This window comes from Buteo buteo, chromosome 15, assembly GCF_964188355.1.
Source record: "Buteo buteo chromosome 15, bButBut1.hap1.1, whole genome shotgun sequence".
NCBI classification, from domain to species: domain Eukaryota; kingdom Metazoa; phylum Chordata; class Aves; order Accipitriformes; family Accipitridae; genus Buteo; species Buteo buteo.
The window spans coordinates 15,330,393-15,546,612 of NC_134185.1; the positions used below are offsets into that span (position 1 = coordinate 15,330,393).

The 216,220-nt window shown below is 39.4% G+C and overlaps 3 protein-coding genes, 1 long non-coding RNA gene and 1 pseudogene across 9 annotated transcripts; 2 read left to right on the plus strand and 3 right to left on the minus strand.

The window, feature by feature from the left end:
- Window positions 1-1,842: 1,842 nt before the first annotated feature.
- Window positions 1,843-33,074, minus strand: GPR63 (G protein-coupled receptor 63). Of its 2 annotated transcripts, none has more exons than XM_075046644.1 (4): window positions 32,750-33,074; window positions 15,328-15,413; window positions 10,459-10,536; window positions 1,843-7,390 (listed from the first exon to the last, which is right to left on the minus strand). In XM_075046644.1, exon 4 carries the CDS (start codon window positions 7,244-7,246, stop codon window positions 5,987-5,989), a length of 1,260 nt encoding a protein of 419 aa, XP_074902745.1. In that variant the 5' UTR covers window positions 7,247-7,390; window positions 10,459-10,536; window positions 15,328-15,413; window positions 32,750-33,074; the 3' UTR covers window positions 1,843-5,986. The 2 variants fall into 2 exon arrangements, with proteins under 2 accessions (XP_074902745.1, XP_074902746.1); XM_075046645.1 differs by lacking the exon at window positions 32,750-33,074 and adding an exon at window positions 15,517-15,994.
- A 107-nt stretch (window positions 33,075-33,181) lies between these two features.
- On the plus strand, window positions 33,182-37,092 carry LOC142039757 (uncharacterized). Its single transcript, XR_012653052.1, has 3 exons — window positions 33,182-33,604; window positions 33,903-34,210; window positions 35,791-37,092. It is a non-coding gene; the product is annotated as an uncharacterized LOC142039757 (long non-coding RNA).
- Window positions 37,093-55,044: 17,952 nt separating this feature from the next.
- NDUFAF4 (NADH:ubiquinone oxidoreductase complex assembly factor 4) lies at window positions 55,045-63,336 on the minus strand. The gene is made up of 3 exons (XM_075046646.1): window positions 63,163-63,336; window positions 62,518-62,615; window positions 55,045-60,297 (listed from the first exon to the last, which is right to left on the minus strand). Exons 1-3 carry the CDS (start codon window positions 63,287-63,289, stop codon window positions 60,001-60,003), a joined length of 522 nt encoding a protein of 173 aa, XP_074902747.1. The 5' UTR covers window positions 63,290-63,336; the 3' UTR covers window positions 55,045-60,000.
- Window positions 63,337-81,678: 18,342 nt separating this feature from the next.
- Window positions 81,679-84,740, minus strand: LOC142039630 (kinesin-like protein KIF11; annotated as a pseudogene).
- Window positions 84,741-86,490: 1,750 nt separating this feature from the next.
- KLHL32 (kelch like family member 32) lies at window positions 86,491-209,087 on the plus strand. Of its 5 annotated transcripts, XM_075046369.1 has the most exons (11): window positions 86,491-86,585; window positions 112,465-112,553; window positions 115,564-115,744; window positions 137,038-137,145; window positions 147,962-148,060; window positions 170,456-170,671; window positions 191,657-192,383; window positions 201,282-201,340; window positions 203,770-203,962; window positions 206,024-206,118; window positions 207,935-209,087. In XM_075046369.1, the coding sequence occupies exons 2-11, from the start codon at window positions 112,531-112,533 to the stop codon at window positions 208,094-208,096; spliced, it is 1,863 nt and encodes a 620-aa protein (XP_074902470.1). In that variant the 5' UTR covers window positions 86,491-86,585; window positions 112,465-112,530; the 3' UTR covers window positions 208,097-209,087. The 5 variants fall into 5 exon arrangements, 4 of the variants coding, with proteins under 4 accessions (XP_074902470.1, XP_074902471.1, XP_074902472.1 ...); XM_075046370.1 differs by lacking the exons at window positions 112,465-112,553; window positions 115,564-115,744 and having other exon boundaries at window positions 86,494-86,585; XR_012652988.1 differs by lacking the exons at window positions 191,657-192,383; window positions 206,024-206,118; window positions 207,935-209,087 and having other exon boundaries at window positions 203,770-203,955.
- Window positions 209,088-216,220: the final 7,133 nt, after the last annotated feature.

Consider the following 216,220-nt stretch of genomic DNA (forward strand, 5'->3'; position numbering starts at 1 on the left):
CAACACCCTCAGTCACCAAAATCTCCCCTCTGCCTTTGACACAGAGCCTAGGCCTGGTAAACCAAAAGGAGACACTGTTAAATTTATCACAGCTCTGATTGCATCCCCTTTGGAGATCAGATTAACTGACTCCTGGAGAAACAGACCTTCTCTTTCAACAGACAGGGCAGTTCTACTGTAATTCCTAGTCATGTTGGTGAACAGGCTTAATTTTATTTCAGGTCAACCACAGCAGTTTGAATTGCAGTAATCTATTTAAGGCAGAGCACCAATTAAACAAGGAGTATGTCTCATTATTGCTGTGTACTGCACCCACACATCAGCAAAGCTGGTTATCTAGACTGCATAATAAAACAGGAACAAGTTCTACTTTGGTATTTATGAATATTATCATTTATCTGCAGTACTGTTAGTGATTTGATATCGAGCTGCATTCACTGTCACACAATAAAGTAGAACAACACAACACAGTATTCTGTGCATAAAGTATCCATAACTCTGTTTTAAAAACAAACATCAGCTCTGTAAGGGGCACTTAAGAAGTATCACCCACTACAACTCACAGTTTCCTCCACCACACAGTGCAGTCACCAGCTTATGGCTCTCTTCCCCCTCATATCCAAGCAGAGTTGTGATTGACTTCATGGATGCCGTTTTTGTTTTGAGAGCAAGCTGTAGGAACTTCTGGTGGATGCTCACCAGTAGGTCCTGTTCCCAGGGCACTCACAGAGACAGAAGTCAGCTAAGGGATTCTTGTTCAGCCACGAATCGGCTACAGGCTGTTGTAGCTCAGCTGCCGAAAGACGAGGGTGCAATAAAACCTGTAACACTACTGGGGATAAAACCAGAATCCTGCACTAGCACTAGAGGCAAATACACGTGCTCTTGTAACAGCTCTTCCCTGACAGCCCAAATCTTATAACTAAAGATGGTAAAACTCACCCTCAGCCTGTCACAGATGATCCAAACTGTACTCAAGACGGGAGGGAGCAGCACTAGGTGAAAGAGGCTTGCTGGCTCCACAGCTTCTCCAGGCACCTCCACCTCCTCCTGCCATCAGCACCAGTGTCTCCTGCCACCACCGTACCTGCTGCAACACAGCAGCACAGAAGGCGCTACCTCAGGGAGGTGTAAGGGATGAGGAGAGAAGGGAGGAAAAAGGGATTGTTGCAGTGGTACAGCGAAGGAGTCTTAAAATTAGGCATGTAGGCAGCCGAGCAAGGCCATTCCCAAACAACTGGAAATACCCATCCCCTCTCAGGCATTCTTTAGGGACGTGCCTTGACTCTCTACCATTTAGAGAAATTACTCCAGCAGAGTAGCTGCTACATCATTAGTAAGCTTAAAAATTTCCCCAAAACAGCCAAGATGCTGAACATTTTTCATTCTACTAATATGGAGAATAATCCATCACATACAAACATGGAGCACCTGAATCATAAAGGTCACTGTCTTGTGTTGAAATGAATGATGCCATGCAGCACCACTGCCTGTTTTATTTATTGCATAATAAGATGATCTTAATCACTCAGTCCTAGCTTAAAGGTAGTACATCCAGCTCAGGTAGTATTTTTAGGAAAGTTATTTTCTTTTTAGGCTTTCTCTCTCTTCTGCTGGATATTATTTTGTTTTAGATATATTGACACATCTCTACCCCAATGCCTCAGAAAAGAGCATTCTGTAAATTCTTTAGACAAGAAACATTTTGGCTTAAACAAAACCATCTAAATCAGGCAAACAATCTTTGTTATTTAATATACAGATAAAATAAAGTGTTTGAAACTATGAAGTTGGGCATTAAAGAAACCTGTAAATGCAGAAAGATAGAGCAATTCTATAGACTTTTGCTATATATTTGTAGAATCTTCATGTTTATTTTTTCTTTCTTTTTTTTTTTTGTTTCTCAGGTATTTTCACAGGTATAATATGTACAGAAAAGACAATGCCATTCTACTTAACAGCTTGTTTTAAAACAGTAATTCAAGGTTTCTCCACATCAGAAAATGACTACTCCTCAAAAAACGATCAAACCAGTTCATAATGGCAAAGTAGTGGCTCCTGGAAAACTGGACTTAAGAAATTTCTCATCATTCCAACCGCAATAAACTTGTGCTCTGAATTTTTATTTTTCACACAAAAATAAATCAAAATCTCTTTCAAAGAGGGCATTGTTGAATGATTTGAGAATTAAAAGTCTCAAACGGTTGCAGAAAGACCACTGAAATCTTGCAGCTGTTTATGCATATGCTCAAATAAAAGAAAATATGAAAGCATTAAGCATACAAGGGAAAAAATAGTAACAGAAAGCAATAAAAGGCAAAACAATTTTCTTCTCTATATACATAAATATTTTTACATGAGTAACAAGAAATGTCAAAAATACACAACTTTGAGTACAAAAGAATCATTTTAGCAATAGATTTGTACAAATGAGACTTGTGTAAGCAGCATGCTTTGACAGAGTGAATTAAACTGCAACATAATTCAAAATACATTCATTTCACTCCTCCATACCAAAGGTTTCTGAAAACGTAACATGAGGGAATACAGTTTAGTAACGAGTATAATTTCTGGAGAGGAAGAAAATTATAATTCCCCAGTAGAGTCAAGAAGGATCAATTTCAGTTTTTAAAATCCTTGGTCTTGGTCAAGGTCAAGCCCACTAAAATGCCTCAGTAGCACCAATCCTGCCAACATATATGCATTTTAATATTACAAATGTTAGCAAGGTTATGCTGATCTTGGCAGGATCACAGACAGCAAGACTGAGTATGTTAGCGGTCTTCAACTTGGTCCTTCGACTTCAGCTGTAATTATCAAGGCACTGCTCTAAAGACAGTATATTAGACATAATAGCCCAAATGGTCTGTAAACACATAATTACTTCTATGCGACCTTGTTTCTTTTTTTGAACACCCTTTTGTTCACTGTATGCTCTGATCACTGCTAAAACCTGGTAAGTGTGAATACTGTACCACCATGTAAGACAACTGTGAATTTGGGCCACACAGTTTGGGTTTCTTTTCTCCAAGTATCAGCTCTGAGTGGAAACTTTGTTACAGTCAATGTAAACAAATGCTAAATTATCAAGGCAAATTAACTTTCTTTGATGTTCGTAATTTCTACTTCACAGCCAGTACTTATCAGAGGTTATGAAACCTCCACAAAATGTTTTCCCCTCCCCCCCTTCAAGAAAGTAATTTCACTAACTTTCCTGTATTACTCATCATCTTTCCTTTTTGAATTACCATGTTTTACGACATTCATTCAAACCTCTTACAATATAGCTCTGGAAGACAGCAAAAATACCTGTTCCTGCCATCTTAGACAGTGTATGCTCTCACTCTATTACATTAGCTTTAAGCACAATTTTGCAGCTTTCAGAGATAAGCAGGCATGACAGCTCTGAAACAGAAAATCCATACTAACCAGGTCATAAACTTCCACTATCAATGTAAATGTAATTGAGAAATAAAAGCTATACTGCAAAGATACTCTAAAACACTCTGTTTTACAGCTGAATTCCTTTACTGCCTGTCATTCTGATTCAAAAAATCTGTACCATCATCAGTGAAGTTGACAAGAAATGGAAAGCATGGACATCAATAACATCACCACTGCCTAGGTGCCTTTACATGTAACCCACAACCTCAGCTAGCAGCTTTTTTTTAAAAAAAATGAAATTACTAAATTCAAAATTGTTCCTTTTATACTCCTAAAATTTAAATATTCCCAACACTTTTACCGATAGTTGTCAATGAGAAGAACAGAGATAACTCTTAAACTAGTTCTTCACTGAAGACCTAAATAAAATCTGGCATGTAAATGTTTAGCTGGCCTCAGGAAGCAAGCAGTCCCTGGACATCCACACAGAACATGGCATTTCCTTCCTACACATATTCATGTGTAGGAAGGAAAAGTCCTATACAGTGTGGATAGATAGAAATAGATAAAATTGCTATTATTTTCTCCTTGGGTACAAGAACAATGAAGAGGTCCCCATGCTTTGGGGTACTGAAAGAGAGATGGAAGCAAGAGAAGCCCAAACCCTAGCCCTGGTTGATAAGTTTGTTGTATGTTAATCCTCCTGTGCTCAGCCACTCCAAGGACATGCAAATTCTGCAGGCATTCTTCCCCAGCCTCAGAGCAACTGTGGATCTCACTTCAAAGCCCAAACCTAAGTCTTAATTTTACTTACTTCACATTAAATATTTATTTAGCTGTTTAAAATAAAATATCTGAGTCTGGATTGCTATCATCAAGGAAAACCTTTGCCTTTCTGCTTTCCAGGCAGGTACTGAGACAGCCTGATGTTAATCAGAAAGGTGATTTGGCATTTCAGGGAGAAAAGCTGATGCTTCACAGATGAGAACAGCAGAGCAAACTCTTGAGGCAGTAGGCACTATAGAGGAAAAGAGGCAACGAAAAATCAATGTAAAGTAGCATCAGAGGGAAAAGGGGAATTTAACTTACATCCCCAGCAAACTCTGCTGGCCAACTATTATAAAGGGTAATGGCTTTAAACTGAAAGAGGGTAGATTTAGATTAGACAGAAGGAAGAAGTTCTTCCTTGTGAGGGTGATGAGGCACTGGAACAGGTTGCTCAGAGAGGTTGTGGATGCCCCATCCCTGGCAGTGTCCAAGGCCAGGTTGGATGGGGCTTTGGGCAACCTGGTCCAGTGGAAGGTGTCCCTGCCCATGGCGGGGGGGTTGGAACTAGGTGATCTTTAAGGTCCCTTCCAACCCAAACCATTCTGTGATTCTATGATTATCAGTTTATGGTTTTGGTCTAAAACTGGAAAACAAGCAAGTTGAGGGCTTTTTTCCCTGTAATTACTATGTAAACTAAGTCCTAGCCTCAACTATGATTCATGTGCTATTTGTTTGCTGGTTCACCCTGCTATTTCTAATTCTATCCCAACAAATGCCTGACAGCATGATTTCAGCAGTGTAGAGCACAGCTAGCCTTATACAAGCTCCAAGCAGAAAGAGCACTATATCATACCGACACAGTATAAATTGTAGGCCCAAAGTCACAATTTCAGATAGGTTTTCAGGTATACCATCAGGTTTGGATAGCTTGTAACAGCCTAGAGTAACAACTACAGCCATCCTTTCTCCCGTGACCATTTTCACATGTACTCTGTTTTTCTAAATATTGTGTTAGCCTAAACCTCAGGACATGGTATTTTCATTGCTTTCTTTCCCTTTCATTCCTCCATTTTCTCCTTGCAACTCCCCTTATAACTGAGCAGTTAATGTTACTTTTGATCAATTGTTAGAAAAACAGCAAATCTATGACTGTACATGTAGCTATACCAACATAAATTGCCCTCCTAGAGCTTACATGAGTCTTTCACTGAAATTCACCAATATAACAAATAATAATAATAATAATAATACTCCCTCAATACAGAACAAAATATTCCAATGAACAAATTCTATAGTAAATTTTGTAAAGTGCACAAAATATTAATGGAAATATTAACAAAAAGAAAAAAGTTTTCTAGTGTTACCACGAAAACTTCTGAAATATTGTTAAATATATCTAATGAGACTTTTTGGCTCTAATATATTGGCAGACAGCAGCAACATTTTTCAGAAGAGTTACACCAACTAAATATACTGTATCTTAGCAGCATAAAAAGTCCCTACAATTAGATGCAATTGCAGGCCTAGTAAGCATAAACCTGACAAAATGTTACAAATGTAGTTTTCATTTAAAAGAATGGATTTCCATGGAATCCTAGAGGTAACATTTGTTATTTTGTTTACATTGTATTCTGGTAGTAAACCCAACTATAACCAATCACTTTCCCTCCCTCTATCTTTCCTCCCCAAATTGCACAGAGTACTGGAAAATTTAATCAAGTTATAAGGTGTGGCCACACTGAAAAAGCCATATTAAACAAAACAAAAAATTCAACCTAAAGCCTAAAAACAAATAATCCCAGAAAATAACAATCGTTGTCAAACAACCGCAAGTTCACACTACCGACCGATGCTCCCCACACACATAGATGGCACTGGGTCGAATGCGCCGCCTTGTATGGCCGGGTAGCTGTGGCAAAAACTTGAAGTATTTGGGCATCAAGTCCAAGCATGCATCATGAAACTTCTTAATCCTCCAGTAGTAAATCAGTGGGTTCAGTGCAGACTTGAGGTAGCAGAGCCAAAGGAGCCAAGTGCTTATCTCAAAAAAGTTGTGCTTGTAGTAGAAGTGGCTGTTGAATGTGGCTATAAGGCTGTAAGTGGTGAAGGGTGCCCAACAGACTATGAAGACAAGGAACAAAATCAAGATGGTTGTGAAGGCACGAGTTTTAAAGCTCATATCAATATTCATCTGAAAAGGTCTCTGTAAGCTCATGAGACCAAGTTTGCTGGCCTGGCTGAGGCATATGCTATCAGGGTGGCTATGAATACGAACCGCATTGTGGCGGACGGTGTTGAGTATGCCCATAAAAGAATACAGCATTACCAGGAATGGAATAAAAAAAGAAATTAGCAAGACAACTATCACATAGGCTCGGTAACCTGGGCTTGTAGAGTAGCCAAAAACACACTGAGGTGCTCTTGAGGGTATCTGCAGATTAGGATTCCCTACTGATAATGGAAAAGCAACAACAAAGGATGCCGCCCAGGAAATCACAATGAGAATCTTTGCACGGTAAGGGTTCAGTTTATCTTGCCTCTGAACTATGATAAGAAATCGGTCAATACTAATAATAAGAAGAATGGCTACCCCCTCTATGACAAAAACCCAGAAGAACATGGCAGAGACTCTGCAGAATATATCCCCAAAAATCCACTGAGTGGTAATGATTGTTATCAGAGCAAAAGGCATGTTCAGCACTGCCAGCAGCATGTCTGCAAAAGCCAGGCTTGCTAAGAGGATGTTAATTGCAGATCGCATAGCTGCCTTCTGGTAGACCATAAGGCAGACAACAAAGTTTCCAAGGAAAGAAACCAACAGGATAAATATCATAGCAGCAGAAAGAATGATCTGGAGTGGCAAACTCAGGCTCCTGAAAACTTCTTGCGATGGCAGGATAGCTGTAGCGTTTACCAGAAAAGTACTTCTCTCAGTGGTGAGCACGGCACCTGAACTATATCTCAATGGCTGGGTTGTGCCACTATGAAGCAAGAACTGGGGAGTGGTAAAATTCGTATAGGCATTTTCATAAACAATAAAAGTAGCATTTGAGGTCCCAGAGTGGGCCAGCGTCAACATTGCTGAGAAAACCATTGCTTCAGGAGAAATTAAAGCACAACCGAAGGTCTTCAAGGCATTTCATCTTGTTCAGGCAGTATTTTATTCCCGGTTATTTAACAAATCAAAATTCAACATCTGAAAGCATCAAAGTTCTTAAATTCATATCAGTATTTCGATCTGAAAAAGAAGAAAGAAATTTGAAGAAACAAAGTAAGACTCTCCAAAACCAACGGGAACCAAACAATTGCTCCGCTTTCCTTAATGACAAAAGGATCCTCCTTACATATTTATACTTTAGGTCGACACTATTTACTTAAGCACCAGTCACAGCAGTCTCTAATATTTGGTCTTTTTCTTATAGATCCTGCTCCTGTAGTCTTGTCGATACTGTACAATACTCTCACTCACCAAGCTTTTTTTCTACTATAACAAGGATTAGAAAACTTTGGTTTTCAAACACAAACTTTACTGATTTAGAGTGAATAAACCAAATCAGTATCTTCATTTAAATCTCGTAATTTTTAAATAAACTTTGTGATTTTATTTTGAAATTGCCTACAGCTGGAAATCTTAATAACATTTCCAAATAGCTTAAAAAGTATCAGTATCGCCTATCCGCCTGTTTGGTAAGCACTGAGAAGTCTACCCATCTGAGCTGTCCTACATAATAAAGAATCCCTGGTTCCGTGTCAGTCAGCAGCAGCAGATGCCTCAGGAAAAACATGTAAAACATCTTAACCTGTTATTAATTATTAAATAACTTGTCTATAGGATTAAAGTATTTCTCAATTTGGTTCATTTAGTGACCGGCTCATATCAAGGTGCGGGAAACTAACCCTTCTTCAGTTGCTACAGCCCTTCCTCCTGCAGCAAGCTTTCCCGCTTTCACTGGTCTAGACATTTCTTTGTTAACTTATCTTGGTATCCCGTATAATTTAACCATGTGTGCCCTCTTTTTCCTTGTAAATCTAATCCTTAAACATTCTGCTGAACTCCCTCCTTCATCGTTATGCTGATACAATGCAACACTTCCTTTTATAGTTTAGGTGTACTGTATTGTACTATTATTACATATATTGTACTATTACATGTACTGTTCTTACAGACAAATAAAACACAAAGGAGTTGAGAGTCGTCTCCCCTTTTCAGTGCCAGCTCTTCATAGAACTCCTCCCCTCTATCTGGCACTATTAAATTAAATGTTCCCAGAGCACTCCGGCATCTGATCAAGCTGGAAACCAGAAGGATTCTATGCCCTTTTAAAAAAGAGATCACCATAGCCAGAAACAGGAAGTGGGATTCACCTCATTCATTCTGGATGACTGTAGTAGTCACTTCAGGCTGTTTTCACATTTTTAGTCAGAAGAGGGATATAGGCATCTTCAGAGGGCAATCCATCTCCTCCATCTCTGCACATGGTGACAAGCTTGTGCTACTAACTCAAGAAGCTTATGTTTGGTAACACAAATGCTGCCAGCAGTGTTTATGCAGGTTCTGTTTGGTATCAACATTCGGCAAATGTGAAGGGAGGAAGGAACGTTTTTACAAATTTACACAAGGACCACATGCTTTGTGGAGGATCAAAAGTTTACTCTTCCCTGGATAATACTTCACCAACAAAGAAATGAACTGTAAGGCAACAAAGTCTAACCTATGTCTCCAGTTTGCACTTCTAGTGATCCAAAAGCAAGCCTGTTCAGGCTACTGCCAAGGATTCATCAAGAAACATCAATCAGCACTATGACCCACTCCTCTCATTCCATAGCAAAGCTATTCCCTTCCTATCTGCAAGCTCAATATTGCTAGATGATTTCCAGGGCTGCATCACCTTCAGCATTTTTTCTAAGACAAATTATTAACCTCTCTGTCTCCTTTAATTTTCAATGGTATCATGAAGGGATATTATTATAAACATTTTAATTTCACTGAGTCTGTGGTGGGTTGACTCTGGCTGGATGCCAGGTGCCCACCAAAGCCACTCTATCACTCCCCTCCTCAGCTGGACAGGGGAGAGAAAATAGAACAAAAGGCTCGTGGGTTGAGATAAGGACAGGGAGAGATCACTCATCAGTTACCATCACAGGCAAAACTAGACATGACTTGGGGAAATTAGCTTAATTTATTACCAATCAAATCAGAGTAGAACAATGAGAAATAAAACCAAACTTTAAAACACCTTCCTCCACCCCTCCCTCCTTCCCGGGCTCAACTTTACTCCAAAATTCTCCACCTCCTCCACCTGAGCAGCGCAGGGGGACAAGGAGTGAGGGTTGCGGTCAGTTCATCACACATTGTCTCTGCTACTCCTTCCTCCTCAGGGGCAGGATTCCTCACACTCTTCCCCTGCGTGGGGTTCCTCCCACAGAAGACAGTCCTCCCTCCGCAAACTTCTCTGACATGAGTCCTTCCCACAGGCTGCAGTTCTTCAGGAACTGCTCCAGCGCGGGTCCCTTCCACGGGCTGCAGTCCTTCAGGCACAGACTGCTCCAGCATGGGCTCCTCTCTCCACGGGTCCGCAGGTCCTGCCAGGAGCCTGCTCCAGCACAGGTGTCTGCAGGGCTGTTTCTCTCCCATATTCTCACTCCTCTCTCTAGCTGCCATTGCTGTTGTGCAGTAACTTTTTACCATCTTAAATACTTTATCCCAAAGGCGCTACCACCACTGCTGATGGGCTCGGCCTTAGCCAGCGGCAGATCCATCTTGGAGCCAGCTGGCATTGGTTCCATCGGACATAGGGGAAGCTTCTAGTGGCTTCTCACAGAAGCCACCCCTGTAGCCCCCCCAATACCAAAACCTTGCCATGCAAACCCAATACAGAGTCATACAAATTCCACTTTCTAGAGGTCTTCCTGTTTGAATGGGAGGGAATGTCATAATCTTCTATATTATCCTATTATATTTTGAAGATTCTTAAACTCAGCAAGAGTATATTAAGTATGTATGTTGAAATTTTGCAAAAATGCCAAATTCTGTTAACTTTATTCTACATTTTCCTTTTCTCTCCATTCTCTCCCTTTCATTTTTATTTTACAATTACTCTTCTAAAGAAAGCCTCAATGTTAATTACAAGTGAGAGCATATACAACAGCCAAAACTTTTCTTTCTTTGGTCTTTATAAACCTTTCCTTTACTAGTTGTCTTTAATACATTTGTTAGAATAAAATCTGTAACCAACAGCAGAAAGGTTAACACAGCTTTCCAGGATAAATAAGCAAGAATTTTAGCAATGAACATGAAAATCTCACCCAAAGTTCCACTGAGGTTTATGACTCCACAAACCAAGAACACCGAAGAGCGAAGGAATCTGTAGCATTCTGCAGGGACTGCAAAAGAGCATAAATTCAACAAATAATTCTGGATTTAAAATCATGGAGTACAGAAAATTAGATCCCCAGGGCAGTATCTTTTAGAGCTCTATAAACAATAAGCTAGCAAAGGTAACTTTTGCATTTCTGATTGGTCTTGACAAGGTCTCTCCACCAAGGCTCTAAAAGAAATTAATCTGCCATTAGATAAATGTAAAGCCCTCTCACAGACAATAATCAGTTTAGAATAGGAAACAAAAGAAGCAGCAGTTAGTTTTGCAGTTGAAAAAGGTCACCAGAATGATCCTACAAAGAAAATCTATACTGGGGTTCAAGCTCTTCAATCTATAGGGGAGAAGAAAGAAATGTGAAACCATAACATTTGCTATGATGAACACAAACTGTTTTCAGAGCAATTTAATAAAAACAAAGGTCAACTATAAAGAGGTACAGAGGGATCTCATGACAGCTAGTGACTAACAGACTGACAGATAGAATTCAGTGTTGCTAGAGGTAAAGCTATGCACGTATAGAAAAAAGGTTATCTGCACAGTAACAGATGCTAAATCAACGATTACCACCCAGAAGAAAAACAGATCTTCAAGTTTTGATAGTCTGCTTTAGGAAAACATCAGCCAAGTGTTTAAAATTGTTAGCAAAGAAACCAAGAAGAAAAGCAGGACTTATCTACATACACTGTATATTTATATACACTACCTGCTACAATACGCATCCACGGCACCTCTTATTTTCAGTACTATGTTCAGTTCTGCTCCATCTGATCTCCATTCAAAAGTGACCAAAAAAAGTTATCATGGAGGTCTACAGAATTGTTAGTGGCACAGGGAATGTGAATGCTGTCTCTCATAATATAAAAATTGGAAAAGCCAAAGGAATCACAAAATCCCAGAATGGCTGAGGTTGGAAGGGACCTCTAGAGGTCACCTTGTCCAACCCCTCTGCTCAAGCAGGGACACCTAGAGTCAGTTGCCCAGGACCATGCCTAGATGGCTTGTGAGTACCTCCATGGATGGAGACTCCACAACCTCGCTGGGCAACCTGTGCCAGTGCTCAGTCACCCACACAGTAAAAATTATTTCCTGATGTTCAGGGGGAACCTCTGGTGTTACAGATTGTGCCCACTGCCTCTGGTCCTACCACTGGGCACTGCTGAAAAGAGCCTGTCCTCTTTGCACTCTCTCTACAGGTATTTATATACATTGATAAGATCCCCCTGAGCCTTCTCTGCTTCAGGCTGAACAGTCCCAGCTCTCTCAGGCTTTCCTCATAGAAGAGACACTCCAGTCTTGTCATCATCTTTGTAGCCCTTCACTGGACTCTATCCAGTACATGCATGTCTCTCTTGAACTGAGGAGCCCAGAACTGGAAATTATTTCACAATTAATTGTGAAAATACGTGCCACAGGATGCTGTGGGTGCCATAGAGCTTTGGTGGATTTAGAAGGCAATTTAGGACATATTTCACATGATCTTTATACAGATGTCCATGTCAGGAAGAGGTGAATCACCCTCATGAAGTGCCTATCTCCCTGTGCTGACTGCAAAGGGTACACAGCCATCTGATTTGAATACAGACACTTTGAGCACATACATGCAGTTACTTGACTAACTTTAAATATATACAACAGAATTTGCTCATTTAGGTTAATTTTACAGCTCTTTAAACATATTTATGCCACACAACTTTACACTCTGCAGTATGAAGTTCAGCAGAGCCTCAGATGATAACATGTATCATAAAAGCTCTAAAGAGGAAAAAAACAAAACAAACTGCAAATGTTCCAAGGTAAAGAATCAAAGTTTTAGAATATACTGCTTCATGACAAATTGTCCTTCTAAACAGAAGGAACCAGACAAGGAGAGCAGAAGCAAAAGTGTTCTCCACCCTTAATTTAGTCAAAAAGATTGTACCACCCTGCATTTCTCAAGCCAGCAGCATCCAGTATACAGCAAAGGACAAAGGACTCCCAGGTGTCTATAGACTATTCCTAACAAATCCAGAAAAAGTGACTAAGAAAAATAATCTCATGTATGCTCTGTCACCATGCCAGCTCTCTAAGCAAATAGGTACTTCCTGTTTTGTGCCTCCTCCCCTCAGTGTGAAGCCTGTATGCTTTTCTGTACAGTGTTAAGGGAAGAGGAGGAGAATGACCTCATGCAAGCTGCTGCCTGGACCTAGCCAAGTGCTTAAAGTGGGAAGCGAGTGTTAGCCATTTGGCTGTTGCATAAATCAGCCATATCTTCTTTCCAAGAAGGACAAAAGAGCGAGTGGTGATCAGCTGTTGCAAACAAGACGCCTAACCTAATAAGAGGACTGCAGGCTTTGGATCCCAGGTAGAAAGAAACTCTTGAGTGTTGCTCCTGTGCTCATTGCTTCCTGATGGTTTCCAGGCAGCATCCTTCTCTGTACTGTTTATCACTCTGAGGTATGAAAATCTCTCTGTGCACCGCATACTGAATCTGCATGCTCACATGTGCTTTGGAGTTACACTTATTTAACCTGCAGGCAACTTAGTTATGCTCTTTCTTGGTTATCATCCTCCATAAAAGTGATTGACAATTCAGCCAATAAATTCAAGAGGATCCCTTCTGTAGCAGTGATACATAATTTTTTCCTTTTTTTTTTCCTCCCTACTTAAAGGGCTTCTGCCATAAACATTCACATTATTATTAAACATGCGCCTCGCCTCCATCCTTCTTCCTACCCTTCCAGCTTCCCAAAAATTATGTAAGGCATCCTTCTTTCTACCCTTCCAACTTCCCCCAAATTATGTACGGATAGAAATACAAGCTGAAAGGGACCAATAAGATAACTTCACAGCAATTTCATTTCAGTCCTCACTTGCTCTTTGAGAAAGACAGATCCTGTAATTTCAAAGCCAGAGTCATCGCTGAATGGTAATCACATAGCTTGTAAAAGACAACCATGCTTTGACAGTTTAAATAGGTAAGCTTATTGATGGTCAAAGTACTCAAGCAAGAGGCAGATACCTTTTTGTCACGGCATTCTCACTTTTGGAACATGTACTCTTACTGATTCTTTTCAGATGCAAAAAAGCTTCACACAATCACTTTTTTTCCATTTCAGTGCTGAAAATTACTGGGTATGCACATTTTCTCTCAAGCAAGGTTCTCACTCATATGCAACTTTCTTTTTATGGAACATAACAGACAATTATTTCAATGAAGTACACACTTAAAGCTAAATAACACACAAATTTCATTCATCAAATATAATTATTTCTAGAACTATGGCGTCTGTTTTTAACAGCTTTTGAAGCTAAAAGGTTTCTGTTCAAAATTTGGATAGCATGCTCAACCAGAAATAAAAGATTATATCTTTTATTATAGCCAACATCAGTCAAACCCAGTAACTCCAACACAGACAAAAGAGGGAACATAACAGTGCCATAATAACAGTCATGTTTAATGCAGATCAGAACACACTATGAACAGCTGCCAAAATGTTCAATGATTTATTAAATTTATCTGCTAAAAGTAAGTATATTTTATGTAGCACCCAGCACCAAGATTTGGTCCAGCACATAGAAATCATTCTTATTCAGAACCCTGAAGCTAGCAATGCCTGTTACAGTGATCCTGTTTCTTGGGGATATTTTGACTGGTCACAAATGGGAAGCTTCTGCATGCTTTATAGCTACTATCGATGGTTTTATTTGGAAGGTAAACTCGGCAAAAACAATTTTTGCAACATAAAAAACATTTTAAAAGCAAAATATTTTTAGGGGAAAAGGATAAAAGTCAACAACAAATGTGAAAGCCATGGACTTATTTTGTGTTTAAGAAAATTCATGTGTTGATAGAAAATACTCAAGTATGTGCTTTCTGACAACCCATTATTGTACAAAGCTGCCCAGGACATACTGCCTTCTCAGTACGAACCAAGCATTGTCTCCTATGCCATTAAGCAGAGGCAGGAACATATTGCAATGGAATCCTTTCTGCTAAAGCCAGTGCAAAGCATGAGTCAGAGCACAAATCAGCAGGGACAATGTTCTTACTCACCTAACTGTTCCTCCTAAAAGGAACTAGCAGTTTTCAGTTTTAATACTCATTTACATATCCTAAATTGAAACTAATCAACTACACTGCATGAGTAGATGACCCATAAAACTATTCACAAGAGGCATTAGTTTAATTTAGGAAATTTTCCTTTTTTCCACTCTACAAACACTACTGTGGCAATTTTCATAGGAAAATATTGTGGCAAACAGCCACCTCTGCTTTGGGTCATTAAGTACAACTAATTGCCCTCTTGAGGATATTTCTTGCTGTCCTTAATTCAGAGAGCCATTAACTGTCAAGAAAAGTCAGCCATGGGAATCATTATTACTATTCTAAACCACAAATACGCAAAATGTAAAGAATAACTCTATTTTCTTAGCTCTTGGGAAAAATCATGTTCTCAATTTGTAGATCATGTGAAAGGACTTCTGCAGTTCTAGATTCATTTCTAGTACTCTCACAATATTCCCCCTGACTTCTAACTTTCCCACTAGTACAATGGTCATATTAACCATATTCGTGTTGAAGAGCTAACTGATAGTGTAGTACCAAGAACAGTAAACATTGAAAATATTATTGAAAACATACTATTAATTCATAGTCTCCACCTAGTTATTAACATACAACTAACAAGTCAGAAGCTTTCTAAATGCTTGGCTTCCCAAATTTTAAGTGGACCTTTGGATTATACATGCAATCACTACATGTCAGTTTAACAAAAAAAACCCCAAACAGAATTTAAAAAAAAATAAAAAAGCATACCAATCCAGACAGGCTCCCATGAAGAGCAGGAATCATAAGTCATCTTGTGCTGTTCTGTTCAGCAAAGTATTCCCTTTCCAAATAACCTGTCCAAAAAAAAAAAAAAAAAAAAAAAAGTTGGTGACATATTTACACTTCAGGCAGAACAAGATCAGAATCGCAAAAGTTTTTCCTGTAAGAGAACTTTACTTTTATTGGGAGAGGTAGAACACGCTGTGTCTCCGGACAAAAGGCAGATCACGTGCCCCTTTCTTGCAGAAGGTATAGACCTTAGACAGGACTAAGGCACCTAAGTTTCATCAAGCCAAAGAGATCCTCAGCTATCTCACCTGTAGAGCATAAGAATCTCACCATTTAATAGTAACATTTGACAGGACTGGAGTAACATGTTGTTTTATTTCTCATTCAGATGCATTTATTTAATTTGTAGACAAGCACATAGCAGTTAGCTGCCATAAGTCTTACTGGATCTATTAAAATACATGCTTAGCCTTAACCATCAGGATCCTGATCTTGAGACTCCCAAAGCCTCTCAGAAAAAAAATTTCATTTAAAACCACAGGGTGCTACTGAACATCATAAAGAATCTGAATAAATTTTCCCCAAATGGCAAAGATATCAGCATAACAGTATCAGAAAAACAAGGGCAAGAAAACAGGTCTAGAGAGGAATACTAAACCATGAAAATTTCAATACAGGATCTCAGCACTTCCTCTACATGCTCTCATACCAATCAATTATCAGCACAATGCTATTATGCCTCAAGTAGTTAAAATTATTTCTGTAAGCTGGGCCTAAGATAGCTAAAAACTGCATATTCTGTCATGACATACTTCTTGTTAACTGCGAACATCAATTTTCAATGTAGCTTTTCCATATACTCTCAGAAGGAAGTCAGAAAATTTTAGTGAGCCTTGAAAGCTGAGTTTATGTCACACTAAAAGATCCCAGTGACCCAATTTATTTATAAATGTTTATATATAAAAATCAAAAGAACAAAGACATGGGGGACAGACACTTTCACATGCTAGTTTTCAAAAGGCTACACAATTTTAATTTCTGCCAGAAGAAGCTTTTGGAACATCTGTAAATCACCTCCACACTGGAGCAAAAGATGCCAGGATCCTTCAGGAACAAGTTTTTAAATAAATGCTGTACACGAAGGTGAAGAACAAACCAGCCATTGAGTTTACAAAGACCTTCTACAAGGGAAGCAATAAAAACAAAATGTACTTTAAGACCACTCATAATCTCCTGGTTCCTCCAACCATTTAAGTGCTGAGTTTCTTTATCTGCAACCAACTTAACTTCAAACACCCAAAATGTAATGCCTGATTTGCCAGACTGGTGCCTGCTGAGAAAACTGCCTTCTGCAGAACAAACCCATTATCTAGCCTCAATGGAACTCAGTGTCTGAAAGATTTTTCTGATAATCTATTAATACAAATTGTTTCCCATTAGCACAAAAATTTGATCTTTACATTTATTCCAGAGAACAAGGTGGGAAGGAAAAACACAAGTCCCAGATTTAGTTATGTATAAAAGAGATAAAATATAGCCATTAGATTATTATAGACTTTAACCACTTGGTTTGTTCCCTCTTTAGCGAGATAAGTACTATAAACTGTTAATCTTCCCTCTTAAGCTTTCTGAAGTGTCAAAGAAGGGACTAGTTTTGCAAGCAGGCAGAAGACTGCCAGGAACTGAACTTGGACAGATTAAATACAGCAACAACCTGTCAGATCTTCCCACAAGACAAGTACATTCTCTAACATAAGAACCTTTTCTTCTCTCTACTTATGTGTTTACAGAAAGTATTTCCAACTTCTAATGAAACTATCTTTAAAATCAATTTAGAAAAGCATCCAAAACACCACCAGAAACTAGAAAGTTCTTCCACTTCAAGCCTCCAAGAAGGAAAAAAAATAAAAGCACTTTTCCAAAGTAAATCTGGATAATTTTACTAAATTTGAGTACCTTGCAGAGCTTGCTCTTAATTGGGTAAAATTGCTTTGGGTAGTTTTCTGTTGGCAATCAGGGGTTAACACTGTTTCCAAACTACATTTCTACCCCCCCCCATCATAAATGATTAGTCACATTTTTTGTAAGAACAGAGGAGGAAAGCTCTGTAACCCTTCCTGATCCTGCAATGAAATTTGAATGCAAGGATTCCTGTACCTGCAAAGAGCTCTACTTGTGGAACTACAGCCTTGATGATACCAACATTTAGAGCTGACAGAGCTACTGAAAGGGTAGTCCTGATCTCTTCCTCATTCACTCACTCACTCCTGAACCCAGCTCCCCAGTCCTGAAGCAGAAGGATTGATCTGGACTAAAACAGACCCTGGCAAGCAAATCTAAAAGCTTTACATTTTTGGCCTGAAGCTGTGAGATGTTGGGGTACACAGATCAAGGCATAAGATCTACATTTGGCTTCTATATACTAAGAGGTATTTATATTCAAGACTGCTTTGCCATAAACGAGAACATTGCAAAACTTGTAATTACTGATGATCTTGGAGGAATTTGCATCTTATTAGGTCTATTTCGATTCCCCAAACCAGCAACTGTCATTTCCAAAGAACTGAAATAGCAGAACTAAAAATCACAGAGATCTTAAACACCATTAAACTTAAAAACATTTCCCACAAGCGTTCAGATTATGTTAAAGACTTAGCAACAGGCTAGAGAAGGTCTTAAAAATATTATGAAATGTTTTCAGTATACCATCGCTTTTCAAATTAGTCATAACTTTTGTTATGTACTTTACTGACAGCTCTCTACAACTAGTTGCACCTAGTCCACAGCCATTTTTAACCAAGTTTTCTTAACATTTTCTTGGGATATTAAGTCAAACCATGGGAAAAAATGAACTGAAATACTGAAAGCTTCCTTTCTCCACCAAAAAGTCAGTCTATCAGAGATAACAGGCAAGTAGAAAAGCCTGCTTTAAGTCAGAAAGCTTTAATAGAGTTGTCCTAAGGCTATTTTGGCTTTTCAACTAGAGCAACTTCTCCAGTATATTCTCTGAATGGAAGATTGAGTTCTGTAAAGATGTTTCACCTTCATATACCATAAGGTAAAGATCTAAAGGCTCCCTGTATTACATCACTCTTACCTCCTTTGTAGCACCCCAGTAAACCTGACATACACTACTGCACTACTTTCTGCTAAAAACAGGGGAAGATGGATTTTCTTATTCATCAGTAGTTTTGACAACAGCTGTTAGCACACTATCTTCTACCAAAATGCAAGGGCTTAAAAAATTCATCCTATGAAAATGGTAACCCCATCATCATCAGCATACTATATTGATGGAATTTATTAAGCTGCCTCTCCCACAAAAAACATACCTGTTTTTTGAAACAAAATTGATTTTAACAAAAATTCATCTTTTTATAAATGATGCAGGGATGCTAATGGAAAAGTGATTAAAATGACCAAATTCCTACTCTTTTCACACAGTGTGCTGCCCACAATAGGTTCCTGCGATGTGGTTTAGTTTCCAGAGCAAAGTGATCAGCCCTGATTCCGCCTTTCACACAGGTATTCAGCTACAGCCAAATTCTGCTGCTGCCCAAGAGCTTTGCTGCTGTAGTACAGATGTTATGGATCTTACTTCTTGGCACTTGGTTCACAGAGAAGAGGTGCTGGTAGCAAGTTAAATGAGGTGACTGTATTTCAGCAACAGAAATGGTGCTGTTTGCAGCATCCTGCTCTGAGACTACTTAAAAGCTGCAAGGGTAGGATTTAGCTGAGAACTAAACATAGATTTAGTTTATATACATATTTATGTATTTATACTATACGCTTTTCTTCTTATACACATACACACATGTGCATGTGTATGAATGTGTGTATATTTTCAATACTTATTACCATCTCTATTGAGCCAACACCAAACATAAAATGCTTAGTGCAACAAAATACTCTAACAGTTGTTTGTGTTCCTTTGATTTTTCTCCAGATTTACCCTATATTTTGTTGTTAATCTAAATAAGTCTATTAATAATCAGCTACATGTAACAACAGTAACTTACTTCTCGTAACATAGAAACAGATACTAAATAAACTAACTACTCCTTAATAGTTTTCCATGTCTTCTAATTGTTTTAATAGCTTCAGAATTATTTTTGCCTCATGCCAGACAATGGGAATAACACTTTCAAGATAGCAATTGTTTCTGAGAAACAATCCTAGTTAGAAATCTATTCATACTAGAGATTAAAAAAGACCGTTAAACTGAGAGTTCCCATTTGGACAACTCTCAGGGTGAGATAACATATTACAGACATTCAGACCCTATGCAAAACAGGCACTAAATTTCTGTACAGAAATGACAGGCAGGGCTTGGAACATGCATCACGAACAGATTAAAAAATTGATTCAATTTACAAGCCAAAAATCTTTAAATGAGTCAATCTGGTGATTTTTAAAGCACTCTTTTGTTTTAATGTAATACAAGTGATCACTATTTCAATTTTTTCTGATTTCTTTTTTTTATAACAATGCAAAGCAAATAAATATGTGCATCAACTGAAGGATACAAATCCTTTGCAGGAACAATCTTTTTAAGCACCTTATAACTCCTTGTTACAAATAACTTGACAGTTAATTGAAGAGATTTTGCACTACTCAGGGGTTTTCAGCTACTTGGGAACTGTTAAACAAGTGGTAGCCAAATCAAATGTCTCGCATGCATAGAGTTACAGCAGTTTCCAGTTCACAAACCTTGTATTTAAGAAAGGCTTGTTTTCATGGAAAAGCTCCTTCAGTAATAAAAGTGAGGGATTTTCACACTATTTTTTTACTTATTTAATTAATATTTTACTTATTTAATTAATATTAAAAAAACAAACAAAAACACCTACCAAAAAATGCCGTCCCACTGTCCCACACCCCCTCCCCCCCAAAAACCCAAAACCAACCTACCTAAAAATCCCCAAACCTACAAACAGAAGTATTACCTTACCAGGAAGAAGTCACTCATTAACTCAAGTTGTCTTCCACTTCGGTAGCTCAAGTTCGTATTTCCCTACTTAACCAAAAGCTGTTTAAGTATGGTCAATTCGCTCGTTTTGCAAATAATATCAAAATGTTTCTTCAGTTACAGAGAAGTTTATTTGGTCTCAATTTCAATATGAAACTGATCCTAAGAAAACACTGTATGGAATTTATCAACTTGCATGCAGGATAACTCTAAACAGAACAATAAAAATAATACGCAATTTCTAATTTGATTGCAACTACTCAGCAACCACTGAAAAATTCAGACCAAGAGACTTGTATCAATTTTTTAAAACTCTGAAACACACAAAAGTCAGTAACAACTCAAAGTTATGGGCAAGATTTATAGGAAAACAACTGTAATGACATCCACCATGAGAGATCAGAAAACGAAACCTTTGTCTCTGTGCTTTCTGTAAATCTCTTTATAAATCCTAAAATATTGTTAATGTTAAAATTAACATTATTCAGTACAAGACATCAAAAAGAACACATACAAAATCAGAAGTGATGCTTCTCCTGGCTGAAAAGACCAGAAACAGTTCTCTCCAATGTACATTAAATAACAGTTTAAACACTGCATGTTGAAGAGTTTTAACACTGCTGGAACAATGACTCATTTTCCAGAATGTGTTTTACTGAAAACAGTTTCATTTCAATTCAGAAAACATAGAATGGCAATTCTACCGACCACCTGTATATACTTTAAATCCTTTCTCAGCCTTCCATTTCATATTTAGCTCACAAACTATCTTTGCTTGCCAAGCTCTTACCATTTTCAGCCTTACAAAGACCTTTCCAGATCTCCTTTTTGTTACACAAGTAGCTAAGTTTCTGAAGCTCTACAGACTCAACCATTGCCTGTTCTCCTCCCAGCCCACTTTTATTCTTTTTCTTCTTAAGAAAACATAGTCTGTGAAACTCACGCATATTCCGTCCATGTCAGTTGTCAGTCTCATTTTGAGTAGATATGCCCGTAAATAATATGTCTGAATAAAGTTACAACCACTTGCCTGTATGCTTGAATTTACACCCTTGTATGCATGGGATACAACTTCAAAACAGCAAAGCAGACTCTTGCATTAGGTTTTTATGTTGCCCTTCACTATACATCCATCTGCTATCACCAGGTTCTTTTGGAAGTGGCTGCAATACTAAATATATCTTATCTAGATAGTCTAGTCATTCCTTTTATCTTAAATCACAACTCGCACAAGGCTGAGAACATGGATACCATTACCTTCTCTAGTATTTCAGTTTCCAAGCCCATCAAGCTGCAAAGAAGGGACTTTAACTGCAGGAACACAAGGTACTTAAAAGTAAAGCAAGCAATGAGAAATAAGCGTGTTACTTTACCTCTTAAGTTGGAGACCTTGGGAAGTGGGAGGGGGAGGATCCACATCCTGTCTATATGCTTTTAAAAGTCTGAGGTCTGCAGGTATTTCAGGCTATTCAGAACTCTTCCTGCCTTACCCTTGTCCAGTCGGTCCATCTTACCAACAGCAGTGATTGCTGTCTGTGCTCTGCGCTCAGCTTACTTAGTCAAGTCTTTATCCCTACAGCCACATGCTTAGCTAGAATGGCTCAGCTATGCTTGCCCTTCTCTGTGGGAGGAAAAAAAAAAATTCTGCTGAATCAGTCAATAACCTTGGTTAGGAAACCTGATACATGTTCAGCAAAAGCATTAGCAAAAAGAGCCAAGGTCTCTTCTTGGGCAGAGCAACTATCAAAAACACAGTTCAACTCACTTGCTCTAAGCAACTTCATGTATGTTAATCAAACAGGTATAATATAGATATTAAACAGCTTATACATTAAGTTCAAAATCTGTAACTTCTCCAAGTCCGTAATAGCTCTATTCTTTCCACGTACTTTGAAGAATCTCAGCTTACTTCCTAGTCCCTGTTTTTCAGTAGGACCATACTGCTGCCAGGTCTTTGTTACACAGTTACCCATCCACTGAGCAGTAGTTTTAATGATTATTTTAGAATCTGTTTTACTGTACAGCTTTTGTCCATTTTCTAATTTTAACAGCAAATTTTTGTTCAGTGACCCACACACCAGGTGGTCTGAGTGGGAAGTTAAGGTATCTTTTGTAAATACTAACAAAGCAATGAAAATCAACTGTAGGGTTCGGCGTTCGGAAGATCTCGCGATGTCACGGAAAGTTAGAGGGTTAGTCGCAGCCTTGTGATGTACCTGTAACCCCACCTCCCCTTGTTAGTATAAAAGCAATTAAGTGCGCAATAAAAGGGGGAAATTGGCACTCACGCTGTTTGTGTTATCTGTCTCTTTCCCTGGTCCGGGCCGACCAGTGATCTAAGCGTGGCACCTTGATATGTAGCGAACGCTACAATCAACAAACCATAAAATACAGGAAATTAACTTCTCATCGCATCATCAATTTATCTACCCACCTAAATGAGTTTAAAATACCAGCTTCAAGCAGTCTGATGTTCTAGGGACACTCAGCTGCCACTTCATTTATAGTCTGTTTCCTTAGCAACGCTATAATCCATCTGGTTGCAGAAAACTAAATTCCCAAACCATATCCTCCTGTACACCGGAAATAGGCTCAAAAACATTTATATTTTAAACAGCATACAGTCATCATGATTAGTGAGCATATAAATGAATCTGGAAAGGCAATAATGTTCTTAACACACACGCACGCGCAAACTCTCCCTGCTCTAGCTTGAATAAGTGATTCACATACTGAGAACGGCACACAGCCTTTTAACTTCTAGGTGTTAAAACAGCATCTCTTTCCTGACATTGCAGTCCTAAGCAAAGCTGAAGACCTAAGTCCTGGCTCTGAGGAGATCTTGCGTATCATCTTCCACCAAGAGTTTCAGAAACGAAAACATTTTCATCTTTGTTCCACCACAGCCAGCTGAAGGAGCCTTCAGAACTGTACAAGGTCAACTTGTTCTCTTAAGACTTCTCTAAGAGAAGTAATTTGAAAGACCTGGGATGTAAATGCTATGGCAGTCAAAAAACCCCAATAAAAGTTAATCACATTACAAAGTAGAGCCACTTGTCTTAAAAATACTTACTCTTCAGGTTTTGCATCTAAAACTATAAATATCATCTGTATAAACTAATATAAAAAACCAGTCCCCAACAGCAACATTTAAACACCATTAAGAGCATAAAAATCACAAATTCAAAATATTCGGGAAAGCCAGTTCAGAGACTGGAGGGTAACAAGCAATTGCCCAACGCTGTAGCCAAGCTAAGATGAAACTGGGTAACATCAGGCCATCTACCACCAGGATGAACAGATATGACTTAAAATAACAGAATGCATCTTAACCGTACACCATTTTACATGAATTTGGCAACTGCAACCTGGCAAAAGGAAATTTAGTTCTTATCTAACAGGCAAACTAACCAGTTATGTGGAGCAGAACCACCTCCTTATTGCCTACACCTCAAAGACCCATCAACAACAAGCCAGTCTTAAATCCATAGAATCATTTTGCCATGCAGTGAACCATTTCAGTGATAAACCTGCATAGCTTTGCCTGACTCTACTGTACAGTGGTAGCATACAAGTCCATATTGCCTGATCTGCTGACAGCAACTTAAGAGAGATTTGAGCTTTCATAAATCAGGGGTCTCTTCAGGCGAGGTACCGAGCAGTGTTTCTCACTGCTGTTCATTGGCTAGCATCCCTCTAGGAAGTACTTAGTAAAGTAGCACTTACTCTGGAGACCTCAAACAAGTCCCACGTGACTGTTGACTACAACCAACGTTTCTCAGATGCTTTGATGGTGGCTGGTTCCAAGAAAGAAGCAGGCTGACTATGTCAGACAGAAGCAATGACAGTTCTTCATGTCTTCTCTCCCAGGTGAGGGAAGAAATGGGTCAAAGTCACAAATATTAGTCTAAAATCACTTATATATTCAACTATATGTATGTTACATGAGTGACCACAGCAAGCTGTCAGGAAACAGGCTTTTAATTAACTGATACATACAGTCGATTACATATATTTTGGAAAACATTTTCAAAGAATAAGTTTAATCTTTTTCATGATGTAGATGACAGCTCTTTGAAATACTTAGAACACAGTGATGTCACAGTCTCCAGACTGGATGTGTAGTGAACTGGGTAGGCCTTTTGGAAATGTCTGGCAACTTTAATAAGTGCTCGTCAATACGAAGCCCCAGCTTAAGACCTTAAGGAAGTCTGCTTCCTTATTAGCATCTGTTTTTTCCCCCCACACAAACATTTTATTCCTACTAGGGCTGAGACTGATCTCACTTAGTTTCAACACAGCTTTGAGGTAATCCCATAAGTTTAGTCAGCAGTCAGACAGAACATGCATTTCTGGAAAGCAAATTCATCTAAACCATTTCAGATACCTATTCTAATTACCTTGTTTCTTAACAGTACTGTATGTGAACTCTACACCTCTTACACATCTACATTGTTCTGCATACATCTGTACTGCCTGAACAACTGACTAGGATGTATGCTTCTATCAAGAGCTGCATAATGCTCAAGAGGTGCATTCCACAATTCTGTTTTCAGAAAACTATAGAAATTGCCCTGTCAATGACTGACACCAGCCTACCCCAGGAGTGATTCACCAGGCAACCCCTTCCTGGAGTTAGGACGCTGGGATCCTCAGCGTGCTCTGGAGTTTGCCAGGAGCCCATGAAACACCATAATGGAATCGAGATCATCCATCTTCCTCACCACTTTAGAAGTGCAAAATCTTGGAAGACCACCGAAGTGACTGGTCAGTCCCTGAGCCAATGCCTAATTCATATTAATTTATATTGGCATCAAGAAATGAAGAATCTGATTAATTATTCAAATAGCTGCATATGCAGGAACAGAGATAGACTTTGAAAACAGTGGGGAAACCAAAGAGAATATACAGGGGCTATTACATTTTCAGTCTTGCTGATAATAGCTCGAAGTGTATCACCATATTGCCAGTGTACCGTGGAGACGCTTTTTCAAGTCTATCATTTGCGGTGGCCTTGAAAACACACATTTAATCCAGTTCATTTGGTTCTAGCAGTTTAACAGCAGAAGTGCTATTACCTGAGATTTCACGCTTTGATTTGATATTTCCAGAAAAGATAAATGCAGTCAGAACTTGCCTTCTTATCAAAATGAAGGGAACAGGGAGGAAAAAGACTCTTAACTTCAGTCAACAAATGCACTCAGCCTTGTCGCTATCCTCATAATAAATGCAATGGAAATTTCTTATGGCAGATGCAGATGTCCCAATATACCAGTAAGGCATAGTACAACCTCTCCCTGTTATAAATACTCTGAACATGCCTTTATGAGTCAGTATTAAATATTGCCAAATTTCTTTCAAATGTCACCTCCTTATCATAAATGACACACTTGGAGCCTGAGCAGACATGCTGAATGAATTCAGTAGTGTGAAGGACAGAATTAACTTCTCAGGTCTACCAACTCACGAACTCTTCAAATCAGAAATAAGGCAAGAGGTGGGAGGCCCCACTGCTACTCAGTTGATTTTCCTCCAAAAATAAACAGGCAGTTCCTCTCCAGACAACACACAAATTTTTCCAGAGTACTCAATACAAGCATACAAAGGTCTGGGGTACCAGTATGCATGTATGCATTTTTGAGAGAATGGAAGCGCAAACATAACACACATATTCCTTCAACGTTTCACAGCACGTCTTTGGCTAGATGTGGGAAGTTTGGGTTTTGGTTTGGAGATTTTTTACTTTGTTTCTTAAAATCATTTCAGTAGTAAGATAAAGCACAGGAAATTGGGATACAAATACAATTTGAAATCACTATCTGCACTTTGGAGTGTATACGTGCAACAGTGTATACACATACAGTTAGTGATACAGGAGTCAAAATATCATGAATACATTATGTGCGTGTATTTCTAAACGCATCCACAAATATCATGTAAGACTCCAGAAAAATGTCTAAAGAAAATTCAGAAGTGACAACTGACAGAAGAGCCTAAATCAAAATGATCAAGTAATAAAAGGCTTGTTGGAGTATTATCTACTGAAGATAAGAACTTAATCAACATACAAAATCATGTGTTTTCAAATTACTTTTCAAGTCTTTGACAAAAAAAAGTCATCTCTATTTTTCACAAGATATCATACTCTCTTTCCTATCATTACACACAATGAACCCTGTACAATCCTTTGAAAGGGATAATTTCATGAATTACACTACTGATGCAGAAAACTTGTAGCAACAGCCACTTCTAAGTAGTATCAGGTTTTGAAGTTTTAAGACAGCTTTAGAACAGCAGGATTATTATTTCACAATTTGCATTAAAAATACACTTTTTTTTTCTCCCACTTCGTTGCAAAGTTTTCACCTTGTGCCCAAAGCAACCCAAACTGAACACCTCTTGTTTGTGAACTTTTTTCTACCATTTTTTTTCCCCTTCTCCTGTTTTCAAAATGAGAAGATAGCTTACACAAGATAGTGAGGTAATGAAGATAATTTAATGTTCCTGAAGAACAGAGATATTATAGGGACAAACGCCACCACAGAAGAAACACATGTTAAAGTTAATTAAGCATTCAGAATGGGTTGTAAATAAGGCACGTGACCATATATTGAATAATGACAAGAAAATAAAAGGGCTGCAAAGATGCTCACTGAGGATTAATCTTGCTTAAATGTAGCTGCCCTAAAAGCTGGATAGCAAGGCTAAAAGAGCCATTGAAACAGTAAGACACTGAGCAAGTAATTCAGCCATAGGTGGGATAAACCACTCTCTGGACAAGCTTGTTTTTCTCCACTGACTGTGCCTGGAAGGCTAGTTGAGACTTCCTCAGTGTCACCATAGTGCTCTGCAGATTATTTCTAACAGATCCCTGAAAGGTAGCCTATTGTCAGTGGGTTTAAATTTGCTATGCAGGGGTCCATACACCTAATGAGGTTGAAAGAAATCAAGGGACAAGATAGCTAGCTTTCAGAAGCTCAAATTGAAGACACAGATTTACGTCCTAAACCACCAGCATCCATTCACTGCACATAATGAGGCAGGCACCTGCTGGAAAATACAACGCATGATCATGTTTGAAATGTCTCCTTTCTTTCTCCCAAATCTCATCTGTTTCAAAAAGCAAGGCTAGCAAAAAATTTTCATTTTGCCCACATAAGAAAAAAAAGTAATTCAACTGATTTGATCAGCATGCTATTGAACAAGGTCTGCAAGACTGACTGGAAAAGGACTGGTTTTTATGTGTTTGGCAAAAGTAATATATATTCCTGACAGAGAGCATGTTACTAAGCACCTGAAAAAAATCTGTTGTTTTTAATGAGCACAAGAACCAGATTCTTCTTGGAGGTTCACAGCAAAGGATGAGGGACTATACACACATGCTACACTATGGGTAACTTCAATTAGGCCTTAGGAAAAAAAGATTTATAGTGAGAGTGGTCAAACAATGGAACAGGTTACTCACAGAGATTGCAGAATCTCCATCCTTAGCAACATTCAAAACTCAAGCGAACATGATCCTGAGCAATCTCATCTAACTTTCAATCTGGCTCAGCGCTGAGCAGAGTGGCGGCCCACATGACCTCCTGAGGTCTCTTCCAATCTCAATTATTCTATAGTTCTATGCTCCACCCTCAGCCCACTTAGGCTGTAACAGGGATTATTCCTTCACCACAGCCTGTTAAATCTGAGCACTGGATCTGAAAGCCTCTTTCCTGTTTGCTTTCTTGACCTGATCTTCTTGGCCAGGTGACCTGACCCATGCAACTAGAGGGCTGCAAACTAGATTAGGATAAAATATTCTAACTGGCCAACTAAAGTGACTAGCAACTAGAAATTATATACTAAATCAACCAAGAGAAGGATCTGGCAGAATAACACAGGCAACAGCTGGGCAACACAATGGCCCAGAAGAAACAGGTCAGTAAGAGTAAAATACTGCAGCAAAAACAACATTAAAGTCACCAGACAGCATTGTCCTGTGGACAACAGAATGGAAAGTAAGCCTCAAAGTTTCACCATTGTCCTTAAGTCAGCTATATTATATAAAAATTATGACATAATGTGGGTCATTTCATAATCCATGTATAAACCATTCTATTTCCCTTCATTGTCAATCCACATATGGATCATGACCTACTGCTACAGCTCGGACAGTTACAGCCTGAACTGGCATTTAGAGGTTCTAACTCTGCTAAGGACGTAAGAAGTGATCAAAGATACCACAGAAAAAGAAATAGTCCTTTTGCTCCCATTTGCTTCAGGGATAAAAAAAAAAAGTACTGGTAGAATTACACAGCCAAAAACTATTGTTAAAAAATGAATGCTATTAGGGTTTGAAAGTCAAGCTCTGAAGACTTGAGAAGTAGCAGTTATAGAACTGTAATTTAATTCTATGACAGGCTTTAACTACATGACTAAATACTACTTATCCACACAGAATCCAGTTTCCTTTAGAAGGCCCTGTGCTCACCAAGATGAACAACTGTTCAAAACCTTGCTTTCTCCACAATTATTGTGTGTTACCATGTCATATTTAATCAACACAATTCAAACCTTGCCTTAGTAACTCCAAGGAGAAAATCAAGGAAGAGATGCAAAAATCATAACCATCCACTAATTTTGGTTGCCCAATTTGAGGAGCTAAGTGCTCTGAAAAAAAACACCAGATCCTAGATAGTATAAAGCACAGCTCCCAAAGGCTCCATCATCACCACTTCAAAGCTTTAAATTTCTAAACACTTCTGTGCTTATGTGGTCTTAACAATATTTTTTTTTAAACACAGCTTGTGTATAATATACATCTAGATTGAGGTAAATTAGGTTACAGTTATGCAAGAGATTTCTCTAAGTACCATTCGAACCAGTGGGAGTCCTCAGACACTTCAACATGTGCCTAAGCATAAATACTGAATCAGTGCTTTTACACAGAGGCAGAAGAAAAGGATAGCCCACCTTTCTCCCAAAGTACACGTTGAAATGTCTCAATGTTAAGATTTGTATTTTATGAAATTTCATTCAAATGAAATTGACTGGAATTTCACTGAGACAAGCTGCTTGTTTGGGAAAGTACTTTAAAGCATTTACCAAGTCCTGTCACATATGTAAGGTTAGGTAAGTATCTAAGCGTTAGCCTCAACTGGAAATGAGGTGACTAAACAATTTTCCTATTTAAGTTCAAACTGCGCTACTAGCTAAGTTAGCAAAATAACAGCTACCAGCAAATATAGAGAAAAAATACACCATTCTATTAAAGTATTTTATATGTCTATGAGAGGGAGTATGACCTGACAGATCAGTTTTCAGTCTGAGATTCTACTTCTGGATCCTACAACTAGGATTCCTTAGATATTCCTTTGACACTTCCTCTTGCCTCACTTTCCTCATTTGTAACAATTAAGCCTGACATCCGTTAGAATTGCTTTGAAATTTATTTATGAGACTATTATGTGAGATTAACTACACGTATCGATACTCAAAAAGCAAGCACAGCATAAAATATAATGCACACTCACCATTACATTATTGAACCAAACAGTGACATACTGCAAAAACATGAACCAAAACATACACTTACAGAAATGTTATGAAGCATACAGACTTTGTTCACAATTTCAGCGGCAAAAAAGACAGCAAGCATGATGATAGTCCACAATGATTTATTTTAAACATCTATTCTAATAATTTGAACAGGCTAGTAATCTCTCCAGGCATCTAGAAGTAAATAATCTTCAGAGTGTTAAAAGAAAACCAAAAACAACAACAACAAAAAAACTTGCTCTGCCCAACTTGTTACTTGTAGCAAAATAATTAGGAAAGTAGCAAAACAGCATGACAATGCAGGCCATGGACTGTTCACATCAAGCCCTCAGGACTGCTTACAGACATGCATTGCTCTGGGAGTACATTCCCGGACAAGCAGATCAAGTCATGTAAGCCTTTCCCTGATCCTATTTACCCCTCCCTTATGGGCAAGTGGGAGAGCCACCAAGCCTTCACCTACTCCCTCTTCACCCACCTGTACAAGTGGAGAAGAAAGCAGCTCTGGCAGTTCTAAGCAGCTGACTATGAAAAGTAGCATTTTATAGTGCCAGAGTTCCTCAATGCAGGGAAATTAGATCACTGTGATTGAGCACAGAGTTAAGAGAGGATACTTACAGCGTTACTGACAGACTGTCCACAATAGTAAATCAAGCAATGCCAGGAACCATTCCCGGGCAATGGAACTTACTCAGTCACGCAGACCGCTGAACTGCTACAGACCTGCACAGCATCCTTCTAACCCAGGCCAGCTACAGCTCTCCCAAGCAATTCTAGGGCATGATTTCAGATTTAACACAAGCCAGCATCCAGTCCCAACCAGTAACTTGCATTCAGCTATCCCATTCTGAAAGGCAGGAGAGTTTAGCAGCATTGACAAGGGCTAATCTGTGCCAGTTGGCTTCAGGACCAGAAAACAGTCTTGGGTACATTTAATTAACCGGTAAACAAGTAGTCATAGTCTCTCCAGGCTTTGTCTGCTGTTATTCTTAGAGGAAGATTTTAAAAGGGGCACATGCAGAGAAGCATACAAGCATAGCCTGATCAGCACCATCTGACAAAAGTCATCTACACGTCGTAGTATACAAGAAGAAAATCAGAAATTAGTACAGCCCATCTTGGCTTCTTCCCGTTTCCTCTGAGAAGGCAGACCTTGCATATGTTCTACTAATATCCACAGTCTCATTTATCTTCTCAGCTAAAAAAAAAAAAAAAAAAAAGTTCTACACATTTAAAATACACTCTTATAGTAAGGCTACTCTCTAATAAATGAGTCATGCAGAACAGCATAAGAAGCTGGGTTTCTGAGGGCTGATCATTTGGCAGTAAATATTTCAAATGAAAGTTATTTAGAAATTGTTATTCTTCTAATTACTAGTCATTACCAAATCTGCTTCTGTAGACTAAAATATAATTACTAGTGAATCTATTATGCTATCCTGGAAACATAGCTACAGCAATGTTGGCAAATATGTTCTCACAATAGAAAACTGCAAAAACAACAGTTAAAATACATTTGACAACTGACAAGACATGGCTATTCTGTGTTACCGGCACTCTTTGAAATCTCTTTACAATTTCAGATACCTAGAAATGGTCTATTTAAAACTACTCCTTTCAGAATCCTATGCCTCTGCTGCCTTTGCTCTAATGTTAGAATGTGTAAGACGTCCCCCAGAAAATGCATTGTGCAAAACTCATTTGCCACTGCTTAAGCATTCATGTTTTCAGTAAGAATAAACAATTTTAACAACCCTCTTGGGCGTGGATCTAACTTGCCAGCTATACCTAGCTCGGACCATTCAAAATACGTACGTTACCTGGGTCTTTATGCAAATCCACCGTTTTCCTGGAAGTGTTTTTGCTGATTTACAAGGAAAACTTTATGATACGCTTTCTTACATACATATTAGGCTGCACTGTACCGTCTGACTTTTGAAAATCAAGTATGAATAAAACCTTGTGGAAGACCCAAATAAAAATTACATGCTCGTTTAAGCAGATGAAAAACAACTGGTATTTTTAGAGTGAGACACCTCTTTTTTTCCCCAGGAGCGACTCCCCACACATCAGGAGCAACGCGCCCACGGTACCTGACACCGGCAGGTTCTCCCCGATCAGGAGTTTCGCGCCGTCAAGAGTCTGAAGAGCAGGTGACAGAAAGGAGCCAGCCCCACCCTGTCCCTCACCAAGCGTCCCGCCTCGGGGGGGAAGGGGGCCTCCGTCCACCCCTCCCTCACCGGCCCTCAGCTGCAGAGCTTCCAAGAGCCAGGCCAGCTCACGGGGACGAAGCCCCAGCCGGAAGCGCGGCCCCCACACGCCGCCTCCGCACCCGGCCCCCGCCGCCGGAGAAGGAGGAGAAGGAAACCCCCCGCAGGCTCCCTCCCCGACGGGCGGCCGTGCCTGCCCGCACGGCCCCGGGACGCGGCCGAGGGCGCCCGCCCGGGACTGGCGGCACTCCCGCCCCCGGGCCCCGCCGCCGCCGCCTCCCCTCAGCCGCCGCCGAGCCCGCGCGCCGCTGACCGTTGCCCGCCAACGGCTCCCGCCGCGCCGCCGGGAGAGGGGGCGCCCGGCCGCCCTGGGCCCGCGCAGCCTCCTCGGGGCGCCGACCCCCGAACCGGCCTAGCCCACGGGCACGGCCGCGGGACGCGGCGGGACCCCTGCGGGTCGTCGTGTCCCCCCCCCCGGGGCTGGAACGCCTCACCCCCGCCCCCGGGACCCCGGCTGGGGGAACCGGCATAAGCGTGCGGGGCTCCCGGCGGTGGCCGCTGCAACTCTACCCCCTGCTGCCGCCCAGACCGCCGCCCCCCCCTCGGAGCAGGGGCAGCTGCAGCCCAGCCCCGCGGAACCACCGCCGGCCGCGGCGCAACGCCTCGCCTCGGCTCGCCTCACCTCACGGCGTGGCCGGTGCCCTGCGGAGCCCAGCGCGGCACAAGCCCGGCCCGAGCGCATCCCTCCGGGAAGTTTCCTGGCATCGCAGCGGACGGGGAAAACAAAAGCTTCAAAGCCGGGAGCGGGAGAAGGAGGAGGAGGAGGAAGGGCAGCGCAAGCAGGAAAGTGAGGGGCATTACTCGCCCGCCACGCCGCTGCCCCCGGCCGCCCCCCTCCCCCGGAGGGCAGCCCGCTCAGCGCCGCCTCCCCATTTGCTCCGGCGGCGGCTCTGCTGCACAGGCAGCACCGCCGGACGGAGAAGCAGGCAGGCGAGCCAGCGCCTCCCTTCCTCCCGCCCTCCTCCTCCTCCTCCCCGCCGCCGCCCGTCCCGCTCGCCGCAGCGCCCCCGAGCCCCGCCCGCGCCGCGGCTCCGCCTCCCGGGGCCGCGCACGCTCCGGCCGGCGGCGGCGGGAGCTCCCGGGCGGCGCGGCCGGCCCCGACCCGCCGCCCCCGCTCCGAGCGCGGCCCGCCGCACCTGCGGGCGGAGGGGCGGCTCGGGCCGGGCTCAGCTGCTCCGCGGGGCCTCCGTGCGTGCGGTTCTGGCCGCTCAAGCGTGGAGCAGGCTGTCGGGGTGAAGTCGGAGGCGGCTCTTGTAAAAAATCCAGGTGACGGAGGTGCCGAAGGCAGGATTAACGAACGCGGAGGGGCTGCGAGCCCCCTGCCAGGCAGGGGCACGAACGCCACACGCGCTTGGTGGTGTTGCAGTCCTCGCGTACCCGGAGAGTTGGTGTCTCGGTGTACACAGAGTTGTGCCGGCTGCTTTTTAAGGACTAAGACGAGCCCTTATGTCTCCTCGTTGCCCACGTAGCCAACTCGGTAAGAAGGAAGGTTTGCCAAACGGGTTGTAGTTGCCACGCTGAGGTCACACGGCGCGTGGTGTTGGCGGCCGTATCACCTCCAAACTGAGGTATCGTGGACACCGCTGAGAAGCGCAAGGCGATAGCTAGTAACTTCAGGCCAAAGTCTACATGGGTCAGGGTAGCTCAATGTGGCCTTAGCTAGTAGTTTTATTTTCGTAATTATAATATGTTATTACGTGGTAAGACTCACCCTATCATATTAATCAGGTTTACAAGGATGTAAATTGATATAAAAACTCTATATTATATTACAGAACTTGATGTCTGAACCAGGAAGAGTCTTTCACAATCCCTTTTTCTATTCAAACTGCATTTACCTGATTGCCGGCTAACAGGTCTCTACGTCAGATCACAACTGCTCGCAGTGAACTCAGAACATGAGAGAAGAGAAAAAGGAAGCTTCTCATTCTCCCAAATGGATTTCTTAAGCATGAAGCTAATGCGATGGCAGCAGAACGTCATCGGCTACATCCGCTGGTACTCTATTTGACTTTTGAGAAGTACAACTCTCAATTGAGTTCAGCTGTCCGGCACCCACAAGGCTATGGTTGAGAACCACTAGGTAAATCCAGAGAGGAAGCAATTCGTTCTGGCTGCTTTAAAAATTCTTGACCAAGTAAAAATTATTTCTTTTTTCTTATATCTTCTTTAACAAGTGGCTGTGAGCACTTTTTTTGTTGTAATTTCCCGTTAGAGGAAAATCGCTGTTAAGTTCTACTGCTCATTTTGAGTGTAGAAAGAAAAAAACCTGTGGGCTCTGTTTGTTTCCTGGGATGCACTCTGAACTCCTCCCGTCTGAAATAAGCATACCTAACCAGTGAGAAACTGCCTCACGGGGGTTTCTGATTTGTTTTGCTGTGGTTGGCTAAAGTCTTTAAAGGCTTTTTCTAGCACAGGGGAGACATGATATATTGATTCAATTTGAAAATCCTCAGATGTTGTCACTGCACTCCATCTTGTGGAAGAGGCAACAACACATTTTAAAATGATCCTATAGTGGTCTTTTTGAGTAATTTAACCTAACAATGTCTGGTTCTTACTGCCAAAGCAAGGAACTACAAGTAGCAGTGGATACAAGAAGTTGTTTAATTCTCGATCTACCTAATTGTACCCAATGGATTTGTGTAAATGTCCCTCTCTTTTTGGTATGAGCTTCACATCTCCTTCTTTGTTTTGGAAAGGAGCTTTAGTAAAGCATTCGAGGAGTGTAATTTGAAAAGAGAAACTAAAGCAGAAAGGAACCTGCTATCTTGGTGAGCTTGCCAAAGAACACCCCAGATTTGGGAGAGTCTTTATAAGGCTCCAGGTGGAGCAGGGATGGTGATCTGTGGGGATATGTCATTGGGGTAAAGACTCTGGTACACAGGATTGCTCTGTAGGGAACTGACTGGTTTGGGATTTGGGTTGGGTTTTTTTGTTACTCCTGTAATAACTACAATAATCTAGCTGTATCTGGGACACTGTATTGAGGATCACTATCTGTCTTACCAAAAAAACCTGAACAATGAGGTTCTCTCTGCCCTTCTGAAACTGCCTTTTGTGGCTTGTAACCTTTTTCCCCTTGATGTTCAGTGCTGCTTTGGGAAATCAGAATAGGTACTGAGGTAACAACTATGAACCATAGCAAAGGCATATCCATACATATTTGTGTCTGGCTGGGTGCAGAGAAAATTGAGAAACTTATCTGGATTCACAGCTATAGAAAGGTTAACCTTATAATAGTTGCCCTAGGACAAGCTTGAAGAGAAAGCCATTTAACTTTAATGAATAACTTAAAATACAAAGGGCTAGTTATTCCAGCTGTTCGTTGGACAGAAGAAAAAAGGTTTTCTTGAGAAAAGACTGCAGAAAAGCTTAGTCATTCAGACCCAAAAAAAGCAGGGAAAAACAGGTCTTGCGCAGGAAGAAGTTAGGAGAAAATACTATTGTACAAATGAGGATCCTCTGAATTACCTCACTCCAAAAGCGGGTTCCACAAGGAGGCTAAATTTAATGAGCAGATGTGAACTGTGCCTTTCCCCCCCCCCCCCCCCCGAACTCCCCCATTTCTTGCAGTAGCAGTAATGTATGTGCCTCTCCCCATGATGCAGCGTGGAACAGCAATGCTGAATGAAACACTGCCATTTTTGTTTCGTTTACCAGGGAGGGACTTGGACAACACAGTGGTCAACTTGCTGATTGCCGGTACGCTTTACTGCTCCAAACTGTGCTAAGTCCGGTAAGGTAGAACTGATCTGTTTTAAGTAATGCCTCAGTGCAAACAAGGCCTTGAAGGTGAGTGTCTCTTTATGTCTACTGTTTTAACAGTGGAGACGGGTCTCATTAATTCCGATATAATACCAACGGCAGGGAATCTTCATTGACTATAGTATTTGTTAGCCTTTTCCAGACTCCTTGGTCATTTTGCTAGAGCAATGACTCATCACTTCATCACTGTGCTGATTACATTAAATTGTTATTACTATTATTTCAATATAAGTAACATAATGCTTATGCTAATTTGCTTTGTGTGCAACTGTCAGAATTCTTGAAACAGGCGTCAATTGAAAGTATCCTACATGAGCATTTCAGCATTATTTAGACTTTTCCTGATTATTCTATTCATATTTATGATATTTAACTCTGTTCAGTGATGATTTTCAATATAGTATGTGAAAACTCAGAGCAAATGGTCAGACATTTTTGTGAAACCATTGGTATTGTTTGAAGGGAAATCAGGATATAATGTGACTGCTCTTCAGTTTTTACTAAAATTTAGCCTTTTTTCTTCAGATCTAATCTAAAATTCAGATATTTTTTTCTTACAGAACAGGCCAAAGAGTAATGTTGGGGTGGGAGTATCAGGAAAGACTTCCCCAAAAGGAAAAGTCTGCTTTTTTGAAACATTGAACACGGATGATAAAATGATGCTGTTAGATTTTTTTATTTCTTTTTTTAACAGTAGCAGAACAAAAATAAAATGTTGAGAGATCTTATGTTTGCACTTATTTTATTAAGCAGTTAGTTGTATACAACTCCAAAAGAGTCTTCAGCTTCAAGGCTGCCTCTGAACTTTGTGCCCTGAAGAAAAGGAAGGCTTCAAAATGTGGTTTCTGGTATATCCAACATTAAAAAAAACCCAACCTTATCATCCTTCTTGCCTGCTTTTTCTTTGTAATAGAATGAATTTGAAAACATGAAAAAACACAGCATAGCATAATAATGAAGGGACAGTACCAAGGTCTGACCTTGGTGGGGTTATTCCTGTGCTTGAAGTTACACAAGTACTTTGTTCTGCCCATATGTGGAATGCAAGCAAGCTCACCACAGTAACTGGCGTGAGTGAAGAAAGACTGGGTGAGTAAGGATTATACTGAAAAAACAGACTGCTATTTTGAAATGGAAATTTATGACATTTATCTGAGAATTGATGCAGAAGGCTTGTGAACTGGAGCTGAGTTTGAAATGTAGGATGAAAATTATTTCACACCTTTCTTTAGGAAAAATGAGGTCCTCTAGAGCTGCTTTGGCAGTGGGGCAAGTATCAACTAGGCATTTCCTCACAGCTTCAGTACTGTGTTTTCTATCCTGTTTTTATTCTGACAGGAAAAGAGAGAGAGAGAGAAAGAAAGCATTTGAGCAAAATTTCTGTCATTGCCAAACAAATATTAGATCATTTATTATGCAATTTCAGGTATCACCATGCATTCAGTGTCTCTTGTCTTCTCTTTTGTCCATCTGACTGCTATTGAAGTCATTCCTCTTTTATTTCTCATTACAAAAATGAAAAGATGGTCAACAAACTTCATAAATTCACCTTCCTCTCAAAGACTATTTGCTGCTTCAGTTGCTACTGTTTGCCTTTGAAGCAAGATAAACCAAAGCTCTATTGCATCTGTGTGCCAGCCACATCGCCATGGAAAAATGTTTCAAGAAAATTCAGCACTCAACTTCCAATCTATAATACCCTGAAATGTCTGGGCTGTAACTGAAATCCTTCAGCAATTACAATCATTTCAGAAGCTTGTGGAAATGGAGGACACGGCACGGAATAGTCTCCAAAGTGATATTTTGCCCCTGAAACTCAGCTCTGAGAACTATGTGTCTTCATCCCATGTCCCAGTTTTAAGAAAGGACTGACACAACACTTCTCTTCATTTAGACTCTCCCATAAGAGAACCTCCCCTTGTAGTCAGTATGCTGGACACTTTCTGGTGTCTTGGCAGGGAGGCTATGTCCAGTATTACTGAAGTTGATATACTCTTTTTAACGTGACCTTTGTTTCATTCTGTTCTTTAAACTGGGAACCAGGGCCAAAAAATCTTGATTCATGGACTTCCTAGAGAGAAACTATAAACTTCTTTCCCTACTCTCTGCCCTTCCCTCCCCCCAGTTTAGTGTTTCCTGTGCTTCCATGCAGAGGGTGTAATAAAAGAAGTGTAGTCTTTCCCCCGTCCAGATGCCAGCTGTCTCTGGTGTTATAAATTTGCTATTCTGTCACATTCAGACTAGATTTATATTTACTCCAGTTACTAGATCCAATTTTCAGTAGAACCTTTCTGGTATGTATTGATATCTTTGGTTTTAAAACAATTATTTTTACTGATAACATAGGAATTTAAATAACAGGCTTTATTTTCAGCAAACAGTTTGGGGTCCTTACATTATAGTCTAGTGAATCTAGCTGGGATGACTTTCCAATGTCTTAATGCAGGAAACTATCTACACTGCAGTGTTTGAACATGTCCAATGTTTTGTGCAACCACACTCTCTAGAAAAAGCATAACAGAACAGGACTTCTGCCACAAGGCACCCTTCTTTTCTGCTGTTACAAATTCAGTATTGCAAAATCTAATTCTGTGCATCATGTTCAAACTGTTGCCATTCATTCACCAGAAAATTTTAGTTTTAATAGATGCTATAAATCAAGATGGACAACATTGATATTATTTATTAAAAAAAAATCTGATTTCTTTTTATTCAGAACCAAAGGCAATGCCCCATGAACCTAATGTTATGAAGTGACCTCTGTAACAAAACCAATGACAAATGCTTCATAGATCCTCCAGTTAACTAAAAATAATGGTGAAAAACTCACTTATTGAAAGAGAGCATTAGAGTAACTAAGGCAAACAATTTACCACTGTGAAATATCTGGTTTGGAATTCCCTTCTCTGAATTAGTAAGTAACTTCAGCAAAGAATGAACATGAAATAGTGAGTTTAAAACAAAATTTCGTATTCAATGGATTTAATAAGAATATACAAATTTTACTGTGGTGTTGGACATAATTTTCAGTTCTCTCTTTAAAAAAAGATAATACCTTATTTTAATTACACCTGGGATTATCTAATTTTCCAAATTCTTTTTAAGTTCCCTTTGTCCTAAATATGCCTTACCATTTTTAGAACAGCAGTAGTAATTTAACAGTGACTTTCACCTGTGGAGGCTTTTACAACTCATACTGCTCAGAGAGAAAGATGTCGAAGAACACACATGAACACAGGAAATGCCCTATGGGGTCAGACTGGGGATCCTTTTTTTCTCTTGTAGCGGCAAGAGACCCTGGTGCACATCAGGTACTTTGAGTGTACATCAGATGAGGCAGGCTGCAGCCTCTCCTCCAGAAATTCTCATTGAAGCCCTAGCTGAACTTTTTCCTCTCAACTTTTTATTTATACACTCCCTAACCAAGGCCCTTCCAAGTTGCAGGACCTCCTCATCAACCTCTTCCAGGCCCTGTCCCTGTCGGTTATTCATGTCACCAGAAGAAGGAAGCTTGGTGGGGGGATCCTGGTGACTGTGGGACTGGTGTCCATTCACTCCATCATCCTCCCACGTCTCCAGGCAGAGCATCGCTGGGCAGCATCCACCTGCTCCTCGGTTAACCTTCAAGAAGTGGCGGGTTGATGTCAGGGTTTCTCTGCTTACATGCCCTCCTCCAGTTCCCTCTCTCTGTATTTTCAATCCTGTAACTCTTCCCTTTCTTTCATTTGTTGTTCACTGTACTTCATTTTTTCTCCTTGTTTTTGTTACCTTCAGCCTCCTCCCTCCCTGGGGAGGCTTCAAGGTTTTGCTAATACATACCTAAACAAAAAAGCAAATAGAAACAGCAGCAGTAGGAGAAACTATTTATAGAGTGTACGCAAGCTTTGCCACCTTCTTCAGGACTTTTTCCTTGTACTCCCCTGACTTCCATGGCTGTTAGGAAGGTAGATCCTTGCCTAGTCCTTTTACTATCCATTTTTGGACCTGTTGTACATGAACTTGTCCAGTTCCTCTTTGAACCTGCTGTTGGGATCTGCTTCCACAACCCCTTTTGGCAGCAAGTGCAGAAATTCACTAGCCACTCTGTAAAGTAATGTGTTCTTTTAATCTGTTTTTAAACTAATTTTGCCAAATGAGCCAAACTCTGCAATTTGATGAAAAATGGTTCCATATTTATCTTTTCAGCCACCTTCATGATTTCATAAACCTTGAACAAATCTCACCACAGCACTCTCCCAGTTGAAAAGTCTCAAATCTCATAAGGCAGCCACTCCCCTTAATCCCTTTAATAATTTCAGTTGTCTTCTCTGTATCTTCCCTAACTCTACCATGTCCTTTTCCAGATACCAAGACCAGAACTGTATAAAGCATTCAAAATGTGGATACAATAGTTACACTAGAGTTGAGACAAAATGATGCACTCTCACTACCATTTCAGATGATGCCAAACACCTTTTTTGCCTTTTGTTTGAATGCTACTACAAATTCACCCAGTGATTTCAGAGAACTTCAGTCTGAAAAACTCTTAACATTTCTTTTGTGAGCTGTATCTGGTCATTGGATCTAGCAATGCTATGTGACAATCTGCGTGCTTCAGAGAAAGCCAATTCATTTAGCCAATTAAATAGTGGTGTTAATTTTTAGAAGTGATGTTAACCTATACGGGTTCAGAATTTCATTCTGAATCCCGTGAATGATTACTTTACAATCTCTTGTATAATGTATGAATATGTCTATCGGTCACAGTGTTCTAGGCCTTCCAAAGGAGCAGCTCTACTTTGAGCAAAGTGGAATTCTTATTTAAATAAAAGTTCAAACATATCTTTGGTATGTGGCAGACAAGGTGAAAATGCTGTAGATGTAGATTCTAGATAGGAAGACAGCAGAAAGAACAAAATAGAGTTATCTTTGGAGCAGTACCTGAGTCCTGCGATAGACAAGTCGGCTGCTTGCTTTGTGGCTGGTGATCTCCATGCTGAGTAGATAAGGAGGAGGGGAATGGGTACTCCTTAAACATTCCTGCAATCTTCATAGGTTTTTATTTATTTTCTTAACTTCATCTCTAATTTTTAGATGCACAAATGCCAAGAGTGAGCAGTTAGGGGGTTGTTATCAGAGACTTCATGCCACTGAGTTTTTTGTGTGTGTATGTGTGCATATACCCTGTACATGATGCACCCTCTGACTTGAAGGACTTGCAGTAGAGTTCAAACAAACAGATACAGGCTGAAGAAATAAATTTTTGCTTACCCATTTTACTTAGACAAAGAGAGAAGTAATGACTTTCTAGCGATCAGATGGTTTGCATATTACATTTTGCTTGGCACATTAGTTCTTGTCTATTCAGTATCCACATGAAGCAATAATGTAGGGCACCTGTAAAGGCAATTGCACAAACAGGCAGCATGTTTTATAATGCTTTTTGCTGTTTTAGTTTTGCATTTTAAAAATCCAGACATTTTAAGTCAGTTTTCTAGCAAATAAAAGAAGATGCTACCTGTTGGTTTTTTAGGAGGGAGGGTTGTAAAATATCCAAAGAATAAGTAAAATACCCATTTAAAAATGAATAATTTGACACTATTCTATTCTTATGAATGATGATTACTGGGGAGAAAAAGATTGTTAATGTGAAAGCTCTATGTCCTTTTAAAGCAACTCTGTTATTAAAAGTAAACATGTTTGAAGAATCAACCTTTCACTAATGATCAGCATACTCCTTTCCCTTTTTGTCTTCAAATAGACCAGCTGATGCCAGCTCTGATTTTTTTTTTCCAATTTTTTTTTTAAATGGAGGGAGGAGGTGATTACAGCAAAGATGTCTTTTAACCCACAAACTTGGAAAAATAAAACCATCCTTTTTTCAATTTCAGATCATGTTTACTGAAGCATATTTCTTCTGATTGCTCTATATAAAGTCCTTTCTAATATTATGATTGATGCCTATAAATACACAGGCAGTGAGATGGCAATCACCAAGGAGGGAGAAGAGCTATGAATAAATTTAGGCTTGAAATTTAGAACATTTCTAATCATCAGAAGAATCAGATTCTGGAACAGATTTTCAGCAGAAGTCATGATGGGATGAACTCTTTTCGGTACAAAGATGACATCTGTGATTTTCAGCTCTGCCAATTTAATCAGAAGGCTGTAAGACAGCCTGGAGTCTTTCTTTCTTGTGCAGAACAACCAAAAAAAACCCTGAGTTCTGCAGTATGAGAATCCTGCTGTCTATGTGGGGACATAGCTACAGCTCTATCTTAGGGATTAAAAGGAGAAAATACACATTCTGCTCTGCTAGACCTTGCCTGTGCAGGGAGTGAGCTCTTAGTGAGCTGTGGAGTTGTGTTAAATAACTTTTGTGAAAGCATCTGTGGAAGTTTTAGACATGACTGCTTTTCTGCTGGAGGGCACTATCATTAGAGCTGAGCCAGCAGAAAGGTTCGTACAAGTGTTTCTTATTTGCTGCAGCAAAAGGTCAGCCAAGATTAGCTCAAAATACATTAAGCAATAGGTTAAACTATGCCAGCTGACTTTGTGCAGAAGTAGTTTAGGAGCACCCACGGAGGCCATTCCACAAGCTGAACTCCAGAGGCAAGTGAACTCTGAAAGAAAGGACAGCAACAGCTTCTGCCATTTCTGTGGTGACTATCTGACACAGCCCAGTGGCTCTGTCTATGCAACCAGTTATTTCTGCTGCAGTCTGAATGATAGTCTCGGTACAGTGAGGGCCTTTGATTGCAACGTTTCTGGACAGGGTGAACACGCTTTGCTTCCAGATTTATGCATTCTCGGGTGTTTTCCTGTGGCACACTGAGAAATGCCTGTAGATGTTAGGAAAAACGAGTCGACGATACGGACTTGTGGGTATAACTCAAAAACTGTTACGCTTCCTTTCGTGCTGCCCTAAGGCCCATTTCTTCTTGGCCTGTTTGGGTGCCCCTGTACCACACTGCTGGTCCATGCGAGTGCTGAAATGTTGGCGAAGGGGTGTTTGACACCTTGACCAATTCACCTCTCAAGGCTGGCGAGTCAACCACAAGGCTACCACGCAGCTTTAGCATGGCACTCATGCCGGCATGTTTTAGCCCAGTGTATTCTTCTTAAGGGCGATCAGTAGATGCTTACAGGAGCAGCGTAAGAGACAGGCTGTGTACCAAATGACTGCGTCTGGTTTCCAGCAGTCAGTGACTTAAGGACTTCCTAAATCACTTGTTCTTCCTAGAAGATGTTGCATCCCGACTGCTGTGTTTAACAGCTACACAGGGACTTTCACTTCAGCGTTCTGGGTTTTTTTAAACTTCTTTTTTAATCTGCTTATACTTTTGACCACTGTAACATCTCACGGCAATGAGTTCCACAATCTAATTATACATTAAAAGAAGGACTGGCTTGCAGGACTGACAATGCACAGTAGCTACACGTTCCTCAAAGCCTGTTTGCCATTTTAGTGCCCTCATTGCAAAGTACCAGCCTACAGGGACACATACAGAAGCTAGAAATGGAAAAGACCCATTGTATCATAGTGTTAGCTCCAGCCTTAATAGAAAATGTTTCAGTCACAGCTTGACATGATAACATCAGTGTACTTAAGAGATAACAGCAGGTCTCAGAACAGTCTGCAGGGTGCGAAAACAAAATGACTTCTACAGCCTCCGGGGTGTTTTTGCTCAACAGAATGAACAGGGCAGGTTTCATGTTAGAGCTACTGTGAGCATCTCTTTTGGAATAGTTGATATTTTGAGTAGGCCTGTGATTTTCCTGACAATTGTAGTTCTAGAGGTATTTCCTATCCTTCTTCAACAGTTGCTAGACTAATACTACGTGCATTTCTTTGTATATGCATTAGAGGTGACGTCATTATATTACTAAATCACAGTTTGTAAGTATCTTCATGGGGAATACAGTTGGTTTTCAGTACCATAAACATTGGTTAAAGAAGAGGCAATAAATGGTTGAAAGCTTACCACAGTCAGTCAGCCTAGAAGTAGAGCTCAGTCTTGAACCATGAAGATAGCAAATCACTCTGGTAATTTTCTAAGGATTGTGCAGGATTGCCTCTCACTTGAAATTGTTTGGTCAATAGTGGGTTTGGTTTTTTCCCTAAAGCTTCTTTTCTATTTCAAAGAAATAGGAAATTAAGGAAACATTACATCACTTTATTTTAGATCACATTAGATCATCACAGTGGTCATGTCTAAGATTATATGAAGTATGAAAATAAAGATAAAGGAAGAACTCAGAATAACCATAAACCATTGAAAGACATAATTTGCTCTGGAATAATTCAGAAGAAATAAAGATCAGTTAGTTTAAACAAAAACTCCTTTTGTAATCTACTAAGGGCTTTTCCTAACAAACAACAGCACTGTAGATTTATACAATACTTTTATTTAGTGGTAATCCAAAGTGGTATACAGATGATATATGGGATTATTTCATGCATCTCTAAAAAGCAATCTCTTCTTGAGTAGAAAAATTGTAATTATTCTCTGTCAACAATAATCCACTGTATGCTGGATCAGCAGTGTGGTTTCTGGATATCTGGGATATAATTCCATCTATAGCAGAATATATGAGCTACTGTCTGTTTTCCTCTTTTGTGAAAATGACAAGAAACAATGTTGAAGAAAATGCCTAACTATGTGCCGGAAAACCTTCCTCCAAACCAATCCTCAATATCTGATTAAGCTATCATGGATTTTACATTAACTCACCTGTTTTTTTTCTCAGAGAGAAAGAATATATTACCTTTTTTTCTGGCAAGAAGTTTTAAATCCTTCAGTCCTTCTAGTGGAGTAAAAGCTTTATTGCCATCTTTTTTAATGAAAATTTCTAAGCCTTATGTTTGTAAAGAAAAGATTAAAAGTCTGCAGCAGACTCAATAATTGTAAATCAAATAAGCCCCATGAACCCCATATTTCTTTTAAAATTCCCCGATGCTTGAGGGCAGTAATACGATCCTTGACAACTGGGACACAAGACTTTTCTATGCTTGGGACTGATAATACTGTAATTCCTACCTCTTCATAGCTGTTTGTTGTAGATGAGAAATAACTTAGATTGTGTTACAGCCTCCCTCTGTGTTCCAAGAAAACTCCCACAAACTCATACAGATTAGGTGACTCCAAAGTGAAGATGCTATTTTTTTCAAATGTATGTCCTTTGTTCCAAAGTGCCCTCGATTAATGGGAACATTCAGTGGCATGCCGAACAAGGAAACCAAGCTTTTATAACGGGTAAAATTTTGTAAAACTCAGTAATTCATCACATCACCTGCCTGAGTTTATTTTACCTACATAGACTTGAAATGTCATACACATTTTAATTAGCACGCTATGTACTATTGCTAAGTTTTAAACCAGGTACAGGTTTATAATATCTGAGAATGTACATAGCAAGAAGAACAAATTGCCAATTTGTACTTAGCTGAACGCAAAATTGGCAAAATTTGTTGCCAGGCAGTTACATAAAAGAGCTCAGTTCTATCGATCCAGATCTCAAAGCTCACCTCAGGTTTTTTGATATGACTTCTAATCATTATAAGTGGCTCTGATTTATATACATTTTTAACTGAAGCAGGCCTTCCAAACTGCACATGCATGTAATCCACCTACCAGGCAGGACTGTGGAACAAACAGACTCAAGCAGCTCCACAATTGTTCATTGGCTTTGGGGAACAAATGGATGCCTAGTGGATCAGCATCACATCAACATGGTTTGGAAGTCTGTTCAAAGCTGCCCTTCTCCAACCCCACTGAGAATGTAAATTCTCGTAGCTCAAAATGGTATAACTGTTTTATTCAATATTCCCATTTTATACTTTTTGGATACTCAACATTGATTTTCAGTGTAATTCTGTTCCAGGTGTTTGTGCACTAGAAAAGGTTTTTGTTTCTAAGTGCATGCTCTGCTATAGTAATTATCCCTCCTGCACTGTAATTCAAGCCTAAAAGTTGATTTATTCTCCATGTGTTCTTTGCAGAATTAAATGTGTCACTGTTGTAACTGACTTACTTCTGACAAAGCTGATCTAAACAGTTGCAGAAATGTCTCATTGCCTTCGCAGTTATGAGCCCAATTAACTTGTCAACATTTTCCAACAGTTATTTACTACAGATTTACCACAGCTCTAATCAGCTACAGAGGTGGGAGAAAGAAGGACAGTTAGGGTAGGGAGTGTCTTTTCTTGTGGTTTCCTAATGACAAGTGTAACTGGAGCCTCATTTCACAAGTATTTTAGGATATGTAGGAAGTCAGAAATGGTGATGGGTCAGAAAATCACAAAGAGGTTTGTTCAGTGATGGTGATCTGACTGTGAAGCCTACTGAAATTTGCTTTTTTACTACTAATTATTTCATTCTTGGTTCTTTCAACAGACATTTAAAAATGAGATTATTCCATCTGTCTTAGCATATTTGGTATGTCATTTCACATTTGCTACCTAAAGACCAGCTTCTGCTATCTTTGTTCATCATATGCTGAGAACACCACGGCTGCATGGAAAAGGTGAAAATTCAGAAAAAATTGAGAACATTGGCTATTGTTCTGATAGCATTAATCCCTTTCATATTTTGCTTCTTTGCATGTATTCTCTATCACCCGAACTAAATTACTGTAGATTCTCCTAGGAAGGTATCACACTGAATGTTTTGTGATTTAAATATAGCTAGAGACTGCAAGGGGCCTTGCTAGAGAGTGGGTCACTGTGCATTGCGCTTTCTGGAGCTGTTGAAAGGTGCAGAGACCAGAAGCTGTTGATCTAGCCTGACACCTTCAGAATAAACATTGTGTTCAAAACGCCTTCATCCGTCTCTTACGAGAATAGAAGCACCTACTCCTTTTGCGAGAGGACTGCCCTCACACTTCGGATCTTTTTTCTTCACCTCGACCATCCCAGCGGCGAAGCGTGCCCTCCTGGCAGCGGGGCAGGATGCCAGCGGCGGCTGCTGGAGATTCCCGGCAGCCTCTTCTCTTCCAGGCCCTCGGTCCATCACGGCCCACTGGTGGCGTGACGGTACCATCTGGCGCCGAGTTGGAATTGCACAATCCATTCGCTGTCAGGGTGCATCGATAACCTGCAACGTTCAAAAGGTTCAGCCCTCTTTGACAACAGGCGTGTCTGCGAGGGTGTTTATTTTCAAACCTCTCTGGGGTGAGAAGAGATGCTTTTAGGTCTGGGAAACTATGTGTCGCGTTCAAGAACCAGATCATGATGATCTGTCCATAGATAATTCACGTTGCAATTCTGGTTTTAAGATACCTAAGGAATATATGTAATGAATATAAAACTAAAGTTGTTTCTTTTCTGAGAGGGCACTGTGGCTGAATGGAAACCATGGTAACTAGGATGGCATATGCTGGTACCTTGTTCCTGAGTGATAAAAATGCACATAGAGTAGGCTTTGTGCTTAGCAACAAAACCTAATCAACCAAGTTTTCGAATAGCCCTCCCTCCAGCCCTCTATTGCAGCTGCCACCCTTGTCCCATGCAGTATGTATGCCCAGTCTTCGTACTTTCATGTTCACTAATCCATCCTCTAGGCAAGCAATAAGCAACACAAAATACATTTGACACAAAAGAAAACAATTTATTCTTGTTGGCCATTGCTTTAGAAGAATACACAACTCAGATCTCCTTCCCTGTAGAGCTGTTATGAAGTATGACTCATCCTTGGCCAACATGTTGCACGTTCACTTTAACTAGAATATGTGCATCTAAAGATTGTTGTAAACACTTACTGTTAATAGCACATTACTCCCTGGTATACAATGGGAAGTAGAAGCAATTTTAACACATTTAATACATTAAGCTGTACATTTTAAGTCATGTTGGGGCACCACACTGACAAAAATTAATTAGGGAGATTCTCTAATTAGCATACATTGGCTGCCATACAAATCATGTTGGCATGAAAAATGGGAATAATGCAAATTTTACTCTACAGTGATGATTAAATATTTTCTAAACACTAAACAATGTTATACAAATCTTTGATACCTACCCTGTGTGGCAATCTGGATAAGGATCCAATTTATTTATAATGAGTGAAAAGAGATGAAAGTATTGCTGCTTTCTAGTTGTTGATGGTACACATTAAATAGGCTGACTTTCATAGAATCATAGAATGGTTTGGGTTGGAAAGGACCTTAAAGACCACCTAGTTCCAACCCCCTGCCATGGGCAGGGACACCTTCCACCAGACCAGGTTGCTCCAAGCCCCATCCAACCTGGCCTTGGACACTGCCAGGGATGGGGCATCCACAACCTCTCTGGGCAACCTGTTCCAGTGCCTCACCACCCTCACAGGGAAGAACTTCTTCCTTACAGCTAATCTAAATCAACCCTCTTTCAGGTTAAAGCCATTACCCCTTGTCCTATCACTACGTGCCCTGGTAAAAAGTCCCTCCCCATCTTTCCTGCAGGCCCCCTTTAGGTACTGGAAGGCTGCAGTAAGGTCTCCCCGGAGCCTTCTCTTCTCCAGGCTGAACAACCCCAACTCTCTCGGCCTTTCTGCATAGGAGAGGTGTTCCACCCCTCTGATCATCTTTGTGGCCCTCCTCTGGACTCGCTCCAACAGGTCCAACAGGTCCCTGTCTTTCTTACATTGGTGGCCCCAGAGCTGAACACAGTACTCCAGGTGGGGTCTCGCAAGAGCGGAGTAGAGGGAGAGAATCACCTCCCTCGACCTGCTGGTCACACTTTTCCATCTCACATGCAGATGGTTTCCTTAGTAGACAGGTAAAATGCCTTCATACTTACCTGGAGTCTAACTGACACACACAACAGAGCCAGTATCTGACACAGCACAAGCTGATGATCCAGAGATTTTACAGTCTCTCTCAGGAGATTGTAAAAAAGAACAATTTCCACATGTAGCTTAGCACACTTGAGGAAGCTTAGACGGCTCCCAAAATCTTGGCTATTACACTAATACTCAAATGATAATATCATGTGTGTGTGTGTGTACATGTCTTTCTCCATTGTGCAGAAATAAATCATGTTTTTCTGTAAGCAATGTATCTTTTTTTCTCTTTTTTAAATTTCACTGTCATTTACTGACTCCAGGTGTACAGTGTCAGAGATTTCATAATGTAGCATAATGCTATATCACTGTGTGTTAAAAGGAAGTCTCTAGAGTGTTAGACTAACTGACTTTATTAAGATCATCAATACTTCAAGAGTGTTCTCACATGGTCAGATCAATAGCACGTGATTAGAGCACTATCACGCCTTTTACTACTCAGAAATCTTCACAGGATGCCACTTCACACTTTCACAGAAGAGTGTATTTCAATAGTTTTCATTCCTCAGACAAAAAAAAACTGAACAACAGAATCTTAACTGAACTAGCCTTATTTCTGAGAAATGTACAGAAGCCTCAGAGCTAATCTTAAGACCTAATTGTGCATATTTTTGATCACATGCATCATTTCTGTTGGTGGGAACCTGACCATTTATGTAAATAAATATTCACATATCTAAGCTGCAGGATCAGGACTTGAGGGTCTATCTCGTTCCATTCCCTCGAGGAGGGTAACAGTGCTCCCCTGCACTGGCATAGGCTCGAGTTCACCAGTTCTTCCACAGTCCTCTTGTGACTTGTCAGAATTTTTCAGCTTTCTTGTATCACTGACTTGAACTTAAGATGAACACCTACCAGAAAGACAAACATGTATATGCCACAGAACCATCAGAGAGTCTTCCGGAGTGTTCTAAGTGATACAATGACAACAGTTTGGTGTATGCTGCTAAGGCAATGATCAAAAACATAGTGGTGTCAGTCACTGCACCCAGATTTCTTTATACGTCTGATGTAGACCTGTGGCATTAAGAAACTGTGCAATGTGTTGTGTGGTATCTTTGTGAAAATGGGGGAGACTTGAATGCAAAATGTCAACTCACTTGTGCCTATGTATCAATACCACCAAAACAAAGAATCAAAGCATCATAAGTTATAAAGCTGATCTATAACAGACTTGTTTCCAACTATTTCACTAAGTTTGGGGCCTTAGAAAATGAGTAACAACTACGGATCTTTTTAAGCGCGCAATAAATGGAAACTTCCTTTCATAAAGTGCTCTGATTGTAATGTGGATCCTGTAACCTCATTACCGGAAAACGTTACTACAGAGGAATTGCTAAGGGAAGAGGAGCAGTTGTGAACTTACATATAATTTTTCTACATTACTGTTTATTAAATAAAATAAGGCACTATTCTTTCCATTAGTAAACCACAGAGAAAAAACAGGGATAAGTTTTGTTTGGATTTTCACTCCCACCCGCAGCCCTGGCTGCTGCTTTCCAGAGACAAATGCATTGCCTGGTACCAAGTATATACAGAGAAAACATGCAGGCTGGCAGGAAGAATGATGGTGTTACTATTGCAGGAATAATCCTTAAATTGTATGTTTGTATTCTGTTGAACAATTCCTTTGTCTTTTAAGCTATATTTTAGTACCTTTTCTCTCCACTCATGTCATCCACCACGGATGAGGTGGCAGAGTTAGCTCCCAGTAGGAACAGGAATTGGAAGGACAACATTCCAAGCAAAGGAGTAAAGCATAGATGGATGGAATCAAGTTTCTTTCCCCATAATTTTTAATGTTCTGGTGATGCTGAGAGACATTTGGCCAGGCATAGGCAATATGGAGGCACTCTTGCCACAGGTGTGTAGCAGAACAGCAATGATAACAGTCACAAGTTGCAATGGGAAATTTTGCCTCCCCATAAAGAAATTACATTTCCCATGAAGATAGTTAAGCACTGGAACGGGTTGCCCAAGTTGTGGAATCTCCAGCCTTGGAAGTATTCAAAGCTGAACTGCACAAGATAGATAAATTATTCCCTTACAATCTAAATTATTCTGCAATTCTACAAATTCAAAACTGTTTACAACATGATGCCAAATGTTTTCATGTAGCAAGCAGTTTGCCTCTTTCCCAAAGGAAATGCTCAGTTCTTCTCCTTCCCCTAAGATCATTCCTCACCCCTATAACCATTAGATCCCAAATGCCTAGATGGCTAACTGCACTTGACTTGGAGGTTGCCCAGCTCCTGTTACAACTGTCATCCATCTCCTGCAGGTCAGTAAGACTCCAGTACTCATTATTCCAGTGCAACTGCCTTTGTATAACCTTGATGGACTAAGGACAAGCTCTGAAAGTATTACAGAAATTATAGATGCTGCTAATGATCTGCAATTTTGTAAGTAAAATTAAAAAATGAAATAGACATATTATTGTAGCACGGTAAGAGACACATATGTAAAAAAGCATGCCTAGGAAAAGTCAAGATTAATTTCTCATATTATAAATTTTTTATTCCTACTCTGCTGCTAGCAGACCTCAGAAAAAAATAAGACAATATTATTCCTAATGGTAAACCAGAGAAAAACATAGCAGTAAATTAAATAATACTTTGTGTGATGACTTCTCTAAAAGCTATGGGGTGAAGTGTCCTTGCAGAACACAGCCAAAACAAATACTATTCTTGGTTTCATAGTTTACATATAGGTGCATCCTGGTAAGTCACCTTCCCAAACAATGTAATCAGGTCCCCTGAGCTCCCCCTGCATAAATCTCATGATATTTCTATAAATCTCTGGGGGCACTCAAAAGCTTTGCTAGCTAGCAACATAAAACAAAAGAAGAGGCCACCTGCAGCGTATATGGCCTTGGCAGGGCTTTCGGAAAAAGTTTTGTTTGGGGAGAGGGGTTATTTGCAAGCATTCAGCAACAAAACCATCTGCCTGTATCTCCTCTGCAGCCTGGAATTCCATTTTTGTCTAGTATACCTAAGTGAAGGGATGCAACAGATAAGCTGTTTCTCATCTTTAAGCCACGTTTTTTCAGCTGAATCTTTAGATACTGCTTTGCAACCATAGAAACACTTTGACCAATTGGAGTGCACACTGGATTTTTATCCAAGTAATCATTTTTCCTTATCATGGAAATAACTTGAAACCAGCAGCATGTGAAGTTAGTTCAGAGTCAAGTTGTCTTCCACTTGAAAAAAACCTTTGATCAAGACTGCACAAATGCAACATAGCTGTGTCTAGTGCCTGGTGTAGAAAGGATGTAGCATTGGAAAATCCTTCACAACACATTCTTCAACCTGACATTTGAATCTATTTGTCTACCGTTTTCCTCCCTCATTTGGGAAGCAGAGGTGATCTGTGCAGGGGAAGGAGAAAGAGGTGCTATCATTTCATCAAGGACAAAAGATTATTTTAGCAAAAGCCTTTCATATTGTTAAAAACTAAAAAAAAAAATAAATAAAAAAGTAATTGTCAGAGTCTGGGCTAAATTCAAGGCAGAAAGGAGTAAGAGCACATCAAAAGCCCTATGTAATTTATATTAATGTCATGTTCTGCATTTTGACTTTTTTTTTACATTTAGATTTTAAATTTCCTTTTCAGAAGTATCTAGCAGCTAAGAGGGAGCAGTTCATATTTCTCAAAGTATTGTTTTAGGTTGCAGCAAACTCAAGGGGATTTGAGTAACATGGTTCACACTCAGTTCAAGCATTTTTTCTTGGCTGAGAATTAATTACACTTTTTTGGCAAAATTAAATGTTATATGCTAGCACACGATGTTGTAGCAAGAAGTGAATTCTGTAACAAGTTCCATAGCAGCAGAATTACAGAACACACAAAATCCTGAGGATAAAAAGTCCAACAAGGGTTTCCTGTAGTGCTCTGTCAGTAAAACTATGGGGTTTTCCTTAGGATGTCTCCAAAACATTGCAGTTTCACCACTTTCTGGAGGCTAAAGAATGATGTATGTCATGGAGCTTATACATCACAAACAAGTATTTATGTTATTTGTTGAACAGACTGGCTTTTTGTAGCATCTTCTCAGCTTTTAATCACAGCTATGCATCCATGGTAAAATTAAAATAATTTCTACTCAAAATGTACAAAATAGTACATTTCTTTCAAACGGGTTAAGAAACCATGATTAATTGTCAAGGGACATATTAAGAGAGTCACAAGAAAAATGGCTCAATTTCTCAAAGTGCTACATTAATGAGAATTTTGCAATATAAAAAAAGAGTTTAATATTGAAGTATTGCATGTGCAGAAGTGAGCTGATAGAATTTATCTTTGTTAAGTGACGACAACTGTGAATTCATTCCCACACAGGAAATCTTTAACTGGTGACAGCTAATTGAGAAAGGCAGAACACAGTATGAAATTTATTCCCACTTTCTTCCTCTGTGGAGGAGCAAAGCCAATAGAGTAGCATTATTTCTTCCTAAAGACATCTTCAGTAGCCTGCTTTGCTTTGATTCATTGCTATTCAATGCACTTACTTTCAATTTATTCCAGCTTCACTGTAGCTTTAGGTAGACAGTAAATCAGCCTCACTCATTGTACACAGTTAATTGCCTATCTATGAAACAGGACTAGAAATGTGACAGATGATACTCATCAACAAAGTAGCGGGGGGAGAGGGAGGACTGGATTTAGTAAAGGGTGGGAATAGTAGTAACTAGGATGGGACAAACTTTTGTTTAACAAAAGTCTTAGCATTTAGCATTTCTTTTTGAGATGGACCAAAGGAAAAAAAAATCCTCATTATTTGGCAAAGCAAGGGATATCTTTGGTGCCTGAACAAAATGTTTTGCATTCATTTTGAACTATTCTTAGAAATAAATGTCTTCTCATACCATCATGCCAAAATATTTTATTACACTATAAAAAAGAGGGTTTAGAATATGTTTCCCATCCCAAATCAAATAACTTGGGGATAATATATTTCAAAAATTCACAGAAGAATTTTGGTACCTCTGCATGTTCAGGTTTTTCCCCCCTATATTGTGCACAAAAAACATACCCAGTTTTAATAACTTGTTTCCTCCGGTGGACATGGCTGATAATAGAAGTAAGCTGAATAGATGCTGGCTCCAACCAAAGGACAGCCACTGATGCTGACAACAGTAAAGACGGTTTCTTCTTCTCAGTTTTAAATATAGCTGTTTTGATTTTTTTGCTACGTTAGTGAATTAAAGTGGCTCATAACATGGTCTGCCAATTGCCTGAGCTAGCAAAAAGAGAGGAGGTGGGCTGTAGTGGGCCATAGCGCTGGGAGCAGGGATCGGAGTGGTAAGGAACGAGCAAGGCTTCCCTCCCTGAGCAGCAGTGAGCCCCTCCTGCACCCACCGTGCTGCAGCCCCCACCACTTCCCCACCTCAGCCCCACCAAGAGGGACTTGAGCTCTGCTACACTTGGTGCTCATGAAGGAAATTCATGATGCGGAGGAATTATGCAACTAAAATGAGATCCATAGTTTCCAGCTTTTGGGGGGCATGGAGACAGCTAAGCTAGACTCATTCAATTTCCACTTCACCTTAAGGGGGATGCAAATCCACATCCCCACTTTAAGAGGGGACACCTAACCATCAAGCCTGTGGCATCCTTTAGGCTACAGTGCTGTGCTGCAAACACCAGAGACCAAGACAGAAGACAATCAGGTGTGACATGCACACAACATACAACTCCCAACGGACCTGTCCATAGAGCAGCTCAACACGGTTCTGGCCACCCAGGCTTACAGCCCTCTGCCCCTACTTCATACCCAACGTCTGGCCTGGGTAGAGTCAAAACTGCCCGAGTCACAAACTGCGCTGTGTTGGTTTTCCTGGGAACAAAGCCCGGTGCAATTAATAACAGGGAGTACTTCAGAGAAAATCGGGAGACTCCACCTTTATCTCTTTTTCCATCTGCCAACACAGGCAATTATAACCAGCTCTGCACTCCCAGCTGCACCCAAGTCGCCAGCGCCCTTGTCCTTTCTGCAGAGCCCCGATCTCTCACGTATGCAGAGCTCCCAGCTGCGACTTTACATTCAGGCTTCCACTTACAGCAGCCCCTGGCAGGACCCAATCTAGCTTTCACCAGCACTATTTGCAGCTCATCAGCAGTGGGATCCCTTATTCCCTGGGTGAACCCAGCTCACAGGTGCGGCTGCCGCTGGGTGACCATTTCAAAGGTAGGATTTCTCCAGCCACACCATCACCTCCCTCAGCTTTCTAAAAAGTAGTGGCCCAAGAGCCTTAGTCCTGCAAAACGCCTTGAGTTTTCCATTCCCATGCAAGGAAACCTTATAGGAGATGATTACAGGGTCTATCCTGTCCCCAGTCACTTCTCTCCTGGGTAATACAGCAGCACTACTCCCGTCAGGAGGCCAAAACACCTCACCTAAGGACAGAACTTCAGCAACTGACGCAACCCACGCCCAAAGGGGATTTTGCACTATAGTCATAGAAGAACCACCTTGGCAGATTCGTTTTTTAAGTTCTCCTTCTGGCAGCAGACACATCAAACCCCACTCCACCCCACAGAGCCGCAGGAGCTCCCGCAGTGCACTCCCTCCAGCACGCTGCAGGAGATGTGCTGCTGTCGCCTCATGTAAATCTAAGCCTCTGTTTCAGACCAAGAAAACTAATGTTGAGTTTCATAGAGAAATTAATCCATGTTTTCTGGGGTTTTTTTTCAGCAGAAAACACTTAGCTCTGGTAACAACACAGCAGTACCTAAACCGTGAAAGGTTACAGAATTCATTAGACTTGTTGATTGCTCGAAACAGATTTAATAAGAACAGGTACTGACACAGTGTTTTGATTGCTAATAGCACATCAGGCATACAACTGCCACAGTCTCAAGTGCCATAATCCATTTGCACCTGAAGCTCACCTGCCCTGGTCAGGCCTCCCTTGCTGTCAGTTCAACACTGGCGCCACCTGATTAAGAACCAGAAAACTTGTGTTTAGAAAGAGGCTCCAGAACAGAGCTGTGAAACATGATGCTTCATGCAATCTCAGACGTGAAAGCATGATGCTCATATGAAACAAGGTGAGACAGCCGCCTTTTTAAACTTTTTCATTTTGATCCTGTTTTATGATGACTTGAGGCTTAACTCCATTTTTCAATACAGAAACAAGATATTCCATTTTGTAAGCTTAGTACACACGTCTCGCATATAAACATCATTTTCTTTTCTCCTTGAGTAAAAAGTAGCTTAAAAGACAAGTTCCCTGTGCTGGAAGGCTACTGAAAGATCCTTTTTTGTACTGAAGTTCCCTCTAACCTGCACAGAAAGCAGAATTAAAACTCTTTCCTGCCTCACAGCTCCAATCTTGCTGTCTTGACATCAGACTGCAAGAACCTAGCCACGATTAATACATGGTGAGACAGCAGGAGATTACTTAGTTTCATATACCCCAAAAGAGCAGCTTTTGAAGATGTATGAAAAGCTACATCCCTTTTGAAAATCTGTCCTATTCATAAGCTCTGCAGAGGAAAACATGTGCTCCGTCCTCTCATCTTCACCTCAGCAGATGTGCTACTCCTAGAAGGCAAGAGAGCTCTGCAGAAAGAAAACAGGTTGTTGATACTAAAAGGGCAGAATACAACCAACATTTGCATGTGAGCTAGTAAAGAGCAAGAGTGCAGCTGCATAAAGTTTTCATAGCAGGGAAGACTAGCTGGAGAAGGCTGAGAATAGACTTAATGATAGAACAAGGCTAGAGAAATGGGACTATGTCCCAGAAAACGTGGGTGAGCGAGCTACTAAGACTCCCCCTAAAGAGACATTTTTTTGAAAAATTCAAGCCAGGAATTCCAGTATACCTGCTGGAACTCCCCTGAAGAAATTCAATTTTATGTCTCATCAGGAATGTAACCCTCATTTCCAAATGAGGCTCAGCCTGCCCTGTGTATTCACTCTGTCTCAGTGCCCAAGGTGGCCCTGGCTTTAGTCAGTGACATTTGGAAAACTGGTGTAATAATGCCACATATAAAGAAGTTCATTAACCATGTGTCATTTACACTAGAAATGAAACAACTCCCTTACAGGCTCAGAAAGCTGATACTTGCTACACATTTTACATTAATTTGGCAAGAACAAAGCAGTTTGAGTGAAGCAGGTTATTCCCTACCAAATGTAATGATTCTATATGGTGGCCAAAAGCATCTGAGCTAAATTTGGTACACTACACGCATGGCAATGAAACATGAAAAATTCTCCACATGAGTACCAGAAAACTGAATTGCAGGTTCCCACAAATTCCCTATAATTACCTCTTCAGAACAGCTGCTTCAAGAGTACCTTTTCCTTAAGCTGACAGCCAAACAGCTATGGGAAAGGGATCGACAGAAAGGGACGCAGTCAAAACCAAGTTAAAAGTGTGAAGAAAATACCATCATTCTTCTGATCAGAAATTGCATCAAAACCAGAAACTGGTAAGCAGACCAGATAACTGATGAGTAAAGAGACCCTTGAAACTGGAAGAAAGGAAATAAGCAGTTCTAAAAAAGTACAACAGTGAGAATAGTCTTGTCGCAGACATCAACCCTAAAGATGTTATCTTCAAACACATACTCACCTGAACACAGCTTAAGCACACACCTGGCAAGGACCTTGCAGCTGGCTGTGGCCAGTAGCCTACACAGGAGAAGATGGTAGCGTTGAGAGTGCTTGATCAGGACAGGCTTTCCCACCAGAGCAAAGAGAAAAGATCCATGCTCCTGGATCTTCTTGTGAGCTTTGGGCAAGTAAAACACTCCATATCTGAAGAGACAGAGGAGGCTAAACATTCAGACTATGCATAATTTGGATAGATAAAGGTACAGATTTTACATGATCCCATACCATCAATGTCTTCATAATGCTGGTTTGACATTGCCCAGCAGGTGGGGCAGGTGACCAGCAGAAGAATCTGCATGCCAACAGCAAACTGCATTTCGTCTAATTTTCTGAAGCAAACATGCTGTGCTGGAGAAGTTCCCTACTCCAGAGGAACCTTCTTGGCCACTGGCAGTTCACCTGCTTCCAGGGAGATGGATCCCTGGACCACTTCTGGCCTATGGGACCTGCCTGCTTCCCCACCACAGACAACATATGCTGAGGACGAGATCCTGGCTCCAGAGAAACTGGGGATAGCTTTGCAATCATGGGATTTCCCATGGAATGGGAATTCATGGACAGGATTTTGTCCCAAAGATATGGCTGGAGCATTGAACATGATGAGCACCAAACATCACGTGCTTGTTGAAGAGTGTAAGCAAAGCAGTAATACACCATAATGCCTCTAGGGGCTTTCTACGTGAAAAAGGGTACTGTAGTGTAGCCACATCACAAGACAGTTCACAAAGGCAGATGAAAGAAGCCAAAATACATACCAAGTTAGTCAAGGGGCACAGTTAAGCTGTTGTCTGGTGCCGACTGTAGTGACTTTTTCATCAACTTCAATACCTAATTAAAGATTCATTTTTAAAGGAAATCACAGCGTCTCCAATAATAACAGCATCTGTACCAAATGCATTCCACAGCTGTTTTCTGAGTATTATCTTAAGTACCACACTAGGATGAACAGTACTCTAACAATAAAGTATTTCTGTTACAACATTCTATAAAACAGAGTATTTTGTGGAAAACAAAAAAATCTTAACATTGTACATAACTCAGATGCATTAGTTTCAAAGTACAGCTCTGTCCCCATTACATTACAGGAAGAATGACAAGCCTATCCCCAATCCACACATCCAAAGACTAACAATTTCAAATTTTTACATAATGCACTCAGGTGTCATCTTCCACTAAGGTACAGCGTTACGTACTTCAGAAATGAATCAAGCAAAACCTTGAATACACTGTGGCAAACTGTACTGCAAATACCTTGTTCTACTTCAGAGAGAGAAGTGGAAAGAATCTTGGTGTGAAATAGCAAAGCTGATCATCTTCTTGGTAAGCTATTTACCAGACTGTGAAATCTAAGACCTGGCAGAAAAGTTCTTAAAAAGAAAGTTACATTGTAGGACTGGTACTGACTTCCACCCTCTTAATAAATTCAGTTTCTTTGGTGATGGGCACTAGGAATGTTAGCACCGCATAAAATTAAGTTTTGGGGTTTTGTTTCTTTTGAATGAAGGCAACCATAATGCATTTTTAAAGATCAGTTCTGATTATCTGCCCTCCCCGCCACCCCAGCTTATCTGGAAAAACATGAACCAGTTTTCATTAGAGCATTAATCATCAGTACAAAACTTCTTCCTTACCTGCACAGACCTGAATAGTCACAGTATCAAGGTTACAATCCACTGTTACCACCTCACAGTTTGTGTCGTCCTTTACTAACAACTGGAAAAGATGCTCTTCATCTTCTATCTGGTAGCACATGGGTAACTTACTGTGAGCAAATGTGACCTGGTCTAGCCCACATCTGGGTAAGTCGGACAAGGCCTCCGTGGGGAAAAAGGGCTATTGTAACAGGACAGGCAGACATTTACAGAAGACGTACTAGGGGGTCCAATTAGATCCAGTTGCATTTCATAGCTACCTATTAATTATAATATGAACCATTATTTCTCATACAGTAGGTGCCATAGACTGCTGCACGAGACTGATGCTAAAAGATCATCACTCCTTACAATTCACTGACTAACAGACAGTACCTGGCGAGGTGCAGATATTTAAGCTAAATCAGAATAGAATGGAAGAGGAGCTACACATCAGCCACTACTGTTCCAGCATCAGAAAGAGGCCTTCTTGCTATTCACCTTCTTTTTATTTTGACACAGCTGAATTTCCCAAATGACCTTGTGGTTAACCTTCTTTACAAAGTATAAATACTATTCCATTCTTATACAAAAGAAATACAGCTGTTTGTATATATGCACACCTTGACAGCAACTCCTTGAAAGAACACTGTAACATGAAACTGCAGAGCTAATACACACAGAGCACTGATTCAGCTGAAGGCCAGGAAGTCTCTGCTAAGAAAGGCAACCTGTTAAGGTAAAGTTCTCACTAAGAACTTGCATGCTTTAACTGAACTCATAACATGTGGGTGGGATAATCGGAATCATGTGACATGCTCTTATACAACTTATTAGTTAGATTCTGGTTTACAAACTGTACCCTATAATTGCTGCATTTAACTGAAGCCATCCAATATAGAATGGAATTGCTTGAATACATCTTACTGGTATAAGGAAGCAGCCTTGTTGGATGATACGTTATCAACTCTTTTCAGACACTGAATATACTCAAGAGTAAAATTAAGACACGAGTGAGATCACACAAGGTTTTGGTAGGTATTTTTTATGTTGGCTTTATAGCTTTTTTGGTTTCTTTAGGAAATTCCTGTACAGTGAAAGGAATGAAGAACTCCAGAAGAGAGTTGACCTCCTTCAGTTCCAGACTGTATTCCACTGCTATTTTCTCTGCGGTCCATATTTGAGGATGAAGTTTATGATTATTAAGAAGTGTCAGAGCCTCCACAATGGAAATTTTGCCTTTGGGAACTTTCTTAACATCTAGATCTCCCAAGTGGCCTAGTTTTGTAAGTCTCTTTTCCTCCTGTTTACAGGGAAGATGTTCGCCACCTCCATCTTTTACCTAATTGTGGGAAGGAAAACAAAAAGAGCTTAACAGCAGTTCTGTTTACTATGCATACTGTAGCAACTAAGCTGTTTTTCTAAATATGGCATTTCCTGTTAGCTATTCCCTTTTTCACAGCATTTTAAAAAAAAAAAATATGCTTAGCCAGCCTTGCTTCTTGATATCACAAAAATTGTCAGTTCTTCCACGGCCATTTTATATATGATGTCAACCTCCACCCAAATTCTGAAAAGCTACCATCTATTCAACTCTAAGTGTTGTACAGACTTGGCAGCCCTTCATACAAGGCAAACTACAGATTTTGGTAGCCAAAAGTAAATGCAGATAACCTAACATTTGGTACTGATTCGTGGCAAGGAAAAAAAAAATTCATACTACAAATTGGTATCCTTCCGATACTACTGGAAATCTTTTTCATATAGTCTCTCTCTCCCCTTCCTTTCATTTTCAGATTTTAGTTTTGCAACTAAAAGATATCCCCTCTTTTGCTCTGTCTAGAGAACAAGCTTTGCTGGAGAAAAAGAAACTATTTTGTAGCATCATAGGGAGTTTAATTCCCACGACTACTGCAGTGCTCAGACACGCAAAGTCTCTTCTCCCAAGTCCCTTCATATTTCCGAGTCATTTCCAAACCAGCTCTGCCTTCCCCATATTGCCTTTTATTAACATTTAACCAGTGAATGACACTGCAAAAAAAGACACAATGAAAACCTTTCTTAAATTTAAGAAAAAGTACTTTTAAAGTTATCAGAGCCCACAGACACTCTGTATTAACTCACAAGCTGAGAAAACTGATGTGGATGCTACAGCAACTATAACTGTGTGTCTGTTTCTAAACTACAGAGAATGTCTGATGATGCTACCAGTTCTCCATTTCTTTCTTTTACTTTGTGCTAAAACTATGCTCAGATAACGAACAATTTTTCAAGTCTTAATAAAATGATATGTCTCTGGCTATCTGCCCCTTCAGGACTTAAGAGTTGGTGCTTTTCCACTTACCACAGATGGACACACCAAATATACATAGAGGTATGTACACATACATGATGTACAAAGTATTCAGAATAACATCAGGAAAAGAAGAAAGCTTTTGGATGAAGTTTTGCCCACAAGCCTCCGTGCTAACATGTTAATCATGCTCTTCCCAACAACTGCAAATAGACACACCACAAGAGCAGCAACCTCAGAGTAGGAACGGAATCAAGCACTAAGGTTTGTTCCACTTTTGGCTTTTTCCTCAAATCTCTCTTGACAGGCTTACAAATGAACATTGAAAGATACTGAAATTAGAACTTCAGCACTTCCAAGATTAGTCCTAACCTCTATTATGAAAATGAAGGATAGAGATTACTTGGAAACTTCAGGGAGAGACTGCAGAAATCTGTTTGCATTTTTAAATACTTTTAGTCTTGAATACAAGGTGCTATGAAAGTGGCAAATTAGAGAGACTTAGGAATTTTATTGCTAGATGATCATAAAACTTTTATTGCTGAATAAAGCAGCTAGAATAAAGTGGTCTAATACTGCAACAGGTAAAAACGCACAAGCCATAATGTAACATGGTGGAAAAGAGGAGACTGAACCCCAGCCTGCACTTTACTGGCAGCAGTATGCTTCGCCTTACAAGTCAAAGACTGCAGCCATGGGCAATGAGGAAACTGATCACCAAACTGTTCAGAAGGTTATGCAGAAAAAACCTAACTAAGGCACCTCCTCAGCTGCATAAGGAAAAGTTTCTGGACAGTACAACATTAACATCAGTAGTTAAAGACTTCACTGAGATGTTAAAGTCTTTGTCCTCTACCACATCCACGCTTCCCATAGTAGTCCGAACGTCTTTTCTCCTAACAACTCTACAAGAGATCTTTGGCAAACTCCTGCATCTTTGCAAAAGGCTGGCCAACTGTCCTTCTGCCTCAGAGGAAGCAGAAGCGGGAATCTAGGTGAAAAACAAGGTAAGATCAATGTGACATTAAAAAGGAAAACTGCGTAAGCATTGAAAAGGTTGTATAATCACAATCTGTCACATGTTCAAGACCCAGGGTCAAACACAGTCAGTGCTACTGATATATAAAGGAATAATGAAAACATCACTTTTATCCATAAAAAAGTAGCTTTTAGGCACTGACGGATCATCTTCCTCCATACAGAATTTGTGCTGAATTTGAAAACCACAAAGCCGATGCTGGTATGCCTCCTACAGAGAGACTGACTCACCCGCACAGGTGGATCTCTGGACTCGACATAAACATCTTTTAACAAGGTGAGGAGCTTGTCGTCCTTTCTGTAAATTTCTTCTTGTATCCCTGGGTGCTCTAAAGGCAGCGGGGAGAAGAAGGGAAGCGAAAAGACGGATCTGAGTCGAACCGTTTCCCGTTCGTTAGTTCTGCCAGCTTAATCCCTTCCCCAGAGGAACGGCGCGACTCCCAAGACGCACGGCGCTCCTCGGGAAGGTTCCACTTCTCCGCCACCTCCAACCTTCGCAACACCGGTACCCGCCGAGGCCAGCCGGCGCGGTGGAAAGCACCGTCGGCGGCCACCGCTGCCAGCGGGACCCGGCCCGGCCCGAGGGGCCCGGCCCCAGCAGGCCGCCGGCCCGAGGGACCCAACCGCCCCCGGCAACCGCCCCCGGCAACCGCCCCCGGCAACCGCCCCCGGCAACCGCCCCCGGCAACCGCCGCCGCCCGCGGCTCCCGGCATGCCCCGCGCGCCCAGCCGCCCCGCTCTCAATGTCACCGGCCCCGCGCTGCCCCGCCGCCGCCCCCGCCCAGCGCCCGCTCTCCCCCTCCCGTGCGCTCGGGCCCACAGACAGCGCCCCTCCGGCGCGGCGTCGCCCCGCGGCCCGGCGAGGCCGGTACGCACCGGTTAGCTCGTCCAGCCGGGAGGCGGAGTGCCGCGGCGCGGGGGTGGGCTTCTCCTTGCTGATCTCCCGGCGGACCCGGCTCTCCAGGTTGAAATTCCGGAACGCGCGGGCCAGCCGCCCGCCCATCGCTGCCGCCGCCGCCGCCGCCGGTGGTGCGTGCCGCGCCTGCGTGAGGGGCGGCGCGTGCGCAGAGGGCTGGCTGCGGGGAGAGGGCTGAGGCGCCGCGCTACGGCGGGAAAAAAAACCCCAAACCCTAACGGGCCCAAAAAACCCCAACCAACCAAACGAAAACCGCAGACGAACCGCCTCCCTTTTTTCTTTCACAGCGCCCCGGCGGTGTTTTCCCCTCGCCCTCGGACGCCGGCCCGCCGCGGCGGTGAGGGGCGGCGCTTTGGTCCCGCCGTGGCGGCTCTAAACGCCTGAGTGACCGGAGCCCGCGGGGGGAGCCCCCCCCGGGGCTGGGCGAGTCCCCCCGGGGAACTCTCTCAAGGCTGGCCCGGCGTTTCCCTGCCGACCCCCCCAATACGTCATGTCGTAGCTGTCGCCGCTTGGCTGATCGGCGGGGTTACGCTGGGTGGGAGTCGGTGGGACGACCGTAACGGCAGCGGGGGGGCCCGACGGCAAGACCGAGGGGGGCCCCCGGTGTGCGTGAGGTGTCTCAGCCTCTTCGTGGACCTCTCCAAGTATTTGCTTGGATAATGGGGACATGGAGGTGTTTAGGGATGTTGTGCCTCTTGCTCTCGTTAACGTGAGTAACATTTGCTTACAGGCACCTCACTGGTTTATTCAGTGACAGAAAATTAATTTTGTAAGCAGACACCACCTAGAAGACATACTCCATATGGAAGTCTGGACAGTTCCTCAGTACTGTTCAGAATCTGTGGGCTATGCAATGTTGTGCTTCCTACTGTGGGCGTGCAAAACTTGGGCATTCGGAATTTGGTCTTCTCCTAGAATCATAGAATCGTTTAGGTTCAAAAAGACCTTTAAGATCATTGAGTCCAACCATTAACCCAGCACTGCTAAGTCCACCACTAAACCATGTCCCCAAGTACCACATCTACACATCTTTTGAATATCTCCAGGGATGGTGATTCCACCACTTCCCTGGGCAGCCTGTTCCAATGCCTGACAACCCTTTCAGTGAAGAAATTTTTCCTAATATCCAATCTAAACCTCCCCTGCCGCAACTTGAGGCCGTTCCCTCTTGTCATCTAGCTTGTTATTTGGGAGAAGAGACCAGCACCCACCTCGCTACAACCCCCTTTCAGGTAGTTGGAGAGAGCAATAAGTTCTCCCCTCAGTCTCCTTTTCTCCAGACTAAACAGCCCCAGTTCCCTCAGCCGCTCCTCACAGGACTTGTGCTCCAGGCCCCTCACCAGCTCAGTTGCCCTTCTCTGGACACGCTCCAGCACCTCCATGTCTTTCCTGTAGTGAGGGGCCAAAACTGAACACAGGACTTGAGGTGCGGCCTCACCGGTGCCCAGTACAGGGGGACAACCACCTCCCTGCTCCTGCCGGCCACACTATTTCTGATGCAGGCCAGGATGCCGTTGGCCTTCTTGGCCACTCGGGCACACTGCCGGCTCATATTCAGCCAGCTGTCCACCAGCACCCCCAGGTCTTTTTCTGCTGGCCAGCTTTCCGGCCACTCTTCCTCACTGCATGGGGTTGCCGTGACCCAAGTGCAGGACCCAGCACTTGGCCTTGTTGAACCTCATACAATTGGCCTCATCCCATCGATCCAGCCTGTCCAGATCCCTCTGTAGAGCCTTCCTACCCTCGAGCAGATCAACACTCCCACCCAACCTGGTGTCATCCGCAAACTTGCTGAGGGTGCACTTGATCCCCTCGTCCAGATCATTGATAAAGATATTAAACAGAACTGGCCCCAATACTTAGCCCTGGGGAACACCACTTGTGACTGGCTGCCAGCTGGATTTAACTCCATTCACCACCATTCTTTGGGCCCGGCCATCCAACCAGTTATTTACCCAGCGAAGAGTGCACCCATCCAAGCCATGAGCAGCCAGTTTCTCCAGGAGAAAGCTGTGGGAAATGGTGTCAAAGGCTTTACTAAAGTCTCATTAGACAACATCCACAGCTTTTCCCTCATCCACTAAGCAGGTCACCTGGTCATAGAAGGAGATCAGGTCAGTCAAGCAGGACCTGCCTTTCATAAACCCATGCTGACTGGGTCTGATCACCTGGTTGTCCTGTACGTACTGTGTGATGGCACTCGAGATGATCTGTTCCATAACCTTCCCTGGCACTGAGGTCAGGCTGACAGGCCTGTAGTTCCCTGGATCCTCCTTCTGGCCCTTCTTGTAGATGGGTGTCACATTTGCTAACTTCCAGTCAACTGGGACCTCCCCGGTTAGCCAGGACTGCTGATAAATGATGGAAAGTGGCTTGGTGAGCACTTCTGCCAGCTTCCTCAGCACCCTTGGGTGGATCCCATCCAGCCCTACAGACTTGTGTGTGTCCAAGTGGTGTAGCAGGTCACTCACCATTTCCCCTTGGATTATGGGGGCTTCATTCTGCTCCCTGTCCCTGTCTTCCAGCTCAGGGGGCTGGGTACCCAGAGAAAAACTGGTCTTACTGAGGCAAAGAAGTCATTAAGTACCTCAGCTTTTTCCTCATCCTTTGTCTCTGTCTTTCCCCCCACATCCAATAAAGGATGGAGATTCTCCTTAGCCCTCCTTTTGTTTCTAGTGTATTTACAGAAACATTTTTTATTCTCTTTTATGGCAGTAGCCAGATTAAGTTCTAGCTGAGCTTTGGCCCTTCTAATTTCCACTCTGCATAACCTCACAACATCCTTGTGGTCCTCCTGAGCTGCCTGTTCCTTCTTCCAAAGATCATAAACTCTCACTTTTTTTCCTTGAGTTCTACGCAAAGCTCTCTGTACAGCCAGGCTGGCCACCTTCCACACTGGCTCGCCTTTTGACACATGGGGACAGCTCACTCCCACAGCTTTAACATTTCCTTCTTCAGGAATGTCCAGCCTTCCTGGACTCCTCTGCCCTTCAGGACTGCCTCCCAAAAGACTCTGTCAACCAGGCCCCCAAACAGGCCAAAGTCTGCCCTCCAGAAGTCCAAGGTAGCAGTTCTTCTGACCCCCATCCATACTTCTCCAAGAATCAAAAACTCTATCATTTTGTGATCGCTGTGCCCAAGACAGCCTCCATCACATCACCCACAAGTCCTTCTCTGTTTGCAACAACAGTCCAGCTGGACACCTTCCCTAGCTGGCTCACTCACCAGCTGTGTCAGGAAGTTATCGTCTACACGTTCCAGGAACCTCCTAGATTGTTTCCTTTCTGCTGTATTGTATTTCCGGCAGACATCTGGTAAGTTGAAGTTCACCACAAGAACAAGGGCTAGCGATTGTGAGACTTCTCCCAGCTGCTTATAGAATATTTCGTCTGCCTCTTCATCCTGGTTGGGTGGTCTGTAACAGACTCCCACCATGATATCTGCCTTGCTGGCCTTCCCCCTGATTCTCACCCATAAACACTATCATCACCATCGTTAAGCTCTAGACAATCAAAACACTCCTTAACACACAGGGCTACCCCACTGCCTCTCCTTCCTTGCCTATCCCTTCTGAAGAGTTTATAGCCATCCATTGCAGCACGCTAGTTGTGTGAGCCATCCCACCATGTTTCCATGATTGCAACTATATCATAGTTTTCCAGCTGCACAATGGTGTGCTGCATGGATCTCCATCCCCTACCTCCACTGAGACGGCCAACCGAAGGACTTCACTAGCACACCGTCCCTCAAATACTGGCATGCTGCTCCCAGGTTTATCTCTAGTGAGCATGGTTTTATCCCCTTCCCCATTCAAATGTAGCTTAAAGCTCTTTCAATAAGCCCTGCTAACTCCTGTGCAAAGATCCTTTTCCCCCTTTGAGACAGGTGTACCCCATCTGTTGGCAGCAGGCAGGTGTCATGTAAACCAACCCATGAACAAAAAAACCAAAATTCTGCCAGTGACACCAGGCTCAGAGCCAGGTATTGATCTGCTGGCTCTTCCTGTTTCTTCCCTCATCATTCCTGCAACTGGAAGGATAAAGGAGAACATTGCTTGTGCTCCTGATCCCTTAACCAGTCGTCCCAAGGCCCTGAAGTCTCTCTGGATTGCCCTTGGACTTCTTGTTGCAACTTCATCGCTGCCTACCTGAAAAATCAATAAAGGATAATAATCTGAGGGCTGTACAAGGGTAGGAAGCTTTCTCTTCACATCTTTAACCTGGGCCCCAGGTAGCATTATTTAGTAATAACATACTAGTAGTATTATTTAGTAATAACAATGATGTGATAGCTATTAAGGCTACAGCGTGCTTGAATACTGCATAATGAATGACTTTTTTCCTTAGAGGAAAGCCAAAAGACAAGCTGGTGGACGAGGAAAGTCGAATAGATTTACAAAGGCAATAGAGACAAAGTAGCATAAGCATGGTTCGTGCTGGATCTCTGCTCTCTTGGGGAATCCTGAAGGTGCAGTTTCTCCACTTCTTTATTTTAAAGACTGTCACTGTCTGTAGAAGAAGGATAGAAACATGTCCTTAATTCATGTTCTCTGGTAGTAAACTTATTATCTTGTTTTAGGCACTGCATGTGTAGTGATGGTAAGAAGATAAGTGATATTAGTGATAATAGGAACGTAGACCCTCTTAAAAGGTGCTGGACTCAAACTGGTGGTGAGTTTAATTAGTAGTCAATTACTTGCTGACTAAACCTATGTTCTTGAGTACAGTATTTTATATTTCTGTGAGTAGTTAGCCTATCTGGTGTAGCTGTAATGGTAAAATTCACCTGGATGCCTTTGGTGGTTGTAGACCTTTGAAGTGTACTTTAGCATTTGTCTGAGACATATTCTTATTAATCTGTCTGTGGATGCAAGCCATTGTGTCAAATTTGGAATAAAGATTCTCCCTTCAAAAGCTAAGAACTGCCGGCTTCTGGGATCAAACTCAGCACAGGGCTTCTGTCTCCATAAAGCCTGAATGTGACTAACACTGCTGTAATATTTACTGACAGCAAAATAAATTCACCAGAAGGCAGTCAGTTAAAAATAAAGAGTGATGTCATGCTCTGCCTGTCACTTCCTATCACTGAGGATGGCACAAGGCTGTTCTTTTTATGTATAAGGGAGCATCAGAAGTACAAGATTTTTATTCTGAAGAATCTTTCTTAGACCGTAGCAAGCAAAAGAACCGAGATTAAAAATATATATATTTTATATATATATATATATATATATATATAAAATTTGGTAAAACATCAGTAATCAAGAGCTTGGGTTTGTTTTGGGGTTTTTTTGCATGTAAAGTATCTGCAAGTGTAATTATTAAAAAATGAATGTGTAGTTCCTCAAAGCATAAAAACTGTGTGTATTCTGCTTATACAGTGTTACAAATGGGATGCATTTTTCTTGAACCAGGAGACTGAATTTTTCCAAGGAATTTAAAAATAACAAAAGAAATAAATCAGTTCTCAAGTAGCTCTTTAACAAAACAGCCCATGAGAAGCACACAGACTATCCAACTGAGTTCATGTATACCAGCAGCCTGTTCTCAACAGCAGACAGCATCAAACACATCAGAGAAAAACACTGTAACTTGTACAATATACATGTGCCATAGGCTGCCACACTAGATCTCCTTTTAATCCTTTCACACCTCTAAGAGAGAAATTTCTAAAACTACTGTGCACCTGGAAAATAAGAAGTATATTTGTGACCATTCTTTGAATCTTTTTTTTTTCAGTTTTTCATCCCAGTTTTGATTTTATATTGTGTGCTCTTCATTTTTCATCTCAGCTAGTTCTGTAGCTGAATGGAAAATCAAAAATTAATTTTGGTAGTTAACTAGCATCAAAAGTCTGATTGATCTATTGAAAATTCCCTTTAGAGAAGGGAGAATAGGAATGTCTGGCCTTAACTTGTTTTGCTGTGAGGTACTACTAAGGTTTCTCTGCTGTCTTTACTATTCAGAAAAGCAGGAATCAGAGTATTAGTCCAGATGGGCAGGTAATCTCAGTGAAATAAGAGTCTTTTTTTATTAATAGGTGCCCAGTTTGAGAACATTTGAGAGGAGGCAGGTGAGGTTTGCTATGTGATTTACAGTCTGGGAACGACCCAGAGGTTGACAGCAGAGGAAAATTAGAAGTGCCCTTATACAGCTGCAGCATAGGTTTGTGTTTGATTCCATCTACACTTTCTACCACTGACACTGTTTTCCTCTTCTCATATTTTTGTTGCTGTTTGTTCATAAGTTATGGCAGTCTGAAGGGATACTCCAGCAAATTCGTATATAATTAGGATTCAGGGAACTGAGTCCTCTGTCCTGATTACTGGTTTCCCAGTAAATACAATGAGAGCATTGATCCATTTGTTCCTTATCTCATCAGCGTTAGGCAGAACCAGAGAACACAGCATTAGCAAGAATTGATTATAAGCCAAGCAAAAATGACTGCAACTTTGTAAAGACAAACTCAAGAAAGGTGGACATATAGATCACTGTTGCCTTTCAGTGATTTCTGGTTTTTCTGTTTCTTAATTCAGTTTGTTTCTGTGTCATTGGCTTCAACTGATCCATCTTTTACTGGCTCCTGAAGTATCTACAAATGCATGGAAGGCTTTTGCTTAATTCCAGGCTGTGTTCAGAGTGTTACTGAACACTTGCATCTTTTCAAGGCTAGGTGGCTGCAGTGCTTTATTTAAAGGAGGTTTTGTGAAGTCCTTAAATGGATGAAGTTTATGGAGAATGCAGCAAGCTCCCGTTTACAGGCTCACACACCAGCCCAGACAGGTCACTAGCTCTTTGTCAGATAACATTAATTTCAAAGACATTAATTTTAAATTCTTCTGATTGCCTGTGGCTTGGTATACCTGACATAATCTTCCATAATTTTCCTATCTGATTGTTACATCTCAATTAGGAGGTTACTTTGATTTGGAAATGCACAGTAGGAGCCAACATATTTGAGAACAAGGCAGCCTGGTACTGGAATTAATTCATTATAGCAATTACATGTGCATATTTACTCAATTTTTACTCATAGGATTCAGTTCCTCGTGCTCTTTTCTCAGTGGCAATACTAGTTGAGAGAACTGACACTCTCATTCTTTCCTGTGACCCTGGCTTCAGTTCATCCCCCTTGCCAGAGAAAGGGTGTAGGAACTCTTCAGAGCTGGTCTGATTGAATAAAGAAAAGAAGTCCTGTAACTTTAAGCCATATCAGTTGCTGATGGTTTGACTGCTCCCACAAAAAACTACCAGAAACACAGGGGGAGAAACAAAAGGCAGATGATAGGAGGAGTATGACTATCTTGGACTGGTATTGCTGCCAGGTTTGTTTGTTTGTGAGAGGTTGCACTTTGCACCCAGATCATTTCATTCCAGCAGTCACAGAAACGACTGTACAGGCTCCAATGAGGACGAGGTGAACCAGCGGTCAGAAGAAACTGGGTGGAATAGAGAGGTGGCTCATCTTGTGCTGGCTTTGCTGACGCACCAGAATCACCCAAGACAAACATCATCCCTTGTCCTGAAAAAAGCGTGATTGAACCTTTATCCACTTGAAAGGTAAGAAATATGTTAGCTATTATCAGAGGGTCTGTATTATGATGATAAATTGTCACAGAGACCATTGTACAAATACATGTTGCATATTGATAAATGCAGTGACCACAACCATTTTGCTGGATTAACTACGTATAAATTGATGTAACTTTAGACCCTTGTACCTGTTCATTGGCATCTTTGTTATTCAACTTGCTGAGCAAGCCCAGATAATTGCCTGTTCTCCGGTAAGGTCTTCCATACCAAGTAGAGACATCCCATGAAGTGTCCTCAAAGAGAACAGTCATTTTCTTTAGATGCTTTGGTATCATAAAACTTACTCTGTTTAGATTTTTTTTTTTTTTGCTTGAGGCATGCCATCCACATGGTGAGTTGATTTGGCTTTATAGTATATCAAATAATACTGTCTTCTGTTTCCATTTGTTATAATCAGTACCTACAAATAGTTTCAGTGAATACTGATTCTGCTTTTTAAAGTATTGATTGAATATAAAGGATTATTTTACTCTCACAAATACAAATAAAGATGTCCAAAGACCAAAACATTTATTTGTAAACAACAGGTTTAGTACAACTTCCACCAACCAGTTCCATGGAGTTTACCCTGCACTTTGCTGTCGTCTGGCGAGATAATCAAAGTGTGCACCGATGGGACTGAGGTAAATTATGTGACTGAATGACCAGTAAGCCTGACCTAAGGGACCGAGATAACTGAAGTGCTTTGGGTTACCCACCTATCTGAGATGACTAAGACCTCTCCTTTCCAGTGTAGAAAAAAAGGGATGCATGTGGAAATCCCTGCTTTCTACAGTGTTTGTTATTTGATGATCTGAAATTTTACTTAACATTCTGCTTGGCAAATAGAAGCGCATATCCTGACAGCTGAAAAGCATGAAATCCAGGTTTTCTGAATTGAAGCACCACCTGAATGTAGCTTGGAAATACGTATTCTTAGTCCGATTTGTATGAAGCTTACTGATAAAGCTTCTTAAATTATATCTCTCTAATGTTTTTTATCACCAAAAAAAACAAAAGGGGGTGATCCTGAGGTCTGATGCGGGCATACTGTGTATGAAAGGCACAGGGAGGGAAAGAAGAACTTTTATTTTTAGACTATGGTTATTCCAGAAGACTGGACAAACTATAGACCAAAGCAGGCTGAGAAGTAACTTAGTTGTTCAACTCAGGTCTGATCAGATCTGGGCTGATTTTGCCCTAAGAAGAACTGCGCTTCCTTACCTATTAAAAGGTTTTGCTAAAGAAGCTGCTTTAAAGTGACAAGAGTTCTGTTTCAGTGTGTTTGAGAATTTTATTTAGCTTTATCAGTTATTTTGAAATTTTCCAATTTAAATGATGTCATGCTGAAATCTATTTCATGTCTGACTGAATGCTTCCCTGAAAACAGAGAAAGAATCCAATCAATCCGTCCGTACTGGGAGCCTCAATTTAAGATAGTGACCCACTTCCACCTGCATATTGAAGCATACTATTTCCTATTTTATTTATTCCAACACTGCCATCCACAATGCTAAAAGCAACATACAAAAATGGAATCCCTCTACTTATTGGTCCTAACAGGGATTTCTCAAACAAATCTTTGAAGACAATTCTCAGTATGATGCGTAATCTAGTCTTCAGTAAAGCTCTGATTTAATCTCCAAATTTGGAAACATTGATGGCAAATGGGAAATTAGTTTAACACATCTGTATATAAACAAGAGTCAATGTAATCCACTTCACCTCTTTGAAGAAGTTTCATTCTTACACAACAAATACAAGACCCATTGGTTTTGTAACGTAAGACAGAATGTGCTATCATCTTTTGCTTTCTGAATTCGCCACCCCTCTCCAAACCCAAATAGTCTACCAATTATTAACTTGAAATTAGACCATAGTTAAATGTTTGTGGGCATCCTGTTCTTCCTCTAGTGTTTTTTTTTACACTATGTCAACATGTTTCTTTACATTGTGTTTGCCATATTTACTCTGTATCAATCAATATCTTTTTCTGACTAAGTTTGTGTTACACATATAAAGATCTACTGTGAAAGTAACAGGTGAAAACCAAGGATATGCAACTGTCTTAAACTATAAGCACATTAAAAGAAAAAAAAGTCAACACAAACCAGAGCGATACCCTGTTGAGACAAATGCCTCTTAGTTTTTGCTAAAAAATTACTGTTTAAAATCACTAACTTAATTATTTTCTGTGAAAGTTACTTACATATTCATTTTGTGGAAAGCCAGCAACTATTTTAGTATCTGGCAAATCATGGAAGACTTAGTAACAACATGGTCTAAGCAGAGAAAGGTCTATTCCTAGTTCTGTCACTGACCTTCTCTCAGACCATCAAAATTGCAAACAACAGGCCAGGAAGTTCGTAGTGTTTTCTTTGTTTTTTCCAACAATGTCATGAGCTATCCCTAAAAAATGGAAGAATGTATTATCAGAAATATCTGTAAATAATGCTTGTTATTAACAATAGGTTAGTTTAACTTCTAATTGAAACTTCATTATAGTAAGTTGAAATAGCCACCATTGAATGTAATTTTATTTTTTTCAGATGTGTCCAGATTTTAAGAAAACCTTGGTAGGAACTTTAAGAGACCTTAAGAAAAAACTTAAGGTTTTTTTTTTAGTATGAATACTTGTATCTGGTAAATTATATGAAATACTATTACATTCTTAGATCTAAGGGAGACAAAGTTTTGGGGGTAAAAGAGAGTTTTATTTTTGTTTTTGTAAGCATAGGCTGTAAAAACCAAGAGGACTAAAAATGTTTGGTGTCATGCGATCTGCTGTATGCCAAAGAATGCCCATGGGAGCACAGCTGCAATTGAGGAAGAGCTGACTCTAGTCAGTAACAGTAGCCATGATTTTACTGCACTGCCACTGCAGTAGCAATCTGATGGTACAGAAGACAGCTAATATTCTGAATCCATTCACCAGCTATCTGCTGGCATAATCATCTGTTTCTTTCATGAAATATAACACATAGAAATATATAACCTGTATGTGCTGATAAGATGCTATTCTACTATAATGTAATCTTTTTCCCCTCCCCAAAGGATATTTATATTTTTTCTATATGTTTCTAATTTGTGATCATGCATAAATGTTTATATGGGTGTGATACATTTTGTATACAGAACTTTCTAACTTAGTTCTATTATCTGTGACTTGATGTACCATGGGACTGAATGTCCATGCTTCTATAAGTAGTTGTGGAACCAGTTTTATTTATTCCATTTACACTTTAATTGCAGCCTTCTACAATTTGCAAATTGTGTATTTGCAAGCACAGTTTATATGAAAAATTGAAGTATGTTTTATTTACCTATGGGAAGCCAAATTTTGTGCAGAACAGGAAAGCCAAAATAACCTCAGTGAACACACCTAAAACCATTTTATATATATGAGTAAGCTGGAGAAGTTATAGCACAGTTTAATAGCTCAGTGGCTTAACCAGTGTTATGCTGGCTAAGTAGCATTTGAGCCCCTGTCCTATACCTGTAATTTTCTAGATCTACAGTAGATAAAAAACTACCTGGCACACAGAAAGGATGTTTTGCAAAGCTTCAAGGAATACTGTACTGAGATTACACTATTTTTCTGGCTGCTTCCACAAGGCATTTCTACCAATTTTGAGTCCTCTCCTTTCCAAAAAGCAAATGCATCAACCCTAATGGTAGAAGAGGCTTCAATTAGGGGAAGCTACCAGACCACAGAGCAAAGAAAGTGTGACCGTAGGGTTACAACCTTTAAGTAAAAGCATTGAAGTAAAGAATGTGTAACATTGTATTACCAAAAGATACACTACAGAGCATGATTTGAGAAATACATCATATTAATTTAGCATTTAGTCTAAGAAACAAATAACAAACCACCATCTAACTTTTCTAAGATATGCAGTCACCAGTAGAGTTACAATAGTCAAGGCTTGCTGATTCAACCTCAAACTTTTCTTAAATCTGTGATTGCATTCATTTTAAATAGTAACTGTTTAGTGGCTGACCTTAAAACATATAAAACATATAAAGTCCCATTGACTTCAGTAGCATTTATACAGAAAAGGATAAATAGGAATGAAAATATTAGGAAAGAAGCCAAGGGTCTAGACAAAAATCTACATTAGAAATGGATGAAAAATTCTCAGGCTTGGGGTGTGATCCAATGAGGGTCAGGAAGGAAATTCCTGAGGGAAGATTGTTGTAACTCTACTGTTATCTAGTACATGGGTTTTGTTTGTTTGTTTGTTTGTTCTACATCTTACTCTGAAATATCATGTGGAAGCCATTATTAGAGACACTGTTTTAGACAACATGTATTCATGTTGCTGATCAAGGAAAATAGACTTATTCTCTACTTGCTTCATTTACCGTAAAAGATTGTGTTTTATTTGATTTAGGAATAAACCAGTATGGATTATTGCAACACACTGCAGAAAAATGTCTGTTGTAACAGGAGTAATGTCCCCTACAAAGGATTTGGTCTACACCTAATGCAGTACTACCCATTAATGTATGTAAAGAATGTCTTGGGTTAGATTATTTCACACAGGAAGATATAGTTAAGATAAATAATTCTGTATTGTTTTAGTTAATTTTGCATTATTCCTCAATAGTGTACTTTATTTACAGTAATACAGAAAATGAATTACAGTCTTAATACAGGTTTTCTGAGCCTTTTCATTTTAATTTGTATGTATCAACATTTACCTGAGAGCTTACATACACGAACTGTGGTGGTAGAGAATGCATGAGAGAAACAAGAAAAGGTTTCAATGATACCAACAGGTGAATACCAGTATTAGAGTTCAACTGGAAATCATTACTGAAGTTAGAGAGCCCTTCTGTGTGGCTCTTCTTTCCACAGCATCAAAAATCTGGGGGTAGCACGTGGGACAGACGAATTTTGAGCAATCACATTTACTAATTATATATATAGATACTGTGTCTAAATATGCAAGTGTCTGGGGGCTACTAAAATAGTCCATTAAAGAGGTCCCAAAATATTTAAAGAAGTACTACCTCTATGTACTAAAAGTTCATTTTTAGATTGGATAATAAGGACATGATTAAGCTTCAAAGCTCCAGCACTGTAACACAGACTTACTGAGGCTCCTTGAAGACAGAGTTCTTTCCTTATATAAGATGTCTTTGGGATCAAGATGAAGCTACCACTCTTTCCTATATACATAAGATAATGCAAAGCCAGTGTTCTCAAGCATCAGTTCAGGAACTCTATAGGGATTAACATACTTTTTGGCTAGAAAATTAATGCTGAAAATGGTCAAGATTTCTTTAGTTGATAAACAGTTTGACAGGATGACTCATGTTTTTTCTAATATGGATTAAAGAATTTAATTGTCCACAGAAGGCTATAATGACATGTGATAACAAATGATAAATTTCATGTGCACAAAACTGCTAGAACCTGTTTCCAGTAAGTTACTGACAAAAATCCCTCTAGGCACTTTTCTGTGGGACCAAGTTTCAGCATCTAACAGCTGCCTGGAGATAAGGTTCTCTGCTGTACCTGTAAGTGACAGGACTCTCAGCCTGTGGATGATGGAGACTTTAAATAAGTTCATACACTGAGTTACTCCAGGGGAACTGTCTGTTGATGGCCTGTCTGAATAATGGCAGCCAAGCTTCTCTTGTCAGAAGTACTGCCAGACTCTCTTCAACAGTTTGTGACTTGGGCTAGCTTCACCCCGGCGTAAAATCTCTTATAAGACTGTAAAAACGATCCCTGCAGGGCATGTCTCTTTGCAGCATGGGGAAATTCACGTCTTACCCCACCAAGAAATGAGATTTTTAGATTTCTGCAAGCTGCTCCTGCACTCTTTTACCCTTTTTTCAGGCATCAGAGAGAGGGAGCATGAGAAGTTATTTGTTGTTCTTTAATACCTTAATCTGTTTGGAAAATATGAGTGATCTTGTAATGGTTAATTGCTACAATGATGCGGTGTATTCTTCTTTTTCTCACACCCCTGTGGATGTACCATACTCTGTCTTTGGGCATGGGGCAGAAAAGCAGAGCTACAGCCTGTTCACACAGGAAACAGAAGAACATCGATCTCAGAATCTGTTCTCTTTCTCTCTTCCAGTGCTGAAACATGGCAGAGTGATCTCCACTAACAGACTGCAGCATACTCTGCGTGGATGTTCTCATAAAATGAACTTTTTATGGTTCAGACTGTTGCAGATACCAGTAAGAAAGCAAGATATATTTTTCGCTTTTTAATGAATGGATGATGTTGACTATTGCCTTTTTTTTTTCTATTGGTTCACATGTATTTCAGGCTTTTCCATCATTTCCTAATACAGGGTAGAAAATGGAGTGGAAAGTAATACTGCAATTTTTAAAATAGTAGTTACACCTTTTGCTAAAATTAAATCTTTTTTTCAGATATGTTTTATCTTTCTGAGGCATAAATGAATAAGGTGGTTTTTTGTAGTGCAGCGTATAAATTGAAAATAGTGTAAAAGGCTGTAGTAAGCAAATATATAACTAAAAGCTATTACAAAAAATATGAAAAACTATGAACATGAGTTCCTTGTTTCCTAATAATAGTTAAACTCTAAAAGGTTTAAATGTTAATACTTTTTACAACTTAGCATTTTATTAATGAATTACTTGTGTTTGCCAGAGAGGATCATACTTATGTTTTCTTTATTGCTCTTGGAGACTGGGAGTTGAATGGCAACAATATTTGTATTAATGCTAGAGTTTTAGCTAGTGTTTCTGATTTTGCAGGTTGCTTCCGTTAGGAGAACCAGATGATGGCTTCAATAACTTTTCTGAAGGGATCTTGCTCATTTGAGTCCTGTTCCTTTCAAGCAATATACATAAACTCCCCTTTTTTCTGAACACAGCAGGAAGCAAGGAGATAGTTTCCATGCTCAGAGATTCAGGCCCCCAAAATTCACGTGGATGTGCACACACACACACACTCATATGCTTTTGTTGCTTTGTGGACAGGAGGGTCTGTTGTCATCTATAGCCCCTACTGTCACAAGCCAAGTGTTTCATTTAATAACTTCCATAATCTGTCTTCCTCCCTGCTGCTTTTTGTCTCTTCCGCTCAGCTGTATGGAGCTACCCCCCAGGCAACACACAGCCCTCCTGCCTTCAGACCAGATTGTTCAACTTCCACTCCAGGCTTGTCATTCTGATGAATGATTTGAGCAATGACTTCTGTGGTTTCAGATTAAAAAAAAAAAAAAAAAGGTATGTGACTGTAGCTGGAATGGAAGTAGGTTATCAGTCCTACTAAACTTAAATAGGATTTAGACTTTTTCATAAATCAGAGGTACATCTCTTGAAAGTTAGAGGCAGTCTGCCGTTACGACTTGCTATCTATCTGAGCAGACAACGTGCACAAGGTGCCTGGTTCCCAGAGTGGAATGCATCATCCTGAAATTACTTTCAAGTATCTTTTTATGTGCTTAACAGGAGCAATTTAAGGCTGCAATCTAATAGTGCATTGTCTCTAAAGGAGAATCCTTCTTCTGCTAGTAGCCACCCCTCAACCCCCTTGCAAGAAGGGCTCCTCTGGCTGCCTGGTAAAGCCAGCCCAACTCACTGCCTGTGCAGAAAAGCATTCACTTTTTTTTTTTTTTTAAATCGAAGTTTTCTATCTGAAAACACAAAGCAGCTTATAAATTGGTTATATATACTACCAAATAAAATAGGTCAAGGAGCATTCTTTGGCCCTCAGGTCACTTAGCACACGAAGTCCGCATCAATACGTAGAAATCTTTATTACCCCTTTTTGTTCATAATGTTACGTACTGTCCCATGGCTGACAGTTACTGCAGTCACATTCAGATGATGTTAGTAACCTGTGTAAGCACTCTTCTGTTTCAGTGCAAGTTTGGGCAGGTTAGCCTAAAAACTGCTGAAGATATAACAACATAGCTATATGCTGTGATACTACCCTTGACATTTATCAGTACTCATTAAAATTATGATAAAGTAGCTTTTTTTGCCTCAGGTATAATTGCAATTTCAGTACCATTTTTTGGTAACAGCTATGCTAAATGATTAAATTGGTTTTTTTTTTCAATCCCAACCAAGATATCTATGTCAGCAAAAGATTTTAAATTTAAATGAGGACTCAGACTTGTCTGCATCCTAGTCAGGTCACATTTTCAATTCTTTTTTGATAACATAAAGGCATGAACCTTAAAAAGCAGAATCACAAGAGTACAAGCTATATTTCCCACTTTGGGTTACTCAAAAGCCATATTGCCTTTCTACTTCTTAGACACTTAGGTGGCTCTGTTAGTAAGTCCTTGCAATTTCAATGTGTTTAATTTTACAGAACCCTAGAGGTATGAGGGTACTTTTACACACTTTTAACATGTTAACAAATGCAGACTCAGCTGTGAAAGACCAAGAACCACCTATAACAAAGGATTTAGGGGCCTAAATGGAACTTAGGGGGAATGTAGCTAAGTCCAGAATGGTGACCCCTGGAAGCCACCACTCAACTGCTGCTTAATATTTCATTCTTTTTTTAATTTTTTTTTTTTAGATACCCCTTGTTTAAGATGGTGAGTAAGCAGCATAGCACTTATGTCATCCTCAGGTACAATCATAATCCAGAAAGTGGCTGAGGGGTTTCAAGGCTTTGGTATCTAAGATAGGGATGTTATGTCTCCTAATTTGTCAATGAAGTGAGGAGGACTTCTAACTGATGTGCTAAGGATCTTCCTCTTACTGACTATATGAAGTGTCTACATTAAACTGACTGAACAATCTCTCATATCCTAGCTTTGGGGACTAAAACTGCCTTCCATGGTGCCTAGTGTACACCATGCATCAGAAATGCCAGATTCTTCTATCTTATATCTAGGTGACTGTTCTTCATCATTCCATTATCATTCATCTTTTATGTGCCAGCCTACTGGGATTTCCATATGCTCTGATCCCTCTAAAATAAGCCCTGTTTAGGTCTTTCAGATATGGTCTTTGAGGGCATATCTAGAGCTTGAATCCTAAAAAAGTTATTTATTCCCTCTCCTGAAGAGGCTGGCACCAGGCTCAATAAAGCATTATATATACAAGCTCACCTATCACAGTGGAAAAAGAACTGCAGGAGTGCATTGTCTCCCCCTCTTCCTGACCGTTTTCCCCAAGGCTCTAGCCCTGCTCTTCCTTTGCCAGCCATACTGTGATCCCTTTCCTCTGGTCATGGAAATTCTCATACATTGGAGCCTCCGGCCCCTCTTGCAGCAGCCATATGCTAAATGGAGCAACTACATTTTCAGAGTACTGGCAGTAAAATATGCTTGCTTGATGTTAGAAATACACCTCCTACTTCACAGAAATAAAAGCTGTGGATTGTCATATCTAACGTGCCAGACTATTTTGATTCCAAGAGCTCCAAAGTGGAGAATGATTCTGTTTAAAGCAGCCTCAGGCTGAGCCATGCTTGACTGTTCCTTGGGAGTAGGGGGGATCTAGAAAATGGAGATGGAGGAATAAAAGAATTGTTAACTTCCAGTGGCCAGCAATTTACCTGCCAACAGTACCATACTGGTTGCTTAGAGAAATGTTCTGTTAGTTTCTTGTCTAACCTCCACTTCCTTTTTTCCTTTCTGTAAATGTTAAGGGCTGCATCCAGAGCTGTATTCAGAACAACATGCATAGCAGAGGAAGCATTGCAAGGTTCAAAACAGGACCTTACACACCCTGCTACCTGTCAGGAAGCTTCCTTCCTCCTGTAGGGAATGTCACCTCATCTGACTAAACCTGTTCCAAAAGAAAGAACCAGGTCAAAGCAGTAACCTAGACAACTCCAATGTTACAGCTAACACTACTATTTATATATCTACTACAGAGAAGGGAATAGTTACTCCCTTACCTGTTTTAATTTTCTTTTGCCCACTGGGCTTCTTTTAAGCAGGTGCTGTCATGCAATTGGTGTCAGCTCCACCAATAAGCAGAAAACCTGAGGCACTTATGGGTTTTCTTCTAGCTCCAGTTGCAAGGTTAGAGAATGGGATTGCAGATACTATTTTCTCTTCTTTTTAATGTTGGACCTTTATTCTGTTTGTTTGCTTTAGATGCTTGTGGTACTGCCATGTAATCTGGAAAATGCTCAGCTGAGCGAACTGCCCAGAACTTAGTGTAGTGTTTGATATTTTTATGGTTTTAATCAAAATTGTAGTGCTTAGTATACTTGCAAGTGTAACTAGGATTTGTCTGTGTTTATCTGGCTAATTTTCAGAATGTTGAGATAACATGCACCAGTACAGCAGGTTGACATTCAGCTTTGCAAATCAGGAAGAGCACTGTAAGAGGAAATGATGGTTAAGTACGGATGAGTTGTAAAGACCCCCTGAGAACAGAAGGTTTATAGAATCATTGACTGCACACAACCAGAGATCACTATAACTTGTTGTTATGTGGGAAACTCACCATAAATCACTGCAAGATTCAGAATCTTGCAAATCCATGCTGGGATCTGAACCGAAGAAGTTTGCAGTGTGGATAGCCGAGTGATTCATGATCCTGACATAGTAGTGACTGGTTATCATTTCAGATGTTATCCAAAAACTAGAAGGAAAAAACACTTCCCAGTGTGGCTGGAACCACTAGGCACTGTAGTATTCATAGAGGTTCCAGTGACAGGAATTTTGAATTTACTTTTCCTTTATGGTGTCAGAGGGAATAACATAAAATTCTATATCTATGTTTGAAAACAGTCTCAGTTTTAAGTTCAACCCAGCTGTACCCTGAGGCTGAAACATGGCCATGTTTTGGCAGCAGGGAAGACTGCCATATGTTGCAGTGATAAATTACACTGATGCCAATCTCTAAAGTCAGACTTATAAAAAATAGCTAAGGTAGTATATTTGTAGCAATATAAGCTTTTATATATATATATATATATGAGCCTGACAAGTCTATATTAAAGGATAATTTTTCTGTCTCTTTAAGTCATGCACTTTGCAAATGCTACAAGCCACAATTCACTATTGTTCTTGAGAGAAGTTGTATATAATACATAAATCCATTGCATTTCCCCATCACACAGAATTTCTTGCTGTCTAGCTTCCAGCTTCCAATAGTCATAGGACAATTCCATTCTTTGAGTAAGTTCTTACTTATTGACTGGCTTTTAGTGAGCACATACTGGAAATCGATAAGAAGATTCTTTTTTTAGCAGTCATTCAGTCAGATCTCTAAATGAGAGCACGGATGTGGAGACCCTGAACGTGGCTGGCAGCAACATAACCTACTCTTCCTTTTTTTAAGGTCAGTAGAGGGTGTTGGTTTGTAGCTCTCATGGGTGACTTCCAATGCTTTTAAAATCCCCAATGAGTTTGTTTTAGTGCCAGCGGTATGTCAAGGATCTTTGAACACAAAAGATTATGTGTATTCTTAATATGCATATAATAAAATCTATTGTAGGATCTATTTGTACAATGTGTTAGTTCCAAACCACATCTACTGCAACTTAATGCAGAACAAAATATCTAATACAAAATACTGATCTCAGTCATAAACCTTCTGTTTTCTGTTGTAAACATTGAAGCTGCTGAAGAAGGACTGCTACTGATCCATGAAGGTGACTGTCTGAGCAGTTTTAAATTCTCTCCATTTACCAGTATCCTGAGACTGGTAAGATTGCTATGAAGCTGCTGAGAACAGGCAATGGATCCCAGCAGCATCTTCTTGTTTTCACCATTTATGTCCTTGAGCTCTTGAAAGAAATTATCCAGAGATGCAATAAATTTGTTCTGAAGCGGAAGTTTTACTGCTGACTAGGTCCATAGTTTCCAGGTAAACATTTTCTTGCCCAGCAGTGATGGTGGTCTTCAAACTTCCATTTTTTGACAGTATACCAGCTAAGTTCTTCTGTATCTCCTGTGCCAACAAGTCCAGCTGGCTTTGCAGTGAGAACACTAATTCATTTGCGATCTTTGTATATACAAACTTTGCCATTTCCACTTCTTCTCTTAAATTCTTACAGTATTTTGCAGCTGAGAAAAAACACTGGCTGTTTATTCCTGTCATTTTTTCAGAATGAGACAGAGATCTCCTAAGAAGATACTAATTTCTTTTTATGGCCCTCCATCTCATCAGCCACAGCAGAAAATTTCCTTGTGTTATTCTGAACCTGACAGTTTAATTCCAGGACAACTTCCACCATTGGTATCAAGGTATTTAATGCTCTTCCTAACCCACATATATGCTCCTGAGTCAACCTCAACAGCTCAGCTTTACTAGGAAATGGCAGAGTCATATTCTGCAATATTTTTTCAGACATACAAGAAAGTTCAGTGGTCAGCAATTTTTTAACAGAGACAAAAGACACTGATACAACTACTGCAAATACATTAGCTGCTGAACAACTGTTAGATAGGAAGCCACCTATAAAATATGCATAAGATGTCAACATCTGTTGCTGCTTCAGACTATTCTCACTAACAGAATCTTGTATTTTATTGAACAGAACATTCATTTCTCCTGCAAATGTATTTGGATGACAGCATTGTGTTGATCAACAGCTTTCTTATGATCCCATTTTGCATAAATACACCTTTTGTATTAACAGTATTAACCAAAGGGCTAGCTGTGCCATGAAGTTTTTCTTTGGTGTTTTCCAAAACTGAAACCACATATTCTTTCTCAGCCAGAGGAACCTTGGTTTCTTGCACATCTGTCTGTGCTGCTTTCAGTTCTTCTTCCTTGAGTTGGAGATCTGTTTTCATTATTAAGGTTTGCTTTTATTAATTGTGAATGGTTTAGTGATTGTTTTTGCTTCCATGGCACTGATTACGTCAATATACTCTGCAACTTGTTCTTCCTGAACTCTCAGCTTTCCTTTAAGGGCTTCATGAATTTTCAGTGAAAATATAGATTCCATTTTACTCTTGTGCAGCAGTGAGGTCTCATTTCAGATGCTCAATCTCTTCAGTATCTTCCTTAATAATAGCTCCTTTTGGCAGCTGCTGGTTAACTTCAGGCTTCATTATGTTCTTTGCTCTGTGAGCATACTCCAGTGTACTCAATGTTTCCTCAGGATTTATAGATGTGGGAGAAACTGTGGCAATTATTGATGTTCCTTGTTGTTCTCCAAGAGAGTCCTGAAGGATTCTGTTAAGATTCTCTGTGTCTCCTTCTACGAGAGCCGTAATAACTCTTTCACCAGTCAGAACAGACTACTTGGTATTTCCAGCTTCACATGCTCTTTTATCAACTGCCCGAAACCAAAGTGTTTTCACTTCCTGCAAGATCAACCAATTTTATCTTCCTAGTTCTAACAAGCTCTTGTCCATTTGCTCTAGTTTCTTTTATATGGATGGTAACTGAAAACAGAGTAGGATCAACTGGAATATGCATTCATGTAAGTAGCTGCAGTAGTTCTTTTTGCTGCACCTCTTCCCAAGATTTGGTAGGCTTCATTTTTGTTCTGTACAGGTATTTCTTCCAAGCCTTTCACATTTAAACCTGTCTTGTTTATGGAATCATCAAACATCTGCAGTCCTTCTCCAGCACTGGGAATAGGATTCGGAAGATCGAAAAGCTCTTTGTTACAAATTTCCAGAAGAGAGAATTTTACAAAAAAATTCAGTATCAATCTCTGTGAGGTTTTCTAATATTCGATACAATGTATTGTACGTGGTAGCAAATCCTCTTCCCAAGCATGTTCTTCACTGGGGCTCCCCTTAAATTGTGAAGGTCTTTCCAGTACCAGTTTGGTCATAAATGATCACTATACAGTTGTACACCTAATAACTTCATCCAAAATGTGACAACACTCCGGTACATATCAGTAGTCCATGACTCCTCCAGTCCAGATTCTAACTTCTTTTCTTGCTTGATCACGGTCTACAAAAGCATAGGCACTTGATTTACATGCTGAGGCATTAAAAGGCCTGCACCACACTACCACCTGGATGTTCTTGCCCTTCGCATTCTTTGTGTAGCCACTTCCCTGGAAATGCAAGGAAGCCATGCTGGGTCTGAGGGCCAATCTGCCAGGGAAAGAGGCAAAGCACTGACTGTCCCATAATACTTTTGCAGCCCCTCGAGCTCCAGCCAACTGCCTGCTGCTCACATTCTGCCCACCTCAGCCACCAGCACTGTGCCTCCTGCAACTCCGCACTACAATTCCTGCCAAGTTTCTAGTTACAGTGGCTCAGAAGTGTCTCGACTATAGGGAGACTCTGCTCATCACTTACCTTGTCATGTCCACACTGTGCAGTGCAGCAAGGTGTGGACATGTTTAAGCTAACGCTAATCAAAATAGCCCTGGAATAAAAGGTAGCGTAGCCACAACAGTTTTGTGTTGCACATGAATTAACTGGCCCTGACAGGAAGCGGTGGCCCTGTCTTTATGCCTGTTTTGAAACAGAAATGGGCCTCTGCCTAGTATTGCACTGCATCAGCAGCAACCTGCTTGAATTTTGACCTGGAGAAGCTCTGCATTACTACACAAAAGGCACCATATACAGCATCTGGTGCTGTGCACTCTCTGAACTGACATTCTAGTTTTTACTGTCTGCTCTGCAAATGAGGAATTGTGGTTTTTCTAGATGCCTTTCATAGACACCTTACAGCAGGTGTCAGCAGGCTTAACTAAAGACCCACACTCTGAAAAAATGTTTTAGGGAGTTGTCATCTGAAAAATGCTTTAATTCCTCTGATGTGACACGTATGTAAAATTTAATATGGAGGTATATTGGAGATGGAGGCAGAGATTTTTGGGATCTACTGTTTTTGTATTAACTGTACAGATCAGAAAACAGGAACTCACTCCTCAGAAAATCCAGTAGCAAGATGTGGACTCTGCTCAAAACCAGAGCTGTTCCATGCAATTCCCAAAATAGTATTTCCTCCTATGTATTAGGGCACTGTCCAGTCTTGCTAAATGATACGAGTGGCTCACCCATTATTAGATTTCTCTTTGTAATACTCCTGAACGGTCTTCACAATCACGGGATCAGTTGGAGGATGGGGGAAGAAAAGCTCCCACCACCTCGCAGTTCCGTGAGGCGAGGCTGTAAGAAAAGCCCCGTTACTGAGCCTCACTGCAAAGCCGGGTACTGTGGCCCGGCAAAGACGGCATCTGGAAAAATACACGACTGCAGCATGCCTGTGTGCAGCAGTTTTATCGCAGAAAGGTGTCCCTCGCCACTCTTGCGATCAGGGTTTTAAAAGGCCACATCAAAATCCTTAATAAGGTAATGAAGCACACTGATGCTTCAACATCCTGGGATGTGGCACTCGGGCCCCGGCCGTGCGGCGGGCCTGCCCTTCCGCAGACCTCTCCCTTCCCAGCCGCATTTCTCGCCCCCAAATCCTCCCTCCCAACTCCCCCCGGCCGACCACCCTCCCGACCCCGCCGTCCCTGCGGCGATCCCGCCTCCCAGGTGCTCTGCCCGCAAACTTATCGCTACTTCAAGGAGCTTGGCCAGGCCTTCTCCCCCCCAGCCCTCCCGCAGGGCCGCGGCCCCGGCCGGAGAAACCCGGCCTGTGCCGCTGCCGGCCGCCGCCTCCTCCTCCTCCTCCTCCCGGGGGGCCCCGCAACGCCTCGGGAGTGACCGAGAACGGGCGACAGGGTCCGGGGGCCCGACCCGGCCCAGGCCAGGCCCGGCCCCTCCTCCGGCAGGTGCGGCCCTGCCGCGCCGGGTCGCCGCTGCGCACTGGGCGGGGCGGGGAAGCTCCTCCCGCTCAGGCACCGGAGCCGCACAACCGGGACGGCGGGGCTCTGCGGCGCGGGAGCTCTTTCCCCGCTGCCGTCCGAGCGCCACGGAGGGGCGGCGCCGCCGCCGTGCGCGGTCCCGGCACCTGCCGTGAGGTGAGCTTGAGCGGCCGGGCCTGAGGCGGTGCTTAGCCGCCGCCGTTACCTAACCGGGGCGGCGGGGTGAGGCGAGGGGGGGGGCGGCCGGCGACCGCCGGCCGCCCCCCCCCTCGCCTCACCCCGCCGCCCCGGGGGTGGGGGTGTCCTCGTTGCCAGGGAGACGGTTCAAACGGCAGCTCCGACCGTTGGGGCGTCCCTGGGTAACGGCCGGCGCCCGCCCGCCTCAGCGGTCCCGCCGGCCCTCGGGTCAGTGTAACTCCGGCCGGGGAGGGGGGGGGGTAAGGAATGGAACGACGACGAAGCGGAGCCCAGGGGGGGCTCCGGGACGCGGTGAGTCCCGCTGCCTCCGGGGATGTGCTCCAGGTGCTCGGTTTGTGGCGGTTTCTTAAAAGGCGGCTCTGCTGCCTCGAAACGGGCGGGGAAATGCGTCTCGTTACTTAGGAGGAGCGGTTCTCTTCGTGTATCCGGACTTGAAGCCACTCGTTCGAGTGACAAAAACGAGCTTTTGCTCCTCTGCAGCGTTTAAATGTGCGAGAGCTCCCAGGGCTGGAAGGGAGCTGGGCACCTTGATTGCTGGGAGGTTAAATCTGCAGCCCTAGGAATTTAGAAGGTACTGCTCCGGTGGTTAAATCCTTAGCTCAGAGCGGAGCAAGATTTGGTTCTCAGCCCTAAATTTCCTATTTGGTCAATCTGGAGCAATTCTACCAAAAATTCACGGGTTCCTGCGATGCTGCAGGTCGCAGGTGACTTGCTGTGGTGAGTCTCCCGGGGCGTCGATGGAGGGTGAGTTCAGCCTGCGGAGGGAAGCCGGCTTGTCTGCTCGTCTCTGGCAGAGTCCGACTGGCAGTTGATAGACACAACTGTCACGCAAGCGCTGGGAAGCGGTACACTTGGCACCGTGCGCTACTATAAAATGTGAAGGAAAAGGAGCTACAGTTTAAAACTTAGCGTGGTGAGATAAACTGCAGACGTTGATCTTAGCAACTAGTGAATACATTTTTTTTAAAGCTTGTTATAAATTTGTCTGGTTTTGTAGGGGTAGGAGGATATCTTACGAACGTTTCAGAAGCAAGTTGGGGTTAGTTATATTTGCGTAAATGTTAGTGGCAGCATTCATTCAGTCATGAAAAGATCAGGAGTAGACCCAGAGGCCACAGTCCTGTTAACTGTAGTGCATAGGGTAAAGAATTCCTGTAGCCTTGCCAATTCCTGTTGATTCTGGGAGCTGCCTGCATGAAGCATTTGGCAGGGGTAAGGCCTCTGAGGGGTGCTCAGCAATTGTTTAGAGTTTTTATGCGAAAACCAAGTTTACTGTTTAAGCAGGTCCTACAGAAATCCTGTGATGTGCTGAACAAATAATGTAGTTACCACAGATGGTCAAAAATCTACCGATATATAGCTACTCAGTCAGATCTCTTTGTTTTGTTCAAGTTTACAAATGATTACAGAGAAATTTTTTTTCTTAACTTTGAAAGTATTCCAGAAAAGCTCCTTTCATCTTTTGTGTGCTTTTCAGATTGTGAATAATTTGATGGTATCTGTAAAGCACTTTGCAGTTATTATGTATGAGGTACTAAGCTAGGTATGGGTGCTCTGAGAAACTGTTGGGGAATAATAAACTCTTGCTTTAGTAGGACACTAAAAATAATGCAGTCATACCACTTAACGCCTCTTAAGCATAAGATCTTTTTTTAGGTGCTTACAGTGCTTATAAAAAATATCATTGTGTTTTCTTATGCATATGAACAACAAAAGTCCCTGTTACTTCCTGTATAAGCATGCAGGGAGCTAATGTGCATTTGGGCAGCTATTGAGTTGGCAGATGTGGGGAAAATAGTAATTCTAATATTTAAAGGGGGGAAGAAGTCACCTCAGGGTTTCTTCAAAAATGATTCAGTTAGATTTGCAGGTATATCTTGCATTCAATTCCAAATGAAAGCAAGTGCTTTTAGGGAAGGGAATTTTAATATGGAAATTGTGGTGGTGTTTATTTAACGCTTTATAGATCAGCGTGTTATATGAACCACACAGAATATGAGATTAAGCATTGTCTTTACTGTTAGAAAACCATGTGAGATTCTAAAACTAAGGATGATTATGCAGAAACTAAATTTCTGGAGATATTTTTTTGAAAGCAAGCTCGGAAGTGAGTGAACTTCAAATTGGCCCTGAATGGATAGTATAGTATCTTGCCTCGGACAACAAACTCAGGATTCCCTGGGATCTTCTAGTTGAGCTGTAATCTTATTTGAGTCTATCTCCTCTGTAAGAAGGACATGAACAGCTGTGTTTGAGATGGCAATTCCATATAAAAAGTCTGTGTGTTGCTAAACATATAAGTGAATTTGGCTCAGGATGTGAATTTGAACACACAGAGAAATTCAAGTAACGTCAGGGAAGATGGTTTTGTGTTGGTCCCCTGTCCCGTCCCCCCCCGAACATTCCCTTTGTATTAAGGGGAGCAATAAATTTGCAGTTTACAGTAAGGAGATGTATAGTTGAAACATTGGTAGCAGATGGAAATTTAGGCTTGCATGGGCCTTTACTTCGGTGGGTACTTGCAAAGTAATGAGAGTAGGATTTGACCAGAGAAAAATGCAGTGTTCATTAAAAAAAAGGCATTTTTTTTATTATCTCCATTTTTGATTCAGAATGTGTTGCTTCTGCCTGAAAAATCAGAAATTGATATAATCTAGCTTCTGAAACTGATGATCAGCTTCTATAACACAGCAAAAAGGAACGTATTCAATATGAAATTCATGCCACTGCTGTGGTGTTTTTGATCGACTCTGCTGACTGGAATATGATTGACTTAATGGCCAAGAAAGACAGTAATTTAATGCCATGCGAGTATGGGGAAGTGATGATTATAAATTGGGCTAGAAATGGGAATTGGATTAAGTGAAAAATCAAATTAATTTAAACACTTGGGTGAGAACAGTTGACAGTGTTATCAGGAGAAACTAGCTAAACATAAATATCATCCACTATAATATGCTCACCTACAGTAACCGCATAGTTGTCTCATTTTAATTTTTAGCGTAAAGAAATTATCCTTCATATTTGTCATCCATCTAGGACTTTCACATGGTACTTGCCAGTGTGTTCTGTGCTCCAAGGAACTGATTGCAGAGGGAGGGAAATCTCGTGTTTGAATTTTTGTGTCTCACTTCTTTGGAGATAGAGGACCAGTGCCAAAAGCTGAAAATTACAGAGATTTTCCTAACACATAATTAAATTTTTAGAAACCTGATTTTAAAGTTTTTATTTATTCTCCACAAATATTATTTGTTGTAATATAACCAGCCACCACTATCGCCCCAGTTTCTTGAATTATCTGGCAACTACACTTAGTAGTGAAAGACATAGGATCCTTGACATAGCAATTTCTAAGTTTTCACTTCTTTGTGTTCTGACTTAGATGTCCTTTTGACCACTTAGGAGGTAAAATGAGGTCTGATGTTGCTTCTGTCATTCTATGTGCTTACCCATTTGCAAGAATATGTGCTTGTAGATGGGATGCTTTTATTTTACAGGCTTTTATTAACTTGATTTCAGAGGGATTTTTGAAATTTTACTATCAAATTCCGATTACTGAAAATTAGTTAAGAGCAGATACTTTTCATAGTGTTTTGTAAACAATTTTTTAATTTATGTATTTTTTAAATTGTTGGTTCATGGGTGGGATTTGCCTCTGATTGAATTTTGGGCTTTAAACAGTGAGAAACTTCAATTTGAGAAGAAACATGCTTAGAAGAGAATTTTTTAGAGGCATTCCTGCTGAGTGTGTGAAGAAATTCCAGGGACCAGAGGCAACTCTGGGAGGTAGTTTCAAGAGAAGGAAATGAAGCAATGATGTTGGAGTTTGGCAGTTTAAACTGGGAGACCAGGAGAGCTTTGAAACTCCTGGTTCTGGGTGTTCCCATGTGGACTAGCCATCCTGATTCTGAACCTGCTCTGACCTTTATAGAAGGGGAAATGTCTAATGTAGGCCAGAAAGGAGGTGTAGTGTGTTCTGGGCAGGTGCTAGTCTGTGTCCTAGGCCATAGTCTTAGAGATTTCCAGCCTGCATGGAGGAACTTTGCGCAATTGACTGCTGAGTAACCTGGCCAAGAGTGGGATTGGAAAAATATTTTGTCAAAATTTTATTGGATTTTTATTTTAGTTGCACTTTTAACTATGGAAAAACTTGGATAGCTAGGATTTTACACTGAAGTCTCTTACCAGACTTTATGTGGACCAGCAATGTTTGGCTTCCTTTCTTGAGAAGTTTTGCACACACAGAATAGCTGAATTAGAATACGTTTTGTACTTCACGCTGTCAGTGGACAGCTAAGTCACTCAAAGAGCAGATGCCCTGTGGGAACTGGGGTAGTACTGATGGGTCTTTATATACCTACGTACGTTGTCAACTCTTCAAAATATGTCTCTCCATTGGCTTGAGAAATGAAAAGTGTCATTTCAAAAAATGACATTCCAGTAGTGAGTGCCATGCAAATTCCATTCACACTCCTGCCAGTATGAAGCTATTGACTTTGATATCAGCAGTCGGAGATTTCTCTGTGATGAGAAAACAACAAAATGTGTGAACAGTTTCGAGCAAAATAAATCGGAGGCTTCAGAACATCAGTAATACTTGAGAATGTATGATTTTTCTCTAAGTTAGGTGACTACTCTGAACAATTATGTAAATTAAGAATGTGTTCTGCCAAAATTTCTGTAGCAATATGCTGCAGCAATTTAGAAGAACTTTAATTGTAGAGAATGAGCTTTATAGGGGGATAAATATTGTAAATATTTTGATTCATCAGTACTTAAAGGTTATGGTTGTTCTGAAGAGTGTCTTTTTCTGCAACCATCTGTCTTTATTTTTCCTGACAGGAATGATATGTATAGTGGTGGTTTTTGACAATATAGAAGATGTGATGTTCCAACCTAATTTACTGTTGTGTTTTTCCTGAATGCTGTGATTACTTTGGATGTATCTTAAAAATGTGTATTTTTTCCCCTGGTAGTCTAAACTTTAACATCCTCAATTTTTCTAACCCCTTGTGCCTCCAGAATAACCTTTCCTTCTATGCTTCAGTAAGAATATGATTGAAAAAAATCCTCAGCATCATTAGTTTGGATAATAGAGGGCTTTTGTTTTGAAGGTATCTTATCTAAAAGTGAGTGAGGTCAATTTCTGTAGTGTTGATAAATCTTAATTCTGTCCTGTATGGGGTTTTTTTGGTTGTTTTTTTGTTTGTTTTTTTTTGTTTTTTGTTTTTTTTTTTAAGAAAATGAATGGTTAAATGAAAACAACATTGCTTAGATTAGTAACAAATTTTGAAGTGGACGTGAGCAAGCTTATGGCCTTATTATGTCTGAAACGTTTTCCATCAGGTTTCACTTCAGGTTAAATAAAGTAAAAGGGCTACTGCCTTTTATAAGCTAAATTGGGACTCTACCTGGCTTATCAAGACAGAACAGATAAAAACCTGTGGTTGAAGAAATGTCATCAGGATATATGGAACGTATTCTTTCCAAGTTTATTTTTGAAATTCTCTAAAACTGCTATTAACATTTTTTTCCAACAGCTACATTTATAAGAAGAGAGTGGCTTTGCATAATATTTTTCCCTGGTCTAATACAGATTTTTAAATGATGTCTTTAAAGCAGTAATAGACCATCAAAAGGTTCCCCCTTTGAGGGGATACATCTTTTGTGTTTTTTCTTTTTTCTGTGTTATACTTAGTTTTGAAAGCCCCCTTTCAGTCAGTGACCTTTATTTTAGTTGCATAAAACAAAGAAAGAACTGAGGTGATGTTTTCAGAACAGAACTAGGACTTTGACTTAAGCAAACTGTGGCGATCAAAATAGAGATCTCAAGAGCTAAAGGCTGAACTGAAGTGTGGAACTTCTTTAATGGGGAGAACAGTACCTGTTTTATGGGTTTGATATATTCCTTAGCTGAACTTCCTTTTTTTTTTTTCTTTTCTTTTTTTCTTCTCCTTTAGTAGAAAGCTCAGGCAAACAAATAGGAAGGGAACAGAACTTTCTGGCAGGGTCTTAGTGCATCAGGACTGCAGAGTGCACTGGAGGGTATGCCATACCCTTGCTGCGCTGAGCTTCTCATCCTCGGTGAGGTTACATTAAAATACACTCTGCATCTCTTGCTGTCTGTGATGACTTTTGCATACAAATGCAACTGCTGTATTGCTTGTTGGGAAAGTGCATAGGAAATTGAATGATGCAATACAAATACAAAATCTCATGCATTTACTTTTCATGTATGTGCTCCATCCTTCAAACAGAGTCGCAGAATTGCAAAAACATGAGTTGCTGAAATGTAAATAAGAGGACTGGATGTGCTTTGCTTGCTTACTTAGGGAGGATAACTATGAATGGAGGTGGAACAGAAGTAGGAATTCAGCTTTACAGAGAGCAAGTGAAACTCCAAAGTGTTTCTGCAGCCAGGGCTGGCCACACAATAACTGGGCCCTCAAGTATATACTCAGTTTGAAGCATGCCATTTGATTTTTTTTTTTATTATTTTTTTATTTTATTTTATTTTATTAGGATTGCTCAGTTTCTTTAAAACCCTTTTAATCAGGTCCATCGTGTTAGACCTTAAATGGAGTCAGATTCCATGCTTTAGATCTTTGGATGCAAATGACGGAAGAGATTTACTGAAGATGAGAACAAGTCATGCACAAAACTAGTGTAGTTTATACTTCTTGCAGCTGTTCACATTTCCACAGGATTACAAACCTGGCATAGCACAACTACCTTAAAGGGAGAAAAGCTGCTAGACAGGGCATTCGCATTTACTGTCTTTACTAATTAGAAGTAACTCTTGCACTATGGATTTGCATTGATTTTTAGTGATGTTGCTGGATAAGTGAAGAGAATTAAGGCTCTAATAACTAAGTCTTGTAAATTGTAATATGTGGCAGTTTAAGACATAAATACCTTCAAGTTTGTCCCTCTTTTTGGTCATGTAGCAGAGCCGGTGGAGTAGAGCATGTGCCTGCATCTTGGCTGCTTGTCATGTCAGTTTGACTGGATGTCAGTTTGGGTTTGTACCGTAATGCCAATGGGATGGTGGCAACACAAGTGTTCCCTGTGCTCTGGGGCAATAATTTGTGGCAGAGCATGGGGCGTACAGGGGAAGGGGAGTGGAAGTGTCTTCAGTGGTGTAGATTGCTTCAGTGAGTTCCGTGTTATGTTTCTACATTTTGTCCTGTCACTGGTCTGTGTACTGTGAATATTGAAAATTGTTGTTGGAAACCCAAGGAAGGAATTTTCATAGGCTGCATCTTTAGCTTCTGATTTACTTATTCATTGGCCCAGGTAGTTAGAGAGATTACTATGTGATTACCAAGTAGCCCATAGCAAACCAGACCTGAATACTTAAAAGGAGGAGAAAAAAAAAAGTGGTACTACAGCTATGGTGATCTAAGGATATGCAAGAGCTGAAGGGTGGGGTTTTGTTGTTTTATTTTTTTCTGAGCCTGTTGATATAGTCTGTGGGAGGGAGGGAAAAAAGGACAACTTCCAAACAAAGTGTTTCTTTTGCTTAGACCTGAAGAGGGCATGGAAGTCTAAACACTTGTCTGTTTCTTTTCTAATTCTATTTCTGATCTTAATTAAAGATCAAAGATTAAAAGTTATTTAAGATCATCTTTTTAAGTGTTTTTCCTTGAAACACAGGCTTTTCTCCAACTAAGGAAAAGTTGTGTCCCAGACTAAGGAGAGTGGGGAAAGGTTGAAGAAAAACTTGAGCTGTAAATTCAGAACCTTTTCTTTGAAGGAAAAAAAAATAAAGCTTCTCAATCTGTTCTTAGTTAAGATTATTTTCTATCTGTTTATCTGTATGATACACATGTTCGAAAACTGTCAGAAGAAACAGACTATCAGAACATTCAATCTAGTGGATTTATGGTCCCTTATGCACCTTGTCTGGATCGATGGCTGACAACTGAGTTGAACTTGTGGGCCAGTCTCTCCTTGCCTTTCTATCATGGTTTGATACAAGATGTTCTGCAGCAATACTGGCTTGAGGTACTCATAAAACCACTGCCCTCCTGCTGCAGTTTATTGCTCTTGTGTTTTGGAGGCATCACCATTTGTGGAGATGTACTGTGGACTGGATCACCAGCAGGCCTCTTAAAGCTTTAAGAAAAAAAAAAACCCAAACAAAAAACCCCACCAAAAACCTGCTAAAAATTAAAAAGGAACCCCACAGAAGTCTCTATACAGTTTTTAAGCCAGTCAGGCAAGAGAAGGAAGTACAGAAGCCAGTGTTGCTGTTGAACTTGTACCCATTCTATCTTGAAAGAAGAGCAACCAGTTACTTTGCCCTGTAATGAATATATATGCAGGTTAGAGAAAGACATGTTGACTGTAAGTGCTTAGTTTTCTGTCATATACTAGGGGGTAAAAGGTGTTAACTTAGTGTTTTTATTTACCAGATTCTTGCACTGAATTGTAGTAAACAAATGTTTTTACTGCAGCTTGCCATAAATGAACAGAAGGGTGTTTGGAAATCCTGACCAGCTTTTGTGTAGGAGAGAGCAATCATAACAAACTGGTTCTGTGAGAAACTGAAAACAAATCAAAGATGAACTGTTATTCATGGTTTACAAAAGCAAAAGAGATTGTGCACAAAAGCAGCAAGTTATTTTCAAATACTGAAAACCATTGTTTGCAAATCTGGGATGAATTTCAGTAACATTTCATGTTCTCCTGTTTTCAGTCTTTAGAAGATCTCAGGAAGCCAAAAGGAATGATTTTAACCAACTCTGGCCTCAGAAAAGGGTGAAAATCTTCTCCAACTACTGCATTCAATACTGCTAGAAGTCTTTTGAATCTCCCAAAGGTGTTTCCAAGAACATTTCCTACCTGTTGCAATTTGCTAAAGCAAAGAATCGTTTCCCCTAACAAAACTTCCTACAAGGAAAGCTCTTCTTTTAGTACTTAAGTTAATGACATTATTACCTACTACACTGAAGTTATTTTCCTTATTTTTTTGTGTTCTTGGCATTTTTCAGTCTAACATTACTGTACAAAGTGATAGGTAGGCGATACTCAGATGAGCAGAGTATTTCCAGTTGTGCAGCTAAAGTATGGATGTATGTATTTGTGAAGGTTGTTTTTTTTTTTTAAGTAGGAGTTGTTAAATGACACCAAATCCCCAAATCAATATTCCATATTTACTTTGTACTGATACTTAGTTTTTGTGACTGAGTAATGTCTGAGTATCTTAATAGCTGATAACTCACGTTGACTTTTTTGCAACTTTTTTGTGGTTTTCATGCAACCACACCTGTGCCCCAAAGAAAGTCTCTAGCCTTAAAGGTAAGGGTAGACTCAGACTAGAAATGGAGTTGATGAAGTGGTAATAAAAATCATGCCTAAAGCTGCACTTTTTTCTTAGGTTTCTGCCCACATAGGGAATAACTGTCTTAAGCAATCTTGGAGTCTTCACAGAGTACCTCTTGCATGTAGGGTTCCACTGGAACCAAGTAGGCTGGAAAACTGTAACCATAGATCAAATATTTTTGTGGCTGTGATGGTACAAAAAAAGAAATATAATGTTTTACAGAAGGGATGAAACCTTTCATATAAACTTATTAGGACAGACAGGTTGACTCTGTTGTGTAGAGGTACCCACTTAGCTCTGATCAAAGTAGCAAAGCCTGTAGGAGCAGTATTGCTAGTACAGTGTTTTGTGTGGGTAACACATTGAGGAACTACTTGGATGTCTCTGCAAGCCTCTGCATTGGGCTGTGTTGAATGCAGGTGAGGTGGTGATCCTTTAGGAATTGCAGATTGGTAAATTCCAGTCCAGATTCAGAAATTTTATCTCTGTAAGAAATGGACTTCAAAGACCACACTTGAGTATTTCCCCAATTTACCGTTACATAAGTCCCAGCAGTATTGCTGCACTGGATTTTGAGTAATGTCGGAGAAGATTTGTATTGCCAGTAGCACTTACTGAAGGAATGTCATAAATACTTAAGATCAAATAGCTTTTAGTTCTAGTTAAGTCTGTAGTTTGTGCTCTTTTTCTTCTGGAAGTGGGTGTGAAGAGCCTTTATTTGGTTATCTCATAATCAGTATAAATGCAGAGGTAAAAGCCTGCATTTGTTTTTTGGATGTAACCAAGAGCTGCATGAGAGCATGCTGCAAAGCTAGTCATAGTGGTGATGCAACAGCTTCAGTCTGCTCACTGACTGGCAACACTGTCAGATCTAAGAGTTAAAGTGAGGCAAGGTAGAGAGAGATCTTTCAAACCTATTTTTGCATCATTTATTTATTTATTAGAGAACAAGTGTCTTCTGATTAGGGAGGGGTGACTGTAGTGTTGCCAGGTAAATGAATGAACGTGGCCAAAGCTAGAAGTCAATGCTTTGGTTATAGTGACTCAGGTCATCTGGATGCAGTCCTGCACTTCTTGGCTGCATTCAGTATGCCACTGTCCAAAGATGGAAAAGAAGCAGTGAGTCTGTGCTTAGAGTGCTGGATCATGTAGGATACAACTGCTCAGTTCATTGGCAAGGTGAGGAGCAGTCTGTCCCCTGTAAATCCTCTGATTCAAATCCAGGTTTTTGTGTGTGCCATTTGGTAAAGAGAGAAATCAAATGCCATTTAATTATCCTCTTAGTCCTTGGATCTATCTGCAGTATCCTTAGGCTTAGTCATTGGAGGGCATGGGTGGGCACTTCAGGCCATCTTTATGCCAGTCAGCACCTTTTGGGCCAGTGTGTCTCTGTTCCCAACTCAAGACATTGATGAATAGCTTCTATTTGTTATATCATTCAATGGCTTTTAATTTTAGCGTTGTCAGCCTCAAGCATTCAAACACTGAAAGTCAGTTCCCAGACATCGGTAATTAAATTCAGATGCTTTCTGTTAGAATTCATAAGTCTGGTGTTAGATTATATTTTCAAGCTTCTCCCAGTAATCTTCAGACCTATAAACTTTATTCTTTGTTTGAAATGAAAGCTTCAGGTGCAGTTTTATTCCAGAGATACATTTGGTGACAGGGAAGGAAACCACCATGGCTGCTTTATTTTGGCTTTTCCTTACCTTAAAAAGTGTTTATTTTCTGATCAGCGCTTACCTTTGATTGCAACAAAACTTTTCTCTAGTGGTAGAGTCTGGGTTACCATTTTCCTTCCTAATCAGTCTGTGTCAAATACTGATTTAGAAGGTCGGTTGCTTTTAGTGGTGATGCTGTCCCATTGATTCTTCTAGAGATGTACTAGCACTGATATATTTAAATTTAATTATTTGCTGTAGACCAAATGTAGAGGCAACATAGGTAGCTTCCATGTGGGTTAGAGGCTGGGAATCTAACCTAATGAAAAAGTAATTGGAGTAAAAGAAGATTTTAGTGTTGTGATACAGTGTAGAAGTCAGAATAATATAGTAAAATACAGTAATTCAGACTCTTCCCAAGCAAGTTAACTGTATTAAAGCTTAAAAAGTGTCTAGCGTAAAATCATATTGTTTTGTTGGGCATATTCAGTTTAATTTGGTCATCATTCCTTTATGAAGTGGATTGTCCCTTTTATGTCAGCAGACATTGCTTTCTCTTGTTTAAAAGTTCATAGCAGCTGGAATCAAATGCTTTACACTCAAAGAAGAATGATTATTAAGAAGGTAATCTCTGATCATGCTGATAGCAGCAATTTTTAATGTGTTTTAAATAATTAAAAACGCTGATGTGAGATCTTGTAGATAAAATCCACAGTTAAGGCAATTAACAGCATAAGATCTAGTCAAATGAGTTGTTTGATGTAAATTATTTTCCACTACCAAGAAACCCCCAAACCAGCCAACGTCTAAATGAAAAAAAATCTGTGTAATGCAAGTCTCCTAACTCTATGCTCTATACTGCTAAAAAGATTGTGGGTCTTTCAAATTTAGTCAGAGCTTTGACTTCTCCAAGGATTTCAATTACATTTTTAGGGATAAAGGAACTGTTTTGTCCTTAAATGTTTCCATGGAGAAAAAATTTGGGGGAAGAAATCTCTTCAGGCCACTCCTGTAGAGTTTTGGTGGTACCGTATCCAGGAAAATATTCACAGTTTTCTGGGATATGATAATAACAGTAATAGGCCACTGTTGTCCTGTGTGTAATTCATGGTTTCCTTGTGGTTTTAATTCCTTCTCTGCCTGGCAGTATGGTTTTGATAGAGGTCTCCATCATGGCCTCTAGAAATCCCATCTTGAAGCATACCCACAGGAAGATACAAGCACTGGCTTAGTTGGTTTTACGTTGGACACCATTGATTTGGTGCTGAGTGGAGTGCATCTTCTCCAGGGACTGCACCTATCCCCACTTTGCTCAGCTGTGGCTTTTCTGTTGCCTGACTGCTGTTTCCAATTCTTCCCATCCAATCTCAATGGCCTGTTCCATGCTGAAATCCTAGGTATCAGGAAGAAGTTTAGTATGTTGCCTCCCACTGCGTAAGGAGCTCCATTCCTTTTGTTGCAAGATTATTAAAATATGAGTGGTTGATTGTTTAAAGATCTAAGTCCTTCTTTCCTCATTAGTGGGAATGTTTTACACTTATGTACCCTTGGAGAACTGCTTGCAAATAGCTAGGCGTTTCATAATTTTCCTAGCTGCATCTGTAGGAATGGTCTAGCATTAATATTTCACTATTTTTTTCAAATATGCAGCAGCATTTCTACTAGCAAGCTATGAAACATTGCAATAAAAAGATTCACAGAAACGTAGGCTGTTAAACTATGAATTTAGTCTAATTCTCATTGAAGACATTGACCAAATTAATTAGTTTGAAAATAGCAAGATTTGACTTGAAATAAATGGTAGGATATGATGTGTTTTGTAGAATTTAATGGATACGCAGATTTTTTTAATTTGGAATACTCAGTATTTGCTGTGGCTTTCCCAGTCATCATACTTAGCAGAATTCTCTTCTGAGAAGGCTTCTTAGTGTGGCTTAATTCTGAAATATTCTGATTTGTTCCCTTTACTTTTGACTTGCGGAAGCATTGTATTTAAGAGCAAAAATTTTTTGTGATTGTTGGGCATTTATGCAAGGTGTTTTTATTGGTTTGGAGTTCTTCTGAGTGATGAACATCTGTGAGAAAACTTCTTGAAAATGCCCTTACCAAAACTTAAGTTACATAAATTCTTTTGCGTTTTGTCAGGAGTCATTCAGGGCTCAACTTACTGAAATGTGGATGTCTATTGCCATTTGACACCCTGATCCAGAAGAGACTGGATGTCCTGTGTGTCCTATGTCGTATCTCTCATCTCCCCAGGGAGATGTCTTGGTTACTATAGGGGGTCTGAAATGACAGTAAACTTCTGTATATTATCAACTGAATTTAAGTCTTAATTGAGCTTAATTGGAAAAAAATAAAAATCAGTGTATGCATGTATTGCTTACAAAGTATTATTTTTGTTTATCAAGTGAAATAATGATCAAGCTTCATATAAACAGCAGTTGCACCAGAATTGCTACTGAGTTTTCCTATACTTAAAAAATACTTATGACAAAGTAAGTTTTTTAGTGTTACAGTATGTTTGCTTTGGATTGGTATTAATTCTAGCCAGGAGTTCAAAGGATTCTTTAGGGTGTTCCAATAAATGGAAAGACTGCAATTCATAAATGTGCTGTACCAGGACACTTGAAGAGAGGTGTAGAGGCATGTGCATTTGCTATGGTTTTAATAGAATTTCCCTTTTTTGTCCCTTCTGTTTCCTTTTAAGAGATAAAATCTCTTCAAGAGGATTGGAATGTGGAATAAATACAACATATGGGGCTAATACGGTCTTGCATGCATACAGTATATTCATAGTCTTCTCAGCTGTACCGTAGAGAATCACATAAAGCACAGAATCGTCTAGGTTGGAAAGGACCTCTCAAGATCATTTAGTCAACCCCTCCATTCAAGCAGGGTCTGCTAGAGCAGGTTGTCCAGGACTCTGTCCAGAGGTGTTTTGAATATCTCCAAGAATGGAAGCTCCACAACCTCTCTGGCCAATCTGGTTGTGTGTTTAACCATCCTCACAGTAAAAAGTATTTTCTTGTGTTCAGATGGAATTTCATGTGTGTTAATTTATGCCCACAAAGTTATAGAAGTAGTAATGTTTTAACTTGAATTATGAGTAGCTATTTGTAGCATTTGGTGATTTTTAACAAGATAATTATTGCCTTTATATTTTTTTTAATTTATGTGTTATTTTAGAAACGAGTGCTCCTAGAGCCTTTTAAATGATATGCTTTTTTTTTATATCATCATCTATACAGATGTTGTCTTGGCAAAAGCTGATCTCAAGTTATGTACAAGGAATTATGCTTGGCACTGTTTAGCTTTCTCAAATGTAGTGGGCTTCTAGTGATTGGCATGCAATTCACAAACTTCAGTTAGGTATTTAGGACTGTCTCCACAAATCCTCTTATGTTTGGTTCTAGGAGCACCGCTAGGTCCTACCCGTTCTAGGTATTCACAAACCCTAGAGACTTGCTGAGCTTCCCAGTTTAATGTCTGAGTAGTAATAGATGCCTAAGAACAAAGATACTTAACAAGCCACAAGTTGTTTGCATGTATGTGGACAGGATGTCAATTTAGCTGAGGAAAAAAATCAAAGGTACACGTGTTCAAAATTCCTCACTTTTCTGGAAATAAACACTTAACTGTAGCTTTACGAAGTTTTTCATAGGTGCCTACGTTCACAGTGCCCTTATGAGTTTAAGCAGCAAGTTGTTTCCCTTCTTCACAAGCGTTTTACTTCTTTCTTTTGAGATTTAGCTTCTCCTGGATTTTTTTTTTTTTTTAATTATCTAAGGACTGCTAGTGCAGCACTTGCCTAATAATGGATCTGAGTTCAGTTGTCCTTGCTGTGACGGGCATTCAAAACTGTTCCTCTCGCCTCCTATGAAGAGTAAAAGTACTATCAGACTTGAGGAAGAGCTAGGTATGCATGGGATTATTCTCTATTCCCTCCTGCTGTTGTGGTTTATTGTCCCACTGAGAATGCGCACTTTGGGTCAGATGGAGAGTGAGTAAGAATAGGTATCCATAATTCAGTGATGAAGGTGGTGTCCTGGGGATAGGGAGACCTGGTTCTGTCCTGGGAGCTGTGACCAGAATGTTGAATTGGCGTTTTGAAAACAGGGCTGTAATACAAGTTTCATGTTCAGGCTGGTGCACAAGTACTAAGGAAATGGGAGATTTGAGTGTACTTTTTCTTGTTTGGTCAGCTTAAAAGCAGAGCCGATACTTTAACAGGAGAACACTGAACAGCTATATTTTGTATCTCTGCACTCACTGAGAACTTCTACATGTTTCCATTACTGAGATGAGCTTATTGCTGAGAAATGACAGCAGATGATGCAGTTTCTGGTCTGTCTTTTGACTGCCAAATGTGTCAACAGCTAATGCTAGTCAGATCTAACTTGTGAATTTATACAAGTTTTACAAAAAAAAAATCCATTGAACCATCCAGTCTGTCTTGAAATCTGCATGTACTCAAAGGATTTTTAGTATTAATTCTTGGATTGCCTCTGAAAGAGTAGAGCGCATTGAAATCTGATGTTTGCAAACAAGAACTCAAATGTCTCTCTGGTAACCTAATTGATAGAGCTTAATTAGAGTGATCTTTTACTTTAATACAAGGTATTATCTTAAAGTGAGTTTCTTAAGGCATGTTGTCAAAGACATGACTCACTATAAAATGTATCATATGCATCCTCAAAATGAGTCTTTTTAGACTATATTTCCTGTCACCTCCCTCCCTCCCAGGTATGTCCTTTCTGCTCCGAGAGGAATTTTTATTTGCTGGATTGACACTTGAGTATTAACAACAGTGGTCAGTATCAGAACATTTTCTAGGTAGCTGGTCTGGAACACAGTATAAAGCCTGTGTTAGAAATGGAACGTATGTTGAGCAGAGGATGAGAGAAAACAAGAAATCTCCTGTTTCAATTAAATATGCTAGTATGAAGACTAGATGTCTTGTGCAAAGCCTAAATAAAAGCTCTGCATGAATCCCTGGAGGAAGAGAATCCACTAACTCTACCATCAACTTGGAGAGGGCATTCAGTTTTCCTGCATTAAGAGGTCGGGTGTCCTGATGTTTTCCTTTGTGTTCCCAGCAGATCTGTGAACCACAGCTTCCTCTGGCAGGGGGTGGGAACTGTACCATTCCCAACTGTCTTAATGCTTTAGAAGCTCACACTATAGCAGGCTGTACTCACAGGGAGATGGCCACAGTTAGTTCCCCTAGTAAATCTGTCCCTTGATACCCTTCCTGAATTGAGAGCAATTTTCCTTCTGTTGATATGGTAAGAATTTTCTGTCTTGGTTAAATTGGTTTTGTTCCTTTGTCCAGTTACAACTTTGTACAGCCCTGTGTATATAGCAAAGCTACAGATTTTTGGCAGTGGGGTGCAAAAAATCCTGCTGACTTCTTCCATGCTACTTTCCCCATCCCAGATCAGGCTTATCTGTGTTCTTTTCTAGCTTAGCTAGTTAAGATTATAGAGGTAGCAGTGACTGTGTAAACATCTACAGGCAATGAATGTAGAAATAAAGTGGTTTGCAGTAACAAAATAGTGGACATGATGGAAATTCTATTTTTTCTAAACAATAGGTGCTTTTTTGGTCTGCAGAAGGCAGCATAAAGCAGGGTGAAGTGCTGGAAGAAACTATCTGTCATAGGGATAGCAAGTGAGGGATTGTAGCTAGGGAAACCAGTGTCCTTCCAGAATGACATAGGCTTAATGCTTTGTTAATCTGTAACCATGGTGGTTACAGTGCCTCTGAATGAAACTTTTTGATGGTTTAATGAAAGCTTGGAATAAAAAGAATACAGTACAGGTATGCTGAGAGTCCTGAAGAAAGGGGGTGGAGAGAAGTTACTGCTGCAGATATGCTGGTGTAAGGTCTAAAGTTCAGCTTTTACATGCCCCAGATCACAGTTTTGTGAGACAGTAACTGCTATGCAGCAAGCAGTATTGAAGATGACTTTATATATACCTCTTCAATCTGTCTTTCCTCTGATTAGACTTTACAGGTTTCTTCTTAAAGACAAGCATAGAATTACAATGTACAGGAGCATCTTTACAGTTACTGCTGCATGTTTAACTGTCACAGTCTCAGTATGTTCATGGATGTATAGCTCATACTGGAAGAGTCCTCTACAAAATCTCACAGCTGTCCCTTTCTGCTAGAAAGAAACAAAGTTACGTGTCAGTCTGTCCTGTATGTCCTGTCAGATTATGTCTTTCTGAAATAGATCATCTTTCAAAAATGTAGTACTACTAGCAGGTAGTAATAACTGGAGTAGTCTACTACAAGGTGGAGGAGAGAAACTTTTGGAGGAAAACTTTCTGCCTCTTACTGTTGGAGCGTAATTAAATAACTTTCCATCACAGAAGAGACGGTATGTGATTAGGGTCGCATTGAAAGAAGTGTGACCAGCAGGTTGAGGGAGATGATTGTCCCCTCTACTCTGTTGTTGTGAGACCCCACCTGTAGTACTGTGTTCAGCTTTGGGGCCTCCAACATAAGAAGGACATGGAGCGAGTCCAGAGGAGGGCCGTGGAGATGATCAGAGGGCTGGAGCACCTCTCCTTTGAAGACAGGCTGAGAGAGTTGGGGTTGTTCAGCCTGGAGAAGAGAAGGCTCTGGAGAGACCTTATAGAAGCCTTCCAGTACCTAAAGGGGACCTACAGGAAAGATGGGGAGGGACTTCTTACAAGGGCATGTAGTGATAGGACAAGGGGTAATGGCTTTAAACTGAAAGAGGGTCGATTTAGATTAGCTGTAAGGAAGAAGTTCTTCCCTGTGAGGGTGGTGAGGCACCGGAACAGGTTGCCCAGAGAAGTTGTGGATGCCCCATCCCTGGCAGTGTTCAAGGCCAGGTTGGATGGGGCTTTGAGCAACCTGGTCTGGTGGAAGGTGTCCCTGCCTGTGGCAGGGGGGTTGGAACTAGGTGATCTTTAAGGTCCCTTCCAACCCAAACCATTCTATGATCGTGTGTGAGGCAGATGGAAGGTGGCAGAAGTGATCATCCCATCCTTAGGGCAGGTGATCATGCTGAAAGGAGAACTTCCACCTGGAAGATGGGTCTGGTGGGACAAGAGAAGTGCAGTAAGGAGCTGTGAACTTTCAGTGCAAGGGACAAGACTGTAGGAGACTACTGAGAGGAGCAGGGAGCAGATGCCTGTTAGGCTCTATGTGACTAAAAGAGGGTATTCCCAAAAAGCAGAGATGACCGTGCAGACTACTGCTTATGGCTTTCATGATTGCGGTGTGTAACAAAACTTGGAGATGGGCAGCCCTCTCCATTTTCTCCCCCTACTTCTCACCCACAAACAGTGGCCAGAAATACATTTGTCTGTTGGTCTTATTTATGCTGGTCATCTAATTAGTTTGGATTTTCTCTTTCAAACTAGAAATCTTTAATGTTTTAATCAAATCTGATTTTCAGTATGGAATTGTTTTAATCACTCTGACTTCATTGTAAGGAAAAGGTCTAGATTAGATGGATCTACTTCAGAGCTGTAGCTAACTTCAGGTCCTGTCACTTCCACTTAAACTTGTAAGTCAGAAGTGAATAGTATGAAAAACTACATGTGAAAATTCCTTTTATACTTAAAGCAGCTTACAGCTCAACAGTAATACAGGCATCACTGCAATACAAGAGTTTATGCTGGAATGGCATTAACCAGGCTTACAGAAGTTCTGAGATCATCTAAGTGTGGAAAAAGGGCCCTAGGGGAGTGTGTATGTCTCCTATTATTGTTACCTCTAATTGACTTTATTTTTAACACAAACATAAGTCATATAAGAAGACTTTCACTTTGCTTTTTTTTTTTTTTTTTTAAAATCAAACATTCATGTGTTAGGAAGTGTTGGAATTAGAAATACCTGTGCCTTTTCTTGTAGTAAGATGTTCATAGGCAACTTCAATTTGGGCGTTGGAGCACTTAGCTTTTTGCTGTTTCTAGCATTCTTAGCTTCATGGGCATGTAACCTTTTAACACTTTTCAAAAGGTAAACTAAAGAAAAAAATCTGGAAGAGCTGTACTGACTGCATGGAAAAGCAGCATAATTGGAACCATTAGCACTGAACTCTGCTGCCCAAGTAAACTGTCAGGCATTATTCATTATAATCCAGCACAGTCAGCAGAAAGTGAAGGCAAGCATTCTGCAGATATTTCTCCACACAAAAGATGTGAAACTTGGTGATCTTGATTTCTTTTCTAAAATCTAGACGGAATGGGCTTCAACAGACATTGATTCTTTTGGTTACTTTCTTCCAGACCTGATGTTTTTGTGTCACATGCAGGTTTTAAACTAGGATCTTCCCTGCCCTTGGCTTTGTCTTTCTTCTCTGTGCCTTCCCAGTCTTCACTCCTGAACTGAGCATTCAGCCTTCTTGCCTAGCAATTAGAATTATTCCCAGCTGACCTCTGCATTCTCTTCCTGTGATCGTGCTGTGGAAAAAAAAATCCATCCTTTCTCCTCTATTTTGCCCAGATATGCATCTGATTTTAGTATTTGTGCTCTTCCACTGTTTCCCCTCCCCCTTTGCAAAAGAGGAAAACCAGGAAACAACTGCTGCTGTCTCACCTGGTCTTCATCACCAGCTTGCTCCTTATTGTCTTTTGTTTCCTCTTACATCTTCTTTCTCACTCTTCATCTTCCTCTTGGCATCATCAATATCTGTTCCGTCATCAAGATGAATGACTCCCTGCCCAATTTGCTTAAAGCTGCCGGAAATCTTTTGATGCCTTCTCTTCACAGAAAGGTGTTTGCAAATATCTTTGTTTTCTTCCATTGAAGAGTGGAGGAATAGTTGGTAAGCCAGTTATGTCACAACAGGCTAGAAGGCAACTCCTGTTTCTTCAGAGCAGAATTCAGTACTTTAGTGTTTGATTTAAATGGTAGATTATTTTTTCTGTCCAATAAAAGAGTCGAGAACCCAGAATCTCTGTAATAAAGGGGGGTTCTAAATGCCCAGTTCTGTCCTTGACTTGACTGGAAATTTTAATTTTGTACAAAGCATGTTTTAAATTAGTGTGTATGTTAACAAAGGATCTTCAAATACATATTTGAAATTTTTATTGTTTTTTTAATATTCATAACTGGTCCACATCTCTTCCACCTCCTCCCTGCCATTTCCATGTAATTATGAAAGACAAAACATAATAAATAGAGAAAAAACACATTTATAAAACTGCCTAAGATGGTTGGAAGATGGTTCCTATGTTAGGAGTTTGCTAGAACTTTGAATGTTCTTGCACAACACTTGTGTTTGCTGTGGGGATTCAAAAGCCTTGCTTGTGCCAGTAACATTGCACGGCCCATTCCAGTGCAGAGCTTGAAACTCAAGCATTCTTATCAGTAAACCATTACAACAATCTCTGGCAAGGTCTTGACTTGAGCCATCTAGTGCTCTTCCAAAACATTTCCAGGCATGGCTTGGGAGTTAGTTGGTGACTTTTCCCAATTAGTTGTTTGGATGTGGCCACATTATTTTGGACGCCACATGAGACCAAATGTGGGCTAGTTGGCTTTATAGGCAATGGAACCAGCACTGTTGCTGTTAAACTTGCTAATATTGGTAAAACTTTCCCTGCTTTCTGAGGATGGGTGTGGGTGAAATTATCTGCACTTCCAATGAAGAAGTGTCTAGGGTTTCCTTTGGCCTGTTAATGTATATGAAAAATTTCATGCTAATTTAATGATACGAGGTAAAATTGATAGTGATTTTAGTGATCAGTTACTGTATGACTTGAGTAAATTGTCAAAATAGAAGCATGGAGGTCAGTAACCTGTTGCAATGCTCTGATGTTTGGAGAACTGCCAGCTGGTGATACTGTTATTACATACAGGCTTTTTTTTTTTCTCCCCCCTCCCCCCGATTCCTGGTGTTGAAAGCACCCACTGAACGCACAGCAAGTATTTTGTGCTATTATAATTATGCTGTGAGGGGTAAAAAGACTCTGCAAGAGTCTGGTCACTGTCCTGGAGGTATCGATTATCTTGAAGTATAGTTCTGCCACCCTGTGGCTACTGAAGGTCTTTCTTAGAAGGTGCATGTTAGCTACCGGTACTCACAGCGCTTTTCTTTTAAACTTAATGAAAGGTATTTTGTGGAGAAAGTTGAAGGCCTATTGTAGGTCCCATAGAAATGTATAAACTCTCTATGCTTTCATTGAAAGATGTAAATAGTCATTCACTGAAAATGCCATTAGTTAATAAATCTCATGATGGTGTAGTTTGTAGACGCATAACTGGTCACCTGGTCACCTCAGTTATGCAAGGCTGTCCACTATCCAACAATCACTTATGCTTTTCTTAGTATTTTTAGGAGGCTTTAAGCAGAAAATGTGATCATTTATGTTTCAGTCATAGGTATAAAATCTGTAAGTTCATGGAGACTAATTGCCAAGATTGTAGACTATCTACAGTACTGTGTACTCCTGTCTGGTGTAAATACTCCATATGCAGATTTGAAGTGGTTTCAAAAACATACCCATGTATTTTTGACTCTTACTACTCTAGAAAAGAATTATTGTTGTGTTCAAGAAAAGCACCTTGATGGCTGTGACAGTTAAAAATCCAAGGCTTATCTGAGTGAGGCCCTGATGAAGTTGACAGCATTTTAGAGCATGCCTCACTCTTGTGTGTCCATTTCAGTGTTTGTTTCTAGAGTTATCAGGAGAAATAATTATGATCTCTCTAGTTAAATTTCTGTTGCTCTCCACTATAAAGCATTCTGACCTCATTTAGAGAAGCCTTTCACTTTTTTCAACAAATATGTCAAATTTCCCAGAAGAAAAATGCTTAGGTTTAAAGAACAGGGTTTTTTTTTTTTGTTACTGTTTTTTATCCAATGAAAATGCAAAAGAAATTCCACATGAAAGTTCAATTGCAAACTACTTAAGTCACCCTGCCTTTTCTTTTCTTTTCTTGAGCTCTACAGGAAAAATCTTGAAAGCATACTTTGGCAAAGTAACTGAAGATTTAGGTTCATACCAGCAGCAGTATGCCTTAAAACTAAAATGCCAGAGAGCTTTCACCCTGTCCCTTTATAATGACTGTGGCCTCAATGTACGGTTTAGATACTTCACTTGGAGAGTGCTTTGCATATTTATTGCCCAAGTTTCAGAAAGATGAGAAAATAAGTTCATAGAATCATGGAATAGTTTGGGCTGGAAGAGACCTTTAAAGGCCATCTAGTTCAATCCCCTGCAATGAGCAGGGACATCTTGAACTAGATCAGGATCAAGCTGTAATATTGTTCTCCCAGCCATTCTCTAACAACCACACATGGGTCAGCTGTAAGGAATGACCTTCTCCTTTTGCCAGGTAAGTAATTATTATTGTAGCTTAAATGATAGCAACAGTGAGTGGATCTGAAAAGCTAAGCTGATATTACACAATGGTATGTTGTTGTATAAAACTGATCTTTTTTCAAATGAAAAACCTTAAACAATATAAACACATTCTAGAAACAAATGTGTTCTTGAAAGACATCAAACTCCAAATGCGTGTTTTTCAGTAAAACTTCAGACTTTTTCCTTTCATGGGTAGAATGTTACTGCGTTGAGTTCTATGTTTGCATGTGGTTTTACCAGTAGAATGCAACAACCTCTTGCTTAAGTGGTAGTGTAGGTAAAATATGCCTTAAGTTACACAGATGACCATAAACTTGGCACTTTTTTATCTGAATGCCTCTTCAGAAAAAAATCTTCTGAATACTGATATATTCAGATACGTAGAAGGTATAAAGCCACAAAAAGGATATGAAGACATAAAGATGTGGTTCTGTTCATACATCCTGTGGTTTCATTTTATATTTCTGTGGTTTAAGATCTTAATGATTTATCATGTCAGATGGTAATTTGGTACTGATAGAAAATAAACTTCATTATTCTAACTGACTATAGCTGTTGGCCTGAAGATACCAATGACCTTTCCAGTCTCACAAGAAAATAGTTTGCAACTAATCAGAAGACTGTAACAGGTTGATTTTTCTTACTGTGTTTTTACTTTATTATTGATTTTGCTGAATGTTTTCTTGCATTGTTTTGACTGAATCCTGGTTTTCCAAACAAATCCAGGTTTTAAATTTTTTACTCCCTTGGCATTGTAGTTTTTCATTTATTCTAAGATTTTTTTTTTTCCTATGAATGCTTTCTCTTGAAAGTCACTGTATTGAGGCACTAAATTAGATGAGAAACTTGTAGTTGAGCTGAGTTACGGTTTCACTGACAACATTGGGCAGTGGCAGAATTTTCCTCACAGTTGTGGTGTTCTTGAACATTTTTGTGTGGAATGAGAAAAATCTTTCAGTTCTCAAAGATCTTGACGAAAAAGGGATAAAGTAGTGTCTCCCAGGAAAGTGGGAGAAGTGTGTTAATATACTCAGAAGAGCAAGTTTGCAGTCAAACTTTTTTTTTAGCTGTTTCCAAGTGTTTGCCTTTTGACAAATTAATTTGGCAGACCTCTGATAAAAAGTAGAAGGTAATGCTGTCCTTCATTTTCTGTGAGTAGTAAGCTCATAGAGTCTTGTTTCTGAAGAGACTCTTACTCTGAGAGAAGGTGAAGTACAGCTTGAAAGGCTGATTTATTCTAACTTACTAAAACCGGAGTACTTTAAAGACAAAACCAGAAGCTCCTACAAATAAGGATCTAAACTAGGACAGAAATTGCCATGGGTAAATCTTAATGGTCTTGCTCTGCGTCCGTGACAGCCTCCTTCAGGATGTGCTATGAAGTCATTCTGGAAGGAAGTGGATTATATTGTACTTCTGATAGTTTTTAAATGTTGTATCTTGTTTTTAAATAAAGACCAAATTTAAACCAGATATCTGAAGTTGTCAAAGGGAAAACAACATTTCACAGAGTTCAAATGCTTTATCTTCATGATATATCTAGTTGGTTCAAAAGTTTGCTTTTCTACAGGAAAGAGTAATGTGATGCTTATGATCCAAAAATACCCAAGACACAGTACATTAAATGATCCGCAAATCATTTAAATAAGCAGCCAAAGTAGTGTACCTTTGTTTTGACTATTCTATTAAAATATATTTTTTTCTTTTATACTTGATGTATGATGTTGAAATGTCATCTGTCAGCTGTCCTGGCTGTTACACTAGTTAACGATTTGCCATACAACCCTGTTTTCAATAATTTATTTTGTTGGACACTTCAGCTGTTCAGGGTGTAGTTTTCTATGCCAGGTGCCTGTTCAAGGCTGAAGTTTTAGAAGTTGCTGTTTTTGAGAATGAGATGGAGGAAGACTACATTTCACCTAGTAAAACACATAACTGTATCTGAACTGAGTGGCTATTACTCCTTCTGTGGTTTGGAGTAAGGACCCGAGATCTACAAGGAATTCTCAAGAGTGTTCCTTGTATTGTCTTCAAGAAAATCCAGCTAAACAAAGTTATCAGCTTCCAAAATTCACAACTCTTTCATGGTTTGTCTTGGTCCTTCCACTGCTGTGGTGCAGGTGACAGCACTTGCAGAAAGGTAGATGTCACTGTGCCTCTCTGGCAAGTAGGAACTGTAGTTTTGTCTGTAGAATGAAGAATTGTAATTCGGGAGAATAGGAAAAGGATTAATGGTCCTTTCCCGCAGGTTGCTTGTTTGTTATCTGGGGAATGACTAAAGGCTTAATTCTGTCTTCACATATCCATTGCAGAGTCTCCCTGAAATACGTGTAGTGGCTTTCAGAGTAAAACTACCAGTCAGTGTAAGATTAAGGGGCAAAATTTAAGAACAAATTAATATAAGCAAAAAACTGGACTATTTGTACTTTTGTTTGTTTAATTAGTAACGCTACAAAAGGGTGTTTGTGGTATTTCAGTATTGATGTCAGTAGAAGCCTCTGAATAGCACCTGGAATAGGGCATTGTTTTAATTGGAAAACGGAAAACTTCCCTTGTATTAAAGATAACCGCAGTGGCACACTGGCAACCAGCAGAGATGGAAAAGTTCTGTCACCTTATTTAGGTACTGAGAGATCAGTGTGACTTCTGTGATGGTTTGACAATTTTGGGGAATAATTATCTGTTACAATATCCTTTATCCTTTTTGTTACAAAAGCAACTTTCAGTAGTCATTAAGCAGCATAGGTTAATTTATATGGTCACTTTAATATTTTATCTTTTATAAACTCTATAGGTATTTTTTAAATCTGATCATACTGTTTGTATTTACCAGAAGGTTTGTTTATATTCAGGTTGAGAGTGGTACTTGGTCATAGCACTGATCAGTCAATCAAGAATGTTGCTCTGGGGAAAGTAGGAGCTGCCTTTTGGAGTATACAGTAAACCTCTCCTCTCTCCTACACCAAATTGTGTCCTCATGAAAAATTAATATTGTCAAAGCATGAGTTTAGGTGTATGGCAAACCTCTTATATCCTAGATAGGCCTGTGAGATTACACTGTGAGAGGTGCAAGATTTTTATAGCTGTATGATATTCAGGGAAGTCAGTAAGCACCAATAGATGCTTCTGGCCTACTCTTCAAATGGAGGGATTTTTGGGAAGATATTTCCCTCACCACACTTCCACCATGTTGAAATAATATGTGTTCCTGAGTTTGCAGAAAGGAGACACACCTCAAGGGCAGTAGATACAGGAAGTTTAGATGGTTGGGTGTACATTTCTAGAAAAGACTGGAGGAAAGTCCTCTTTCAGGCTATACTAAATCTAGCCAATAAAATTTCACATTCACTTAATCTATATGGTATGTCTTTCTGCAATAGAAGAATTGAAGGAAGTTGCTTTTGAATTACACATCCTGAAAGTATTGATCTTCAAGGCTGAGGCTGTGTATGCTTTGAATTTTAATGTCCCTCTCCTTTCTTTCTTTATAGCTGCAATGCATGCTGCTTTCTCTACAGGACTCTAAGCTTTGATATTCAGAAGAGCAGAACTGAAGGATGCCCTCTGAAAGGTGCCTAAGGTATATAGTACTTGTGTTAGCCTGTATGAAGTCATTCACTTTTAGGATGTTGTTTACCAAAGCATCAGTCAACAGATAGTAGAAAAGTAAAATTAATATTTTTGTTCACTAGTAATTCATATTATTTAGTACATATCCATGTTGTAATCTGCAAAATATTGCTTTCTTGTTGCCACTTACCTGTAGCAAAGAGAGGCATGCCTGGAATTGATTTGGGTCCCACAGTCTCTTCATATGTTTTCTTGTTTATGTCTTTGTCTATACTTGGGATTTTTGATTGTGGAAGCAACTGGCATTTTACATTCATGCATTTGAATTGATGGCTCGTGATCATTTTTGGTGTGTGTAGTGTTCCACTCTTCAGGACATGTATTACTCTTCCAGTTCTTTGAAATGGCTTCAGAGCATTCTCTCCAAACTCATCTTCCTGCCTTCCAGAATCTCCCATTCTGTCTCCTTCCCTCTTACAGAGTCTTAATCATCTATACGTACTTGCCAGTTGAGCCTTTCTCATTTATTTGTATTGCCCATTGTTTCATCAGAGAATCTGATATTTAGTTAGCTTCTGGGAGCACTTTCAGGCAGAACACTCAGCAGAATTTATTAATCCAGTTGCTTTTCTGCAGAACCTTGCACTAGTCTGATACACTGGTAGCTCTTCTGTTTGCAGAGTGGTTAACACTGGGAGCTCAGGAGCTCTACCTGATAGTACTGGGGCATTTTATCATTCCAGTTCTGTTCCCCTTTCCCTGCCATGCTTCTGCAGCAGAAGAGAATCAGGGATTCCTTGCATTTTATAGCTGTTGAGTATATCAGCTGACAATAATCACTACAAAGTGGCCATGTTATGTTTAATGAATCAGTTCTTTTTCATTCATAAATTCCAGTTAAATTGCCTTGCATGTGTATACATTCTTCACATGTTGTTATCACAAGTGTTATAGGCAATTGATTTTTCACTTTGGTCATTGAATTGAAAAAAGGATTATGACAGAGCTCAATTTTAAAACCACAGATGCCTGATTTTATATGTGTGTGTGTGTGTATATATATATATATAAAAAAAATGTATTTTTATGTATATATAAAAATAAAAATTTTCCCCACAAAATTTACCTTTGTACCTTGTCCCTCCGATCTATTTTCTGTTGAGTGAAATAGTCCCTTTCTTACGGCAAATCCCCCCTGGATGATTGTGAGAAAAGCAAGAGGAACAGAGGGCTTGGTTCACAGCATCGGGAGGGAGGCTAATAAAAACCAGAAATACAGAGAAACCATCACTAAGTATAAGTAGGTTACTATACTTGCACGGGTTATCTTCCAATCTTTTAATGTTCTCAGTTCCCTTAGGACCGCCCCCCCCCCCCGCCCCGAAACCCCAATGTTCTTCCAGGTCCTTAAGGGGGAAACCAGGGTGAGCAGACTGTATCCTGCAGTTCTCCTGGAGTCAGTAACAGAACTGATGGTTAACCTTTGATTTCAGATTCTTTATTGCTGTTGATGAAGGCTGGAGAGAAAATACAGTTTTATTAGTTTTTGGTTTTTTTGTTTTTTTTTTTTAATACAGTAGGTTGAACCTGTAGCATTGCCTGCCAAAAATAATACATCTTGGTTTCATTTAATCACTTTGCTGTGGAAATTATAGAAGGGAAATAATTATTAAAAAGAATTCACTTGTATTTTAACAGGTTACATTTCTTGTTAATTGTCACTTAGAAGGGGTTCCACAAACAGGATAGCTGAAGGAATAAGAATAATTTTAATGAATAATTTTGAAATGTATGTAGGGTATGTGTGTGAAACCTAAACTATTAGAGAGGTGGTGAAGTTCAGATACAGGTTATTCCTGTGTAACTCCACTTTGGCCATCCTTCTTCTAAAAGTAATGTCTTAGTTCTTGTCTTTTTAAAAGATTAAGTTAGATTAGAGCAAACAGTCTGCAAGGCAGGTCTGCGTTATTTTACAGGCGCCCAAGGTGAAGGAGTGGGATAGGCAGTACAGAGAGTGTGTGTTGATGGGAAAAGAAAATACGACAGCTATACAGCTGCTGCATAGCATGTGTATGGAGTGAATTACATGATTGTAGTGAAAAAACAATAGGTTATTTACCCCTTAATAAAAAAAAAAAAAAATTATACCTTCACTTTGATTTACTCAGCAATGACTCTCTCTAAACTCACCTTCTATAAAGACCTAGCTTCTCAGGCAATATAAATTGGTATAGTCTCACAGATGTCAAATAAACTGCATTGTTTTGTGCCAAAGAGGATTTGCAGATTTGTTTGCTTTGTTTCTGTTTTCATCAGCAATTATATTGTCTCTTCCTTCTGCTGTGGAAAAGGGAGTTGTGATCAGACAATCTTAGGCTGATGACATGGGAATCTTGTATTCGTGCAAGGAGATATTCAGAGGTGGTGGAAGGCCTCAGCATTTTAATAACAAGCAAACATACTCCCTCCCCCACAATACAAAACAAAAACCCCCCACAACACTTCATAAATGTGAATGACCTGAAATGGTCTGAAAACATTCAGTAATGCGGTATCAGACTTAAACAGGCCACCTGAGACCGTGAGTCTTCATTCTTTGTAGTAGGACTAGTTACATACATACATACTCCTTTCCACTAATGCATCAGTTTGAGCCATTTAAAGTTTTCTGTTGCTCCATTGACATTTATTCTTCTCATTTAATTCTCAAATAATTCTGAATTAATCCTATGAGTCCAGCTAACTTCCAGTGCAGCAAATGAAAATCAGAACGGCTAAGGCTTTTAAATTTGAGTATATAATCAGGTTTCATAATACTTTGTAATACTGAACTTTTCTTGTGATGTCTATACCATATAAAGGTTTTTGCCTGACAGGGTTTATGACTTTTTTTCTTGCCAAAAATTGCCAAACAGTCTTGTCTTAAAAAAAAAAAAAAAGTTCTTCTATATTTCTAACAGAATCTGCTTGTTTCCTACATTTTTTTTTTTTTACAAAATCTTTCCCTTTTCCCCTCTCAGCGTTCAGGAAATGCTGACAGGTCAGAGGCTTTGTCAGTCCAGCTCCCATAACAATGCTGTCCTGGCAGCCCTGAACCAACAAAGAAGTGATGGCATACTTTGCGATATCACCCTTATTGCTGAAGAGCAGAAATTCCACGCACATAAAGCAGTCCTGGCAGCCTGCAGTGACTACTTCCGAGTAAGTCCAAGGATTTATTTTTTTTTTCTTTTCTTATAATACTATTAAAAATTATCCTGGGGGCAACAGGAATGGTTATAGATATCATACTGAATAAGCTTTAAATTTGAGCCTATAGAAAATTCAGATTATTGCACATTCAGTAGAGTATAGAACTTTAAATATCCACATACATGTCATAGGGAAGAAATGTTAATAACTAAGTTTTTTATCATTTATGATAGTCATCCCCCCCAGTAGAAATAGGCAGTACACATCTTTCTCTGAATCTTTTGCCCCAGTAAAGTCAGAAAGTAGAAGATTTTTTTTGTAGAACCCAGACATTTGAGACAGGTGTGATTAGAGCACAGAGGGATGAGGAGAGGGAATCTGAATATTAAATGCAATTGAAGTCAGCTTGAGAGTGGATTTTTGTAGGGCTGTAAATGGTTACTCTCAAAGAGGAGGTTGTAGTAATTTTTTAAAGCATAATAAAACTTATTTTCAGAAACGAGTGTTTCTGAAATGTAAAGATTAAAATATTCTTTGGGAAATCTAATTCAGACACTCAGCATGGAAAATTGAACCCAGGTGCTAAAATTGGAGTAAGTGAAAAATTGAGTCTTCTAATAGGAAGAGCATTCTTCATGTGAAGCAATTCTACGAACCTTCATTATAATGTACCTGTTCCAAATGTTGGACTGTCTATGGCACTTTAGTTGATTGGTGTTTTTAATTGTGAGTCATCCTGTTGTTATTAAAGCTGAAATTAATTTAAAGGTCTCTTTTGTCTAACAAAGTAAGTTTATTTAATATTTTGCCTACACTGTAATTGTGGTGCTACGAACTTCTTTATGGTGACCTTTTTGTTTTGTTACAATAGTAATACAGTGTATGACAACTTTTCTATATCCTTAATTACCTGAGAAGTATTTTTATCTTCCTGTCAACTCTGTCTCTCTCTTTTGGTTAGAATTGAGACTTAATTTATTCTGTGTTATTTAAGAAAAAATTGTTAACCTTGATGTTACTTTCACTGTGATGATGTTGAGCCAATTGATTGCTTGTTTTTTGAACTTGGCTGCATGCTTATGTGTTGTCCTACTGCAGACTTTGCACTGCCATAGCTGCTAATGTTGCTTTGTCATGGTGCTCTGGCCTGCTGTAACACAAATTGCTTACTACCTTTTTCTTTTTACCCCAGTGCACAGAGAGGGATTTTGTAGCTCTCTAGCTCTAACAAGTGCTATATATACTTGATGATAGATACACTACAGGACTGCTGTTCTGGTTTGATTGAAATATTTTAATGAGGATGCCATATCATTCCTCTGCACCTGTGACATATATTCCTTTCAGAGCTCATTGTACTCTATGCATTGAAACGTCATAGAGTGGGCAGCTGTACCCAGTGTTCAAGCAGTGTGGTAGGAACAGCTTCTACCTTGGTCACCTACTGACCTTGAGATTTGGGACACTGTGATTCACCCTGTTATTTCCAATTGAGTTACTTGGTATTTGCTGGACAGTATTGCAAATTAAAATCTTAATGCCCTATGGAAAAGAAAAAAACCCCACCAGTTTTACAATAGATTAAATTGCTAATTGCTACATAAAATTTTTATATTAAAAAAAATCCTGAAAGAATGATCTATGCAGCATTTATTAATTTGATCTGCCTCAACATTGTTATAATTTGGTAGGACATGTTCTTCAGACTTTAGATATCAGCTGTAAATATGGAACTTGTGCTTTCTGAAATCAGCCAACGAGTTTCTGTTATTAATGGACAAAAAGCTTTGTTAGCAAATTGTGAAATGAAATTTATGTCTTGTAGGAAGATGGCAAAAATTTACTATACATTATGCTCCTGATTCTAATAATTTAGAAAAAGTGAGAGTTGATTTAAAGGTAGTAATGTTTTGTATTTAAACTGAGATTATTAATGTTTTTATATCCAGAGGGATTTTGCCTAATTTGAGCTACCCGAGTATTCATTTTCTAAGATTTAGGAGAATGATGCCAAGCTTCATTCAGAGTCAGTGAAGAGAAATGGGTATTTCCAGAGGATGATAAAGGAGGATAGAAGATTTATTTATAATGAAATGAATGACTATCTGGAAGTGCCAGATATCTCTCCACTGGTCATAAAGACTAGACTTGCATGCTTCAAACTTAGCTGTTAGTATTACATAAGATGATTTCTACCCTTAGTTTTTCCTGGATTTTCTTGAAGGAATTCTTGGGTGAACCTTGCAGCTTTTCTAATCCTGAAGTCATTCATGATGAAATTATTGCGATGGGAAACCCACCTTTCACTAATTTTTGAGATGTAAGCACAGGACTGCAGTGGACAGGTTTCTTGGAACACCAGATGTTGGAGTTGCCTTGAATAAAACTGAGATGTCAACACTATACATCAATGTGACACAAAGAACTTGCCTACCGTAGCTTCTGGTTTCTGTGGCTCATAGATTTGATTAATATACCAACCTACCTTCAACTCTACCTGGAGAGGCTGTCATCCAGTTCTTATGATCTCACAGATTACTCTGTGAGAAATTGAAATATGTTCAGTTCTACACAGGGCCCTAACAGAATGAATCCACATGATATTTTTTTTGTTGTTTTCTCTTTTTTGCCACTCTTATAAAACAGCTTGTACGAGAGACTGGATATTTGCTTTATACAGAGCCCTTTTACAATTTTCTACGTGTTCTGTGTCTACTTTGAATTGGATGGAACTACTTCCGAAATTGTGTTTTCTTGATGAGAATAACAAGTCAGTTGGGCAGCATATTTTCTTTCTTTCTTTTACTGCAAAGAAAAGTTTGTTAACACCTTAGAAGGATAACTAAATGTGTGTTGTGTTACAGAGTGAGGAAATTGGAGCCATTGCATGTGGAAGAGTGGAGGTCAAACAGAGGTTGCCTTATCAATTTTTCTTGTAGGTTATAGTCTTGAAGTAAAATCTTCATTTGCTTTTCTAAGACAAGCCAGAGACCTGAGCTTCAGCAAAATACTAAGGGCCAGCCTTCTAGGGTAACAGCCTGCCATCCCTTCTTCCAGTTGGTATAGTTAGTCTTGTTTCAGCTGTGCAGGAACATTGGAATTTAAATCCTAAGCATAGCACCTGATTTGGGAGTTTGTTACATTTGTACACCAAAATGTTGTGTTTTTTTCTTTAAGGAAAAAAGTCCCTTGGGACATTGCATAGAAAGACTCTGCATTAAAAATACAGAGTTAAACTTCATGATTAGACACTTGAAAATTAGAGTTTTCAATTTGTTTTCTGTTCAGGATCTCCTGAAGGACCTCTTCTTTCAAAATGAGCTAAGGAATACAGTAGTTAGGTCCATACCCTAAAAGACTCTTATAGAGAATAGTAAACATATGTATTTTTATGAATTCTTTTTTAAGCATCAAACAGTGTTTTAGGCAAACTTTTCCAATGACATGCTGTAATTTGCTATTTGTCTCAGTCTATTGCAGTGAGACAAGGTGGTTGAGTTAGTGAGTATTGTATGCATTGTGATGACTCTAGCAGGCTAAGTGATTTCCAATTAAAAGATTCTTTTTTTTTTCCCCTCTGGGAGCAAAATGAAATGTTACTGCATGACTTCATTAGTAGGCATTTACAGTGTTGGCAGGTGATTATATAACATCAAGATTTTTCTTGTACGAAATGCATTGGTTTTCCAGTCAGAACTCCTTTCTTCTTCCTTATTTTTCATTTGAGTGGGTTTATAGTCACAGGACTTTGATCTTTATCAAAAAGTTGCAGAATTTCCATGTAATCTGGATGAACAAAATTATATCTGTTAACTAGAATAGATTTTAAAATGTCAATAATATTCTAATTTTTTTCCACAGTGAGAATGCTCAATTCTTAGAAGAATCTTTCTTCTCTGAAATGAACTGCATACAGACTTTGTACTTCTAACTGTCACGGTTGATTCTTAAGCGGTTTCTTTTCAGGGTTTTTCTGTGCCATCTTTCCTCCCTGTCAACAGATAGTTTGTTCCTGTGTACACAACATTGCTGATTGTTTGTGTTTTGCAATATATTGCATTGTTTCTTGATAAGGTTAGAGAATTAATTTTTATAAACAAACCCCTGCGGTAGAAAACACTGCATGATGCAAATAGCTTTTGAGGTTGTGTTACATGAATCATAAAGAGGAAAAGGCTCTCCCTAACATGTCTTGGGGGTAGATCTAAGGACCTAGTTCTGAGAAATCAGAATTACCTGCTGCTTTTGCAGTATAATGTGATTTTGTTTTTCAGTATTTTACCATTGATGTATGTGTACCAAATGAACGGTATTTTCCTTGCTATTGTACCCTGGAAGTGATGCTATGTAGAAATTGTCTTTCCAGATAACATTTAAAAATGTTAGCTCTTTCCATTTGACCAAATCAGCTCTATTCTTCTAGTAATATCGAGTCATGACTGAGACTCTTGTGCCAAAAGAGGCTCTTACTCTCACTTTTAGCTTCCTGTGTAGGTTGAGAAATACTTCTTATAGGTCTAAACTTTTCCTGGGATCATTTAAATTTCATTTTCTCAGTTGGCAATTATGATATATTTGAGAAACTAAACTATTTAATCTGTATTACTTGCCTAACTCAGCTTTGGTAGATCTCAGTCACATAGATTCACTGTATCATCTAACATTGTTTCTAAACTAGTGCTTTTTTTTCATTTTTCCCAAGCATATAGAATCATTGCTTTTTGTTAAATGTTTTATATGCCTTTTTGTTTGTTTGTTTGTTTTAATAATTACTGCAGGTTCTTCAGCTCAAATCTTTCAAAGTATATCCTTCATGAAGATACTACCTGCTTGTAATAATTACCTAGCAGGTAACTTGAACTGAATTCCCATATACCTGTTGTCTACCTACAAACTGCACCCAAAAGCAGTCTTTTATTGAATTTGAAACCTGAAATTCTAAGTTAGACCAATCTTGTTGAACAAGAAAACGAACAGAAGGAAATGCAATTAACAACAGATTCTGCTTCATTCGATGGAACTTGTTGGCTCTGTTCAATTGCATCTCCTTCTTGTATATAAGCTATTGTAAGCAGAATTCACAAATGGAGGTCAATGTTTGGAATGGATTTTGGTTTTGTTGAGTTCTGAGCAACTCAAGCAACTAAGGCAGTGCCAAAAGCACTCTCAAACAATTGGTAAATATAAAGGCAACAAAAGTCCACTGTGGAGGTAAAGCATCCAAATGAAAATAATAAATTATTGTAAATCAAATGATGTTATCCTAATTAATACTACTGAAACATTTCTTTATATTTTTTCATTATGTAATACATACATATAGTTGATGGCCATTAGAATATGTTAATAACACACACTTGTCCTATATTTGACTCCTTGGTACAAGAGAGACATGGACATACTGGAGATAGTCCAGCGAAGGGCCATGAAGATGATTATGGGACTGGAGCTTCTCTCCTGTGAGAAAAGGCTGAGAGAGCTAGGACTGTTTAGCCTGGAGCAGAGAAGGCTCAGGGGGATCTTATCAATGTATGTAAATACCTGAAGAGAGGGTGCAAAGAGGACAGGGCCAGGCTCTTTTCAGTGGTGCCCACTGATAGGACAAAGGCACAAATGGAAACACTTGAGGTTTCCTCTGAATGTCAGGAAATACTTTTTTCCCCTCTGAGGGTTACTGAGCACTGGCACAGGTTGCCCAGTGAGGTTATGGAGTCTCCATCCATGGAGATATTCAGAAGCCACCTAGATGTGGTCCTGGGCTTTGCTTGAGCAGGGGGTTGGATGAGATGACCTCCAGGGGTCCCTTCCAACCTCAACTGTTCTATGATCCATAGTGGAACTGAAACAATAAAGACAGTATTCCTAGAACTTTTTAGTTAAATTGAAGTTCTGCTCTTTTGTTAAGGAACTAAAAATGTAGGTATAACTGATGTGGTATAGATGTGATCTGTAGCTGAAATGACCATGTATCCTCTTTCCCCATCCATATTCTTTTTGTGAAACCTACCATTTTAGGATTGACCAAGGACTCGGGGAGTGCAAAAATCTGGTAGAATCTGAGCCAATACTATTTTTCACCAACTCCTGAACACATATCCAGTACAGACTTGTTTGGGACAGTACAGGCTGAAACCCAACATTCTTTTAAGTGTAGTAGGATAATACTACAGGAATAGTATGTGTTGCACCCAGACTATGCAGACCATCATAATGGATTTGGGGAAATGTGTGTACTGCTTGTAAGAATTCAAGGAAGAGGACCAAGAAAAGCAAGCCTATTTGTGAACCTGACTCGTAGTACAAAAATCCTCCTCTAGTGCTCAAGCTAGAAAGCTCATCTGTTATTTGTTCAGAAGCAGTCATACCTATCCATATATGGCTTGGGGATAGAGAAGGACTGCAGGTGGAACTACTGTTCGTTTGGAAGTCTGACGCATCCATGATACACTAACAGATCAGCTACAGGATGCAGGTGTACAATTGTAGAGATGTCAGATGAACGTCCCAGAGGTGGCAAATCATGCACCCTGCTATGTTTCCTTGCATCCTTTCCTTCTTATCTTTTTTCTCATTGATGGTAACTTACATGAAAATTGAAACATTTTCCATGAAACATCAAACTATCTTTCTGCTGCCATCTTAATTTGCGCACAACTAGTAATATCACAGCTATGTGGCATCTCTCATTTACTTATACGTCCTTGCCATCTTCTTACTCTTAACATTCTTCCCCACAGTCTGAGAAGCCTCAAGACTTCTGACCAATTCATTTCTTGTTTTTGCCATACTAATTTATATTGTCCTGTGCCATTCTCCATTATCAATGCCCTAACTCAGGAGCAGTTCCCAATCACCCTACAAAACTTCAGAACAGGATATAGTATTCTCATTTACTGTCACACCAGCGGTTTTCTTGGCTAAGAACTTTGATAAAGATGTCTCTTAAATATGCTTAATATTGAGATAAAACTATTTCCCCCCCTTCTCAACTCTCTTTTTGATCTCTCTTGTTTTGTTTTTTTTTATTGTATTCTTCCTATGTAAGAATACTAACTCCAAACTTGGGAAGGAATATAGTCTTAGTAGTGGTTCCAGGCTTGCAGTTATTGACCTCGTAATGTTCACTACAGTGATGCTGTAAGAAATCTAAGGACTATTTCAACATGCTGTCTAACTGTTTAGCACTATATTTTAATTCTTCTACACATTAAATCAGGTAAATGTGGCACAATACACGTGCTTCTGGGTGACGCCAACAATGCAGAAGATATTTGAAGATTCATAGTAGTGTCTGGTGTTGTGAACTTATATTGTTGAGAAATGATTACTTAGTGCTGCTTGCCTCTCATTAGAAAAAAAAAAAAAACCAAAAAACAACTTGCCTAAAATAAGAGGAGGCCTGGAAAAATTTTTTTTTAAATGTTGTACTCCTAGCATAATATAAAGGTTTAAATACAAATTAGAGTTTTGTTACTAAGTATTCAGTAATCCAGTTACAGTCGAATGTCGAGAAAGCAGCACATTCCTTCATTTCTTAAAATACTGTTTGATACAGACATTGTCAGTAGTTTTACTAAGTTTAATCAAATTGTTGGAAGTAATGTAGCATGGGCAGGTGTGAGGTGGCTTGTTGGGTAATATTTATCTGAACAAACTTTTTTACTTCCGAAGTATACGTAAAAATGGTTTGCAAATATTTTAAAGCTTTCTAAATAAATATTTTAATATTCTTTCAAATTGGACAAAGTAAGGGAGGGTATCTGGGTTATTTTACTTTGTTCATCCTTATCTTTGCAGTTAATGGGTTTTTATTCTGTGAGGCTCTGAAGCAATTTTCCTTTGCTGTAGACAGAATTCCCGCAGCTCAGCAATGTGGGTGCTATCAAAATAATTTACAAGAATCTTCTCTTCTGAATTCTCTTTTCAAATTCCCAACAGTTGTTATGCTGTCAGAGTAAATATATTTCTGCTGCAATTCTCATAGTATGTATGTAAATGAATTAATTGCAATTCTGCCATTGCTGGATGGTAGACAGGATGGTGTCTTATTCTCTAAGTTATCCTCTTGATTATTTTTTTTTGTTTTTGAAGTCCCTATATGGTGAGTAAGTGCACCATGAGTAAGTATGGCAGAATCAATTCTGCAGTTAATGAGATAGGCTGTAGGAGTCTGTGGCTCATTGTCTTGAATTAAATGAGTGTTATACCAACATGTGGTATTTGCTTACTATTCAGTTGATGAATTTGCTCAGTTTAAAAGCAGGACAGAAAGGAGTCATTGCAGCCATGTTGCTGTAATTGCCAATTTTCTTTACCATCTTCTTTGCTTGCTTCAGGCTATCTCAGTTCAATTTTGCAGTGCTACTATAGCGAGTGTTCTGAAGCTGGTCTGGGTTCAGCTGCAATTTCTGTGTTGCTAAGTGTCTGCCCATGGAAAACCAACTTATTGGGACAGGCCTATGGTAGAGAAATGTTTCATACTTGTCTTCTTCTCAGTCCCTATAGTCTGGTGAAGAAGTCTTATATTTTTAGAACATTGTTGGATGCAGTAGACACTCTTCTATATTTTGCAGTCTCCATCAGTATCTTCCTACACAACCTCTGGAGAAATTAAAGCTATTATTCTGTGGGTGTAGTGAAGCTGAAAACACCTAAGTGAGTTATTTGGGCAGCGTGTCACTTTTAGCTTCAGTGACTAGGACCCACATACCATTTTAATAACATGGGAAGTATCCAAAGAAAGAGGCAAGACTGCTGAAGAGCTAAAAACATAATCCATATGTTGCACTTGTACATATAGCTGTTCTTAGGATGTTTTAAAACTATTGAAATAGCTGTTTTTCTTTTAGTTGGTCCCTCAGGGTTTCTTCCATTCCCCTTCATTTGTATAAGGAGAAACCCATCGCAATCCACACACTTTTGCCTTCTATGTTGCACATCATTCTTGTTGGAAGTTTTGGAGGAAATACCCGTCTCTTAAACAAGTTCTTCAGTTGCTTCATTGTCAACAGTGCCATTTTTTTTACACCCTGTTAACAACTTCTTTTTAGTAGACTGAAATATGATATTGGCTAGTTAAATTCATGTCACTAGGCCTTCATCTAGAAAAACGTTGGATTTAAGCAGTGGAACCTCTACATTTGACTGTCCTGAACAGCTTTGTAAAATGCTGCTGGTTGCTTATCTCTGGCAGGAATTAATCTGTCCAAGTCAACATGTTTTCAGACTTAGACATCTAAAACCTCTCCAAGTTCCAGTCCGCTCTTACTGGATGACCTAGTGTGTGAGTGACAAATGAATTAAACTGCCTCTTGATGTACTACTTAATAGGTAATGCCTTGAAAGAGGGAGATGCCCTTAATAGCATTGGGTGAGAATGTAAGAATGGCCACACTGTGTTGGATCATTGGCTAGTTGCTTTAGCAGTAGCTGTTTTTGATGCCTGGAGAGAAAGAGTAAATCCAGGCTAAGTGTGTGTGGTGTGTCCCTGAGAATTCCCCAGCTGTTTTCAGCTCAGGGGCGTTTCCTGAGCAGGGTGTGAATTCCTGTCTATTCAGTAAGCGTAAATAGGGGTCTCATCCAAGCTTTCATCCTCTTTCCCATTCAGCCTGTGTAAGATTTCTTATCCACTGTGTTCTCTAACAAGGTAGCCCACTGCCTGTTGTGTGGAGAACTGCTTTTTGTTTGTTCCGAATGTGATTTTCACCAGTTTCACTTGATTCCTTCTAGTTCTTCTATTGGAAAAGACAATGAACCATCACTTCCTAGGTATTCTTCTTGTGGTACTCAGTCTCTTTGCCAGCTTGGAAATTTCTGACTTATTCAAATACTACTCAAATGGAAGCTGTTCCATATGCTTGATGATACTTTTTGCCCTTCTCTGAAGCTTTTACACCTCCAGTATTTCTTTTGTGAGATGAGGGTAAGAGATTTGCATGCAGCAGTAGACAAAGCATAGATTTGCATGGGCATAGGGTTGATTTCTGTTTTGCTCTCTCTTGCCTAATAATTTCTACGCTTTGATTGCTTTTTTTTAACTGTTGCTGAGAACAGGGATGCCTTTTTCATGGAACTCTCATATGCTAATTTTACAGCTGCCATTTTAAAACCAACTGCTCATCTCATACAACCCTTTTACAGTTTATCACATTTTGCCCATGTCCTTACTACCTTGAATAGCTTTGCCTCAATGGACTTTCTAGCTGCACTGCTCTTGCCTTTTTCCAGATCCTCTCTGGGTATGTTAAACAGCCCAGACTGAGGTGCTGCACTGGAATCGTCACCCCCTGAGAAAACTGGCCTGCTCTTTTCTTGTTCACTGTTTTATCTATTCAGTCACTTATCCAGGCAAAGATCTCTTTTCTCTCTTCCCTAGTTTGCCTTCAAGGTCTTTCAAGGCCTTTGTCAAAAGCTTTTTGTGAATCCATTTTGTGGAAAAGTAATGGTTAGAGCCCAGCATAACATACTCTTCACCAGTAGGCTGCAGCTGTTACTTTTATATGTATAAAAACAATTTTATGTTTATGTGTGTATGTGTGCAAAAATCAAATTACCAACTACCATCTCCTTAGACATGTGGAGTATTCTCTGCTACTGATGGAATAAGCTGGCTTTCCAAGATCATAGGGTACCAGCTATACAAATAGGCAACAAATGTGCACAAAGCCCATTTGAAATCAAAATTACTGAATATTAGGATACCTAATGAAATGCCCATCTGCATTTTTAGAAGCTCTCGTACCTGGCACTTAAGGATCTACCTTGCCAAAGTTAGATTTCAACCAAGAAGTAGTAGGTGTCAAGCCTATAGAATTTATGGGAATAATTAAATTGATGTCATAGTGGTCTGTTAGTTTGGAGGGGGTTTGTTTGTTTGAGTTGAAGGAAAAGCCAAAGGACAAATGAGCACAGTCAAATGTAGACTACTAAAAATAAAATGAAGAGATGATTTTATAGAGGCATTTGTTCCGGAGGAGATAGCTGATGGAGGGCAGAGCTCAGCTGATGATGAAGGCTACTGTGACAAATGACTGCAATATTAATACAAGCTTGGTTATTCAAGTCATTCTTCTTTTGTTTAGCAAATTTTTAGTGTTTAATTACTTTTCTAGGTTTTATTAGTAAAAGGATGTGGAAAACTAAAGAAAAATGGTCAGTGAGCTAGTTTTATTCTTTGGCCTTTGTATAAAATCATTTACTAAATATGTTGGTGGGAATTAAGAGTACTTCTTTAGCAAAATTATGCTATAATCTTAATGGAAAGCACAATTTATAATCATAATGGAAAATAGGATTGTTTTAAAAGATAAGAAGTGTATCTAGTTCAAACCGTCATAAAATGGGCCAGAGAATAGAAGATAATTGCCGTAGTTTTACTATTGGTTGGAACATTTGGATGTCAGTGTCTAACAACATTTACATCACATTATAAATGGTTTCTTAAGTAGCTAATTATAATAATAACTATGATTATGTTACTCCAGTTCTGTTAGATTAAGCCTTGCTGTACAACTATTTAGTTATAGCCCATATGCACTTAGATGGGATACTTGTCTTGATGGTACTGTATGAAGTATGCTTTTAAAAATAAGCCCCTTAAAGGTGTCAAAGTTTTGATCATGGCTTTTCCTGCAAAAAGAAATCACAAAAAGCTTTGCCTCCCTTAATGAAATGTAGTTGAAATGCTACTTCAAGAGCTAACTGACTTTTATTCCAGTTTTATTTTGAGCTTGCTTTTGATATCACTTGCTAAAATCATCAAAGGACATGAACAATAGGCTTATGCATTCACTGGGAAGCATTAAACCAATTTAAGCCAAAATTTGCAAATGTGACTCATACTTTTCTGTGCTTGACTGGAGATGCTGGAAAAAAAATATCTGGTTTTAGTTATGCTGCTCCCTTTATATTCCAAAAGGCAGGCCTGTTTAAGAATGACTGTTGTTAGAACAGACTGTACATTACTGCAGATTTATGCAGTGCTTTGCATGGCACTGTCCGTACAATTCAGTTTTCTTGATTCTGCCACAGCTTAAACAATAATTTTGGTATTCAGGACCACCTGTGATGTCTCATCTATTTTGAAATATTGCAGCTAATAAGGTTATTGTAGCTGTAATGGTTCACTGTTAAATTTTTTTTTTATTCTCATATGGCGTTGCACATGAAAATTGTAAGTTGTACTGTAGAAACAAAATAATTCTAGACTACTTTTGAATATAGGTCTTTTTAGTGATGATGCAGCAACTCATTAGAAGTAGTATGCTACAATCTGTCCTTTTTCCTTGTGTCTTAAATTATGTTTGTGCATCTAAGCAGAAATTTGGGGAAGACACATTATGCTGACTATTAAACTCTGACTATCAAAACATGAATTAGGTTTGATGCAGGTTCAGCCAACAGTGTAACTTGTTAGCAACAAATGCTTATATTGTTTTTTATTTTGATGGGGAGTGAAGACCCTGTGCCTTGTTACAACCAAGAAAATGACTTTGTTCTTGCCGGGTTACTCCCCCAAAAATGTGCACTATACAAACAGGAAAAAATATCACATCTTTAGGCCCTCTAAATGGTAGGATAGCTTTTTACTTTAGTTTTCATTACTTATTTCTAAAGATATTAAGGAAGTGATATCTCATTGTATTAAAAATGCAATGCAACAAATGCATTGCATGTATCATTGATTTGGTAAGCTCTTAGGGGCTGTGCAATCAAGTATCACTGTCTGACACTGTGATATACTGAAAGAAACACCAAAGGTTCAGTGGAATTTGCTTTGCTACCAGTAATATGTGAGACTTCAGTACTGTGCATAACATTGTATATTTTGCTGCTCAGTTTTTCTTTTATTTCTTCTAATTTTTTTTAAATATGTATTCCCTTAAACTGTGAATGATAGCTGACCTTTTCATTTTACATGATTCATTTTAGTTGCATGGCAAATGCTTAAAAAACAATATTTAGGTAGATTCATTGAGCAGATGAGTTACTGCAGGCTCAGTTATCAGTGATTGACATTATGTGACATTTTCGCTGGGAATTTATATAGAACTTTTACAGAAGAATCATGTGATGAGCCTCTTAATCATGTTTCATGCAGTTGGTATTGATGGATATGTTTTTCAGTGTGCAAGAGACTCTAGAGGACATGGCTGATTATTGATTTAGGATAGACAGGCTTAAACTGGAAGGAAAACAAGCAAAATATAACATGCTAGTTATGAGAAGAACAAGCCACACTTTCATATGCAGTAAGGAAACATTGACATATCAAAGTGGTTACTTGGATAAGTATATGTTACATATCTAGAACATAGTTGACATTTGATGTCAATATTGTCATCTGTCCAAGTAGTATTTTGACTCCTGTTAATACATTCTGAATATTTTTTGTTGTTGTGATAGGTGAAAACAGCAAAGAAGAAATAATATTGCTTATGTAATGAAGGATTAGAACATGAAGTTAAGAACATGTAAAGGTTAATTCAGAGTAGTACAACAAAAGGGATTAAATAGATTATGATTTATTTATTTAATATTACTGTTACATGAACAGTGAGTTGCTATTTTTAGTACAAACTGCAAAGGAGAATGTTTTGGCCTGAGTTTATGGTCCAAATAGATAAGATATTCTCAGGACTAGATACTTACAAGTTTGAGTGACCTATATACAGCTAAGCTTAGGTCCCAAATCAGAAAAAAATGCATGATTGAGCTGTTCCATTGATGCCAGTAAGACTTCTCACAGGCTTAAAATTACATGTGCAATAAAAAAATCATGAGGTATCACATCATAACTGAATTCCCTGAGCAGTGTAGGAAATTGATCCAAGATCTCTGAAGTGTTAGTTTACTTTCTTCATAGTTTTTCTGATGCATGAGATGAGAAGTACGATCAATTTCCTGTAAAGAAAAAGATGTGAAACAGGTGAATATAGAAGTAAGTACATATACTGTGGGAAGTGAATTTGAATAAAACACTGCACTTAATGGAGATGCCTATTTCCATGTAATATTAAAAAGAACTCAAGCAATATCATTGTGGAATTGTGGAGGCAGAAATTTGAGATGACAATTCTGTTCTTCTAAAACAGTAAAACAATGCTAGATAGTGCTAGTTTAAAAATTCAGCGCCAGAAGATAAAAAAGAAGGAAAACCTTGGTGACTTCATTGATCAGTTCTTTACCAATTAGTTTGCTAGGTAGACAGAATAGATGTTCACTCACTTTCAAAGCTGTTGTAGTGCTTTGTTTTTTTTCCAGCTGTAAGTATAAAGTTTCTTGTTTTCTTCAGACCTGTTTCTGAATTGGGTGGAAAAAAGTTAGTTAAATAATTAACGTGACTACCAAACAACTTGTTTGGTGCATCTTAATTTTTTCCTATAGAGCTCAGCCTCAGTAATAAGAGGCTGGGTGGGATGACACACTTGAGGTTTAACTTATGGTAAGATGGATATGAATTTTTTCCTGTAGCATTTGACCAGAGTGCTTATAATATAGTTGGTAATTACTAGGAAAAATAGGAGTGAGTTTTTAACACAGAGCTCTATATTAACTTAGAGATGAGAAAGCTCATGTGCATTGATCTTAACTTGCTGTTAGTTCATCTTGACTTCCTGGGTGTTCATCTTTTTGAGTGTGGTGCAATGAAAGGAACTACAAGAATGCTAGTTCACTGTGTGCCAACTTTCCACTTTCCCTATCTGCTGCTGATTGTGGGGAAGTGCAGCAAATGCGTATGCACTTTGCAGTAGAGAATGTGTCATATTTCTGGACAGCCACACAAGAACAACAGCTGAAGGTAAAGACAGGCTCTTGCACATCGGTTGCAAAAGCTTCCAAATGCCAGTCGGAGTCAAGGATGAAAGGTGGTGGGATAAGCCAAACGGGAGATGGACTGAGTTATTTGCATTGTGTTCTGCAAAACAAGCTTGGCCTTGCTGAAACCTTATGAACATCATATGAATGCAGCTTTTAATGGACGTGATTCTAAAGTACCCCAGGACTTTACTATTGCGCTTGCTATCTACTGCTAAGTCTGTGGTCGAACAAGAATTTGTGTAGGTCAGAGCTATGCATTGGTGGGGAGGTCCAAATGTTCATTTGGTATTGTAGTGAACTCGGAACTAGGGCTGCTGGTAGTTACCAAAACAGTGTTTGAGAAACAGAGGGAGGAAATTTGGAAATGTTGCTCTTTGGGTTACTGTAGATTGCTGTAGTAAGCTCAGCTTACTTTTTGGTTTTTGAACACTTAAATTTCTTTTGCAAGTTGCATTTAGAGTTGAATCAGAGAAAAATGGATAATGATGAATGTCTTTTTCACAATCTTGCTGAGGGAAATTTGACATATTTTAGAGGTAATTGCTATGCACTTGGAACAGTGTACTTTACTCCTAGAAGAGCCAGGGTATTTCTTGAAGGCAGTAATTTAAATGGTCATTTGCTCATCTCCCATTTGGAACATACCAGAAAAGTTGGCTAGGGGCTGATGTAGCTGAAGTAACAGATGAGCATAAGAAGGTCAAGATAGGCAAACTGAAGGCATTTTGTGTGGATTCAACCTCTCATAATTGGTGATCTGTAATTTTTTTTTTCTTTTTTTGAAGACCCACTCACCTAAGGCTTTTCAACTAGAAATGACTTTATGTGAATTCAGAGAAGTGAAAGAAAACTTTGGTTCTTATATGTAGTAATTTGTCACAGGAAAGAAATTTACAGGTGCAAACATTTCTTTGTTTATTATTGCTGTCATTGTTTGTAGCTTTAATTCCAGAAATACTCATCTTCAGAAGTTCTTCTGTTCTTCTAAAATGAATACACTAAAAGGACACAATTCACTCTTATCTCTTCAACTTTCATCCTTCAATTCACTCAACCCTTTAATCTTAGGATTAAAATTTTCACCTATTTTAGGCATCTGGGATAAGCTAAGTGTTTAGGCTTCCTTTATAGTTAAAGTACAAAAGATATTTCATCCCACTAAGTTCTGTAAATTGGTGTCTAAACATGCCTATTTCTGTCTATTGATTACCCAGAAAACATTTTTACTTACTTTTGTTATACAGCTACCTAACTTCAGATACTATTGTTACAGGCCCTGATGACAATTTCCTCTCCTTTTCTCTCAAGTTTTCAGGTATTTTACCAATTTCCCTTCTATCCATTATTTACCCAATATATCATATTATTGTTAATTTAATGACTTTATTATTTTTCTTTAAAAATCTCTTAAATGTTAAACAGGTTTTATGCCGATTTACATTAGAATCCAGTGGTTACCTCAGTGTTCAGTTTTATTTATTTTTTCTTTAACTCCCAGCAGAAAGCTTATAAAAGCTCAATAATAAGAATTCCAATTTCTTTCCCCGCGTCATAAAAGTAAGTTACTTATAATTTTGGTCACTATGTTTTTTTTAACAGCATAACCATTTTTATATTCATTTACCTGTCTCTTGAGGCTACGTATATTTTGAATCTGTTTCTTGCCTTTAAAAGGCCACTAAGTTGAGTGGAATTCACTGAAAGAGTTTACTTGTGTAAAATATCATGCAACTTCATTGTTTTGAGATGATTTACTGCTTGCTATGCCTGACATGGCTGTAAGATTGATGTGTACAAATGAGGACAGGCTCATTACTCTCATGGATATGGAACATCTGAGTAAGTAAGAAAATGACTCAAAGACGAGCAGTTTTTTACCTCACCATTGTGACAGTGAGCGATTTGTATTTTGGGGATTTTGAATATAATTTTGTGTTTCTGTGACCCTGGTATCTGTTCTTAAAGTTGCATGTTGTGGAGGATTGTTGGAGTGCTGAGTGATAAAATCAATGTATCTAAACATTTTTTTGTCTTATACTTATTTTAACAGTAATACATTATTCTGATTTGGTGGTATTTTACACCCATCTTGCACTTTGCTTTTGAAAGCTAAGCTCAGCAGCAGAAGCTGAACATGGAAAGTTAGATACAATGACTGTTCTAAGTATCTTTTACTCAGGCTATTCTGCCTGGTTACATCAAATTTGATTACATCTGAGCCTAGTCACCCTGTTGTTGTATGCCATTCAGTTTTGAGCTCTTGTCTTTTGTGTTCTGTGTTTGCAGAAGAAACCATTTTATAAAGGTGCCTTTGCCTGCTCAGGGCAAAGTAGCGAAACCGCATGCAGTTGTGCTGCGTATTAAATACCCGCCAACTTGCCATGTTACTTTGAAGTCAAATTTCCAAGAGTCTGAGAGTTGTTTTATGGTTTGATTATTTTTATCTAGGGATTGTGTGCTTTGTTTTTGTTTTCCTTTAGGAATAGTTCTCTAGCTCTGTTTCTGTTTCAAGCCAAGATTAGAAGAAGAATAGAGGTTTGATTCCTCCCTTCCTCCTCTTTTAACAGCTAATAAAACGTCTGCTTGCCCCACAAAAATGAGGCCATCCTAATCTGTAGCTTCTTAAACAATTGTGAGCTTGGAATGTGAGGAGAAATTCCACAAATGGAATATTTCCATTTGTGACAAGATGTTGAAACCTGAATTTTGGAGCAGTTGCCACAGAATGGGAAGTGGATTGTGTTTACTTTTCTTTTGGGGAATTGGTATACTTAATTAAAATCTTAACTAAAACAGCAGAATTTAAATAATCACTGTATTTCCCACAATGTTGGCTCATTGAGTGATTTGGATGACAGAACAAGACCTGGATATTTAAAGGAACTGGAAGAAAAGACAGATCCTGTCACCAGTGGGTTTTATTATAAAAGGGATTTTTGGTTAACATATTGGCAACTTGTACTGCCCACTCTCGTGAAGCTCTTGGAGGAGGAATGAGGTGTTTTCAAAGAGATTTTATTTTGTCCAAGCCGAAGTATTTTAAAATAAAGTAAGACATATTAGCATTGTTGAATGAAATTAATAACTAAAATAATTAACATTTCATGCTTAGCCAAATTTGGTCACTTTTCTGGTAAGTTTGACTTTGAATTGTGCACTTGTCCAAATATTTTATATTTCATTGTTTTTCTTGTCTGTCACTTGTACATCCACCTGAGATATTTATCTTATTGCCTTACTTTTAATGTACCCAAGGGAAAAATAAAGTAGGCTACTAGCCTTGCATTAAAAGCATGACTGATGGATCTATTTAAGCTCACAAAACCTCAGAGCATCTTCAGAGATGCAACTGAAATCAGAGTTTGACAGCCCAACTGTAACTCATTCTCCAGGTATTGGTGAAGTCTCAAGCCAGAATTTAATGATCCATATGTTTCTACAGTTAAAACTACAATATTCCAAATGCAGCAGTCCAAATTACAGACTGAGTTAAAGCTCAATTTCTGCCTATGATTGAACAGGTTTATTTCATGCTGGATTAAACCTTTAAACTATCGGGCCGAGAAGGAAATTTGCCTGCTGGTGAAGGGAGTGTGGATCACTGAGCAGTACTAGGTTCATCTGTGTGGGAGAGTACTTTCCTGGAGGCTAATCCAGTTCAGCTGAATGTGAACTGTCTGAGGACCATTGCAGACCTTATCTTTCAATCAAGTTCTTTGGCCTTGCCCCCTGAGAAACAAATGTAGTTCATACTCTGTATCAAAAAACTTCCACAGAATACTGAGAGGATAGTATGAGAGAAAATGAACTCCATATAGCAGATGGCACACAAAGCCACAGTCCTATGACTTACTGGCAGCTCCAGTTCTAATAGCCTATTGCACTATTAGACTATGCCTGTACTAGTAAATAAGATGGATAAGAGCATGTTTTCTGGCTCTAAAACTGACTGGCACAGCATGGGTCATGTCTGTATGGTTAAACCTTCTCCTCTCTGCAAACAGGTTTGCTTTATGCATGCTGTCTATTTAGAACAGCCATAGCTTGAGTTATCCCCTGAACCATAGACTGGGCATTGACTGGCAGAGCGCTAGTTGGCAGGGGGTCAAAGCTCTGCTGGAGGCTGCGTTCGTTAAATGCTGTGGATGATTATGGACAGTAACTGAGTTTGTGGCCTGATCCTGCTGAGTTTACTAAGTTAAGTGCAGCAATAAGCCTTGTGCAAGGACCATGTTGGAATCTTTGTGATACAATAGAATAGTCTCCTAAAGGTAAAGTGAGTAGGTCTACAAAGAACTCTACCAGTTCTTCACAGAAGTGATTCATGGTGTACAGATGAGATTCAGTTAAGTGTTTCTTTGTATCTGTAAGCTTAACCTGTTGTGTAGGACATCAGCCCTTGATCAGAATAGAAGCTTTATTAGTAACCACGCTCTCTTTTGACGGTTCCTTTGTACAGGTGGGTAGTGTACAGACAGTTGCTGTAGCACAGCTGAGAATGCAGGATCTTGTATCACTGAGCATTTCCAGCCTTTCTGCAGGCAGGCTGTGATGGAACTGAGTGTACAGAAGGTGTGAAAATCTACCCTAATGTAGACAGGTGTTGCTTTGAGACTTTACTCTCTTTATTCAGGAATTGGTGTGTGAAAAGAATATTATCCCGAAAGTTTATTTAGTACTGAATTTCTGAGAAGAGAAGCTTGTCTCTTCCAGACACAAACTGCAGGTTTGCTTTTGCAGGGAGCTGGTGGCTGATGGGTACCTTGCAGCTCCTGGCAAGCCCTGAAGCCTCACAGTAGCTATTAGAGCTCATTTGATACATCTAAATGACAATGAAATGTCCAACTCTAATTAATTTTAATGGAATTAGAGAAGTGTCTGAACTTGTTAGAATTTATTTTTTTTTTCTATCTAGCTGAGGGGGGGAGTGATAGAACAGCTTTGGTGGGCATCTGGCATCCAGCCAGAGTCAACCCACCACAAGCGTGTCCAGAGAAGGGCAACAAAGCTGGTGAAGGGCCTGGAGCACAAGTCTTAGAAGAAACAGCTGAGGGGACTGGGGTTGTTTAGTTTGGAGAAAAGGAGGTTGTAGCGAGGTGGGATTGGTCTCTTATCCCAAATAACAAGCTATATGACAAGAGGGAACGGCCTCAAGTTGTGCCAGGGGAGGCTTAGAGTGGATATTAGGAAAAATTTCTTCAGCGAAAGGGTTGTCAGGCATCGGAACAGGCTGCCCAGGGAAGTGGTTGAGTCACCATCCCTGGAGGTGTTCAAAAAATGCATAGATGTGGCACTATGGTGGTGTTGGGTTGATGGTTGGTCTTTTCCAAACTTAATGATTCTATTCTATTCAAGGTGATGTTTGGTAGCCTCCGTAGAGGCATTAAGTTTGGTGCAAAACCTACTGGGGATAAGTTTAGACTCTCTTTAGCAATGACAGATGGTAGAACTGTTCAGTTTATTTGTTCGCAGTTTACTGTCTAAAGACTGAGTGGTATATTTTGTTAAAAAAATATGCTGGAGAGTGACAAAGAATGGAGAATGGGACTGATAGATAAGGGAAGGAGTGGTAAATAGGAGTACTGCAGTGGGAGTGCAGGCTGGGAGGAAAGAGTGAAGGGCAAAGACAGCACTCTTAGTTTAACAGAGATGGGAAGACAAAGATTCCTACAAGGATCCAGAGACTGAGTACGGTTGCTTCAGTCCAGGGAGGCACTGAAGACTGATGATTTGGAAGGTAAGACTGGATGAAAGGGACAGTTGCTCTCCTCAGTGTTATTTTCAGGGAAGTTCCATAAGGGAAGCACCTTACCAGTCTTCAGTTTAGGTTTTAACATCTGAGAAACTGGGGCAATAACAAGTAAGGGGAGGTTGTAAGTTTAGGTGACTGCACCTCCATCCTTCCTCCTTATTCAATAACTTGAGTATTTTATTGTTCACATTCTGGTCTGAGATGCTTATTTGGAAAGCATTGTTTATAAAAGTTGGTGTATTAATTGCCCCTTCTTCTCATACAAGTAATTGTGTATGGCTTATTTTTCCTCCCTATATGTAATGATACTATACATAAGTATTAGTTGTAGTGGTGCTTGTGTAGTTTTATTTATTTTTTCCAGAGTCCAGTTCTTTATCTTTTTTTATTGAATGATATGTTATTTTGTGACTGTTCACATTGATTTCAGTTGAATTATTTCATTAAGAAGTATATATACATGGACCAAAGGGATTTGTTTCAGTTTTTCCAGAATAAGATTTTGTATTTCTTTTGTTGATAAAATGACTCAGTTGCAACATTGATTGCTATGGGGTTAGTATTGAAAACTTGTGAGTTAGAATGAGATCTACACCAAGATTGTTGCTATTTAGAATTCTTATCCAAGGGAAAACAAAGGTTAGTGAAGATGGAAAAATCAATCTTCTTCTTCCTGGACCTTCACTGGGTGTTTTTTTAATGGTTAATAACACTTCTTTTCTTTCCATAGGCAATGTTCAGTCTCTGCATGGTTGAAAGTGAAGCTGATGAGGTGAATTTGCATGGTGTCACAAGCCTCGGTTTAAAACAAGCCCTGGACTTTGCATATACTGGACAGGTATTGTACAGTTCTTCAAAGTAAGAGACACAAATGAAAACAAACTGCAATAAAAACTGAAGATGACCTTTACAGAGGTACTAGAAATTATTTTTCTTGTGCACTGCCCAATACAAGGTCTTTTGATTTAACAGATCTTACTTTTCTTACACTGTTGGTTTTGTTGGGTTTTTTTTGTTTTGTTTTTTTTTTTCTTTAGAGGGATTGTCTGATAAAAACACTGTTTATGTGCATTGTTGCCAGGTAGTGAACCATGTAGGAGTTGTATGCCCCTTTTATGGTGGCCTGGCCGTTCATAAAAACTTAATGTGAGTTGATTCTGCATGCTAAATTAAATATAAAGAAAGCAAAAATACTTCTGGTGTTTTCCTATTAATAAATATTTATAAACTCTGCTTTGTTTGACAAATTATATAATTGAGGGGAAAGGTAGTCTCTTACTCTCTGGACAGATGCAGTCCAAACATGTTTGTAAATGCTTATAGGTACTACACATATTTATTGTAGCACTCTTTATGATAGTAGGTTATGTATCACGTTATGTTACTTCAGAAAATGCAGAGTGATGCTCCTCTTCCCTCTGCTGAAAAAGTATATATCACCTGCCATATCTCTGCACTGCATGCTTGGACAGTGTCGCTGTATGACTTCATCGCAGTTCAGAGTTCATGGATAGTGAGCTAAGAACACCCAGCTATTTTTACTTTGGAGTCTAAAAATCTAGATAACCAAACTATTTCTGGAAATATTGCTACAACAATTGAATCCATTGACATATATTTGTTTATTAGTTGATTTCGAAAAGGAAAGTTTAAATCCATATTATGTTATTCTGGAAGAGTTGTTGGGTTATACAAATTTAAGGGATCTGCTTCCGTACTATGGATTAAGTATATGGCCTTAATTTTCAACGGGAATTAAATAAAAATAAGGAAAGAAAATTTTTTACCTGTTTTAAAGGAGCTATTTTTGTAACCAGCCCACACAACAGTTACACTTTAGCATTGGCCTTAGAGGCTAGCATTTGAAATTTGTGGTTTTTCTGCTGTTATGGAAAACATAACTTATTCAAAGATTTCTTTGATATAAATGAGAGAGAGAGATGCCATGCTAAATTACTGAACTGGCTGAAGACCTCAGGATGTAACTTGTCATTGGTATGCTTTTTGTTCTTTCAGTTGAAAGTTTTGGTAGATAAAATTGAATGTCTCCTGTGCTGTTGAGCACCTGTATCATCTTAGTCATTTGAAACTATAAGACGATTATTCTAAAGAGAGAACTGTTGTTGCTAATGGAAGTATCTTTTGAGAAGATGGGTTGTGATTGATTTGTCTGACCCGTCCTGTCTGCTGTGAACAAAGGTATACTCCCCTATCTTTCAGCAAAAGTCAAAATCTAATAAACCTGTGTAAACTATGTTGAGAACCTTGAAAAGATGGATTTGGCTTTTATGTAAGCCAACAATCTTGTTGTCACCCGACATTGCTTCCAGGACAGTATCCTCAGCTTCTTAGTAAATAATATGTGCCTTCTATCCTTGATTCTGTAGAGACTTTTGAGTCTTTAATTTTCAGGTATAAACTAATTTGAATAAATCAGTGCGCTTCTGGACTTAAATATAGGTACGCTTGTATGTAAAGTTGCTCATATATGTAAGTAATTATAAGGCAAAATTTGTTCTGTCGTGTCTACCAGATACACAAAGTGCTACTTTGAAGTACAGGGAAATGACAAGGATTCTGTAGGAGTTCTCTTACAAAGATGCCTTTGAAGCATAACTCAGTGATATGCAGGTCTGAGAATTAGCAGTGTTGAATTTTCCCTTTTGTCCTTGAAATTCTCTTCTGGCACTGGGTTTATATGTATTGAGCATTGCTTATGTTCTGACTCAGGCTGACAGTCTGAGTGAACGTTTCAAGGTAGTGAGTGGGAGTAATCCACAAAGGCTATTAATAAATAACTGGATTACTGCATGCTTACATCAGAGAGTTCTGAAAACAGTCGTCTTTAGTTTGGCTATGCAAACTCTTTCTGATTTAAAAAACAAACAAAATACTTAGTAAACCAAAACTCATTCATGCCAATTACAAACTTACATTGCTCTGAAAATGTAGGTATCAAGACATATCTGATGTGCCTCTTAAAAGTGGAAGCCATGAACTCTTTTTTTTGTTTGTTTGGTTTTTTATAATGTTTGGCCAAAATGTTAGTCCAAAAAATTGCTGTTTCTTTAGGTAAACCTGTGGAACTAACAACAATTTAGGGGCAAGTCCTAAGGTATCCATGTCTAAACAGATATTTAGTTTCAGCTTTTTCTTTATTTCTTTAATATTTTGCTAAACTTGCATTCCATTTCAAGTGTAGTAACTCAAATGTAACTCTGTGTAAAATAATATATTGGAGACATCTGGTGGAAATATTTAATATTGCATGATGGCAATATTTGATGCCTCCAGTTTTTGAAAGTTATCAAAATTAAGAAATTTAATTTTTAACATGACATTGCAATCTGAAATGAAACTCTGGTCATCCTTGCTGTGCTTGTTTTTTTGTGGTTTTTTGTTTTTTTTTTTTTAATTTGAAATATGCTTGTGGACTTTAAAATACGAACTTCATCTTCCTGTCTACTTAGGCAGACAGTGCCTTATCCTAATTACTGCTGGAAATATTCTGATTTTAAGGGAAAATTGATTGTTCAACAGAAGAAATGATTGTTGTAAAACTCAAGTTAAATATAAACAATATCATAATTCCAACTCAATTAATCCATTACTATCGTCCCTAATCATGACAAAGAAAGAAATGTTGGTATAGAAATAAATAAAAACTAACAAATAGCAGCAGAATTTGGTTTTGTTCTATGCAGGTAGGCTCTCAGTAATCCTCTAATAATGAAATCATTGGCAAAAAACATCTTAAATACGTTCCCCCTTGGCCATAGCATTTTGCCGTGTAATCCCCACATTGAGAATTCAGAGATACAACTCTTTTCCTGTTGTAGTTGACATATCCTTTCTTCATAGAAGGCCTTTAAGGTCGTTCTTTACTTCACAGCTGGCAGCAATAAGGCCGGGCCAGAGTCTCAGTGACTAGATTACTCACCCTTCCTCCTCACAGGGGCATTTTGCAAGTGTCAGATGTGCATTGGAAGGGAGATGGATGAAGTACAGTCAGTACAGGAACTATATATTTTAGATTATTAATATAGAGAAACAGTTTTTGGTGCAGAGTTTGGAGCTCACAATTCCTTCTGTCCAAGTAAGAGTCTTAACCACTGGGTTAGAGAGTCATGGGCAGTGTTGCCTGCTCTTTTTGACTATTTTTTTGTTTTTAACTCCCGTTACCAAGAGATATAATCTCATTTGGAGACGTGATAGCCCCTAAATAGGCCAGTGTATTTGGGTGACGAGTCACTCTTCATTACAAGAAAAGGTGCTTTTGAATAAAAGAAAAGCTTTGGGTATCTGGAAATTTTCAGTGCTGAAAACAGGCTCTTATAAACTGTAAGTGCTGTGGGACTGAATAAGTGGTTTGAACTGAATTTGAGGCTCCTCATTTTAGATGAGGCTCTTGCATTCCTCCCCAAATTTAGGTCCAGCAAACGACATAGTTTATGTTGATCTCATACATATGTAATAAGTGATACCATAATTTGAATCAGCTGGCAGGCACTGCAGTATAGTTTCAAAAAAGAATTGTGCAAGAACACTGGATTTAATTTGGAGCAGATGGTTGTGATCCTAATTCAACAAAAATACAAATACACAGTTGAAGTCCTATGTATACGGAAATGCTTTGCTGACTTGGATCTTTCTACTTTGTTATTATGTTCTATCCTATGTCTTTGGTCTGTGGTAATAGAAATACTTTGCATTTAGATAGAATTTTATTTGAGGACCTCAAAACACATTACAAAAGCAAGTAATCGCTGCCCTTTGTTACATCATAGACAGGAAATTATTTTGGGAGAAAATAACTTTCTAAAGACAACACAGCAAACCAACAGCTTTATTAGGGCTTAATACTAAGTTTTCCTGACCAAGTTCTGTGTTCCTAACTGGCTGGTCTATTTTGTTTTTCTAAATCATAATATTTTGTTTCTGTTGTAATAGAAATTATGTTGTTGTCTTAAAGCTATAAAATTATTCTGATTTACCAAAGCTGAAAAGAAAGAATCAGTGAGGCAACCCTTATATAAGAGATGTTTTAAGTTCAGCTCTTTCTCCAAAAGCGAATTTTGGGGTAACTCATCCTGTGGTATCTTCTTAGCCCAAGATTAACACAACCTTATACTCTGCCTATAGAATGTTGAAATGTTTCCTTTTCTTGAAAGCCACATGTGAAATATTTATAATGATTCAAAAATAGGCTTTAAACTTTTTCTGTTTCTTAGCATATTTAACATGTCTTCCTTTACTCACAAAATGCTAATATAGCAGCAGTCTTTAATAAAGGTAATACTAGTATATTATTCCAGTTACAAATCTAGAACTTCATGGTATTTTCACATATATTGTTATTTCATATGCTTGGGTTGCTCTCAATATTACTTTAATGCATTATCAATGTGAGTCCTATTTAACTACTGCCTTTATTTACTAACTTTACCTTGTATTCAGTTAATTTAAAAACTGTCAACCTGTAACAGCTATTATTACTTTACCAAACAGATTTCGTGAACTGGTAGGAGTACCATCTGGTGATTTTTTTCAAATTCATGCACACAAACCTATGGTTAAAGTATTATCTTACAGCTCCTTTGTAAAATTGTTCTTTCGCTCAGTTATTTCTTTAACAAAAAAACATGAAAGAGTGAAAGGTCTTCTTGGGTAGTACAGAAATATAAAAATAAATATTTTTATGTACAACTATTTCTCCTGATAATTGTTTTGATTCCTTTTTAGAATCTTGGCTTTTGTCTGTCATCAAATCTGCCCTTCATTTGATGGTGAAAGTTTTTCTAGTGATCAACCAGTATTTCATCTGCCATTTTCAGTTGAGACCGGGGTGAAGATAGCTGTCAATATCTTAGAACCTCTTACTCTGTTAATCCTTTCTAGCTTACTTGTGGGTGAGGTGTATTGCAAAGCTGTATTGTGATGGTTGATTTTCTTGGGTAAGTGACCTGTGAGTCCTGTGTGTAGCAATTCCACTGGTTACCTTTTGATTAAAATGAATCATAGGGTTCAGTTAAACTGCCTGGTGTCCCTAGCAAAAGTAACTTCAACTATCCTCATTCTTTTCTACTGGGAGCAGCATTTTGAGGTCATGGAAAACTGATTACAGCAGGACTATGTCTTACTGTACTTGACATTATTTTTTCAATGCAATTTCAAAGCCAAAAATACAAATTTGATACTTAGTTTTGGACATGTCCTTTTTTACTTCTGTCAGGAGGCTGATCTTTTTGCTGTGCCTAGCACTAGGTTACAGCTACTAGGTGTTAGGTTCACTGTCTAGCTACAGATTGCCCAGAAGGCTTAAAATAATACAGAGCTTAAATAACTCAGTTTATGCAGTTTATTGCAGAGAAAGTTCAATGTTTCATGTTGTTTGCTCTGGATAGGTATCAAGATATGGATGACACAGCTTTTCTAGAGCTGAAAGTAACCAAAGTAATGAAACGTCTTCCCCCAAAATAGTGAGTTTGCATAGAGTCTTACTTATAATAATGGTATTTACTTATAATAATGGTACTTACTTCATAATGGTATGAAGCTGCATCAGGCGAAGTTCAGGCTGGACGTTAGGAAAAGGTTCTTTACTGAGAGGGTGGTCATTCACTGGAACAGGCTCCCTGGGAAAGTGGTCATGGCACCAAGCCTGTCAGAGTTCAAGGAGCATCTGGATGATGCTCTTAGTCATGCGGTTTAGTTTTAGGTTGTCCTGCAAGGAGCTGGGAGTTGGACTCAATGATCCTTACGGGTGTTGTCTTCCAACTTGATATATTCTATGATTTATATGCTGTGCATTTTATGCAGACTTTCATTTAGTTTTCTGGAAAAATATTATGACTTATATCAGAGAAAGGCTGGTCATGATTCCTTCTGGCATTGGCTCATGAGACATCTGGATTTTGTAACGAGTGCTATCAAACGTTACATACCAGGGCTTTGGGCAGTTGCCTGCAGGGGGCTAGAACATTCTTCCCCTGCTCACACTTTTTTGAAGCGGCACTTCTCAACATGCAAGGAGCTCAGGATTTAACTGAAGCACGAATGAACAGGGAGACAGGCAGAAGTGGTAACTGGTTGCGAGTGAAATGCAGTCTAAATTGTTCTAAAAGAAAAGTTAGGTTTTTTGATTACTCTGAAACACACAGAAGGGTCTCCAGAGGGGAAAAACAAGTGGTACTTTTGTTAGATGCCTGTCTTGTTTGAAATGCTGATCACTGCAAGTGGAGTCAAGAAGGAATTTTCTTCTGCATCAGACTGGCAGGAATCTTAGGATTTTTTGTTGGTTTTTTTTTCTTGTTTTCTGTGGTAAATTCCATATGGTTTACTTTGTAGAATTTTCTGACATGACATTACATATTTCCTTACTGTTATAGCATAATGCTGGTTTATTTTTAATGTGAATCATGCCACCACCTCACTTATTCCAGGGCCCCACAAACAGCTGTATGGAAATGAGAAGGAAATACAGGGGTATAAAGGAGTAGCTGGAATGAAGGTGATAAAAGTGCATTCTCAATCTCTTCTTCTTTGTCTGGGCACAGAGTTTAGCCTCCTTGGGCCTAAAGTAGCTTTAGTTTAGTGTCTTTAAAAGTGTCTGGGTAAAATATAATGGCCTGCAATATACAGGGAATAGATTAAATGATCTAGTTGTTCTTTCCAGGTATAAACCTCATGACACTCCATAGAGGTGATAGTTAATCTGAACCTTACTTTCTCCCTCAGGCTGTAACTTTCTTTGTTGGGAAGTACAGTTTAAGGAGTTTCCTCCTCACTCTCTTTTGTCCATTACTGCCCTCTTTGCTACAACCATACAATTTTTTTGTTGGCCTCTGCTGGTTTGTTGGTTGTAGGGAGACAGAAGGCATTAAAAGAGTAGAAGGATGGTCTCAGTCTGGGCAGTGTGGAGGTGAGGCATGAGTTGTTGTCCTTGAGAAAGGATGGTGGTTCAAATACTGCTCCTAGCCCAAGAGTTCATAGCTGCTGGTTGCTCTGCTGCCAAGAAGTCTTCCAAAGAAAACTGATTGAAGAGGCAGGTGAGATGTGTGATGTCAGTTATTCTTTTCCCCGCTTACCCAGTGCCCTAGAATGTACTGGGTTGGAGGGGATGCAGGTGAGTCGGGGAAGGGAGAATGAATTCCAGTTTTAGAACTGCTGTCCAGAGGGTAGATGTACAGGAGGGTGCTCAGGGCCATGTGTATTTGTGACCATGGGGCTGATTATAGAATTCCCTTTTCTGCCTCAGAATTGTGCTTCAGAAACTCAGGTTTAATTTATGAAAGTTTCTAATTCTTGCATTTGCAGAGCAGCTTTCCTCAATATATCAATGAAGCATAAATGGATGCATTTCCATATAGATTTAAATTGTATGTCTAGGAAACGTGGATCTAAAAAATTGTGTAATCTGCCTTTCTGGATCTTGTGAACTTGGCATTCTGTTGCAAAGAAACACCAAATTTTTGCATCCTTTCTATCCCTTGGCCTACTGATCTGCCCACAAAAGGGTGTGAACTGGATTTAGTGTGCGCTCTCTGAAGGGTTTGTGGGATGATGGAGGGTGGAATGGCTCCCTTGAACAGGATTCCTGTTTTAAAACGTGGTCATTGTAAGGGAGGAGAAAAATAGCTTGGCAAAGGGGGTCAGATTGAAAATGAGCAGTACGTCAGACCTGGTGGTTTGGGACAATAAGTTACTCAGGCTATCTGCAAGATCTGCCCATTTTGTACAGGGAGAAGGTGGTTAGGCTGATTTTCTTGGGTAGCATCATGGGCCAGAGAAAAGTTGAGAACATAATGAAAATTAACCCTCAGAAATAAGGGTTGAATAGAGGATTGATTGCAGGTTGCAGCCAGGTGCAGTACCTGAATTGCATCTAATTAATCCTAATATAAAAATTGCACAGAAACCAGTCTTAAGATGGCATGTCTCATACAAAGGCACATCCTTCACTGGTGAAGATTGCAAAGTTGTGTCTGAAGTTGACAGTTCCAAATTACTCCGAGTTTCTGCCCTGGTAATTATGCCTTGTAACCCTTGGGTTGAGGATGGAGTAGGGAAAATGATTAAGCTTCTCTCTTTAGTGTTCACACTAGTAATTTGTGATGAATTTTGAAGGTGTGAATCCAAAGTAGATCTTAGTTTCCCTCTCCTTAATTTTCAATAAGCATCACTCAGAAGGCCTCAGAGCTATTGTTTTGAGGGTTAGACAAACAGAGGAGAGTCAGTCACTGTGTGTACTTGTGGTGTGCATATGGTGGTATTTATGTGCATTTAATGTTAAGATTCAGATGGATGGCCTATATAGCATACAAACAGCTATGCTGGTAATTAATAAAAATCAAGTAATTGCATTAATGTGTAGAGGTAATTGCATTAATGTGTAGAGCTAAGAGGTGTGGAATAATTGTGAATTACCCCAGTTTTAGTAGAAGGAAGGCGTGCAGTATTTTCTTCCTTCTTTACTTATTGTTCTCTTTTTCTTGTGGGTTTGCCCAGCATGCAATTTGCTGATGGTGAACATTTAGCATGGATGAATTTGTATTTTTGCCTATATCCAAATGAGTATTGAATAAAAATTCAGATAGTTCCATTTAAGGCAAAGTCTTGGGAAGAGACAAAATAGACTTTCCTCAGTTAACATATTCACCTTTGTGTTTCCCAAGGTATCTCAGCAGAATAAATCTTGCGTGGTATAGGAAAGCTTTAAGAAGTAGAAAAACATGTAAGAAATATGTCTGCCACCTTGAAATGAACTCTTGTTGCTGACTTTGTGCATATCACCTCTAGGTAGTAACCAGTCACTTCCTTGCCTCTTGTTCTACTTCTCATCTCATAATGCTACTAGTATCATTTGTAAATGGATTGCTGTAGCTTTAAAATACATTAATATTATCACAGTTAAATATAGTTTATCTATGCCTACAAGGTCGTAATCTGCTTAGGGTTCTGGTTCTCTTCATATTTTGTCTTTAACAATGCTAAGCTGGTGGCTGGCACTTAGTAAGTAATTTGACATCAGATGACAACTTCCTCAGTGTAAATGATGTCTGAATAACAAACACTGCAAAGTCTAAAATAGCTTGCTTTGTCAGTCTGACCTTGAGTTCTCACTTGAAAATATTTGACAGTGCTGCTCTTTTTTTAAAAATATACCTATTGGATATATTTTTGTAACCGAAATCCTTTCTAGCTTTCTATTGAACTACCTCTTGTCATGCATAGCAACCTCATTAGTACCAGCCAAAAACCTGGATTGTGCTGGGCCTGATTCTCATTAACATTAAGATCCTTACATGTCTTTCTGTCTAGATAAAGAACTTTTATACAGTATGTAAATGACATATTTGTTCACTTAAAACCTAGAATGAATATATACAGTGATTTGCACAAGCCTTAAGCATGTCATACACTGACAGAACTCAATGTAAATGAGTTCTTGATATAAACAAGAATCAATCCCCTTCTCTCCTGTTCCTAGTATATGCATTATGTTGGAGATAATTTGTGGTTTTGCTTGAAGAAATTCATACTTTTTTTTTTTCATTTTCCTCAAAAACAGTTTAACTGTAAAAGATGCAGATGAGTGTCTTTCCTTTTGTTTGCCATCCTCCTTATTCCACTGTGTTTGAGACATATAAATGATGCTGTGAGATAAAACTAAATCGTGTGGGCAGAAGAAAAAGGATCTGAAAAAAAGCTTTAATTCGCCATGGAGCAGTGAGAGACTGACCTCATGTGGTGTGATACCAAAGTTACCAGGGGAAATACAACAAGGACAAAACTCTGAATAAACTGAGTATCTTTGAAAAATTATTTTTTCTCATGCATTTCTGATTTTTGGTGGATGTTGCACCATTTCTCCAAACTAATATTATATTTAAGTACAGTTTGTGATGTGATTGCTGATAAGAAGTTGACCACTGTCTGTATTCCCAAAGACTTTTCTGTGCCCTGAAAAGGGATGCTCTGATAAGCTGACCCCAAGACAGCAGGCTAGGAGCTGATGCCCCATTATCCTGGCTGCTGCCTATGCGTGATTTTAATTGAAATGAGTAGGAGTTTTATGTGAGCAAGTGACAGAATAATCAGTCTTGGTTTCTAAGCCCTTTCTGGCACTTCCCCAGCAGCATGCTCACTCTGTGGCTTCACAGCATTGCTCTGTAAAATGAAGACAGTGGTTAGGAAAATTGTGAAGTGGTACCATGCAGAATGGGAAGGGTGTTCCTAACCTTGTATATTTTTTAGAAGCGTGAATAATACTAACTGTGGAGACTTCTGAGTCAATTCTGTTGGCCTGATTCATCAGTATATATGGAAGCATACAGGTATATGGATAACAAAAAGAGGTTCTGTTATTTTGAAAAGTCTCATTTTTAAATAAATAACATACACTTAGTTTTAAAGGATTTAGGCGGTAATGTGGCTTATGGACTCTCAAAGGAAAATCTGCTTAAAAATCCTTTGGGCAGTTCAGGTGAACTTTAAAAACTCTGTCCCCATCCTGCAAAGACTTCTCTATATGCTTAATTGTACTCTTTCTGCTCTTTATGTTGACTTAAATGTCTGAAATAACAAAGGCCTGTAGTATTTTCTACAAGTACTCTGAATTCTACCTGACAAACCTTCCATTTTCTTCTTCACAGATCCTTTTGGAACCAGGGGTGATACAGGATGTCCTAGCAGCTGGGAGTCATTTGCAGCTGCTGGAGCTTCTCAGTTTATGTTCTCACTATCTCATTCAGGTGAGGCTTCTCCGCCTAATTATCAGCCATTTCTGTTTTGGTAAATTTTTGTTTCAAGCCTAATTTCAGTAGGAGAGTACTAGTACAATACCTGGTATAGCCTAAATGGCAATAAACTGGATTTCAGGAAACCTGAATTTTTAGTGTAATTTAGGTAGCGGTTTGTGATAGGTGCTTTCTCCTGCCATCCATTTTGTCCATTTCAGTCCTGAAAACAAGAATGGTCCACTCATTAGTATCAGCACGTGGGAGTTTGATTCCTTCCTTTAGCAGAGAATTGGCTTTCTTCTGCCTCAGTTTACCAAATGTTAAATATTTCCATATTGCAATCATGAGTATTGTGAAGCATTCAGATGCATAAGTGTTCACAACAGAATATTGATGCGTATTCCGGGGCACTACTACCTCTCACTGAAGGGGTAGGGCTTATTACAACAGCACCTTATTCTCAGCTGGCCTTGTGCCCATAATGTTGATAACCCTATCAACATTAGGCCTGTCATTATGAAGCAAAAAATCTAAATCCAGTAAAATAATTTTTTGTGCTTGGCTTGTATAGGAGATGGCTCGTGATGGTAGCAAGAACCATGAAAATGAAAAGCCTTATTAAAAAAAAAAAAGGCAATAGCAATTCTACAGAACTGTTCCTTTTCTTTGTAATTTTTCAGTATTGTTTCTGAAATAGGGTGCATTGGCTGTATCCGTGCAACAGTTGGGCTTGGAAATGCATGTCAGCACAATCCTCTTTGTATGCACTTGCCTTCCAACAGCATAACTGCCTTTGAACAGTCTGAGTGTGCTTGGCAGCACACTGAGCTACTGAGTACCATAGGCATGCAGGATCTCATGTTAAGAGCTTCAGGACGTACTTGAAGGCTCTGTGTCTTATGGAGAAAGAATCTGTTCTTTGAGTGTTAGCCTTAGGGAAGCCTTGAACATGTATGTTCAGACAATAAGGTGGTATTAATTTGTGCATTATAAATTGATTAGAAAGTTAAAGGACCTGGTAGAGTATTGCAATTTGTATCAGTTTGTTTTCAGGAATGTAAGGAGGGATTTAGTTTTTCCGAGAAAATAGACATGGAATGTAATGGGAAAGGTTGTTGGTTTGAGAAATAAGAAATGTGAGATGGCAAATAAGCCACAAAACCATTTGGCCTACCATTTGTCAGGCAGGCACGGGAAGGGGTTACTGTAATGAGAAAAAAGATACAAGCCTAACATTGATAGTCATACAGTGTATTTAATGTCCCCCTAACAAATCAATCAGTGTAAGCATGTCTCTGCTGCTTACATGCGCTGTCTTTGTCAGAAATTGAACCAAAGAGACCACTGCAGCAAAGAAGCTAGGGGAAATACTGAAGAGCAGAGAAAAAGCTGGGTATTGTATTGCTGGTGAGGTAGGGATATGAGAGGATTGTAGGAAAGGAGCAGGTACATGCCTACTGTAAGTCCTTGTACTAACTTCTTCCATGACCTGTGTTGAGTAGCCTCTGGTATTTGTAGCTCTTCCCTGGGCACCATCTTGATACTTTTAATCCCAAGGTCACTGCAGTGGAAAGACAGCTGTAGAATTAGCAGTGCTTTGGATCTCATCCTTGATGTGCAAGCCATAGTCAAGTATTTAGGAACAGTCTGCTAAAGAATTAAAAAAAAAAACAACAATAAAGCCAAACCAAAACAAAAAATCAACTCCAAAACCACGCCACTCCCCCCAGAAAAACCCTGGAGTGAGCAAACATTACTCTGTAATTAACAGACCAGTAAAAATTCTCTGGAGGTAACGGTCAATATGCAGTTACTCAGATGATGTGAAAGAGCTCTGTTGTACTTTGAGTAGTATGCCAAGGTAGGGTAACTGGAGCTACACTGGTGTAAAAATGAAGAGGTGGGACCTAGTGTCCAGATTTACAATGATGGAGGGAACGAATAAGGTAGGGGATGAAAGGTGGGGAATAAGGAGGAGAATATGTGTTGGGAGACAGAGCAGTGGTACTTCTGTAAAGTATTTTTGAATCAGGGTCTCATTGTAAGGTTTTGAATCTGTATGGACATCTGTGGGATGACTGTAGCTTACATCATGTTGGGCTCTAGACTGTATTTTACTCTTTTTACAGTATTTTTTACCAGGTTCACCCCAGCAATGCATTATCTGTGGACAGATTTGCAGTCTGAATAGATCACAGTAAGAATTTATCTGTCTTGTTTGTTCTGCAGAGTTGCAGTCCATACAAATAATCAACCCTGAGTAGTTGTTTAAGCCTTTTTAGCAGAGTCCAACAAGGTACCGTGCATAAAGACTGTGATATCTTTAAGGGTCCAAATTAATTATATCAAATATCTGTTTATGTTCTACATACTATTTGGTGATTTTAAAAATATCTATTGCTTTATTTTAGTACTATCTAAAAATAAAATCGAAGTATTAAAGCTTCCTTATAGTCACTTATCCTTGCTGCAGTTGGTAACTGGGGTGTCTTGTCACCCCACATGCTGTGATACAGATGATGGGAAGAGAATAATGCTTGCCTTTTCTTTCTGATGAGTCTGAGTGCTGCAGAGTTCTTCATTTACTGTACTAGTGAATTTCTTTCTTGCTGTTTTGAATTGTTCGATATCATGAACTTAGCTTAGTTTAGCATAAATTCAGGAAATATAGTATGTGGGACCTAGCTGTCGTTTATTATTGTTCTATAATGATGACAGAGTTTAAACTTGTTAGGGTTACCTTTAATTGTTTGCATTGGACCAGGCTTTTCCCATAGTGTGCTGCTCTTACTGTTAGAGCTTGTTCTAGTTCTTCTCTTTTTCTAAATGATCCAGCTTGTCAGTTTTTTGGAGCTTAAGACAGTTTCATCTCTTCTTGATACTTTTATCTGGGGCCTGTAATTATTCCATGGATTTCAATAAGGATTTTTTTTGCTACAAATGCAGTTGGTGTGGCCCGTACATATATCTGTTCCAAGGCGTATTTGTAGTCTGTGAGGTTCCAAACAAGACTGTACTGATGTAATTCATCGAAGATGATTGTTGAAGTGTCTAATTGTCGAAGATGATTTGCAGTGCACTGGGAGCAGATTCATCTCCAGCCAACGTTGATGTTTATATTCACTGATCTTTAAGGAATTTCCGCTCAGTTGTCTCAGTCAAAATAACATCTTGTTTATTCTGTAAGACAGATCCTCTTTCTTACAGACCAACCAGCTTAGAGCACTTTAATTTGTTGATAAATCTCAAAAAGATTTCTGTAACAAATTGTTAGAAGCACATTTATGGCATTTTTATGAAGAGTTTTTGATCAAAGGTGAGACAGATAAAAGGAGAGGAACATTCTTTCTCCCCACCCCCAATTAGGTAATATCCATCTCTAAGGCGTTTATGATAGCATGACACAATGGAGGTTTCTGACAACACTGCTAGCTTACTAAATGTGTTTTATCATCTATAAACTTCACATTATCAAATCTGCTGTAGTATCTAATGTTTATTCCATTTTCTCATTGGAAAACTCCTTCTCATTTTGGATTGATAATTCACTAAGTTTTATTTTAAAAGAATTGTAGATCATATTTTCTCTACTTGCAAACAAGAGAAATGCCCAAGCATTCTTTCCTTACTTTATATCTTAATTCCAGCTTTGTGTTGTGCAGACTTCTCCCACTGCGTCAGCAGTGTCATATCTTGAATCATGATTACTCCCCAGCCTTTGCTGTTTGGGGGTTTTGTTTTTAGCTTCATTTGTAGAGGGGACTTTTTTGAAGCATGCTGATGTATTTTATTTGAAATACATACATATTCATGAATCTCCAATCGTGTCATCTGCATAATTCTCAGGTACTTTAAACATTGAAACAGGGCTTGAAATCTCACACATCCGTCTCAACCTATACAAACGGTAAGGCAATGTGATTGTTCTTAGTTGTATTGCTGCTACATAGGTGTGGGAAAACTAAGCTGAAGACTTGAGCTTTGTGTATCTTGAATTGCACTAAGATCTGTGATCATGCACACAGCATTTCCTTGCAGAGTGCACATCCAATTCTCTAAGACTCTTGTTTCCTGAGTTCCTCTTCTAGCTCAGATTGATTATCAGTTTTGGCTGAGGTTTTTCAAAGGAGACTAACCCAGAGAGCTGCAACCAACAGGTAGACTTTGAAATATAATGGGAAGGGGTTTTCTGAATGTCTTGTTTCGCTTTTGAAAGTTTTAGCCTTTGGAGTTCCAGTGGACCATAACTGTCCTACTATGACATTGGAGAAGGCAACAGAAAGCTAGTTGAAGGCATTAAATGATTGAATGTGATGGAGATCTGAGAGTCGACTTCTTAAATGGAGTTGTAGAGAACATGGTATTAGGCAGTGTGTGTGTGAGAACTATTTTGCACTTTAAAGCTTGTAAATATTTTTCTGAAGGGTACATGATATCTTTATTCTTATGCAAGAGAATAAGTGTGTTAAAAGATTTATTCAGAACATAGAAATGTTTGTTTCATATATATATATATGTCTGAGTTATATAACTGATTGTAGATGTAAGAAGTTTTGTCTTTTTACTCAGCTGTTTGTGTATTCAATACCAAAGAGAGCCACAAACTGCAAATTATTTCAACAGCCAAAGAGTCTTAATAAGGAGGGAATGCTATTGAGAATGAGTTTTTAATGGGATTTCCTTTTACTGATCAACATCAACTCAATATTGTGTGGGTATAGCTTTAGTAATCACTTTATAAACCAGAGGTTGATTTCCACTTGCATTCAGGGACCTGGGACATAAGACTGTCCATATTTGAAATTGTAAAGCTGATTTTTCTGTATTTTCTCAAGTCCAGTATTATTGTTATCAGTGGAGTTTTATATAACTCCTGAGTTACATTGAACATAATAGGGTGGTAGGTGTGAGTGAGGGGTTGAGAAGTTGCAGAACTGTCCAAAGCAAACCACTCATTTCTGAGAGGCAGGACATGGCATGATTGTTGGCATTTACCCCTTTAAATTCCTGCTGCCAGATCAGGCAGATTTTGTGAAGAACAAATAAGTTTACATACTGGACAGAGTCTGGGATATCATTTATGTCATGTTTATTGGTTGGACAGTTACATATTTTGAATACAGCCTTATTAGAAGTTGTGTTAGCTGTCTGTCCTTGTACTCAATGCTGGAAATCATTTCCTATTCTCACAGTAGCTAGGAGCAGCAAGTATAGTAGATATGAAAAGAGATCCTAATTGCCATTAAAGTTCCCCTGACTGTTAAAAATTGTTCTTGGGATCATAAATGTTTTTATGTAAATGAAGTTAAAAGTTTGATGCCAATTTTCCCGTTAGTTTTAGCTGCATTAAGTTCCCTGCTAAATGGTAAATGTACTAGGTTACCTTTTACAAACTTCATTACAGTGGATAGAACTCTGCCAAAGGTATATCTGCCCGCTTGCTACTGATGTCGGTTGTAGCATCTTTAAAGAGGGATTATTTAAGCTGAAAAGAACCTTTTAGGTGAGTGATTAAAATGAGCCTGAAAAAACACAGCACTGTACAGCAGCAGTCAACTGGAATTTTCTTGGAGTCTCCTCTGTACTGTATGCTCTGGATTCTTGTATACAAAAGCAGACAGTGAGCAGGATCAGGCCTCAAATGCAAAAATTAGATTAATCAGCTTGCAAATGATAAAATAAGACCTCCTGGAATAATTTTTGGTAATAATTGAAGAGGCAAATTACCTTGGGTAGGGGCTTTTGATTTTTAACTTTCTACTGTAATGGTCAATCTAGGCTTATAAAACAAAAATTTTTCATGGTGTATGAACACCTAATGATCTGGATCTTTCCTTCTACTAATTTTAAACTATTTGAATGTGTTTATAGATTGAAATATGTTACTGTTTTTAAAAGAAAAAAGCTACAAATGAATCTGCCTGTGGAATTAAAGGAGAGTGCATGGTTTACATTTGTGGTGGGGCCAGAGCTTCAAACCTATTTTTTCTTAAACCCAACTTCTCCATTTGGAATAGTGCCAACAACACAATCCCAAATTTCACTAAGATACACTCCTTCAGAGATGAATTAATTCTTACACCAGAGATTGAGAGCATCACCTTTGTATTGCTAGAAGCCCCAGCTCAGTTGGGATTTTAGCTCCTGGGTTTTTCATATAGAGCAAATTAAACTGCTGGAAAAAAATCTAAAGGTCATCTAGCAACCAGGGCTTGCCTTTTTTTAACTAATACTGAGTTTTTAAGCTAAGTACATGCATGCACACTCTCCACCCCCACACTCTCCCAGAATTAGAGTGCAGTTTTATAAAACCACCACCATCAAACTTGAGTCTACCAACTTTATCCCGTGGTGGAAAGAGTGACCTTTGCATACCAAGAACACAAACTACACAGAAATAATGTCATCTTGCATTTTGCCAGTTTTCAGTGTTACACAACCAGTTGTTGCTGTGCTAGCCCGCTATTTTTTGAAGAAGCATGTTTTGTCATCTGTTGAATCATTGAGCTATTGACAGTCATTAGGGAAATTCTTGTACAAACCTCAACTATAACTTTGAGAATTTATCTCCTCTCTCTCTTTAACATACAGATACGTTACAGAGATACAGATTTATATATATGAAATGTGAATGTGCTACTGAGGATTCCAACTTAGAATGGGACTCAGGAAAAAAATTGTGGTGGTTTTCTCCATTTTTCAGTTGGTGTCTGAGGAAAGTAAAAACGGTATACCCAGTCACTTTGAATCCCATTCTTACTGTAAGCCACTTGCAGCTCTTTAGCTGCGATGTGATAGTGGATATTCTGCTCCTGGAGTGTTAACTGTTAGAGAAAGTGGTGCAGCTATGGTCAGGAACCTGCTGGCTTTATGCGTGTGTGTGCGCGCTGCTTTTCCTAATGAAGTAATAGTTGGCAAAGCTGAATTGGAATTGCTGATGGATGAGTAAAAAATGATGGCGGAGTGTCTAGGTTTACTACTGCTGGCAAGATTAAAGGTCCCGTGCTGTCTAACTAGTCGTATGGATACACACTGCCAGTCTTCCGCATCAGAGTTGCAGGAGAGGTCACAAGTTGGGAAGAGGCAAATACTGCTACATCTTCCTTCTCTTTACAGTTTCTGTCAGGAAGGGAGAGCAGATTTGGTGTGTGTTTTAAATAGGAACAAAGAAGCTGTATTGCTTTACTGCTTCCCTCCCTGCCCTTCTTGTGTTGTCTTCCTAGGCAATGTTGCCTCCCTACCTGACCTTTCTGTCCCTCAGGCCCTGAAAGATTCCTGCTTCTGGAATCTTTCTAGTATTTTTATAAAGCTGTAAACAGAGTCTGATGAATCCCAGAATGCTTACTGTACAAAATCCTTCGTTGGTTTTATTACCATCTACCGTTTATTACCAATAATAATGTTTTATGTCCCCCCTGTCCCTCCTGCCCCCCAATGTCTTTAGTTTTTAATTCTCCTTACTAATTGAGGTGGTGTAGATGCACGAACCCCCAAAATGGCAGTATTGGTAATTGGGTGGTGCAGCTACCCTTACTGCTGGTGTCCTCGGCGACACGCCCAGTTAGCAATCTGGCAGGAAAATTTGTTTGATTGCAAGAGATGAAACCCGAGTGGCTGAACTGGAGTTGAAATAAAGCAGTCGGGGCCCTTCCTCCCCAGGCGTGGGCAGCAGGTGGCAGTGTGAGTCCGTAACAGTTTGAGCAGATAAATTCAAGCTAAAATCAGAAAAAAATGAAAAGAAAAATTATTTATTTTTACTCTGTATTAGTCTTCTGACCTAATCAGTAAAAAAGTCATTATTCACACAACACTGGGCAATATGCATTGTAATTTTTAACAAATAATAGGAAACTGTTAATGTTTTCACAGGAAATACAGTTCTGTCTTGTGCAGCAATGGTCATTTATCACTGCACTTTGTGAAATCACTCATTTGTTCTAATTTGAATGTAAATGACTCTAAGGTTTTACAAATAAGGTGACAGACTCACATAAATGTAATTGCAGGGTTCATCTCTCTCTTTTTATATATCACTCATTAAGTTATGAATTAAATACATCGTATTAAACCAGGGGCATGTCCAATGATGATATTGTAATGGCAAATTACTCTATGCTATTAGAGGTGTATTTTTTATTCATGGACATTAATTTGTCATTAAGCGGCATTAGTTTAGCACTTTTATGCGGAAGACGTGACCTGAAAGAGGAGACTTACAGCTCTAATGTGAAAGAACAGGAATACAGGCACCAGATATACAGAGCATTTTTTTTACCTCCTGTAAAGAAGCAGAGGGACATTTTATTTAAATCTGCTTTGATCTAAAGCAATTTGAGTTGTGTTAGGCCATTTTAGCAAAGGTATTTCTGAAACATGAAGATGCTTTGGTTATAAAGTATTTACCAATATGGGAAAAGCCAGAATGCTAAGTACAAAATGGTGACTATAAATCATTTGTAACCTATGAACCTGAAGAGAACATTGGGCCTGAAGTGAGTTACAGTCTGATTTTATCTCAGAAGTATCACTGTGGTAGAGAGTTAATTGTCCATCTTTTCTTTCCTCTGTATTGGCTTAGCCAAAATAGAACTGGTTTTTTTTCCCCTCTTAATTATGAAGTATCTTTTACCTCCTCTATACTTCGTATTTTTAAACACACTAACGTTATTTTCACAGGGATCAATTTCAAGTTTCAAATGTTAAATAGAAGCAGAATGTTTGTTAAGAAAATGAATGAGAAAATGTATTATTTGATGGAATTTGAGAGGCAACTTGGCACTTGAAGTATTAAACTGAGGAAAATAGTGAATGACTCTGCTCCATCTTTAAAAGATATTATAAAGACCTTGTAAATTTTATTTTCATTTTACAGCCAGTTTAATACAAGAGACAATCCTTTCAAAACCTTGTTTACGTAATGGTGGAGATGGACTGAAGTCATAAGGATCTAAGTTGATAAATCCCCCAATTTGGCAGTATTTGCATCTTAGACTTTTCTTTAGACCGTCTCTCGTTAAAGGCAAAAAATCTGAATTTGACGCCTATCTATGTAATTGATTCCCTGCCCCTGTTATGTTTTTCTGATGGCTTAATCATTACTGTTTGATCCATCTCTCTGAACTGTTCACAACACACTCAACTAGTGTGTTGTGCTAGTTAAGAAGAAAGACTGTTATGAAAATGACCTAAGCCCAAAGTATACGTAAGTAGTTTCAGAAACGGAAGTACCCCAAATTATCATCTAGTTTTAACTACTGTTAAATACTATTTCAGAACTTAATAGAGAAATATTGTTCACTGAACCATTCCAGTTTGTAGGGGAGCAAAAAGAAGGAAACAAGTTCCACGTAAGGTTGATGTTTTCCAGTAGATGCCTTAGCAGCAGTAAATGAAACAGCATTTTAGCATGTTCCATCATTTATAGTGTTTTGTTTGCACAACTGCATCACAGTAGGATTTTCCAGGGAACCAGTATCCTGCTTCAGAATTGTGATGTAGACTAGTTTTATTTAAAACAAAAACTCGATTTCTGTCCAGGGTATTGAACAGGCCTTAAACCCAGAATGAACATAAATGTATACATGCTGTCTTACTGAATTTTCAGCCAATATGTAATCAGAGCTTTGCAAGTTATAAATTGTCCTCATTCATCTCACTAATTTTAAAAATTAAAGATACAAACCTAAAGATTAGTGGTATCAACAACTTTATTAACCATCAATAATGTCCTGCAAGTGTGTTATTTCAAACTGAAAAATGTTTGTGATTTTATTCACTTGTTTTCCTGTGTAATCTATTCTAAACATCTGTTTATTAATTTGGAGGAAGTTGCTGCTAAATTTCCCATCTGTTTCAACAGAGTCTTTAAGAATTTGTGATTTCTACCACAGAGTGTGTCTAGCTGCATAGGTGGCATTGGATCTTGAGTGACATAAACCAGGACTTTTATTTGCGGTTCGGTGGGAACTGAGCTGGTAACACATGGAATCGTCCCTACAGTAATTTTTATAGGAGCTGTTGTGTCCTCTGGATTAGAGGAGTAGTAATATATTGGCTGGACTTGCCTTGTAAACACCTTGATCTTTGTTGTGAAAGTTTCCAATGCCACTCAAAGGAGGTTTTTCTAAATTCCATTTCAGTGTTTTCTCCTTGTTTACCCTAAGCCACATCTGTTCTAATTATATATGCAAAAGGCTTTGAATTTCCGTAGCATCTAAGCACACTCATTTATCATGGGGAAAGTATTGTAGTAACCTCAGGTATGTTCAGCCCCCAAAACACATTGGGACTGGGATTCTCACTGACTTGAAATGGCATGTTGTGGACATGGAGAAAGCTAGGGGGATAGGCCCAGTGTCATATGCCAAGCCCCAAATCAGTGTTTATATGTGCTTGTATTTTGTTTTTGCCTGCCTCACAATATTTTTACTCATATTTGCAGCATTACCATCTTCACGGGGAGCTGAAGTGTGCAGGGAGTATATGTATATGATGGTGATGTCAAGGATCCCCAGAGACTGATACTGAATGTTTACTGTAACTAAATACATGAAATTAATTGACTACCTAAATACTGTTGTGGGTCTTAACTTGCATGGGTATTATGCACCATTGGTAAAAAGTCCTAATCAAGTTCTGGACTCATACAGCACTGTTCAGCCCTGGACCAAAAGTTGAACAGATTAATGGAACTTCTTGAAAAGGAATAAAACAAGTAGCGAAAATGATCAGTGTGTGTGGTGAATATTTCTGGTTCATTTTTTAAAACGGTGACTGTTCTTGTTAGCTTAGCTGCAGAAAAATGTTCTTTTTGAAGTAATTGAGCTATGTCCTTCCTCTAAATGCCCTTCCAATTTTCTGTTAAAGGGTGTCTGGCTTCATTTCATTCTGATTGTGTTTAAGGGGGGATACAGAAGAGGGGGGCCCTTCATATACTTTGGGATTTTGAAATACTGGCAAGGGTCTGTAGTTCTGAACACTTAGAAATTGGGCCTGCAATGACCTATTCTGTTTTTAAAGGTGGTGTCTTCAGGTGAAATCTTGAAGTCAGTGAGAATTTCATCATATGATTACATGTGTTAAATATATGATACATTGATTAAATACTTTTCTATATTTCTGTGGAAAAAAAGCCTTGGTGGTAAAGCATGGAGTTCTGACCGTTAGCTGTTTGAGATGGGGGGGGGGGGGGGGGGGAATTATTTTTTTATTCTTGGTAAGAACTGCTAGGAACTAAATGAGCAAAAGTCAGCATGATCTTTGAAGGCTCATGCCTTCCTGATGCTTAGCACCTTCAGCAGTGTGAACATTCACCTGTGTTAGTTTGGGGAGTACTTGTGACTTGTTTGGCACTACTGAAGGTCAGGTGTAGGAAATGTCAGACTGGGCATTGAGTCAGGGTCCATTGTTACATTTGGGATTTGTCCTTTCTAGGTTTTCTGGTTTTGAGGGTCAGATTTATAATAATTTCTGACCAAGAGAGCGATAAGTGAATCCCTAGTCAATAATATTTAAAATACAAGCAAATCCTCCTTGATCCTCACATACTGAATATTTTTTTTTTTTTTGTAATTCAGTGGTACTTCCAGAATATTTTTCTTTCTTTTACTTTTCTTCCTGTATGTGGACTACTACTATCCCTTTTTATCCTGTTTACCTCCTGAAATCAGTTCTGATTATTATATAGTAAACCTACTAATCAGGACAGCTCCTACTCGTGGGAAAGAGATGGGTTTTTTGCTGCATAAATCCAGGCACAGAGTGTTGTAGAGGGTTTTGTTATGCTGAGACATAATGCTTATACAAAACATGTTACAGACATTTTGCTGATATATTGAGCTGTATAAATAACTTCAAATTGTGTTAAATTTGTGGATGAGGTGGGGAAGAAAAGAATTGCCTAACTACTGGAGCACTGGAGTGGGTTCCAGGCATTTGAGGTTCTGGTTTTTGTATCTTCTGCATCATGGGAAGTTGTCTCAATTATTCTTCTACTCCTCCTTTTTTCTCTGTAAAATGAGAATGCCTTCGTTTAGTGCTGTGAGCAAAAAAATTCTTAGTGATTTTTTTGAGCTGAGGTCAGATATTGCAGGAGCAGACAGATACCTGAACAAATAGCAGTTTTCCAAATAAAATGGGAATGTTGCCATTTTATCATTCGCATACTTATAACCAGGTTCTTTTAACTGCTGAGTACCCTCCTATCTTACTGCAGCTGCAACAAGTCTCTTGCTCTTCAGAGGAATGTGAAACCATATACCCTGAGAGGTCAAATTGTGCAAATATTTCCTTCTTTACCTGTACGGACAATTGGCAAGAAACTTGTTTTATTGCACTCATTTTTTTTAATGCAAAGTTGCAAAACGTTTGTAATCGCACAAAAGCAATGTGCACAGTCCTGTACTTCCTAGTCCAGTGGCCAGGGTAACTTTGATCCTGTATTGATAAGCCAGAAACTATTTTCTGAAAATTTTGTCAGAACTCTTTTGCTCTCATATATTCTTTCCATTTTATAAATATCTTTGCTCATGATCAAATCCTCCAGGAGTCTTTCCTTAAAAAACTAAGTTGAGCACCTTAAATCTTGCAAGGTTGGTTTTCCAGCCTATAGTATTTTCATATCCTTAAAGTGTGGACTTCAGAATTGGGACCAATATTTGAGCAGTAGCCTTAAAAATGCAATGTTGAAGCAACAAGAGGGTTTGTTTCTTTTATTGGACAGTACTCGTGCATTTTGTGACATGAGCCTTTTTTTTTTTGCCACAGCACTGTTTTGAGAACTGATGTTGCTGTTTATGACCACTTCTTAGTGCCTCCTGATGACCTGTAAACATTGTTCCAAGTAGAGCCTGGTATATTTTCTGTATCAGCATGTTACTGGTTCTCAGTTTTTTATTTTTTTTTAATGTGGTTACTTTCCCAGGAAAACCAGACGATACTTATATTCTGTCATTCTCGTAATTTTTTACCCCAGTGCTTTTGCAGAGTCTTCCACAAACTCTGCGGGCAAAGCTTAGCATTCTCTAGTTCAATTAAGCTGTTAACAGTATTGGACCAAGAATCAATGCCTTGAGGTCTTTGCTGGAAAAATTTACACTGCTTTATAACTTACCATTAATAACTTCATTTTGAGATTGTCATTGAACAAATCTTTGATCCATCTAAGATGCATCCTACTAAAAATATGTAATATATGAAATTTATCAAATATTATAATGTTCAACTTTAATATTCCTTATGTTAAATTTGTGTCATTTTGTTCTGCCAATGTTTCCTGTAAACTTGGGAAAATGAGCCCTCTTGAGGTTTCAAAAAAGTAAGTTCCCCTACTGATGCCTTATTGCTTTCGTACAGGTCAAATGTTAGTAGATAGCTGGGGTGATGTGATTCTTACAATGCATTAGGAACTACTGATTTCAAATTGGTGGCTGATTCTGCTTTGTCTATCAAAATTATACTCAGTATTGAGTTATCCTGCACTGGATTCAGCCTTTCTGTAGATAGAGTATCACATACTGCCTTAAAATTCTGAGAAAGTTTTGTTGCTTTGGGTTGTTTAGCAAATATTCCTGAGATTTTAATTTGTCTGTCTTAATTAACCCATCATTTTAGACATTTTAGACAGTTTGTTTCATTCTCTGGTGATACTAGATGTCCAGCTCACTACAGTTACCCTTTTCCAATTCTCCATTTTAGATGTGTTTGTTAGCTTTGTAATCCCTAAGCATTTGGTGACAGGCTGTTGCCTGGGATTCTGAAGCAGAGACAGGTTTTTAAGAAAAGTGGTCCCTTGCTGGGTTTATTACAGAGCACACGTATACATCATTGAAATGTTCCAGAAATAAAATGTCATAAAAAGATTCTGTAACAGAGTTGTTTGAATCATATTATATATTCTTTGCACATGAACACCTCTCCTGTTCTTATTTATACTTAGAGTGTTAATATATTGATAATTTTGGAATATGCTCCCTGTTTATTCTTTAGCGCAACATCATGAGTGTTGACTTCCTTTTTTAGTTGGTGACTATTATGCTATTATCCATCTTCATCATTATTCATTTACATTTATGTAATTTATAACATTACATATTGTGCAGAGTTGGAGGAACTATCACCCAGCCTCCTTAAGAAGCCATGTCTTCTCTGGATTGTGATTCTAACTCTCCTGCTAGATTCCAGTACAGTTTGCTCCTTGTTACCTCTGGGCTTCTTGTCTAGATCTGCTCTCCTGTTCTTTGGTCTGGTTTTTTTTTTTCATGCTTCTGCATTTGAAAGTGATGGTGTTTCTCTGACCTGCTGGGGCTCCAAAGTGGATCCTAAGCAGCACAATGGAAATGGACTTTCAGCCTTCAGGTTTTGTCATTGTGATTTGGCCCACAGTGGATAATGATGCAGACAGGATCTTGCTTAGCTGTGGAATTAGATTATGGACAGTGCAACTAGAATGGGATGAGATTTTAGCTGCAAAGTTCAAAGAAGTCATTACTGAGCATATCCAAACTGTTTATTTTTCTAGAGGCTAATGAGGGAGGTCAACAGAAGTTTTTCACAGTGACAGCAACTCATGTGAGCTATTTTCATTCTGAATATTTTTATTGTGGAAGAGCAATGGTCTTTTCCTGTCAGTCTTATTCTTAGTAATGTGTAATATGCTTTTTCAGATTTTTCAAGACATTTTAAAGAGATTCATCTTGAGGCTGGAAAACTTCAGCTTTGAAATAGTAAATGTTGGCAAAATAGTAAGTTACTGAAAAAAGGCATTGGAAAGGGGAACAGCCAGGTACCTTAATACCTCTACTAACAGATCTATCAGTAATGTGGAAATTTTTTTGTTTGTTTGTTGTTTTTACTTTCCCTCTCCCCTCCATGCTGGTAATGGAGATGGGGATTAAGAATAAAAATCACACTTTAACATACTGTGTATTAGAAACATATTTTCTACTTGTACTTTCACTATGTTTGAAAGGTTTTTTCATACTTTATATTGATTTAAAACTTATTTTGTTTTTCAGAATATCAGAGGGATTTCCTTGCCTACTTTTGAAACTAATATTAAGAAAATTATTGAAATAATTTTTCCCCTAATAAGTAACTGGTATGTACCAGTACAATTACAAGATCCGTTACTCAAATATAGAAAGAAATTAAATAAGCAATTGGAAAATAATTTCTGAGCATCCTCAGTAGAGTCTATTGCATCTCAGTGGATCACACTCAATTCCCATTTGTAACATGTCATATTATTTCTGTCCTTCCTGACAGACAGAGGGCTGTTATTGTGTCTCACTTGAGGACCAATTTTACAGAGAATTTTTGTGTATTAAATCATAGGATGGCTTTGAGCTACTAATGTCATACCATCAAGGAAAAGGCAGTTTGTGTCTAGGATATTTCATGTAAGGTAATTTATAAAACTAAGGAAATATTAATGCTGGTGTACAAGGTACTGCTGAAAAATCAAGAGTACTCTGAAGAGTTTGCCCATGCAGAAGAATAAATGAAGTCAAACTGGGAGAGGCATAGAAAAGGGCAGCTAGGATGATCAGGAAGACCTGTTTTACATGAAGAGATTAAAAGATCTTGGCTTGTTTAGTCTAGCAAAATGAGGGCTGAGGAGAAATATGATTGCTTTCTGTAAATATATCAAGGGAATAAATACAGGGGGAAGGGGGAGCAGGGAGAGAGGCAGAGTGCTGTTAAAACTAAAACATAATGTTGGCACAGGAACAAATGCATATAAACTGAGTAAATTAAACTGGAAATTAGGAGATGGAGTCTCAGAATCAGCTGAGCCTTCTCATAGTAGTAGTTGGGAGCAAGAAGAGAGCAAGTTTTAAGATGGATCTTTCTTAATTTGTGGCGAAGATGATTTGATGAGCTTGTCTAGTATAGTAGGGGAATAGGCTTCCGCTCCTCTATTCTCATGGCCTTAAACTGTTATTAGAGTCTACAGAAGAATTGGAAACAATAGTATTGTGCAGTCCTATTTTTCTTTATTCTTGATGGTAATTATTTTTTTTAACTGCTACTCCTGTGAACTTTGGATGTCTAAAGGACAAAACTTGCTCTGTCTGAATTTGAGAGTATTAGTGACAACAAAAAGTGAACGTTTACTATAAAAGATTGCTGGTGGTTGATGGGTTAGCCAAGTAGTTTTCAGCTTTCCTCAAGAACTGTAGTAACTCTAAAGAGTTAGCAAAAATATAAAGTAATAAAACATCTGTAAAGACTATCTACCAATATTCTGTGATTTCTGCTGGAGTAAAGAATGCAGGATTATGTCATTCCTCATAACATACTTGAAAAAAAGACAGGCTCTCATAATTGGCAAAAACTGTAAACATTGGTAAATCTGATTAAATCCTCCCTTTGGGTTTCTACTGTCTGAAATGGTATAAAAGGACCAGGTGAAGGGTTAGATGATCTCCATATTCTGTTTCATCCCTGTATTTTTATTTGTTAAACAATACTGATTGCTACAGTTTTCTATTGCCAGGAATGCCTGGCAAGATGTGAAACCAGGTGAGATGTGAGGCTGTTCATTTGGGGAGTTTCTGTGCCAGGTGCAGTTAAAAAAAAATAAAAAAGACTAAAAAAAAAAAAATTAAAAATTCCCACAGCAGCATCTTTTTAGCAAGGGAAAGCAGCTATTGAAAACTCTGTGGTTGTTCCTATGGTACCATGAAACTTTAACTGTGTAGTCTTAATGTTTCATTCTTATATTTCTCTCCATGATACACATAATAATGTATGCAATATATGAAAGTTATGTATAATCAGGGTTACTTAAAATATTTAATTAGGTTGCCATTTGAAAATATTTGTACTATTTAATAACTTAGATTAATCTATCTGAGATTCTAGAAACTGTTTACCTTTTTGGTTTTGAGTATTTGCACATGGCACATTTCACTTTCTTTTTCGAAGACCACACGTTGCATCACATGAGCAATCTGAGAATGTCATGTCTTTCCACTGTGCTTGTGAAGGTCACAGGCCTCCTTCCTGCCTTCGAAGAGGGTGCTTACTAGCACCAACCAGCAGGATTGAAACTGAAAACTAAGCAGATATAGCAAAACACTAAGTGAGAAGGGAAATGAATTCTCCTAGGGTAGAAGGAAAATAATAGGGCTGAAATGTTTTGATATTGTTGCTCTTGTACTTGGCTCCAGACCTACTTTGAAATAACAGCAAGGATACAAAATAACTTTTCATGCTTAAAAGAGAACACAAAAGCAAGAATTACAGAAAAGTATTGAGAAAGCAGTGATGTACCAGAAAAATTAATTTTATACAATGAGTCACTCAAAAAGTCGTCCTTTACTGTGCCTATAAATACATAATACATCTATAGTTGACACTGATCTTGTAATAAATGTAAACAGTTCTATACACTGCAAAACTCTGACCCAGCTGTTCCACTGTGACCAGGCTTCAGCAAAATGTCTTTCATGGTTCCACTGGATGGCTTTGGTGTTTAGTGGAAGAAAATTTCCAAGATCTAAAATACAGTTTTTGAAGGATTTGTGCTTATGCTTAGTATGAAATACGTATGTCTGTTGCTGTGCTATTGAGTATGTGCATGATCTGTTAGTTCTTGGGTAAATGTGTGAGGTTTTGCAGAACTAGAACCTTTGATATAGAAAGGAAGAGCTAGAACCAACAGAACTGGATTTCTTTTCTCTTAAAATTGTGTTGATCCTTTTTGTTGTCAAATACGTATATTTTTGTCACTACAATTTTTCATTGTGTTACTATCCCTTATCTATTTAGAGTCTGTCTTTGCTATGATTTATGTCAAGGTTCTCTTCTGAATGATGCAGCTGGTTCTTAGTATTTAACATAGCAGAGAACCTGGAGGATGTAGGGTCAAGACCCTGTTGTGCTAGGTGCTGATTAAGGACTTTGAAAAAACATGTCTCTGTCCCAGAGACCTCACACTTCCTTTTTTTGCTTTAAAGACACTGAACCCCTTTTCCTAAAAGGGGAAATAGTGTCACCATGCAACTCTTCTCTGTTATAGCAGCAGGGCTAGTCATTTAATACTTTGATTTATAACAGTGTCGTAATCTAAATAGGAAGCAGGTGGAGTTACAACTGGGTAAGATACTTTGGATATTAATGGCTTGGCTTGGCAGTGGAATTCTAAAGCTGTATATACTTTTTCTGTCTTAATTATGCATTCATTAAAAGCTTTTATACCCAACAGAATAAAGTAAATATTGTTTGATCTCTGTAGTGTGCTCCCAGACTGTAGATTTGCACAGCAGGGTCTTGATAATCTGAATAAATTGTATTTCCCCAAGGAGTTTATCTTTCAAATAAGGTCATAAAGAAATGCATTCTTTCCCCTTAGTTCTCCTTGTGCTTTTTCTGCTATTTATAACACAGAGCAGAGGAATAGAGGTATATTGTAGTCTGCTGTGTACTTGGTTATGATTAACTCTAATTTATCAATCTGTTACTTACATCCCTTTCTGTGGCTTGTGCAAGGCAATTATTCTTTAAAGTACAAATGAATAAAGATGGATTTGGAAGTAATTTAAATACAATGTTTATATCTATTATTCCTGTTTGACAATTTATCATATATCTATATTAAAATACACCTCCATATTAAAACATGGACAATGTCACATCATTTATTTTGAATATTTAATATTGTCATCTTTCAGATTGTTTGTTCAGAAAACTGCTTTTCTTTTACGAGGGTTTTAAATGCCATCTCATTGTTAAATTGGTTGGCGTCTAAAGGTTGATACTACTGAATCGGAAGACCGGTAGTGTAGAACAATGGATTCTCTTCAGAGAGGGGTGAAGCAGGGGGATGTATAGTAAGTAGAATGCATAGGATCAAAGATAGTTTCTCATTTTAGAAGTAGATACTAATAAATAATTTGGCAAATTTATCAAATTGGTTTCAGTTTACTGTGAGATTTTTAGGACTACTTCAACTGTTAGTTTTAAGATCTGTATATATAATCTTATACATATTTTCTTAGTCTGAATGTGTTTCAGCAGTGTAACATACATCATATTAGAAGAGATAGGATCGCTACCTTTCCCTAATTCTCTTCAGCTCTTAGTGACAGTTCTGCTTGTGTTCATATTTCATCCTTCAGTTCAAAAAAGATAAGTGGCATATATTTAAAAGTTTATAAAAACAAGATTAAAAGTTTCAATAATTTACATAAGCCTGTTTTGTATTGCAAGTTTTTAAAAACATATACTGTGATACAGTACTGGAAAGTTGCACACTTTTGAATTTTGTAGCTGCTCTTCTAACACAATATAATAAAATCTGTGGAAAACAGAGGCTGCCAGAACTGTTTTTCCAGACTACACCTAATTTTAATTACATAGTAACCCATTTCATTTTTTAACAAAGTTTTTAATTCAATTAAGAGTTTAGTTTGAAAATCTATTCACATCAGACTGAGTTGACAGTGATTGCTTTGATACTTCCAGTTGGATTTTTTTTAAAGCTAGAAAGTAAGGGGCTTTTTTTTTTTTTTTTAATTTTTTGCAACTAATTCACATACTACATTTTAGTCTGATGTTTCTGAATGTCTTACCACATACAAAGAGCTAAGTTATCTGATCTGTGGTATACATCTTGCAGTCTCAGCGTGACATTTTTGCCCTCTAGTATCATCACAGGGACAGTAATGTATAGTACTGTATAATTTTGATTTGAATATTGGTATGACAGTCTGATAGTTTTCATTTGTAAAAGCTACTGCACTTTTGCTTCTTTGGCTGTGAAATACAAACCTGTAGATCAACTCTAACCTTACAAACCAGAAACAAATGTTTCTGATTAAAGGCCAAGACCAGTTTTAACAAAATATACTTGCAATATTCATCAAGCAGTAAACCCTAAGTCCAGCAGGTCACTAACACATTATGTTAGGCAAAGCATCGAAAATCCTCTGAAGCTTACCAATGAAAATAAGTAAACAAATAAGCCCCCATAATAAATAAATAAATAGACACATAAATAAATAAGCATCTGAAATAAGTGAACACATAAAAATAAATAATATTGTAAATACACAACTGCTGAGAGTTTATTTATCCATCCATAAGTATATTTGGCCTCTTCAACTGTATGACAGCCTTCATAAAAAACTTAACTGGTGTTGATTTGAGGGGATTGGGGAGTTTAGGGGGGATCATCAAAAATACCCAAACCAAAAATGAAGGCTTACCAGTGTCTTTCAGATTTCACTGAAAATGTGAAGATTTTTTTCAGGGGAAAACTGCATGTGTGTCATATTACTGTTTCCCTCTAATGAGGAAGGACTTTATTATGTTATCTCCAGTATTGTCCTCTTCTGAAGTCTACCAAGAGCCATCTGTCCTTCTCCATTGACACTTAGTGGGGTTTGATCAGGCCTGTAATTTAGATGGGCTGTTGATCCTCAGATCACAATGCTTGATTATTTATTTGTTTATTTTAATCCTTCCCAGATATAGCTGTTGACTACAAAAGAGCTCAATAAATATACACTGAGCTCTTCTAAATTTCTTTCTGGATGTTTGGCATTCATTCAATCAGGGAGTTCTTTGAAAAGATAGTCTTCCAAACCAGGGACAATAAACCATGGTTGTTGCTTGACAAATGCTGTGATGTTTACTTTGATTTTACTCCTATGTGTTGTTGCCACCATTTCATGGCCATCACAGAAGTGGTGGTGTGAGGTACCATCTGTGATCTGCAGATATTAAATCACTGAGCAAGCACACAGACCAGATACCTCTCATGTAAAATTCATTCCGTTCTCCTTCTTTCTGCAATTGGGGAGGATTTATCCTTACCTCCTCTATGTTAGCGTGAAGAGGAATTGACACTAGAATATCTGTGGCTTTTGGGATGATGGCTGTTAGTGCTTGTTCTGACAACATGGAGAACTTTCCTTTGTTCTTCCAAGAAAACAATGTGAAACTTGTACGTGGCAGTTTAAGTAGATAATGGATAGGATTTGTCTTTAATGTACAACTCTGCCAGGGAAAGTGCGCCGTTCAGACTGGGAGATGATGTAACAAGCAGGAGCCTCCACAGGAATTTGCTTCAGTTTCCTCCAGTACTGACTCCTCTAAGCAGGTTAAAAAAATTCTTTCTCCACTCTCCATTGCATATGCATAAACAGCTCCACAGTCATTGGGACAGCCACCCAATTCACACGTTCAAGATGTAGTCCATAAAACATTCCAAAAAAACCCCTCTTCGCACTTTCCCATCTTCCCTGTTGCTCTGCTCTATCTGCCAGCCGTGCAGCTCATTTGACATTTACAAGATTTCTTGTCAGTTTCATTTGGTGCTGCCATTCCATCCAGCAGAGCAGTGAAAGTGAAATTGACTTAATTTAGTCTGTTTCTCTTTCCTGCTCTAGTCCCTATGTTAACTAACCAGCAAAGTGAAACTGACAAGACTTCTTGTCATTTTCACACATGGAGCTGGTCAAGGAGAAGGCAGCTGATAGGGAGCAATGCGGTAAATTGGAAGATGAAAACCAGGATTGCGGAGGGGAGAGCAAGGGAGGTGAGAGTATACAGCAAGAACAGAGAAAAGGGGTAAACATGCTTATTTCCCAGACATCCTGGGTGCTTTTCGCTAATATGGGTGAATTCTCGGCTTCTCCCCTGAAGGGAGCAGTATGGTCTAGAATAGCACTAGTTAGCTAATTTACAAGGGATGCCAAGTTGAAAACGTTAGCCTGTAAGTATAGGTTATCTGTTACCAGGATGTAAAAAAACTTCCTGCCCTGAGTTACTGTAGCTTTTGGCTCTGCAGATTTTCTCCCCCTTCTTCTAGCATCAGAAAGAATATGAGGCCAACATCCACTATAGGTTGATATCAGTGATTGGGGGAAAAAAGGGTCTATTTGTTCAGTGAAGATAAATTTATATGTAATAAAATGTAGCTCAGCATCTCGTATTTTGTGAGGTTTCATGGAACTAAAAGTTGTACTACACAGGTGCTCTAGCTCAATCAAACAGTAAATAATGAACAAACAATTGCTTTGTAACAAACCGTTGTAGTTAACATACTTTTTTTTTTTAATCTACTTGTTAACTCCTGTGAGCTCTTGTTATACAGTGTAAATCATGCTGGTTTATTATATTATATACAAATCCATATTTCTTACAGATGCTTTATGAGTATATAACCTTAGCAGTTGCAATATAAATTAGTACTATCATATATATTTGCATATGCACTGGTAACATTTACACATACATTTTGAATGAGGCTGTGTTAATTAATTTCAAGTTACATTGCCTTCCTTCTCCACAGCTCCAAAAGAACAACCTTTTTTCATTATCTGAGACTTGTGGGGGTTTTTGTTCTCTGTTTGGGTTTTTTTTCTGAGACATATTTTGTTTGCTTCACTTGTTTAGGAATTAAATAGTTTTAATTACTTGGACCTGTATAAGCTTGCGGACCTCTTCAACCTCACTTTGTTGGAGAATGCAGTGGTTGACTTCTTAGTAAAACATCTCTCTGAGCTATTGAAGAGTCATCCTGAAGAAGTTCTGGCACTCCCATACTGTCTCCTTCGAGAGGTTTTTAAAAGTGATAGACTCACTTCACTCAGTGAAGAACAAATCTGGCAGGTAAGGAGATTGGTGAACAAGCAAATGTGTGATACTCTATAAACCATAGCAGTAATCTGTTGTTTTGAAACCCTGGAGCAATCTCGAGGGAGAATAAGCACTTGAGCAAAAACTGTGAGTAACAACTAAGGGAAAATTTTAAATGAAATTCAAAAAATGTTGTGTTGTGTTAATGCAGTTAGTTTGTTTGAAAAGAAATTTGTCTTAATGCTTAACTTGTGTTATTCAGATATAGCCAGAGATTTTCTTTGAGATCTAACTCTGATCATGGGAAGAGATCGCTGATGCATGCAACTCAATTATCATTGCCTCTGGTGAGGTTAGTGCCACAAGTCTGGTGGCAAACCTGCTTCTGTGGTCTCTCTCATTCACTTCAGACAAACTTAGCTGTGTAACTTCAATAGTCATTTAAATTGTTTAGGCCACCACAGCTGACTTTGCCTGAAGCAAATTAGAGAATCATCACACAGGCTGCTCTGCTCAGAGATGAGTGGAGGCTTCAGTGGAAGGTTTGCAGCAAGAAGCTGAAGATGGTGATCATTTCCTTTAAAAAAGCTGGATCTAGAAAAGGGCCAGGTTGCTAGCCATAGAATATAAGCAAGATAAAACCATTATGTTGTGACCTTTAGTGTGTGTGTGGAGGGGAAACCTAATATGAAAAAAACATGTAGCCTGTAAAGAGAAACACAAAAACTAACCCAAAATCTATCCTTGGAAACATTCCCATCATATGTCTGTAAAAACTGCAATTCATGATATAGTAGTGGAAGGAAATGTCTATAATGTTGGTTACCCAAACACTTCTTTCTGTTTCCTTTTTGCTGTCATGTTTTATAGAGGAAAGTATTTCAGGGTATTTCAGGGTAGAATATAACTTGCTTGGAAGAAACTTTTGCTTTCTTTTTAGGAAGTGGGTCAATATTGGTCCAACAGAGAAGACTGAGAGTCAGAAGACTGATTTATATTTCAATACCTGTTATTTATCCACTTATCTTTTGGATTATTCTAAGCAAATAATTTCTTTTATATACCATCGTTTTCTCAAAGTGCAAAATGTGTGTTCCTCTGTGGGGCCTTTCATGTTCTGTGGAGGAATAACGTCACTCTGGAACAAAATATTTATTCTTAAGAAATAAAAATGTCTAGTTAAGCTCTTCAAACCACAAAGACAGTATGCAAATGTAACTTAATCCTTCAGACTGGTAACTGGCATATTTGTTTCCAAAACTTTAAAGCTTTAGATTATGGAGTATTTTACAGAGATGATATTTTCTGCAAATACTAATAAAAAGTTAGACTCTTTCCTGTCCTAGTCTCTGGAGGATGTCTGTACAACAAGACCTGCAGCACACTACCCAGGATGGTGGGTTTGGTTTGGTTTTTTAAGGCACGATACTCTGGACTCCTAGTCCATATTCTCTTTATCAGAAAAGTTTTTGATGTACAAGTTCATATATGGGGCATGACTGATTGGCCAGTTGGGTTTTATCATAATTTCTCTGCAGGGTCATTTAAATCTCCTAGCTACATGCTTGGGTATACTTTTGCTAGAAAAGTTGCTACAGAAAGCCGTACAAATGCCAGCTCAGTAATGAGAAAGTGTATCCAGAGTAATATGCCCTCTGCAACCTGCTGAAACAAAGTTTGGGAAGTGGGAGTTCTTAAATCTTGTGTCATTGTCCTGTCTTGCAGGAAGAACTCAGAAATAATTTTCTTAATTGTGTGCAGACCGGTCAATGAACACTTTGAGGCAAATATGACAAAGATTCTGTTTCTGTAGCAGGGTCATACTGGGGAGAGATACTTATAGGTAATATGCTGTTTTCTGAGTGACAACAAACTCCACACTGTCCATTTAAGTGTTATCATAATTGCCTCTCTAAAGGTTACTAATGCTGTTCCGAAGAATTTTTTTTAAACTAGTTTTCCGCTGCAGGCAAAACGTGTGTGTGTCTTTTTAATTCAGTTTGTACAACCAGGAATAAATATATATTTATAAATATTCCAGGTCCCCAGAATGAATTAAAAGACACACATAAATATTTACCAATTTAGGCATTCAGAAGGCAATAAGAAACTGGTTTTTTGCTTTATCTTAGTAAATAAGTAATTCCCTCATAGTCAACCCAATAGAAGAAAATCAAATCAGACCAGCTATATTGCCTCAAGTGTAGTTAAGTTCATCATTTTTGCTAAGGTTATAGTGGTAATGCAATATACCATGGAAGAATCTAATATTCAGCCCAGGGTGAAGATTGGGTATGCCAGAGGATTAGTGTCAGGGTGCTTTATAGAAGTGAAACTTGATGGACAGGCTGGAGACAGATCTACAGAATCTCATTAAATTGCTGAATTGTTCATTACTGAGCACTCTCACTGTAATAAAGTGCTCATTGACTTTGACAAATCCCCATCCCATGTCTTAAGGAAGAACAGCAAAGCAAGAGGTGTTGGGGAAGCTGGAGGAAATTGGCACAAAGTGGGGCAGATAATAGAAAAGCTGATGGGGGGATGCTACTGTTTGATTTGTCTGTCTTACCTGTGACTAGTGTGGCCTCCTGCACACATAAATGCATGCGTGTTATAGTGATATGAATTCAGCATGTCCCCAAGGCACCTTTACTGGTAGGGCTCCCATGAAGCCCTAAGCACAAATTAAAGCTTCCCTCAGAGAACCTCTGGAAAGGGTGCCACTGTCTGCAGAGCACAGTTATTTTCACTACTTTAAATTCCCAATGTCCACTGGGCGATTCGATCCTAATGCACATAAAGATTAAGGCAGTTATTTTAATACATCAAAATGTGTACACAGTGATGCTTGAATGTGATTTGAACTGAAGTGACTGTAGCTCGTATCTGGCACGTTTTGGATTTTTGTTAGACTACCAATTCATAATTGCCCTATTTTAGTGAATATGGTGAAATATAACCTTGAAAAAAACAAGTTTGAGAAAGTTAAACAGTAATATTAATGTAAGTATACTAGGATGTGGATTAATGTAGAGTACTACAGTAATTCCTGTTGATTCTTTCAGAAAGAAAAACGTGACTTCCAAACCAGGGTAAAGTGGACGAACAAAGTGGTTCATTCCTTCTTCTACCTCTTAAAATCTTACGAAACTCTTTGGCTTGTTGTACGTGTCTTATTTTTAGCAGAGACAATAGACAAGGAATATAATGAGGTGGTTCTTAAACAAACAACAAAAAGAGAGCCCACCAGAAAACCTCGGTAGGCTGTGAAATTGGAGCAATTTACTAGTCTCCATCATTAGGTTTTTTTTCACTAGGATAAGCTAGTAACAATGATTATTAGTTGACATTTGCATAGGATTTGTTTGCATATTGAGTTTTTACATTTTACTAGCATGTGAAATTATGAACTATGATTTTGTATGTATGAAATATGATTTGTCAGCTGCTTTAAAATGTGAGTAAACTTAAAGCAGTGACGTGGAAGAAAGGATTAAACAAAATAATGAAGACCACCAAGGAAGAACCCTGAAGAAGTTGGAGGAAAAAAAAAAGCAAATTCTTTGGTATTTTTCTTCTTCATCATGAGCTGTATGGAATGCTTTTTATCACAGGAAACAGTCATGATGAGGACATAAACGTCTAGTTTATCATGAAGTGAAAAGTGAATCTTTTCATAATTGACCATTACTGGAAAGGCTCATTGGCTCTACTTTAAGGAAGCAGATGAATTCTTTCCCTTGATAATTGAAAGGTAACCAACCCTGTAAGACAGAACGTGTTCTCAAAGAAATCTAGCAGTAGAGGCCTTCTTGTTGGAACCTTAGCAAGTAGAAAGCAAGCCAAAGATTTAAGTAAAAAAATGATGGTAGCCTTAGTTGTAATATACTTATGCCTTATCATGTTTTTCATTAAAAGCTTCACTGTCATAAGGCTTAACTGTTCATATTTCAAGGATTATACTAATAGCTACAGATAGAAATATCTACTAGATCATTCTGTCTCCCAGCAGTACATTGGTCAAAAGATACTGTATTAAATACTGTGCTTGATCCAAGGTAAACTCTAGAATCACGTTTGGCAAAAAACCTTAACATGAGATCAGTATAGATTAGTTTCTTCCTTCTCTGCTACTGGCTAAGTAGGTTGTTAAAGGATATATATTTTTTTTAAACACCTAACATTAAAAATAGATCAATTTTAGTATTTGCCAATACTTCCTCCGGAGTTAAGGTTAGGAGTTTTTACTTGGTGTTTTACTTTGCTATGCAACTCAGTTTCTTGGTAATCAACTGATAAGCCAGCAATCCAGGAAAACTTGGTAGCTAAAACTGCATGAGTAGTTTATTCAGCTAGAAAGCATGCAACTATATTGTGTCTTTTCCAGAGCTGGGCTCCCAAGACATTCTAGCCCTGTTAACTTCCTTGTGTGCAACATGTGAACTTGTGTTCATAAAGTAGATGGTTCAACATACAAAAGTGTAGCACTAGTTATTCCTTTTGTTACTGTGGATGTGATGTGCAAGATCAGTCTTTGGTCTCTGTATTAGAGAAGCATCTTTGCTTAAATAAGTAGAAAAATAAGAGACAGGAAGACTACAGTGTTACAGGTCAATATGAGTTGTTAAGCATCTATTTTTATAAAAATAATAAATGTATAAATCCAATTTTCTTATTACAGTCCTGTTTATCCTTTTCTAAGGAAGAGTAAACTACCCTATTTTCAACTGCCTTTTCTTATACTTGAGCTCCGTATTGAATCTCCTGGTGGCGTTTGTGGAGGGCCAAAAGTGTTCTCCAGCAGAAATCCCACAGAGTTCAGTACTGTAGGAAATTTTGCAGTGTACACATTGTAGCAGGCTGTTAGGATAGAACAGTTCTCTGCTGAAGACAGGCCCACAGACATCTTCCATACATCTCCAGTGATGCCCACATTTTCCTATGCAGAACAGCAGTTTGTAAAGTGGGTTGTCATGTTCCAGTACAAGCTTGCCATTCCTTCAGTGCAGTACTTGATTTTTTTTTTTTCTGTCAATCTTTTGACTCAACAGAACAATTTTTAATATGGAGAGAGCAAAATTCATGTTTCTCAGGAGTATACATATGTTTTAATGAAATGTGGACTAAGTGCCGTGCTAAATGTGAACTTAAGTTTTACTGCAAAACAAGTAACGACATAAAATAGTAAGTGAAAGAAAGCATCTCAGTAATCAACATTGTGTTTAAACAGTATATTAGCCTTTCACTGTTCAAGAAATAAGCTTAAGTGCTCTCTTGGGCAATAAGTGAAATCATGTCTGGTGGTCTAATGCTTGTCCCTAGTGAGTATTTACCCTGAGTAGAAAACCACCACACTAAAATGTGGCTGTCAGTCTCTCATCAGGAGAGGCATAGGAGAGAAAAAAAGGAGTTTGATGCATATCAAGGCCGAGGTGAATTGGTGAGGCTATATGGGAAAATTAGCATATTTCCCATGTGTGTTTTGCTGTGTTTTCACCCCCGTTTTAGTACCCTTTTCGTGAGTAGTCTATATAAAAGTGCCAAAGAGCCACCCTTGAATCCCAGTATCCACTGTGCTGGATCTGTCATGGTTGTATTGTGTATCATGACTAGCTGCAAGCAAAATTACATAGTTATCCTCAAACAAAAATAGTGTGAAAACATAACCTATCATAGGAAGTAGGTTTCCTTTTCCTAAGGCTAATCCTCATAATCACAGGTATCTCACCTGAATTGACTGTGTGCAATGGTAATATTCCTGACAGCCACTCCAGACTATTTGTGTGGGATTCATTTTTATAAACATAGGCACGTGCAGCATTTTTATATATAGGCCAAGCTGGCAGTTGTGGCACAGCATCTGCAGATGTACTGGAACTGCACACTAGACAGGGTTCATGCAGGCTACAGTGGATCGAGGCAGTGGATGTAGGCAGCTGAATCTCATGCTCTGCTCTGCTGATGTGCTCAGGTCACACAACTTTTACTTGATACAACTTCTGCATCATTTGTAATAGTAATGGCATTTTGGCTTACAGTGAAAATGAATGCTGCCCCTGTTGGCACTGTCCCCTTACTTTATGAAACACCTTCTCCCTTTGCCTGCCTTAGCTTAAATGTAATGGGCTTTTAATCTTGTCCTTTACAGTAACGTTTTGTGAACTTTATATATGCTTTTGTTCTGAACTTTTGAAAGTTTCTACCTGTTATTTTTTGAATCTTAGCCAATCTTGTTACTGTTATTTATAAAGTATAGCAGTATAGAAAGGGATTTTCTATATTAAAACTAGGTTTTTTGTTAGGACCAACTGTGTGTTCTTCTAATTTTATTTTTGATACATGTCAGTTCCAATCAGAAAACTTGATTATTTTGCTGGTATTGCTGTGAGCAATAGAGCATTACTGGAGGGCATTACTTTTGCCTCAGTGTTCTACAGTAATATTGCCTCACCTTATTTATCCCAGATATACTTCAGAACTGCACAGGGCATCACACAGGTATTTAGGAAGGCTGCTGTGCCCACAGCTCTTCAATTTAGGTCACTTCTTCAGCTAAGTAATGGATGTGTGTTTTGATTTGGAAGGCCAGAAGAGGACACCAAGGTGTGCCCACAGCAAGAGTGCTTCTGTGATCTTGCATTCTGCATTTGAATGAGTCTGTTATGGAGGGGTTTGTGTTGACTGTTATTCTCTTCATGGCAGTGATCTATTGGAGGTTAACTGAAGTATAATTGTATTAATACACAGGTATATAGTTACAAAAAAGACAGTTTCTCTGGCTGTTGTGAAAGCCAGGTGTGGTTGGAAATACACATTGCTTTCATTTTTAAGTTAAAGAAAAGAACATAAATAAAGTTTAAAACCAGCAGATACCATGTATGATCAAATGAGGCAGTCTGTTGTTACTATCTTAGTTAATGTCTTCCATTGAGACACAAATGTTAGTTTAAGCTTGTAGAAAAATGGTAGAAAATGGGAAGCTCTTTTGAGAATTCCCAGCTCCATATTTCAATAAGTTTTCCTTTGGGAGCTGGTAGAAGCATTACTTCTATTTGTAACTACAGAGCCAAAGAAGATGGAGAAAGAAAATTGCATTTCAGGTTATCTAAAACCATACAAATTGTCATCAATGTGTTAAGATAGCTAGAATCCAGTTTTGGGGTTAAGTACCTAAACTAAGTGTGTAAAGTTAGATGAAATAAATTTGCACTCATATGTCTAGACCTGCTGTTAAGTAGGTTAGTTCAGTATGACTGCTGAGATCTGGCTAACTCTTGTCCCTTGCTATCACTCCTGCCCCAGGACCAGGACACTAGTGGCTCCAGGATAGTGAGGAGGCAAGGAGATGGAAAAGCAGTAGCACTCCTGCACATCCTTGCTTACTCCAACAGGGAGACCCTTGGCAGCTACTAGATGTGCGAGTGAGCTGCAGAGCTGGGGGTTTCATTGCCTTACGACAAAGGGGTCCTTATACTCCTTAGATCACCTTGGGCTCCTCGTGCCAGGAAGAAATGGAAGAAACTACAATAAATACATTTGTCAAAAAGATCTTAAGAAGCGCCACTGTGAAGTGGCTTCCAATCTAGAGGTGTATGTGGGATAATAATGACAGATGGAAAGATCACAGTCTCCGACGTAAGAATCTGTGCTGAAAAGCTTTCAGACTGCTCCTTTAGGGTGGACCCTATTTTAGTGTTCATGTGAAACCGTATAGGTCTGAATTCTATGATGTTCAACTTTTAGCAGTTGCAGTTGTCTCAGTTTGCTTCACATGTGATTTAGTTGGTTTAAATAATAAATTTGTTTGTTTTAATCTTGTAGTAAGGAAGTTCTGACATTCCCAATTCATGAGATATGTTTGGGATCTTAAAAGCATTTAGAAATGCGGCTCTCAGTGTTTAAGTCACTTTTTAAAAGAAATAACAGTCTTAGGACAATTGGTTGATTTTGAAAAATTAACTCATCACTTAAAAATAATACGAGTCCTGCATTAATCTGAAGCCTATCATGTGAGGATTAAATCAAAGTCAATAAAATTGACATCTTTGAGAAGAAGTGATTTGACTAAAAAGGGAAACTATTCTCAAAAAAGCTGATTGAGCTTCTGCTAGTATACTTCCTTGTTGGTTTTGTATTTAAAAAAGCAATGGGGAAAAAATATCTCTGTGAAAAATCAGCCAAAAGAAATACCAACTCCTAAAATACCTACATAACTTTGTTGTTGTCATGCTGTCCTCTGAGGCACATTCTTCATGGGACTTGAGAAAGCAGAAGTAAATTGTCTGCTGACAGGAAAAGGCCTAAATGTTCCCACAGTTAATATTAGTGGGCCTGTCCATATCAAAATGAGTTTCTAGCAGTGCTTCAGAGTTGAAAAATCAGGTTTACTAATGCGTAACATGGACTTCAGTGGCTAATGTTTTATAACTGGGGGGGTGAAGTAGCTGGGAGAAAGCTGTGACACCCAGAAGGGTAAGCTGACACTGTCCTTGTCAAAGGGCTTATTTGGTTCATTAAAATAGTAAACCAGAACAAAATAGAAATAAAGTTCTTGTGAAGGTGCTGGTGATATCACTCATTTTAAAAAAAATAAATAAAACCACCAGGTGATTTCACTTTGAAAAATTGACCTTGGTGATTTTGTAGTAACATGGCATGTTGAGAGCATACATATATACAAACCTATTAAGGAGAGTATGTGCTTTGATGTACATTTTTGTGTGTGACCTAAGATATTAGTGACATACGAGTCCTGTATAGCTGTTGTCAGGATTATTATAGAAAATGATACATTTTTATGTGATTTGTTGGATTTGCTTATTAAATCTGTAGAAAATGATGCCCTAACAATAGGGAAGAAAGGAATAGGAATCTTTCTACCTTCAAGAACCATTTAGACTAATTTTCACAGAGCTGAATTGCATTTTTATAGAATTTTGTTGATTTTGTGCCTATTTCTTTGTCTAAACAATTTTTACTGGTGAACGCCTGTAGATTCCTGTCTCTGCAGAGAACCGCTATATTCTAAAATGTATTTCAGAGGGAAAAATAATGAGAGGAATAGCAATAAAAACAATGTGTATTGGGTGATGAAAGACTGTCATTTCCACTTATAATTATGTATCAGCAACTTATTTTAGTGCTAAATGTGACTATGTAAAGTTTCAGTGCATTTGATGTTTCCTCTAAAAATAAAAATGAGCAATTCTAGATTTTGAAATAATGGCTGCTGGCTGCAGGAGGTCCTCTTCTTCCACCTCCCCTGTGCTCTGTTCTCACACTGTTTAAGTAAAGAGAAATGCTATCATAAACTTCACTCCTTAAACTGAAATCAAATCACAGTTAAGAGCCCTAGTTAGACAGCTGTGTTTATGAAGAGATATGTTCATTGCAACTTCAGAAAAACTTACCAGAGATAAAGCATCTAGCAATGTTGGTTTTCCATCACAACAAATGATGGAGGGTCCAAACTCTTAAGCATTTTGTGATGCATTAGAAAATGGATGGCATTTGATCCAGCTATTAAAGAGAGGCAGATCTATTAGGCTTCATAGGTTTTAGGAACCTGTGAAGCTACATTTTAGGAATGTTTATGATGGGGTAGGACTTGCTTGTCACTTCTCACTGTCTATGGCTGGACCTGTTTGAAAGGAAAAGGTGAGGTTCTCTGTGCAGATGCCTCATTTTGGGTTTGGTTTTGTTGCTTTGCTTTGTTCTGGATAGATTGTCACCCTCCACACTCCTTTCTGATGATCCCGTTAAAACAAAATTTACTTTGATTGCAGGAGTAAGTAGAGCCTTTCCAGTGTGATCAATCCCAGCTCATTTATTTTAGTTGTGTACACTCCCAGGTGTGATAGTCATTGCAGTGCACAGGAAAATAGAGTGGTTGTCAGTAGTGGGGTAGCTGTAAAGTCTGTTGCAACAGGGACTACACAGTAGTTCATACGGGTTTTAAATACACAGTTGTACATATGGAGTGTTATTGCTTGGGTTTGCACTGGATCTTGCTTGTCCTTCTGTCATAGCAGAAGAATGAGTTAGATGGAAGAAGCACGTTTGTAGGTCTGCCTTTGTAGAGAAGCTCCAAATTACTCTGAAGGAAACTACTCCATGGTTTGAGGACTTGATCACACAAGAACAGAGTTCTCTTGAAGCACTCTATGGGATAGTTTTGTGTTTGCTGCTCCAAGGTTAAGAAAAAGTGCAGTGTTTTATTGCCTGTATGGAGATGTACTTTTCAGCTGCAAAAATATCTCAAATACTTTTGTCAGATGATATTTAGGGATCCATTTTCTTCTCAGTTTCAGATAGCTGCATCTTACCAGGCTTCATTCTGTGGCATGGAGCACAAAAACTCCACTACCAAAATCCTGTGGAAATAAAGAGACTCAGCTGTGGACAGGTTGAGTGCACAGACGACTTTGATTACGTGTCAGCTGTACCATTGCTGTCTTCTGTCATCTCACTTAATTTTTCTCTCTCTTAGTTCCCATGTTGGGAAAATGGTTGAAATGTACACTTCTCAGAGAAGCTCAAGTTTTACTGCTTATAAATTGCTTTGAGATACTTGGAAGGAAAGTGCTATATAATTTTGAAGTTCAGATTCCCCAGAAGGTGTAAAATGGCAAACCTCCACGAGCTGTGATAATTTACAACAGCTGAGAGTTTACCTTCTGTCTCTACCTTACTTCACTTTGAGCTCGAGTAGATGAAAAGTTTAGTTTTCCCATTATAGCAATTCTTTGTTATAATATAATATGATTCATTACCATATATAATGTTATATATTAATGTAGTTCAGCTAGCCTTTTGTAAAGCTGATTTTTGATCATAGTTATTGCAGGTCTAAAAAGCTGAAATATTTTTAGTGAGGTTAGTCAATGTCTTCTAGGTAGGCTTCTGTCTAGTCTCATTTCCAGTAAATATAAGAAATGGGAAAATAAATGCATTGGATAAAGTGTGTTTAAAAAAGAAGTGAATACAATTTGAAAAGTGTACATTCCATTCTTAACTTGTTATTATAAAACTGACATTTTTTTCTATGTGATTCATAGGAAACACATACATAAAAAATGAAACTAACAGTAGCTCTTTCACAACCTTTTTGATAAAATAATGTCCTTTTTGGGAAGGCCAGTATCATTATGTAGCACTAGGGAGGGAGGAAGGAAGCTTGTGGTAAAGCACTGGAATGAGAATGCAAGGGACTGTATTTGGTTGGTGGAGAGTTTATCTTTGGTATGAAGAATTCCTGCCTTCCTCACAAGGATGTTGTGTGGAAACGTCTATTAAAAATTTCTGAGAGGGAAATAAAGCTGTGAAACTTGTTACTAATGGAGCTGTTTAATTATGACCAAGAAACCTACCGAAGACATGTAGGTTATGTATCCCCCTGTTCCTGTCGAAGACTGTGCAGGACAATATTTTTGTCTAGCAGCCCTGTGAGGAAATCAGGCAACTGGTGGTTGATGCTTTACAGCTTAAATGCTTTAAGATGATAGATCTTATCAGCACTTGAGAAAAATTGAGTATTTTTAATACATTGTGATTGACTTTAATGCCATTAATTTTGATAAATGTTTGCTATTAGTACAGCTGCATTATGTACCTCTATTTTAATCGCCGTATAATATCATGAAAGGCATCATTTGTGCTGCTAGAGAGGCTTTGGCCAACAACTCTGCTGCCTGTTAGTCAGTGCTGAAAGATCAAAATCAAATTTCCGTGTCTTGGATAGTGGCTTACAGACTGCAGGGCTGGTGTTCTGAAAGTTGCAGGTTGTCATCTTGACATCATGTAGATCCCAAACCAGCAAAACTCCAACCAAGAGATATAGCACTTCTTATTTAGCAGACCAAGAACTTCCTAAAGTAGTACTCTGGACAAATCCACTGCAACTTTTGCAGAGTCTGATGAGAGGTCAGGGGGACGTACACTAACAAGTGCTTTCGCTTTCCAGATCTAATGAACCTTGGGGTACTCTAATCTTCCTTTTGGGCCATGTATTTCCTGAAGTCATAACTCATATTTGGCTTCCTTCTCTATTGCCTGAGCCTACTGTCTGATCCCTCAGTCCTCCAAACCCTGGCTGTCTGTGAAGGTTTGGGTCTGTGACTGGATGGCAGTGATTACGGCTGAGTCTGGAAGGATGCATGTTTTGTCTTTCCTGCCAGCTGTGCTCTCAGACTCCAGTCTGGGAATGCACTTCAGGGGCCCCTTTCTCCACAATGCTGGTGCCACTACTGAAGCAGGGGTCTAGCACTAGTGTGGGATGGCTGAGTAGGAGTTGGGGACAAATAGTAGAATGACAGTGTCTTTGAATATGTGGTGTGATCCTCGTGGTGGGGAAATGTGAATGTGAGACTTTGCTATTTGTGCAGGGAAAAGTATGTTTGCTTCTGAGCCTTCTCTCTGCTCCATCCAGCAAAGTATGTGGTAGCACCTTCCCAAGCTGTTACTTCCCTTCTTCACTGGCATGTTAGGAATGTTTTGGGGTCAATATTTGAAACAAGAGGAAAGGTGAAACAGCTGTCAACCGAGTGGAAGCACTGTGGGGGGAAGTACTTGCCAAATCACTGGCAGACTGGGCAACTTTTGTCATGCTTCTTTTATCTAAGACTTGGAGCTAATAGAGCTTCCTTAATTGGGCTGGGTTGGAGCTTTCATGCTACCTGAGGATAGTAAGACTTTCCTCACTGTACAAAGAAAGAGCACCAGAGAGCTTTGTCCTTTCAGCTTACTTACATCAACAGTAGACTTCAATAAATTAAACAGGAACAAGTGAAAATGGCATCCTCTGTGTCAGCAAGGATGTGCAAGCCTGCTCACAGCTGCTTCAGCTGAGGGCACTTGTGTGTTTTCCACTCAGATGAATATTCTGCTTACAGCCCCAAACTTTTAAGGAATTAAAACTTCCATTCTGCAGTGTGAGGAAAAGGTACAGGAAACAAAATTTCTTAAAAGCCTTTCATGTTGGGATCAGCCTTCTCTATCTACTCCCCCTTCAGGCAAATATTACTTTGCTTCTAAGCTGCTTTTTTGTTTTGGTATGCTGACCTGAACATTGGTGTGCGTTTTGTGATGCTTGACAGACTAGAGAACATCTGATGATGACCAAGATCACAGAACAGAAGATTTACTGCTTGTCATTTGAAATACTTGCTTCCTTCAGAGGTACAAAGAGGTTCTCTTTATTTACTGCACCTTTCTTACAGTGCCGTTGTCGGGATGGGAACCCACATGGTTGGAGCTGGGTGAGGCTGGGAGGGGAAGTGACCTGTAGCTGAAGGAAACTTGAATCTTCCATTCTTTCCAAATTTTGCCTAAGCAGCCCACAGTTTTTCTCCCCCCCCCCTTCATTTGTGATGCACTCTGATTCTGTGCCGATGAGTAAGGTAAGAAACACCTAGTGGGATCAATTAATTTCCCATCCTTTAGAATGTAGGAATGAACAACCCAACCCACCAGAAAACTAAATATTGATGCTGTCAGTGGCATGATAATTGGTCTCTGCTTTCATCTCCAAACAATCCCTTGCTTGGATTCCGTTATTCATTCTAAGAGGCAAAGGGTTATTAATGCAGTGTTCTTTAATTTTTTTTTTCTTTTTTGTATGTATGTGTGAGAGAGAACAGGAGAGCAATAATGGAATAAATATATTGGCTATGAGAAAACATTTGCAAGAGATCCTTGCCCATTTTTTTTAATCTTCTCTTATCATGAAGAATGTGAGCTGTGATAAATTGTTCTGCTAATCAAACAGCACTGAAAGGTTAGGTCATTGGAAGTCTTTAGTCATTTTGTGCTTTTCAAGAGTGAATTTGTTAAAATTATGCTGAATACCCACTTAAAGCCTGGGCTGAAAACCCTACCTGTGTTTTATAACTCTGCACTGTCAGAACTCATAATAAGTCAAACATTCTTTCAGAGGTACTCATAAGGGAGAAAAAACCCTGTAAATTTAAGAGTAATTTCAGATTGTAAATGAAAAAGAGAGGCACGACTGTTCATTTGCACCAATCATGCCTTCCTTTCATCTGCTCTGATTAGGCCTGGTGCGGTTTCATCAAACTACTCCATCACTGAGCTGTCACTCCAGTCGTCTGTTGATTGAAAACAATCAGGGCTCTGATGGCACAATTATTCTGACCCTTTAACTAGAGGCTGCTGTGATAATGAAAGGTTGATTATGATAGTTTGTGCCTCTTTCAGTTTGCCAAGAAGGTTAATTTGGGCATCAGACGGATGTTTAATGGGCGCTTGCTGGCTACACTGAGGTAAATGAGAACGTGCAGTCTTCGATATTGCACGGATATAGTTTGGCTGTCAATCATTGTCATTTTGAGTTTGTGCCTCACACTCTGGAAATCACATTTTATTTTTTCCTTGGGATTTAATTTATTCTGTGCCCTGAGGAAGTTCTTTCACTCTGTGACCTTCACAGTAGCTTTCTCTGTCTTTTTTCCCCTTCCCTCAAATGGAGCCCAAAGGCATAATACATCTAGAGGAACATTTTTCTTTCATTTTTCACATTAAAAAAAAAAAAAAAGAAATTTTAAAATCCCTGTTTATCAATTCACCCTGAACAGAGCAAATGTTTTAATTCTGATTGTAAAATCAGAATGTGCAAATGAAAGTGTGCCTGCTTGCTAACGCAGCGCCACACAGGGGGCTGCTTACGTAGACACACATTTGTAAAACTGACAAACAGGTAATTTTAAAATGCCTCTGTGTAAAGAGGGTGGGGGATGGCACAGCTTTATTTTCACACGCTACACACATATGCCTCAGCTCGGTGCCTTGTAAATATGGTCTCAGTCACTGTACTACAACTTTTTGAGTTGGAAAGTCTCTCTTCAGGGTTCAGAGGCAAAAGCCATTTCATTGCTGATTCAGAGATTATTAATATTTACTGTGTTCAGATTGAGAGAATCCTATGCATAATTTTGTAGTTGTTTGGCTCAAGGTGCAAAAGAAATGCAAATACCTCATAATTTTGATTGTTCTACATGCAGCTCATTACAGTCTTATTTTTATGCACATTTTTAATTCAAAATAAAAAGAAGAAAAAGATTTCTATCTTTAAGGTTCTCCTGCATCTAGGCTTGAGCCACTCATTTTCCATGCTGCCCACAACTGTAAGGTAGTACCTGATTGATATGATTGCAAAGAGAGTCTGGAGGCTGTGCTGTGTGGTTAGTTACTAACTTCTAAAAATATTCACATGCAACTCATGACTTTGAAAAAGCATGTGTGGTGTTCTTTTTTTCCCAGCAAGAATTCTTCACCCATGTGTTTTTATCCTTAAATGGGTGATACAGACCAATTTAGTTCACCTTACTTAAATAAAATGCTTAAATGAATATCCTAAACCCTCTGGGTTTTGTCCTTTGTAGTCTCTGGAGAAAGAGAGAGAGAAGACTAATAAGACACTTTAGAGATCCAAATTCAGGCTCTTTTGAAATCCCTGTTCATTTTAAAAAGGTGGAGGTTCCTACATAGCCTTCAGTGGACTTTGTTTCAGAGCTTTAGTAAATGTCCTGGTTTATCCATAGATTCTGCTCCTGGACTTGAGATTTGAAGAGCCAGGGTGGTGTTGACAATAGCCAACTGAGACAGTGGTTTTGAGGCAAGAGGTTCCAGTCTGGAGCACCTGAGGCTTGCCAAGTTACATAAAATCCAACAAAAGGCCAAAGCATGTGCAGATTTACAACCAAAATATGTATTTCTAGTGTTCTCAAACACTGGACTAGTAAAGTCAAAGTTTTGCTTTTTGAAGTTCCCTTGGTGCCTTAAAGTGATTGCTGTAGTAACTGTGTTGCGTTCACAACTCTTCTTGGCTTATCGATCAATAGGAGCAGATCTGTAGCACTGTCCAATATGCTAATGATACAAAGATATTAATCTGATTTTTTTCTGGCTGAAAATTTTTGCCTATGTTAAGCAACAGAAAGACTGCTCAGGTGCGATTTGTGTTGAAAGAAGAGACTTGTGGTTCTTTCCCTTTCCCTGGTATATATTATCATCAGATTGTCAGGCAGAAATCGGATAATTTGTGTTGAATATAGCTGAACTCATTGTTTTGAAACCTTATAAATTTAATGTTTCCTTTTATTTGTTGTTGCTAAAAAAACCCCCAAACCTCTGAACTCCTCATTTTTTCTGCTACTGTCACTTTTTGGCTTCATCTCAGTTATTAGAGACCTTAGATGGTATAAACTAGCATAATTCCTTTGCAGTCTGTAGGGCTACAACATGAATAGATCGACTAAAGAGCAGACTAGGAGGACTTTAATGGAGTTCCCATGGCCCCTGCCTCTCACAGAGCGCAGGCTTAGAGGAGCGTTTTCTTTCTCAGAACACTGTGGACATAAACTTTCCCTGACGCTGACTTTGTGACTTAAAGTAGTTTCCAAGCGAACCTGGGTCTAATGAGTATGTCAAAGTTTTTGCACTCATAAAATAGCTTGGCTTTTCTGGTTACTAAACTTGCTGTGATGTCAAGTGAAGGTCTGGCACCTTTCCCAGCAGAGTGGCGTGAGAAGGATCACAGGGGGATGCTGAATGGGCAAGGCACAGGCACACCGCCTCTCTTGGTTCCTGGGATAGCTGGCAGCCCAAAAGACCAGGTAACTACTTATTGCAGGGCTATCCTCAACAGGAGTGAAACTCTTAAATCAGCTTTAATCTCCACTGCCTCTGTGCCCTCTCTGGCTGTGGTATGTATGTAGTACCTACACCATTAGCAGCAGGGAGGGAAGGACCATGCTCTGAGGCTCTGGGAAATGGACTGTCGAAGCACCATGCTGAAAGCAGAAGCAGCTGTTGGAAATGCAATGAAATCACAATCCAACATGCAGGTGTGCTTAGATGTACACTCCAACTGTGCCACAATATATTTTTCATCTTTCCATGTTTTGAGAATGTACTCCATTGCTAAATCAAGTAATGTAACCTTGGAGAAGGAAAATCCTTTGGGTTAAGGCTTTAGAATAAGAGAATTAATCTGGTTTGAAAATCTTGTCCTTCTGAGGGTCTACTTTTGTCATTTACTTAGTTTAGAAGATGAATATGGCAAAATATATTATTTATTAAAGTTGATATAGGCACTAGGCTGTAGCTTCCATTTCTCACACACTCATACATTAAAATTAATAGAAAAGAAGCTTCTAGCAGTTTAAACAGAATTTGCCTATAGGGCACTAGGAGTAGGAGTCTTTCCTTATTTTTGTAAATTATTTAACAGCAATACAAATATTTTAAACCTCAAAATTGTGAATGGTCTCTTTTTTTTTTTTTGCTTGCTTACTTGTTTGCGTTTTAAACACAGTTGTAATTTCAAGTGCTGTTGGTATTTCCTTAGAGAAGCCTGAATGTCTTACCTTGCAGTGTCATAAAGCGTATAATGGCTTTGAGTTTATTTTGCTAATACTGATTATAGTTGCTAATCACTACTGCCAGAGAGGCTAAAAAATAGGTGCTATAATTAGTGTATAGATGGGGGGAATTTTGGAGTTTCTATGTAGACGCCAGGTTTCTAAGTCTGGATTAAACAAAAACTGAGTAAAGGTGATAGAACTTGCGTTGATAAATATACTGATGTTTGCTGATATCTTACATGGAAGTTTGCATTTCTGCCATATGTTCACAAGAGTTATATTTGCCTCCCTAAGATGCAGTAGAGCTTCTCTGCTGATTATCAAATGCCTACAGACCATCCAGGTGATATAGTGATGTGCAGGGTTCTTAGCCCTGCTTTCTAAATTAATATGGTAAACTGCAGTACTCCACTGCAAACTGACCTCAGAGTCTGGTAAGAGCCAGTAGCAACCTACACAAAAGAGAGCCTGGGATTCACCTTACCCTCCGCATTGCTGTTGCAGTTGCTTGTCAGAAAGGAGAGGTGGAAGTAGCGTAGACCAAAGATACCTTTTGGTGCAGCATGTAGAGGATCCCAAGGAGGTTGCAATAAATTTAATTATGAAAGATTCAAAAGTTTTCATAAATAAAGATGCAGGGCAGCTGAGTGGGGATGAAATAGTGTAGGAAAGGATGGAAAAAGTTTTGGTTCAAGACCGGGAATAGATTGTATGTCTCCTATTAGTGCCAACGGAATCTTTGTATCACTTTGCACCATCACTGTGGTGGTTTAGAAATTCTGTGATTTTAGAGAAACGTTAAGCATTATTGGTTTCAGTGAAACGTTTTTTACAACTCCAGGAATATTCTCAGTACAGACCAAACTCAGCATTAACCAAGTTGCTTTTGCCAAACCTCATGCAGCAGAGAAAATGTATTGTAATGGCAATGTCCATCCCTTGTGCTGCAGATCATCACACATCCCATATGCAGAAATGAATGCAGATACTGTGTCTTTGAAAGGTACAAATGTATGTAGTGTTGCTTGTGTGTTTATATAGTATTTATTGGGGGGCAGGAGGGAGGACAGTAAAGAGGAAGGGTGAAGTTCTAAGATATTAACAGGCATTAATTTTAAACTTCCTTTTAAAAGCCTTGTGGTTACCAAGACCAGGTTTACATCAGTGCATGTCTTTTAAGAGTCTGTAATGTCTGTCATTATAGCACAGGTGATGCCTCCACAATGCCATTTTAGATGCGAGTGAAGGCATGTACTAGAAGCAAAAGAAACCAATCTGTTGGATGCAACTGATGACAGATAAGAACTCAGTTTTTGTAAATTCTTCTCTTTTAATATAGCAACCTACACATCATTCAGTTGATATGAATTCAGTTGGTGTCTTCATCATGATGAAGATAGCCTCAATTCCACTTCAGTTTCAAGTGTCTAGTCAATGATGAGAGCTAAGTGCCTCTGAAGACTTTGAGGAATGATTCACATGGCCTAAGACATGGAGTAGGGAGTTGCCTAAAACCACTCAGTAGGAGACACCTGACACATGGATTTGGTGCCTTTAGAACATATGAATATAATGTTCAATGATTTCAAGTCCATAAACACTTTCAAATATATTTAATTAACAACTTTTACTAGCAAGTCTCAGTACATATAGCTGATGCACATTTTGAAACTCCCTGCAGCATTTAACTGAGTGAACTACTGTTGCAATTTTTGATGCCCTTCATTGATGCGTTGTTTCACAGGGGTTGAATAGCACAGTGGAGAAAAAGTGTTTCAAATTAATCTTAATAAGAAAATAGGTTTGGTTTGTCATCTTCCCTCTCTGGCAGAATACAGAAGCAGCAAGAAATTTGATACCCCATGCATATATGAAAGCCATAAGTAACAGAAGCCTTTCTTTTCAGCTCCTGCATGTGACATTCCCATGAGCAGTACAGGGCAGGAAGTTTTAGCTGAAACCGTTCTTATTGCACGGCTAGTTAGAAACTCCTGCTCCATGAGTTCTTTGTCAGGATGAAATGAAGTATTAAGTAGAGGAGTCTGTCCTCATCCTAAAACTAGTCATTGTCTTTGTTAATGACTTGGATGAAAGAATAACATGGGGTTTGTTTTCGGACAATCAGAAGGTGGAATGGTCTTCAAGCACTTTTGAAAACATAATTAGGATTGAGAATGATCTTGACAGATTGGAGCAGCAGTCTGAAGTAAATAGTAGAGAGTTCAGTAATGACAGAGAAAGGGTGACACTTTGTGGAGTTCTGCAGAAAAAAGAGGTCGGAATAGTACCCCGTCATAAGCTTAAACATGAATCAGCAATATCATAGTGCACCGACAGTCTTGTATAGTCATGTACAAACAAGAATGGCGTAGATTGTTACAATCAAAGAGATCCTTCCAATCTATTCACTACTACTACAGCCTTAAGAGGAAGATTATACCCAGTTTGCAGCAGCAAACATTAAGAAAGAGGGTGATTTCCTTTCAATAACAGAGAACTGTGAGCCAAGCCACAGAGGTTTGGAAAATGTGACCTAAGACGGATTGAGAGACTTTTTCATTCAGAGAAGAAGAAATCACAATGCACATATTAAAATGCATCAGAGGTGGAGGAGAAAAGGAAGGCAGTAAACTGCTTTTCATCCTGTATGGATGGATGAAGTTCAAGGATTGGTCTGGGGGTTCCTGAGCTCTGGAATATGAACCCAAAGGTGGAAAATGGGGCAATGAGTTGAAGGGTTTAGAGCTCCTGCATAGGTAAAAGGAAAATCTGAGAGGATAGCTGAGCATGGGAATGGTTTTACTGTGGAAATTTGGACATCTTCATCCCTGGAGGTTACACAACAGTTCTTGAAATGGTTTAGGCCCTTCCTAGCCTCTTTTTAGAGCTGGTTGGATTCAATACGCTTTATGTAATTTAAAGGCTATGTTTAATTTTGGCTGTTGATAGCAGCTGCAGTTGCTGAACAGTTTTAGAGTCTTTCTTGCTGCTTTCTGTCAGTCCCAAACCAGCAGAGCCTTTTCTCTGCTTCTCTCTTCTCTGCGTTAATTTCTGTCCCTTTACACCTCTCTCCACTTTATGAATAAAATAAATGAAGAAGGAAGAAAAAATATTGAAGTATTCTGTATGTATTTTGTTATATTCCTTCAATATTTTGTCATAAATGGAATGAAAGATGGAGGGGAGAAAGGGCTTTTCTTTCTAATCATCTAACTGTAATCTTACTTTTCTTTCTAGTGTACCTGTGGTCTCCAGTGACCACATAGTCCTTACATTTATATTATTGCTCCAGCAGCTTGATTCTGGGATATTGTGGTCTCCTACAGCATCACTAACAGTTTGCACAGCAAGAGTACCGCATAGCAGTATTGCAGTCTGGTAATGCTGTGGAAATTCTTTAGGGGGACTGGTGCAATACAATGCTTTTATGTATATTATAGATGGAGTTTTAGTAGGTATCTTTTATGTTGACTCACATGCTTTCATGTCTGCTTTTTATATTGATTGATATTACTACAGAGGCAAGTATGTAGCTGGTCTTGGAATGCAAGCAATTTTCAAAAGATCAGATTTTGACAGAATTGTACACAAATAATTGGTGTCTTGTTTTTCCCTTCCTTCCCCCCACTTTTAGCTGGCTGTGAGGTGGTTGGAACACAACTGCCGCTACCAGTACATGGATGAACTCCTCCAGTATGTCCGCTTTGGCCTTATGGATGTGGATACACTGCATACCGTAGCTCTTTCTCATCCTCTTGTCCAAGCTAGTGAAACTGCGACAGCACTTATTAATGAGGCCTTGGCTTACCACCAGAGCGTCTATGCACAGCCAGTTTGGCAAACCAGAAGGACAAAACCTCGCTTCCAGTCAGACACTCTTTACATTATCGGTGGGAAAAAACGTGAAATCTGTAAGGTGAAGGAATTGAGATACTTCAATCCAGTAGATCAAGAGAACGTTCATATCGCGGGGATTGCAAACTGGAGTGAGCTAGCGCCTATGCCTGTAGGGAGAAGCCACCACTGTGTTGCTGTCATGGGCGACTTTCTTTTTGTAGCTGGCGGAGAGGCAGAGCACTCCACAGGGCGCACTTGCGCGGTGAGAACTGCCTGTCGATACGACCCCCGCACTAACTCTTGGGCTGAGATAGCTCCGATGAAGAACTGTCGGGAACACTTTGTGCTGGGAGCAGTGGACGAGTACCTCTATGCAGTAGGGGGCAGAAACGAATTGCGTCAAGTGTTACCTACAGTGGAACGCTATTGCCCCAAGAAGAACAAGTGGACCTTTGTACAGTCCTTTGATCGATCGCTGTCATGCCATGCAGGATATGTGGTGGATGGTCTTCTTTGGATATCAGGTAGAAAACGTTTCACACAGTTTGAGGTACTAACAAAATACCAAAATACTGTCTCGAATGAAACTAATAAATCTTCTTTGGTTTATGTGTTACGATAATTTTTGTCTTAGGAGGTGGGTATTTCAAAGAATTTAAGCCCGGAAGCGTACAATCAAGCCTGATATGAAGTATAGGAGCATAACATACCTATACAATATTTTTTTGTCTGCTAAACATCTCTCTGTGTTTCAAAGCTGCATATATCATATGTGCTACCTCCAGTCACCATTCATAAATCACAGTGAATTGGAATGATAATGCACTTTTGGAAAATTTCAGCTGACAAATTCTGTGTGCTTCCTAAAAATATAAAACAAGACCCAGTTTCTGTAGTATGATCTGGTACCACTGCATTTATTCCTGATAATGAAATGGAGAATTAAGTGCTCGCTGGCTTGTGTCGATCTAGGGCTTGAAGGCAGATGTATGAATTGCTCCCACTTGCTCTTTAGGATATTGTTACAGGCCAAGATGACCTTCATTAGAAATCATGCATAGCTCTGAATGTCCATAACAAGTGCACAGGACTCCGTGGATGTAATCATAGCTTTATGGCACAGAGAGATGAAAACATAGGCCTTGTAATCTTAAAAAGTATATCAGACTGAGTTGCAAATGATATGTTAGTTAATTTTACATGTGCACATTGATGGGAGTTGAAGACATTGTGTCATCAGTCTTTGTAGTGACTTTTCTGGTATTAGTTACTTTGGAATAAGGTCGATGCTGTCTACAGAAGATTTGACAGAAAAATATCCACCTTTTAGTAAGAAGTGTGTCATGGAAGGTTATAAAGTTGTAATATTTATCAAGGAAGTTAATGAGTAAATGGGGCCAGCCCTTGAGGAAAATGTTCAGTGATTGCCATCTTCAGTATAGATACCCTCTGGAGATTTTGATATGGTCTGGGATGCCTCTGGTGAAAAGATGGTATGTGAATGAAAGATTAAGTTAGCTACTTAGGACTTCGCTGTGCTTCTCGAAGTATGTCGTTTAGGTTAGCAGAGCAACTTGCAGATGTACCTTTCTGCCTGTATGGATTAAGTACCTTATGGGAATGGATTCCCAAGCATTGGTGGGCGATGTAGCAGGCATCTATTTTTATGCATATACACTTAAATAATGAATGATGACTTTGGAATTAAAAGCATGACAGAATGCAGAAAATCACCAAGATCCCTGGCAGGTGCTTCGGGTTGCTTTCTTCAGCAATTTGCGTTGAAGGAGTCTTGTAGAGTTTGTGCTGTGTGTTAATCCTGAAGTGTGCACACAGTGGGCTTTGAGACCCAGGTATGGTACAGAAACAGGGTTTCTGCTTTAGGGTACCAGTGGGGCATGTTCAGAGCATTACCTTGTTTATTCACTACCTTTCCTATTTTATCAGTCGAGAGAGATGTGTGTCTGTGATGGGCAATTCAAATACGTGGACGCTACTACTGCTGTGTCTTGATTTCTTACCCCTGCTGCCTTCCCCCCCGCCCCCCAGTGGTTTACATTTGTCAGTATCTATTTATGAAAAACAGAGCTTTTTAGGAAATTGTGTTAAGCATATTCATATAAAATCATTGAACAAGCAGTAGAAACATCCATCAGTGTGGTCCTTGCTCCAGTACATGAAAAAAAGTAATATTTTTTTCTTAATTTCATTTTTTTTTTCTGAGGAAAAAAAATACACCAAAACCAAAAAGCCAAACCTGAAAAAAACCCCAAGGAAGTATTTGATAGGGATTTTTAAGTCAAATGTGGGAGTGGTTGAAGATTACTTTTAATCTTTCCAGATATGCTAGGAAAGGGAAAATTATGCTGAGTATTAATTAATGTGCTTAGTTACGTAAGTGAAATGCATGCCTGCCTGTGTGTTTAAATACAATCTGCACTTATATAATGAAGCAGTGTGATATTGTGTTCAAGGATATGCCTCTAATACAGCTGTAGAATCAGGGGAAGAGGTAAGTGAAAGCCTGTTAGATGAACTCTGTAAAACTGGGCAAAACAACAAAAAATGTTTTATCGGTGTTGTTCCATTTATATTTGAAAATGCTACCAACATAAATTCTGTTGTAAAGTCACAGTAAGGAGCAATGTTTTGGCAGTGGAATAAGATAGACAGGACTTTTCAGTTGTATTTTGTATAGTTTTTGAGAAAATGCTTAGCAGTTTTGAGTTGCTGAATTCTGACAGGTTGTTATGAAGTACGAGAGCATACTATGCAATACTTCAGTAGGATATCGATCTGAATTATGTACTCACAGATTGAAAATGGGTTTCTGTGTATTGAATAGAATTATTTTAAAAATAAAATTAGGTGGAGATACAATAACTGTAGCTAGCTTTCTATTATTAATTAATTGCTTAGGGCCAGAATGTAGCTCACAGTATGTATATATTCAGGGGCAGGGGAATACGGAGAGATGCTTTGTTATCCAAAAGTATCAGTAGTCATTGCTGAAAAAATCCACTGTTCGTCATCAAATATAAGGTGTTAGCATAAGAGTAATCAGTAATGCAGGAGGGAACCTGATTTTGAAGTATGTGGCCTAAAATTAAGTAATTAAAAAATTAGTCTGAGTTAGGGATGTTTCTGAGCTGTATCCCTGCTGCTTTTTCTGGGAAATACGGGTCATCAGCAAGAGCTCTCAAAGTCAGTCTGCTATTGCCAGCTGGCAAGATAACCATGAAAATGTGCCCAGTTTTTTAGTAAGTGAATAAATTAAATAATGATAATATGAGTTTCTAGCCCTTGTATTAGTGGAGAGAGTCATCAAAACATGACCGGCACACCGACCATTTACTTACTCTATAGCCAAACCATCAGTGCCTCTGCTACAGCACCTCATCATCTAAAGGCTTTGCTAATCAAAAGCTGACTAGACTTAGGGGCTTTCTATTATTATTATTGGGATTCATTTTCAGCTTTACTTTGCTGCTCCTTTGGGACAAATATGAGAAGGAATCAAAAATAGTAGAGCATAAAATCATGGCAAAGGCAGCAGGGAGGGGAAGTGTGCTAAAGAAAACGCCATGTAAGTGTAAGCACATACTGGCAATAGGAGATGGGTGGCCAGTGTTTCAGGTGACAGAGGGACTCCTAAGCTGCCCCCACCGCTTTGGGGTTTTTAACCTGCCAGAAGGCTCAGAGGGAGCCTTCTGCGCTCTGGAACTAGTCGGACTCTCTGGTCAGCACAAGTGCATTCAGTTCTCGAGTTTTTTGAGCTCCATATATTGTGGAACACGTTTTTATATTTGTGTCATCGTTTTTTCTCGTCTTTTTTTTTATTTTTTTCACAGCCCGCATTTTATTTTATTTTCTTATTTTAGAAAGTAGATGAGAATTCATTAAAATAAGTTTTCTGTATTGACAGTACAGCATCGGGCAGATGGTTTTGAAATTTTATAGAAAGATGAATCTTACAGGCCCCAGTTAACATCTGACACCGTGACCCCTTTCACAAATGAATTGCATGCTTGAAAAGTGAAGTATTTGAGTGAAAGAGAAACAAAAGGCATCAAACCCTTTGGAGTTCAACATTTCTAACAATCATTCCCTATAGAAGCAGGGAAATATTTTCCATAAGAGCAAGAACTTGAACTGTGCCCGTTTGCCTGCATCCTCCGTGGAGCGCACGTGCAAATCTGGAGACCTACTTTTCTATACACGTTAACCTTCCTCCTCCCGCATGGGTGTAGTGCCCCTGGGGACAGAGGGGCAGGGCACCTCTGCCAGGCAGTTCAGCTCTGGGCCATTCCTGCACCTGCAGCTGGGGATAACGAGGCTTCCCCTCTGCCTCAAGTGCTCAAGAGCTTAGCACGTGAAAAGTTTTCTCTAAAGCAAAGTATTATGCTGTTGTTTTGCCGAGGTTCGAGTTGCCTGACCTTAAGGGTGTCAGCTAAAATCTCATCTTGACATGCACATAGCAACTCAACTTGGGGGGGGGGGGGGGTGGTAAGCAAGCCAACCCTGTGCAGTTGATTTGTATTTAACAGCTTCTTCTTCTTTTTTTTAATTTATTTTTATTATTTTTTTTTTCCGTAATGGTGGAGATTTTGACCAAGGAAATGATGGGATCACGTATCTTGGGGAATTATTCTGAGTTTGCAAGTGGTTTGGGGTGAAAAGTATTACCTTACTATCAGTATACTCTTTGTTGTGAGGAGAAGAAAATTTTTCCTCAGTAAATGCCTATAAAATTCTATGAAAAATAGATCTGGAATAAATAAGAATTTACAGTATCTAAGCAAATCAAGTTTTGCAGTGTGGCTGGCACAGAAATTACCTGGAGCGGGAGGTTAACAAGTACATAAAAATTGCCTCAGTGACCCAGTCTTAGTCTGTATATGGAACAGTGTTTCTTTATTATTATTATATTTGAATAAAGATAATGGATCTCACGCCTTTCAGGTATTGACATTGTAGGTTTGATGCCATTGATTCTTCTTAGATTGAATGTAAATATCAGGCTTTAATGATTAAAAAAAAAAAACAAACAAAAAAAAACCAACCCCCAAACAAACTAGGGCTTGTGCCCCTCTTGTTTGCATCTGGATTGCATCCAGGGTGGAACAGTGTTAATTAGAGCTGCTATTGGCGTCTTCCAGGGGACTCCTTAGGGTGGGAGAATATTCTCCAGCTCAGCTGTCCTCACTGCACCTGGGCTGGCTGTAGTAAAAGGCAGCGGGCTTGCATGTTGAGGAAGGATTATCTTGTGTTTAACACACAGACGTCTAAGAGAGGAGAGATTCTATTTTAAAATAGCAGAGCACCTTGGGGTGCATGTCATGCGTTTCTATATATTCCCTGGATTTGCTGGAAGGAATACACGTGGGAACTCTTTGCCAGCATGTAGTTTTACACATCTCCCAATGAACTCGGATTCGCGCACGCAGCCTAGCACTTGGGGACTTCAGAGAGAGTTGTGAGATTTTCTGGGGGATTTGGATTGGATTAGATTTCTCAAGTCATATGGGGGTCTTACTAGGACATGTTATAAATAGGGATTATAAATTTTCGATTGGGAAAATGGTGTTGAATCTACTGCCTCCCCCCCTTCTCTTTTTGGAAGTGTCTTTGTTGAAGGTGTTTTTCAGTGCAGTTTGTGGACTGGGGGGCTGTGACAACACAAAGTATTTCCCACGTGTGGGAAAGGGCTGGACAAGGTGGGGTTTGGAATCCTCCAGCAACTTCCCCATGTAGAGGGGCACTGTTGCTTGAGTTGGGAACTTAAGGGACTTGGAGAGCCAAAAAAGCAGAGTTTATAGCCTGCAAGGGAGCGAGCAACAGTGATTGTGGCAGTGTAAAAACATTGTAAGCCCATGAGCTGGGTGCTGGGCTTTCTGTGAGTGTGTTCTCCTGTCTGTAAGAGCAAGACTGACATAGGCTTGTCCCGAGGGTACTCCTTGCCTCCCAGAAACTCTAGTCCTCAAAGCAAGCTGCTTATGACAAAGTGGTGTGCAATCATCGCTCTGTTTATAAAGCCCAGCGAGTGCTGACAGAACTGTAAATTTTCTGTTATTTACCCAGCCAGATATTTTTTTCTCTTTCTTTAACTGATGGGTTATTACCACATTAGCTGCTATTGCTTGACATCAAATTTAATAGCATGATTTGTATTTTCAAATATTTCTTTTCAAGTGTCATTATGATGCCTCCCTGCCTTTTCCCTCCTTTCCTCATAGAAAGCACTGTAGAGAAGTTTAAGAAATTGTCTCAGAATTACCCCATTTTTTTCTGAGAAAGCATGCATTATTTTTAGTACCATTTAAACTTTTTTTTTTCCTTTTCGTATTTTTTAAGAGACATATTGCTCTTCTTTTGCCCTTTCCCAGCTGCCTGGAGTATTTTGAAAAAAAATAGTTCAAGAGGACATCGCAGACTTGTTAAATTTGAATTTTGGCAGAAAATTTTAAACTTTTGCTATAGCACTTCAAAGTTAGGAGGAACTTGAGTTTGAAAATTGATGCAGATATAAGATGGCATATTTAATGACAGATGTATCTATAGAAACCTGTTAAGATGCAGATTATCCCCCTGGGGAGGGGAGATCAAAACTGCCAATCTATAAAATATACTTGTTAGGGGAAGGCATGGAATCTATCTCTGCGAGCACTTTGATTGCAAGGGACAGTGTAGCAGCATGTGGCATCATAACCTAAGAGCAGACAAATCAGCTTGATGACTTTCAAAGCCAAGAATACTGCTGGAGGCAAGGGTACTCCAGTCTAGAAGAAATTAAAACATATAGAGACTGTTATTAATTCCAGATCTATTTTTGTGTAGTCAAATCTGTATGCAAATCCTTAGCATCTCATTTTGGCAGATTAATCTAAAAGTGAAGAGTGGTATGTGAAGGGAATGTAATGATAAAACACCACAGATGAGCAATATTGCGGGGGAAAAAATGTAAGCTGTGTACTTGATACGAGGGGCTCTTTGTGAAGAGAGGTAAATAATTTTGCTTATTTGATTATTTCATTATTTTACGAGGAAGCAACCCCCTTCTTTCTCTTCTTCCTCCACATCTTTCCTCCCAAATTAATGTGTCCTTTCTGAATGAAAATACATGACCCAGCATTGTTTTTCTGATGCATCTCCTGTAGTTTAACATTCTGGAGGTAATCTTCCAAATAACTGTGATTTTTATTTTTCAAAATACTAATCTGACATCTCATTTTTAAACATTACTCTAGGAGTGGAAATAACTATGTAAAAGAAAATCAAATTACAAAACAGATATTAGAAAAGATTGTTTTGTGCATGTGGCTGACGGCCACCAACACTGTGAAGAGCGTAGAGACCAGTAACAGATCGTTAGATTAGACACGGGAACAGTTGTTGCTTTCCAGTGCGTGTTCTTGCGTGTGTACTTCACAGGTGCTGTGATGGGCAGTGTGTGGCGTAGTGTGATGGAAACAGTTTGGAAAGACCACATCTCATCTTGGCTGTCTCTTAGCCTGTAGGCATCTCTGAGCTGGGAGCTTGTGCTACTGTCCATGTGTATGGGCCCCAGTACAGCCTGGTGCTCGCAGAGATGCACCCAAATAACAGTTATTCCTCCCTGCTACTGCAGTTGAAGACAAGACTCTTGAATAGATTTGTCTGTAGTTTCTGCTATCCATTGATCAGATTCTTGGCCTTGCTCAAGTTATTTGGAGTGATCAGAGGGTACACCTATGTTAGCAAGTAGCTCAGCCCAGTAGGAGCAGATCAGCAGATAAAACTTTGGTGCTGCATTCTCTGTATCCACTCCATGTACAGTTCACTTTTTTTTTTGGCTTTGGACTATATTTATTCTGGTCTTCTGGACCAAATATTCCTAGTACTCAGCTGGTACAAAGCCATCTGAAAGACCGGTTATTATTTCACACCCTTACACTCCATTAGGAACTGGAGCACAGCTGGTGCACATCTGGAGCAGAGCTTCTGGTTTAACTTCAATGCACACCGGTCCCACCCTACAGCCTAAAATGACATGTGGGAGGTGGGGGCGTTGCTTCAAAACCACAGCATGGCTCTGAACCAAAATGCTGTGCTAGGTGCAGCTGGAGGCTGGCAAAATGAGGATTGCCCATCACGAAGCCATGTTAACACTGGTTGGGGACAAAAGAAAAGAACCCAGTGGCCTTAGTAGGACTGGGCCATAGCTCAGCCAGCAGGAATGAAAGCCGCTCTGCTGCTGCTCTGAAACAAGGGATGTCCTCACAAAAAGAGAAGCATCAACAAATGTAATGACAGATGAAGTTCCTTCCTCTCATGGCTGTGGATTTTGTCCATCATTGGCCCATGTTGCTAAAACTGTGATATAGAAGTTTGTTGGTATGAGTTTCACTGGTGTGTGGCCACTGGCATGCCCTAGTTATGTCCAGACCTTCTGGCAGGGTGAAGGGTGAGGTGCAGCTTCCAGGCGTTATTTCTGGTCCCATCTTCCCATGGGCCCAGGGTGGTGACAGAGGGGGGACTGGGACCTGTGGCAGTGCTGCAGTGACACCATGTCCCCAGGAGGCTTGAGCACACTTGAGAACGTGCTTATGCAGGTAAGGTTACAGACTTGAGACTGAAGAATTTTTCCACCAGTTTACTCAGTGAGATTTGCCATTTAAAACCAATAGAGAAGAGGATGATCGGGCATTACACGTATACTGTGTTGAGGTAAATGGTTTGTGGCATCTATGGGGGTCAGACTTGGTTCCGGGCTTTTCTGAGGTGCTTTGTACCTTGCTTTCTAAACATTATTGAAAAGTAGATGGTAGTGTTGTTTCTGGTCACTATGGAGGAACAACCTCCCAACATAAGTCTACAACTAAGCCAGGACATGCTCTCTCTGAAATACAGACTAAATACAGGATTTCCTTTGAATATATAGGTGAGCACATTTGCACAGGTTTGCACTGTGCTTTCCAGCTGGCAGTGGTCTCCCACGTCACACTCCTGGTTAGGCACAGCTCCTCTCCGACCTCTTCCTTCTCTCTGATGCAAGGCCACCTCCTCCTCCTTTAAACTGTATCACACACTTGGAACAGGGACGGGTTTCATCTTTGCGTCTTGACAGCGGCTGAATGCACAGTCATTTATAAACAGATCAATTCTTATCTCGTTTTTAGCCCATAGAATTAGGTTTATGAAGGAAGCGTGTGTGCAGGGCGTTTGTTGTTGCCATTTTGTGTTTTTAGATGTTTGACAAGTGTGCTACTTATTATTTTGTAACCAGATTAAAAAGTGCAGTGGAATGTAAGCGTAAGTGGTGGTTATACAATGAAATTATGTCAGCAAATGAACCCTAGAATTGGTTATTTTGCTGTACCTGATCTTGGTCCTCGTTTTACTTATATGAAAAAAGAATGTAACCTGTATAACCTCTTTCACAGGAGGAGTAACAAACACAGCACAGTATCAAAACAGGCTCATGGTCTATGATCCTAAGCAGGTGGGTATCAGTGTTGTATGTGTTTTTCTGAGATGTTTTGCTTCAAACAGGTCTCTTAGCAAATACATACAATGATTTTGTAAGGCTAAAAATGCTGACCATTTGAATTGGTGGTGGTTTAAATTCACTTTGTACTGATGTGCGAGTTTAAAAGAGTAATGGAGACCCTGACTTTTTATTACGTTTTTTTTAAGCCTGTAGGCGTTAGAAACATCTTAGATTAAATACAGAAATGTGCTTTAAATCCCCTGTATTTATCAGTATTTATTTTGCTTGTTCATTTTTTTGTAATCCAGCAGCCTTGGGCAACGTATACTCAAAGGCAGTGTCACAAAACTGCTCCTTGTCATTGGCATTTCTGCTTTGAATTGCATATACAGGCTTTTTGTTTTCTGCGTACTTTCAGAACTATACTACCTGGCCGTGACTTATTCTGCTGACTGCAAGGGTGCCTATCATTTCATTACCCAAGCACCTAAAATATCTTTTAGGGATTATTTCATACATTATGTATGTGTTTTGATTAGGTTAGCGTGGCTCAGTAACCATTTCAGAGGGTTAGGGCATGCTTATGCCCTCTTGCTTGTATTAGGAATTAAAAGTCCTAAGCTTGCAATCAGAGTTGCATAGCCTGATTTACACCCACGTGGAAGAGTATTGACTTTTCTGATTGTAGGATAGGAGCTTTGATTGCAGTATTTGGAACCAAATTGTGACAGGAGATACTTCTATGTGGTTCCCACTGACTTTTTAAAGCATAGCACATATGCGGGTCCTGAAGGAGAAAGCAGGCGATGACACACCTGCTTCTTTCTTTTTTGAGGCGCAGTTTTCCGCATCGATTGTACAAATGCTGATTCTGTCTTAAATCCAAGTAGTAATTACAGGCAGCGACCTTATTTTGCTTATGAGGGGGACACGTATTTAGATACCGTGTCTCCGTTGCGTATCTTTCACTTTGATTCTTTACTTGCCGACGTGAAAGTTGCCCCCCAAAATACCGGTGGCAGGCCCACTTCAGCGTGCCGTGCCGACGGCGAGAAGCCCGGCCTGGCGCGTAAAGAGTTACAGAGGAATTGTGCGCTCGCATTCTTCAAATGAGGTCCGCTTCGTGTTTGTACACACAAGCTCTTTTTAAAAATTCTGCTGGCATATTGTTTACGGTGGGTACTGGAAACCATCACATCTGCTTGCATCTCGCACAGAATCTCAATAACTCTATCATTCAGCACCAGCGCTTGCTTCTGCGCGAGGCCTTTGTGGCGAGTCGATAATGCCTGCCATCTGCCACAGAGCACACAGCTACCTGCCAACAAGCCGGCTGGGGTGACCTCTGCTTCCCCACCACTGATTAGTATTCACACGCCGGCTTATTAGAAATGACCCCACCAGGCCCCTCTGTTTCTTTGCCTTTGCAGTGCTTTGCGGCTCACCTGGCAGGCACTGCAGTGGAGGAAGCTAAAGATATAATCAGGGGATGCAGGCAGGCTTTGCAAAGCAGATGGTGTCTATAGTCTGGTGTTAAGAGACTGGACTACTAATGCAAACATTAATGCCTAATATTCAACTATTACGCATTGAAATGTATAGCTATATATTGTGGAGGTTAAAAGGCAGTAGTATTAGAGGCTCTTGAGTTCCCGCAAGCGGTAGCACATGTAACGCAAAGAATTTCCTCACAGATTTTAACTTCCTCCACTTAAATTAATCTCATCCGTTGCCAGGTTGTTTGATTCGGTAAGCGTAGCAGGAGCGATTGTTTTCTTAGGTTTAAAATACTGTGCTTTAATCCCCCTTCTTCCGTGTCCTCTTGCCCCTCCCCTGAACAGGTAGAATTCTTGAACATTGCTAACCAGGAAGAAAAATATGCAAAAGGACGTTACTTTGTAAGTGCCCACAAATAAAGGGTTAGCATTAAACCAAATACATGTATCATTTGAGAAGATTCTTTAGGAAATTAGTTTTCCCTATTGCTTCATTGCCCAAGGATAAGATCAAATAAGCTTCTGAATGACAAAATGTGGAAGTATCCCTCTTCTCTCCTAACAGAGCTAGCTGGTATGGATAATTTTAGCACTTGATACAAAGGAGACATCTAATAGTCTTGCTTAAGGAGGATTTGCTACTGAATTATAAAGAAAAAAAGCTTTGAGACCTGATGAGCTAAACAGGAGAAAATACAGAGCAAGAAATACTATTAAATTAATGAATTTAAATGTGAGAACTGTAAACCACATGTTGAAAGTCTGGTATGTCTAGTCAGTGTTATAACCAACATGCATGTTTAACATACGAATGACACAAGTATATACACTTGTAATTTCTGGCAAGGGTAAGGAGAACACCAGTAACATGCTGCTATTATTGTACTACTAATATAGGTATGTCTTTGAGCAGTGCTGAGACAAGTTCTTTCTTTCTCCTTCCAGAATAAGTGGTTAAGCCGTAGCCCAATGTTGCAGAGGAGAGTGTATCACTCCATGGCTGCTGTCCAAAGGAAACTTTACGTGTTAGGTGGGAACGATCTCGACTACAACAACGATCGGATCCTGGTCCGGCACATAGACTCCTACAGCATAGATGCTGACCAATGGACGCGTTGCAGCTTCAACATGTTGACAGGTGAGTATTGTGCACCAAAAGGGGAAGCTCGCTACTATTAAAATAAAACATCGATTCTTTTCCCTTTAGATGCCTTTAGTATGTGGAGCTCCATGACTTTGCTGCAATTGCTTCCAATTTAGGGACCATCGTTGGCCAGGAAGACACTTTTGATTCCTGTTCTGGCATTGTGTTCTACAAAACATTTGTTTTAGGACATTGTAGACTAAATTTTAAGAAGGTGCACATAAACTTAATTTAATTAAGCAATCAAAAATAATTTGTCATACTATTACCAGTACTTATTTTTGATTCTCCAGAAGCTTGCCTGCAGTGATGGATTTAGCTCCCTGTTTGAGTGTAGAATAGGCAGATGTGTCTCTACCATAACAACATCGTTTTGTAGTGCTTTCTGCTGGCATTAGAGGGCAAAGATTCCACTGATATCCATTAACCGTCACTTACTCCTAAACAGTATCATCTTAATAAATTACCCGAAAGGAGGTGTCTTTGTTGGAATTCTGTCAAGTCAGGGATGAGTTGAGCAGCTCAGGTAGCTACAGGATCTGTAAAGTTCTTCTTGACCGTCATTAGAACTGTTACAGTAGCAACTTGCAAAGCACTGCAACTTGCTGTCCCCAGCACCCAGTCCACCAAATTTCACCGCCACCTGATACAATTCCCAGATGTACCACCCCCTCAAATCCCTGGGAGAGACAAGCATGTGACACATTCTCAGAGTAGCACCAACAGTAGTGGCTTTGCAGAAAAGGATGGATTTCCAGGACAGGACAGCATTAATATTGGGGCTGTCCTCTTGTGCAGCAGACTTGGAGCTCAATTAGTAACAGTACTGGCTGTCAGAAAGTTTCAGCGCAGACTGCTATAGGAGTTCTAGAACTGAGCCTACCTCACTTTTCATCCTTTTCCATTTGGCGTTGCATTGATTTCTGAGATCTGCGCTGAAAAGGATACAAAGGATGTAGGAGCTTAACTAGAAGCTCTGGATAGCTAGAAACACCAGGTCAGAGAAATGAACATCTGACAATTAAGACAGTCACCTTATGTCATTTTCCTCCTGGTAGGATTAAAAGCTGCTCTAGTGGCAGCTTTGTTCTTTAAGATATTGCATTGGGTTTATTAATCTCTGGGATCTGGAGGAGAGTTGCTTGGGTTTTGAGTCAGGTCACTGGAGTACTTCATGGACATTGGGGAGAGAGTCATAGATTAAAAACGAGCTACACATTGTTAAACAGAACTAGTTCTTCATACCCCTTTTGCTCTCCAGTTAATTATTTCATTTTATTATCCGGAGGAATTGACAGTCTTTGAGAAGGACATAATCTGATTTGCAACTGCAAAAGCGCTGGCACCGCGGGCACCCTCATTCTGGAGCTGACCCTATACTGCTAAATGCTGTGAGAGGGTAGCCTCTCCTCAGATATGACCTGGTGGGTTGTTTCCACAACCTGCACCTTAAGAAGCCATCTAAGCCTTTCTTTGCATCTCTGCAACTGGCAGTAAATATGCCTGTTGCACTGTATAGTGCAGATTTTTTGAGGCTGTATTTATCCTTCAGAACTTCCAAACTTGTTCAGGAGACCATGGCTATGGGGATGAGCTTGCACAGCAGCTTCTGCAACTTTTGCCATACTTGTACCTGGAGGAACGGGAGGACGAACAGGTGTGGGCAGAATGTGAGGAGCCTTCAGCTCTCTTGGCCTGCGTGTCTATTTGGATGTTCATGTGTGACAGTAGCCGAGAGGCAGGTGAGGAGCTTGCCTATCACCTATGAAATACACACGTACAAAAACCTGTGCCGTTGAGGAGACAGCAGATGGTCCCCTGCACAGCCTCAGTTTATTGCTCCTCTGGGGTATCTCTCTGGACAGCACCATACAGGGCTCCTGTGGAGAGCAAAGAACAGCCCTCATGCTTCATCTTCACTCTCACATGTTCTGAATTCTGAAACAGTCAAGTTACTGCCAGGTGCATTTGCATCCTATTACAGAATTCCAACATTCGGTGTTAAAAGGGTTAATTAAGCACTGAAAGTGGTTTCTATTTCCTTTTTTGCTTCAGGTCAAAATGAGTCTGGAGTTGCCGTCCACAATGGTAGAATATATTTGGTTGGTGGCTATTCAATTTGGACAAATGAGCCTTTGGCATGTATCCAGGTGAGTGATTTAGGTTTCTTCTAAAGTCTTTTCCAATAATTTTGCAAGGATACATTTTGCACAGAGGTTATTCAAAAAGGAAAATGCATGTGAAGTGGAGAGATTAAGGATATTTCTTATGCAGCCACTGAACCTGCATAAACACAGAGAGGAAGTACTGTGGATATTAAAAATATTTCCAGATGAGCCAACAGATGCAATTCTTCTAAGATATTCTAGTAAAACAGGGTTGAGCAGTCTCTCCTTTGGCAAGGTGTGGCTAAAATAATGGGTATCCATTCTCAGGTTAACACAATCAAATTCAACAGTAAAAGGGTTGCAGAAATGGATGATGAGGCATGGGCTAACAATTTTTCAGCCCGTCTTGTGACTTTTTTTTTTCCCCCTCTCCAAGTTGTCTTTCTGAAGAGCAGCCAGACTTAATGAGCTGTTCTTTGACAAAGTTCAGTCAGCCTGCAACCTGCTCTAGCGCTTACTGCTTGAATGGAAGTTTTTCGAGCCCTGCTGTAGGCAATAGGTTGTCCAATAAACTCTTCTGCTCTCTCATCTTGTATAAGAGCAGCTTTCCTGCAGAACCATGGCTTTCAGGTATTCCTGTACAGAAATTAGGAATTCTTATCTTTCTGCATGTTTCTGAGTGAAGCAAATCTGCATCACAGCCAATGCTTTGTGACCAGCTGGGCAGTTGCAGACAGAAACTTGTTTACATCTCAGTTTCTGCAGTTTTGTTGATAAACAACATTTTCATTAGCTTCCAACTTTTTGGATGTTAGGATTTCACCTTCAAACTGTCCCGTAAGACTAGAAGTTAGACTTAGCATAAGAAGGGAGTGTATTAGATGTCAAGCTGCTGGTCTTATAATGAACACTTATTAGCATGAGTTTGTAAAGAATAGATTGTGCAAGATAAGCAGTTAAAACCATGTCCTGGTCACAGTATAATTGTGTTTTACTAAGTTGTTGGATACTATACCTAACAATTGTTATTGGAAAAAGTCATTCAAACTGGCTTCAATAACACTAGCTGTCACACAGTGCTTCAGATGGAGTAATAGCACAATATCAAGGTGGTGGCTGTACTCCACCAACACGCGCGTCTATAACCAGCAGGTACTTTGCAGCATTGCACCTGGCTTTAAATACTGCTTAGTGACAAGTGAAAATGATCCTGGGATCTTGCTTTCTTAAATGGACATTTGTCCACATCCCCAAACTGGTCGTGAACTGGCAGCCTGCCTGAGACAGTCCCCACATTAAAGGCAAAAGAAGTGTAATGAGTGCTTTGGCAGGGCTGCGTGTGCTGCCCCTTCTCAGTTGTTGGCAGTGTGCCTGGCTTTAACCAGCAAAACTAACCCTTTTATCTTCAAATTCAGCAGATTTGAGCTTGTGCTCTTCTTTGGAAGAAAAAAAATCCACTTTTTCCATATATCTTCATTTTCTTTAAGTCATTCATTTATTTGGCCTTTCCAGCTTCCACAGAGCTCCCTTACTCCCCATACAGCACCAAGCTGACAAACAATCCATACTCTGTGGTAACAGTAGCACTTCTGTGCAGCGTACACTACTTCCATGGCTGCACGTTCTGCTGTCAGGAGGCAGGATCCGATGTCGCTGTCTGCTACCAAGTGCCTGAGCTAGCATAAGATTTGGGTAATGAGGACAGCAATAGATCACCAGACCCATCAATACAATCCAAAAATGATCTGAAACTACCGTTCTGTTGGGATTAATAGTTCATATATGCGGTGTGTGCCAGCAAATTTGTTTCAGCTTTCTTCCGTGATCCCTGAAATATTTTGTACGCTTTGCCCTGCAGGTGCTGGATGTTAGCAAGGAAGGGAAGGAAGAGGTATTCTATGGGCCTACACTCCCCTTTGCTTCCAATGGAATAGCAGCATGCTTTCTTCCAGCTCCTTATTTCACGTGCCCTAACCTTCAGACGCTGCAAGTGCCTCACCACAGGATCGGCACGGTGTGAGAAAAGGGATGTGCACTTCATCAAATCGGAGGGGGGAAAAATCAAACCCTGTGTATAGAAGGGTTTCTCTGGATCAGTGAGAAGAATCAATCCACACAGGCTGCTGCTTTACCTTCACGCATTTGTCTTAAAGTTGGATCACAGTAGGCAGGAAGGAAGCTACAAAAACTGTCTGCAGTTTCTCTCCTCTGCCTCAGATGTAGAAGCATACACATGACAGCATTTGGCATTTCTGCTGGTGACTACTCGCTACTTGTCTCTACTTCATTTCCTTATGCAACTTCGTAAGGCATTGTGAATGCTCACTGCTCCTCCTGGGCTGCTGCTCTATGGAGCCTGCACGTTCAGTTGTTCACCAATGGCACTTTCAAAGCCCATAGAAAGCTCTGTTTATGTTGACAAAGATGATATAATACTGTGGCAGTTATGCAACTTACTCAATACCTTTGGCAAAAAGAATAACAAATGTATTGACTTCTAATTCCAAACTCCATTGTTTACAGTTTCTCATTTAATAATACTTCATTTGAAATTTAAATACTGCAAGGCAGATTAAAACAAGCAAGCCCTATAGTATATGAGGAACAGATAAAAATTGTCTCAGCTGAAAGACAAAGACACTGAAACCTCGTGGTTAAACCCAAGTCTGAACTCAATGTGTTTGTCTGAGGATCTGAAGATCATTTGGGATGTCATTTACCAAGGTCTACTATCAAATAAATGTTACCTTCTGTCATATGATCAATTCTTCCTGACAGCTGCAGTCTTTTAATGGTGGAGAACAGCCTCTTTACTGTATAATTAAAATGTGCCATTTACTTAATATTTTTAATATCCAGTTTGCAAGGGGTCACCACATTTACAATTATCAGTGAACAGTCTCATTTTGTCCAACATATGGTCCCACAAATCACTGGTCTCCAGAGGCTAAACAGGTGTAGAACAATGTCAATATTTATTTATTTATTCTTTCAGTTTATATAGTGTGTCTCCAGTCTGTACTCCAGGCATATGCCAGTTCACAATAAATACTCTAACATGTTATATTTTGGCTTTGCTTGGCTACTGCAGCCCCTGTCTTATTTCTGTGTTTTATTTACATATCTAACAACAACTTTAATGTTTGTAAATATTAACCAAGCATGTAATTAAATCTTTCTCTATTTATGATTTATGGGTACTATGCACTTCTCTGCTTTACCTACTGATCTGTTCCCTGCCACCGAGCTATCTGAGCAGGCCTATGAAATTCCTGCTGATGCTCATGCAAATGCCATGTGCAGAATATGCTGCAGCAATAGCCTGCGCTTGCTGGACAGGAACGGGCTTGAATTTGTCCAGTGAATGATGTTTCCAAATGAAATGAATCTTTTAAGGGTCTGGTTAGTGATACAGGGAGGTGAACTTTATCACCGTTTCTGTCTCCAGCTGGGCAGTGTGCTCATGGAACATCACCTTTCCTTTTCCAGTAATTTTCAGGTTAGAAAGTTTCGTGGGTTTTTTTTGCTGAGCTTTCTCACTCTCGGTGCGCAGAGCAGAGCTGCAGCTGTGCAGTCTTTGCCCAGCACACTAACTTGAGCGCTAACCCATGTCTCCCTCTGCACAGAAAGCAAGCCTACATCCAGGCAGTACTTTAACTGCACGGGAGCTGTATAGGCTGTACATCAGGATTTGTTTTGTTTGTTTGTTTGAATTCCTTTGATCTCCTGGAAATCAGCATGTAAGGGCCAGCTCTCCTAACAGGCCATTTATACTTCAAAAATTTGACTGTTGCCCTGCATGGGCTGCAGGGCCCAAGCCTGGCAAGTATTTTAAGTTCTACTTATGTGTGACTCGCAGGGACACAGACATACTACATGTCTCATTTTCAAGAAGAGACTGGATAAAATAATCAAAACGTGTGTGTAGAGAGCCCTGGGGCTTTGAGCCTCATCCTGGAGGTACCACACCAGGTGAGTGATCTGCTTTCGCACTGGGTGCAGAACTGACATACTTCCTATTTTGCAGGTGGTGGGAGAATTAATTTCTCGGCCTTTGTAAAGCCCAGTGCACTTCCAGACAGTAGTGCAAAGTAGACTTTGCATGTCTCAACTTAGTTTTGAGGCTTTTATTCCTAGGCCTCATAGCTTACGACAGCTATAGCTATGAAATAATTTCTAAACTGCTCCTTCTGGAGAGCAAGGGGAGGGATTACGATGGGTCTGGCAGACTGTTGAGCAGGAGCAAGCTGTGACAGAGGCCTGGGTTTGAGAAGCGGCGAGGGCAGCTTCCTTGTGCAAAGCAGCATGTGCCTCTTGGTTCGAGAACTGAAAAGCAGGAGTGTATGGCAAGAAAGTTATTTATCAGGTTTGTTCTGCCCTTTTGACGCTTTTACTGTTCCGGTTGTTATCACCAATTGTCTGTACTGGTGAATAGCAGTTCTAAACAGCTGTGCAATTGCATTAAATTAGTTAAGGGTACCACAGCCACAGAGCCTCAGGACAACACATATGCTCCTATTAGCGTCAGGATTCTGCTCTGGCTCTTAATCATCAGGCTCCACTGATTACAGAGAAGTCTTTCACAGCAACCTCTTAGCCCCTAAGTTTTTGTGCCACACTTCCCTATCTGGCTCTTTCTGCTTTTGTTGCAGGACCTACAGGACAGATGGGGTGCTTTGCTGCACCTGAAGTCAGAAAATGCCACATAGCCCTTGCCAGGTGAGCAAAACCCAGTGATTTATTGCCAGGTGAGAAAAGAGAAGGGTGTTGATGCAAGGGTAGGCAGAGAGCATGCTGGTGCCAGCAGTGGCTCTGCTCTGGCTGAGGGGTCTCTGCTAGGGAGGAAGGGGTTGGGGGAGAGCCAAGGCTGCCCGGTGAGCTGAAGCTTCTGAATCAGCATGTCCTTGCTCTGCCGCGTTTCCATTCGGTGTCCCTGGCTTCTGAAACTGCACCAGTTGCAGGCTCCCGTGTGCGAGCTCCAGATCCGCCTCTGCTGTTCTACATTTTGTACCATTTTTGGCAAACATAAACCTCTGAACCCAACCTTTGTCCCTACCCAGCCTACTGGTTTTGGTACGTACCTCTGAAGTGCAGTTCAGCTCAGTTTTTCCACAGAGCCTTAAAGATGTCCACACTTGATGGTTCTGTCACTAGTGCCAGATCAGTGCAGCATGACAGCAGCTGCTGACACAAGTCGCTTGGGCTCCCAGCTGGGAATGTACAAGCTAATGGTGCAGGCTGCAACTGGTAAGAAGTCACTAGTGCTTCAGAAAAGAGGTATCCTTACACAAGTTAATAATGTAACTGCTGCTGCAAACTGTTGAGTTTGGAAGCTGGTGCAGTTCTGTGCCCTGAATTCCTTAGATTTACAGATTAAAGCTACTTATAGCTGCAACTAGGCTTTTGGGCCACAGGGTCTTGAGACCTGTACTGAAAAGCCTTTGCAGTTTTATGCCTGTCCTGTGATCTCCTTTTTTGGGCCATTCCCATAAAGAGTAATACTTCATCCTTTATACAGCATACTTCATACATAGTGGGTGCTGGTCTCTTCTGTCAGGTGGCTGGTGATAGGACAAGAGGAAACGGCCTCAAGTTGTGGCAGGGGAGGTTTAGATTGGATATTAGGAAAAATTTCTTTACTGAAAGGGTTGTCAGGCATTGGAACAGGCTGCCCAGGGAAGTGGTGGAGTCACCATCCCTAGAGGTATTCAGAAAGCACGTAGACAAGGCTTCAGGACATGGTTTAGTGGGCATGGCTGATGGTTGGACTCGATGATCTTAAAGGTCTTTTCCAACCTAAACGATTCTATGATTCTGTGATTCACCTTTGAGTCCTAAGATGTGTTATCGGCTCCTCTTAGCTAAATAACCACAGTGGCATTCAATCAGCTGCTTCGTGCTTTTTATCCAAAAAAAGACACAATTTCCAAAAGCAGCAGCACCAACAGCTGCCTCTGCCCCTTTGGTCTCTCTTGAGCATTTCACACCCAAGTGGTGACCAAAGAAATACTTACGTGTTACGAGCCACTGTGCAGCAATTCTGCTTCTGTGCACTAGTGCTTTTGTAATCCTTGCATTTCTAGTTGTGGCTTATGATTGTCTTCTTAACTTAGCAGCTTTCAGGGAAAGCATCTGACTCTCAGAATGGTTCAAACTTCTGTAACTCTTTTTCCTCCAAGTTTTGCCTTCCCCTGTTACCCTCCCCCAAACCTGTACAGACATTTAGTACATCAGTTGCAGAATCATGGAGAAATAGATAATTGAATATTCACACATGCAGAAACAACACAGGCAGAATGTGGAACAATGTGGAAACAAGCGCGAAAAGAGGCGGCATCTGTTTATTGAAAATTAGAATGTAGAATAAATTAAGAGGGCAAGGTTAAAACACTTCATCTGCAGGCAGAGTTTGTAGGGGAGGAAGACTTTGCAGGAAGTTTAGCACATAGACTATATAAAGGGCTTATACAGTTTTAATTTTGCAAAACAGGCTTGCCTTTTTTTTTTTTCCCAAGGACACATTTTAGAGGGATAAAAAGTGTCCACATAAAGAATGGTTTTCCAATAGAGATGATTATATATAGCTGTTTCACAGTAATGCCAGAATTAAAATGCTCAAAATGTTAACTCTTACTGCGGGTAGATTAGGCTATGTTGCAGTGCTGCAAGTACTGAAGAACAGAGTAAGTATTTTTAGCAATACCCTGAATTCACATAAGTGAATGCTGTGCTGATTTTTCCACCACTGCCCATGCAGGTCATGTTGGCCCGTTCTAAAACAAATAATTAATTTAGCAAACTTGCATTTTTAATGCCTGTTTGGGTGACATTCTACAGGGAGGAGAGTAGATCCAAGATAGTGTTTGATGGAATGAAAAATGCAGTGAATTTGGTTGTGATGTGGAGTTACTCTGCTGGCATTTCCCAAGGCCTGTAAAGCCACCACATCCATGAATACGGGATTAGAGTTTTTAATTTTTTTTTGTTGTTCTATACATACCTTCACATTTTGTACAATAAGTCTACAAAAGGTTTACCATTTTAAAGCTGTTCAAGTAGACAAAAGCCATATCCCAGTCATTCATCATCAAACAAGCTTAATTATGCTAGGACATATTGACACCGCATCAGATTTTTAATCTTCAACATAATTTTATAACCATTGCTAACAGATGGGCTGATTACACTGAATTTGAGTTTTAAGTAATAGTTAAAAATTATAAAATATGATTAAACTGAAAATACCCATGCATACATAATTTTCAGAAGCTACTGAAAGAAGGAAAAACAGAGCGCAATGAAACCTATTTTCTGTTTCCTGAGGGAAATACATTGCATTTAGGTGGACAGTTATCAAAGTTCCTTAAATGACTCTGTAAGTAGTATATGCTATTGGCAGCTCCTCTTCTGTGCAATTACAACAGATATGCAGAACCTTATTCTTTCCATAGGTCTGCTGCTCTATTCCAGCATAAAAGGCATAAATTTTTCTATTTCTGAAGCTCTTTTATTGAAACAAGTGCTTTCCCCCCTCTATTTTTTTTTTTTGTCATTGAAAATGAAAGCAAGGAGTCATTTAAATTACCATGTTCCTGCTCTTTAATAACAATAACAAATGGGAAATTCTTATAAAATAGAGGGACAGCATTGTGGAACTAATGGAAGTTGCATGTGAATTCTGAACAGAAGGTGTCTTTTTTTCAGTTATCATTTTAAGGTTACTAAAGGAAAGATAAGCCAGACTTCCCTCTCCCTGCCATTGTTTATGATGTGCTGGACATCTGTTTCATATCACAAGGATGATAATGGGTCAGAGGTGATCAGTATCCTGAATTCTGGACTAGGGAAAATATAAAAATGAAACACTTTCTATTCAGCTCTCTATTCTATATATTGCAAAAAGAAAAGGGCATAGTAGTCCTCTACCCACTCGTATCCTGGAACAGTCCTCTGGCCAGTGAGATCAGCATTGAAAATGCTCACAAGGCTCACGCCTGCTGTACTTAACCAGGGCTCCTGTTAACTGTATTAGTATTTCTAAATGAAAGGAGATATTGGGTGTGGACCATGCAAGAGCTTTGGGGGAGGAAAAAGCTTACTGAGATTTAATATTTTGTTATAACTCCATGGATGTATGATGATCCTGTAGTGAGAATAATTAATCAATGTTCAAAATGGCTTAATACAACCAATTTTTCTTACATAGAAGAGGAGGAGGACTAAGCCCAGGTGCGTATGTTGAAGTTTCTCTGAATTTCAGTAGGAACTTTAGCTATAACTTTTTTTCAGGATCTTTTCACCCTCAATTATGAAAGTTAGTTACAAGTGCAGTAAATGTCCCTCTTTGCAAGCAATGTTATTTTTAAACGTACTGTGAGAGACCCTTCCCTTCCAAGAAGTACAATGCTGCCCTACTGCTACAAAAATGCAGGCCAAAGGAGGATCTTATAAAAGGCAAAATCAGGCTATTGCTTTATGCTGATGTTCAGACCCAAACTGGGGCAAAACAAAGCTGTCTGTCTGGAGAGGGCACATGTTAGTGCAGCCAACACACTCACCTGCAGCGTGGCTTTAGTGCACCACATCTGACCTAACTTTTAACTCAGACCACTGCTGTGTCTCTGTAGCAGTGTTCATATGTAAAATAATAGAGAAAGGTTTAATTTAAATAATATTCAGTGTCCTGAATAGCCTTTTGTGCTGGTTTTGGCTGGGATAGAGTTAATTTTCTTCATAGTAGCTGGTATGGAGCTGTGTTCTGGATTTGTGCTGGAAACAGTGTTGATAACAGAGATGTTTTGGTTCCTGCTGAGCAGTGCTTGCACAGAGCCAAGGCCTTTGCTGCTCCTCACCCCACCCCACCAGCGAGCAGGCTGGGGGGGGCACAAGGAGTTGGAGGGGACACAGCCGGGACAGCTGACCCCGACTGACCCGAGGGGTATCCCAGACCATAGGACGTCATGCTCAGCATATACAGCTGGGGAAGAAGAAGGAAGGGGGGGCATTTGGAGTGATGGCGTTTGTCTTCCCAAGTCAGTGTTATGTGTGCTGGAGCCCTGCTGTCCTGGAGATGGCTGAACACCTGCCTGCCCATGGGAAGTGGGGAATGAATTCCTTGCTTTGCTTTGCTTGCGTGTGCAGCTTTTGCTTTCCCTATTTAACTGTCTTTATCTCAGTCCACGAGTTCTCTCACTTCTACCCTTCTGATTCTCTCCCCCATGCCATCGGGGCAGGGGAGTGAGCTAGCAGCTGTGTGGGGTTTAGTTGCTGGCTGGGGTTAAACCACCACACCTTTATACAGATAGCATCTAATAAGACATAATTCTTTTTGTTTGTGGTGGTTTTCAGTCTTTACTTTTTCTATATTGTACTTAAAATCAGCACTTTCTTCTTTCCACCTAACTTGTTTTGGACTGTTTTGGTGTATACTTGGTAAGTCAGTCTAGACTAGCAGTCTTCAAGCCTTCATCTCATTAATATTATCAGAACTGTCAGTCACATCTGCAAATGTCCGTACCAAATAATTAGACCCAACCATGTTGTCCATTTGGCAGTGGTTGAGGAATACAATGCAAAATGCTTTATTTCTGTTCGCATTAACTTGACAGAGAAGGAGCGTAATTTCCAAACTGTTAAAACTAGCTTATCATGCACCAGGAGCTGCTACGCATTTACATAAAGCCCTGTTGCTTTTTCAGAAACTTTCAACCACTACAGATAGTATTAAATATATCTTTAACAACCTACTAAACACATCAGTTTGTGTTTTGTTATAATATCTGCTCTATCGTTTAAGAGTCAAAGGTTTTACTTTCAGGAAGCAATACTACAGTCAGACATCTGTTCTGTAATCTGTGTGGTAGGACTCAAATTTCTATTAATCTCTCTTGGAGAGGTTTTTATTTTTTTTAATTTATTTTTTAAAAAAGCTTTTTAGAAGCACAATCCTCCTGAGATGAATAAAACTCCTCCCAGGTACAGAAGCTTACAAGAAGCTACAATGCAAGTTCAATAAGTCACTTTCATAATGAAAAGAACCTCCATGTTCTGCACTATTAAGTAGCCTAAACAGGCTTTTAGTTACTGCATTATCTGAACTAACAATAGCAGATTTAGGCAAAAAGATTATCTAGTTCGACTTGAT

Excerpts from the sequence above, each read along its gene's own strand:
- GPR63 (XM_075046644.1), bottom strand. The coding sequence starts at position 7,246 with ATGGTTTTCTCAGCAATGTTGACGCTGGCCCACTCTGGGACCTCAAAT.
- NDUFAF4 (XM_075046646.1), bottom strand. The coding sequence starts at position 63,289 with ATGGGCGGGCGGCTGGCCCGCGCGTTCCGGAATTTCAACCTGGAGAGC. Across the intron at positions 62,616-63,162 it reads CCGGCTGGACGAGCTAACCG|AGCACCCAGGGATACAAGAA; the intron begins GTGCGTACCGGC and ends CGCTGCCTTTAG. Across the intron at positions 60,298-62,517 it reads CCAGAGATCCACCTGTGCGG|GTAAAAGATGGAGGTGGCGA; the intron begins GTGAGTCAGTCT and ends TCCCACAATTAG.
- KLHL32 (XM_075046369.1), top strand. The coding sequence starts at position 112,531 with ATGCCCTCTGAAAGGTGCCTAAG. Across the intron at positions 112,554-115,563 it reads CCCTCTGAAAGGTGCCTAAG|CGTTCAGGAAATGCTGACAG; the intron begins GTATATAGTACT and ends TTCCCCTCTCAG. Across the intron at positions 203,963-206,023 it reads CAGCTTCAACATGTTGACAG|GTCAAAATGAGTCTGGAGTT; the intron begins GTGAGTATTGTG and ends TTTTTGCTTCAG.